The 249,734-nt window shown below is 47.0% G+C and overlaps 1 protein-coding gene across 1 annotated transcript; it reads left to right on the plus strand.

Annotated features, from left to right (window-relative positions):
* Positions 1–540: 540 nt before the first annotated feature.
* On the plus strand, positions 541–188,811 carry LOC144792779 (uncharacterized). The gene is made up of 4 exons (XM_078667976.1): positions 541–1,891; positions 38,882–39,277; positions 40,492–41,101; positions 184,993–188,811. The coding sequence occupies exons 2-4, from the start codon at positions 38,920–38,922 to the stop codon at positions 185,174–185,176; spliced, it is 1,152 nt and encodes a 383-aa protein (XP_078524102.1). The 5' UTR covers positions 541–1,891; positions 38,882–38,919; the 3' UTR covers positions 185,177–188,811.
* The last annotated feature ends 60,923 nt before the right edge of the window (positions 188,812–249,734 follow it).

Below are 249,734 nucleotides of genomic sequence, written 5' to 3' on the forward strand. Positions count from 1 at the left end.
CTTCACTTTGAGTTACTGCATTTTGCTGTCTCGCAAGGAGTACATCTGCACACAAGCTAGTTCCCTTCAGAGCCAGTGCTTTTGTGTTTACTTTATAGTTACTTTATTGTTGCCTTTGTGTTTGGAGGATAATGTGATAGCAGGATGCTTCTGATGCATATTCCATCTTTATCAGATCCCATCTCCTGCCAATTATGTTGTAAATCCCTTTTGCAGTGTTTTGCCTTTTTTGCTGCATCTATTTCACAGCATACCATATTCTGGCCACTTGAACCTCGTCTGTATTAAGTTATCTTCTTTTTACTTTTTTCTTTCTCTATTTTCCTTCTTTTTTTTAAATTTCTTTCTTTTTTCTTTTTCTTTCCTTCTTTCAATCTTTTTTCTTTCTTTCATACCCTCTTTCTTTATTTCTCTGTTTTTCTTCCTTTGTCTTTTCTTGCCTTCTTTCCTTTCTTTCATATTTTTTATTTCTTTCGGTCTTTCCTTTTTTTTCTTTGATTCTTTCTTTCTCCTTCTTTTTTCTTTTTTCCCTTGCCTGCCTTCTTTCATCTTAAAGGCAGGAGGCTTGAAGCCAATGCCAGACTGATTGACTTTTTTATGTTTTTGTTATCCAAGATCTTTTGATTTTACTAAAATGATGTGTATAACATAGTCAGTAAAGGGGCTTCAGCCAGACTTCATCCATTTGTGTGTGGCTGGTGTCATTCACATTTTTCTTCCACCCACTCCAGCGTGCATTAACGAGCAATGTATCAGCCCACTTCAACCATTGTCTGACTTCACTGCGAGATACAGTATACTGCTGTTTCACAAGCCACACACACAAAGTAATTCCCTTCTGTGCCAGGAGTACTATGGTAATGTGTGTTCTTTTTAGACCCCAAAAACTTTTTTGCCTGGAGCAAATTTTTCTTTTTTACATTGTTGAGTGACCGGCATATTCTCAAACAATAATGTTTTGCGAAAAACACTGCAAAACAAGAATTGCTAGAAGGCTACAGCCAACACAAGATCTATTGCCTTAGCCAATGCTTGTTTTACTGTGGAATACGCAATCAATTTTTAGAGCTGGTAGAAATGTAAATTTGAATTTTCCCTACAGTAATGGGTTTTGTGCAATAGTTTGTGAACAAGAAAAGTGTTCTAAATTTAGGACGTCATGTAGAGGTATATGGTAATAGAATAGCCTCAAAAACTGGCAGCTGTTCTATCTACTCACCACTTGCACCCCACCACTTCCTTTAGATTGCTGCATCATTAAGGTAAGTAGTAATGTATTTTACCCGTACCCCAACCCCATTATATTGACCCTACTCAATCTTAATATTTGTTTTATTGAACTAATTTGAATTATTTTTTCTAACCTGTAATTGTAACGCTATTTTTTATGCAACTTAAATATTAATTTTTTCTTACCGTATGCCTTATATTTACTCTATATTTTTATTACATTTAAGATTTTTTACTAATTGTTCTCATGTGAGCACTATGCCTAACCACAAACGTAACTGTAGTTTAGTTTAATTCAACTGTTTATCCCTATCCTAACACTAATACTTGCCATAACATTTCTAAACTTGTTTAAAATGTATTATCTTTAAATTAACAATATGTTGTAATTTATCACTGCCCCTTTAATCTTATAGAGTTCTGGTGTCATCATATGGAACTCAATGACATGCTAGGCAACCACTGAGCATTTGGATTGTGGCTGGCTCAGAGGAGGCTGTGTAACCCTTTCGTGGACGCAATAAGGAGAGAAACCTTATTGAAGGCTGGTGTGTACTCTCTTAACATTGGTGACCAGTTATAGTGAGCATCCTCCAAACAACCCTACGTGCAACCTAGAGGATTTGGGACTTGGATTTGCATCAAGAATTGGACAGCAATGGTGAGTGATTTATATGATAGAGCTTTGGTTCCAGTGTGTGGAACTGGCAAGAGTTTGGAGAAATACTGCTTAAAGGCCCTTGCCCCATTTGACTGTCATTGAGCCGCGAGCCATTCAATGCGGCAATTTTAAATAACAAGCATTGGAAATGCAATAGGTCTCGCAATAACGCGAGTCTGAACTATTAGCATTGTAAATGATAATGCCCTTTATTTTTGCGTTCTGGTTTTTGGAACATAAATAAAAGGCTTTGTCATTTACAAGGCCTATAGCTTAAATTTGCGTTAAAACGAGACCTATTGCATTGCAATGGTGGTGGTGCTGCTGAGTTTTCTCTGAATCTGCACTCTGAATCTGCACCCACAATCTGCACTCTGAATCTGCACCCACAATCTGCACCCACAATCTGCACCCACAATCTGCACCCTGAATCTGCACCCACAATCTGCACCCACAATCTGCACCCACAATCTGCACCCTGAATCTGCACCCTGAATCTGCACCCTGAATCTGCACTCTGAATCTGCACCCACAATCTGCACCCACAATCTGCACCCACAATCTGCACCCACAATCTGCACCCTGAATCTGCACCCACAATCTGCACCCACAATCTGCACCCACAATCTGCACCCACAATCTGCACCCACAATCTGCACCCTCAATCTGCACCCTCAATCTGCACCCTCAATCTGCACTCTCAATCTGCACCCACAATCTGCACCCACAATCTGCACCCACAATCTGCACCCTGAATCTGCACCCACAATCTGCACCCACAATCTGCACCCACAATCTGCACCCTCAATCTGCACCCTCAATCTGCACCCTCAATCTGCACTCTCAATCTGCACCCTCAATCTGCACTCTCAATCTGCACTCTGAATCTGCACTCTGAATCTGCACCCACAATCTGCACCCACAATCTGCACCCTGAATCTGCACCCACAATCTGCACCCACAATCTGCACCCACAATCTGCACCCACAATCTGCACCCTGAATCTGCACCCTGAATCTGCACCCTGAATCTGCACCCTGAATCTGCACTCTGAATCTGCACCCACAATCTGCACCCACAATCTGCACCCACAATCTGCACCCACAATCTGCACCCTCAATCTGCACCCTCAATCTGCACCCTCAATCTGCACTCTCAATCTGCACTCTCAATCTGCACTCTCAATCTGCACTCTGAATCTGCACCCACAATCTGCACCCACAATCTGCACCCACAATCTGCACCCACAATCTGCACCCTGAATCTGCACCCACAATCTGCACCCGCAATCTGCACCCACAATCTGCACCCACAATCTGCACCCACAATCTGCAACCACAATCTGCACCCACAATCTGCACCCACAATCTGCACTCTCAATCTGCACTCTCAATCTGCACCCACAATCTGCACCCACAATCTGCACCCACAATCTGCACTCTGAATCTGCACCCACAATCTGCACCCACAATCTGCACCCACAATCTGCACCCACAATCTGCACTCTGAATCTGCACTCTGAATCTGCACCCACAATCTGCACCCACAATCTGCACCCACAATGTGTGAGTGGCGTTGCGTGTGTGAGTGGCGTTGCGTGTGTGAGTGGCGTTGCGTGTGTGAGTGGCGTTACGTGTGTGAGTGGCGTTGCGTGGGTGAGTGGCGTTGCGTGGGTGAGTGGCGTTGTGTGGGTGAGTGGCGTTGCGTGTGTGAGTGGCGTTGCGTGGGTGAGTGGCGTTGCGTGGGTGAGTGGCGTTGCGTGGGTGAGTTGTGTTGCGTGTGTGAGTGGCGTTGCGTGTGTGAGTGGCGTTGCGTGGATGAGTGGGGTTGCGTGGATGAGTGGGGTTGCGTGGATGAGTTGCGTTGCGTGTGTGAGTGGTGTTGCTTGGGTGAGTGGCGTTGCGTGGGTGAGTGTGGTGTTGCGTGGATGATAGTGGGCTTGCATGGGTGTGAGTGGCGTTGCGTGTCTGTAAGTGTTGCTGTGTGGGTGAAAGTGGCACAGAGCCTTTGATGTGGCCTGGCGCAGGAGAAATGCTGCTGCTGCTAATTAAATACAAGAGCGGCCGGGAAGCGGCCGGGAAACACAAGTACGGCCGGCCACATAATTAGGGGAGGAGAAGCCGCACAGCACACGCTGGGAGAAGCCCTTTGATGTGCTGTGCGGCCGCGATGCGCGCTCTGTGCTGGGGGAGGGCCATTAGCCTGAACTCGCGGCAAGATCAAACGAAGGGTGGGAGGGACATTGAGGAACAGATGGCCATGAAAGTGTATGGGCCAAAAGCGCGTGCCTGTGGCCACGTGCACTCGAAGAAAACGGCACGAAAAAATGCGGTGGTTTGACAATCAGTTCGAGCACTTGAATTCTCGCCATTTCCCATTCCTTCGGAATGGTAAAGGACGAGACCTAAAAAGAGGCGAGCTTTGAGGCCAGTAGGCATGTGGATTTCTGGAACTCAATCAAGGATGAATTTTCAGACTGTGGCCGGTGAGCGCAGCTAGCTAATGCGGAGGAGCTTGCATTTGTTTTGGCGAGCTCAGATGCATGCTGAGAACGTGCGCATGGCATCCTACATCATAGTTGGAAGCTAGTGGTCGCACCCTTGCACTGCGACAGGCCAAATGTGATATCACTATTGATAACAAAAGTGTGCCAGTCTTAGCAGACTCAGGGTCACCTTTGACTCTAATCGGTGATAACATTTGAGATAGGATTTTTTGAAAGGAGGCTATCGTATTGAAACAATCAGTCATAAATCCCATAGGCTATGGTGGGCAGAAAATTGATTTTTCAGCAATACTGTAATGACCATAAACTTCAAAGACAGAGAAATTATAGGTAAGATGTATGTGATGAAGCCCTAGTGATGCTGGGTGGAGTAAAGGTGTTTAGCGTAATGGATCTATGAGCTGTCTACCAGGTGATGGTACACAAGGACTCTAGGGCATTAACCTCTTTTATCACTCTTGTGGGAGCATTCAGATTCCTTAAAATTCCGTTTGGCTTATCTTCGGCAGCTGCATACTTCCAGAGGTTGGTGAAGGAGGTTTTGTCTGGAATCAAATCGCTCATGTACTTTCAAGACGATATTTTACTGTATGCCAAGGACTGATCGAGACATGACAAGATGCTCAAGAAGGTTCTTGCCAGGTTAATGGAGAGGGGGCTTAGTCATAAAAGTGTAGACTTAGGGTCGGCACCGTCTCCTACTTAGGACACACCATTTTGGGGATGGTATTAGCTTCAAATTGGAGTTAGCAGAAGCTATATCCCAAGCACCTGCACCATGCAACAAAGACCAAGTTTGATCATTCTTGGGTCTATTTGAGTAGTACTCGAAATTCCTTTTCATCTTTGCCAGCGTGGTGCAGCCATTGAGACTCCTGCTTAAGAAGGGTGCAGAATTTACCTGGTCCCTGACTGTGCAGAGGCTGTCAACAAAGTAAAGGAGGCGATAGCCTGCATGCCAATCTTAGGACACTATAGAACATAGAGCTCCTGAGGCGAAAAGCCGGGAGTTAGGACCTACATACACGGCATTTGCTCTCCCCTGCCAAGAGGCTGTGAGGATTTTAAAAATCATTTATTTCTTGTGTGTTTTTATTTTATTTTACTCATACCTGCTTTTGGCTCTCTGATCCATTGGGCATTTTAATACTCCATTCTGGGCAAACCGAGGGCCGATTTAGGGCTCAGCTCGGTTGCAGGCAGCTTCCCCGGGGGCGACGACTTTGGCCGCCATCTTTGGGCAAAAGGCTGGGTTAGCACACGAGTGGTCGTGTGAGTAGCGGCCCGGGCGCTATAAAATGAATGTCATCTCCCGTCCGCACAGCGCGCGGCGCGCAGCGGGCGTGCCGATGGCGCACTGGAGGCACGCCAGAGGCAAGCCCGTCTGGGCCCGTCCGGGCCAGACCGGGCCTAGGGCCAGTTATTATGCCCGTGGCCATTAAACAGCAGATAGTATATTCTAGGGAAGATCTTATTAAGCTACAAGACAAGGGAGGCTTACTATGTCGCCAGTTTGAGAGTTTTGATAAACAATACAGGCGGTGCAAGTTTTGTCCTAATCCCATAGGAGAAGGTAATCTCGACGTATTGTTTTTAACTGAGAGGTGGCTATCCCCAAATTCTGAGTTCGATATCGCTGCTGCCCTTCCGGATGGATTTCTTATTCAGTGTCAACATAGACAACAAGGGAAAGGAGGTGGACTTGCTATAGTCTACAAAGACAAACTTACCTGCAGAATCGAAGACTGTGATATATCAGACTCAGAAAGCGTCCGCTTCAGTATTCAAATAACGCCTAACAATTCTCTCTCAGGACTTCTTATTTACCGCCCGCCGGGCTGCATAAGACAGTTTACAGGATCTTTACTGGACACTACTTTAGCTGCAGCTGCCTCATCATCTAATTGTTTGATTCCAGGAGATTTGAATCTACATTTTGATGACCCGAATGATAAAGTTGCCACAGATCTCTGCTCTGATCTTAAATCTTTCGAGCTGAAGCTCATAAATAAAGAGGCAACTCACGTTAAAGGTCACCTTCTAGACCCTATATTCTCAAATAGTAGTCAGCTTAATACTAGCCCCCACTTCCCGTTCCATGGTCTGACCATTTCCTTGTACCATTCTCCTGGAAAACCTGCACAGATGCGCGACGTGCAGCAATACCTTGCACTTTAGAGAGGGCTTGGCCCAAGCTATCCCTGGAAAGGCTGACTCTTACACTTGAACAAACTGCCCCTTCAACAGAACTAGATCCTTTGGTGGCAGATATATGCTTTCGTAATTGGCTGAACAACCTGGATGCGGTACTACCTCTTAAAATAGTCACAAAGAAAAGTAGTACTTTTAAATCACCTTGGTACACTCCAGAGCTTAGAGATCTCAGAAAAATCTGCAAAAAACTGTAACGCAGATGGAGGAAAGACTGGGCTGTTAACAACAAAGTGGCCTATCGATCGGCCCTGAGACTCTATAAAGCCTCTCTGAAAAAAGCTCAGGTGGCTTTTTTTGAAAATAAAATTAATTTGTCATCTAATTCCTCGAGAGAAACTTTTAAAATAGTTAAACAACTACTTAAGGTTCCCTCTCCAATAAGCACCCAGGAATGCACAGAAGTAAGATGTAACCAGCTAGCGGATTTCTTTGATTCCAAGATACAAAGAATCCTTGATAGTCTACCACAGAATGTCTCTATTCCTTATGGTGACACTCACCTGGAGCCTACTTCTGGCCCCTTGTTGGACTCCTTTAGTTGTATTACCAGGGATGACTTCTGTAAAGCTCTATCTTCCTTGAAGAGTGGCTCTCCGTCTGATCCTGCGCCCATGTATATCCTTAAGCGGATTGCAGACACTATTGCCCCATTAACAACAGAGCTTCTAAACGCCTCATTTACCTGTGGGGTTGTGCCACCTAGTTGGAAACAGGCCAGGGTCAAAACCCTTTTAAAAAACCAGGGCTTGATCCATCGGACCTGGCCAATTTCTGCCCGATCTCGCTGCTACCCGGCCTTGGCAAAATTGCTGAAAAAATGGTTAACCAGCAGCTTTCTGGGTTCCTCGAAAACAATAAGCTGCTGAGTAACTCCCAAACGGGTTTTCGCCCGGGGCAGGGCACTGATACAGCCCTGATAGTGGTGGCGGAGGAGGCAAGGTGTTACTTAGATTCAGGAGGATCCGCTGTTGTGATCCTCCTGGATCTAAGTGCAGCATTTGATACGGTGGACCATGAAATATTAACTCACCGTCTCGCCAGATTGGGCGTAACAGGAATGGCCCTGAAATGGCTTACATCCTTTTTGAATAATCGATCGTTTCGGATCTGGGAAGGCGGTGCACTGTCTAAATCTACCCCCCTCCAGTGTGGAGTCCCTCAGGGCTCCTCTTTGAGCCCTACTTTGTTTAAAGTATATATGGCCCCACTGGAGGAGGTGGTGGCTCCATTTGGGATCAAAACAGTCACTTATGCAGACGACACCCAATTAGTCGTCTTGCTAACCCAACAAGAGGGATGTCTGGACAATCTCTCTGCCTGCCTTGCCGGAATATTCTCCTGGATGACCAGTTCGCGGCTCAAACTAAATGGAGCAAAAACGGAGATCATGCTCCTGGGCCATCACTTTACATCTCTCCCCAAAGCCACCTGGCCCTCCTGTTTGGGTGAGTTGCCCGCACCGAAAGACAAAATTAAAAGCTATGGGGTGTGGTTTGAGCCCGACCTAACCTTTAGGACGCAAGCACAGAAAGTCGCAGGCATTTGCTTTGGCCTGCTTCGAGCTGTGCGGAAAGTTCTTCCTCTCTTGCCTCCCCAGTCCAGGAAATTACTGATCCAGGGGTTAATACTATCCAGACTGGATTATAGTAACGCCCTGTTTTTAGCAGCTCCTGAAGCTACCATCAATATCCTTCAACGGGTGCAGAACACAGCAGCCAGGATGCTCACGGGTGCCTCAAGAAGATCTTCGGCCAGCCCGGTTTTGAGAGCACTTCGCTGGCTGCCAATACGCGAAAGAATCATCTTCAAATCGCTATGCATCACCCATAAGGCTCTCCAGGGTAAAGGACCCCCGGTTCTCAGGAGCTTGATTTGCCCTACAAATCTTCCCGGGCTCTCCGGTCGGACTTCGGGAACCTAGCCAAGGTTCCCAGAGTTAGGAAGGCACGCACAGGGGGACGCCGTTTTTCGGTAAATGCGGCAAAAAATTGGAATTCTCTCCCTTGCCGGATCCGTACCGAACCCTGCTATCTTAAGTTTCGAAAGTCCCTTAAAACATTTCTTTTTCCCAAGGACCCCTAAGTAACGGTACCCTCTTCAGTTTGTTCTTTGTTCTATTCTGTTAGCGCTCGGACGCTTGTGGGCAGCCATGCGCTTTATAAATCAAATTTCTTTCTTCTTTCTTCTTTCTTCTTTCTTCTTTCTTTCTTCTTCTTCTTTGATGTCACCAGAAAAATAATCATGACCACCGACGTCAGTCTGAAGGAGTTGCATATAAAACAAATGATGCCTAGGACATAAGTAACACACTTCTAGTAATGGGTGAGATAGCTTAATTATCTCCTCCTATGATAAGTATATTATCTAGAGCAAAAATGTTGAATACACTATTTATAATTATGAAGCTTCCCACCTCCACACAGAGAACACACTATATCGCTCTCCTTATTTCTTTGTTCTTCAATTTAATTGAAAAAAGATTAGATAGTGGCTCACTTAGTTGGTGAGCCCATATCGGACTTAAGACAAAACAAACATATATATATATCACTTTTTACATATATATATACAAACAACTATACAAAAACATATATACCAACATTAATCCATTCTTATTTTTTTATCAAATATTTTAGCCCAATTTCTTTCACAAGGATGCTTGCTATATGTACAAACTCAGCATTCCTGTCAAGTAAGATCATCCAGACCTAAGTCAAGAAGTGTAATAGGTCTCTCTCTTTTTTTTACCTATATTCTATCTTTTACTCCTTATACAAAAATATATTTTTTCAAATCAAAGCATTTTGGCTGGAGTCTTCTTTCAACCAAGTGTCGACGCGTTTCAGCCTTTACAGTACAGGCCTCATCAGGACTCGGGCTAATGACAACTTCTATCGTGACATTCTGTTTTTACCGATATGTATGACTTCTTGCAACCGCAATTTTTCATAAAGGTTCACTATTCGTCATCTCGAGCTATTGTGCAAGTCCATGTCGTTACTTCTAACTTAAGCGTAGCAATCCGTCTTATGCTGGCTGCTCGATACTAAAGGTTCTCAGGGACCGTCGTTCTCTCCAAGAGACCACCTTCAAATTTGGTATCCTCTCGCGCTCCGTCTCCGGATTGTTTCGGAGTTGGGCGCCGTCCTCTCACAGATGGTTGAAGGTGAAGAAAGAGTGAAAGCTTTTGTCTCACATTCTTTCAAAGGGGCTGAAGAACGCTACTCTGTAATAGACCGTGAGGCATTAGCATGCATGTGGGCTATCAAGTATTATACATTTTTCCTTCTGGGTTTGCCATTCACAGTGAAGACAGATCACAGGCCTTTGGTTCAGGTGTATGCATTTATACATACAGAGAACTCCACTTCTAGGCTAAAAATTTGGGTAGAGGGATTAATGGAGAACAATTTTGTTGTAGAGTACCTGCCGGGTAGAAGGAACATACCAGCTCATTACTTATCCAGGATGCCATTGGATAAGAAACTGTCTGGTGCATCAGAAGCGCCTATACTTTGGGTCAGAAAACCGGCCCTTAACAAACAGGAAAGGGAAGCTGAAGTGTCCAGTGATGCAACAAGGTAGCGGGTATTGGATTTTGTGGTGGGAGGTTGGCCAGGCTTAAGGAATTTGCCTGAAGCTGTAAGAGCATTTTGGAACCTATGGGAGAAACTGAGTGTTGTCAAAGATGAACTATTCAGGGGTGAGAGATTTGTCGCCCCATAAGGATTTGCGAAGCAAAATCATTAACTTGTCTAATGAGGGTCACTTGGGGCGGAATTTAACCAAGGCCAGAGTAAGAGTGATGTACTGGTGGCCAGGGGTGGATAAGCAAGTGGAGGAGGTAGTTTAAGATTGTATATTAGGTGCTGGTAGTGACAAATCCAAGTTAGTCAGAGTAGCTCCCTTATCTCCTGTAGAGATCCCTGAGGAACCATGGTGCAAGTTGGCACTAGATATTGAGGGCCCATTTGAAGAATTGTCACAGAATTAAAGATTTGTGTTGGTTTTGGTGGATTATACTTCCAAATGGGTACTGGGATGGTGTGTTTGCTCTATTATGACAAGCAATGTACTTGAGTTCTTGAGGAATGTCTTTGCTTGCAAAGGTATTCCAAAAACCATTGTAACGGATAATAGTGTCCAGTTCATCTCACAAGAAATGAAAGAATTTGTCCTCCAAAAATCGCACAGCTCTCTATGCACCCCAAGCCAATGGTTTTGTGGAATGCATTAACTGTTTGGTCAGGGCCTGCATGCAAACTGCAGTAGAAAGTAAGTTGCCTTTGAAGAGGATGTACACAAAAAAGTATGGGCACACCGTAACACATCCAAGAGTGTGACAGGGATGTCACCCTTTCAGAGGCTCTAAGGAAGAACTGCAGGCTCAAAATTAAACCCTATTTGGTTGAGTGTAACCACTGGTGTGTTGGGTCTGTTTTCACGTAGAATCTGAGAATATCAGGAAAAGTACAATGAGCGTTTTGACAGGAAGCATGGTGTTAAGCCAAAGAGGTGGGTGGTAGGTGAAGGGTGTGTGGTGAGGTGTAAGGTGAGACGAAGTTTGTTGGGCTCAAGCAAATTATAGAAGTCAGGAGCAATGTGGTTGCTTTGGAGGTGGGAGAAGTGTGGAGCAGGTCACGTTTGTCCAAATGCAATCTGAATGGTAACCTGAACATAACAGATAAAACGGGCATACGGATACACGGAGACAATCGTGAGTCTGGTGATAGGGGTGTTGGACATTCAGTGGGAGATACGGACTGGTCACGGGGAACGCTTAGACCCAAGAGGCCACTAGCTTATCTCAAAGACTACATTGTGGAATAGGGTTCTGATTCATGGGGTCCCGTCTTTTCCCTCAGTACTATTCCGCTATGTTGTACATAAATGACTTCTGTTGTAATTTCTATTTATTCTTATTTCATTCATTTTCCAGGGTGTTTATGCCTTATGTATTCCCTTTAGTTATTCTAGTAATTTCTCCTTTGTTACTTTAATTGATGTCTCTGCAGTTCATCCCTGTTCTGAAGTTGTGTTGTGTTGTGTTGTAATTTAACACTGCCCCTTAATCCTATAGAGTTCTGGGGGCATCATATGGAACTCCGTGACATGCTAGGCAACCACTGAGCAGTTGGATTGTGGCTAGCTCAGAGGAGGCTGTGTAACCCTTTGGTGGATACAATTAAGAGAGTTATCATATTGAAGCGTGGTGTGCACTCTCTTAGCATACTAAGACTTCATTATGATAACATGAAGTAATTAGAGTAATTACTATGAACAAAGCCTAATATTAACCCATTCTCTTTTCAAGTGTTGATGTTTTTTTAATTAAATACATATTCATAATTCCTTCCTAAGCTTATTCTTACTTACTTACTTTAATTTCAATTTAATTAGATAACTCAGAATCCGATTTTAAAAAACATAGTTTAATTATATTGAATGTGTTGCTGATTGACATTGTTAATCTTGTTTTAATGGCATTTTGATGCCCCCTACTCTAAATGTAATTGCATTACTTACTTAGTTGATGTTGTGGACAGCAATGTAATTGCTCATAGTTGCTAACCGATGTTGCAGGGGGTGCCAATAAGTAAGAGAAGTACTAGACTAAAATTGCACAACTTTTTACCTCACCAGAGGCTATCTCCAACTTGATCACCCCCTTGCGAGACCTCTACAACAAACCCTCTCAACTCTTAAAAAACAAAATTACTATTATTTACAGTCTGACCCAACAGACCATGCCAAATGCCACCCAATCATATCCAACATACCAATGCTTTCCACATAGCCCATCATCACCCCAGAAGAAACCACTGCCACAATGAAGTCCATCCACTCAGGGGTCCCATTTGACCCCTACCCACACCACGCCTACTCCAGAGGCCTGCAACCCATCATCGCCATGCTCACAGCTAATCTGAATGAATCCACCTCTTTCTTGACCTTCTCAGATTCTTAAAAACACACAACTGTTCTCCCGTTGAAGAAGAAACCCTTCACGAACCCCTTAACTTTCATCAACTTGAGACCGATCTCCCTGCTACCATTCCTGGCCAAGGCTTTGAATACCTCAACGACCACAAACTCCTCAACACCACACATTATGGTTATATACCTAGCCACAGCATGGAATCTGCCGTTGTTGCAGCCACAGATAACATCCACATGACTCTGGACAGAGGAGACACGGCGGCCCTTACCCTCCTGAACCTCTTGGCAGCATTTGACACAGTCTTTCACCCCATTCTCATCCAATGCCTACACACCATTGGATTCCAAGGAGACACACTCTGATAGTCTTGCTCGTTCCTGCCTGGAAGGACCCAGTCAGTCAGCCTGAACCTGTACATCTCTGGTTCCTGTGACCTTTGCTGCGGAGTTGAGCAAGGATTCTCCCTGAGCCCAACCCTCTCCAATGCATATATGATCCTTATTTGACAGCAAGCTCAACTTGACCACCCAAGTCAACGCTGTCACCACCTTGCGCTTCCATAAATTGAAGATGCTGAGGAAGATTTTTAAATGGTTCCAAGCCAGCACCTAGAAATCGTCACACGCATCTTGGTCCCAAGCAAGCTGGACTACTGGAACACCTTCCATGCCGGGATCAACAAAAAACTCACTAGAAGGCTGCAAACCATTCAGAACTCGGTCGCCACAATCACTCTCAACCTCCCACTACCGACTTGCATCTCACCACACTGGGAGGAGCTCCACTGGCTCCCCATACACAAACAAGCACAATTCAAACTCCTCACTCACACTTTCAAGGCAATACAGAAAAGTGGGCCAGCATACCTTGACAATTGCATCTGCTTTCCCAACCCTTCCAGACGGCGCAGCTTGTCCAGACTTCTACTTGCACACATCCTCTGTGGCTCTCGCCTCGCCCCTGAATCTGCTTTTCAAGCATTCGAATGAATTTCACGCAATTAGACGTTCTTGCGAGCACACGATTGTAGCTCCCACAACGCATCTTCCAATCCCTGCCACCGCCGCCACCAGACCGCCACATAGCTGAGCCCGGCTCGCATTCCTGGAAGTTGTTCCGTCACATGAACCCTACAATAATCTAAGGCAATAATACACAGGCATGCTTAATTAAATCTCCTGATGATGATCCACACATTGTTCACATGGATCGAAATGCCGTCGACACCATAAAACACCTTATACATTTTTTGAAATACTATCATTGATTATGTAAAGGTGTTCCTTGTGATTTGTTTATTCTATTGAGAATCTTTTCTGTAACAAACCGTGAGCGTTGCCTGAGCCCCCTTAAGTGTTTCAAAATTGTTTGTTTTTGTTTCTGTTGTAGAATGCAGGCTTGTGTCCCACTCTGTATTTTCGTTTGTACATATTTCAAAGAATTGCTAAATATTAAATATTGGACCTCTGTCCAGCTGGACAGGTTTAACCAATATAGTACTGATTGGGTCTATATTCATTTATGTACATATATCCCTATTTCCCTAGGGACCACTGTAGTTTACAACAAGCCTTTTCCTACATCACTCCTAAATTGTGGAGTGCCCTCCCACTACACATAAGAGTCTTCTTCTCACTTCTTGAATTTGGCAAAATGCTGAAGACCTGGCATTTCAAGTAGTTCCTTGGTTTGGCTAGGCTCCCATCTGCTCAGCGACGGTATACCCTCCTTGCTGATAGTGCACGCTACTGATCTGCATATCATAACAACATAACATAAGCTGACTGGCCATAACCTCTCCTAACTCATACATTTGAGTGGAATGAGCAGGAATACATCTGCTCACTCCTCTCAGAAGGAAGAAATACTTCAGCAGAATGCACATCCTGATTGCAGTGCTGGAAGTACTCAGTGCAACTGAAGGCACTCTTTTATCTTTACTTATGCATCTTTATTAAATAGGGAAAGGGAGAGAAACATCTAAATGCTTTATAGAGAAGTAAATAAGAACGACATTTACAAAAATGTCAGTAAAACTTAAAAGAAGCGGCAGAGAGTAAAACCCTTCCAACACCAATTACTTGGGCACAAGAGGCAATGGCAATACCAATAGGTCTGGCTTTAATATGCTGTGACATGTGAGAGGGTGTCAACAGAATAGCAGGGGACTGAAGCTGTAAAGTAATCCATCATGAAATATAATGCAAGCACTTCAGTTGAATTGGAAGGATACATCCAAGGATCCAGGATCATTAGGTGAGAAATGAATACTCCACTGAGCAGACATAAGAGGTGATTGAGAAACTCAAGCCATTGCCAGAAAGAGGCTGGCCGTAGAAAGCTAATGGTTGAAAGGGGAAGACTCCAAACACCAAGCCTACTCTGTGCATATTATAAACAGTAAGTCTGTTTAACAGCTGTGCTGGCAAATACCAGACCTGAAAGTTTTTGAACATCTTCATATACCAGGTAGAGGGGTGAGAGGAGGGGGAGTGTTAGTGCAAAGTGCAGAACAAAATAGACTTTGAAAGGAAGGAGCTATCCCAGTACAATACTATGCCATTGTCTTATATAGGAGATTGAGTTCTTCCAACCAGAGGATGAGATGGCTGTGGGAGGTTCACCATCCATGGATAATTTTCATCAGCCTTCCACATTTTAAAGACTTTTCAAGTGAAGGACTTAAGAGCCAAACTTAAAGTAAGTGCTTCAGAGGGTCAAGAATTAACTTGTGGACAAATCACCAAGACCAGACATCTCCCATCAATCCTGGATAGATCAGAGGTCTGAACCAGTGCCTTAAAGGCACCTGGAGGGATGTACAGTTTTAGTGTTCATAGAAGATGCACTTTGAAATCGAGAACAAAGTTATGCAAAAGTGGCTCAGACGGGGGGATTATACCGTCTACAGCTGGAGCCAGCACTATGTCGTCCTAGAACAAACCAGAGGAGTAAACAATATAAACTTCGGGCCAGATTCAGAGTTCGGTGGATGGGTTACTCCATCACAAATATGATAGATATCCTGTCCGCCTTACTACAAGTTCATTATACTAGTAGCACTTGTAACACAGTGTTAGAAATGGGATTTCCTGTTGGCTGAGGCTTGCACCAAAGCCAGGCAGAAACCACCACTCTAGTCAGGGCAAGGGAGTTACACCCCAAAGATAACCCCTGCTCACCCTCTAGGCAACGTGGCGCGAGCAGTAAGGCTTATCCCGGAGACTATGTAAGTTAAGTGTTTGCGCACGCACCCCCAGCAACAACACCCAAGGCCCACCACAAAGGAAACTCCACACAAGGATATATATAAAATTAGCCTTTGTATTATAGCAAACACATTAGATAAAAACACACACTTTACAATGTGCCCACAGGCACGGGCAGAATTTACAGGGGATATATGTACAGGACAGGGCCACATGGACCACTCCCAGGAATAAGCACTTTTAGAACTAGGATACTTGTAGGAAGTAGCACTTAGAACACAGAATAATAATAACTGTAACACAATATAGAAAATAGAGCACACAACCAGTAACCACTGGTGAGAGGTAAGTACCACCTACGCAACCCTAACCACCTTTGGAGAATGTCACGCAGGGAACCAGGACCTCACTAGCAACACCTGTACTAGGAAGAACAACCACCTAAGTATCACTGTACGTTTAGGGGTATAGGCATAAGAACATTACACATGATGCATCACAACATTTAGAGGTGTAGGGAAAAACACATGATGCATAAACATACATTCAGCGGTGTAGGGAAAAGCACATGACGCATAAAAACACATTCAGAGGTGCAGTAAAGAACAATTGATTGCGCAGAAATCACACAGGCCACAACCTGTGACTGTCCCCAGGCCAACTGGCCTCTCTGGGGCTGAAACGTCCTGTGTCCCAAATGTCAAGGGCAGGCTGCACAGGCAGCAAAGCAAGAATGCAGGGCCTAAACGGAGCAGCTGCCCACTAAGTGCTGGGCAGCTGGAGAACTGAGCCTGGCACCAGCGTGCCTCCTGGCTCTCTTCTGGGACTCTGACAAACAATGCCCAAGGACACGTGGGAGCCTGGCAGGCTCTGACCACCAAAACACTCGTGGCCCCGTGAGCCTCGCTGGGCTCAAGAACAAAAATGGGGGGGGGGCAAGGTGGGAGCGTTCCGGGGCAGCTCTACCAGTAAGGAAAATGCCCCCTTGGAGCCTCTCAGGGCTCGTAGTCACGGTATGCTGCCAAGAGCCTCTTGGGCTCTAAATAAAAGAAATGCCGCCTTGAGCCTCTGCGGCTCGAAATACCAAAATGCCGCCTTGATGGGGGGAGTCCCTCTCGGGGGACTATAAAACAAAGATATGCCCCTGGGGCCCTCGTGGGCCAAACAACAATGAAGCGGGCACCTCTGGGGGTGGCGGGCACCGGCAATGTGCCCCGACGCCCCCCCTTTTTCAATCAGCACCGGGCCCCACTCACCGGCGGCTTGTGCAGGGACATCTCCTCTCGGCGGCGGTCACCCGACTGCTCCGCCCATGGTCTCCTCGGCCGCAGGCGGGACTGGGCAGCAGGCGGGGCTCTACCGTAACACGGGAGCCCCGCGGACTTCGCCTGCTCACTCCCTCTTCTTCTCTGTACCGGAGCGCGGGGTCGGCTTCCGTCCGCTTCCGGTTTCCTCTGGGCCCGCAGTACTTCCGGGTCGCGGCTGTAGCCAATGGCAGCGCGGCCCTGGAGTGCCGGAGGCGGGAACAGCGCCTCGCGGAAGATCCCCGGGCCGGCGGCGGTGATTTACACGCGGCAACAGATGAGGGGTGGGCTCCCTCGAAATAAATAAATAAAGGCAAATATGCCTCGGCATGCAGGGTGGGCACCTGCTCCCTTAAGTATGAAAAAGGGCAAAGATGCGGCGTGGGCAGCCGCTTGGGGGCACAAAGGGGGATCCCCACGCCGGGGAATCCCTCGAGGACGGGATCACCGCGCCAGCGGTGCAACGCGCTCTCTTGGAGGGGGAGGCCAGCACTCCCCAGGCGCTGCAGGTCAAAGGAGTCCCCAAAAGCCCAGGGAGAGAATCCTGTAACTAGGAGGAAGACAGGGGGGCCGGGCTGGGCCCAGGTGCCAGCTCACAGGGCCCTCCAGGCAGGGAGGCAGTCCCAGTGGCGGTCCTCCTGGCGCCCAGCAGCAGCAGAAGGCCCCCTCCCAATTAGGATCAGCCAGAGAACATTTTCATGGGGTCACAGCCCATCTATTAGACACCTTTTCCCTTTGTCTCAGGGTGCAGGCTGGGGGCAAACCAGTCGCAGCTGGTTTTGGAGCACTTTGTTGTGTTCAGTCACCCTTTCCATTCACTGGCCAGGCTAGGGACATTAGACGCACCACAGGGGGCGGAGCCAGCATTGTGTGGGGAAAGCCCAGCCCTATTCAGGTCCCAGGTGCACCCCTCCCTCACATCACACATGCAGATCTCCCATTCACCACCAGGGCAGACCCATCCTGACTCCTGGAGCCTGGCACCCCAGCCAGCTCAAGCCAATCAGAAGCCAGACAGCCAATTCACATATTTTACACAAACATGCCCACTTCTAGAAGTGGCACTTCCACACTAGACACAATCACGCCGCACACATCATCGCGCAGCATTCAATCACACGAGTCCGCACATACCAAACTTGCACCTGCACTCCCCACGCATCAGGAACTACCAGGGACACATACATTCGCCATGCATTCCTATGGGAGGGCAGGCCAACCTCACCACACGCACACACTTTACCCTGGGACACAGTGGTAAAGTGCGCAGAAACCAAAAATCACTATCACCAGGTCACCATTAAAAAGCAAAAAGTTTAGGGGTGAACCTGCCAGAAAGGCCAAGTCCAACACACAGTGAACAGGATATCCGTTGCGTTTGTGGCGAAGTAACCCATCCGCCGAACTATAAATCAGGCCCTCCGTCTTTGTGGGATTGAAGTTAAGGTGACGCTCTACCACGGAATCCCCAGCAGACCCGAGACAAGACCATACCTTATGGAAATCCTTTTGCGGAGATATCAACAAAAGCAAGTGCACATTGTCCGCATACTGGTGTGCCTGAATATCCATTTCTGCTTGGAGATACCATTCCTTGAAATGTATTATGACATCAGTTCAGCAATCATAGCCTAGTAACCAGAACAGCATCATCAGTGCTGGCTGGGCTGCACCTGCCAGTATGGATAAACCTCTTACTAACATTTACCAACTCATGTTAAGTAGAGGTGTGTGTTCCCCATGGCAGATTTAATGGGGACATGGCTGGCTTGCTGTTTTCACCACAATGACCAGAAGGCACGCTTAGACCTTGCTTTCCTACCGCCAAGTCATGGAATTGGACTAATCGCAGTAACCAGCCCTAACATGCCATGAAGGCCAAACAACATGCTCTGTACCCTCTGGGGATGCTGTCTTCTATGCGTTCATCTCATCTCAGGTGCGGGTGGTAAGTGCGACTTTAGAGATGAAATTGTTTGCTGCGGAAACAGTTGTTACAGATAGACTATGGGTATAGTGAATCGTTTGTTACTTAACCTGTTAATATGCAGGTTGGCAGCCAGTCAATCCATGGAGTTAGCTGGTGGCAAGAGGCTGTGGGGAGCTGCTCTGTATCATCTGTGGGAGCAGTGGGTAATGGTCCATGATCTTCATGCAAGGCAAGGAAAGTACTCATTGGCTGTTAGGAGGCTGGCATCTGCTCTAGGAAGATGCAGTCTTGTCCATCACTTCCAGCTAGCCTGTGTTCTTGCTGCACACCCCACCAACATGTGGGCTGTGAACCACAGATGCAGCATTTTGACTGAGCAGGTGGTGTTGCAGGAAGTTCCTGTCGTGCACCTTCTTCCTTATACCCCTTTTCCTTTTGTTACTACCCACTGAAGGGGGCGTCCAAGTGATACAGGGTCTACGTACCTAGAATACTAAGTGCTGATGCTGCTAAAAGAACATTTGTACTTTTTTCTAACTAAGAGCCGTGAAGCTTATTCATTAAAGGCCCACATTTGTGACCAGTTATGGGAATGCAGAATTGTATTGAAGGTCCCAACTCACCCAAAGTGGGATTTTCATACTAAAAGCAATGAGTGCAATTCTCCAATGTAGGACCACGTATGTACCCACACCTGTCTGTTCTTAAGTGTGTGCATGCGCAAAGATGAAGAAGCAGTGTCCATGCCAATAGGTCTGGCTTGTAACTGAACGTGCCCCTAATGGGTTGAGGCACTCAGTAAGTCCTCACACTTTCACATTGTGCCTCATATTTGCACTCATACATCAACACACTGACTTATTCTTACATTCACCCACTTAACTCATCTCCAATAAAACAAATACACACACTTCCACAAGTATATGGAATATAAATTAGAAGAATACACGTAGAAAAAAGAAAACATGACATGCATATCTTTGCAATTCAAAAATAAATAAATAACTGATGTGGCTGAGTATTTACCAGTGGCTAAGATAAATTCGGTTATTCCTCCCATCACTGTTTTGTACTCCTGACCTAAACTTGTCAGGTATTTGCTTGAAATGCAAAAATAAAGTTAAACATAGCACTGGCAGCTATTTTTGCGTGCTAAAGTGTTTAGTGTACCACTGTTATATGGTGCCATGGTGACCTACATAATGCTTAGAAACGTAGTGGCCATCTTGGAACATTAAATCAAAGATGCACTATAGACACTACCATTCCAAGAAGTCTGTCTATTTACAAATAGTGGCTACACAGAGTGCAGCACAGTGGAAATGAAAAGAGTAGGAATAAGTGAGTGGCCCAGTAGGAATAACTTAGGAGATGTAGTATGCTCTTAAATGGGGAAGGAAATAAATGGGAAGTGGACTTTAAAGGAAACAATAGAAACCTAAAGAACTGGCCACCATTCAATCAATCAATCAGGGCGTTTTAATCGCACTACTCACCCGTGAGGGACTCAAGGAGATGGGGGGGGGGGGGAGTGGGGACAGCAGTTCAGTTCTGTTGAAGAGCCCGGTCTTGAGCGCCTTCCTGAAGGTGTTAAGGGAGGGGGCGCGCCTGATATCGATAGGGAGCTTCTCCTAGGTATTAGCCGTGATGTAGGAGAAGGCTCTTCCCTCTGTTCTGGCTCTGCGGATGCGTGGAGTTCCGGCGAGGGCAAGGTTGGTGGGGCGGAGGTTTCTTTTGGGTACATGGAAGGCGATTCTCTTGTCGTGGCATTGTGGTCCTGTGTCGTGGAGGCATTTGTAGGCGCGGGTGAGTATCTTGAAAGTGACTCTCTTCTCAACGGGGAGCCAGTGGAGCTTCCGTAGGTGTTGGCTGATGTGCTCGTGTCGAGGAATGCCGAGGACAAGCCACGCTGCAGTGTTCTGTATCGTCTGGAGCTTGCGGAGTAGAGACTTGTTGATGCCAGCAAAGAGGCCGTTTCCGTAGTCCAATCTGTTGGTTACGAGTGCATGGGTGACTGTCTTCCTTGACTCGGGGGATCCATTTGTAGCTCTTTTGGAGGATGCGCAGGGTGTTGAAGCAGCTGGACTCAACAGCGATGACCTGCTTGTTCATGGAGAGGGAGAAGTCGAGTACGATGCTGAGGTTTCTGGCATGGTCTGTGGGGGTCGGAGAGCTGCAGAGTGCGGTGGGCCACCAGGTGGTGTTCCATACTGACGGGGTAGTTCCGGGTACGAGGACTTCTGTCTTCTCTGTGTTGAGCTTCAGGCAGCTGTTGCGCATTCAGGATGCAACGTCCTGCACTCCTTCCTGGAAGTTGAGTCTGGTGGTGGTGGGGTCCTTGGTGAGGGAGGGGATGAGCTGGGTGTTGTCAGCGTAGGATATTATGCTGTGGCCATGCTGTCAGGCAAGGGGGGCCATGTAGATGCTGAAGAGGGTTGGACTGAGTGATCCTTGGGGTACTCCGCAGTTGATTTCCATGGGTTCGGAGAGGTAGGGTGGCAGTCTGATTCTTTGGCTTCTGCCGGTGAGAAATGAGCGGATCCAGTTGAGGGCGGTTCCTTGTATGCCAGCATCATGTAGTCTTGCGGCGAGTGTGCAGTGAGAGACGGTGTTGAATGCTGCTGACAGGTCGAGCAGTATCAGGGCTGCGTTGTGGCCTTGGTTGAGGAGGGTGCGGATGTCGTCTGTGGCGGCAAGTAGGGTGGTCTTGGTGCTGTGGTTGCTGCAGAATCCGGAATGGGTGGGGTCTTGTTTGGAGTTGTCTTCGATGAACTTTGCTACCTGTGCGTTGATGGTCTTCTCAGCGACTTTTGCCCTGAAGAGGAGGGGAGAGATGGGCCAATAGTTTTTGAGGTCCGTGGGATCTGCTGAGGGTTTCTTAAGTAGGGGTCTGACTTCTGCTCGTTTCCAGTCGTCGGGGTCATGGATGTAGCATTGATGGTGTGTCGTAATTCTGGTGCGAAGGCGGTGGGGGCTCTGTGGTAGGTGTGTGGTGGGCAGGGGTCCTTGGGGTCCTCGAGTGGATGCCTCTCATGGTCGAGGCGGCCTCTTTGGTCGTGACAGGTATTCAGGAGGCGATGGTGGGCTGGCTGGTTTTTCTGGAGGGCGCAGTGGTTTTGGAGTCAGGTATTTGGTCGTTGAAGTTGTCATAGAGGTTCTTGATTTTCAGGTGGAAGTTGTTGGACTTGGCCCTTCTGGCAGGTTCACCCCTAAACTTTTTGCTCTTTAATTGTGACATGGTGATAGTGATTTTTGGTTTCTGCTCACTTTGCCACTGTGTCCCAGGGTAAAGTGCGTGCGTGTGGTAAGGTTGGCCTGCCCTCCCATAGGAATGCATGGGGAACGTATGTGTCCCTGGTATTTCCTGATGTGTGGGGAGTGCAGGCTCGAGTTTGGTATGTGCGGACTCGTGTGATTAAATGCTGCGCGATGATGTGTGCGACGTGAATGTGTCTAGTGTGGAAGTGCCACTTCTAGAAGTTGGCCTGTCTGTGTAAATTATGTGAATTGGCTGTCTGGCTTATGATTGGCTGGAGCTGGCTGGTGAGCCTGGCTCCATGAGTCAGGATGGGTCCGCCCCGGTGGTGAATGGGAGATCTGCATGTTGATGACTGGGGAGGAGTGGACCTGGGACCTGAAAAGGGCTGGGCTTTCCCCACACAATGCTGGCTCCGCCCCCTGTGGTGCGACTGATGACCCTAGCCTGACTAGTGAATGGGAAGAGTGGCTGAGCACAACATAGTGCTCCAGAACCAGCTGCAACTGGTTTTTCCCTTCACCCTGAAGCCTAAACAAAGGGATTTGGTGTATAAAAAAGGGGCTGTGACCCCAGGTAAAGGTTCTCTTGCTGATCCTAATTGGGAGGGGGCCTGCTGCTGCTGGGCACCAGGAGGACCGCCACTGGGACTGCCTCCCTGCCTGGAGGGCCCTGTGGGCTGGCCCCTGGGCCCAGCCTTGCCCCCCCCCTCCACCTCCTACACAACTTCCCTGGACTTCGTTTTGCCACTGGCACTTGGGAGCACTTTTCTTTTATCCTCCTTATCCCTGTAGCGCTTGGGAGCGCTGTATTAATCCCCCCTTGGTGCCTATTCTTCAAAGCAGGTGCCCACCCTGCATTTGGCCAACTTTAGTGTCATTTACCGGGTGCCCACCCCGGTTTATTCTTCCTGCACCGGGTGGCTGCCCGGATTATTGCCGTAACGTGTTTCCCCCTCTCCGGGCCGCCGCGCTGCCTGCGACGACCCAGAAGTGCTGCTGTCGAGAACCGGAAGAGGACGGGAGCCCACCCCGCCTCCACCTGATGCGGCCAGAGGACGTCGGCGTCTCTCCCCCGGGGCTCCCAAGAGCAAGGGAGAGCCCCGGAGTGCGACTGAGGAGTGTGGGAGGAGAGCCCCGAGGAGCGGGAGCTCTCCGCCGGACCAGGTGAAGCACGGGGCTCCCAGGCTGAGCGAGAGCCCCGAGTGCCGCCCGACAACCAAGAGAGGAGTCCCCCGGCGAGACCCCGGTGAGTAGGGCCAAGGAGGGGGCGCCGCGAGTTCCCCGAAAGGGACTCCAACGAAGGGGGCCATTGTTGTTAGAGGGGGCGTCAGGGCACATTGCCAGTGCCCGCCCCCCTCCTGCCTGCGCTAGCTTGGTTTCCTGGCAGCGAAGATAGTAGAAGATCGAAAGATGATGCATCACGAACACTTTACTACATTGACCAGAGTCCTTAGGGGCGACACCGCCGGTGTGTGAGTAGTGTGCGACCCCACCCCCATTTGTAACTTTAAAGCTCCCTTGAGCAGCGGGCTGACGAGCCTGGGATCCCGCACCTACGCGCCTGAGTGGTACTATACCTGGCAGATATTGGCAGCCATCGGCAACCCCAGTACACGGCCTATCCCTGCTGATGAGGGGTAATACCCCGAAACACGTGTCCAGGGATGGCGAAGACAGCGAAGATAGCAGAAGATCGAAAGATGATGCATCGCGAACACTTTACTACATTGACCAGAGTCCTTAGGGGCGACACCGCCGGTGTGTGAGTAGTGGGCGACCCCACCCCCATTGGTTTCCTGGCATTCTTTCCTTCGAGTCCACGGGGCTCCAGTCCCCACCGGCATTTTGTATTCAGAGCCTGCGAGGCTCCCACGTGGTTGAGGCACAGTGGTGCCAGAGCCCAAGAGGTTCCCACGTTGTTCTTGGGCGCGACTGTTCTTTCCAGAGCCCCGGGAGAGAGAGCCAGGAGGCACACTGGTGCCAGGCTCAGTCCTACAGCTTCCCAGCAATTAGTGGTTAGCTGCTCGGTTTAGGAACCTATTGGCGCAATCTTCCTTGGCTGCCTGCGCAGCCTGCCCTGACTTTTCTGGACAAAGGGCGTTTGTAGCCCCTGAGAGGCCAGTTGGCCTGGGGACAGTTCTGTTGTTGTGCCCTTGCGTGGGATACGTTTCTGGCCCTATGTGATTTTTGCGCAATTGTGATTTACCTGCCTAATGTGATTTCTGCATCATGTGTAATGTTTTATACCTCTGAATGTATGTGATGCTTAGGAGGTTGTTTTTCCTAATTTAGGTCCTACTAGTGAGTTCATGATTCCCTGCGTGATACATGCCTAAGGTGGTTAGGGTCGCGTAGGTGGTACTTACCTTTTACCAGTGGTTACTGGTTGTGTGCTACCTTAGCTATTTTGTGCTACAGTTATTAGTATTCTATGTTCTACAAAGTGCTATTTCTAACAAGTATTCTAGTTCTAAAAGTGCTTATTCCTGACAGTGGCCCATGTGGCCCTGTCCTGTACATATATCCCCTGTAAATTCTGCCTGTTAGCACATTATAAAGTGTGTGTTTTAATCTAAGGTGTTTGCTATAATACAAAGGCTATTTTTATATATAACCTTGTGTGGAGTTTCCTTTGTGGTGGGCCTTGGATGTTGTTGCTGGGGGTGCGTGCGCAAATATTTAACTTACATTGCCTCCGGGATAAGCGTTACTGCTTGCGTCACGTTGCCTAGAGGGTAAGCAGGGGTTATCTTTGGCGTGTAACTCCCTTGCCCTGACTAGAGTGGTGGTTTCTGCCTGGCTTTGGCGCAAGCCTCAGCCAACCGGAAATCCCATTTCTAACAGAAGTATGTTCTGAGCTTGTTGCAGAGGTCCTGGAAGGGGGTGATGTCCATGGTTTCGCTAGCAGGTTTGGTGAATTCTTGGATGACGCTGAAGAGCTCCTTGGAGTTGCTGGCGTTGGCGAGGATTTTGTTGTGGATGAAGGTTCTTTTAATGGTTCTGATATGTTGGTGGAATTCCGTCATGGCGTCTTTGTAGGTGGTGTGGTTTTCGGGCATCTTGTTGTTTTGACAGTTCTTCTCGAGTCGTCTGCAGGTGCGTCTGCCTTCTTGGAGGTCGTCGGTGAACCAGGTGGCTTTCCTGTGGCACTGTCTGTCAGCGTTGCGTAGCGGGGCAAGCTTTTCTGCGCAGCTGGAGATCCAAGTGTGAAGTCCCCTGGCTGTGAGGTTGACGTCGGTTGTGGCAGTGGGGGTTTCGCGGTTGAGGGTGAAGTTGAGCTGCTCTTCAGTGACTCTGCTAAAGTTTCTTAGCGAGAGGGTGGAGCAGGTTTGGGCAGCTTGGGTTTGTTGACAAAGAAGTGTACGCAGTGGAGGTCAGGGTTGCATGGTGTGGCTGAAGTGTGTTCTGTTCCCCCCTGCGAAGATGGGGTCGAGGGTGTGTTCTGCCTTGTTAGTGGGCGTGGTGACGAGTTGTTTCAGTCTGATGTTGGCGAGGTTGTCAAGGAGGGTGGTGGAGTTGTGGTCGCTGGGGTTGCTGAGATGGAAGTTCAGGTCTCCAATGAGTATGTAGTCCATGGAGGCGATGGCGTGGGGTGAGATGAGGCCGGTGATGGTGGAGGCGAAAGGGGCGCGGGCCAGGGGGTCTGTAGGCGACGGTGCTGCGGATTGTGGAGTTGGGGCTGGTCTGGACATGGAAGTGCAGGCAGCCGCGGTCGGTAGGGGAGTACCTGCTGGGGCGGTGACGTGTGGAGGGGGAGGGGCAGGGTGGGGGTTAGTAATGTATGGATAATGGAGGTTTGCAGGTAAGTAAACATTTAAATAAATCAAACAAATTTCGTTGCGTGCACTGCATTGCATTTGGGAATGCAGTGCACGCAACAAAATTCGTTTGATTTATTTAAATGCTTACTTACCTGCAAACCTCCATTATCCATACATTACTAACCCCCACCCTGCCCCTCCCCCTCCCCACGTCACCGCCCCAGCAGGTACTTCCCTACCGACCGCGGCTGAGTGCAGGTGTTCGGCAGTGGACAAGGCGTCGCTCGAGGTGGATAGGCGGACGGAGTTTTCGTTCGCAATGGTGAGTCCTCACCCCGGGTGATTGGGGCGGTCTTTCCTCTGGATCTTTTATCCATCCGGGATGGCAATAGTGGGGGCGGAGGAGGCATTGGTCCAGATTTCTGTAAAGAAGGTGACGTCTGGTGAGAGGGTGTCCAGGAGGTTCCAGATCTCAACAGCGTGTCTGTGCATGGAGCGCACGTTGTGGTGGATGCACTTCAGGGCGTCAATGGTGTTGGCAGCAGGGGCGGTGGTGAAGGTCTTGCGGCAGGAGAAATGGCCGTGGGTTGTTTTCAGGGAGAACTGCTGGCAGTGGTTGTTTCTTCGGGGTTGAATGCGCGGAGGGCGGCTGAGTCGTAGCGGTGGGCGGTCGGAGATTCAGGGTTCCTGGTGCTGGCCGCGGTCGGGTCGCGGACGGGCTTACTTTTGGCGTGCCAGCGGCCGCCATTACTTAGGGGAGGGACGATCATCTGGGAGGCGAGAACGGGCATCGGCAGGGGGAAGGGGCGCAGGGGCAGCAGCGGCAGGCACGCAAAAACAACTAGACAATTAACACCTAGACAATACCGGCAGTACAGTTATGTAAAAAAGGGGCAACAATGGCTCAGGACACTGCGCTGGGCACTGACCGACAGGAGCGAGCTAGTAGGCTGGGGTGGTCACAGCAAGGAGCGCAACGACCTCAAACACCAGGCAGGTGGAGGCAATGGAGTCAGCGGCGAGGCGAGGCACAGTGGAGCAGCTGGGGAGAGAGCAGATCTCAGACCAGAGGTCACAGGTCTTGCTCCCGCATTCCAACACTGAAATGCAATTAATTGCAGATAGACATGCACATGTGATCAACAAAAATTCCATTACTGATCGGAAACAAGAGCCACTGAGCCCACAGCCTCTCACTGATCCATATGTTGAAGTCGAGGCAATCTGATTTTTAAGATCTTCTTTAGGGAGGTGAGAGCTGATTAGGTGTTCCTCTCGGCCCAAGCAAGGGAGGATGTCGGGCAGCTCTGTGTCATATGGCAGATTCAGACTTGTCTGAGGAAGCACACGACAAATAGCCTTTCTGGGTGCTTTAGTAGACAGAATGTTGCAATTACAAGCACATCTTTCAAACCCCTCATTTGTCTGCAGTTCCCTAGTACGCCTTGAGTTTGGTTTGAACAATCATTCTCTGGAGAACCAGGCCAGTGCGGTTTTACTGTAGAGTCTGTGCTTCATCACCAAATACAATGAAAGAAATCTTGCAGGGCTTTTACATTAATGGAAAGAACCCGTGTCAGAGTATCTGACTACAGCCTGCTCTAAACTAAGACGCATTTCCATATTACGATTTCTTGTAATCTGGAAATGTGTCTGGTCCCATGGGTGTTGTTGCGTGGGAAAACCCACAGCAACACCCGTGGAACGCATCTTTCACGCAAAGTGCTACGTGTAAAGGGGCCATAGTTACAAGGACAGGAAAAGCCACGCAGGGTGGCTTTTCCTGTCCTTGTAAATATGGGGCAGAAAAATGCGCTGCCCGTGCGTCACAAAGTGACGCACTGTCAGCGCAAGGGGCTTGTAAATCTGCCCCCAAGTGTCCAATCCTGGAGTCGTATGCTATCCGTAGTCTTTATTCAGTCCACTAATTCTTTCTTTCACACTTATGTTTCTGTACAGCAATCTGCATACATCAATAATGCACTCTGCACAGCCAACATGTTTCGTTGTATGTCTAATAATCCTTCGTCTTCATCAGGGCTGTGAATAATAAACAAACCACAGCATAAGTTAAAAAAGTGTTACTCCAAAATGATGTACCATCACCCACCATTTGGTGCACGGTCCAAAAAACGGTATTGCATAAAGGTGTATGCCAAAACATTCAGAGTGACAGATACTGTCCAAAGGAGGACAACACACGGAAGCCGTTGTGCAGTATTATCATTTCTAAGTTACAGAAAATGAGGCTAAATCATAGTTATGATTGTCAGATCAAAGGAACCCCATCAAACATAAACAGTGTACACTAAGTGCCTGCATCATATATGTGATAATAACTGCAACTAACCACACATGCAGTTACCCAATTCCTCGTGCTCACCCCTCTGTTGTATTCCAGGTGAATATTAAACAGCCTTTGTTTGTTTTTGTAATACTGGATTTCCGTCTATCTATCCTATAACAGTGTGTGCTGCGTCGAGCGCCCCCCTTCCCTCCCACTGGTTCATGTACTTCAAGCCCTGCACGTAGGATGGCGCCTTCACGGGTTATCCAGGTATTTGTCACCTTTTCGGGACGCATGTTTCTTCTTTCTCTTTTCCTTTCCCCATCCCGTGGGTTCCGGGCCCGCACATCTGTTTCTAGTGCTTTGGCACCACTGCGGGTGCAGCGTCGGCGCTGGTCATTATCACTCACGCCCTGCACGTAGGATGACGCCTTCACGGGTTATCCAGGTATTTGTCACCTTTTCGGGACGCATGTTTCTTCTTTCTCTTTTCCTTTCCCCATCCCGTGGGTTCCGGACCCGCACATCTGTTTCTAGTGCTTTGGCACCACTGCGGGTGCAGCGTCGGCGCTGGTCATTATCACTCACGCCCTGCACGTAGGATGGCGCCTTGACGGGCTGTCCACGTGTGTGTCACGTTTCTCTCTTTGGGACGCACGTTCCTCCCCCCAGCTCTTGTGCGGTGCGCACAGATGCTCGATGGATGTCTCCTTGGCGCGTGGGCTTCCGGATACTCGCGCACGTGCTCAGGACACTCGGACACGTGCTCAGACCTCTCTTCTGGATACTTGAGTTTCATCACTTTTCATGGTTTCCATTTCTTCACGCATTTTTCAGGACCGACGCGCAGCGCTACAAACGCATCTACACGTGGACCCTACCCAAGTATTGCATTATTAGGACACAGGATACTTAATTTACTAAAAATCAGGTTTTATCCCAAAGATCTTATTTTCTAAATGGCACAGAGGGGTGAGCCCGAGGAATTGGGTAACTGCATGTTCAGTTCTTATCACATATATGATGCAGGTCCTTACTCAGTGTTTGATGGGATTCTTTTGATCTGACAATCATAACTATGATTTAGCCTCATTTTCTGTAACTTAGAAATGATAATACTGCACAACGGCTTCCGTGTGTTGTCCTCCTTTGGACAGTATCTGTCACTCTGAATGTTTTGGCATACACCTTTATGCAATATCGTTTTTTGGACCGTGCACCAAATGGTGGCTGATGGTACATCCTTTTGGAGTAACACTTTTTAACTTATGCTGCTGTTTGTTTATTATTCACAGCCCTGATGAAGTCGAAGGCTTATGAGACACCAAGAAGCATGTTGGCTGTGCAGAGTGCATTATTGATTGATGTACAGAAATATAAGTGTGAAAGAAAGAATTGGCGGACTGAAATAAAGACTATGGATAGTATATGACTCTAGGATTGGACACTTAAATTCTTGTGGAACTCTGAGTGCTCGCGACATTTGTCTCGTAGCACACATTTGAACCCAGGTGGTCTCAGCAAACTGACACTTTAAGCACAAGCAGTACCTTGTACTTTAGCACAAACCAGAAGGGCTCCAGCAGCAGTATTATAACTGAACCCGGGACTTTGTCCATGCAACTGAATGTAAAGTAGCGACCACATTTTTAAAAGTAGCACTCGCACTTTAGTGATCCCATGCCTCTTCTGGCTGCCTGTAATCCCCAAAAGCACAGCCTCCGCTTCTACAACTTGCACTTCACACCTTTGTGACTCTCAGTGAAATGGTGGTCTCAGCAAACTGACATTCTGAAGCAGAATCAGCACCTTGCAATTTAGCAATGTCACAAACCTGAGGGGCTTACTACGCAACAGCATCATAATTGAAATCAGGCCTTTGCCCATGCAATTGAATTTAAAGTAGCAACCATGTTTTTACAAGCAGTACTTTGCCCCCTGCAGGCAGCCTGTAAGACCCAGTAGCACAGCCTACACTTCTACAACTGGAACTTCGCACGCTTGTGCACAGGACCTGTATGTTAGGACCCGTGGGTTATTCTTGATCTTGCTTGACACTCCCTACACTTTCTTCCTTTATGATTCACGTACCCCTTGTCGGCAGCCTGCTAAGCTATAAGCACTGACTATGACTTACCATCAGCACTCTGCACTTTACTGACTTCGTGCTTCCCGTTGGCTACCGGAAAGGTCCGTAAGCACGAGTCCACTCTAATAGATTGGGATTGGGTTGCATACTTGCACTCCCTATTGCCCACTGTTCTTTCAGAGCATGACTTATTTTATGGGCACTCTCTAGGCCCCACTGGGCTCCTGTATTTTGGCCGACCAGATACACTGCATATATCAATTGCATTTTATTGCCCATGTGCTAGAGCGATCGTGCCATGACATTTTTGTAACAATTTTAAATAATTGAAACAAATAAAGTAATACACAGTGACAGAAATGGAGTAACCACTTACCCCCATGGAGTATGTTGTCAAGGGTAGAACCCGATACTGAGATAATCATATCACACACTAGCAGTCTATTTAATGAAAGGGAGAATATGGCTAGAGGAGGTAAAATGGGAAGCATGGGTATAGAATGCAAGTGGCGTCCGGACATGCAGACTGAGCAGAAAGGGGATTGGCACATTTTTTTGTTCAGTAGATGGATGTTAATATTTTTGTAGAACCTTTGAGATATCGCCAGGTCATACAGAAGAGGTCTCATGGGCATGAGAGTTTAGCAAAGGAAGCAGGAGAAATAGTTGTACGTATTATGCTTTCTGAAGTAACATTGTCTTCAGAGTAGCAGTTGTTTTATGGGAGTTTTTGAAGGTAGTGAAGCCACTCTATGACTTGATTTTTGTACTGGAGCTTTCTTCCAGACACTTTCTGGATTTTGCCTCTGAATCGTGTTAGCCTAACACAGTTGATGTTTGTAGGAACTTGAGGAGGTTGATAGATATCTGGATGTTTTTGCACTGATGGCAGAAGATCCTGGGTTGAATTTGGTCTTCAATAGTTGGCCAACATAGCTGTGACCTGGACAAGGAGAAATGGTTATTTTTCTTCAGTCCGAAGATGAACCTTATGGCTCAGTTTTGGACATCTAGTTTTGATATGTTTCTGTTTGGGAGATTTAGGTATATTGCTATGCATTAGTATAGTTTTGATAGGACAACTGCTCGGATCAGTGATTTTCTGTGTTGGATGGACAGGAGAGGGGTGAGTTTAGATATGGCTTATAAGTAACTACAGTAATCTGTGAAATGCCATGAAACAGAATACCTGTTTTCATACTTTAATGCAATGTGATATTACTCCACCCTTCAAGGTGTTTGCAATATCACAGATTCACGATTAGCCACGGATCCAAAAGTTCAGAACTCACCCGATTCCGCTCTTGTCACTCCACCTCTAGTGGAACAAAATGCTCCCGCTGCCTAAGTAAGAATGGTCCATATCATTTTTTTGCATCAATTTATTATTACTTTTACATTCATTTCAGGAGATTAATGTTGGAGTAATTAATTGTCTTGCTTTTTATGAGATTTTTCTTGTTTTTTTACATTAATTTCAGATACTTTTTTTTTATCCGAAATTGATTTTTTTTCCAGCATCTAATGGGTGTGGAGCAGTGCTACTGAAGGAGATATAGGGCCATCTTACTTTCTAGTAATTGAGCTTACTACCCCTGATGAGGTGTTGAAATGCGTCATGGTGAGTAGCATGCTACTCCATAACACAGATTAAGTGGTTAGTCCAGTGGTTATTAGTTATTGTTGTATATTGTTGGTTATTGGGTTACACGTGTGCTCTTAGGAAACTGCTAGAAACATTTCCTCCAGCTTCTTGTGGTAGATTAAGTTAGTAGCGGTTAGGGATCATTATTAGTGAATGTTTGTGGAAGATGAGAAAAGGGTGAGTAGATGGCAGGAGGTTGTATAATATTTGATAGCAGGCAGAGGCTGCACAGAGTGTAGGTTTATGATTTGAGATGAGTGGTGAGTTAAACAGGGAAGTTTAAGTAGGCTAGAAAAGGGGAAATATGGCTAGACGGCAAGGGATGGTTACTCAGAAAGTGAGTTTGTGATTTGTGAAGAGAGGCATGTTTAGTTTGCTGACGTATAGGTGAGTGTAAGGCAGACAGGCATGTGACAGAGAAGGCAACACTCAAAGGCTTTAAGGCATGGAAACAATGGACTGTAATTAGAGGATCATTCAGAAGAAACGATGGAGAGAGAATAATCACTGGCTATAAAATTAGGGTGAATTTTGTTCAGAGTTTTAGGAATATAGTGGGAGTAGGTTTTTGAGAGCAGATGCAATCTGAGGATGTATAAAGAGTAAAAAGAAAGGTTGAGGGTTTGTTACTTGTGGGCAAGTGATATAAGTTGTTGTGTCTTTGGTTGTTTCATCTGGCTTTTGGTGGTGTTGACGCAATCTGCTTTTGGTTACATCGCTATAGCAGATTATTTAGCTTCCTTTGACTTCATACGTGGCTTATTGTAAGATGAGGTATGGAGTTATATGGTAGGTCAGGGTAGCCGGTTCTTTAAAATGTGTCTGATAGGATATGAAGGGTTGGGCCTTCTCTGGGGTTTTCATTGAATTATTCTGTTATGATTTAGTTTGAGATGGACATGTGGTTGTCCCTGAAATTAGTAAGGGTTGTTTGTGAAGGTATTTTGCTGATTATTATTAAATTATTATTAAATGACATTTGTAGAGCGCGCTGACACCATGGGTTTCCTGGCGCTATAGAACAGAGGTGAGACACAGGCTGGAAGTTACAGGATTTAGCAGGGTGGGGGGAAGAGGAAGGTTTTGAGCTGCTTCCTGAAATGAAGGAGGGAGCTGCTGGATTTAATAATCAGGGGAAGAGGATTCCAAAACTTCGGGGCCAAGAGGGCAAACCTTCGCCCACCAAATTTATTGGTTCTGGTTTTGGGCACAACAAGCATGTGAAGATGGGCAGAGCGTAAATTGCGATTTGGGCAGTAAGGATGGATGAGTGAGGTTAGGAAGGGCGGGGCTGGTGCCGTGAAGAGTTTTGAACGTGAGGCAGCCCAGCTTGAAGGCCACTCTTTGCTCTATAGGCAGCCAGTGCAGTTTGTGCAGCAAGGGTTTGGCCGATTGTCATTTGGGGGATTTGTAAATGAGGCGGGCTGCTTGGTTCTGGACTACCTGTAGGCGGTAGAGAAGTGATTTGGGAAGTCCGTGATAGAGGGAGTTAGAAAAGTCCAAGCGGGAGAGCACAAGGGAGATGATTACTTGGATCAAAGCAGCTGGGGGGAGTAAGTGGCTGACTTTGCAAATCTTACGGAGTTGGAAAGAGCAGGATGATATCACGGAGCCGACTTGAGATCGGAGAGAGAGTTCGGCGTCGATGGTCACGCCGAGGCTCTTTACAGAATTCGCGGGGGTCGGTGGAGCGCCCAGTTCAGTGGGCCAGAACTGGGTCCCCCAGAAAGTAGGGCTGGAGCCCGGAAGAAGGAGCTCAGGGTTCAATTTCAATTGGTTGGAGTTCATCCACTCCTGGATGTGGAGCATGACGGAATGGAAGTTGGCTACCGCGTTCTGGGAGTTGAGTGGAAAGATGATCTGCAGATCGTCAGCATAGTTATATACTGTGATGTCCCAGTTTCGGAGTGAGTGGAGTAGGGGCCGGAGGTAGAGGTTGAACAATAAAGGTGACAGGGAGGAGCCCTGGGGAACTCCGCATGTCATGGAGGTTTTGGGCGCTGTGTAGGGGCCTAGACGGACGGCTTGTGTTCTGCCAGACAAGAAAGACTGTATCCAGCTGAGGGCATGGCCCTGGATACCACCCTGTTCGACACGGTGAAGCAGGATGTTGTGGTCAACCGTGTCGAACGCGGCCGATAGATCCAGGAGTACGAGGGCCTGGGGGGTCCCTGCGTCGGCGTTCCTCCTCAGCGTGTCAAGGACAGCCAGGATGACAGCCTCAGTTGAAAAGGTAGGCCTGAAGCCCGCCTGATTAGGCTCCAGGTAGCATGAGGTCTCGATGAAGTTGGAGAGGCATCGAGTAGCATGCGCCTCGACTAATTTGGAGAAGTAGGGCAGAAGCGATATGGGGCGGTAGTTGGACAATTCTGCTGGGTCCGCGCCAGGTTTCTTGAGTAGCGGGACTAGGATGGCCTCTTTGAAAGTGCTGGGGACAGTGCCTGTGCTGAGCGAGCCATTCAGCAGAGGTAAGATGCATTCGGGTAAAGAGTGACAGACGCTCCGTAGGATCGGGGGAGGACAACCATCATTCGGGGAGTCCGATTTTATCCGGTACGCGAGCTGGGCCAAGGAGACAGGGTTGAGGGAAGGGAAATCGGTAAAGACAGAGGAGTTATTGAGGAGAGTATCGGGAGTGGGAGTCTGGGAAGAGGTGGGGATTGAGGCCTTGATCTTATTAATTTTCTCAACAAAAAAGAGATTGAGAGCGTCACAAGTTCCTTGGGTTGGGGTTTGACCTGGGAGAGTTCTGTCATCGGAGGTAAGTTCGTTCAAGATTCTAAACACTTCTTTAGATTTGTTGTCCGAAGATGAGATTCGGTTGGAGAAGTGAGCAGCTTTAGCTGAGGAGATTGCGATTTTGTAGTCTCTACAGGCTAAGGTGTATTGCAATCTATCTGATTCGGAGTAGTTACGTCTCCATGTCTTTTCCAACTGGCGTACTTTCAGTTTGAGTTTTTTGAGGTCGTCCGTGAACCATCTGTGAGAGTTGTGGTGTCTGGTCGAGGGGAATTTGATTAGGGGGGCAAATTGGTCACTGGCTGACTTCAGCCAGGTGCCGATGTCACTGTCCAGCTTGTCGATGTTGGTTAGCGGATTGAGGGCAGGCCGGGTATCGGAAAGGGTCGCAAGAAAGCTTTGGGAGTCGTAAGAACTCCATTTGCGAGAGAGGCCACCGGCCATCAGTGGGGTGGAAATTCTCCGCTGACAGTGAGGATGGTATCGATTAAGTGGTGGTCTGATCAGGTGCAGGGGGAGAAGGATGGAGGAGAGAGAGTTAGATTTTGAGTCCAGATCTGGTCCAAGATGTGGCCCTTAATGTGAGTAGGCGAGGTGATTTGTTGAGGCTGGTGAGGGCCTCAAAGACCTCGGAGGCATGGGGCCCGGCGTTGGCGTCGTTGAACCAGTAATTGAGGTCGCCGAAGAGGGCGAATCTGGGGTTAGAGGTAAGTAGGTTGATCAACTGATCGGTCAAGGTGGCCGCGAAGGAGGGCATAGGTTGGGGGGGTCGGTAAAGGAGAAGGAGTGTTAAGGCTCCTAAATCCGTTTTTAGACTGAAGATAAGGTTATCTACTCCCGGGAGCGAGAGAGAAGAAGTGGAGATGAAATTGAGGTGTTTAGATATTATGGCGGCTACCCCGCCCCCAGAGCGGTTACCTGGCCGGTCGGCACGGAGGATGTAGTAGTCTAGGGGGAGGGCCGCCAGAATGTCAGGGAGAGAATCCGCAGTCAACCAGGTTTCGGTGAGCAGGAGTACGTCGGGTTTCTCGGTGGATAGAAGGATAAAAATGTCGGCGTGGTGTTTTACCAGGGAGCGGGTGTTCAGATATAACACCTGGATGGTAGTATCGCTCTCAGCCGGTTTGGCGGGGGGCGTGCTCCGACTGGTGGGACGCCGATCGGACGAAATGATGCTGGTGGTGGTGATGCGTCTGATGGTGGAAGGAGAAAGTGTAAGGTTGGGGAGTTGTAGGTCCCTGAGGGAGTCAGCCGAATATGAGATGGAGTGGCCGGCGTGGCTGGCCCCTGGGCCCGGCCTGGCGCGGACGGGCACAGACGGGCTTGCCTTTGGCGTGCCTTCGGCGCGCAAACGGCGCGCCCGTTGCGTGTCCGGCGAAGGCACATTATTATTATAAGAGGGGAGGGGCGTGGCCTCAGGGCCGTGGGCGTGGCCTTGGGCTGATGGAGGAGAATGGCGGCGGAAATCTTAGTGTCATGGCAGCGTTTAGATCGGCTGCGCGGCGAATATAGAAGTGAATTAGGGCGGGGGGGTGCCCTGAAGGGAGTGAAGAGCAGGTAAAAACAGTTTTTAATATCAACAACAAATGTTAAAATACAAGCGTGCTCCCGGCTTCCGCCTCAGGAGTGTACAACCTCTGATGTGGTTCTTGCTTGATATTAGATGGTCCTGGAGGGGCAGCTGTCTGTAGGATGAGAGGCCAGAGATTATGATCATGTAGCTTCTCTGTTGGAATAACCAGATCCTACCCATTCTTCTGAACTTTAAGTTCGATCGTTTTTTAGTTTGAACTGAGAAGGTAGTGCCACCGTTGTTTGTCTTCCTGTAAGCAGAAATTATTAATCATGGTGCCTAATAATTCCTGAAACTGGAATTCCCGGTGCTGCAACTTAAATTCCTGGGTTGGGAGTATGTGGTGATTTTTGCTTGAATGAATGTTGGTCCTTTGCTATTCATTGCTCTGTGTGTTGCACAGTAGTTTGAAAGAGGATCTCCTTGAAGTTGGGAGCCAGAGAAGGGCATTTAGGCCTGTGGAGATGCGGTTTGTATATTTATATTTAGAAGTAGTTTTGCTGCTGAATTCTTTGTAGCTTTAAGATAGTTGGAAGTGGAATGGCGTTTGCATTATCATGTTTGGGTAAAATGGATAATGTTGCTTGTATCTTTTGAGGAAATCCAAGATGTGGAAAGATGTGTTTAAGAGTTATCATTGTGTACAAAGTTGATTGAGACAGTCTGGCCACTTGAGAACTCATGGAAAGTATGGAGTCACAGAAGAAGCCAAGAATTCCTAACTATTTTGCAAATTTCTCGTTGCAGTCCCAGTTTGGCTGCCTAGAAAGTTAAATGACCATATTTTTTGCATTCACTGCAGGTGCCGCTTTCAGTTTTTGAAGCATTTACCTTGATGTGATTACGTCATTCTTTAATCCACTATGGTGTCGCAGTTTCACCTTCGTAGTCAGATCTCCAGCAACTATAAGCCCATTTCTTGGTTATAGTGGCACTTTATAAATTGCTGCTACATTTTCATTTACATTTACCTAATGATTGGTTCTGTGTGCATGATTGTCTAGATAGCCCCAGACTTCAGTAGCCCTGTGGTGTCAAGTCTTAAGAAAAATGGTTGGGGAGGGGTTCGTCACGCACAGAGTTTGATGAATGGGTGGTTATCATACCAATATACACATTTGTTTGATAGAGTCACAATTTGTATATTTTAGAAGTGTCCACGGGGAGAGCAGTCTTTATATTGCTAGTTGTAGGACAGACTGGACCTTAATTTGGAAACTCAAAACAAGAGTATGCACAACAGCGTAGTCATACACGTTTGCTACAAGGCCATTTCACTTGCAGAAGCATGTTATAGAAAAACCTAGTAACATACACTCATAACATATACACTCTCCCACACCACCAATGACAAACCTTGGCAAAGCCAATAGGTCTTGCCTTTGAGCCCATTTCGCTCTGCCAATGCCTGTTGCTACTGCTGTGCCCTCTTTAGCACGAACAAAAGGAGGAAAAATTGTGCTTTGAAGCAGCCACTGGTGACCACATAAATTTGTCTACACACACGCATGATGACGCTTCCATGCGTCATTACGCAAGCATGTGTGTGTGTGAGAGAGACCATGCATGCCACTTCAAAAATATTTGAGTGCCTCTGTTTTTTTTTATTGATCTAAAAATGGATAGGCAAATAAATCAGGTTGAGCAAGTTCACTTTTGAATAAAAAAATAGGACTGCGAGATGGGGCAAACAGTGGAGAGTTTAGAGGTGGGAAAGCAACCGGGAAGTGGGTAGAGGGAAGGGGAAAGCGGCACAAGGAGAGTAACACAGGTTTCAAGCGCACAAGCGAGTGAGAGCAACATGCACCGAAGGGGAAGGATGCACACAGATGCGAGAGAACAACATGGAGTGCCGGGTGTAGAAGCACAGGAGGGAGATAGCTGGAAAAGACATGCACTCTCATTGAGAGCTTGAGAAAACATTGAGTTTCCTCAAATTGAGCAGGGGAAGAATACAAGTAAAGAGGCTATGCTCTGAGGAGGGAACAACCACAAGAATAGTAAGGAAGGCAACGATTAAAAAGCAAGCTAATGAGAATAACAATAAAGCCGACAAAGTGCAAGCAATGAGCGGACTCAAAGCCCGGAGTAAATTCACAATCCGGGCCAGACTGGGAACCCAAAGCAGCCCCGGCAATTTTCTTGGACCAGCCCCGGGACGGGGAGGGCTGAAGTGTGAATCACTGCTGCTTTCGTTAATGGGGCTGAAATTGCAGCACTGCTGCAAACCAGTCCCCAGTAACAAAAGCAACCCCCACTACTGCAAAACCGGCCACCCAGCCTCACGGGGAAAGTCCGATGCTCGCCGTGACCAGACCGACCCTGTTCACAACAGGTCTTACACTGTCTGGTAGGCTCAAGAAATCTTCCAAATATAATTCTTTGAAAAGGAACTCAATTAATAAATGAGTTATTTGAAGGCAAAGTTAAAAAAGAAAATGTGAAATTCCTAAAATGTGAAGAATGGCATGTGGTGCAGATGAGTTCAGTGATAAAGCCAAGAACGAACAACAGACTTTCTGTTTTCTTTACAGCTTTGGAAATTAAAAGCCTAATCCTATATCAGGACCAGATGACTGCTAAACAGGGAGAAAGACTCCTCATCCCATGCCACTATCAAACAGATGACACTGTCCCACCTGGCGCGGTGCGGGTAGATTGGGAAGTCATCAAAAAAGACAATGGATTGCCCATTCCTGTGATCCGGGCTCTGGACTCGCTGGTGGAACAATTGCCGGAGCCCAACTCATTCGCTGAAAGAGCTCAGATGTTCCTCTCCCTTATACGTTCCGGCAACTGTTCGCTTCTCATCAACCCAACATTCCTGAATGACAGCGGTACCTACCGGGTCAAGATCTTCCTTGACGGTCAGCCTTATGACAAATCTCCAACTACTGACATCCATATCACTGAGCGAGACCAAAGAAGAGGTAAAACAATAAGATGCTGTATCTTTATTTGTTATGTTTTCAAATCAGGTTTGCACACTTTCTGCTAAAGGTCTCAATTCTGTGCATACTTTTGAAATAGGATAATAATAGTGTATTTGCTTTTATGTTCTATTGAATCTTTGGGCTGCTGCTATAGTAAGTTACTAACGAGGCAGCATGTCATGCTTTTGCCACGTTTTGGATCCCTAGGAAAGCAGTGGACTTCCACGATGCAACACCCAACCTTATTCCAAATAGCTGATGCAGGACTACACAGCGTCTGACTTGTGTGCTTTTTATTTCACACCAGGAGCCCAGGGGGGTGGTTAGAAAACGCCACAAGTAACAGCCCTGTACTACTCTGGGACTGATTTAGAGTTGAGTGGTAACAAAACTTCCTCCAATTTACTTATAATATGGTCAATTCTCTGTTGGTTCTCCACAGCTGGGCAGAAATGCCTCCTCCATACAACTCTTACTATGAAGTTAATTCAGCTGGTTGATTCTCCATAGAGAGGGAATCTAGCAACACATGATTAAAGAATTCCTCCACAAGCCGGTGTACATTCCTTTACTTCCAACTCCAAACCGGGTCCTATTTGTCCTGAAGTGTGTGAGGGGAAAATATTTTGAGTGCCTTGAGTGTGGTTTTTGTTAGCACAAAGTGTGCTGTTGCTTAGATCTTCAACCCGGGGTAGTCCTTGAAGGCGCCTAGAACTAGTACAAGAGGGATTGCAAAAGCAGGAAAAACACCATCTGAGACACAAAAACATAAAGAAACAATAGGGAAAAGTGTGTAAATATACAGGATGAAATATGGAAGAATTGTAATCCTACCAGTATTGTGTGTGTATTACTTCTAGAGAATGATAACCACATGGACATGAATGCTTTGGTGTGAAACGTTGTTTGCAGACCATTAAATTGGTCTATTTTAGTTCTTCTGTGGACATTGACGCTTTAGTAAAAGGAGGTGGTGAAGAGCTGTGGATCAAAACAACCCCCCTTCACATCTATTGGGGTGAGACATTTTTCAGGTTTATGTTTCCCATTCTCATACTCACTTGAGAAAGCCTGCTTCAGGCCACAGATTAAAGGGGCACACTCCATGGCCCGTCCATGGTGCTAGATGGGGTCTGATCAGAGCAGACAATGGTTTGTCCCTCTTAACAGTTATCAACCTTAACTACAGTTTTCTGTTTTGATACCTTCAGGAAAGAACTATTTCGCTGCAAGGGCGTCAAACAATGAACCCAAAGAAGATGAGCAGAATCCGGCAGCAGAGGGGCCCCAGGACAAGCCGATGGGAAACCAGCAGAGTGCCGCGACTGGGGGAGATTCACAGTCCAAGCTGGAGAAAAAGAAGCAGAGTCCCGCCACTGGGGAAGATGCACAGTTCAAGCCGGAGAAAAACCAGAATAGTGCCGCAACTGGGGAAGATTCACAGTCCAATCTGGAGAAAAAAAAGCAGAGTGCTGCGTCTGGAGAAGATTCACAGTCCAAGCTGGGAACTAATAAAGGAGCGGTAGCACCAGAGCCCATGCCACAAGCAGAAGAAGCTCCTCCCAAAGTGGGAATCTCACCTTCCAGGCCGGGAGCAACAAAGAATCAGGAAAATGAGATTGCCCCAGAGGTCTCAAAGAAAACAACAAGTAAACCCTTGCCTACTGGTACGGTCAAGCTGGATCCGGCTCTCTTACGATTGGCCGAAGATCTCCAGCAGTTCCACATAAGGACTAAGATGCCACTGAAGGTGATTGCGGCGATCTCCATAGCACTAATACTCATCTTCTTTCTCGGCTGTGTCATGGGATGCGTCTACTGGTACGTTGAAACTGCTTGCGTATTCTTACTTATCTTGATTAAAATACTGCCCAATAGCCAGAATCTGGAGCTCACTGTTTCTTGAGCTAGCCATCCATCATTTGACTTGATAAGTCTTGTCCACTTTACATGTCTTTGAAGTCCCTTTCAAGGTCATATAATAAAAGACGGATTTGGGGAAGACAAGATAGGAGTGCACTTTTGATTCAGGTATAGTCAGCTACATTGCACATCTGGATTGCCACCCTCTTGCATGTCCAAGATGTTTTCTTTTCTTTTACTGAATTGTGACAAACCTCACTGTAGAAACTACATACAGCTGCACCACCTCCCCTCTCCTTTTTGTCAGTTAGACAGCATGTGTTTGCAAAGAGAGAGATTTCCCAAAAGTAGTAGCCAGATTCAGAGGTTGGTAATGACAATTCTGAAATAAACCAGGGGTCAGCAGGGTCTAGCCACAGACTTCACATTCCCTTGATGGCACATGTCCATGGTTAGAGACTCTGCCTTGCCCATCAAGCTCACCAGTGAATGGTCCTAACATCATCACACCCCTCCAGTGGTGAATTAGATACTCGGTTTGGAATGGACCTTGCACTATTTTTAGCGGAGTTAGAACTGTCAAAGACGGTCATCGAAACTTATCAAGTGTTATCATGAAGGAGATCTTCATGGTGTCCAGTGCTTGAAAAGAACAAAGCCTTTCCTTTGCAATTAATAGTTATGCAAATATAGCAGTCATAGTGAGCAAACATCCACTCCTATTCTCCGGGCTCGGCTCCGTTAAAACTATGTCAGTTGCATAATTTAAGATCGCGCTTGTTACTATCGACCTCCAGTATTATTCCATACATTACACAAGCCCAACTCTTACATCGCAGGATAAGTACAATAGTAGTCTTTACCTCACATCTACTTACCTTGACTTACCCTCTCATTTAGGGGGGATAATAACAGAAGGGCACGGTCTTCTGTTTGTAGTTGAATGAAATAATGAAAGTGGGATTTGGTTTAATAAATAGTGTCAAGTTGGACCCAGGGTTGCTTTCATGGTCTTTTGGAGAAAGTGACCAAAATTGTGCCTGCAACAATCCTATGGCTACCGGGTAGGGTTTGAAGCTTGCAAATTTGAGACATCTAATATCTTATGGTTGATGTAGTTTAAACAGGTATATTCTTGGTATATTCCCTTTCTAGTGAAAGGAATTGAGGAGCTTGCCCTTTGTATAAAGAAGGAAGGAGCGAAGTTTAGAGGGAGCATTATTAAAGTGTATCAGATGTTGATCTGACCTCGGTCTAGGCAGCACTCTCCCCAGCAGCTCTGCCAGTAGCTTCCGCCTTCCGCAGCCCTAGCAGCAGAGTTCGAGCCTCGCGCCCGACTCTGCCACAGGTTTCTGAATACTTGGGATATCACGCTTCTGACCAGCGCTGTGTGTGACTTTTGTGGTTTTGTATTGTGGTTTCTCTTACAGGTCTCTGCTTCTTCTCTCCTTAGTGCCTCTTGCCTTCAGAGCTTCGACGCTCTCTCTCCTTAGCTCCGCCCCCTACTAGACTCCCGCCCGCCTCCTCCTCGATCCCGCCCCCTCCCCTTCATTACGGCGACCGCTGCGGGTGAGCGCGTGTGTTGACCTGACCTCGGTCTAGGCAGCAATCTCCCCAGCAGCTCCGCCAGTGGCTTCCGCCTACAGCAGCCCCTGCAGCAGAGTTCGAGCCTCCCGCCCGACTCTGTCACAGGTTTCTGAATACTTGGGATATTGCGCTTCTGACCAGAGCTGTGTGTGACTTTCGTGTTTTTGTATTGTGGTTTCTCTTACAGGTCTCTGCTTCTTCTCTCCTTAGCGCCTTCCGCCTTCAGTGCTCCTACGTTCTCTCCCCTTAAACCCGCCCCCTACCAGACTCACGCCCACCTCCTCCTCGATCCCGCCAAAGGCAAGCCCATCTGCGCCTGGACCGCGCCCAGCGCCAGGAGCCCTGGTTCTCCAGGCCTCCACCGGTACACCTCCGCTAGCCTCCTCGCACTCAAGCTCAGGCACCTCGCTGTCTGCGTACGAGCCTCGCCCGACAACACTCAAGGAGCTTTCTCGTGCATTCACTGCCGCAGCTCCTTCTCCATAGACGCTACGCCTATAGCCATCAAAGGACCACCTGCCACCAAACCCTCCGACCTCATTAACTGCATCCTTCTCAATGTACGCTCCCTTCACTGGCACACCATAGAGATATGGGACATGCTCGACACACTCACGCCGGACGTCGCCTTCTTCACTGAGACCTGGACTAACTCCACCTCTGGACCAGACATCGCCACGGCTACACTGAACGGCTACAAGTTCCAGAGAAAAGACCACCTAAACTGCCTGGGGGGAGGTCTCGCCATCGCACACAAAACCTCCCTCCAACTCTCCACCTCCAGCCCAAGCAGCACTCTTCCCACCATAGAACACCTCCACTTCCAGATCCATACCAACCCCAGAACAACGCTACGGGGCACGCTCATCTACAGACCACCCACCAGGACCTCGCGCCCAGCCCACTACCACCATCACCCAACTCTGCATCCCACGCCATCACCTTCACGGACTACATCTTGCTCGGAGATCTAAATTTCCACCTCAAGAGCTGCCAGGACCCCGACTCCAACGCTCTCCTCGAGAACCTCGCCAACCTGGGACTTAATTAACTTGTAAGCACACCCACCCACATTGCAGGACACACACTGGACACCATCTTCACAGAAGGGTCAAACATCCGGTTCACCCACACCACCCGGCCCTCCTGGACAGACCACCACTGCATCCACTTCACTTTCATATCCAGCACCGCACCCAAACCAGCCCCGGGCCTGTCTCGACAGAACTGGAGTAAGTTCACCGAAGAACTTCTTACCTCCACCCTCCTCCACGACCCCCCCTCGGCCACCGCCGACACCAATGCCACAGCCAAGGAACTCCACCGGTGGATCGCCAGGTGCGCTGACAAACTAGCACCTCTCTGGCAGACCGCCATAAAACACCCTCCTAAGGCTGCCTGGTTCACCACCGAAATCCTAGAAGCCAGACGCACCTGCAGATGCCTCGAAAAAACATGGCAGAACCAGAAGACCACTGAAGCCCACACCAACCACAAGATCACCATTAAGAACTACCACCAGCTGATAAGGGACACCAAAAGAACCTTCATCGGGGAAAAAATCAACACCAACGCATCCAACACAAGGGAGCTTTTCAACGTCATCAAGCAGTTCACCAAACCCTCATGCGAAGCCACTGACATCACACCCTCCCAAGAACTCTGTAACAAGCTCAGCTCTTACTTCCACCAGAAGATCATGACCCTTTATGACAACTTCAGCGAGCCAGCAGATGCCTTCAGCCCCCCACAGACACGCCAACCATCCCCACCTGGGACCCTGCCTCCATCAAACTTATCTCCACCACCATGAAGATAACTCACTCAGGAGCCCCTACTGACCCGTGCCCCCCGCACATCTTCCATAGAGCCTCCACGGCCATCGCCCCCGAACTAGCCCGCACCATCTGTAGTGTAGTTCCTATATTCCCAATAGGCTCTGCGCATTGGAATAATATATCCTATAGATTAGACGTAGGACTGAGGTCTACTAGGTCACTATCGAATATATTAGACATAATTGTGAGTGCCAGCTAGCTTAGAGGTCACCAGAAACTTTCTCGAATAAACAAGCAGGGATTAGTTTCTGACAACCGCATAAACATGACAACTTTGTTTCCCCAAGATAAACTGATAATCAGAGTCGTGGAAACAATAGATGGATATTTCACTCAGTCAATCGTGCATGCTTTGTTTCACCAGAGGTGCAAAGAAAATAGGAAGACTGGCGTTTTCAATAAAAGGATTTATTGAACAGTGTTCTTTCTCAAGCATAAGAAATGAACTGCTGCAATCGTAAAACTGGTTGTGAAATAGAATGCATACAGTAGAAAGAGTAGAATAAAATAATACTGTAAGAGCATTGTATGGTTCCTAAACCATAGATAAATACATACATAAATAACAGAGGCTAAAAGTACTCAACTGGTGCTTCTAAAATACGTCTACCCCGGTGTACCTAACCTAAGCTTAGTACGAGGGAAGAAGTAAGTGAGGTGTAGCATAAATGTAGTATTCTTTTGCCAAGAATCTGTCCAAGATTTCTCTTAGGGTCTAATCAGCTCCGTACCTTAATTTGGAATGAAGAAGGTCGGGTTCAGGACTCTACTTTCCAACAACCCGCAAGGGTAGCTTGGAAACACTGGAGCTGGATTTCTCGGCGGGAGAGAAGACAGCGTCTCTTTCAGTGCGTCTGCTGGAGGGTCGGCTTCCTTCGGCACTTGCTGTAGCAGGGCGCGTCGGGCAAGTAGATAGTCGAACTGCTCCAAACCACCATGTGTTTGCTAAGGCAAGTGTGGGCATATTGCCGAGTTTGACATAAAGGTGGGCATAATAACGTCATGAAAGACTCTCAGTTCTTTGAAAACCCCAGGAGTTCTTGGAGAAGTCAGTATTCGAGCAAGGGGAAGTCCCTACCCGCTGAAGCTGAGTTTTCCAAGAAATCGTTGTAGATTTTCGGAACTAGTTGAATTAGCCCTGCCATATTTGGACTGCATGAGCTATGTCTAAATATGGTTATGATTCTTATGCCTATATAAGGACATAGTGATTTATACCTATATAAGGGCATGAATCGGGAAAATTCGGGGAAAAACAACACCCACTCCACGTTATCATGTTTATCTAAGATCAAGTACTTAAAACATATAAGCTAGAGCATGTGTTATTACAATCCCACCCAAAAATACATGAAATGTATTTAAAAACTGGTCGTACACAAAATGAGCATTTGTACAGTATGCATCAAAAAGCAATGATTTCATTGTAAGCATATGATATGATATTAGCAATGCTAACCCAACGAATCACGAAATTTACATTTATGAAATGGCTCTAGATACAGAAAAAAGGTCGAGACCATCCCATAGCAGAGTATACAAGCTAGTTTGGACAGTGTTAGACAGATATCTAACACGCATTCCTCTCCACAAAGCAGGCATCGTAGAACAGGTAAGATGCAATCTTGCCAGATTGGTTTGAATGACAGGAACCATGTGGTATTCAGATCTCTCAAACGAGCCAAGCCAAGGATCTGTGTTATTCTGTCACGATACCGCATGGCCTGGAGCGCATTCTCCATGCTGACTTGGATATCGCTGGTGGCCGGATTTCCCATAACGAAGCAGGAGGAATAAAAATAAGATCCCTGCTACGAGTCCCAAAATAATAGGTAGGCCACCGAACCAGAGTGTACAAAGTTAGGAAAAATGCCCAGGACTGCTTCAAAGGGTGCTAACAGTCCCGAAAAAATCGTCTTAAATACATGTACAATACCGCTGGTATCAGACATGTTTAAGATACGACCTAACATTTCTGCAAAATGTACTGGGCAGTTTGTTGATAATAATACATGAATCTCTGCAGAAGTCCTTGCAACTTGCAGATCATACGTCTCTCTGGACGAGGTCAGTGGCACAGTTTTTTGCAAAAGAATGGCTTTCATTCTGCTTAAAGTATCAATTCATATAGAAGAGATGTTCAGTGAAGGCCATAGTGGCGACTCCCCGTTTGTCTTGGTTTTTGGAAACAATACTTGCATACAACAAATGACCCTGGCTGACACACTAACGATATAGATTATTCCTGGCATCATTCCACAACAGCTGTGATCATTTAACATAATGTAGCTACCATTGGAAAGCTGCCTAAAAATTGGATCTATCACCGCTGCAGGTGAACCTTGCAGGTGGTAAGAAAGGTTATTGGAAGAACCCTTGCAGGCTCTGTGTGAATTAATACCTTGACACATTAGTGTACCGCTTAGTGAGTTTTTACAATTTTCACCACAAAGAAATACCTCCTTTCCCCCACTCCAACATTTGTGTGTGTATGGTAAATCCCAGGTCAACTTAATGTATTCTTTACCCAACCTTTCATACAGGCCTGCTGGTATGTGTTTTAAGCAATACTGAAACTGGAAAGTCGTCACTGGTATCGTGATGGTCAACTGTATTATCCATTCAACTGACGGTCTCTCAAAAACGGTCAATGGTAATCTCTCCAGTTTTTCTATGCTCAGCACCGTATAGTCTGCTCCCCTCTGTACCAACGAGATTTGTTTATCTGTATGGTTGAATACAGTAAACAAGGACGTAGTGTTGATTAGACGCCAAAGCACATAGCCAGAACGAAGGTTTTGCAACGTCCAGCCTAACAGCATTATAGAACGTAATTGAGACTGGCCATGTTGTAACATTAGCAAATCTTGTTCCATTATGTCTATGGCAGAGGATACAATGCTGCCCAAAGAATATATTCTGGACGACAGAGTTGTAACCCATTGTCAACTACAGAGAGTGATTTCTCTAAATTAATACGATAAATTTCTCGTATTCTTTCAACTGTTCCCATTTGCGTGACTTCCATGCTTCATTGTATGCAGCGTATATACTGGCATATATGAAACATTTATGACGTGGATAACGAGGTCCCGGATGTATGACATTACAACGCATGCTTTTACCATGCATGCCTTTACATCGCAGTTTTTACAACGCATGCTGTTACAACCCATAGCGTTAAGGAGTGCTGGATAGTGAATAGTTTAATTTACTATTCCACCTCCAGTCCCCGTGGATAGTAGGGAAGGTGTTGGATAGTAAATTAAATCCATTCCCTATCCTAGAGCACCCCCCAGCGCAATGCGTTGTAATGACATGCGTTGTAATAGTTGCGTCGTAAAAGCACTGCGTGGTAAAAGTTGCGTTGTAAAGGATGTCTCCCCGAGGTCCCAGTAAGAATTATCGTAAATCAACGCCATCTTTAAGCAAAGATAAGTGTTGTTTTATTTCTGGAAGTGTGGATTTCTGCAGCCACTCAAGGCATAGTTTTCCTACACTATAAGTTGTTATTATCCCTGGATGTTGTCTTTGGATATATCTTGGCTCTGGCCGAGTTACTGTAAACCCTTGTGTCTTGTTCAGGAATCTATCTTGACAGATATTCGTGTCTGTGGGCCAGATTAACCATTTTTTCCATTCAGGATTAGTTCTGTTTTGTAGTAAAATATAATTTACGTCTACCTCCTCACCTGAAGTTAAATTACTATCAGGTGTGGGCTTAGGTATGGACGGTTTGTTTAATTCTTTTATCTTAGCCAGGCCAAGACAAGATACCTGTTGAACAGTGTCATTTAAGAACATCATTTGTTCTGGGATGATGCAGGCTTCTAAACCTTGTACCTGCCAGTCTTGTGTGCCCCAAACAGTTTTTGTCTCAATGTTGTCTTTCCAAAAATCAAATCCTAAGGTGGTCAATTGAGCATAAAAGGCCGCAGAATAAATTTGTTTAGTATTTGTCAACATACTTTACATGCCTGTCTTATTCACATTTTTAAAGTAAAGACTTTCTAGGTACAGTAAAACCTGTAAAATATGGAAATTTTCTAAAAAATGTTTTAGAACTGCCTTTTGGAGGTGTTGGACAATGTTCCCATTGATTATAAGTTAAAACATTTCTAGGATTTGCAGATTTGTGCACGTAATGATGACCAAAATGATTAAAACAATACATTTCTTCATAATTTGATGAACCTTCATGTTTTCTAAATGTTGCTGACATTTCTAAGTCTGCCATCATGTTATTAACAGTTTCAAAGTCCCAATCATCAGAAAATGTGCTGGGTGAAACGAAATCACTCAAGGAAACCTTAAATTGGTGTGGAATTTTCAGCAGCTCGACTGGGCCATAAATGTCATAATCAGTTGTATCCCAAGCTATTCCAGCAGGTAGAGGAAACGCTGTGATGTTTACAGATGACAGGTCTCGTTGTTCACGATGAGATTTGTGTTTCTTCAGGAGTAAGTTGATGTTCTTACTTGCTGTGTCCATTTTAATGTGTTTTCCATCTATCGGCTTTCCCAAAAAGAATTAGCCATAGCAGGAGATACAATACACCTAATCCAATCCAAAATTCAACCCATGGTGAAACCAGATATGTTTTTGCAAGCTCTTGACCGAGTTCCGTCAATTTTTCCTTGAAAGTTTTATTTGCTGGCGTAGTTTCAGGTTCACTGGGATCCTCAGAAAAGTTATCAAAGTTGATAAAATAGCCAGAGGCAGTTCTGTCAATAGTTGGTATTGCATCCGGATTCTTTGAAATCGCTGGAGTTGCTTGTTCCCTTGACATGTTTGTATAGTCAAATGCTACTTCACTGTAGTCAGGAGTTTCTTGACGAACTGTTATTTGGATTTCAAGAGGAACAAGTTCCATGGCTTTGTTGCATAGTCCTTCTTTTCTCACTTTAGAATCCTCAAAGGTGATGAGTCTTTCAGTTTGAACCTCTTGGATAGTAGCAAGATTTGGTTGCCTGCTACAACTTGGGAGCCCACTGGGCCTACTACTTATTATCGGCCACATGGTGCGGTTTGACCAGGTCAATTGATACAGATCGGTTCTACTTTCTTCCAGCAAGGGGCGGTAGTAACACTGTTCTTGATCCGTGGACTGCTAGAGCTGGTACTGGTTTTCTGTAAGAATGCCCAAATTCCATCTTGTCCGCTATTTTCTCCCTGACCAGATCCCCAATCTTTGGAATCCAGAAAGGTCTTGCTGGGACATGTGGTTTTTCTTCAGTGGTCATTTGCTTTTCGCTGGGGTTGCTTAGACTTCTTCTTGTTTCATTTAAGTCCTGTAAAACAGCCAAACTATCTTTGATATCAAAGGGTTTTTGTTCCACCCCTGAAGTGTGATGATCGAGATCTTCAACCAACATTCTAGTACCAAAAAGGATTTCATATCGAGTGATTCCACCCAGAGAATTTCTTGGCAGGTTATTAAGACTACGTTGGACATTTATTAGATGTTTGACCCACCCGTCACCCGAACCTAATATCCTAGCTGTTATAGATTGCTTTATGTCACGTTTTTTTCTCTCCACAACCGAATTTCCCTCAGGATGGAATGGACTCGAAAATCGCAATGCAACGCCCAAGCTGGCCATGGCCTCCTTGTAAGCCCTAGAGCTAAACGCAGGACCCTGGTCAGAATGTAGCGTGCCGATTGCATATGTGCCAATAAAGACTCGCAAATCTTTTATAACAGTTCGGGCGTCAGCCGAGCGCTGAGGCCACATCCAAATGAATCCTGTCTTAATATTTGTGGGACTGCATCAGTCCTTTCGGACGTCCGCATGTAGATAGCCTAATGCTGTCTAACAGTGGTGCCTGTACTGGGCTGGCTAAACCGTAGTCAGGAATCTTGTGGTGCTCCAGGCTGTGATATTTGTAACAGTCATCGCAATTAATTCCGAATTCGTATACGTGAGCTTTCATCCCTGGCCCCCAGTACATCTCTTCCAATTCTAGTAGAGATTTTGAGATCCCTTGATGTATCAGACCCTCTCCCATATGTGCTTCGTGAATCAAAGCATTCCTCCGGTTCCTGTTTGGAATGACCCTATCCCCCACTCCAGGAATTCGAGCAAAAGGAACAGAGTTGGCATCAATTATGTATGTATACTCGAGTGGATAATTTAGAGGTAACGCTGCTCCGCTGCCTTTGCTCGTGGCATTGACAGCGAGCATGGTTTCACCGTCTATTGTTTTTGAACGAGTGATTATAACTACGGAAGCTGTTTGCACAGCTGCCTTTGCGGCCTCATCAGCCAATGAATTCCCTTCAACGTGAACGCCATCACGCTGATGAATCTGTGTATGGATCACGTGAGTCTTTTGTAGTTCTTTTTGTAAAAGAACTACTTGTTCCCAAAGCACTTTAAGCTTGATTGTGCCACCTTTTGCGTCTTTAAATCCATTTTGAACCCAGTTCTGCAGATATTCATTTTCAGACTGGACGCAATAATACGAATCGCACACTATGAGTGTGGGGGAATTCGCGATCGGTATATTCAAGCGCCATCTTGAAAGCCTGTAGTTCAGCTCGCTGAGCTGTACAGTCTCCGAGAGATTGAGTTTTTGTGACCATAGGTCTGAGTTTACCATCGTGCCAGCGACCTTTAACAATTGCGCATGCAGCACTATAAGCTTGTTTACCCCCAATTGCGGGCTGTGCTGATCCGTCTGTATATATTATACAGCCATAATGTTCTACAGGCAGAATTTCAGTAGGCAGAGGACATTCTTGTTCGCATTGGAGAAATTTTTGTGTCTTCAAGTAAGGGTCAAAAACGTATTCAACGTCTGTTGGAGCAAGAGAATTAACCCATTGTATCCATCTGGGATGTAGAGCTTTTGCATTTGGAATGCTTGCCTTTGTCACTGCCTCTAAGGCAGGTACAGGTGTAACGACTTTAATGCGTTTACCCTGTGCGAGGGCTCTCTCCTTTGCTATCGCAGTTTGAACCGCTGTCAGAAATTTTTCTGTTGAAGTGAATTTCATTTCAGCTTGTGTGTACAAGTGTGACTTGTAAGCTATTGGTACCTTTTCACCTTCATTAAAGGTTAGGTATGTGAATCCGCATCTCCCTGGGATGATTCGGATGACAAGGTTGCGTACATTGTCGCGTGTTTGTAAGTGTGTCGTTGCCAACATGTCTGTTTGCACTGAACGCAACATTTCTGTGTGTTTTTGAGTCCAATTAGTTGGTTTGAAATCAGGTTTGATTAGTTCGTAGAGAGGTTTAACCCTTTCTGCGTAGTTTAAAATGTAAGTTCTTCTGAAATTCAGGAATCCTAGAATTTACAGTAAGTTTTTCAGCGTTTTTGGAGGTTGGAGCAACGCACATTTTTCTAAAAAGTTTGCTGCCACGCTTTTGCCTTTACTTGACAGTTCGTATCCCAAGAATAGGACGTTGAGGTGGGCAATTCTTGATTTCTTAAAATTGAATTTGTACCCTTCTGAGGTGAATCCAAGTATTATGGTGTTCACCCTGGTCAAGTGCCTGTCCAAATCATCATCTGTAAGATAGATGTCATCGACATAAGATAATGCCTCATCATCATATGTTTGTAGTAACTCTGTTACTCTGGCTGAAAATAATCCAGGACTGTTCTTGAATCCCTGGGGGAGACGACAAAAGTGTTGGTGTGTCCCCATTATTGAGAAAGCGGTCAAGTACCTGCTTTCAGGTGCAATGTTTTGACAGAAGAAACCATTTGAAATATTTAATGTCGTTTTGTATTTCTTGCGAACAATGTTATTCATCAGTGGTGTACTGTGTGAATTTTGTACTGCAAAAGTTTTGCAACAAGAGTTTAAATGTCTGTAATCCAAAACTGGACTATATGTTTCGTCTGGTTTGGAGACAGGAAACAAAGGATTGTTCATGGACGAGGTGCATGTTTCAATCACCCCTTGGTATTCAAGTTGATCTAAGAACTCCCTGACTTGTTTTTTAGTTTCCTGCTTTACTGGATACTGCCTCAGAGCAGTAGGTTGATTTTTTAACTGGATTTTATGGTGAGGAGAGTCCTCATCCCATCCCACATGATTTTTACATAATGCTGGAGCCTGAGCCACAGCCCATTTTCTGGCATAGGTGTATTTTTTATGAATAGGTATATGATTAGAGAAGGCTGGCATAATGATTTCTTCGCCATGTGGGCACTCCCTGACAAATTCAGGTGGCCAGTTTTTTTCAGCCAGAAGAATATCATAACCCTTAGATAGTTTTTCCCAAAAGAGTGCTTTTATTTTCCTAGTTATATCCCCCCTCTATTCGGAGTGTTACTTCATATAACTTATGTGGTACACTAACCCTTGTGTCTGCAGTTTTAACCTGAATGCATTCATTCAGATTCACTGTCTCCAGATGATCTTTCAGGATCCTGCGCACCATAGTGACCTCTGCTGCGCTGTCCAGCATTGTCGGGGCCCACTCCCTGTTGAGTTGTGGCCTCAAGATCCTCGGCATGTCTGATTTTAATACTTGCTCCCTTCTTTTTGGAGAATTGAGTTTTCTTATTTTTTGGAACGTGTTGATCGTCTTTGGACTTCACACGTTTTTCTTTGTGTTCTGATCGTCCTCTTCTTTCGGATTTCTGCGAGAAAGTCTGAAAGGTACGAGAGGATCGTGTATCAGTATCTTGATATCTATCAGGTTGTCTACTATTTTCCCATTTCTTTTTAGGAGTAGTTAGATTATTTTTGATAACAACTTTTTCAGGATTTTCTGTTAGTTCGGGCTTTACAAGTTTCCCTCCCAAACTATCTCTTCCTAGTTCTTCATAGGATTTTTCAATAATTCTGGCAAGTTCATACAGTTGCTCAGTAATATCGAGTTATTTTAATTTTTGGCGGATTGCCACGGATGCTGCTTCACCTTTAATGTTAGCTAATAAAATAGCTGAGGCCTGTTTGAAATCTTTCAGTAATTTCATACCAAGATTCAAGGCTGGTTCTGAACCGTATTCATTTTGAATCTGTCTCAGAACGTCTGGTATTACCGCCATAGACGGGACACCATGTGTTTTTGTTTAGATTAAAGCAAAGACTGTACCCCAAGTGTCACAGTCCTCCACGTGTGGTGCTATCCTCATTGGTAAACAGATTGTTAGAATCCTGTGTTTCTCATGAGGTGTACTATTGGGACACACTGCCTCTATTTGAGTAATTTTCTGGGCTAACCAGAATGGAATTTGTTCCCTTTTTGCGGGCAACTTACCGATGACTGACTGTATAGTCTGTGGTGTGATTTTGTTTGTATTCCCCTGATGAGGGGTGTGCTGTGGAATTCTTATAGCAGGTTGGACTGTTAAAGTCAGCATGACATATTGTACCAATTGTCTATGTATTTTAATTAATTGTTTTAGCTGAGCTAACAGTTCTACATCTGACATTCTTTCAATTTCAGGATGTGGTGTATAGCTGGCTAATACCGGCCATGTTGCTCCTGGTCTACCTAGTGGAACGAGCCTGGTAATGTGATTTTGATGTTGTAGGGTGCCTTTAAACCAGAGCTGATGCTCTTAGTAAGTTAGTGGAATTTCAATGTCCTCGAAAGGAACGTATTCCGCTGGATGTTCCTCTATCTTATAGAAGTGGAACACATGTGTTGTTGGATTTGAATGTGGAAAGACAATCCATGAAAAGAATACATCTGTCTGCCGATATTCATGTGCCTCTATGACAAATATGACTATACCACCTCTTGCTGATAGGCCATTTTCTATAAGCCTTATAGCTATGGTTTTCCTTACATTTTCCGGGATGATTAAAGCATCCACGTCATCTTCATTCAACCCTGACGTTTCAAAACCTGGTCGAGGATTCCAGATCCACCGGCCTCGGTGTTGTCGTTATTCATTATTGTTTAATGAAAGTTTGCAGAGCAAGTTTCAAGGAAATAAAGATAAGGTGCACAATATTTTAGAACACTGTATCCTTCAACGTTGAACAAAACCAAAAACTAATACATAGGATTTTTCGTCCTACTCAGTTTAAGGCGGATATTTTATCCTTTAACTCACTCCAGACGTCCATTGGAGTTTTTACGGGATAAAGGGGTCTCTGTGAAAAGCACAGCTGAGTTGCTTTAGTATCTAGCGTTAAATTAGTGCCTTACCAAACGTTGGGCGCCATGTAGTGTAGTTCCTATATACCCAATAGGCTCTGCGCATTGGAATAATATATCCTATAGATTAGACGTAGGACTGAGGTCTACTAGGTCTCTATCGAATATATTAGACTTAATTGTGAGTGCCAGCTAGCTCAGAGGTCACTAGAAACTTTCTCGAATAAACAAGAAGGGATTCGTTTCTGACAACCGCATAAACATGACAACTTTGTTTCCCCAAGATAAAACTGATCATCAGAGTGGTGGAAACAATAGATAGATATTTCACTCAATCAATCGTGCATGCTTCGTTTCACCAGAGGTGCAGAGAAAATAGAAAGACGGGCGTTTTCAAAAAAAGGATTTATTGAACAGTCTTTTTTATCAAGCATATGAAATGAACTGCTACAATCGTAAAACTGGTTGTAAAATATAATGCATACAGTAGAAAAAGTAGAATAAAATAATACTGTAAGAGCATTATATGGTTCCTAAACCATAGATAAATACATACTTAAATAACAGAGGCTAAAAGTACTCAACTGGTGCTTCTAAAATACTTCTACCCCGGTGTACCTAACCTAAGCTTAGTATGAGGGAAGAAGTAAGTGAGGTGTAGCATAAAGGTAGTATTCTTTTGCCAAGAATCTGTCCAAGATTTCTCTTAGGGTCTAATCAGCTCCATACCTTAATTTGGAATTAAGAAGGTCAGGCTCAGGACTCGACTTCAACCTCAACAACCGCCTGACCTTCTACGCGCCCACCCGTCAACTACGATCGACCAGCCTGGCCCTCGCCGCCGTACCGCGCATCCGCAAAGCCACCGCCGGAGGAAGATCCTTCTCCTACCTGGCAGCCCATCCACCTTCGACTGACCCAGGATCACCTTTCCTTCAGGAAGCTCCTCAAGACCTGGCTCTTCGAGCAGTAGCGGACCCCTCCCCCCCAGCGCCTTGAGACCCTTCCGGGTGAGTAGCGCGCTATACAAATGGCCATGATTGATTGATTGATTGATTTCTCAACAACCCCCAAGGGTAGCTTGGAAACACTGGAGCTTAATTTCTCGGCAGGAGAAAAGACAGCGTCTCTCTCAGTGCGTCTGCTGGAGGGTCGGCTTCCTTCGGCACTTGCTGTAGCAGGGCGCGTTGGGCAAGTAGATAGTCGAACTGCTCCAAACCACTGTGTGTTTGCTAAGGCAAGTGTGGGCATATTTATACCTTGAAGTTGCAGAGTTTGACGTAAAGGTGGACATATTAACATCATGAAAGACTCTCAGTTCTTTGAAAACTCTAGGAGTTCTTGGACAAGTCAGTATTCAAGCAAGGGGAAGTCATAGAAAGGCTCGTGAACGCCCAACTGACCACTGTAGCAGGGATCCTGTTCTCCTACAGAACTCTGCATAGAGTCTTGGAACCTCAGTAAGTTAGGGTGTGCCAAAACTCACCTTAGTACCCAAAATCCCCTTACCTGACTAGCTACAGTGTCCCATTAGTCATTACAAACTCCCAATGCTTAGACAAACCAGAACATGGACTTAGATTACCTCAGGTAACATGGAACACATGAACACGCTCTCGTTATACAATCATTTCAATTCAAAACAAGAAGTAAATGAGGACGCAAGCATATTTGAAATGTTTATTCACTAATGCAGGGTTCTCAAACGCAGTATCTTAGATAATACCAGCAAACATGTTATAAGAAGCAAAATAATCAGCATAGTTACTAGTCCATAAAATACACAAGGTGACAACATGTTAAAATGCTGAAATGAATCGGGTTTAACAACACCTAATTCTCACCCTCCCTAACTAGCATATTATATTATATTATATTATATCTAAGAAGGTCTCATTGGGTTTTAGCAGGGCGGCCCCATACCTCAAGATCCTAGTGGTAAGGGATCACATCATCTTCCACCAGCTCTCTGCATGCGAAGCACCATCAAGTGTGTGTGGGTGCGCTGCGTGAAGCAATATAAAACGTGCCTAAAGCCAGAATTTGGCTGCCGCTGCATGTATGTTATGTCTAGGAAGGTGCGAAGATGAGACCTCACAACAACCACTGTGTCGAGTTATCCTTGAAGGTTTCAGCACTCACTGTACAGACACAGTTCACTAAGCAAAGCTGATATCAGAGTAATAACATATTATTCTCGTGTGAAACCAAAGCGCTCTACTAGGGTCAAAGTTAAAACAACAGTTTATGTGCGTGTGCAAAAGCAACAGAAAGGAAAAATGGCGTTTAATCTTCTAATAAGCTCATGCTAACTTAACACAGAATATAGGCAAAGCGTATCAATATGACATCCCCCCCATGATCCGAGCACGGATAAGACAAGATAAGATAAGGGGCTCATTTTTGAAGTGCAGAGTTCAAGAACGATATTCAGATCAAATTTGAGTAAGTGAGAAAAAAATTATTTTCGTCACTCAAAAATCCCAAAATGTCACCATCTTGACAATTTGAGCAAAGTCAATAGTTCTGGGACAAGAACAATGTGGATATAATTCTCAAAAAAATCGAAAAATAAAAAAATGTCAATGTCGTCAAAGACAATAGTTCTGGGACATGTAAATTTAGTCATAATTGCAAAAACAAATTAAAAAAAGTTCAATGTTAACAAAGGCTTCGATTGGTCTCAGCCCTGGACTGAATATGCAAAATAAGCAGCAACAGCTTCCAAAAGGAAGTCACTGTTATCATCCGAAAACAAATCAGCCATCCAATTCAATAGCGGGAAAGAACATTCATGCTCTTCAAGTACCGGAGCCTCTAGCACCATCAGAGGACAACTCGGTGGGTTCTCAATGAAGCTATGTGCCAAGAAATCTTGCGCCGCTGCAAATACATTCCAACAACCCAGTACTCCATGCATCGCTGCCAAGGCCATAATCCTTTCGTCGGAACAAAGCAACTCGTGAGTAACTAAGGGACTCATGAGGTGATTAAAATCCACGTCAGGAGAAACCATCTTGCAGAGACACAAATCCAGGGCCCAATCGAAATCGCAGCTCAGGCAATGAAAAACAGGCTGGACACATGTAAAATAGGAAAATCGAAATGATAATCCATACGCTGCACTTAAGGTGGCGAACGGCAGCGTGCCATAGTATTCAAGCATTCTGTTGCGAAACAGTGCCAGGCGGGGCTGAGCACCTTGAAACACAGGACCGGCATCCATTTTTCACAAAACAAAATATCACCAGAATGCCAGCAGCCAACGCCAGTAAAACAGGAAACCCACCAAACAGGCTGGAAAAGATTGAATGAAGGAAAGCAGGAATGACTCCAAATATATTTTCAAATGAAGTCACAAGACCGCTGCTAACTATTTAAAAAAAATGGGCAAGGCCTGAAGTGGAGGACGCGTTAAAGGTTGTATGAATCAGTTCACTGAAATGCAATGGTAGGTCAGTATTTAATAGAGCTTGCACCTCTGTGCGGATGTTGGCTATGTGAAGGACAAATGTTTCACGAGCAACCTCTTTTTGTGACAATAGGGCTCTTATTCTACTCATTCCATTGAACTCTGCTCTCAAGGTTGGAATTCGCGGCCAGATGGAAACATCTGAGTTCCCATGCGGAGGAGGATACAAAACATTTTTACAGCAAACCACCCGTTCACTGACTGTAACCACATAAGCAATGCCTTTTAATAACCCACAACAATCTTCATTATTTAAAAGTAAATAGCTGCCGTTTGCCAGTAATGTGAAAGTGGGGAGTATTGCGGGAACGGGAGTACCTTTCAAAACACAGGCTAAACCGTGCAATTGGATATGTCTGCACATTAATGAGTGATCAGGCGTTTCTTTGCACTCTTCACCCTTGAGATAAACTTCCCTCCCTTCTCTAAGGCATCTGTAAGTAAAAGGGAACGACCAGGCTTCATGGAGGTATGAACTACCCAGTGGCTTGTATCTACCAATGGCAAAATATTTTAAACAATTTGTAAATTTAAATAAAGCAAACGGGAACGTATTTAAACAGTGGATAAGCCACGTCGCAGCCGTGTTCTCTGCCACAGAGAATGGTAAAGACTCCAACTTTTCAATGTGTAACATGGAAAAAGATGCATCTCTCATTGAAAGAAAACGTTGCTTATGTGTCAAATTAAAAGGGGCAAAAAGAGAGGAGACATTCATGTAATTCCAAGGCACTTTTCCGGCCTTAAGCGTCTGCAGGGTCCATGCAAACTGCATAATGGAACGCAATTGATTTTGACCATGGTATAACACAGACACTTCATCTTGCACAAATCTAAATATAAATCTTCAGCATCAAAAGCAGCATAATATTTCAAATCAGAAAACAATGCCTCCACGGCCTGAACATCCCAATCATCAGAACGTATGTTTTGTTTCACCACATCCCCCATGTTAACTCTAAGCACATTAGGGACATTAATGACTTCAGTGGGGCCATGGATTTGAAATTTAACAGGATCCCATACAAACCCATCTAGGACAGGCCAAGCAGTGATGTTAGCAAATGCCAAGTCTCTCTTCAGTACTGTGGGCAGAATGTGAGGAGGAAATGGGTGCCAAAGTTCCATTAAGATGTCGAATGCATGTTCTTTCTTCGACATAGTGTCCGTTGACTTACCGGAAAAAATATAACACAAAACCAATTGACATAAAAAGGTACATTGAAAAAAGCACCAGCCAAATATATGTCCAAGGAGGAATTAAAAAATGTTTTTTAAATAAACTTGTATATACTGCAATCCGAGAGGGCTTTCCTGATGTGTGCGAGACAGTGTCAAATGAAAACCTGGATTCTGTGGCCAAACGTGTTTGCAAATCAGGCATTGATAAGTCAGTTGGGTAAGTGTAGTCAATTTCATCAAGGTTAGTACCAGGCAATGTACTCAATAAAGGACTGGAAATTGTAGGCATCTCAATGGCCACATCCGGCTCAGGATCAGAAGCAGTGGCCAAAACAGAATTTCTCACAATTGAAGGACAGGAGACTGCCGGTGTCATACTAAGAAGAATCGGCCACTCTGTGTATCTTGACATTGTCAATTGAGATAAACCTGTTTTCCTTACAACCTGGAAGTGGTGGTAAAATGACTGTTCTTGTGCCCTTCACACCAAGCACAGGAACCGGAGCTCAGTAGGAGGGACTAAATTCTTTCTTGTTCTCGATCTTCTCCCGAACCAGTTCTCCAACTTGGGGTAGCCAGCCAACTACCGGGATCTGCAACGCATCATCCGAAGTGGAGGGTAAATGTTCCTTTGCAAGACTGTCTCTTGTCTTTTGTAGAGTCTGTAAAACATTGCAATGTTCATCTATGTCAAAGGAGACAGCGCTAGCCACCGAGTCTAGACCGTCAAGGTCCGGTACATACATCTTGATACCAAAGAGCATTTCGTATGGGGTCCGCCCACCCAGAGACCGTTCTAGGGAGATTATTAAGAGCACGCTGCACGCCATTGAGATGGGCTAGCCAGTTCCTGCCAGTGTCTATAACTCGGGCTGTCAAAGATTGCTTTAAGTCACGGTTCATTCGTTCCACTACACTATTACCCTCAGGTCTGTATGGAGACGAAAACTTGACTTGGACCCCCATCGAAATCATGGCATCCTTATACGCTGTAGAGGCGAAAGCCGGACCCTGATCCTAATGGAAGGTACCACAGGCAAAAATCCCTACAAAGAAGCGCAAATCTCTTATCACAGTACGTGAATCAGCGCTGCGGTGGGGCCAGAGCCAGACAAAGCGTGTGCATGAATCAACTGCGACTAAGATATACTTATATGCAGTATCAGAAGAAAAAGGACCGCAGTGATCTAAATAAACACAACCTAGTGGTTTATTAGATATGTACAACTGTGTCTGGGGCAGGCGCGCAGCAGTCGAAGGTTTAATCTGCTGGCAAATGTCGCATTGAAGGACATATATTCGCGCGTCTGTTTGTACAGTCCCCGCCACCAAAAACGTTGTTGTAACTGAGACACAGTGGCCGAAACGCCCGCATGTGCAGACGCAACACCTTCATGTCCCGCTGTGATCAATGTATGTCTGCGATCCGAGTTGGGAATCAACCTCTCCCCAACTTCAGGAATTTTCACATAAGGAACCTTATCGGGACTTAAGTGGTATGTGTACTTTGAAGGGAACCCTGTAGGATATTTACCTCCCTTCTCGGTGGCAGCAACAGCCGCCAAGATCTCATCATCAATCTTACTTTTGGACCGTGTAACTGCTGCAACTAAATATGTCGATACCGCAGATTTCGCTGCCTCATCAGCAAGTGAGTTGCCAACAGCGTGTACTCCAACGCGCTGATGACCCAGTGTATGAATTACAAACACAAGTGGTAACCGCTCTTTAATCTCAGCCACTCGGACTGTAGTGTAGTTCCTATATTCCCAATAGGCTCTGCGCATTGGAATAACCTAAACAGCAGTTTAGACGTAGGACTGAGGTCATCTAGGTCTCTACCTACTATGTTAGACTTAATTAGTTTTGCCAGCTAGCTCAGAGGTCACTAGAAACTTTCTCGAGTGAACAAGGAGGTGTTAACTTCCCTGAATAGACAAGAAGGGATTAGCTTCTGACAACCGCATAAACATGACAACTTTGCTCCCTCAGAATAAAGAGTATATCTCTAGAGTCGTGTGAAAAAAATAGACAACTATTTTACTCAGTCAATCGTGCATACTTTGTTTCACCAGAGTGCAGAGAAATAGAGAGACGGGCGTTTTCAATAAAAGGTGTTATTTATTGAGCAGTCTTCTTTCTCATGCAATAGAAATGAATTGCCACAATTGCAATACTTATCGATCAAATTTAGCTTGATTCGAGGTAAAAAACTCATAAAAGCATAAATTTAGACATGACATTGTTACTGCTCCATAGTTACAGTAACCGCTTTTTATATTTTTTATTTATATTTAATTTTATAGAGCGCACAGCTACCCGGAGGTTTCCCGGCGCTAAACCAATGAAGAGAGTGTACAGTAGCAGAATTAAAGATCAAAAAGCCATGTTTTGACATCCCTTCTGAATTTTAAATAGTTGGATTCCATTCGAATGGATAAAGGAAGAGAATTCCACAGGGATGGGGCCAGAAAAGAAAAAGATCGACCTCCCATTCTGGCTCTTTTTGTCCTGGGAATTAAAAGTTTGTGTTGGCTAGATGAACGCAGAGTGCGTGAAGGAAGGTACGGATGAATAAGAGATTTCAAATACTGGGGGGCTTTGCCAGTGTTAATTTTGTGTACAAGACAAAGAGCCTTGAATTTACATCGATTGTCAATGTTTAGCCAGTGGAGACTACGACGGTGCAGGGAAGTGGAAGCTTTATAAGGTAGTTTACAAAGGAGACGGACTGCCATGTTCTGGACCGTTTGTAATTTCCGAATTACCTCTTTGCCCGCACCCAGAAAGAGAACATTGCCATAGTCTAGGCGGGATGTTATTAACGCCTGGACTACGGTTTTCTGGGTTTCAAGAGGAAGCATCCAGGTAATTTTCCTCAACCATTTGAGGATGGTTGTACAAATGGAGGAGACTTTCACGGCATGTTGTCTCATGGACAACTGATCATCGAATATTATTCCCAGATTACGAGCAGTTTTCGAAGGGTTGGGAGGAGTGCCCATTTGAACAGGCCAGTGGGAGGGTCCCCATAAGGCAGGATTGTTGCCAAATAGGAGAAGTTCCGTTTTCCCTCCATTCAGTTTTAATTTATTATTGTACATCCAAGAGGCTATATTGTTTAGTCCATGACAGAGGGATGATGTATTGGAAAGATGACTGGTGGAGAGAGAGAAAACAATCTGTGTATCATCTGCATATGAAAATATAGAGAGGCCTGCCTGCTCTGCAATGTCCGCTAAAGGTCGAACATATAAATTAAAAAGAAGGGGGCTTAGGATGGAGCCTTGTGGGACACCATATGCAGATGTATGAATCTTTGACATCGAGGTGGCCGAAAAGACTTGAAATGTCCGATTGGACAAAAAGCTAGTGAGCCATTCAAGAGCAGAATGAGTGATGCCAGATGTTTTTAGAGTATTAATCAAGGTGGGATGGGAGACCGTATCAAATGCGGCACTTAAATCTAGTAAAATAAGTGCCACGGTCTCCCCTCTGTCAACCAGATGGCGAATGGTTTCAGAGACTCCCAGCAAAGTGGATTCTGTGGAAAAGCCAGACCGAAAACCAGATTGTGAGGGATGTAAGATGTTATGAGATTCAATATGGCTACTAAGTTGCTTGTTTATATGTTTTTCCAGAATCTTGGAATAGACTGGAAGCAGAGAAATTGGTCGGAAGTTGGCGGAAATACTTGGATCAGCATTGGCTTTTTTGAGCAATGGTACAACCATCGCATGTTTCCAGGAGTTGGGGACCTTAGCCTCCCTAAGAGATGTATTCAATAGGTCAACTATAAGTTTTAAAGAGGGTGGGTCAAGGGTAAGGAAGATTTGAGGAGGGAAGGGATCAAGAGGGGAACCAGATTTAATGTTTTTCACTAAGTCAAGAAATATGGAGGGAGTCAGTGGGTCCCAGACCTTAATCTCCGCCCCTTTCAGCTGAGAGAAATCTGCAGCCATAGAAATCGTAGGTTCTGAAACTGGCTGAACATTAGATGGACCAAAATCGGCATATATACTCTCGATTTTGGAGACAAAAAGTCAGCTAAGGAATCACATTGTGATTTATCTAAACAAGGGGCCTTAGGTTGACTGGTGGCACCCGAGATTTCCTGCACTACCTTGAACAAGGCTTTAGGACGATTTTGCGCGTTCAGGATGGATGAATTAACATATTCAGTTCTGGCAGTTTTACAGAGGGAATGGTATTTAGTTAGAGCAGCTTTATAGTGAAGTTTAGCTAGTGGGTCGTAGTCTGAGCGCCATTTCTGCTCAAGATGTTTGCAACTGGTTTTTTCTTTTTTTAGCTGATCACTAAACCAAGGGGCCGGAGGATGGTGTATATTAAATGTCTGCTTGCGAAGTGGAAGACAAATGTCTGCAGCAGATGTGAGCCAGCGATGAATGACGTCCACTTGATCAATACTATTGATCTCAGTGAGGGGCATAGAATCAGACAAAGCACAGTTGAATTTGTTGGAATCCAATTTCTTCCAGTTGCGGGTCATTCTAGGTTTAGGGGCGATAGCTAGGTCCCTAAAGGAGAGCTCAAATGAAATGGAAAATTCTAGCACAAAGTGGTCAGACCACGGGACAGGTAAGGGGAGCTTACAAGATACTACATTCAAATTAGATAGAATAGGGTCGAGCAGATTGCCCGCCTTGTGGGTAGGGTCTGAGTTGTGAAGGGTAATATTCATGGCCGCTAGGTCAGACAGTAAGTTAGTACTGATTGGGCATGTTGTATCGTTAAAATGAATGTTTAGGTCACCAACAATGAGGAAATTGGTTGACATCAGTAGTAAAGGAGCTAAACATTCTGATAGAGATGCGGCCCATGAAGAGGCATGGCCGGGGGGACGGTAAATCAGGACGCCTGTAAGGGTGACATTAGGGGATAGCAACAGTTTAAACAACCCAGCCTCACAATTAGAGATCGCAATGTCCTCCCATCTACAGGAGAGGGTTCTTTTAAAGATGATGGCTATTCCCCCTCCCTCCTTGCCCTTTCTGTTACTGGCCACAAGGGTGTAATTATCTGGGAGAGCAATCGCAATATCAGGGCCAGAGTGGTCAGTTAGCCAAGTCTCCGTGAGGAACAGGGCATCCGGTTGGGCGGAACAGAGAAGGTCAAAAACATCTCTGCTATGCTTAGGGAGGGACCTGCAGTTTAGACTAATAAAGTTAAAGATTTGTGAGGGTGGTTTTGGAGTAGATTTACATAAGAAATTGGACGCCGAAATGTCTAGTGTTGATGCAAGTGCAGTAAGAGATAATGAACACTCTGGGCAGATCAGGGGCGTGTGCTGAGGGGAGAAGGAAGTATCATTAGTGCAATGAGGAGTCCTAAGGGACAAGAGAGTTTGTTTTGAGTACGTTCGCTTGGAGTCAGCGTTTATTGAGCATAGGAACTGGCCCTGGGCCGTGAACAGACGCGGACGGGCGCAGACGGGCAGGACTCTGGCACGACTCCGGCGCGCCACCGTGCGCCCGCTGCGCACGTCCGCTGCGCGTCGTCCAACACATCGGTTAAGTAGGAATGCGGCGGTCGGATGACTAGACCGCACACCCCTGCTTCCGCCGGAAGTGATTAGGGATAGGAAGACCTCCCTCCACACCACGAGCTGGGCTCGGGGAGGAACGGGGAGTGTTAAAGCACACAAAGGTGACTGTCAGTAATCGACACACACGTTTTTAAAAGTAAGCACTTTTTTTTTTTTAAAATACACGAGTGCAGGCAGCCGATAATGTGCCCCTTTGCTCTCTCACAGCATTGTCACACACCCCGGAACCATGATGCACCAAAAGACAGATAACAGATAAAATAAAATAGCGTGGTCAGAGCACCTAAATCGTACCTCCCACAAAGTATTTATACAGCGCGGTGATAGCACATAGATCGTGCCCCTCGCAATCAGGTCATAAAAATGAAGCGCAGTAGTGCAACAGTACACGTACCCTTGTTGGTTGGACTGGAGCCTGATATTCGCCTGCGTTAAGTAGGAATACGGCGGTCGGATGACTAGACCGCACACCCCTGCTTCCGCCGGAAGTGATTAGGGATAGGAAGACCTCCCTCGACACCACGAGCTGGGCTTTGACAGTTCTATTAAAAGCAGAGTGTATCATTAGTATAAAAAAGCATTTTGATCAAATAAATTTAAAATACACATAAAACACTGGTATGTTAAAAACATTGTTGTACAAAATGAAAATTCAGACATCACCCAGGAAAAATGTCATTCAGTGGAAAGAAATTCATTTCTGATGGTCCACATCCAGCCCAAGAACTTTGCAACAGCGAATGTGATAACTGGTAGGCTACTGGTGGAGATTAGTCTTAATGCCACCCTACTATCCCTAGTGCCTAACAACTTGCACATTGCTTTGAGCCAAACTCGTCTTGGGTTAGCGTAGGCCCTGCATACAAAAAGAATATGTGCAATAGTCTCTTTTTCGTTGTTGCAAACCGGGCACATAATAGAATTGCCAGCTGCCCATCTCCCAGTTAGTGCTCTTATTGGCAGAGACCCCACTCTGAACTGGAAGTAGAGCTTCCTGTCCCTAGGTTTTGTGATACAGTCCCAAAATGGCTCAAAACTGGGTGAAGCCTTAAATTCCAGAAAACGGCCCTCCATGGTAGAAGGGTCAGTTGCATTCCAATTTCGATGGGCGGCCATTTCCCAGTATTTTTCTTTTAAGTTGTTCTTCGATGGGAAGTGAGCCAGCTCCGGGTTTTCCCAAAGCCCCTTCAACCCCATATCCCCCAGGGCTTTACACAACTCCTTCAACCACACTATCTTATGGAATTTGTCCAATTTGATAACCTCCCAAAAACCCTGGGCATATTGAGCGAGTTCCGGGGTGACCCAGATTCTCCTCCAATATAGAAGAGGTCGTAATTTGACCACGTCGACTAATGCTTTTCTCCCCAAGTCATACCGCAATGGTCTCATCGGAGTGCTTTTGGGGAGACCCACAAGATTACGAAAAAACTTGTTTTCAACAAGTGTTAATGGTGTTGAATTATCGTAGCCCCAAATCTCTGCACCATACAATGCCGAGCCTAAGGCTTTTGCCTCATACAGACGAAGGGCTGGCTGGATGGGTTTGGTGAGGGATTTGCTGTGCTCTACAGCTATTACTCCCACATTTTGGCGGAGTTTTAATGCTGCCAATTCAATGTGTTTGCCCCATTTGATCCCCTTGTCCAGATGGATGCCCAAATAGAGAAAATCTGACACCATTTCCACCTTTTGGCCATTCATATAGTCCCTTTCACTATACGAATTCCTGGGAGTAGACCCCCGCAGCTAACAGCACGGTATCATCTCAGGCGGAAATGGGCTACTTTCTGCCAGCCCAAGTTCTGCGAGGCGCTGACTAAAGGGGGGAGCCCCGGGGGGGATGACGCTGACACGGCCAACACTAATTTCTGCAAACGCATTAATGAGGCATTGGATTGCACAGCTCCTCTTCTAAAAGCCAAATATCGAAGGACTTTCTCCAAAGAAATCAGAATCGCCTACTTGACTGAGAGGCGACTTTACCATGGCCTAATTAGAAAGTCCAAAACAGCATATTATACGTCCAGAATCAGAGAAGCTGGTAATTCAGCGAAAGAGCTGTTTTCGCTCTACAAAACTCTTTCGAGCAGAAAATCAGCCACTGTCCCAGATGACTGCTCGTCCGAATCGTGCGACAAAATCGCAGACTTTTTTTCAGAAAAGATAGCCAAAATATATTCGGCATAACTGGGACAGAATTTGTCGAAAGCCCAAGGGAATGGGGAGACAGATACAGATTGACCAACTTTGTTACCCCACCACCTGAAGATCTCTTAAAAATCTGTAGATCTGGGGGCGTGGCTAGCGACCGACGATGGCGGCCGCAGCCTAGAGAGGCTCCCGAGCGGTGGTGGCTTCCCGCACTCATCCGGAACAATAATCCTGTAATCGATAGTGGCGGAAGGGGTGGAAAGGACCCGGAGTCCCGGCAGCATTCAGCGCTGCAAGTTTGAAACGGACTCGGCGAGGCTGCAGACTCGGAGGACGAACAAAGCCGGAGAAGAGGTGGGGCCTGACAACAGCCGGGAGGCAGCGGAGCTGTAGTTACCTCGGAGCCCGACCGGAAATTGACTCTCGCCGGCCGCACCTGGCCGGAAGTGCCGGCTCGTCGGGAGAGTTGCCGAGCCATACGCGACCTTCACCCCGGGGGTCCAGTGACACGGACGGAGCCCCGCACCCCCCGACACTGACCGAGGGGGCAGTAGTGACGGACACGGGGCCTCCGCCTACGCCGCAGGCCGGAAAACACAGTGCCGCCATCTCTTAACGCCAAACGTGCGTCACGGCCCTGCGGCAGCGGCCCCAGCTTGGCGGTGGTCGGGCCGGGATCACGGATGCTTACAGAAGGCTCCGCTGCATCAACTATCACACCCTTGGCAGCAGACGACCGACGACGGCCGCGAACGGCGGGGGACGACCACTCTCCCCCACCCTTCCTTTCCTACTAAGACTCTATCCAGGGCACTGGATCCATCGGCGGTACACACGCCAGGGGGTACGCCTCATGTAAGCAGTACTCGGGATCATACACTAGAACCTGTTCGGATCCATTACGCCCCGCTGGCCGCAAGAGCTGATCAGAGGTGAGGAGAGACTTGGCGCCAATTGCTGGTGTGGACGTAGTGCCCTGCGTTACCCGGGTTGGAGGCGGTGGCCAGGACCAGCAGTCGCGGACACGAGAGGAATTGCTGTACACCCTCAGAACAGGCCATACTTTTCGAGGGGTAATCGGGCTGCCCTGCCCAGGGGCGCGCTCCAAAACATGACGCATAGAGGCCCTCGACAAAATGCCACCCAGGCCAAGCTAGACAAATTCGCATACGACAGACACTCCCCACCCCAGGACCAACGCAAGACGGCCGGGAAAATGACGGAGACGGAGGGGACCAAGAAGGCCACTATCAAAGACGTCTTGGCGGCACTGGCACAGGTGCAAGCGACAGTGGGGGCTACAGCTACCGAGGTCACCCTGATCCGGGCGGACCTCCACAAAATATCCGAAAGGGTCAAACAGGTGGAAGTTGTTACTAAATCCTTGGTCGAGGATGTGTTCGAACTACAAACAGCAATGGAGCGTCTACAGACGGACAACGAACTGCTTCGTGACAAGCTGGATGACCAGGAAGGGCGCTCTCGGCGCAACAATGTCCGAATTTTGGGGGTACCGGAATCGGAAGACACTGGGGCAATGGACCTCTATGTAGAGAATCTGATTAAAACCAGGCTCCAACCTAAGGGGCTCTCACATTTCTTCTCGGTGGAACGGGCCCACAGGGTGCCGGGGGGGAAGCCTAAGACTGGAGGGCCACCTCGGCCGATATTGGCAAGGCTATTCAATTTCAGAGACCGCGACGCCATCCTTCAGGCCGCAAGAATGGCACCGGCCATCCAGGTCCAAAACTCAAGAATAGCGTTCTTCCCAGACTACACGGCGGAGGTCGCTAGGAGAAGGAAGACGTTTTTGGAGGTAAAAAAAACGTTGCGGGAAAAGGAATTAAAGTACTCGATGCTATTTCCAGCCCGATTGCGAGTGGTAGCGGACAACAAAGTGTGGTTTTTTGACACCCCCGATGCCGCCCGGGACTGGTTGGAGGGATGGCGTACGGTGGACCGACAGCGGAAACCACCCAGACAACATCATGAACGCGGAGGGAACAACGGAGCAGGCTCACAGTCTTCCAGTCGAGGTGGAGCAGAAGGATCGCCCTCACATGGATTTACAGGACCTGGCGGTGAGGAATGACCCCTACTCGAAAAAAGGGCTTTGGTGAAGATTGCTGATCGTCGACACATCACTCTACAGCTGCATTTGGACTCTGGCGACACTGTCCCGGAAGCACGCAGGGATGCCGCCTGCTCGGGGAGACACTCTCCCCCTTACACCCAAGTACTCTGGTTGCGGGATGGGTAAAGCACTCTGCTCAGTTGGGGAGGCGGGCAGTTGAAAGTCCGTTAGGCAGGGATGCAGGGAGGGGGGGTTGGGGAGGGGATGGTTTTGTTACAGTTAGGAACACACGTTCACGGTCAAGGAAGGTACCTAGACTTCCCTATGAATCTGGACTAGGCAGGAGGGTCAAGCAGGTGGGGACGGCTCCCAGCAGAACATTGGACAGTGGATCAACCCAAGGTGGGAAGGGAGGACGGGTAGATGACTCTCTCATTTGGCCTTCTGAATCAGTCGTGGGCAAATCTGCGCCCGGCACCCGCACCACACTTCCCCATCGTTACACTATTAGCCCTGGAATATCCAATGACGAATGTTTTACTTCTGGAGAGGAGTGAGGTGGATGTAGAGACGCACTGCGCTGCATTGAGTATCATGTCCTGGAATGTGAGAGGGCTGTGGGACAAGGTTAAACGGGGGTTGGTCCTTACCGCGATTAGGAGGCAGAAACCCTCAATAGCATTGCTGCAAGAAACGCATTTAACAGGGGGGACGGTTAAAGCCTTAGATAGACGAGGATACAAGATGATAGTCCATTCAGACTTCACGTCGGGATCCAGGGGGACCGGGGTCCTGATACAGAAAAACACAAGCTTTATCCCCCTACTCACAAAAACTGATGACCAAGGCTGTTTTGCAGCCCTTCAGGGGCAGTGGGAGGGGAAGCTTCTTAACCTGGTTTCAGTATACATTCCACCAGCATTGCACTCAGTACAACTCCCTAAATTGGCCGATTTTATTCTGACTCTCCCTGAAGGGGAAGTTATCCTGGGAGGGGATTTCAACGCGATACTTGAAACCCAACTCGACAGGTTCCCCAAACCGGCCCCCGCAGGAGGAATCCCCCGCCTCCAACGTTTCTCAACAGCCATAGGCCTGACAGATATTTGGAGGCACCTCTACCCCAGCGCCAAACAATACACCTTTCACTCCACAGTGCATGGGAGTTTGTCGAGAATTGACCACTTTTTGACTCTGGGAGACGGTCTCCAACGTATTGATACAATGACAATTCACCCGCGAGGGATCTCAGATCACTCCCCGCTAACGCTCACACTCTCCTCACGGACACGAACGCACAGGCGCATGTACCCCATACATGCTACCTACCTCAAGATTCCCCAAGTTCGTAAAGCTCTCAAAACAGCAACAACACGGTACTTCGCTGAAAATATAAACTCGGTAGGCTCCTCCGAGGTACTGTGGGAGGCATATAAGACGGTCCTACGGGGGGAAGCCATACACACAATCACAGGTTACCGGCGTGAACGCTCTCAGGAACTAGACGGTATAGAACTGACTCCGCAGGAATTAACAAAGATACACGAACAAGACCCCACTCCTTCCACTCTACACGCACTGACACTGCAACAACAGCTTTACAACGACCACCTACGTATGCAGGTTAAAGATCGTATGACTGACACCCAGAACAGGATCTATGAAGTGGGTGATAAGGCCGGGAAACTATTGGTGTGGCTCGACAAACGGGAAGGGAATTCTAGAGGAATCCCACGTCTAAGGGACGAATATGGAACGCTACATACTGACCCAGACCACATTGTGGATCTGCTAGCGGACCATTTCGAACGGTATATACCCCTGACCATGTAATCACCCCAGAAATGGCCAGGGATGTGCTGGCGCCGATCGAGGTCCAAACATTGTCCTCAGAGGTGTCCGGTGAACTGGAGGCCGATATCACCGCGGAAGAAATACAGTTGGCTATTCGTGCCTTGAACCCGGGTAAGGCGATGGGGCCTAATGGGATACCGGTAGAATGGTACCAAGCAATACCTGAGGCTCTCAGTCCACATCTGCTGGGAATGTTTAAAGAATGTCAGAGAAATGGCACGCTCCCACCAGACCAAAGAGTAGCGACTATAGTGACTATCCCCAAACCGGACAAACCGCCGGAAGACTGTTCATCTTACCGCCCCATTTCACTGCTCAATGCAGAAGCAAAAGTACTCGCTAAACTCCTGGCGATGAGACTCTTGCCCCACTTGTCCTCTCTGATACACCCGGATCAATCAGGGTTTATGCCACACAGAAACACTGCGTTGAATTTGCGACGCCTACACGGGGTACTAGCCAGAGCAGACTCAATACCGTCCCAGGCAGTGATATTGGCCCTTGATGCCAAGATGGCGTTTGACCTGGTGGAATGGCCATACTTGTTTGAGGCGCTGTCCCGCATGGGATTTGGACCCCGATTTATTGCATGGGTCAGACTGTTATATACCGACCCGGTGGCAAGAGTGGTAGCCAATGGCCATACTTCGCGGATGTTCTCGCTGGGGAGAGGCACGAGACAGGGATGTCCCCTCTCCCCCTTGCTATTTGCGATTTCGCTGGAGCCACTCGCCACGCTCATTAGAACCTCGCCTCTGCTTAAGGGCATCTGCTGGTGGGAGGGCTGGGAGGATCGGCTGTCGCTATACGCAGACGACATGCTGATCTATCTAACTAATCCCGACGATGGAGTGCCAGCCCTATTACGGCTCTGCGACTCTCATGGCAAGATCTCTGGATACATCTTGAATTGGAATAAATCGGAACTTTATGTTCTGAGGGGGCAGTCTCCGACCCTCGACCTGAATTGTCCTCTACGGATAGCAGGCTCATTGTTCAAATATTTAGGCATTCACGTCACTAGAGACCCCGCAGAATTCGTTGACAAAAATCTGAAACCCCACTTAGATAGGCTCAGGCGCGATGTCAAGTTCTGGTCGGAACTTCCACTAACGCTCCTGGGACGAGCTGCACTTTACAAAATGATGGCTCTGCCCAGATTTTTATATGTCCTTGAAAACACGCCTTACCCAGTAGCCCCTAAATTCTTTCAGACAGTCGCAGCGTTGGTCTCCAACCTCCTATGGGGGACCCACCCTGCTCGTATCGCCCAATCAAAACTACATAGAGGTTGGTTTGAGGGCGGCATTGCTCTGCCCAGTTTAAAACTTTACTACTGGGCGGCGCACCTTAAGCCCATCAACCAATGGCTTCACGCTTCTCACGCCGAGCCAGCCTTTCAGGCTGACAGGGGACAGATGGGCACGGTCAGCATGTTGACTCCACTATATGACCGCCGTAAAATCCGCACTTTAGTGGGACCCACCAGACTAACGGTCACAATCTGGCACACAGCGACAGCTGCTCTGGGCTGGAAATGGAAAATCACCAAGCTAACTCCACTGTGGGACTCCCGAATCCTCGGACACCTAAGAAGCAGCAAGGGATTTTCCCACTGGGACACTATAGGGATCTCCACGGTGGGAGATCTTTGGGAAAAGGGAGGGGTCATACCCTTCAATAGACTGAAAGAACTGTATGATCTCAATGAGAGGGAATTATATAGATACATCCAGATAAGGCATGCGCTACTGGCGGTTTTGCCCGTAGACACTGACCTGCCTGAATCGTCCCCACTAGAGGATCGCCTTCTTACGGAATTCATGGTTGAGCGCGCAACATCCCTCACTTATCGCAAACTGATAAACAATTTCCCAGACCCTACGTTGACATTAAAGATAAAGTGGGAGGAGGACACCAGCGAAATGGATGAACACGAGTGGAATGAGGCACTGGCGTCGCCTAAGGAGGTGGGCATCTCTGCGAGACTACGACTGGTACAATTGAAAATATTGCATAGGGTGTACTACACTAGAACAATGTTACACCGCATTCACAGGATAGAGCACCCTTACTGTCTTCGTGGGTGTGGGGAAGAGGGTACATTCTTCCATACCATATGGGACTGCCCCTGAATCCAAGAATACTGGAAACAGATACTTCGCACGATCTCACAGACACTGGAAACCACACTGTTGCCTGAACCGAAGAGGTGCCTTATTAATGTATGGGAACCTACGGATCTCTCCAGATTCGGACGGATTTGGGTTGCGGTGGGATTGATAGTGGCGAAGAGAGATATTGCGCAGCGCTGGGGGGTGCCAGAAGTACCGACCAAGTCGCACTGGTGCTCAAATATGGATAAGGTGATGTTGACAGAAAGGGCGGTGTATTCCAATCGTGCCTGCCCGGGGAAGTGGAATAAGATCTGGTCTAAATGGAATGTGTATAGAGGTGAGATATGTGACCCCTTGCCGGAGACTGACCCGGATGAATCAGATGATGAAGGGGAGGAGTGACGGGTCACGACACGTTCTGGGAGAGCAAGAGGGATGAGAATTAGGAAAGAGAACCCTCACTAAGTGGCCTTGCTAGACTACAGGGCCAGACACTCACAAGATTACAAGTTCAAGGCATACCTGACTGGTTATAGATTAGACCCTTATAGAGATAGAGGTGCTAACACCATGTTCTAGCATAGGAACCTAGGGAAGTTAAGTACAGCTGATCAATATTCAAATAGAAATGACCACATTTGTGTTCCACACAGTTAATTTGTTTGTTTTCTTGGTTGTAAAAATGGGAAATCAAAGACCACTTATTTCGGGTAAACTGCGGTAAAGGCCTCACCCTGCCAGTGAGACACCGGTATTGTGTTTTGCACTGATGAATACTCCTTTGAAATCAATGTGGTGTTATGTGGACGATTCAAATACACTATAACGGCCGGCCCATCGGGTTGTAGGCATTCCGCAGTGTAATGTACATGATGCAATAAAAGTTTTTACTTCCCAAAAAAAAAAAAATCTGTAGATCTGTGAGGTCAGGTTCTCCGCGGGACCCTACCACACCTAAACGTTTGGCAGATAGTCTGGGGGTATTGGAACCTTACATCAGACATCTATTAGATGTGTCTTTTAGCACCAAGTCCGTACCTAAAGATTGGAAAAAGGCGGTGGTTCTACCACTAAGGAAGAAATCTACTATTAGTTTTGAGAAACTAGAGAACCTCCGCCCAATTTCACTTCTACCCTACCTGGCCAAAGTAGCCGAAAAAACGGTCAACTTGCAACTGATGGACTTTGTGGAAAAGGCTGCCTTATTGCACGACACTCAATTCGGTTTCCGTCCCCGCCACTCTACGGAGTCTGCGCTCTTAACAGCAGTGGAGTCCCTACGTCAGGGGGCAGATGAGGGCCACACCATGGCCCTCATCCTATTGGACCTGAGTGCAGCATTCGACACTGTAGCTCATGCCAACTTGCTACAGTGTCTGAATAACGGAGGAATATCTGAAGCGGCACTCCAATGGATCCAATCCTTCCTGACTGGGAGAAGTTTTCAAGTCCGCCAGGGCGATTACTACTCCAGAGACATTGGATTGGGACAGGGCGTTCCCCAGGGATCGTCCCTGAGCCCAACCCTGTTTAATCTTTATGTCTCTCCAGTGGCTTCGATTGCCGTGAGTCATGGATTGAACATTGTGTCATATGCCGATGACACGCAGCTGGTTATCTCCCTCTCACGTGCACCCAAACTTGCTATGGACAGTTTCAGGGTTTGCATGCAAGATCTTGCTACCTGGATGTCCACCAACTGCCTTAAATTAAACGGCAGCAAGACCGAGGTGCTCGTGGTGGGGGGGAGTCCATCTGTTTAGTTATCGGCGTGGTGGCCCCCATGCCTAGGTGAGACTCCTGTGCCCTGTCAAGAAGTCAAAAACCTTGGTGTATGGCTTGACGCGGACCTGTCTTTTGGACCCCAAATAGACCGAGTGGCAGGAGTCTGTTTCAGTGTTTTAAAAACCCTACGGAAGGTCCTTGTTCTCCTTCCTATGTCCGCCCGGAGAACGCTGGTACACGCCCTCGTGACATCGCGCCTTGACTACGGCAACCTGTTGTACCTGGGAGCCACCTGTAAGGCAATTAACCGCCTCCAGGTATTACAGAATGCGGCAGCCCGCCTCATCTTGAAAACCCCAAAAAGATCGGATTCTAAAGCTGCCCTTCAGACCCTCCTTTAGTTGCCAGTGAGAAGCAGAGTGCAATTTAAAGCCCTCTGTACCTGTCACCGTATTCTTACTAGGAAAGCACCAACACCACTTCAGAACCTAGTCACCAAGTATGTACCATCACACGCTCTGCGCTCCTCACACGGAGGCTTACTTAAGGTCCCTAGGGTAAAAAGATCCCGCATGGGCGGACGCTCTTTTCGCCATCTGGTAGCGAAAAGTTGGAACGCCCTGCCTCTTAATCTTCGCCTATACCCTTCTGAATCCAGTTTCCGGAAGAACTTAAAAACATATCTATTTTCAAGATAATCTGGGCTCACTCCTTACTACTGCTCTGAGTTTTTCAGCTGTAGCGCGGGGACACGCTTTAGCGTAACCATGCGCTTTATAAGCTTCCCTATATATATATATATCAAAATTTCCTTTAAAAACCGCAATGCGGGTTAAATGCCATAAGCTTCGTTTTTGCAATATTAACTTCCAACCCGTAGTCGGCACAAAAGACCTCAAAAATGTTCATGGCTCGCTGCAGACCGCTTGGAGTTTTGGAAATGATGAGCATGTCATCTGCGAAAAGTAAAATAGGGGTTTTTGCGCCCCCCCCCCCCCAGGGTAGGGGCATCAATGCATTCCTGCAACATTCGTTCCACTATCCCGTTTATGTACAAAGAGAAGAGCGTGGGGGCCATAGCACAGCCTTGGCACACCCCACGCTCTAGCGGGAATTCAGCCGTGACTTGGCCCTGGCCTCCCCATTGGACTTCGCATGATTAGACTCGTGGAGCCTCATCACTAAAGTCAGGATCTCGGGAGGCATGCCCATCTTGGCAAGTACATTCCATAGCTGGAATCGGGGGACCAGATCGAATGCTGCCCGCGAATCAATAAAGGCAGCATAAATCCTGCCTTTACCAAGCACCACCGTCTTCCAGTGAAGTAAGATGAAACGAAATATCTGGTCGGTGGTGCTAGTTAGTCTGCGGAAACCAGCCTGGAAAGTTGACAAGATGTCTCCCCCTTCTACCCAATCCAATATTTTCCCCAGGGTCATTTTTCCGATGACCTTTTGGACCGTATCAATCAGGCTGATAGGCCTATAGTTCCCCGGGTGTGTTTTGTCCCCTTTCTTGTATATGGGGATTATTGTGGCCCCTTGCCAGGATTTTGGAACTGGTGCCCCTTGGGCGACGGCATTAGCCAGCTTCGCTATATAAATACCCCAGAGAGTTTTGTCATACAGGAAAACGTCTGCTGGAACCCCATCCGGCCCAGGTGCCTTGCCCCTAGAAACAGACGAAAGAGCCATCGCTACATCCTTAGTGGTGAAAACATTGTCAGTACATAATGTTATATTTGTAATTTCCCCAGTCCTATCCTCCGGTCGGGCTACATATTGGGAACCAAAATGTTCTATCCAGCTACTCTGTGTCACATGGTTAGAAGGGGGTTTGGGGTGACCTCCCTGCCCCCACTTGACCATATTCCAGAACACTTTTGAATCCTTGGCTGAGCATGCATGTAAGAGATCTTGCCAATGTTGATTGTCCCATTGAGTCTTTGCCCTATGTATTGTTTTCTTATAGTCCTGCCTGGCTGTTCTGACCTCATCCGGGACTCTTCTTTTAATTGCGCTCCCTAGGGCTTTTCTTGCCCGCCTACAAGCAGCATTATACCAACTCTCTCTCTGTGGCCGTCTATGGTTGCCCGTAGGCTTAGTTATTACCTTGAAGAAATGTCCCCTTAGACTTTCAAAAAAACGGTCATGTAGGTTAGTAATACCCCCTAGATCATTCTCGTTCTCATTGACCCCTAAAGTGTTCATGGTGGAAATGGCTTTGTCTAGCTCTTCCCTAATACTCTCCATCGCCCTGGTATTCATCTCGACCTGAGCCCACCTGACCCGCCTCATATCGTTTGTTGGTACAATATCAGCCACGGGTTCCTCGTGATTGCTTACCCCCTCTGTGTTACTTCCCCACAACTGATGTAGAATACATAAGGGGTTGTGGTCGCTCCCCTGTCTGGTAACTACCTTCATATCTTCCATAAGGTGCCAGATAGCCATGTTACAAAAAACATAGTCGATCCTACTTTTTGATCTCCCGTTGTCAAACGTGTCTACCCCCTGGCTATCGCTGGGCGTTCTGCCATTCAAAGCCCTGACCCCTCTCTCACAACATAGTGCATTAACCTGTATTATGCTGTCGGACCATCTGGCTATTGGGTTGACATCCAATCTAGGAATCCCCCCGCGAGAGTCTTCTTCCTCCCCCGAATACCAATCATCCGCTACTAGTGGCTCAAAAGTCATATTTAAATCACCTGCGATTATCAGGTTGTTTTCAGGAGGCTGTTGGCTGATCAGATGGTCTAGGGCTGCCAGGACCTGAGATTTCCCCCTACCCGGCCCTCTCACATACAGGTTATAAATATCCACAGTGCCCAACAAGGCCGTTGGTAGCCTAATCAGCGGAATATCTCTATTATTAGTTGGAATCTCGATAACTCTATCAAAAAGTTCCTGTCTTAGCCAGATGGTAAGCCCCCCTTCCGGGCGGCCTTTGGGTCCCTTGAGGGCCGGGACAAAGAAATTCAAGAAACCATAGAGAAACTGGGGCTCACACGCCCATGTCTCCTGGAAAAGGCAAATATCAAAACCCCTAATGAATGAGACCCATTCTGGTGATTGCAGTCTGGGACCCAATCCCACAATGTTCCAGGAAACTATCTTGCCCCTAACCCTTCTGTTTTCTTGCTGGGGCCCAGAGATAGCTGGATTTGAAGAATTCAAAATAGTTACCCCTGAAGGTTCAATTCCTAGATCTAACCCTTGGTTCCTCTCGGGGTGTACCTCCCTATCACTACTATTTGCGGCGGTGTCATTGACTAAGCTGAATCTTTGCTGGGCCACATTGGCAATACTCTTTCCCCCTTCAGTAGCGACATTGGTGTTTCTCTCCCCATTCCCCACGATTCCATTAGTCAAATTACCCCTGGCGTCCGTGGTCAGTCAAACTAAATTATCCAGCCCTGAGCTCCTGTTCCTAAACCTATTTCTAGTTGGTGACCCCGAAAAAATGTGTGAGAATGGTAGAGGGGGCACCTTCCTGAGCTGGATACCTGAATAACTGGGCGGACTAGATCTAAACTCCAATTTGAATAAGTTCTCTGCTAACGCCTCAGAGCCCATTGTGAGTTCAATGACATCAAAGATTTCCCCCAGGAGTCTCAGTCTTATTGCTTTAACTATATCCTCTCTTATGACTGATCTACATCCCCTGACATAGTGCAGCCAATGTATGGCTTTGTTTGTCAGAGAATCTACCCCTTCCATGTGACCTTTGGCCCGATTCTCTAGCCTTGGGACATTAGTCATGTAAATTTTGCGCGAAGTTGAATTTTGCGCAATATGTACGTCACCACTGTTAAACATCCTGCTTTGATTAAATGCCCCCTGTGTTTGATGGTTAGAGCTATTACTTTGTATAGGCCCTTCTCTTGGTCTTATTGCATTCATCTGGGACATCTGTGGCCGCCTACTGCCCTCACTGGTATTGCTTTGTGTCCTCTGTTCTCTAGGCATACAATTGGTGACGGGTCTATTTGATACTAGTACTAGTGGGCCTTGAGCCCTGCCAATGATAGCCTTGTTGAACCTATTTTGGGGTCTTCTAAGGTTTTGGGTGCTTGTCTAGTGTTGGTTTCTGACTGCTCGTGCTGTATATCTGCTAGTATTGTGAATAAAACACGGAATAGGGTCAATGTTGGTTAGGGTTTGCGGAGTTGAGTCTTGGTCCGGATTATTGACCTCTTAATGGGCTCTCTTCCCCCCTCCTCCAGAGAGCCCTTTGGTTGTTTTAAGTGGCGATTTATTCACAGAGATTTTAGGCTGTGATCTAAACATTTCAGGAATCTTGATAGATGTGCCAACTGCCTCTTGCCCAACGGATGTTATTTCCCCCCCTTTCTCGGGGGCAGAGTCCCGGGTCCCAGGGGGCATTATTTCACCCGTTAAGATATCATGACAATCATCCACAATTGCGTCAATCCTCTCAAGCACACAGTTCATAGCTGTGTGTTTAGATGGTCCCCTCGTTTCTTTTTTTTTTACTTTGCTTTGGGCGTTTCCCTGGTTCAGCCGGCCCTCCCCCTCCTTCCATAGATTTGCGTTTCCCCATGCTATGGACGAAAACACCTTTAAAAAGGTAATACAAAGATCTACAGATCAACTAGAACAAGAGTTTTCTAAAAATGACAATATGAGATTTCAATTGCAATAGATTCTACAATAATGTAAATTACCTATGCAAAAGTGTATGGCATGGCTTAGATGTGCTTATGCCGAGGGTCCGGACAGGGTTCACGATGAGAAATGAAATTAAAGAGGTATAGTCCGGCCCGTCCACCGACGTCCCCGGACGGCCACAGACGGCCCGCCCTTTGCCCGGGCTTCGCCCGGCGCGGTCCCGCGGCGCGGGGGCTGTCCACAATTAATTTCGCCTCCGGGCGCACAGGTGACGTTGCGGCGACGCCTGGGAGCCTGGGATGTGTAGTCCCCCGGTCCTCACCTCGGCGGCCAGCGGGATGCGGCGGCGAGGGACCAGAGGTTTGAGGGCAGAAGAAGTTCCTATGGACGTGGAGCTGATCACTGCGGGGTGATTGGCGCTGATTCCCCCGCTCTGCCGGGGCTGTCCACAATTAATTTCGCCTCCGGGCGCACAGGTGACGTTGCGGCGACGCCGGGGAACCTGGGATGTGTAGTCCCCCAGTCCTCTCCTTGGCGGCCTGCGGGATGCGGCGGTGAGGGACCAGAGGTTTGAGGGCAGACAAAGTTCCTATGGACGTGGAGCTGATCACTGCGGGGTGATTGGCGCTGATTCCCCCGCTCTGCCGGGGCTGTCCACAATTAATTTCGCCTCCGGGCGCACAGGTGACGTTGCGGCGACGCCGGGGAGCCTGGGATGTGTAGTCCCCCGGTCCTCTCCTCGGCGGCCAGCGGGATGCGGCGGCGAGGGACCAGAGGTTTGAGGGCAGACAAAGTTCCTATTGACGTGGAGCTGATCACTGCGGGGTGATTGGCGCAATACTTGAAGTAAAGTACGTACAGTAAAAGGAGTATTATGAAATAATACTGTAAAAGCATTGATGTGGTTTCTTAGCGATATGATACTTTAAAATGGATAAAATATATACATACATAAAAACATTGACTAACGTGCTCAACTGGTGCTCCTAATATACGCCTACCCCGCTGTACCTGACCTAAGCCTAATACGTGGGAAGGAGTAAGTAAGTTGCAGTTTAAGTTAAGTTGTTTTTTGCCAAGAATCTGAATCAAGAATTCTGTTAAGGGTTTAGTCAGCTCCGTACCTTCGTAATAGAATGTAGGAGGTCTTGTATCTCTCTCTCAGGACTCGATCTCCCAGCAACCCGCAAGGGTGACTGGAAACACTGGAGCTGGATTTTCTCGGCAGGAGAAAAAGACAGCGTCTCTCTCAGTGCGTCAAAGGGGAGGGGCAGCTTCGGCTCTCGCATCAGCTGGGCTTCCGGGCAAGTAGATAGCCGCTCTGCTCCAAACCACCGTGTCTTTGCTTAAGGCAACTTTGGTATATTTATACCTGGAAGGTGACGTAAGGTTGGACATAAGACGTCACTAAGAACTAACAGTTCTTTCTGGACTCTAGGAGTTCTTGTGCAAATCAAAGCAAGAGCAGGGGGAATTCCCGGGCTGCTGGAGGCTTGGTTTGTTTAAAGAACGCGTTGTACTTTCTAGGAGTCTAGGGGAGTAGCCTTGCCGTATTTGGACTGCATTGGCTATTACTAAATATGGATATGATTCTTATGCCTTTATAAGGACATTATTTGTTATAACCATATAAGGGCATAAATCGGTAATATCGAATTAGGGTCCTAGATAGAAACACAACACCCACTCCACGTATTAATGTCCATCATTACTAAAAACTAAGCAATAGTAAACATATAACGATGCATGTGTTCTCCAACCCACCCCAAAATACATAAATTGCATTTGAAATGGTGTATGGTAAATACACGAAAAATGAGTATTGGTACTGTATGTTTTTCAAGCAGTGGTATCATTCAGTTAAATGCATATATATATCAGCTGAATGAATCGCGAAAATTACTCATGAAATGGCTCTGTATACAGAAAAGAAGGTCGAGACCATTTCATCACATATTTATACAATACTGTACATGTGCTAGAGGCTGAGGTAAAATATTGTCTCTAGAGTTCCTAAAATAGAAGCTCTGTTCTCTAAGAATAGTTCTACTTTAAGCAGAGTACCATGTGCCAGAAAAAGGTAAATATTTTGGAAGAGAAAAAATAATTTTGCTTTCAGGGGAAAAAATAGTTCCAAATGTTTTCAGTAGTTTTGTTTAGCAAAAACTGAAGGCCGAATTCAGAGTTCAGGGAACGCTGTGTGCTCGTTGTTTTTAAAAGTTATTCTCGTTGACTGGAGAGAACATCATATCAGACAGGCTTGCAAAAAATTGGTCTACAACATCAGGTGAAAGTTCGACCAAGTTCGAAAATGCTGAAACAGTGAATATGTGAGAGTGATTGCTATCATCGATGTCGGGATCAGCAATGCTCACAGAAGGTTGTACCTGTGTGGTGCTGCTTTCATCTCGCACTTCACCGCCACCTACCCGTAATGGTGAAGTTTCAACGAATGCCGTCATCAGAATAGGTAGCCGCTGGGGACAACACGTTACATGAGTCGTTACCGGACCTAGCAAAGTATCGATATCCATTGGTACTGCTGATGGTAGTGTAAGACAGACGTCCAACACGCATTCTTTTCCGCATAGTAGACATCGAAGCACAGGTAAGATGCAATCTTGCCAGATTGGTCTGAATGAAAGAAACCAGGTTGCACTTAGATCTCTTAGCCGGGCTAATCCGAGGACTTTAGCTATTTGGTCTCGGTAGCGTATTGCTAGTATCGTCTCTTCCATTGTAGCTATAGTTTTGTCTGTGGCTTGGCTTGCCATATCGGAGCGGAAAGATCAAAAATAAAATTCCTGCTACGAGTCCCAAAAGAAGAGGCAGGCCGCCGAAAAGGGAATGCACAAAATTCGGAAAAATGCCCAGAACTGTTTCAAAGGGTGCTAACAGTCCCGAAAAAATTGTCTTAAATACATGTGTGATGCCACTGGTATCAGACATGTTTAAAATTTGACCTAACATTTCTACGAAATGCACGGGGCAATTTGTTGATAATAGGGAATGTATCTCTGCCGCTGTCCTTGCAACTTGCAGATCATACGTCTCTTTGGACGAGGTTAAAGGCACAGTTGTCTGTAGGATAATAGACTTCATTCTGCTTAAAGTATCAATTCGAATAGAAGAGATATTCAAAGAAGGCCATATTGCCGCCTCTATGTCTGGATTGCATAATTTAGAATGTATGTTCTTCCGAAATTCAGGAAACCTAGTATTGATTGTAAGTTCTTCAGCGTTTTAGGTGCGTGGAATACAGCACACTTCTCTAATAAGTTGTCTGCTAGGCTTTTGCCTTCACTTGATAATTCATATCCTAAAAACAGGACAGTTAGGTGAGCAATTCGTGACTTCTTAAAGTTGAATTTGTACTCTTCAGCTGCGAATCCAAGTATTATGGTGTTCACTCTTTTCAAGTGTGTCTCCAGGTCGTCGTCTGTAAGATAGATGTCATTGACATATGATAATGCCTCGTCATCATACATTTGTAGTAACTCTGTTACTCTTGCTGAGAATAATCCTGGGCTATTCTTAAATCCCTGTGGGAGTCGACAGAATTGTTTTTACGACCCCATTGTTGAGAAAGCGGTCAAATACCTGCTTTCAGGTGCAATGCTTTGGCAAAAGAATCCATTAGAGATATCTAATGTTGTTTTATATTTTTTGCGCATGATGTTATTCATTAGTGCTGCACTGTGTGAGTTTTGTTATGCAAATGTTTTGCAGCAGGAGTTTAAGTGTCTGTAGTACAAAACTAGACGATATGAATTGTCTGGCTTGGAGACAGAAAACAAAGGATTGTTCATTTGTGAGGTTCATGTTTCAATCACCCACTGATATTCAAGTTGATCTAAGATCTCCCTGACTTGTTTTTTAGCTTCTTGCTTAACAGGTTACTGCTTTTGTGCAGTCAGTTGACTTTTTAACTGGATTTTGTGGGGAGGAGAATCCTCATCCCATCCTACATGATTTTTATATAATGCATGGGCTTGGGCCACAGCCCATTTTCTTGCAAATGTATATTTTTTATGAATTGGAATATGATTTGAGAAGGCAGGCATAATCATTTCTTCGCCATGAGGGCACTCCCTGACAAACTCTGGTGGCCAGTCTTTCTCAGCTAACAGGATATCATAGCCTTTCGAAAGGTTATCCCAAAAGAGACCCCTTATTTTCCTAGTCTTGTCCCCCTCTATACGCAATGTTATTTCGTATAATTTATGGGGCTTGCTAACCCTGGTGTCTGCAGTTTCCACCTGAATGTATTCATTTGTGTCCACTGTCTCCAGAAGATTCATCAGGATCTTGCGAGCTATGGTTACTTCTGCTGCGCTGTCTAGCATTGTCTGGGCCCACTCTCTGTTTTTCAGTTGTGTCCTCAGAATCCTCGGCATGTTTTATTTTAATACTAGCTACCTTCTTCTTTAGAAATTGTAATTTTTTACTTTGATGAGCAGGTTCCTTGTCTTTGGACTTGACGTGCTCTTCTTTGTGTTCTGACCGTCCTCTTCTTTCCGATCTCTGTGAGGATGTCTGAAAAGATCGAGAGGGACGTGTATCAATATCTTGATATCTGTCAGGTTTCCTCAATTTATCCCTATCTCTAAGGTTGTATCTTTTCTCAGAGGGCTCCCTGTGGGGAGACTTACCTCCTCTTTCTGGAGATCTATCTCTCAGTTGAGGAGACCTTCCTCTGGACTGGAATCGTTTTTCCCTGGGAGTGGATTGTTTATTACCCTCCCAATTCTTTTTAGAAGTATTGAGATTATTTATAATAAATGTTTTTTCAGGATTTTCAAGTAGTTGGGGTTTTTCTGGTTTCCCACCCAAACTATCTCTACCTAGTTCTTCATAGGATTTTTCTATGATTCTGGCAAGTTCAAAAGGTTGTTCTGCTATATATGTTTCTTTCAATTTCTGGCGGATCGCCACAGATGCTGCTTCTCCTTTTATGTTGGCTAGTGATATAGCCGAGACTTGCTTAAAGTCTTTCAGTAATTTCATACCTAGAGTTAAAGCAGGCTCTGGACCGTATTCATTTTGAATCTGTCTTAGTACATCTGGTATAACCGCCATAGACGGAACACCATGTGTTTTTGTGTATATGGAAGCAAAGACTGTGCCCCAAGTGTCACAGTCCTCCACATGTGGTGCGATCCCCATTGGAAGGCAGATAGTCAGAATTCTGGGTTTCTCATTAGGAGTAGTATCAGGAAATACTGCCTCTATTTGAGTAATTTTCTGAGCTAACCAAAATGGAATCTGTTCCCGTTTTGCGGGAATTTTGCCAATTGCTGATTTTTATATTCTGTGGTGTGATTTTATTTGTGTTCCCCTGGTGAGGGGTAGTCTGTGGATTCATTATTACTGGTTGGACTGTTGAAGTCCGTATGACATATTGGACCAATTGTCTATGTATTTTAATTAGCAATTTTAGCTGAGCTAAAAGTTTGCGGTTTGACATTTTTTCAATGTCTGGATGTGGTGTGTAGCTGGCTAGAACTGGCCACGTGGCTCCTGGTCTACCTAGTGGACCGAGCCTGGTAATGTGATTTTGATGTTTTAGGGCGCCATTAAACCAGAGCAGGTGCTCTTGGTAAGTTAGTGGGATTTCAACATCCTCGAAAGGAGCGGATTCCTCTGGAGGTTTCCCCTATTTTGTAATAGTGGAATTTGTGTGTCACAGCGTGTGCTGCTGGAAAATGTATCCATGAATAGAATACCTCTTTCTGCCGAAATTCATGTGCCTCTACTACGAATATGACTGTAACACCTTGTGATGATACTCCATTTTCTATATGTTTTTTTTATTTTTTTTTATTTGTTTTTATTGTTGCAACAGATTATCACATGCGTTAATTTCAGGTAGTAACGGGTGCGGCGTCAACATTCAGCCACATCCCATCAGAATAGCAACATTTTCTTTAATCACATAACATTCAACAGTCAGGTGTATAGATTGGATTGTCGGAGGCATAAAGAAGAAACATCATTTGTTCGCATTTGCATCAGTACAGCGGACCGAATTATACAGCCCACAGGTATTCCATCCATCGGCCCTGCCAGGAGGGCACGGGAAGCTCTAAGGCAGCCTATACCCCTACACCCTCACTACTCTGGTCTTCCTACCCTTATGCCATATCGTCTTCTTCCTCTGAACTATCTATATCTTCTTCCTCCGGTAGCGGGTCACAAGGCTCCCCCCTGTATGCGTTCCATGGCAACCATATTTTATTCCATTTACGTGGGTTAACCCTCTGTTGGTACACCGCCCGCTCCACCATCATAAGCATGTCCATATTTCTGCACCATTGTGCCAATGTTGGCACTGCAGATGCCCCCCATTTTTGCGCTATATCCCGCTTTGCTAGCATCATACCAATAATTACCCACTGGCGCCCATGTAGTGTCAGATCAGTCTTGTCCCAGACATTTAACAGGCACATTTTGGGGTCAAGCATGACCGGGTGCTGCAGGGTCTGTGCGACCGTACGCGTCACTCGCCTCCAGTAGTCTACTATAATTGGGCAGGACCACAGGGTATGAAAAAGTGTCCCCTCTTCCCCACAGCCTCTTAAACAATACGGGTGGTCTGTCCTCTGGAGCTTGTGTAGGGTAGTGCGTGTATAATATATTCGGTGTAGTATCTTTAATTGAACCAATCGGAATTTCGCCGAAATTCCTGCTTCTCTCGGCGAAGCCAGTGCGGCATTCCAGCCTGCCTCATCCAGATCACCAATATCATCTTCCCATTTTGCTTTCAGTTTTTGCAATGGGTCAGGCAGATTGTTGATTAATTTGCGATATGTGAGGGAAGTAGCGCTAGCCTCCATGCAGTCGGTGAGTAGTCGGTCTTCTAAAGGAGCGGATTCCGGGACCTTAGTGCCCGGTGTCAATACAGCCAGCAATGCATGTCTAATCTGTAGGTATCGGTATGTTTCAGTAGTATTCAACTCATACTGTTCCCTCAGTGTATCGAATGTAACCACTCCCTCCCCGGTCCACATATCACCCACCGTGGAGATTCCGATACTGTCCCACCGGTCGAAACCTTTATAGCGTCGTAGGTGTCCCAGTGACTTAGAGTCCCACAAGGGTGTAAGTTGCGTGATCACCCCCCCCCCCCATTTCAAACGAGATTGGGCTGTATGCCATAGTGTTACTGTGTGCTTAGTCGGGCCAATCAGTTTCTGCATCAGGCCTTTGTGATAAAGCGGGGCTAAAAGTGTATTAGTGCCAAGCTGTCTTCTGTCTGCCAGATACGCCGGATCCTCCTGCGGTGCGTGCACCCATTGGTTGATCACCTTGAGGTGCGCCGCCCAATAGTACAATTCCAGGTTGGGGAGTGCAATCCCCCCACTGTACCAGTCTCTAACCAGTTTCACCTGCGCGACCCTCGCCGGTCGATCTCCCCACAACAGGCCCGACAGCTGCCCTGCTATTTGTCGAAAGAAGGAAGGCGGGACCAAGGCCGGCGTATTTTCCAAAACATAAAGGAACCGGGGCAATGCCAGCATCTTGAAAAGCGCCGCTCTGCCCAACAGTGTCAGCGGGAGTGTCTTCCAGTGGCGCACATCCGCTTTCAATCTGTCGAGCAACGGTCTTAGATTCATATCCTGAAAGGACACGTGGTCTCGCGTGATCTGAATCCCTAGGTATCTAAAGGAGACGGCTTCCACCAGCAAGGGGCAGTCCATCCCCAGGCGCGGCGGGGCTCCATGTAGCATGTAGAGCACTGATTTCCTCCAATTGATCCTGTAGCCTGAGGCAGTCCCCTGTCTCTCACACAGTGCTAACAATACCGGAATCCCCTCCGCTGGGTCTGCCAGATATATTAACATGTCATCAGCATATAAGGACACTCTGTCCTCCCAGCCATCTCCCCAGTGTATGCCCCGCAGTAGCTGAGTGGTCCTAATAATGGTGGCCAAGGGCTCCAGTACCAGGGCGAATAAAAGCGGTGAGAGCGGGCAACCTTGTCTCGTGCCCCTTGCTAACGGAATGGTTCTTGAGGTGTGGCCATTTGCCGTGACTCGCGCCACAGGATTCTTATACAGTAAACTAATCCATGCTATGAATTTCGGGCCGAAGCCCATGTGATGTAGGACTGCAAAGAGGTACCGCCACTCTACTAAATCAAACGCCATCCTGGCGTCTAACGAGAGGATTGCAACGTCGCCTGTCAACAGTGGAGCCCTTGCCATGACACCGTGCAGTCGCCTGAGGTTCAATGCTGTACTTGGGTGCGGCATAAATCCCGATTGGTCTGGATGAATGAGGTGTCCAAGGTGGGGCAGCAGCCTGTTGGCCAATAATTTCGCCAAGATTTTGCTTTCGGCATTTAGGAGGGATATCGTCCGGTAGGAGCCGCACTCCTCGGGGGGATTGCCAGGTTTTGGGGTTGCCACAATAGTGGCCATGTATTGATCAGGCGGAAGATGTCCCTGTTCGAGACTGTCTACGTACATGTTGAGTAGTGGTGCAGTAAGCGTCTCCGACATGGTTTTGTACCACTCAATCGGAATCCCATTGGGGCCCAAAGCTTTTCCCGAATGCAGCGCTGCGATAGCTGACTGCAGCTCCTCAGCCGTCAGATCTGATTCTAGGTCGTCGACGTCATCTTGCGACAGGGTGCGGGTGGGCACTCCCGCAAGCGCTGTCTCCGCCATTGCCCGAGTAACCTCCATTTCAGGGGTATATACCTCCTGGAAGTGATCAGCCAGGAGCTCGATTATCACGGCTGGGCGGGTGTGCATCGCCCCCGTAGGGTCTTTCAATTGCAAAATGGTCCTCTGTCCCTCCCGTTTCTTCTCCAGCCAGGCTAGGAGTTTGCTCGCCTTGTCCCCTATATCATATACCCTATTCGCTGTGTCTGTTATACTTCCAACCACCCTTCGGCGTAGAAGATCGGTGTGACGCTGCTGACACAGCTGAAGAGCGTGCAGCGTGTCCCCGGTCGGGTCAGCCATATGAACCTCATTCGCCCTGGCGAGTCTGTCCTCTAAATCAAGCAGTTCCTGTTTCTGGGTACGCCTATATCTTGTTATAGTAGAAACGGCTTGACCTCGGAGAACCGTTTTGTAGGCTTCCCACAGGAGCGATGGGGACGAGACCGAGCCTGTGTTCTCTGCGAGGTAATACCTTGTCGCCGTCTTAAGCGCTTTGGTCACCTGTGGGATCTTAAGGTAACCCGGGAATATCGGGTATATGCGTTGTCGGGACCGTTCCGGACTGGAGAGAGTCAGTGTCAATGGGGAGTGATCCGAGACACCCCTCGGTTTGATCAGCACGTCGTCGACAGTGAACAGCCCGTGGCTCAGTGTCAAGAAATAATCGAAATCGTGACAGACTGCCATGGACCGCTGAGTGGTAAGTGTATTGTTGGTCAGTTGGGTGTATGCGTCTCCAAAGGTCTATCAGGCCTTGCGCCTCTAGGAAGTCATTAAGTCGGGAGGAACCTGGAGCTTGTGTCCGTGCCGGGTGTCTATCCATTGCATTGTGAGCCACTGCGTTAAAATCTCCCCCTAATATGAGATCTCCTTCAGGGAGCTCTAGCAGAAAGTTCCCTAAGTCTGGGAGAGCTATCGTGTGAAGCCCCGGTGGAATGTACACTGATACCACATTCAACTGTCTCCCCTCCCATTGTCCCATTGCCGCTGCGAAGCGCCCCTGTGTGTCTACCTTCGTGGAGTGGAGTATAAATCTGGAGGATCGATGCATTAGTATTCCTGTCCCACGGGACCCTCTAGTGAATTCCGAATGAGTGATCATTCGGTAACCTTTCCTGTCTAAGGCACGCGTGGCTGTGCCTGTGAGGTGTGTTTCCTGCAGCAGGGCCAGGGCAGGGCTGAATCTCTTTATATTGTGTAATACTAAACCTCGCTTGACCTTATCCCCCAGACCTCTCACATTCCAGGACAAAAGGTGCAGAGGTGCCATTAGTCCCGTCCCATGTACCCCCCTCCCTATGTCATCCCGTGTGTTGTGTGCCATAGCGTCTGTAGGTGAAAGTAACTATGTACCATAGGAAACTCGATCTGGTACCTTGATAAGAACTCGTCGTACATCAAGTCAAAGTCAAAGTCAAAAGTCAAAGTCAAAAAAAGTTTATTTGTAACGGTACTCTATTGAGGACCACAAAATAAAATATATACATTATACATTCTCATTTAATACATTTTCAATGAAATTTTCAAAAACTTAAAAATTCTATAGCAAACATATTCATTTGGGGGGTTTTTACAAATTAATAAAAAGTCCTTTGAGTTTACGATCCTACATGATCGGTAAATGGGTATAAGACATAATAACCTTGCCTTCACAATTACTGTATTAGGACATATAAAAAGAAGATGTTCCAAATTCTGATTGCCCCCTTGACAAAAGGTACATAAAGCTGTCTTATCTGATCTCCAGGAAGAGATAAAAGTTAGTACAGGAAGGGTTCCCAGACGCAGCATCATAATTGCGCGCCTTGCACCGTGTATGAGGGTATAGTCTAGATAGGGCAGATATTGCTTATATTCATGGGAGTCTGCATAGGTCTTATACAAAGATAAACTAACACAATGTGAGTGGTCAATGTCATAACTCAATTTAGGGGTGAATTTTTTTAAAAATAGTTTGAGTTGGGCTGGAGACCATGTAGACAATATTTCCACACTTACTTTAGCAAGCTGAAAGGCCTCTCGCATGTTTTTTGAAAAAGTGAGATTGGTAGAACCGATGTTAAATGTCTCAATTTTTAGTAAACTTCGGAGAGTGCCTTCTTTAGAGTGGAGAAGGTTATAAGCCCACCTTATGATACTAGCTACAGCTGTAGCATAGGCACTCGTGATGTTACATTCCAGTCTCAACGCCTGTACTGGAGTAGATGTGGAGATCTTCAGTAAGTTTTTTAGTATTTTACCTTCAATTAAGTTCATATATGTCCATTGATTAATAGGAATGTATTCCGAAGCATAGGAAATGACCGGCGGAATCTTCGCTCGATAAACTTGAATTAGTGCCGAAAAGTGCCTATGTCCAGTAGCAGAATATAGGCGGGACAAAGCCCCAGCATGTAGGTCACTTTTCCTTTTTAAGTGTTCAATTTGACTGTTGTTACTCGTGTTTTGCGAAAAAATTCTGCCCAGGTAAGTATATTCCTTTACCTGCTCTACTTTCTCCCCTCCCAACTTCCATTCGTATCTCACCCTTTTCTTCTGGTTTGAGAAAGCAACCACTTTGGTCTTACTTATGTTTGGGATTAGGAAATTTTTCCTGGAGTACTGATGTAAAGTGTCTAGGAGATTTTGAAGTCCGAATGGTGTTAGGTCGAACAAGACAATGTCGTCCGCGTACAGCAGGGAGTGAATATACTCATTGGCTATCTTTGGCGGCGTACTTAAACATTGTTGTAGTTTGGATGGTAAATCACTTAAGTACAAAGAAAATAAAATTGGAGCCAAGAGGCACCCTTGTTTTAAGCCATTTGATGTGCGAAATACCCTTGATAGACCCTTATCGCTCCCCATTTGGATACGGCACCAGGTGTCGCTGTGAAGATTCACTATTAAAAGCAATAGCTGTTCCGGTATGCCCATTCTTCTCAGTTTTGACCACAAGGTCGGTCTATCTACTCGATCGAAGGCCGTCGAGTAGTCTATGAACGCTGCATAGATGGTTTGCTTTTTCCCTGATACATATTTATCCAGAATGGTTTGGAAGATCGCTACATTGTCAGTCACTGCATGGTTTGGACGAAATCCAGACTGAAACTTAGGGATTAAACCCAGGGAAAATGCCCAAGTTTTCAGCCTATCCAATATTTCTGCAGCAAAAATCTTCCCGACAGCATCCATGAGGGCAATTTGCCTATAGTTTCCCGGAATGCTTCTTTTTCCTTTTTTATAGATCGGGATAATTATACTCCCCTTCCAGGAGATTGGCATTTTGCCACTATCGATTATATAGTTAAATAGTGGCGAGAGCAGCCGTCCCCACTCTTTGTGGTCAATTTGATAGGCCTTGATAGGTATCTGATCGGGTCCCGACGCACCAGTACTTCTTGCCCTTCTTATGATCGTAGAGACAGACACTGCCGACGTTTTATTAATTTTTATGTCATTCTTTCCCAAACATTGTACTTCAGCCTCACCATTATTAATCAACTTGTTTGGACTATATAGCTCTCGAAGGTAAATTTCCCAGTCTTCTTCTGTAACAGGAGTTGATTCTAACTTTTTCTTGGTTCCAGTCATTATTGCAATCAGGGCCCAATATTTGCGCTGGTTCTTTTGTTTAGCTGCTTGTTGGATTTCAATCCAATTGGTGTCCTGCTTCAGTTTTTTCTGTTTAGTTTTTTCTCGTCGTATTTGATTTTTTAATCTATTGATTTCCTTTTTATTTGTAAATGAGAAATTCAAAAACTGGGCACGTATCAACCTGTTGATTTGTTTTACGACTGGTTTATTTGAATTTTTATGTTTACTACTTCGTTTGCTTTTCCTTAATTTTGTTTGTTCTAACTTACTTTGTAGTGCATATTTCAGCCTATTTAATATGCAGTCAAAGTTCTTTATAAGATCGGCTGAGTATGTAGTAGTCAACAGATTAGTTTGGGAGACCAATAGCCTCACGTGGTCCAAATTTTCTGTCCCCCAATAAATTCGGCCCCTCGTTGCGTTTACTTCCAGTTTGGTTTGATGAAATATCGGCTGATACTGGAAAGTGGCTTGTACAATCCATTCAGTTGATAGACATAGGATAGCATGATCACTTTCCTCATTGAATGTGATCGAAAGTTGACTCATTCGATCTTTTTCTCCGATCCCACATATGAAATAGTCAAGGATAGAGGGAGATCCATTACCCTGCCTCGTATACGATGCTGGTTTATCACCATGTATATTACCATTTAAAATTGTCCCGTTGATTCTTGGGAGAAATGATAATAATGCGCGACCTCTCCTATCAGATTTCATTCCTTTTGGGAGTACAGGGAGTGATGTTTCCAAAGATTCCTCATTGAAGAGGAGAGCCCATTTCTTTATTTCGCAGTTTGACATTTTTGCATTCATGTCTCCCATTATAATATAAGGCAAATTGAGTTGGTCTTCAATAATTTGAGAGATGGTCTCCATTAGGCGTTCAAACAACAGATCGCAGTTGATGCTGGGAGGCGCATAGATGTTGAAGAGTAGTAAAAAAGTGGCTGATATTTGGGATTTAAGAGATACCTTTAAGCATTGTAAATTATCCGTATTTGTATTAATTATTTCCTGTGACCAAGAGTAATCTTCTTTTAATAAGATTGCTAGACCGCCTTTGGCATGGCCCCTTCTAGATCTTTTTGCCAAGGTTTCAAATACATAGTATCCTTTTTGTTTAAAAGGGTTAATGTTCCACGTTTCCTGTAAACCAATAATGTCAGGGAGGATTTCAGTTACATACTTCATTTTTTTGTCCGTCTTCCCAGCCAAATTCCAGGACAGTAGCGTCAGACCTTTGCTAAACTTGATATTTTTGAGGTTTAACAGATTTTTTACTATTTAAGGTTTCTGATAACCATGCCCAAGATTTTGTTGAGTTCTCATTATCGGTAGGTCTTAAATCCCTGGACCATACTGACCTCTCACCTTGCTTTACTTGTATTTTTAGCGAGTCTTTTCTTGTGGAATTTGATACTGTTTCTCCCCAGAGTGTACTAGTGATTTCGTTTCTTCGGTTAGTTTGTCCTAGGATACCTTTGTTTAAATTATTAGTAGGTGTGGGTTCCACTACGGATATTACATCGTAGCCGTTTTTATGAAGAATTTCCTTCTCCCTGAGTATGATTCCAGGCAGAACTGGCGAAAAAAAGGATACCTGTGCTAGTTTCTTATTCTCTTTATTTGGAAAGAGAACTAGATCAATTTCATTGCTTGTCAGAGAGATCAGAGGTGGCATTTCTTGTAAAAGATTCAGTATTCTACCGCGATTCAATGGCATCTTGTCAATAGGAAACAGTTCCTCTATAATTAAGTGCTTAGATGGAATTCCTTCCCATGGTTGCGTAATAATATTATTTGCTTCTTCAGTAGCCTTAGAATTTCGTTCTGTTGTTCTATATTCTACCACTGGACAGAATTCTTCAGCTTTTGGGTTCAGATGTGTTAACAGCGGAGATTTTTGAATTTCTGAAGAGTTCATCAAGATTTTGGGAGTGAATTTTTGAAATTTCAGTTTATTCCCTTTTTTCCTCTGTATTCTCCTTAGTGGTTTTCTCTTCTTCTTCCCCCTAGCATTTTCCCTCTCATTTCTTTTTTCAGACTGTTCTTGTTGACTATTTTTCTGTTCAGCAGTAACGCCCAATGGCTCTACTTTGTTGTCCCTAATACCCTGATCCTGCTTGTTGTTAGACACTTTGTACGAAAAGATAGGAAAATGCTTATTACTATTTCCAGTAATGGTTTCCGATTCTTCTTTAAACAATTTTTTAAGAGAATATGTAATAAGAGGTTTATTCTTCTTTCTTAGTTCCTTTGTTTTGGTCACAATTTTTGCTATGTTATTCGTTTGTGTACTAGCTTCTCGCTGTTTTGGAGTTATATTTACATTGTTTTGAAGATCTTCATCTTTTAATGTTTCGAGTGAATCAGGTTTTTTTGATATGTATTTATTTTGGAATATTTTCTTTTTTTCCTCAACCAAGTATTTCAGTATTCCTATTTGCACGTCCAAACTGTCATCGGAATTAGCAAGAATTTGACCAAGATGAGTAAGCACTGATTCCAAGATTTCTTGCAGTGTAAAAAGCGCCTTTGAGAGAGGAGAAGTAGTATTTCCAAAGGTTAAATGTGAAAAAATTGGATCAGTAAAGTTGGCCTGGTTAGGGTATAGGATAGGGGATTTTTCTGGTGAGCTGGTTAAAGGATGTATTTGGCTCAATATTATTTCAGATTTATCTTGTTCTGGCTTCATATTCATACTTATAAACACATCAGAGGGTAACTCATAATCCTGTTTACTTATTGGTATTATAGGGGTTATTTGAGCCGTATCTACGGGAGGATTTTGGCCTTTCCCAGTGAAAGAAATATTTGCCAAATTACTTTCAGATTTTGTCTGTCCTTGATTGTCAATAATCTGGACGAAGAGAGGTAGAGAATCGTAATTTTCCTTATTTATAGAAGGTTCTAGCTTATTTTGGTTTTCAGTTGAAAGTGAAGATACAGTTTTTTTCTTAGAAAGGGTAGAAAAATACGTGTTTATAGCTGGAGTACTTGAAATTTGGCCAGGTTTCAATGAATTATCTGCAGTCTTTCTAACAGCTGTTTCAGTCCCCATACGCCTCATATAAATTGTTCGTGAGCGAAGTTTTTTTACAGCCCTCATATTTGGGATCAGAGGTCTAATTAATGGTATGTTAGCCGCAGTTGATTTTATTTAATTATAGGATCTTTATTTCAGATGTCTAATAGAAAATTTTTCCGTCAAACTTAAGATGTATTTACGAATTGGTTTCGGAGTATAGGTTTGGTAGATCCTCAATGGCCAAGCGTAAATGGGGTGGCCCGTCCCGTCCTCGGTCGTCCCCGGACGGCCACAGACGGCCCGCCCTTTGCCCGGGCTTAGCCCCGCGCTTGGTCCCGCACGCGTCCCGCTACGCGTTGACCCGGTTGTAGTATATAGTTGTGACTCAGATGGGCGTGTCGCCTGGGGGAAGAGGAACCAGCTGACCCCAGCTGGGATTTCTGGTCCTCGCAGTCCCCCGGGCTTGACGCGCTGTAGTTCTTTTACCCTGGCCTCAACCCTACTGACTCCAGCTTGGAGCGAAGGGCAGAGCTTGCAGATTGCAGCTCACGCTCACACCAGCGAGTCAAGGGGAGGCGCACCACGGGGCACAAAAGGAACACGAGCGTCAGCTCTGGCAGCAGAAGCGGGATACAATCAGCAGTTAGGGATACAGATCCCTCGTCAGGCACAGATGAGCAGCAGTTCAGAGTGAACAGAGAACCGGTGAGTGGCGCCCGCGAAGCGGGTGTCACGAAGCTTTATCCTGCCTCGTCAGTGGTTGTGACTCAGATGGGCGTGTCGCCTGCGGGAAGAGGAACCAGCTGACCCCAGCTGGGATTTCTGGTCCTCGCAGTCCCCCGGGCTTGACGCGCTGTAGTTCTTTTACCCTGGCCTCGACCCTACTGACTCCAGCTGGGAGCGAAGGGCAGAGCTTGCAGATTGCAGCTCACGCTCACACCAGCGAGTCAAGGGGAGGCGCACCACGGGGCACAAAAGGAACACGAGCGTCAGCTCTGGCAGCAGAAGCGGGATACAATCAGCAGTTAGGGATACAGATCCCTCGTCAGGCACAGATGAGCAGCAGTTCAGAGTGAACAGAGAACCGGTGAGTGGCGCCCGCGAAGCGGGTGTCACGAAGCTTTATCCTGCCTCGTCAGTGGTTGTGACTCAGATGGGCGTGTCGCCTGGGGGAAGAGGAACCAGCTGACCCCAGCTGGGATTTCTGGTCCTCGCAGTCCCCCGGGCTTGACGCGCTGTAGTTCTTTTACCCTGGCCTCGACCCTACTGACTCCAGCTGGGAGCGAAGGGCAGAGCTTGCAGATTGCAGCTCACGCTCACACCAGCGAGTCAAGGGGAGGCGCACCACGGGGCACAAAAGGAACACGAGCGTCAGCTCTGGCAGCAGAAGCGGGATACAATCAGCAGTTAGGGATACAGATCCCTCGTCAGGCACAGATGAGCAGCAGTTCAGAGTGAACAGAGAACCGGTGAGTGGCGCCCGCGAAGCGGGTGTCACGAAGCTTTATCCTGCCTCGTCAGTGGTTGTGACTCAGATGGGCGTGTCGCCTGGGGGAAGAGGAACCAGCTGACCCCAGCTGGGATTTCTGGTCCTCGCAGTCCCCCGGGCTTGACGCGCTGTAATTCTTTTACCCTGGCCTCGACCCTACTGACTCCAGCTGGGAGCGAAGGGCAGAGCTTGCAGATTGCAGCTCACGCTCACACCAGCGAGTCAAGGGGAGGCGCACCACGGGGCACAAAAGGAACACGAGCGTCAGCTCTGGCAGCAGAAGCGGGATACAATCAGCAGTTAGGGATACAGATCCCTCGTCAGGCACAGATGAGCAGCAGTTCAGAGTGAACAGAGAACCGGTGAGAACTCGTCGTACATTGTGTGTGTGCTTCACGATTCCAATCTACACCTGTGGAACAATTCGAAAAAACCAAACCCCCCCCACTCCCAACTCCCCCCCTCCCTGCCCCCCTGCTAGACGGACCCAGAACTGCCCGCCCCCTCAACTTAGCAGAGTGCCTAACCCAAATCCCAAACATAGTACTTGCTCGTTGGGGTGAGGGACTCTCCGGAGTCGGCGGCCTCCTTCCATGTCCGCGGAGGACCTCCGTCCGGGACCCCTGACGGCCCGCCCGGCCAGCATTGTATGGAGTCTATTCCATCAAAACTCAGGAAGTCATTGTTCGTCGGTAGTCTCAGTTTCGGGAGCCTCGCTCATAGGGGAGTGTGGACCTGCGTCCCCCTCGGATGCTTGGGAACCGGAACGGAGGCCATTAGTACGATGCTTGTTGGGTCTAGTGGAGCGGCGAGGCAGGCCCGTCTGCCTCCATCCTTCTAGCCAGTCGTGCGCCGCCTCTGGAGTGTCGAAGAACCAAGTTTTGTTGTCCGCCACTACTCTCAATTTGGCTGGGAACAGCATGGCATAGGGAAGGTCTCTCGCCCTAAGTTCCTTCTTGATTTCAAAGAATGTCCTCCTCCTGCGTGCGACCTCTGCAGTATAGTCCGGAAAGAATGCCAAGGTCGAATTTTGAATTTTAACTGGGGGTGAATTTCGTGCCGCTTGCAAGATTGCATCCCGGTCCCTAAAATTGAAGAGCCGTGCAATGATCGGCCGTGGGGCCACGCCTTGCCTTGGACGTCCTCCCGGGACCCGATGCGCCCTTTCCACTGAGAAGAAGGCGGAAAGACCCTTGGGTTTGAGTTCTTGTACTATCAGTTTTTCCACGTAAAGGTCCATTGCCCTCGTGTCCTCCGATTCCGGAACTCCTATAATGCGTCTCGAGCGCCCTTCTTGCTCGTCCAACTTTTCCCGCAAATCTCTATTTTCTTTCGAGATCCGTTCCACACTAATCTGGAGTTCCGAGACATCCTCCACTAGAGACTTGGTCACGATCTCCATCGAGGACACTTTTTCGGACATCTTGTGGAAGTCGGCTCTTATTAGTGTTATTTCTGTCGAGATCGATCCCACCGTCGCCTGTACTTGTGTCAGAGCTTGCATTATGTCCTCCAGTGTCGCCTTCTTGCCACTCGGCGGATCAGTTGTCTTGCTCGCCTGCGCTTTTCCATCTGGTGGGGAAGAGGTTGTTTTGTCATATGCGTACCTTTCAAGTCGCGACTGCGTGCCGCTTCCCTTCGGCCCTCTGCCTGCCATGGCAGCTGATGTTACAATAAGGTTGCCGCTGTGGATAACGATTTCAGAAGGTTGAGTCCCCCCAGTAAAGTCTCGGTGGAGGCTCGCCACTGCGTTAGTAGCTCCTGGACGTGGCTGGGCCCATCCGGTGTCCGAGGGAGCCAAAATCTTCGTCCTTGTCTCAGTCTGCCGGCGAGTCCAGCCTGCGAAGCTATGTCGCCGCGTGGTCCGTCGGGCCTACAGACCCGCGTCGCCGAGGGAGTGGATGCAGCCCGCAGTCGGGGTGGCGCACGGGATTTGCGCCTCGGCGGTCGCCTTTATTGGTCCTCTGCCAGGCCCTGGATAGCCTGCGCTGTCTCCGATGCCACCAATTTCCAGCCGGGTTTAATTCAGCCGCAATCGGGGAGGCACCCACTGACCTGCAGAGTCAATGAGGATATACCGGTGTCCAGTAGCGGAGCAGGACCCCCCTCTACAATGTCGGAGTTACAAACACATCGCGTCTCAGCAGTCCGGTCCAGAGCAGTGTGGGCGCCCAAGACGACTGGATCCACTGTTCTGAGAAATGGTCGTGAGGCAAAGTTTGTGGCGGACTCGCCCTCTGGTGGGCCAATGGCCGCCCCTGTGACACTCCACGCAATGTCGGCGGTCTTCGCGCCAGGCCCCCTGCGGCCCGCTCGATAGCAGCCCCCGACCCTTATGCCGCAGACAGGGTGCCGCTGCACCCCCGCAGGTCTATGTCACAGTTCCTCCGGCGATCGGGGGCAAGATGGCGGCCGCGGGCCCCGATGGAAGGGTCCGGCCGCCGCTGTGCAGAGGCCTGGCCCGTTCCCGCACTCACCGGGCAGCAGGCGGTGGCGACCTGTCGCTCGGGCACTGGAGGCAGATGCGTCGGGGGTCACGTTGAGGTGCGGTCTTTTCTCGTTCCTGTTGCGCCGTAGCGAGCGACCGCTTCCGGCTCCTCCTCGCCCAGCCCGCCGCACTTCCTGTCGGCTCTCGTACTGCAGGTAGGTCCCCGGCTCCAGATTTGTTCGGCGGCCCGAGCGGGGCACACGTCGAACTTCGCTTCCCGCAGTCGGATTTCCAGTCAGGTTGCTGTCGGGCGTGCCGCCCGGCCCCAGGCTTCAGCCCCTTCCCGCAGGGTGGTAATCGGGATCGGATAAGTGTTCGGATTTGTCCGGAGGCCGCTTCAACCGCGGAGCTCTCCCTCTAAGCTGCCGCCATCTCAGGCTGCTCTTCTATATGTTTTTTAGTTATAGTTTTTCTTACATTTACCGGAATGATTATAACATTCGGATCATTTTCTTGGAGACTGTGTCATCCGCTAGGAGTTGAGCTGCTAATTTAGCTTCCTCCCTTTCGTCTTCACTTTCCGTCATTTTACTAACAGAAAGTTTTTTGTTGCAGATCAGGTTTCAAGGGAAACAAAGATTAGGTGCACAATATTTTGGAACACTGTATCCTTCAACGTTGACTAAACCAAAAACTAATACATAGGAATCTCTTCCTACTAAGTTCCGGCGGATATTAACCTTTTACCCACTCCAGACATATTTTGGAGTATTTACGGGAAAAAGGGTCTGTGTGAAAAAGCACGACTGAGTTACTCTAGAGTCTTGCGTTAGATTATCGCCTTACCAAACGTTGGGCGCCATGTAGTGTAGTTCCTATATTCCCAATCGGCTCTGCGCATTGGAATAACATAAACAGCAGTTTAGGCATAGGACTGAGGTCATCTAGGTCTCTACTGACTATGTTAGACTTAATTAGTTTTGCCAGCTAGCTCAGAGGTCACTAGAAACTTTCTCGAGTGAACAAGGAGGTGTTAACTTCCCTGAATAGACAAGAAGGGATTAGCTTCTGACAACCGCATAAACATGACAACTTTGCTCCCTCAGAATAAAGAGTATATGTCTAGAGTCGTGTGAAAACAATAGACAACTATTTTACTCAGTCAATCGTGCATACTTGGTTTCACCAGAGTGCAGAGAAATAGAGAGACGGGCGTTTTCAATAAAAGGTGTTATTTATTGAGCAGTCTTCTTTCTCATGCAAGAGAAATGAATAGCCACAATTGCAATACTTATCATGAAGTAAAGTACGTATAGTAAAAGGAGTATTATGAAATAATACTGTAAAAGCATTGATATGGTTTCTTAGCCATATGATACTTTAAAATGGATAAAATATATACATACATAAAAACATTGACTAACGTGCTCAACTGGCGCTCCTAATATATGCCTACCCCGGTGTACCTGACCTAAGCCTAATACGTGGGAAGGAGTAAGTAAGTTGCAGTTTAAGTTAAGTTGGTTTTTGCCAAGAATCTGAATCAAGAATTCTCTTAAGGGTTTAGTCAGCTCCGCACCTTGGTAATAAAATGTAGGAGGTCTTGTATCTCTCTCTCAGGACTCGATCTCCCAGCAACCCGCAAGGGTGACTGGAAACACTGGAACTGGATTTTCTCGGCAGGAGAAAAAGACAGCGTCTCTCTCAGTGCGTCAAAGGGGAGGGGCGGCTTCCTTCGGCTCTCGCATCAGCTGGGCTTCCGGGCAAGTAGATAGCCACTCTGCTCCAAACCACTGTGTCTTTGCTTAAGGCAACTTTGGTATATTTATACCTGGAAGGTGCCGGGTTTGACGTAAGTTTGGACATAAGAAAATAGAGGCACTCATTCCACCCATAATCAGTCAGGATGTCCACATGCCGGTGCAAGCAGTTGCTACCAATTCTAACTCATTTCTCAACTTTCCGAATATCTCTCTGCCAGAGGTAGAAATGTTGATCAATAATATCAAAAGTGGGAGCCCTTCTGATCTACTACCAGCAAGATTAATGGGAACGGTGGGGAGAGTACTTGGTCTGGATATTCAGAGCTTGGTGAACCTCTCGTTAACAATGGGATGTGTCCCACGGGAATGGAAAAAGGCTCTAGTCAGACCTATTCGGAAGAACATCTCCTTCCCGTGGACCAATATGTCCAATCTCAGGCCTATCTCCCTGCAGCCTTTTCTGGGAAAAATCATCGAAAAGCACACTAATAAGCATTTGTCCAAATTCCTGGAACAATCGGGAAGCCTTGATCCTTCACAGTCAGGTTTTAGGCCAAAATATAGCACCGAAACGGCCCTGCTGTCGATAACTGATGACCTCCGCATGTACCGGGACAGGGGTTTTTCCGTTGTCCTGGTGCTACTAGATTTATCGGCAGCGTTCGATACCATCTCGCATAAGATCTTGATCGAACGCCTGACTGTGAATGGACTCGGTGGCAAGGCACTGGACTGGATAAAGAGCTTTCTCTCCGACCGCACCCAATGTGTCACCATGGGTGATTTCCGGTCGGATGAGGTTAAGATCACCAAGGGGGTGCCACAGGGCTCATGTGTGAGCCCAACTCTTTTTAACACCTATGTGGCCCCCCTGGCAGATATAACAAGAGCCTTTGGATTCTGTCCAGTGTCCTATGCTGATGACACTCAGCTGCTTTTTCCCTTTAAATTACTAACTCCGGAGGTTATATAATCTTTCTCAGAGGGGATGAAAGCAGTATCCCAATGGATGTCTTCCAACTTTCTTCAGTGCAATGTTGGTAAGACTGAGGTGATGCTTTTCGGTGAGGCTAAGGTGCAATGGTCCCCTGATTGGTGGCCACTGGATCTAGGACCAGTTCCCGAACCAAAACAAATAATCAAGAACCTTGGGGTACGTTTGGAGCCGGAGCTGACTATGAAACAACATGGAAACACCACGGTGGGATCCTGTTTCCACGTGATAGGCCTCCGCTGTAGGATATTCCCGTTCCTTCCGGACTCCATTAGAAGAACTCTGGTTCAGGCTCTAGTCATCAGTCGACTTGATTATTATAATGGTCTTCTGGTGTCTGCAAATGAAGAGGTGCTAGACCGACTGCAGGTGGTGCAAAACACAGCAGCCAGGCTAGTCCTCAATGCCCCCCCAGATCTTCATCCAAACCTCTGTTGGATAAACTCCATTGGTTATCCATTCGCCAGAGAGTGAATTTGAAGACTTGCTGTATTATACATAAAGGTTTACATGATTTGGGACCTGCCTATTTGGCTAATAAATTTGTTCCATATGTTCCTACACGCACACTCAGGTCAAGTGAGCAGTTACTGCTGAGGGTACCCAAGATCAGCAGGACCAGACTGGGTGGAAAGGCTCTATCAGTGGTATTTATTTTATTTATTTTTATTTCAAACGTTTTATATAGCGCTGCTGGACCCGAGAGTATCAGAGCGCTTTACAGCGAAGGTAGACATAAAACGAAGAAGTTAACATTGTGCAGAAAAAGCAGGAGATATAGTATTACAATCAGAGCATTATACATGTGAGAAAGCAAAAATAGGATATAATTGATAGAATGAAGGACGTTCATAGGGGATACAAATTTGTATTGGGAGGAGCTAGGGGGTAGAGAAACAGGGATGTGCATTCATGGGAAGATGTATGCTGAGAGTTGAGGGAGAGAAAGAAGTGTAGAGGGTGAGTGAGAATATGAGAGGAATTAGGATGGGGTGAGGAGAGGTGTGGAACAGAGAAGAGAAAAGAGTGAACATGATCAAGGACAATAACCCTAGATACCCCAATATTTGTTGAGGAGAAGAATTTTGAGTTCTTTTTTGAAGAGAGAGTAGGAGGGGTTGCAGCGAAGATTTTTGGGGATAGTGTTCCAGATCGTAGGAGCATTCCCAGAGAAAGCACTGGCTTGGGTCTTTTGGCATTTAAGTCTGGGAGGGATCAGGACAAGGGAGTTAGTACTTCTCAGAGACCTAGAGCAACCTGCTTTTTGCAGTTTATTTGCAAGGTAAGAGGGGGTGTTTTGGTGAAGAGCTTTGTGTGTGATGCAGGCAATCTTGTAGGTGGATCTTCCTTCTATTGGGAGCCACTCGAGATTTTTAAAGACGGGTGAGATGTGATCACACCTTTTACAGTCAGAGATAAGTCTGGCAGCTAGGTTGAGAACAGATTTCATTGGAGTGAGATGTACTTTAGGGGTGCCGGCAAGTGTGGCGTTGCCATAGTCAATCCTAGAGAGGACAAGCTATGGACAACGATTTTGAAGTCATCCGCTGGGATGAAAGGTTTTATTTTTTTGAGGTGGAGAAGGGTGACGAGAGCGCTTTTGGCTGCATTTTTAATGTGTGGGATGAGGGTAAGATTTTGGTCGATGCTGATGCCTAGGGATTTGACAGAATTAGAGGTGGAGAGGGAGCAATTAAGTGCTTTGATATCATTGATCCAGAGTTGAATGGGAAGGGGATTGTTTTTGGGGGTGAAGAGGATGATTTCAGTTTTTTTCGGATTCAGTTTGAGGTGGTTCAGGTGGAACCAGGCTTGAACTCTAGTCAAGGTGTCATTGAGGTGAAGAATGTCTTTGTGGGATTTGATCTTGTAGTATAATTGTGTATCGTCGGCATAGAGGTGGTAGCTGATTTTAGCTTGTTTCAGGATGAGGGTGAGTGGTTCCATGAAAAGATTGAATAGTGTAGGGGAGAGGATGGATCCTTGAGGGACACCGAGAGAGACAGGTTGAGGTTTAGAGAGGAAGTGGTTAAGTTTGATTTGCTGAGATCTGTTATGAAGGAATGAGGAGAACCATTTGTAAACAGTGCCTTTCAAGCCAAATCGATCTTTGAGAGTGTTGAGAAGAGTGGTATGGTGCACAGTATCAAATGCAGCGGAAAGGTCAAGGAGGATAAGTAGAGCAGATTCACCTTTGTCTAGGGAGCGATGTATGTCGTCAGTAATGTTTAACATAGCTGTTTCAGTACTACACCCCTTTCTGAAGCCGGATTGGAAAGCGTCAAGGAGATTGAAGGAGACGATGTGCTTCTCTAATTGTGATAATACACATTTTTCAAGAGCTTTAGAGAGAAAGGGAAGGTTAGAGATAGGGCGAAGGTTGTTAAGATCATTTGGGTCGGCAGAGGAGTTTTTCAGAATGGGTGAGATTTGGCCAAGTTGGAGGGATGCAGGGACACAACCAGTGGTCAGGGAGGAGTTGATGATATTAGTCCATGTAGGGGCGATGGTATATTTGAGTTCTTGAACCAAATGTGCGGGAATATGATTTTTGGAGTGGGAGGAAGGTTTCAGTTTGGTAATGATGTTGATGATCGAGGATTCTGATATTAGACTAAATTCGCTCCATGAAGCTTTGTTTTTAGTTAGGAGGTCCTTGGTAGAGGGGTTTGGAAGGGGGATATTCAGGGGGGGTAGAGAAGGATCATGCAGAGAGGGAGAAGTGGGCGCAAGTGTATCTGGAGTGTTGGGGGGAGTCTGTTGGATGAGGGGAGGGTGGAGTGGGATGGGGAGGCAGGAGAAGGATAGTTCGATCTTGTTGACTTTATTGGTAAAGAAGCTAGCAATTTCATTGCATCTGTCAGTAGATGCTAATATTTTGGGAGGGCCAGTGGAGGTTTGTTTTTTAACAATGTTAAAAAGTTCTCTAGGGCGGTTTTTGGCCTGGTCAAGTTGTGATCGGAGAAAAGAGGCTTTTTCGTTGAATATGTGTTTTTTATATTGGGCTCTCGCAGTTCTAAGGAGAACCAGATTATAAGCGGTGGGCTGGTTTCTCCAAACACGTTCAGAGTGTCTAAGGGTTGATCTTTCATTATTGAGTTCAGTATTGAACCAGGACTTGGGAGGAATGTTTTTTTGTTTTTTGAGTTTAACTGGAGCAATTTGGTCGAGAGCTTCAAGAATAGAATTGTTATAGTGGTTAGTTAAGTCATTTGTGCAGTCAGAGAGAGGAGGAAGACGTAAGCGGGTTTTAATTGTGGATTCCAGTTCGCCAGGTGGAATACGGTGGAGGTTGCGAGAGGGTTTCATAGGTGGGGAGTTGATGGGAGTGGGGCGTGGAGTGGATTGATTCAAGGTGAAGAGTATAAGGTAGTGATCAGACCAGTCTACCGGGAGTATATTCGAGAGGGAGGCCAGATCATTGCTAGTCATAATAGCATTGAGGGTGGCTCCTTTGTTATGGGTGGGGGAGAGGCAGAGTTGGGTCATGTTGGTGATATCCATGGCTGCCTTAAATAGTATAACAGAGGGGTCATCAGGTTAATTCCAGTGGATGTTGTAGTCTCCAAGGAAGATATTCTTGGATGTTGAGAGCGATGCTTGAATAATAAGATCGGACATCTCTTCAGTAAAGGGGATGGAATTCCCAGGGGGGTGGTAAATAGTGTGAAATCGAATGGTGGGGGAGCCGTGTATAATGAGATCAGCGCAAAGGTATTCAAAAGATGACGGGTCTTGTAGATGGACAGGCGAGATGTTCAGTTCAGTTTTAAAGATAAGGGCAAGGCCTCCTCCAGTTTGCTCTATTCTATCTTTCCTAATGATAGCGTAGCCGGGGGGAATGAGTAGGTCGAGGATCGGGGTGGAGTGGGCGGTGAGCCAGGTTTCAGTTAGGAATGCGATGTCAATGTTATCATTGAGAATGGTTTCTGCAATCTCTGTAGCGTGGCAGGAGGCGAAACGGCAGTTGATCAGCAAGCAAGAGAGTGGGGTGGGATCGGGTAGTTGGGTGGGGGGACAGGGTGGGATAGGTCTAAGTTGTTGGGGAGGTCTTGGGGAGGTGGGAAGAAGGGGGGGGAGTCTGTTCGTTCCTAAGAGAACTGGAATAGTAAACTGATGAGTAGGGTGGATAGTAGATGAGGATGGAGAGGGAGAGATAGGTATGTTCGTGGGATAATGACTAGCCGGGGATGATGGGCAAGTATCGGGTTGTGGCGGGAGGGATGCTTTGGGATTTTGTGGTGGGACAATTGAAGGAGGTTGAGCGGGTAAGGAACAAGAAGTAAAGTTATGGTTAAGTGGGGGAGTGATGGTGTTGGTGATGTCCATATTCGAGCAGTGGGTTGAAGGATTGAGATGGGTGTTGAAGTGTGGCGATAAGGCGTATTGAGAGGGGACTGTGGAGATTGCTTTTGTAAGGAGTGCGATGTCGCTTCTGAGTTCGGAGATTTCAGAAACGAGGGACGAAAGGAGACGTTCGATGTTAAGGGGTGGCAGTGAGTGGATTGATGAGTGTGGTGGGTCCGTATTTATTGGGAGGTTGGTCGAGAAAGGGTTGTCTAGGGGTCGGATAAGGTGAGTAGGAAGTGGGGGGAAACCAGGAGGGGGAGGGGGGTGTAATTATAGTGAGGGGGAGGATCGTTATTTGCACGCGGGTGGGTATTTGAAAGCGGGTGCGTATAGGTGGGGGAAGAGGGAAAGGCCTTATTATTGATCAGACAGTTATGTGTAAGAGGTGTAGGGGCAGAAGTAGTTATGTTACCTGATAGATTGTGGGTTGTTGAATATGGCAAGGGAGGGTAAGAGTGGGGTAAAGGTTGAGGAAGTATGGGTTCTAACACATGGGTGAGAGGGATATAGGAGCATGGTGGGAGAGGTCGAAGAGAGTCGTAGGGAGAAGTGAAGAGGGAGTCAGGGGGAGGGAGGTGGATACCAGAGAATGTATTATTAGAAAGGGGGGGTGACAGGTGGTCGTTAGCAGAGAGGGAGGTGAGGTGGGAAAGAAGGGGAGGGAGGGGCATAGAAGAGAGTGCATTATTGGAAAGGGAGGATGCCAGGGGGTCATAGGCAGAGGGAGAAGAGGTCAGGGCGTCGAGGGGAGGGAGGAGCAAAGGGGGGAGTGTATTGTTAGAGTCAAGGGAGACTAGGGGGAAAGTGGGGTGTGCTGTAAGTATCGTTTCATGGTTGCCTAGTGTGGAGGACGGGGGAGTAGTGTTGTAGAGGAGATCGAAAGGAGCGGAATGTGTAGAGGAGCGTGGAGAATTCAGTGATAGAGGGGAGGAAAGAATAGGCAAGTGGGCGACAGGGGAATTATATAATGTATAGGATTTATGAGGAGGGAGGGGCGAGTCATTGTTGGAGGAGGATGGAAGGAAGGTATGTCTAATAGGATGTTGTGAGACAAGGGAGTCATAACAGGTTATAATGTTGAGAGCGAGGGAGGTAAGTAGAGATTGGGAGTAACCCGCGAGATTGGTTGAGGATGGGGAGGGAGAGGTCTTGAGAAGGGATAAAGCGGGAGGTTGATTAGGGGCATCAGTGCTCATAGTAGTGATGCGAGTGGGAGAGGTCAGTGGCTGATGGGAAAAGATAATGGTGTTGGGAGTAGGTGTGGAGGAGGGTAAGTCGGGGAGCGGCGATAGGGGGGTAGGAGAAATGATAGGAGAAGGCGACAATAGAGCTTGTGTTAGGTCAGATATACTAGACATGGGTGCCAAGGATGGAATGGGGGGAGGAGTGACAGGGGGTTGAGGAGGAGAGAGGGCAGGGTTCAAGGATTGTGTGAGGGATTGGGATATAGCGGCAAAGTGTTGTTCAAAGATATCGAGGTGTTTTTCAGAAGCTTGTATGAGGATGGTTCCGGATTTGAAGATGGAGAGATCTATTTCACCCGGAAAAGAAGGAGAAGGCGTGGTGGAGAGTTTTAGGCTGTAAGGGATGTTACGTGAATTAGAGATAGGGAGGTGGTTTAGAAATAGGCTTTTCCATTTAGAAGGGCGTTTGGTGAAGAAGATGAAGTTAGTAATGAGTGAGGGGTTTAGGCTATTGTGATGATCAGCAAATAAGGTTTCAGGGTGAAGACAGAGAAGTTTATGTTTGAAATTTTTCCTGCCGTGTTTAGAGAGATGGGAGGGGTAGAGGATGGACCAAGAGTTAGGGCCTAGTTTAGAGATGGGTGGGTTTGAGATCGAGTGGGGAAGAGTGGGGGGCGGCATGATTTAGAGCATATGGAGAGAAAGAGGATGTAGAACAGATAGGTTCACACTTATCCTAGAAGTGCAGAAGAAGAGTCAAGGCAGATTCAAATAGTGTCAGGAGTAGAAGAAGCTAAACAAAAGAATAGTACGTGATGGGGCGAAGTGTTAAAGAAACAAACATATCATAAATTAAAAATGGGTAATAAGAAAATTAAAAGACAGGGTTAAGTGACAGGAAAGAGAATTGTAATTAGCCTGAACAAGTTACAATGAAAGGAAGTGAGGGAGAACTAGGATAGAGGAGCATCACATGAGGAGGAGTAGGCAGCTACAAAATGTACATTTGAAACTGAAATAAAAATAAAAATAATAAATGCCTGGCCAGAGAAGTGAGATCGAACAAAAAATAGTGGAGCTTCAAGTGGGGAGCAGCCGGCAGTAGCTAAATATACAATAAAGCAATTACATAAGAAAAGCAGGGCAAATCATATTAAGCAGACCAGGAATTAGAGAGGAAAAAGTATGTAAAATGTATGGAATAAACACAATAATAGAATCACAGATATACATGAAAGTACATAAAGAGGCAATATGAATTATAAGGGATAGGACAAAGGTCGTCCATGAGGGGGTTAGAGATAGGAAAGGTTAAAGGTCAATGAAGAGGGGTAGAGATGAGAGGTGGTAAACAGTGAGATGATAGGTAAAGAGGGGGTGTAGATATAAAAATAAGATAAGGGAAGGGCGGGCAATTGGAGAGAATAAAGTAAATTAAAATAAAGTACAGAGACAGCGAATTTGGAGCTTACATAAGCACATAATTATCCAGGTTTCCTTCAAAGATGGCCGCCTCATTAGTGATGGTGTCGTTAGTCCCTTCATAGTGTCTAAATCATCGTAAGGGAAGTGGACCGCATCAAAAGAGAGCTTCAAAATGGATGCCAATTAACAAAAGTTGTTATTGTCCGAGTGAAATAAAACAAGAACAAAAACGGCACAGATCTGTTGGCGTGCGGGGGGTCAGCCTAGCACCGCCATAATGAGAGAATAAATAATAAACGGACAATGTAAGCGGTGGAGATTTAAGCCTCCGGTTTCCTGTCTTTTGTCGTCCGTGAATTAGGAACGATCCGATGTGAGCCGAGGACAGTTCAAGTACGAAAACAGCCTCACAAAGTGTTAGATCGGGATGGGCGCTCCATGTAAAACAAAGTCAGGGCGATCGCCTCAGAGTTTTGCTGAAAGGTGGCAGCGCTCCAGTCCCGTGCCGGTTGCCTCGATACAACTGAGGCGGCTCCACAGTTAACAGGGCTGACGGGTGTGATGTGCGAGTTGCAGCTTCCTTCTCGGAGCTGCATGAATGGGCGGCAGACCACAGGCGGTGGGCGGCAGAGGGGTCTTCGGTGTCGGTCATTGTGACTTCCGAATATGTATCCGTTGCCTTAGGGCAGCTGGAAGAGGCGAATGACAAACTCTGCAGAGTTATGGGCGCAGAAGTCGAGGCTCCGAGCAGCGCTCGAGGAGCTGAGTGGCACCATGTACGGAGGTGCAGTGGCGGTGAGCCCGTATCGGTAAAGGGGACCTCCGGGCTCAACACTGATTCTGATTACGGCTGTCTCCGATCAGGCAACCCTCACAGTGTGCTCCGATCTGGTATCCGTCATCCGTGGGCGGAGGCGAAGGGCAGTCTCGGCGGAGGCGAAGGGCAGTCTCTGCAGGAACTTGGGAGCAGAGTTTCCCCAAATCGAGAGAGTGTGCAATAACGGATGCAGCACAACTCTTCACAAGTTGAAAGACCTCCAGGTAGGACGGCGAAGTCTCACGATCTTCAACGACGAGAGTCAGCCCATAGCATCAGCCCCAGTGTATACAGCCAGGTCAAGTCCCATAAGATCGGAAGGAAACACGATTACCTCCCTAATGAGCTATCGCACCAAAAAATCCCAGGACAGACACCGCGGCAGGCGACGACAGGAGAGGAGGTGCCAGCCGTCCCAGGGAGCCTCACGGAGGGCAAGCAGCCGATCAGCCAGGGGCCTCGCAGAGCCAGTCTATGCAGCATCGGCATCAAGAAGCTGAAACCTAGGTGAGTGACAGTCGAAATTCCGTTAAAAATCATGTGAAGAAAGAGGTTGTCTTCAAATTTAGGAGGGTGGAGGGATCAGTATGAGTATTTGGGTTTATTTGGGGATTTAAACCAAAAAGGTGATCCCTAACCCAGGAGCTTTTCAATCAGCTCCTCCTCATTCGGCCATCTTGAATATAACTCCCAGAATATAACTGGTAGGTCCTATCATATGGAACGATCTTCCTTTCCAACTTAGGCAGTGTTCCGATCATTTTTCCTTTAGAAAGCAATTGAAAACCTTCCTGTTTAAGCGAAACTAGCTGAGCTATGACATATTTAAGCTCAGCTAATCTGTGCGTTCTGGTACAATATTATTGTCATTGTCCTGACCCATGCTTGTTGCTGTCTTTGAGCGCAGAGATACTCCTTCGGGAGTTTATCCTAGCGCTATACAAACCCGCAAAATAAATAAATAAAATAAATAAGACATCACTAAGAACTAACAGTTCTTTCTGGACTCTAGGAGTTCTTGTGCAAATCAAAACAAGAGCAGGGGGAATTCCCGGGCTGCTGGAGGCTTGGTTTGTTTAAAGAACGCGTTGTACTTTCTAGGAGTCATGGGGAGCAGCCTTGCCGTATTTGGACTGCATTGGCTATTACTAAATATGGATATGATTCTTATACCTTTATAAGGATATTATTTGTTATAACCATATAAGGGCATAAATCGGGAATATCGAATTAGGGTCCCAGATAGAAACACAACAGGACCCAGATCATTTTATGTTTTATTGTGCTACCCTTGGAATCACGAAAATCATTCTGAATCCAAAAGAACAAGTTCTCATTGTAAGACTGGACACAGTAGTAAGAATCACTCACAATAAGAGTCATCACACTAGGATCAGCGTACTCTAATGCAAGCATCAGAGCACGAAGCTCTGCCAATTGTGCGGTGCAGTCCCCTAGTGTCTGCGTGTGCACAACACTGGACTTGAACTCATCGTTCACCATGGCACCGACCACAATGGCGCAAGCGGAAACGTAGGCGTGTTTAGAGCCATGCGCAACCTGTGCCGAACCATCAGTGTAAATGATGCAATGGAAATCCTCCAAAGGCCTCATTGCTAAAGGAGCTGGATGAATGAATTCATACTGTAAATACTCCTGAGACCGTAAGGAGGCATAAAAAATAAACGTTACATCCGGGGAAGTCAATGAAGCAGCCCATTGTATCCACCGAGAGTGCAAAGCTTTTGAATTAGGTACACTGGCTTTCGTAACTGCCTCCAAAGCAGGACACGGGGTAACAACCAACATGCGTTTTCCCTGTGACAGAGCACGTTCCTTAAGAATCGCCATCTGTACAGCCGTCAAAACTTTCTCCACAGTGAAAAATCGCATTTCAGCCGAAGTGTACAAGTGTGACTTGTAAGCAATAGGTACTGTGTCTCCTTCGTTAAAAGTCAGGTAAGTGAAACCCACCGTCCCAGGGATGATTCAAATCACCAGATTGGTGTGGTTGTCACGTGTCAGTAAGAATTTAGAAGCGAGCAGATCAGCCTGCAAAGATTGCAGGATAGCTGAGTGCTCAGGCAGCCAGTTTGATTTGGTAAAAGTTGCTTGTATCAAAGCATACAAAGGCTTGATACGCTGGGCATATTCAGGAATGTATGTTCTCCCGAAGTTCAAAAATCCCAGCAAAGACTGTAATTTTTTCAGAGTTGTCGGAGCGCGTATCTCTGCGCATTTCTCTAAGAAGTGAGGAGCCAAACCTCTACCTTCATTGTTGAGCTCGTAGCCCAGGAACAACACTGTATAATCTGCAATGTGCGATTTTGCAAAGTTGAATTTGTAACCCATATCTGCAAAGTTACAAATTAAGCGGTCAACTCGACACAGATGCTCCCAAAGTTCGTCGTCCGTGAGATAAATGTCATCCACATACGAGCATGCATCAGGGTCGACTCTCTCCAAGAGAGAGACAATGCGGGCAGTAAAAATCCCAGGACTATTTTTATAGCCCATAGGTAAACGTCAAAATTGTTTTGCGCACCGCCGCAAGTAAAGGAGGTCCATTGGGAACTCAGACCATCCAAATGGTGGGCATAAAAACCGTTGGAAATGTCAAGCGTGGTCTTAAACCGCTTACGCACAAGACTATCCACCAATGCAGAGCTGTGAGTATTTTGTACTGCACAGGTACGGCAATGCGAGTTTAAATGCCGGTAATCCAATACCAAACGGTACGAACCGTCAGGCTTGGTCACTGTAAAAAGAGGGTTATTCATCGGTGACACACATGTTTTGATCACTCCTTGATATTCCAATTGTTCAAGGATTTCCACAACGGAATACTTAGCTTCACGTCGAATAGGATATTGAGGTTGAGGCTGTGGCTGAGACCGCAAAGGAATCTCGTGGTGTGGGGAAAATGTATCCCAACCACAGTGTGTACGGTACAGAGCCGGCGCCAGAGCCTTAGCCCACTCTTCTGCAAAATTCAGCGCATGCTCCTTCGAGACTGTGTGCGCGAAACTGGGGAGGATTACCTCCTCCCCTCGCTGAGCTGCGAGAACAAAAGGTGGGGGCCAGTCAGCCTCCGCTAACAAAATGTCATAAGTAGTCGTGAGATTTTCCCAAAATATCCCTTTTATGGTACGCTGTATGTCACCCTCTATTAAAAGGACTATTTCATAAAGTCTGTCAGGGGGAGCAACTCTAGTGTCAGCTGTTTCCACTACAACATAACGGTCAGTCGCTGTCACCTTCAGTAGTGGACGCAGGGCCTCTCGCACTATGGTAATCTCCGCCGCGCTGTCCAGCAAGGTCAGAGCCCATGTCAGATTCCGAAGCCGCGTTCTCACTATCTGTGGCATATCTCGCTGTTAAAGCGGCGACTTACTTCTTTTGAAACTGGGGCCTCTTTGGTGTAGAGCCGTCCTGCTTTCCTGCACTGTCTTTCGGGCATGGCTGATCGCGTCCTTGCTGGCCACCCCGACCCCTGCCGCCTCCTCCACCACCTGTCGCCGAGGCTGAAGAATCCTGAAAAGAACGAGGAGAGCGTTGATCAGAAACCTGAAAACGATCAGGTGATTTAATCTTCGCCGATCGCGCAAGTCATAAACACGTTCTGTTGGGTCAGGCAATGGAGACGCAGGGAGAGACTCCTGTTTCTGTTGCTGTTGCTTTCCCTGTTTTTGTTTTTTAGGCCAATTTTGTTTTTTGGTCTTAGGTTGGACATCAGTCTCCGACATCTGTCCTTGGGGTTGGTTTTTCTCTTTAATAGAAAATGGCTTGAGACCCCTACTATTGCGCACCATGGTCTTATAAGCCGCCACAATAATCCTCGCTAACTGACGGGGTTTCTCGGCATCGGGAAGCACCTGCAAAGCATTGGCTACCTGAAAGTTCACTGCATCTCCCTTGACATTAGCAAGTACGAGATCGCAAACCACATCAAAGGTGCCACATAGGCGCATCCCCAATTCAACCGCAGCCTCGGGTCTGTGCTCATCTTGAACACGCTTAAGGACCGTAGGCAGGACAGTCATAGACGGAGTGCCGTAACACCTAGCATAGACCGCCACAAATGTTCTACCCCTTGTCTCGCAGTCACCGATTTCAGGGGCCTAGTCTTTAGGTAAGCTTATCGTAAGAATCCTGTGTTTTTCACCAGGAGTCGTGTTAGGAAATACTGCTTCCAGCTGGTCAAATTTCTCGGCAAGCCAGAAAGGAAAATCATCCTTATCCAGTGAACGCTTGCCCATTACTGCATTGACCATCACGGGACTGAGCTTCATGCCGCCCTGTCCTGCAGGAAGCGCCGCCCCACCTGGGGCCCCGCCCGGGAGATTACGGGTTATGTATTGTACTAACGACCGAATAACGCTAATTGAGACTACATGTAGTCTCCGTAGCTCAACAACGGTACAATTGCCGTGTTGAGGATGAGGAGTAAATCCAGCCAAAACAGGCCAATTTGCGCCCGGAATGGACAATGGACCTAACCTCGGAGCTGCTAAAGTGTGGGGGGGGGGGGGCGCCACCAAACCAAACGCGATGCTGCCAAGTGTCTATAGGTACTTCCTGTGTCCTATACGGAGTATATTCATTCGGCACAGCAGTGGGAGTGTACGTGTGGAACACACCTGAAGTACCGTCCACAGCCGGGAAGGTCACCCACAAGTAAAATATTTCGTAAGGGTAAGCCACCTCTGCACTCACCACCATTATCACCGCCATGCCATCCACGGGAACATTATACTGCAGCAAATGGTTGCGCACCGCAATGCCACTATGCTGCGGAATGTCCACCGCGGCCATAACGACACAGGAAGATAAAAGGACAAAGTAAACTTTGTAGCACAACTGGGTTGTAATTCAAGGAAACCGTTTAGAAAGATTCAAGCTTGAAAAGACCTATTTACAAAAATAGGTAGGTTTTTCCGACACCACCGTTTTCCGGAAACGATAGTGAAGGGGTTAAGAATCGAAAGATGTACTACTCAAGTGTCATGTAATAAGACCACCGAAACGTTGGGCGCCATGTAGCAGGGATCCTGTTCTCCTACAGAACTGTGCACAGAGAGTTGGAACCTCAGTAAGTTAGGGTGTGCCAAAACTCACCTTAGTACCCAAAATCCCCTTACCTGACTAGCTACAGTGTCCCATTGGTCATTACAAACTCCCAATGCTTAGACAAACCAGAACATGGACTTAGATTACCTCAGGTAACGTGGAACACATGAACACTCTTTCGTTATACAATCATTTCAATTCAAAACAAGGAGTAAATGAGGACGCAAGCATATTTGAAATGTTTATTCACTAATGCAGGGTTCTCTAACGCAGTATCTTAGATAATACCAGCAAACATATTATAAGAAGCAAAATAATCAGCATAGTTACTAGTCCATAAAATACACAAGGTGACAACATGTTAAAATGCTGAAATGAATCGGGTTTAACAACACCTAATTCTCACCCTCCCTAACTAGCATATTATATTATATCTAAGAAGGTCTCATTGGGTTTTAGCAGGGCGGCCCCATACCTCAAGATCCTAGTGGTAAGGGATCACATCATCTTCCACCAGCTCTCTGCATCCGAAGCACCATCAAGTGTGTGTGGGTGCGCTGCGTGAAGCAATATAAATCGGAAAGAGACACGTTAGTGATAGATTCCTTACCTTAGAATATCCCCAGGCGTCAGACTGGATCCGGAATTTTTTTGCGTAGCAGTACCCTTGCGCGTCGGTAGGCGTCGTCTGCGGCTCCGTGTCCGTCGTCGGTGTCGTGGGCGCCGTGATGACGTCGTCGGAGTACTTAGACGCCGCCTGCGCGTGCTGACGTCAGTTCTTTTTTTTTCGCCCCAGCAGCGCAGATCCGGAAAAAGTGGTACCTTAGTCTTTTTTGACTAAACTTTTATGATCATTCTTTTTCGAGTCTTCGACTCCGAACGGTGCCGGTAGGGATGCCAGGTTTTAAGCCCTGTGAGGACTGCGACCGACTGATGTCGGTCACCGACCCTCACTGTCGGTGTCTCCACTGTCTCGGCGTGGACCACGACGACAAGACCTGTTCCGATGCCGGGCCCTGACTTCGAAAGCTAGGCGGGAGTGGTCCCGCAAGTGACTCGAACTCCGGCAGTCGGCCCCGCGCCGAGAGAGGTCCCGGTCCGGACGGAGGTCGAGGGACCGGTCGCGGGAGCGGAGCCATCGTAGCGCCGGGAGTCGACATCACTCCTCAGTGTCGAAGTCGTCAGGTAAGCACAAGAAGTCGAAGAGACGTCATCGCTCTTCCGACTCTCCCCGACGCTCGCTCGACATGGCCGGGGGTTCAGGTGGCACCGCCCACGCGGCTCCGTCGGAGTCGCAGGCGTCGCGTCCGGCCCCATACCCGCCGGTCCCTGGGCCGCGCGCGACGCCGGAGGAGATCGAGCGGTTCCTCATGGCCATGAGGTCCCTCTCTTCTCCGACGGGCTCCGCGGCGCCTTCGGGCCCAGGGGGCCCTAGCTGGTCGGGGGGTCCGGCCCCGAAGCCGTCGAGTGCTTCGGCCTCGGCGCCGCCGGCGCCTTCGGGCCCGACGCCGCAGGCCCCCATTGGATCCGGTTCCGGATCCGGGTCGTCGCCGGTGGACCTAACGACCTCCCTGGCACCGGTCCCTCAGGTGTCACCCCCGGCGCCGTCTTCGGGCGGCGCCGTCCCCGATACCTCCCTCGATCCGGCTCCGGCGCCGGAACGGCGCCGCTTCCGACGCCGTTCGGAGAGTTCATCTTTCATGAGCCGGCCCCATCATTTGACACCCCTGAGTACCAGGAGATGGGTGATGAGGAGTATTGGGAGGGGTCTCAGGACCCTCTGACACGGGAGTGTCAGTCCCAGGAAGACTGGACAGGTGGACTTGGGGATGCCAGTGGTCTGGACACTTCGCCAGACACTGGTTTTGTCTCACCTCCTACCGTGGCTACGGAGGAGGGGGCAACCTACAGTGTGGTGTTGATGCGGGCGGCCAAGGCCTTGGGCCTTGAGCTCCCCGTCGCGGCCGTGAGGACTAACCTCCTCACTGAGGTCCTTAAACCGCAGTCATGCTCGGCTGAGCCTCTGCTGCCGTTTAATGAGGCCTTGTCCGACATTCTTTTGGGCACTTGGTCCAAGCCCGCTACAGGTTCGCCTGTAGATAGGAACGTGGCCAGACGCCACCGCCCGGCCCTGGGCGACCCTTGTTTCCTGTCCACCCACCCCACCCCTGAGAGCCTGGGGATTCAGGCCTCCATGTCCCAGACCGCATTCTCCTCGGCTCTGCCTGCCAGGGAATCCAAGAGGTATGAGCAATACGGCAAGAAGGTATTCTCTTCCCTAAGTCTGGGACTGCGGTCTTCTAACACCGCCTGCCTCTTGGGCCGCTACACCCACTCCCTGTGGGACCCGGTCGCGGAAGTGCTGCCAGAATGCCCGTTGGAGGTACGGGCTAAACTCAGCCAAGCCATTGTGGAAGGCCGAGATGCGGCACGTTATTCTATTCGGTGTGGACTGGATACCACCGACTCACTGGGCAGAGCGATGGCAACGACGGTGGCGATTCGTCGCCACGCCTGGTTGAGGTCCGCCAACTTCTCGGCTGATGTCCAGAACACATTCAGGGACATGCCGTTTGATGGCCGTCGCCTCTTTGGCGACAAGGCAGACCATGCGCTTGAGCGCTTTAAGGACTCCAGGGCTACGGCCAAGTCCTTGGGCCTGTCTGCCCCGTGCCAGCAAACGGGTGTCTTTCGCTCCTTTCGTGGCCAAGGAAGGGGTGTACCCACACGTGCTGCCAGCCACGCACCGCAGAGTAATACCCAACGTGGTGGCGGCCGTGGAAACCGCCGTGGCGGCGGTCGGGGACAACGGCGAGGACACTCCACACCTTCCCCCGCAGCTTCCGCCTCAAAACCCTCCTAGTCCGTGCTTTCAGGCCCATGTGTCACCAGTGGGGGGCATGGTTCGCCATCGCCTCCTCCACTGGCGCACTGTCACATCAGAGAGGTGGGTGCTGCAAAACGTCCAAAGGGGCTACTCCCTTCCTTTCGAGGCGACCCCTCCAGCCATGCCACCGCAGAACCACCGTGTATCGGGGGATCATTTGCGGCTTCTGCAGGAGGAAGTTACGGCCCTCTTGGCCAAGGGGGCCATCGAGCGCGTTCCTGGGCCAGAAGTAGGGTATGGTTGCTACTTCCACTACTTTCTGGTACCCAAGAAAGGGAAAGGAGGCCTACGCCCTATCTTGGACCTACGGAACGTCAACGGCTTCCTCCGGAAGGAGAAGTTCAAAATGCTGACACTGGCTCAGGTCTTAGCTGCCCTGGACCCAGGAGACTGGATGGTAGCGTTGGACTTGCAGGACGCTTATTTCCACATCCCCGTTGTTAGAAACGGGACCTCTGGCTGGCCAAGGCTTGCGCCAAGGTCAGTCAGAGACCACCATTTCCAAGGTCAGGGCAAGGGAGTCACACACCAAGATAACCCCCGCTCACCCTCTAGGTAACGTGGCGCGAGCAGCAAGGCTAATCTCAGAGGCGATGTGTAAAGCGTTTGCGCGCGCACCCCAGCGACAACAACCAAAGGCCCACCACAAAGGAAACTCCACACAAGGTTATATCAAAAATAGCCTTTGTATTATAATAATAAAAACACATTAGATAACACACACACTTTACAATGTGCCAACAGGCACGGGCAAGATTTACAAGGGATTATGTACAGGACAGGGCCACCTGGACCACTGTCAGGGGTATGCACTTGTTAGAAATAACACTTGTAGGTATAACACTTTAGCACATCAACATATAATGACGGTAACACAGAAATAGAAAATGTAGCATACAAGCAGTAACTACTGGTAAAGGGAAAATACCTCCTACGCCACCTTAAACACTGTAGGGAAATCACGCAGGGAACTAGGACCTTATCATCAGGACCTATGGAAGGAAAACCTATCACCTAAGCAGGTCACTTTTAGCAAAGGGAAGGAAACCTAAAATAATCACCTAGGCAAGTAACATTTAGCAAAGGCAATAAAACATCAACATTCCTCTAAGCAGGTCACTTTTAGCAAAGGGGATAAAAACATAAAGAATTACCTAAGCAGGTCACTTTTAGCAAAGGCGATAAAACAAACAAGAATTGCACATGAAACATTAAAACACATTCAGAGGTGCAGGTAGAACATTTGCGCACAAATCAAATAAGCACGTGAATCATAAATTGCGCAGGGTGCACATGGCACAACACTAGAAATGTCCCTCAGGCCAACTGGCCTCGAAAGGGGCTGAAATGCCCTGAGTCTCAAAGTCAGGGAAGGCTGCGCAGGCAGCCAAGAACAAAGCCTAAACGTAGCAACTGGTCCACTAAGTGCTGGACAGTTGTAAATATGAACTGGCAACGTTGGAGCCAGGAGGGCTCAAGAACAATGGTGGGGAGACACAGCGTGGGAGCCTCGGGGCTACAACCAACTAGCTACCTGTGTCCCCCTAGAGCCTCTGTGGCTCGCAAAGTAAAATAGGCAATGTAGAGCTTCAGCGCTCTAAATTAATAAAATGCCCCCAGAGCCTCCTGTGGGCTCTAACTAAATAGGGGCGAGAGCCTCGGGGGCTCAAGGACACTGTGGCCGGGAGCCTCGCTGGGCTCGAAGAACAACTAGGGGCAATGAGCCTCGCCGGGCTCGCAATGAATGGATGGCCCCCGGAGCCTCTTGCTCCCACCAGGAAAGGCAACGCACGGTGGAGCGGCCCTCTGCCAATCGGGGCCGCTCGAAGAACAAAGGACCCTGTCCCTTACTCACCGGCACATCGCGGGTGCTGCGGGGGCAGGATCACCGCCGGCTCGCGCTGCTCCTCTCTCTCGCCGGCGAGGCGGGACTTCCGGTCGGCCTCTGAGGGGCCGCGCTGTGATTGGCCGGTCGGCCAGATACTTCCGGGTCGCCGCGGGCAGCGCGGCGGCTCGCTGTAGACAGGCAGGCGGGCTCTCAGTACCCGAGGAGTGGGCTCCCTCGTGGTAATTATAAAATCCAACAACGGGCAATGCCGGGTGGGCACCGGCGCTCAAATTAAAAGTCAAGCGAGGTGGCACTCGCTAATGCCGCAAATCGGCAAAATCAGGCGGGCAGATGCCGGGTAGGCACCGGCTGCATACAGCGCGCTCCCAAGCGCTTAGGGGCCACAGAAAGCGCGCCTAGCGCTAAAAACAGAAGCAAAGCGCTATTGAGCGCTGGGGCACCAGGAAAGCGCGCCTAGCGCTATAAATCAAATAAGAGCGCCTCCAGGCACTCTAAGCCAAAAGCAAAAGCTCCAGCAGGGACTGGAGGCAGGCAGAGGGGCAGGGCAGGGCCAGAGCCAGCACACTGGGTCTCCAGGCAGGGAGACAAGCCAAGTGGCGGTCCTCTTGGCCCCAGCAGCAGCAGCAGCCCCCTCTGGCAAGGATCCACAAGTAGAACAACCTCTGTGGGGACACAGCCCCATTTTTATACCATGAATTCCTTTGTTAGGAGGTGCAGGGTGGGGGGAAACCAGTTGCAGCTGGCTTGGGAGTACCCTTGATGGCCCAACCACCCCTTTCATTCACTGGGGAGGCTTGGGTCATTAGACAAACCACAGGGGGGCAGAGCCAGCATTGTGTGGGGAAAAACCCAGCCCATCCAGGACACAGATCTACTCCTCCCACACATCACTCATGCTGATCTCACACTCACCACCGGGCAGACCCATCCAGACTTCCTGGAGCCTGGCATGCCACTAAGCTCCAGCCAATCATGCTCCACTATCCTCACTGCACACATACATCAATGTCCAGAAGTAGCACTTCCCTTCTAGACACATACATGCCGCAGACACCATCTTGCAGCATTCACTCTCACGAGTTCATACATACTAAACTCGAGCCTGCACTCCCCACACATCAGGAACTACCAGGGCACACACATTCCCCATGCATTCCTATGGGAGGGCAGGCCAGCTATACTACACGCACGCACTTTCACTCTGGGACACAGGGAAAAAGTGCGCCAAGACCCACAAATCACTACACAGGGTCACAAATAAAAGCAAAAAGATTAGGGGTGAACATGCCCTAAGGCCCAAGTCTAACACGACCCCCTTCCAGCCAAAACGCAGGGCAGACCGATCACCACCGTGATGGGCTTCCCTGCTTGGGGCGATAAAACAAGGACGCGGGCCCACAACTGCAGGGACACCCTCCTGTTTTATGTCACGGTGAACCCCTAGGGTTCCTTCTAAAACTACTGTAGGGACTAACTGGGGTACCCCACCGATACTCTCCAGCTGCCCTCGGCCAGGACCAGGCCCTAGGCCACCCAGGTACCACTGGATCCTGCCTACTCACAAAGTGGGGGGTAGTAACCCCTGGCACATAATAGCCATGCTCCACTCTTCCTGTCTGCAAGACAGGGCTAGACTGCCACTGGTTCTCCAACCTAAGGTCTACAACCTCAGGTGGACCAGGAGTCACAGGGAAGGCTCTCCTCCACTTACCTCTTCTCCTAGGGTTCCTCCTCCTCCTGCGAGGGGTACCCTCTAAACACCACTCTCCCAACCTAGGGTTTAACCCCTCAGGTGGTACCGGGGTCAGAGGTGGGCTCTCCCACCCTCTGCACCCCCTTCCAGAGTCCTGCTCCCTCCCAACCGGGGCGGTACATCTGGAAAAAGAACTGGTCAGGACACTGATTACAGTAGTCCCACCCTTCAGGTCAGGCGGATCCTGAACCTGGCCTTCCAACCTCCGGTCTACAACCTTTGGTGGAACCAATGCCTGGCACTCCAGGACTTCTGGGGACTCACATCCTATCCCCCAATCACTCCTTTCACTGGACTTCTGTACTCTCCCTACTGGAGCGGTACTGCCAGACTCTAGAACCATGGAAGCTCCGCTTACAGATGCTCCAGGTCCTCTACCCACTAGGAGATCTCCCTCAAGTGAACTAACAGGCAAGTCTAGGTTCCCTTCCTGGTGTTCCCTAAAGAAACCATCCAGGCTCTGTGACAGGGCTTCGGGCATCTGGGGACTCTCGGTCACACACTCACTCCCGCTCCACTGAGACAGGCAGTCAGCCCCTACACCCTTCTCACTAACCAAGGACCTAGCTGGGCTACTCTCACCCTCCTCCACCACACTGGGCTGGAAGACACCTGACCCACTATTGTTGGAATCACTCACTAGTGACTCAAAAGAACCTCTCGCACTGTCCCAGCGATCTGCTTCCGCTGCAAGCTCACATGCAATAAACGATCCAAACTTCAACAGGTGCTGGCGCAACCCGGGTGAACAATAACTGAGCAGGTGCTCTGTGACAACCATGCTAAATAAACTGCCAGACTTGTCGTTCACGTGAGCCTCTTCCCAATCAAACAGTGCTCCACAACATTCGTCCTCAAAGTCTTCCCAAGACTAATGAGGCTGTTTCCTAAGTCTCCTGAACTTCAACCCAAACTCTTCTGCGGGGGAAGCAGGCAACTTACTCGGGGAACTGGGAATGGGACTGTCTACACTTATATTTAAAAAGCTGCCACCACTGGACTCCACCCTCCCTGGGGAATCCAGACAATTACAACTGTGCGCAGGGAAGAGTCTATCCTCTAGGGCTGCTCTCTCACGGATGATGGCCCTTCTCTCCACCTCTATCCTCTCCTGCGCTAAGAGTCTTTCGATCTCTAGCTGCGCCATAGCCTGGGCATGCTCTAACATGAGCTGTTCCATTGCTAACTGATGCTCCCTTTCTTTCTCCCTATCTTCCCACTCTTCTGGGGACAGGACAAGGGATGTGGCGCTGGTACTGACACTGGACTCAGCAAGGGACTCCCTACCTATGGGGTCCTCACTATCTGCTGATATCCATCCACTGTCATCATCATTCACTTCACATTCTTCAGGGCTCCCAACAGACTCACCATCCTCATGACGTGCGGCCCGGGCCCTCTCTCTCTCACTGCGCTCAAGATCCCACTGACCCTTTTGCCATAGGATCAGGCTGCTCCTAAGTTCTGACTGAGCATCTGACTCATCCACCCCTATGTCTCTCTCTTCACAGAATCTGACCAACTCCAACATACTATATCTAAACAGATCACAGAAATCAAAAGTAGGCTCCATTTTGGCAGACGTTCTAGAGACGAGATCACACAGGGAACCTGGGGGTCTGAGCTAAACAGGAGTATACAATCAACAAAATTCAGCAAGATTCCTATCTCAGAACTTGCACTCCACTGTCCAGTGTAACACACCACTCATTCACACACAACCCTCCCCTCGGACTGGTAAGGCAGTTTCTACCACCCCTGATTATCTCAACCTGACCACCAGCGACACAGGTACCAAACTCTGGGAGCAGGGCGGGGAACAAGGTACTGGACAAAATACAAATGACACCTTTCAGGAGAAGCAAAACTGAACTTCCCTAAAAAACAATAATCCCAAAAATGTGGTTATCTAAAATTGCAGAGTTTTGAAGTGTGGCCTGTCGCCACTGTGGTACAACGCAAACGCAAGTCCAATCCGCACCGCTAGCCACCAATGTTAGAAACGGGACCTCTGGCTGGCCAAGGCTTGCGCCAAGGTCAGTCAGAGACCACCATTTCCAAGGTCAGGGCAAGGGAGTCACACACCAAGATAACCCCCGCTCACCCTCTAGGTAACGTGGCGCGAGCAGCAAGGCTAATCTCAGAGGCGATGTGTAAAGCGTTTGCGCGCGCACCCCAGCGACAACAACCAAAGGCCCACCACAAAGGAAACTCCACACAAGGTTATATCAAAAATAGCCTTTGTATTATAATAATAAAAACACATTAGATAACACACACACTTTACAATGTGCCAACAGGCACGGGCAAGATTTACAAGGGATTATGTACAGGACAGGGCCACCTGGACCACTGTCAGGGGTATGCACTTGTTAGAAATAACACTTGTAGGTATAACACTTTAGCACATCAACATATAATGACGGTAACACAGAAATAGAAAATGTAGCATACAACCAGTAACTACTGGTAAAGGGAAAATACCTCCTACGCCACCTTAAACACTGTAGGGAAATCACGCAGGGAACTAGGACCTTATCATCAGGACCTATGGAAGGAAAACCTATCACCTAAGCAGGTCACTTTTAGCAAAGGGAAGGAAACCTAAAATAATCACCTAGGCAAGTAACATTTAGCAAAGGCAATAAAACATCAACATTCCTCTAAGCAGGTCACTTTTAGCAAAGGGGATAAAAACATAAAGAATTACCTAAGCAGGTCACTTTTAGCAAAGGCGATAAAACAAACAAGAATTGCACATGAAACATTAAAACACATTCAGAGGTGCAGGTAGAACATTTGCGCACAAATCAAATAAGCACGTGAATCATAAATTGCGCAGGGTGCACATGGCACAACACTAGAAATGTCCCTCAGGCCAACTGGCCTCGAAAGGGGCTGAAATGCCCTGAGTCTCAAAGTCAGGGAAGGCTGCGCAGGCAGCCAAGAACAAAGCCTAAACGTAGCAACTGGTCCACTAAGTGCTGGACAGTTGTAAATATGAACTGGCAACGTTGGAGCCAGGAGGGCTCAAGAACAATGGTGGGGAGACACAGCGTGGGAGCCTCGGGGCTACAACCAACTAGCTACCTGTGTCCCCCTAGAGCCTCTGTGGCTCGCAAAGTAAAATAGGCAATGTAGAGCTTCAGCGCTCTAAATTAATAAAATGCCCCCAGAGCCTCCTGTGGGCTCTAACTAAATAGGGGCGAGAGCCTCGGGGGCTCAAGGACACTGTGGCCGGGAGCCTCGCTGGGCTCGAAGAACAACTAGGGGCAATGAGCCTCGCCGGGCTCGCAATGAATGGATGGCCCCCGGAGCCTCTTGCTCCCACCAGGAAAGGCAACGCACGGTGGAGCGGCCCTCTGCCAATCGGGGCCGCTCGAAGAACAAAGGACCCTGTCCCTTACTCACCGGCACATCGCGGGTGCTGCGGGGGCAGGATCACCGCCGGCTCGCGCTGCTCCTCTCTCTCGCCGGCGAGGCGGGACTTCCGGTCGGCCTCTGAGGGGCCGCGCTGTGATTGGCCGGTCGGCCAGATACTTCCGGGTCGCCGCGGGCAGCGCGGCGGCTCGCTGTAGACAGGCAGGCGGGCTCTCAGTACCCGAGGAGTGGGCTCCCTCGTGGTAATTATAAAATCCAACAACGGGCAATGCCGGGTGGGCACCGGCGCTCAAATTAAAAGTCAAGCGAGGTGGCACTCGCTAATGCCGCAAATCGGCAAAATCAGGCGGGCAGATGCCGGGTAGGCACCGGCTGCATACAGCGCGCTCCCAAGCGCTTAGGGGCCACAGAAAGCGCGCCTAGCGCTAAAAACAGAAGCAAAGCGCTATTGAGCGCTGGGGCACCAGGAAAGCGCGCCTAGCGCTATAAATCAAATAAGAGCGCCTCCAGGCACTCTAAGCCAAAAGCAAAAGCTCCAGCAGGGACTGGAGGCAGGCAGAGGGGCAGGGCAGGGCCAGAGCCAGCACACTGGGTCTCCAGGCAGGGAGACAAGCCAAGTGGCGGTCCTCTTGGCCCCAGCAGCAGCAGCAGCCCCCTCTGGCAAGGATCCACAAGTAGAACAACCTCTGTGGGGACACAGCCCCATTTTTATACCATGAATTCCTTTGTTAGGAGGTGCAGGGTGGGGGGAAACCAGTTGCAGCTGGCTTGGGAGTACCCTTGATGGCCCAACCACCCCTTTCATTCACTGGGGAGGCTTGGGTCATTAGACAAACCACAGGGGGGCGGAGCCAGCATTGTGTGGGGAAAAACCCAGCCCATCCAGGACACAGATCTACTCCTCCCACACATCACTCATGCTGATCTCACACTCACCACCGGGCAGACCCATCCAGACTTCCTGGAGCCTGGCATGCCACTAAGCTCCAGCCAATCATGCTCCACTATCCTCACTGCACACATACATCAATGTCCAGAAGTAGCACTTCCCTTCTAGACACATACATGCCGCAGACACCATCTTGCAGCATTCACTCTCACGAGTTCATACATACTAAACTCGAGCCTGCACTCCCCACACATCAGGAACTACCAGGGCACACACATTCCCCATGCATTCCTATGGGAGGGCAGGCCAGCTATACTACACGCACGCACTTTCACTCTGGGACACAGGGAAAAAGTGCGCCAAGACCCACAAATCACTACACAGGGTCACAAATAAAAGCAAAAAGATTAGGGGTGAACCTGCCCTAAGGCCCAAGTCTAACACCCGTCCTGCCGGCCCACCGGCGCTACCTGCGGTTCACGGTTGGCCACGAGCACTTTCAGTTTACCGTGCTCCCCTTCGGCCTTACGAGCGCCCTACGGGTGTTCACAAAGGTGATGGCGGTGGTCGCAGCTCATCTGCGCAGGTTAGGGGTTTCAGTCTTCCCGTACCTCGACGACTGGCTGTTGAAGGCGGGCTAGCCCCAGACAGTCGTCAGCCACCTCCAGACGACGGCAGACCTCCTGCACCAGCTGGGGTTCTCCATCAATGTATCGAAGTCACACCTGTGCCCCTCTCAAAAGCTCCTCTTCATCGGAGCGGTTCTCGACTCGGCGCAGTTTCGGGTTTATCCGCCCGAACAGCGGGTTTGGGATATTCAGGCTCTGATTCCACGCTTTCAGCCTTTATCCCGAATCTCGGTCAGGTTGACGCTGCGGCTTCTGGGGCTGATGGCCTCCTGCATCCTTCTGGTGCATCACACCCGGTGGCGGATGCGGGCTCTGCAGTGGGACCTGAAGTTTCAGTGGGCCCAGCATCAGGGCAACCTCTCCGACCATGTCCTGATCTCGGAGGGCACTGCGAGACAGCTGCAGTGGTGGCTCATGGACCGCAATTGGGTCAGTGGCAGATCTCTCTCCCTTCCCCACCCGGAGCACGTAGTGTCGTGTATTTCTATAGGTTCTGATTCGATCCCCCTATTCCTGACCCTATTCTGGTTAAACTTACTAGCTAGTTAACTAACAGTCAGCCCATGAGGCAAGAAATCCCCCATGATGCAGATACCGTTATCTGACGCAGTCACACTACGGCACAGGAACGTGTTATCTGATTAGGTCATAACGCTTGAGATCTAATTAGACAAGCAATATTCCTCCAGCCCCTGATAAGGCATACGACGTTCTCATAACAAATCAAACCTATGACAACCTGGATAATCCGTGCGGCCATTGTTTTGATTTCACAGAGAACTTTAGTAAAGAATGTGCTAACGAGCAAGTCGTATGACATCTTTATTGACGTACCTATGTCCATCCTTACGTCAATCTCGGCACCTTTAAGGTATAAATATTGCCGACCTTGCCCTATGCAAACACACGCGTGGTGACAAGACGGAGCAGCCATACTTGCCGAAGCCGAGAGCAGAAGCAGACCCCGCAGGCAGCAGCCCCGCCTTCCTGACGCGCTGAGAGACGCGCTGCTATCTCAAGCCGAGAGACCCAGCACCGGCGCTTCTGGGCAGCCCTCGCAGGCAGCCTGGAATATCGAGAGCAGAGAAAGAGATACCATTCCTCATTCATCCTAAATTCCAGGTACAGAACTGAATAACCCCTCCTAGAGAATTCTTTAGTTATTCACTTGGCAAAAACAAACTTAAACTAAACTGTAACTTTCTATTCCCGCCCACGCATTAGACTTAGGTCAGGTACACGGGGTAGGCGTATTTAGAAACACCAGTTGAGTACGTTTAGTCAAATGTATATGTGTATGTAAATATATTTTAATCATTTTAAACATCATATGGCTCAGAAACCATATCAATGTTTTTACAGTATTATTTTATACTATTGCTTCTAATGTATGCACTTTACTTAACTATAAGTATTGCAATAATATCGATCCATTTCTCTTGTACGAGAAAAGAGACTGATCAATAAATAACATCTTTTATTGAACACGCCCGTCTCTTCCTTTTCTCTACATTCTGATGAGACTAAGAATGCACGTACTGACTGAGTAAAATAATTGCCTTGTGCTCACACGACTCTTGAGATTGACTCTTGATTAGGGGAGAGCAAAGTTGTCATGTTCTATGGTTGTCAGAAACTAAATCCCTTCTTGTCTAATCAGGGGAGTTCATCCTTCCTTGAACATTCGAGAAAGTTTCTAGCGAACTCTGAGCTTAGCTGGCAAACCCAAAAATTAAGTCTAGTTTCGACAGTAGTAGACCTAGTTAACGTCTGGCCTAGGCCTTTACTGCTGTAGGTACTATTCCAATGCGCAGAGCCTATTGGGAAAATAGGAGCTACACTACATGGCGCCCAACGCGTTTGGAAAGGGCGATAAAACTAACGTAAGACATTTAGAGTAACTCAGTCGTGCTTTCTCACTCAGACCCCTTTTCCCAAATACTCCAAAGACGTCTGGAGTGGGTGAAAGGTTATTATATCCTCCAAAACCTCGCAGGAGGGAACTCCTATGTACGGTTCTTGGTCTAGTCAACGTTGAAGGATAAAACAGTTCCAAAATATTGTGCACCTAATCTCTGTTTCCATAAAGAAACCTGATCTGCAAATAAAAATAATACCATCCTGTCAGTAAAATGGGAGACAGTGATGGAGAAAGAGAGGCAATTAGATTAGCTACTGAAATAGCAGATGCTGATGCTACCATGCAAACAGCAGACCCGGATATAATACTCATCCAGGTCGCCAAAAGGAGATCTATAACCTTAAAACTTATAGAAAATGGACTGACACCTAGAGGTGGCACAGTCATATTTGTAATTGAGGCACACGAATATCGGCAGACAGAGGTATACTATACATGGATACATTTTCCAGCAGCAAATGCTGTAACAAAGTACTTCCACTATTACAAAGTAGAGGAACCTCCTGAAACGTACACTCCTTTCGAGGAGGTGGAAGTACCACTCAAATTCCAAGAGCATTTGCTCTTATTTGATGGCGCCCTAAAACATAATAATCACATTACAAGGCTCGGTCCTTTAGGAAGACCAGGAGCAACGTGGCCGGTCTTAGCCGGATACACACCACATCCAGACATCGACGAGATGACTGCACCAGAGCTATTAATACAGCTAAAACAACTACTAAAAATTCACAGACAATTAGTTCAGTATGTAATGCGGACTTCAACAATTCAGCCAGCGATTAAAATTCCACAGCTGACCCCTCACCAGGGGAACACAAATAAAATCACACCACAGAACATCCAATCCTGCCTAGGTAAAGTTCCAGCTAAACGGGAACAGATACCATTCTGGTTGGCACAGAAAATCACCCAAATAGAGGCGGTGTTTCCTGACACCACCCCATTAGAAAAGCACAGGATTCTGACTATATGTCTCCCAATGGGAATCGCACCACACATTGAGGACTGTGACACTTGGGGTACGGTCTTTGCTTCAATCTACACAAAAACGCACGGTGTTCCATCCATTTCGGTAATACCAGATGTGCTAAAACAAATTCAAGATGAATACGGTCCAGAACCTGCTTTAACTCTTGGTATGAAATTACTGAAAGACTTCAAGCAGGTCTCGGCTATATTACTAGCCAACATAAAGGGTGAAGCAGCAAACGTGGCGATCCGCCAGAGGTTAAAAGAGACAGATATAGCAGACCAACCAGCTGAAATTGCCAGAATCATAGAAAAATCCTATGAAGAACTAGGCAGAGATAGTCTAGGTGGAATACCAGTAAAACCGCAACTGACTACAAGTCCAGAAAAAATATTTTTTAATAATAATTCACCAAAAAAGAACTGGGATGGAAATAAACAATCCAATCCTAAAGAAAAGAAATTCCAGTCCAGAGGAAGGTCTCCTAGGCGAAGAGAGAAATCTCCAAACCCGAGACAAAGGTCACCTCAGAGTGAACCCTCTGGGAATAGATATAACCTTAGAAATAGGGATAATATTAAAAAACCTGATAGATATCAAGACATTGATACACGTCTGTCTCAATCTTTTCAGAATTCCTCGCAGAAATCGGAAAGAAGAGGACGATCAGAAGAGCACGCCAAGTCCAAAGACAAGGAACCTGCTCAACTGAAAAAGAAATCACAATTTCCAAAAAAGAAGGTAGCCAGTATCAAGGTAGTTAACAATGCCGAGAATACTGAGGACACAACTGAAAAACGGAGAATGGGCTCAGACAATGCTAGACAGCGCAGCAGAGGTGAGCATAGCTCGCAAAGTCCTTATGAATCATCTGGAGACAGTGGACACGAATGAATACCTTCAAGTGGAAACTGCAGATACCAGAGTTAGCAAGCCCCACAAAATATACGAGATAACATTACGTATAGAGGGAGATAAGACTAGGAAAATAAGGGGACTATTTTGGGATAACCTATCCAAGGGCTATGACATCCTTCTAGCTGAAAAAGACTGGCCACCGGAGTTTGTCAGGGAGTGCCCTCATGGCGAAGAAGTAATTATGCCTGCCTTCTCGAATCAAATACCGATTCATAAAAAATATACACTTGCTAGAAAGTGGGCAGTGGCCTTAGCACCTGCTTTATATAAAAATCACGTAGGATGGGATGAGGATTCTCCTCCTCACAAAATCCAGTTAAAATCACAACCAACTGCACAAAGGCAGTACCCAATTAAGCAAGAAGCTAAAAAACAAGTAAATGAAATACTAGATCAGCTAGAATACCAAGGGGTGATTGAAACTTGCACCTCACAAATGAACAATCCTTTGTTTCCGGTCTCCAAACCAGACAATTCATATCGTCTAGTTTTGGATTACCGACACCTTAACACATGTTGCAAAACTTTTGCAGTGCAAAACTCACACAGTGCTGCACTAATGAATAACATAGTGCGCAAAAAATACAAAACAACCTTGGACATCTCCAATGGATTCTTTTGTCAAAACATAGCACCAGAGAGCAGATATTTAACTGCATTTTCAGTAAATGGCACTCAAAAACAATTCTGTCGGTTAGCCCAGGGGTACAAGAACAGCCCGGGGGTATTCTCAGCGAGAGTAACAGAATTACTACAACTATATGATGATGAAGCATTATCTTATGTCGATGACATTTACTTAACAGATGATGACTTGGAGACTCACTTGAAAAGAGTGAACACCATAATACTTGGTTTCGCTGCAGAGGGTTACAAATTCAACTTCAAAAAGTCCAGAATTGCCCATCTGACGGTCCTATTCTTAGGATATGAGTTATCAAGTGAAGGCAAAAGCCTGGCAGACAATTTCCTAGAGAAATGTGCCGTAATCCAAGCTCCTAAAACACTAAAAAACCTACAGTCAATTCTAGGCTTCCTAAATTTCGGAAGAACTTACATTGCAAATTACGCAGAAAGGGTCAAACCCCTTTACGATCTAATTAAACCAGACTTTAAAAGATCCAGTTGGACTCAAGCACACACAGAAATTTTGAGATCCTTACAAACAGACATGCTAATTAAAACAAAATTAGAAACCCGTGATAATACACGCAACCTTGTGATCCGAGTCATCCCAGGGAGATGCGGATTCACATACCTAACCTCTAATGAGGGAGATAAGGTACCAATTGCATTCAAATCACATTTGTACACAAAAGCTGAACAGAGATTCAACAACAAAGGAAAAATTGTTCAAGCAGTTCAAACCGCAATAGCTAGAGAAAAAGACATAGCTGACGGTAGACATATCACAGTCAGAACAGCAGAATCAGCCTTTGAGGCATTAACAACACCGTGTAATTTACCAACAACAACATTGGATCCAGAATGGTTACAATGGGTAAATTCAATCACAACGGACAAAGTATATTACTTCTTTGATCCAGAACTAGAAGAATTAAAAAATCTAAAATATGAAAAAACGTATCCTCTGCCAATCGACATTCTGCCTCTACGACATTACGCCTGTGTAATCTATACAGACGGACATGCTCAACCCTCCGTTTGGGGAGAACATGCATACAATCCCACATGTGAGATTACAAAAGAAGTGTGGCACGGAGGTAAACTAAGACCTCTATTAACAAAATCACACTCAGTAGAAACTAATTCAGAACTACAAACTGAAATATTAGCTTTGAAAATGGCGCTAGATAATGCGGATCGCGAATTCCCGACACTTATAGTGTCAGATTCATATTTCTGCGTCAAAGCATATAACAAGGATTTGCAGACCTGGATTCAGAACGATTACAAAGATGACACGGATGCACCAATAAAGCAGAGACTGCTCTGGGAACAGGTAGCTCTTTTGAAAAAAGAACTACCAAAGACTCACGTGACACACTCACTGAGTCACCAGCGTGATGGCGTTCACGTTGTAGGGAATTCATTGGCTGAAACAGCCGCAGCGGCAGCCAGTAAACCGGCTCCCGTAGATCGAAAAAAGCGTACATTAAAATACATTGACGGCGAAACAGTGCTGGCAGTAAAAACGTCATCAAAAGGCGACTGCTCGGCGTTACCGATCAACTATCCACTCAATTACACATACATCATAGATGCAAACTCCATTCCTTTTGCTCGAATCCCTGGAGTGGGGGATAGAGTGATTCCAAACATGGACAGGAGAAACTTGTTAATCGCAGACGCACACATGGGCGAGGGTCTCAGACACCTTAAATTAAAAGATTCTCTGGAAGAATTACAATCACGGTACTGGTGGCCAGGCATGAGCCTGCACTACACCATGTTTGTAAAAAACTGCCCAAACTGCAACAGAGATCGCAGTGGGGAGAGAAGCAGTTTAATACCTCGTCGTATCAAGGCAGATAACATCACCACTAAAAAGAATGGCTTGCGATTAACATATACAGGCTAGTTCCCACTTATAATGTAGATCCACAGCACTCGGCTGACGTCCGGACTGTTATACAAGATTTGCGAGTCTAAATGGCATATACGCTAAGAGCATGCTACGTTCGACCATTTTTTTCTTTTTCTCAGGCAATCCAGCCTGAGGGGGGGAAAGAATGGCCAAATGAGCACAGCCCAGCGGGAATCTTCTCACTTCCTTCCTGAGGGTATGGGATGGTGTAAAGAAAAAACCAAGACAGAAAGCAATCTATAATAGAAAGGATATTAGGTTCGGGAGCTGGGTGGGTCAAACATCTAATAAGTGTCCAACGTAGTCTAAATAACTTGCCAAGAAATTCTCTGAAGGGATTCAGTCCGTACGAATTATTATTCGGAACTAGGATGTTGATCTCTGACCTTGATAGTCAGACTTCAGTGGTAACAGAAAAAAGCTTTGATGTCAAAGACCGTTTGGCTATTTTGCAGGACTTAAACAAAACAAGAAAAGACCTGAGCAACATACAGTTGAAAGAACAGCCAACGACCACTGAAGAATCACCACCTGTCCCAGCAAGACCTGTCTGGATTCCAAAAGTCGGGGATCTAGTCAGGGAGAAGATCGCGGTAAAGAAGGAATTTGGGCCTTCTTACAGAAAAGCAGTTCCTGTATTGTCTGTCCACGGGACAAGATCAGTTGTACTACCGCCACTTGCTGGAAAAAAGGAGAACCGAGTTGTATCCATCGACCTGGTAAAACCACAACAAGTGGCCGATAACCAACAGTAGGCCAAGTGGACTCCCAATAAGTAGCAGAACACCAAGGTTTGCTACCAGTACAGAGGTCCTATCAAAGAGGCTCATCACATTCGAAACGCCTACAGAAGAACAACAAGGACTATGCAACAATGCAATAGAACTTAGACCTCTGAAAACCCAAATAAAGACATTTAGCAGAGACACACCAATCTATACAGAAGTACCAAGTGAAAATGCAAGAAACAAAAATCCTGAACCAATTGGAACAATTGACAGAACTGCATCCGGTTACTTCATCAACTTCGATGATTCGTCTGAAGGCTTCAGCGAACAAAAGACACAGCCATCATCAAAATCCTTTAAAGACAAAGCGAAGGAACTTTTGAAACAACTGAAAGAAACATATCTAGTTTCTCCATGGATTGAATTTTGGGTGGGTTTTGGTGCATTTATCCTCATACTTTGGCTCATCATGGTATTTACCTTGGGACGCTTCATTGAGGGAAAATATGCTAAAATGGACACAGCAAGTCAGAACATCAACTTGGTCCTCAAACCACACACATCTTCACACGTCGAGAAAAGAGAACTTTCTTCAGAACTTTCTTCAGCCAACTTCACAGCAATTCCAATATCTGGTGGGGTAGCCTGGGACAACACTGACTATGAAATTTATGGTCCGGTCGAGATCCTGAAATATCCACACCAAATCAAGATCTCCTTGAGTGACTTTGCAAAACCAAACTCATTTGCTGATGATTGGGACTTTGAAAGTATAAACAATATGATGTCTGACTTAGTAATGTCTGCTAAATTTACAAAACATGATTATTTGCAGGGTTCTACAAATTATGACAGCATGTACTGCTATAACCATTATGGTAACCATTTCTTGCATAAATCTGCACAACCTAGAAATGTTTTAAATTTTAATCAATGGGAACATTGTGCTACACCTCCAAAAGGGAGCTCTAGAACCGTGTATGGCAAATATTCATATTTTTCAGGTTTTAACATAACTAATGCTGAAACATTTTATTACAAATTGTCAAACAGGACAGGGATGAAAACCATGATAACCAACACAAAATTGATATATTCAGATTCTTTCTTTGAAAAAATGAATACTTTTGGATTTGATTATTGGGACAAACATGTTGATTTGAAAAGTGTTTGGGGTACAAAAGAATGGCAAGTACAGGGTATAGAAGCTTTGTTTAGAGCCTGCATGATCCCAGAACAAATGATATTTTTAAATGACACCGTTCAACAAACCACCTGTCTTGGCTTAGCCAAAATCAAAGATTTAAATAACCTGTCTATTCCAAAGCCAACAATGTTTAGCAATAACTCTGAAACAGATGAAGAAATAGACATAAACCATATACTTAACCAAAACAGAACACATCCTGATTGGAAACAATGGTTGATCTGGCCCACAGATACAAATAACTGTCAAGATAGATTCCTGAATAAAACACAGGGTTTCAAAATGAACAGGCCAGACCCTAGATATCCCCAAAGACATCACCCAGGGATAATAACAACCTACAGTGTGGGCAAATTATGCCTTCAATGGCTACAAACTTCCACACTGCCTGAAATTAAGCAACACCTAACTTTACTTACTGATGGTGCTGACTTGCGTGATTTCATAATGGGACCACGCAAACAGCGTCAAAAGCGTTTCATAGCAGCCTCTGTATATGCAGCATACAATGAGGCCTGGAAGGTTACTCAAATTGAGACAGCAGAAAGAATACGGGAAATTGACCGTATTAATTTGGAAAAATCACTTTCCGTAGTGGACAATGGGTTAATGACTCTGTCCTCCAGAATTTTTTCATTGGACAGCATTGTGTCTTCAGCAATCGATATATTATCGCAAGACTTACTGTTATTACAACATGGTCAGTCACAATTGCGTTCTATTGTACAGCTTGGCTGGACGTTACAAAATCTGCGTTCAGGCTATGTGCCTTGGCGTTTAATCAACACAACGTCACTATTTCAAATCTTTAACCTTACTGATAGACAAATCGGTATGGCGCAGAAGGGTGCTGATTATACAATCTTGAGCATTGAAAAACTAGAAAGATTACCGTTGATAATGTCAGAACGACCTGTCAGTGAATGGATAATCCACGGAATCATAAATATTCCAATCTCAACCTTCAGGTTTCAATACTGCCAAAAATATATACAGGCTGGCATGTACGAGAAATTGGGAAAGGGGTACCTTAAAACAACATGGAACCTGCCCTATTCACATGCATGTGTCAGTAACAAAGGACAGAAAGTGTTTCTTAGTGGCATCAATTGTGCTATGTCACTAAGCGGCACGCTTCTGTGTAACGGTATTAGTTTGCACGGAGCCTGTGAAGGGAATTCATACAACCTTTCATGTCACCAGCAAGGCGCACCTGCAACTGAAATAGAACCATTCTTTCAAAGACTCTATAATGGGAGTTACATTCTTATTGTAGACCGCAGATGCTGTAGTCTTATGCCCGGGACTCCTTATCTCGTCACTACGACGGCGAAGGTCAAGTGCTGTGGACGTTCTTTGTTCCCCAGCTCCTTTCCAGACAGGGAGGCGAGGGCATGGCCCAGTTTGAAAATTACTTCTATTCGAATAGACACTTTAAGCAGAATGAAAACAGTGCTTCTTCAGACGCCTACAAGGCTCACGTCATCTAAAGAAACGTATGATCTACAAGTCGCAAGGACGACTGCAGAGATACATACATTATTATCAACTAATTCCCCCGTACATTTCGCGGAAATCCTGAGCGAAATCTTAAATATTTCTGATACCACAGGGGTCTCAAAGGTATTTAAGACAGTATTTTCGATGGCATTAACACCATTCAAAGCCATACTGGGTATTTTTCCAGACTTCGTCCATTCGATTTTTGGCGGACTTCCCCTGATCCTAGGACTAATTGCAGGAATCCTATTCCTAGTCCTTATTTTTCGTTATGGCAACCCATGTCACAGATCAAACTCTCGCGACAATGGAAGATACGATCCTAGCCATTGGATACCGGGACCGGATATCAAAAATCCTGGGACTATCCCGGCTTAGAGACCTAAACATGACTTGGTTTCTATCATTTCGACCAATGTGGCAAAGGTGTGTTTTACCTGTACTAAGGTGTCTGCTATGCGGAGAAGAATGCGTGTTAGACACCTGTCTGACGCTACAATCGGATGCGCCGGTGGATGCAGATACACTGTTGGTTCCTACCAAGGTTCACGCACTGTGCTGCCCTCAAAGGCTGCCAATTCTGATGACGGCATTCCTGGAATCTTCACCACTGCGATTGAAGAGTAGTGAAGTTCAAGATGAAAGCAGCATCGAACAGGTACGACCTTCTGTCAGCAATGCAAATCAGAATGTCAATGGAGACAATCATGCGCATGAATGCATGGTTACCCCTATTTCCGACTTAGAGGAACTTTCCCATGAAGCTGTTGACAGTTTTTTCGAAAGCCTGAATGATATGATGTTCTCTCCGGAACAGAAATAGAGACTTTTGAGTAAACTCGCACACGGCGTTCCCTGAATTCGGCCTTCAACTTTAAAAATAAAGTCACATGAACAATTACAATCCAGTTCACGGACAGCAACTTTTTTCAGCAAGCCCCTAAAATATTTTTCTATATATTTTTTCCCGGGACACTGATTTTCTGCTTAAAGTAAGAGACTATTCCTAGAGAACTAAGATTTCTATTTTAGATACTTTATAGACTTTATAGACTTTAGCTGCCCGCTTGGTATGTTCGCAATAGATTTTATGTGATGAAATGGTTTCGACTTTTTTTCTGTATAGCCATATTAAGAGCCATTTCATGTGTATTTCTCATATACCAACAATCAATAATGCATAACAATGCGTGTTCACTTTTGCATCTAATTCATAGCTTAAGTGCATACAATATATATGACTGCAATTTTTCAGTATATTTGAAAATTTCGAAATGCATTTATGTATTTTGGGGTGGTAAGGTATACACTATACTCTATAGTATGTTGTACTATGTTATACTATGCATAGATTAGTAGATATGACCATAGTTAGCGTGGAGTGGGTGTCGTGTATTTCTATAGGTTCTGATTCGATCCCCCTATTCCTGACCCTATTCTGGTTAAACTTACTAGCTAGTTAACTAACAGTCAGCCCATGAGGCAAGAAATCCCCCATGATGCAGATACCGTTATCTGACGCAGTCACACTACGGCACAGGAACGTGTTATCTGATTAGGTCATAACGCTTGAGATCTAATTAGACAAGCAATATTCCTCCAGCCCCTGATAAGGCATACGACGTTCTCATAACAAATCAAACCTATGACAACCTGGATAATCCGTGCGGCCATTGTTTTGATTTCACAGAGAACTTTAGTAAAGAATGTGCTAACGAGCAAGTCGTATGACATCTTTATTGACGTACCTATGTCCATCCTTACGTCAATCTCGGCACCTTTAAGGTATAAATATTGCCGACCTTGCCCTATGCAAACACACGCGTGGTGACAAGACGGAGCAGCCATACTTGCCGAAGCCGAGAGCAGAAGCAGACCCCGCAGGCAGCAGCCCCGCCTTCCTGACGCGCTGAGAGACGCGCTGCTATCTCAAGCCGAGAGACCCAGCACCGGCGCTTCTGGGCAGCCCTCGCAGGCAGCCTGGAATATCGAGAGCAGAGAAAGAGATACCATTCCTCATTCATCCTAAATTCCAGGTACAGAACTGAATAACCCCTCCTAGAGAATTCTTTAGTTATTCACTTGGCAAAAACAAACTTAAACTAAACTGTAACTTTCTATTCCCGCCCACGCATTAGACTTAGGTCAGGTACACGGGGTAGGCGTATTTAGAAACACCAGTTGAGTACGTTTAGTCAAATGTATATGTGTATGTAAATATATTTTAATCATTTTAAACATCATATGGCTCAGAAACCATATCAATGTTTTTACAGTATTATTTTATACTATTGCTTCTAATGTATGCACTTTACTTAACTATAAGTATTGCAATAATATCGATCCATTTCTCTTGTACGAGAAAAGAGACTGATCAATAAATAACATCTTTTATTGAACACGCCCGTCTCTTCCTTTTCTCTACATTCTGATGAGACTAAGAATGCACGTACTGACTGAGTAAAATAATTGCCTTGTGCTCACACGACTCTTGAGATTGACTCTTGATTAGGGGAGAGCAAAGTTGTCATGTTCTATGGTTGTCAGAAACTAAATCCCTTCTTGTCTAATCAGGGGAGTTCATCCTTCCTTGAACATTCGAGAAAGTTTCTAGCGAACTCTGAGCTTAGCTGGCAAACCCAAAAATTAAGTCTAGTTTCGACAGTAGTAGACCTAGTTAACGTCTGGCCTAGGCCTTTACTGCTGTAGGTACTATTCCAATGCGCAGAGCCTATTGGGAAAATAGGAGCTACACTACAGTAGTTGTGACGGACACGTCCCTCCAGGGCTGGGGAGGCCACATGGGAGAGGCGGAGATCATAGGCATCTGGTCTCCAGCGGAGTCCCGGCTCCATATCAACCTTTTGGAGCTGCGGGCGATTCGTCTAGCACTGAAGGCATTCCTTCCCTCTGTCTGGGGGAGTGTAGTGCAGGTGTTCACGGACAACACCACCGCCATGTGGTACTGCAACAAACAGGGCGGGGTGGGGTCGTGGACCCTTCTACCAGGAGGCTCTGCGCCTCTGGCAGTGGCTGGAACATCAGGACGTGACCCTGGTGGTTCAACACCTGTCAGGTTCTCTGAACGCCAGGGCGGACGAACTCAGCCGTCGGTGCATGATGGATCGCGAATGGCGTCTGAACTCGGATATGGCGCAAGGCCTCTTTCAGCAGTGGGGAGAGCCTTGGTTAGATCTATTCGCCACAGAAGAGAACGCGCAATGTCATCAGTTCTGCGCGTTGGAATTTCCAAGGCGCCACTCGCTCGGAGACGCTTTTCGTCGCGAGTGGAGTTGCAGTCTGTGGTACGCCTTTCCACCTATACCACTTCTGCCCAGAGTGCTGAAGAAGATCAAGCGCGACCGGGCCCAAGTCATCCATGTGGCTCCGGACTGGGCACGAAGGTACTGGTATCCAGAGCTACTCAGTATGTCAGTCGATCCCCCGGTTTGTCTGCCTCTTCAGGAGGACGTTCTGTCGCAGCAGCAGGGGACGGTCCTCCACCCGAACCTGTCCAGTCTCCACCTCCATGCTTGGAGATTGAGCGGCGACAGTTGAGGCCATTTGACTTGCCTCCTGAAGTCTGTAATATCAGCCAGGCGTCCCTCCACAAAATCGGTATACGCCTGCAGGTGGAAGAGATTTGAGGCATGGTGCATAGCAAAGGCTGAGGATCCACTTTCTGCCCCTCTTTCTGAGGTTCTTCTCTTCCTTCTTTTTCTCGCCCAGCAGGGATCTGCTCTGGGCACAGTCAAGGGCTACCTTTCTTCCCTTTCAGCCTTTCTAAGGCCGCCTGATCAACCTTCTTTGTTCAAGTCCCCTATTGTAAATCGTTTTCTGAAGGGCATCACACACACGTTCCCTCCTGTTCCGTTTGTGATGCCTCAGTGGGACTTGAACCTTTGTTCTTACATTTCTGATGTGCGCTCCCTTTGAGCCACTTCACAACTGCCCTCTCCGCCTTCTTACTCTGAAGACTGCTTTCCTGGTTGCCATCACCTCTGCCAGGTGAGTGAGTGAGCTCCAGGCTCTTTCATCAAAACCCCCTTTCCTTTCTGTCCATCCGGACAAGATTGTGTTGCAGACTAGGCCATCTTTCCTGCCCAAGGTTGTCACGGCCTTCCACATCGGGCAGTCCATCACTTTGCCCACATTCTTTCCGCCTCCGCATCCCTCGAAGGAGGAAGAGAGGCTCCACCGTCTGGACCCAAAACGTGCGCTCTCGTTCTATCTGGATTGCACACGCCAGTTCCCGGTGGATGACCAACTCTCTGTTGGTTACGTGGGCGCTAAGAAGGGAAAGACGGTGCACAAGCGGACCATCTCTCGGTGGATCATCTTGTGTATCCAGGCATGTTACTCCTTGGCTAAAAAGGAGCCCCCTGTTGGATTGCGGGCTCATTCCACCCGGGCCACGGCGACTACAACTGCCCTGGGCCGGGGAGTGCCCTTGCAGGACATTTGCCAGGCAGCTACGTGGGCCTCGCTGCACACGTTTGCAAGACATTACTGCCTGGACAGTCAAGTCCGGAGGGATGGCTTCTTTGGCCGTTCTGTCCTCCAGGACTTTCTGGTGTGATTATTGGTTTGCAGACCCACCACCGGGGTTGGTATTGCTGGGGTATCTATTCTAAGGTAAGTAATCTATCACTAACGTGTCTCTTTCAGATGCACAAGTTACTACTTGTGTAATGATATATCTGTAGGAGACATTAGTTAGTGATAGATTCCTTACCGACTCACCCATCCTCCCCGCTCTGCGAACCGATATCTAGGGTTAAGGTCATCCCCTTTCAGGGCCCTAGTTTCAATGGCACCAGTGTTGGTTTTTAACATGGCTCTGCGCTTCTGGCGCTGAAAAGCTGTGTCTAAGAACTGACGTCAGCACACAGAGGCGGCGTCTAAGTACTCCGACGACGTCATCACGGCGCCGACGACGGACGCGGAGCTGCAGACAACGCCTACCGACGCGCAAGGGTTCTGCTACGCAAAAAAATTCCGGATCCAGTCTGACGCCTGGGGATATTCTAAGGTAAGGAATCTATCACTAACTAATGTCTCTTACAGATATATCGTTACACAAGTAGTAACTTGTGCAACGTGCCTAAAGCCAGAATTTGGCTGCCGCTGCATGTATGTTATGTCTAGGAAGGTGCGAAGATCAGATCTCACAACAACCACTGTGTCGAGTTATCCTTGAAGGTTTCAGCACTCTCTGTACAGACACAGTTCACTAAGCAAAGCTGATGCCAGAGTAATAACATATTATTCTCGTGTGAAACCAAAGCGCTCTACTAGGCTCAAAGCTAAAACAACAGTTTATGTGTCGTGTGCAAAAGCAACAGAAAGGAAAAATGGCGTTTAATCTTCTAATAAGCTCATGCTAACTTAACACAGCATATAGGCAAAGCGTATCAATATGACACCACCTGCATCAAAGAAAACTGCATCCTGGACCCCTCCCAATCCGGTTTCCGCAGCAACCACAGCACCGAGACCGCCCTACTCGCCACCACCGATGACATCCGCATGCTGCTCGACCAGGGCCACACCGCAGCCCTTATCCTCCTTGACCTTTCCACAGCCTTCGACACTGTCTCACACCGCACACTAACCACTAGGCTCCACAAAGCGGGAATTCAGGGGGGCGCCCTTAATTGGATCCGATCCTTCCTTTCCTACAGAACACAGAGGGTCAGACCCCCCCCTTCATCTCCGACCCCACCTTCATCATCTGTGGAGTTCCCCAAGGATCTTCTCAGAGCCCGACTCTATTCACCATCTACATGACCCCCATCGCTGCCATCGTTCGGCAGCACGGGCTCAGCATCATATCCTACGCTGACGACACCCAGCTCATCCGCTCCCTCACCAAGAACCCAGAAGACACTAGACTCAGCTTCCAAGAAGGAATGAGAAATGAGGCCACCTGGATGAAGGACAGCTGTCTATAACTCAACTCCGAGAAGACCGAGGTTCTAATCTTCGGACCCTGCCCCTCCGTATGGGACAACTCCTGCTCACCCCTGCAGACCAAGCTCGGAACCTTGGCATAATCCTCGACTCCTCCCTCTCCGTGAACCACCAAATCAACGCTATCTTCTCTGCTAGTTTCAACTGCCTCCGGATCCTACGAAAAGCCTTCAAGTGGATCCCCCCAGACTGCAGAAAGACCGTCGCCCACGCATTCATCACCAGCAGGCTCGACTACGGAAACGCCCTCAATGCCGGAATCAACAAATCCCTACTACGCAAGCTCCAAACTATCCAAAATGCGTCCGCCAGGCTCATCCTAGGGATACCGCACCACGAGCATATGACCCTGCACCTGCGAGAACTCCTCTGGCTCCCCGTCAAGAAGAGGGTCACCTACAAACTACTAACACATGCCTACAAATCCCTCCACATCGGACCCAAATACCTCAACAACCGAATGAGTTTCCACGTACCCAAGAGGAACCTCCGCTTAGCCGATCTCGCCCTGGCAGAGGTCCCCCGCATACACAGAAGCGGAGCTGGAGGGAGAGCCTTCTCCTACACCGCAGTTACAACATGAAACACTCTCCCAGTAGAAATCAGACGCTCTCCAACCCTGCACATTTTCACACGGCATTTCAAGACCTGGCTTTTCGACTGACCGGAGCAGCCCTTCTTTCCCTCCCCCCAGCTCCTTGAGACCCTCGCGGGTGAGTAGCGTGCTTTACCAACCCCTGATTGATTGATTGATTGATGATTGGTATAAGCATAATTTTGATAGTGTCAGTGCATGTCTTGCTTCACACTTACAGATAATACAGAATAACACACTGTGGCTCAAACACGTCAAAGCAATAGACAGAACACCAGACCCCCCTGGAGAAGGATTTCACTTTATAAAATGAAGCACATCGAATACTGTTTTGAGAATAAGTCTTGGGGTTTTATTTCTGCAATGCTCTCTAACAGAAAGACCCAGATGTCAAATGAACTACATTCAAGTGTTCATAAATATATATATATGTATATATCTCCAAAGCAACTCCTCCAACTTGAAGATGCAGAGGCCACACGAAGGGACAGGATGGGGGCTTTTATTAGACTGCACAGGTAAAATTCGGGCGTAATGCATTTCGGCCAGATTTGGCCTTCCTCAGATGCCGCTCCTCACAGGATTCTCTTTTCCTTCTGTTTAAATAATGTCCAGCACTGTTCTCATTGATGGGAAACTTGCTCCACCTCTATCCATGTGACCGTGCACCAACTGGCTGCTCGTCGGAAGTACTAGTCCCAGAATCCTTCTCTCCAGGTTAGTGCTACGTGGCGTTTCTTTTTGAAGTCCATGTGGCTTTTGAGCGATGTGCGGGACAATCAACGGTGTGGTCTGTTGTTAAAGCCCTGGTTGGTGCAATGTCTTGAAACTCCCTCGGGTCCCCTCAACGCTCCAGCCTGCAGATTCGAGGGTCCACCGGGCAGGGGTAAGGATTACAATGCACCCCATCCGATGTGAAGTCACAACCTGTGCCGCAGCCGCCCTTGCTTTATCTCGAACTGTAAGGCGGGTCTCGGCCATCCAATACCTCGGGGAACAATAAAGCTGCTGCCGCAGTACACCAGTAATGCCCAGGCCAACTTGCGGAGCGGGGCCTCTGTCAGCGTGCCTCTGGTTGACACGCAAAATATCCAAAGCAACTCCTCCAACTTGAAGAAGCAGAGGCCACACAAAGGGCAGGATGGGGGCTTTTATAATATATATATATATATATATCGTTAGTGCCCTTGCGAACTGCTCGCTGTACTCCAATACGAAGGGCGTGCCGCTGTACGACCCCGCAAGAGTTGGTCCGAATATTATTACAAATCCAGTTCCTCTTACAAGGATGACAACGCCATGTGTGATTGCCAATAGATTTTATTGTCAAACCGCCATCGAACATGTTTCGGCTGATCCCAGCCTTGATCATCAATGACGAGGTTACATTAATGCTAGTCTTTTAACTATTTCTATTTCATTACTTGAAACTACCATTACAAACGATAATGGACGGGAAACTGTTCTCACCAGCTAGAGGCATATCGGACCAGGCGCTGTCTTCTTAGGCGCACTCACCGTCCTTCAAGGCACACCAGCTCTACTCCTCGCCGCACCCGCTCCGCGGGTACCGCTTCGCACAGGAGTGCGTGGAGCTTCGTTCACCAGGGAGGAGGTGCAGCAAGGCGGCGGCCAGGGCGAGAGGCTCGGCGGGGCTGCGAGCGTGCGGGGACTCCAGCAACCAGGAGTCCCTGCGAGACCAGGGAGACCAGCATCCGGTCCGCTCTCCCCGCTGGCCCGCCCCCCGCCTACCTGCGGCTTGTTAAAGCGCCCTCCACCCCCACCTCCTTGGGAAACTGTTCTCACCAGCTAGAGGCATATCGGACCAGGCGCTGTCTTCTTAGGCGCACTCACCGTCCTTCAAGGCACACCAGCTCTACTCCTCGCCGCACCCGCTCCGCGGGTGCCGCTTCGCGGGTGCCGCTTCGCACAGGAGTGCGTGGAGCTTCGTTCACCAGGGACGAGGTGCAGCAAGGCGGCGGCCAGGGCAAGAGGCTCGGCGGGGCTGCGAGCGTGCGGGGACTCCAGCAACCAGGAGTCCCTGCGAGACCAGGGAGACCAGCATCCGGTCCGCTCTCCCCGCTGGCCCGCCCCCCGCCTACCTGCGGCTTGTTAAAGCGCCCTCCACCCCCACCTCCTTGGGAAACTGTTCTCACCAGCTAGAGGCATATCGGACCAGGCGCTGTCTTCTTAGGCGCACTCACCGTCCTTCAAGGCACACCAGCTCTACTCCTCGCCGCACCCGCTCCGCGGGTGCCGCTTCGCACAGGAGTGCGTGGAGCTTCGTTCACCAGGGAGGAGGTGCAGCAAGGCGGCGGCCAGGGCGAGAGGCTCGGCGGGGCTGCGAGCGTGCGGGTACTCCAGCAACCAGGAGTCCCTGCGAGACCAGGGAGACCAGCATCCGGTCCGCTCTCCCCGCTGGCCCGCCCCCTGCCTACCTGCGGCTTGTTAAAGCGCCCTCCACCCCCACCTCCTTGGGAAACTGTTCTCACCAGCTAGAGGCATATCGGACCAGGCGCTGTCTTCTTAGGCGCACTCACCGTCCTTCAAGGCACACCAGCTCTACTCCTCGCCGCACCCGCTCCGCGGGTGCCGCTTCGCACAGGAGTGCGTGGAGCTTCGTTCACCAGGGAGGAGGTGCAGCAAGGCGGCGGCCAGGGCGAGAGGCTCGGCGGGGCTGCGAGCGTGCGGGGACTCCAGCAACCAGGAGTCCCTGCGAGACCAGGGAGACCAGCATCCGGTCCGCTCTCCCCGCTGGCCTGCCCCCCGCCCAGTACGCCCCCTATATCACACCCTCTAACTCCCGCAGCGCGGGACACAGCCCGGGGCGAAGACCGGGCTAAGAGCGGGCCGTTTGAGGCCGTTCGAGGACAGAGAGGACTGGACTGGGCCACCCCTTTTCGTCCTTCATTTGCTGTTTGGGATCATTGCTTATTACAATTACTAAACTTTTTTGCCTTTCTTTATTTAAGTGGCTAGGAGGTGTGTCCAGCTCTTAAAGTATGTGTTCCTGGTTAACCCGGAGTAGGGCCGTTAAGGGTGACCCACCAATTAATGGCCCCATGGATGATTTTATTACCCGCACTAACCTGGCCATAGATAATGAAATTTCCAAATTACAGACTCGTGTTTCCTTGGAGTTGGCAGCTGCTAGAAGGCTGTCCTTGGACATTGCTATTTCGAAAAAATCTTCCTTGGGCAACATAGCATCTGCCGTTACCCCTGAGCGCTTGGCCCTTCCACAGTGTTTACTTACACAAGCAGACGTCCATTGTATCCCGGTTCAATCCACCTCCTCCATGGCTATGTGCCCACTAACGCAGTCAGGTGATTTGACCATACCTGTGGTCATTTCTAATCTGCAAGCCAACCCTATTCCTCCCCCACTAGTGTTTTCAACTACACCCGTATGTAATAACGGTAAATTACCTAAAAGGAAACGCAATCATAAGTCCGCTTACTCACGTAAGAAGGCTAAGATTACGGTGGCACAACAGTTGAAATTGGGTAGCGTCCCTGTGCCCAATGTATCAGGAGAGTGTACACTTCAAGCACAGACCCAACAAGAGGGGGATGAAGGGGGTCTAACCCTTGTTTCTTCTTCTATCATTACAGAGGATGAGAGCTTGCATCTAGAGGACCATGAAGGGAAGGACAGGGAATTCATAGGTACAGTCTGGGAAACTTTAAAGAAACTCCTTTCTCCCCTTGATCTCAGACTCTCGCGTATCGAGAATAATTTGTTAGAGATGGAAAAAAGCATTATTGCCTTAGCCACCCTTGGCTTGAGAAGTCTAGAAAACCAAGGCCTCCGAGTTGAAGACCCAATACCGCAAGCCCCACATCACCCCCCTCTAGTACCAGCTATAGTTCGACCTGTTCCTAAGCCTCGAACTGTGGGTGTGGATCAAAATATTTCTGCACTTACACCTGGGATTCCTAACCCCTCCATCTCTCAAACTTTTGTAACATCTAACACTAGTGCTCCCTTAAGACCCGCTGCCACTGAAGCTGCTCGCCAGTGAACCCAGGGTCCATGCATTAAGAACAATTTTAGAGGGGGTTACTCGATCTTCCACCTGAGGCCAATGACTACGTAGTTGTACTGACGGGTGTCCCTCAGATTAGTAATGGTCAGCACGAGAATCATTGGTCTCTGAAAAACAAAATAATGCACTGGCTCAATGCGAACAGGCCAATACCAAATGGTCGTAGAAGCAGAGTTTTAACGGTTCGCCGTGTTCCCTGGGTAGGCCCCTCGAAGAAAACCAGTCCAGGAGACTGTATAGTGGTGACCTTCGACGACAATCTTACGGCTCACCACGTCTGCTCTTGGCCCTTTGGCGTAGGTTCCCCTATCATTCCCAGGCCATTGTCCTTCTTCTATCCACCCCGCCCTATCCATACTCAGGAGGGCGATTGGTCATTGGTACGACATCATACATGGAGGAACCACTCGAACAACTACCAAACCCTCCCTGGTCGCTGGCACGGCCTTCCAACAATGAATAGGTATGCTGGCCTAGAAGATGTAGATTGACTCCCAAGCCAACCCGCTCCTATAGCAATTAAGAAGATTCTATCACCTCTAGCTTTAGGGGTCAGAGAGTGTACAGGATCTATCGCTACCAACATCTTAGCTTTAGAAGAAACACTGCAAGCTCTGTTAAAAGAGGGGGAGTCGATCCCCTCCCAAAGCTATTTAGAATCTCAAGTTGTAGTGCAACATCGGGGTGCTTCTCCCATGATTTCCCCGCCACCCTTCCAGGAGCCCCCAGCAGTGGGGAAGCGGACTAGTGTAGCCAGGGCTCCTATCCATCCACAGTATGTGCCCCCCCAAAGGTCTAATAGAGTGGTTGCTGTGGAGGCAGGCCCGGAGCCTTCTTCATCTACTCCTACTATACCTGTCTGTTCACCGAGTCGAGAAACCCCAGACAAACCCTCGATAAAGATCATAAGTTGGAATGTGGCAGGGCTCACCCGTAACTTTGACATCCCGGAGTGGAACGCTTTTGTGAACCCTTTTGATATTTGCCTCCTGCAAGAAACGTGGTGCACAGAACCAAGGCACAGAGTAGGTTTCACAACCTATTTCACCCCAGCTTCTCAACATCTTGGCAGTAAAGGTCGCCCGTCCGGCGGCCTTCTTATATGGGTCCGCATTGCATTGGGTCTAAAAATAAACTATAAGGCTACCCAATCTCCTGATCTCCAGAGGGTATCCATACATTGTGAGGGGGGTAGGAAGTTAGAATTGTTTAACCTCTACCTAAGGGGGGCCAGGGGAGGGATGTCAATGCTACCTTCTACAGGATTAAATCGCGAACTTGAAAATTGTGGTATTGACTCCTACGTCCTCCTTGCTGGCGATTTCAACTGCTGTTTTGAGCCACTGGCTAGGGTAGACATTCTGGACACCTGGGATGAGGAGGCAAGGAGAGGTATCCCCACGCTGTCTTTAGATCCGATTCAAAAATGGTCACAGAGTGCAATAGACATCAATGCACTCTGTATGGAACATGATTTGAGAGCAACTAATGGCCGTTCCAAATCGGATCTTAGGGGTGTGCACACCTATAATAGGGTGGGACATACCTCTAGAATAGATTACATTATGCTGAATTATAATTTATGGCCATTTCATCAGGACTTGGAAGTCATATCGACCTGTGATAGTGACCATAATCCTCTTTCTTTAACTCTCACTGCACCATGGTATGATAGAATCCCAGCCAAGCCCGCTTACCCGTGGAAAACATCCCATACACTTGTTCCTTCTAATTGTGGTAGGAGGTTAAAATGGGCTAAAGTAGCATCTGATGAGGGAAGGATGATGCAAGCAAGGTCCATAATGTCAGCAATGGGGCCAAGCTTTGATGATCCGGGAACCTCTGGACAGGGTGTTTTATCAACATTTACAGATACTATTGAGGCACTAAGCGATCTATTTATTATTCCTCAAAACAGGGTGAGGACTGTACATAGAGGCGCTACCAAAGCAAGAGATAAGTGGTATTCCTCAAAATGCCGGGTTGTCAAAGGTGAACTGATATCTGCAGTAAAGTTAAAGGACCCGGGCAGTATTTGTCTTGCCAGGAAACTCTATAAAAAAACTGTCGCCATGGCAAAGGCGGCTCACGAACACAACTTTTGGAATGAGTTAATGGAGGCGAGTGCTAGGAAAGACTCTAAGGGGTTTAGGGATCTGATGAGAGCCAGGGACAAACCCATTGATTCACAATTTACTTGTAACATTCCTGGAGAGGTCTGGTTTGCCCATTTTTCTAAGTTGTATTCTGTTCCAGCAGGAGTACAACCAACTATGGGTCTTTTATCCAGACCCCCAGAGGTCCTTGCAATTAATGACTGCCCCTTTAGTATCAAGGAAGTAGAGGGGGCGATCAGGTCTCTAGTTATTAACAAGGCTGCTGGCCCAGATGGAATTCCGGGTGACCTCCTTAAGGTAAATCCATTCTTGTGGAGCAGATTGATTGCCTCACTCCTGAATGAGGTCGTGTTGGGAGGTTCTTTCCCTGATTCTTGGAGGGGTGCTGAGGTCGTCCCGATTTTTAAGAAAGGCAGTCGGGACGACCCAGCTAATTACCGCCCAATTAGCCTGCTTGACTCGACACAAAAGGTGGCGGGTAAAGTAGTTTTAGGTAGAATTCTTCAATGGGCTGAAGAGAAACAGGTTTTGTCGGATTTCCAGGCGGGATTTAGGGCGGGGACAGGAACAATCGAGCAGACATTTCGCCTTTTAATGCTGTATTGGAAAGTGGTTGTACTGGGTGGGGGCAGTCTGTACTTAGTCTTCATAGACTTGCGGACTGCCTTTGACCTGGTCCCATGAGCCCAATTGTGGAATGTCTTGGATGGGTTGGGTATCCCCCCTTATCTGTTGTGCTTGCTAATTAAGTTCCATGAGAACAATTTTGCCCAGATTAGGTGGGGAGATCAGGGGGAGAAAACATCCCGTATTCCTGTAGACAGGGGCGTCCGCCAGGGTTGTGTGCTAGCCCCCACTCTGTTTTCACTCTATGTTAACGGAGTGGTGGAGCACCTTCTTCAACAACCAGCAGATGCACCAACCCTGGCTGGTAGGAAAATTCCTACGCTCCTGTTTGCTGATGACACCCTCCTCATCTCAAAATCCCCAGCAGGCATCCAAAAGTTGCTTTCCAGCTTTAAGGTCTTTTGCGACACCAAGGGCCTTTTGATAAATATAAGCAAAACTAAATTCCTTGTCCTCAATCCCCCTAGGAAATCTGTCATTCCTCCTGTTCTCGACCTAGCCCCACTGGAAAGAGTCAAGGAGTTTGATTACTTGGGCATTCGTATCTGTGACACCATGAACTGGAAGGCCCACCACCAAAAGGTCTATTTGACCCACAAGAGGGTCACTGGGGCCCTGCTAAAAGAACAACGTGCCTCATCTCTCAAACCTATTGGGGCAGTATTGGATATCTACAGAGCGAGAGTGGTGAGTGCAGCGCTGTATGGAGCGGAACTGTGGGGTACACAGAGAGTTAACACCTTAACTTACCTCGAAAATAATTGCCACAAAGATCTTATGAAGTTACCCCACAGTACCCCGACACTCCCCCTCTTGCTTGACGCAGGCACACGCCCAATAGGTGAGCAAGCTAGGTTACGCCCCCTCCTACTATGGGCCCGGATATGGAATGTTCCAGAGCTGATCAGCTATGCTGATGCCTTAAGAGATCTCCTATCCTTATCAGGCTGGCATAAGGTAATCTGTCTTAGGGAGGTCAAGCAGCTCCTATATGATCTGGGTCTGGGAGACGATTGGGTTAATAGGACAGCCCCACCCAAACAGTTGCTTAAGAAAATCTACTGGTCTTGGGTGGCAAATGAGAGACTGTCCAACCCTAAACATTGTAAATCTGCTGTTGAGTTTCTCTTGTTTAAAGAACTTCCCTATAGAGAACCTTATTTGGATTTAATTTGCAACATGGGAGACAGATCCTTGTATTTCAAATTTAGGGCAGGAGTTCTTCCCTTGGGGCTGTTAACATCTACCTGGAAACCACCTTTACAAACTATCCCAGATTGCCCCTTCTGTGATTCAAGGGTCGAGTCCATCGCACATCTGTTGTTTGAGTGCTATGCCAATGCAGCACCCAGGTCAAGATGGCTGAAGCCACTATGTGGGTCCCTGGGCACCAGATCGCATGTAGAAGCATTGCGCTTATTACGATCAGACGCTCGTCCCTTTTACGCTTGTTGCTTGGCAAAATTCTTGGGTTGGGCCTGGCGGATAAGATCTGCCAAGAAATTGTTGCTCCGATAATGTGCTCCTGCTAAAGCCGGTTTAAACTTGTTTCAAGCCTGACTCTAAACTCATTTTTTGTTGTTTAAGACCTGCCAAGAAACTGTTGCTCCAATAATGTGCTCCTGCTAAAGTCTGTTTAAATTCGTCTCATAGTCTGAATCCAACTCATTTTCTGATGTTTTTGATGTCATTCTTGACCACTTCATTATTTATTGTCAAACTGTTTTTACTCTTTTTATTCTGTAAATGTAATGCTTTTATGATATGTTTATAATATCGAAATAAAGCTATTCAAATCAAATCATTACAAACGATATATAAACAACAGACCTGTAGTTTTCAACATTTCATACACATTCGTAATTTGAAAACGTGTATAAATCAATGACACTGTTGTTAACTCAAATCCAAGCCGCAAATATGGCTGTCATTAATTACAGAAAAAAGATCACTTGATTTTAGAAGTTTAAAATTCTATGAGGTATTCAGCCCATGTGGGCCTTTCTCCTTTGTGCTGTAATTCACTCTACTATCATGCCCAAGTCGGCTCACATCATATTAGTTGTGCCAATTTCACATTCATCGTTTGTTTGTGAATCTACAATGATGAGGTTGTATTAGTGGCAGTCTTATAACTAATTCTATTTCATTGCGTAAAACTACCATTACAAACGATATAAATAACAGACCTGTAGTTTTCATCATTTCATACATATTAATAATTTGAAAAATGTGCATAAATCAGTTACACTGTTGTTAACTCAAATCCAAGGTGCAAATATGGCTGCCTTTAATTACAGAAGAAAGATCACTTGATTTTAGAAGTTTAAAGTTCTATAAATGCAATTTTCTCTAATCAGCATGACGATGTACCCGTATTCAGCCCATGTGGGCCTTTTTCCTTTATGCCGTAATTCACTTTGTCGTCATGCCCAAGTGGGCTCACATCATATTCGTTGTGCCAATTTGAAATTCATTGTTTGTTTAAGGATCTAAAGTGCACTTCAGTTACTGTGATAACAAATACCTAAATTCATTAATTTGAAACCATGCTGCTGTAAAAATGTATGACCAATGCAAATCATTGATAATACATACATCATTCTAGGATTGGAAAGTTCTTAACAATTACCTCAATGCATTAGAGATGTGTTTGCATGTCCTCACCTAAGTTCCCCATTTCTTATGGCACGCAGATGCTGTAAAATGCGCTTGTGGACTTCCATTGTGATGCTGCCCACATATTTAAGTCCACATGGACATTGCAGCACATACACTGCATGATCTGTTTTGCATGTGTATTTGCCTTATATCCTTTTAGCTCTTGGATTCAAGCCTGACGTGTATGTGCCTGTATTGTTCCCATATGTGCACACTTTGCATTTAGGACACTTTTAAAACCCTTGTTTTCTAGTTAACTGAATTTTGATTTCCTTCAAAGTGTTACTAACCAGACTGTTCTTCATCAAGGGTGCTCTCCTGTATTTTATTTGCGGGTTACGTGGTGCTACCTTGCCTATAACTGGATCATTCCTGATAAGATGCCAGTACTTATTCATATTCTTTCTTATAGTGGCCTGTGCTTGTTGTATGTAGTTACTAATCTAAAATGGGTTGGCTCTGTTTGCTTATGGTTATCTCTTCTGCCTCTTTCTTTAAAGAGCACTTGCTCTCTTGGTTGTTTCTCTACTCTTTCTAAGGCTTTTCCAACCCATTCATCTGGATAGCCATGCGTTCTAAACCTGGACTTCAGTATTGTGATCTCCTTTTAGATTCTGTACTCTCACTACAGTTGCATTTCACCCTTAATCCCTCACCGTAAGGGATAATTCTTACCAAACTTATCAGGTGTGAGCTTGTAGGATGCAAAAATGTATTGCCCGATGTGGGCTTCCTATAAAGCTTGGTCTCAAGCTTACCATTTGCTATGTACACAGTAAGATCCAAAAAGTAACACTTTGAGCACTAATAGAACTAGTAAAATGCAAATTCAAATTGTTCACCTCAATCTCCGCTTCTGTTTTGGTACCTCTCCATACCACAAAAAGGTCATCTATAAACCTGTGCCACTGTACAATGTGATTGTCCCATATCTCATGGTATTGCGATTGGACCACCTGCTCCTCCCACCAGCTCATATGCAAATTTGCATAGCTGGGGCGAAGAAGGTGCCTATCGTTGTCGCGCATTTCTGGTGAAACAATTTGTTGTTAAATAGGAAGTAATTACTCTTGAGACATTTCACTATCATTTTGAGTAACATTTGTGTGTGGTGCCAGAGTTCCAGTGGTCTTGCACCCCAAAAATTCTTGACTGCGCTAAGGCCATCCCCATGGTCTATACTAGTATATAATATGGATACATCAATTGTGATTAATAGGAAATTATCCTCCCAGGGGAAGTTGTACACTCGTTTTAGAAAATCCCCTGTATCCTGGATATAGTATGGTAAATTCTTGATGAAACTACTTAAAAATGAACCAACATATTTTGATGTGTGCTCAAAAGCACTGCCTATAGCAGAGATAATGGGGCGTCCAGGAGGGTTAACTGTATCTTTATGCACCTTCGAAATTAAGTACATTACAGGGATTAAAGGTTCATCCACCTTGAGTTAAAGGTATTCTTCATGGCTAATCAAACCCTGTTTCTGCAACCCTTGCAGTTATTATACTCACAATGTGTCTTTACATCTCTTCTTTGCTGCATCTCATATAACAGTCATTGTTATTCAATTGCAAGTACACCTCTTTTAAATATTTTTCTCTTGACCACAATACCACGTTTCCCCCTTTGACGGACTTTCTCACAATACTGTTACTATCATTAGCTAACCTAACGAAGGCATGATCTTCTTTTTGCTGCTGCGTATTACCATCTTTATTGTTGGAAACATTATAATAAAGACTCATTAGTCACTACATCATTGTACACATCAATGGAGTCTTTGGAAGTCATTGGCATGAACCGTGATCTGGGCCTAAAATTCATTAATTCTGTCCCATATAAGTCCACACCTTGCTCCATTGCTAACATGTCCACATTATTTGGATTTCGCTCCCTCAGATCATTTTTGTTTTCCAGATCTCTTAATCCCAGCATCAAATTCATATCTTCTACCTGCAGACCCTCTGCTTGGGCTGTATTACTCTTTCTGCTCGGTGTAGATATTATTTGCTGTGACATAAAATACTTCTTAAGTTTTAGCATTCTCATAAACTTAAACAAGTCAATTCTTGTTTGCACATAGTCCGTATTGGACTCCATGCAAAATGATAATCCTAAAGACAAAATCCTCTTGTCTTTATCAGAGAGAACATGGTTAGTAAGATTTATAATGGTGTTTTTATTCCCATTATCTTGTACTGCTTCTATTTGCTCCATTTTGTTTGTCAGGCAACGCCTCTGCGTATTGCCCCTTGCCTCCTCTTGCACCTCTGCCTCTTCCCCTTGGGGGTTTTGGATTTGGTGCTGGTTGCCGGGCTCTCAGATTGAAACGTCTGTCTTGTCGTAAGAAATCCACTTTGTCAAGGATAGTCGGAACTGGTCCTTTTGCTTGCCTCATTACATCACATATGTGGGCAGCACCACATTGGAGGTCCACAAGCTCATTTTACAGCATCTGCATGCTATAAGAAATGGGGATAAAAGCTACCCCATTGCGTGCCATTTTGAAGAGCAACACAATAAAGATGTCTCACATACTATGTGATTGACGCAGTGAAAAAAAATATGAGAGTATGAAATAAGGAGAAAAGCCTGAGGAAACTTGAATCCAGGTATATAATTGAACTGGATACAAAGAGCCTGAATGGTCTGAACTTAGGTGAGGACATGCACGCATATCTGTAATACATTGAGGTAATTGTTAAGAACTTCCAGTTCATAGAATGATGTATGTATTATCAGTAATTTGCATTGGTTATACATTTTTACAGCAGCATGGTTTTAAATTAATGAATTTAGGTATTCGTTATCACACTAACTGAAGTGCACTTTAGATCAATAAACAAACAATGAATTTCAAATTGACACAACGATAATGATGGGAGCCCACTTGGGCATGGCGACAGAGTGAATTATGGCATTCAGGAGAAATACCCACATGGGCTGAATACGGGTACATCGTCATGCCGATAAGAGAAAATTGCATTTATAGAACTTTAAACTTCTAAAATCAAGTGATCTTTCTTCTGTGATTAAAGGCAGCCATATTTGCGGCTTGGATTTGAGTTAACAGTGTAATTGATACATGAATGTGTATGAAATGTTGAAAACTACAGGTCTGTAGTTTATATCATTTGTAATGGTAGTTTTACGTAATGACATAGAATTAGTTATAAGACTGCCACTAATACAACCTTATCATTGTAGATTCACAAAAAACAATGAATGTGAAATTGGCACAACTAATATGATGGGATCCCACTTGAGCATGATAGTAGAGTGAATTATGGCACAAAGGAGAAAGTCCCACATGGGTTGAAGACCTAGAATTTTCATGCCGATAAGAGAAAATTGCATTTATAGAACTTTAAACTTCTAAAATCAAGTGATCTTTTTTCTGTAATTAATGACAGCCATATTTGCAGCTTGGATTTGAGTTAACAGTGTAATTGATTTATACACGTTTTCAAATTACGAATGTGTATGAAATGTTGAAAACTACAGGTCAGTTGTGTGTGTATATATATATATGTGTGTGTGTGTGTGTGTGTGTGTATATATATATATTCACTGAAAAAACCATAGGTTATAGACCATATATAGTTAGGAATTAGCATTTACAAAACCTTGAAAATTCACTGAAAAAACCATAGGTTATAGACCATATATAGTTAGGAATTAGCATTTAAAAAACCTTATTTTACTCACACAAAACCATTGAAATTCCATATATAGTTAGTTGCACTAACTATATATCGCGCACCCGCAATCCACTGCTGATGATGTCACATATTACATCATTCATGACATGGTCAGTGACATCACTGATGACATCACTGATGACATCTCAAATGACATCACTGATGACATCACTGATGACATCTCATTTGACATCAATGACCACATCACTGATGATATCATTCATGTGACAATACAATGCATCTCCTCATATTTTAATATAACCTCTGTTTCACCCAGTGTTAAATACAGAGTATAATTTTTGAAACCATTGACACACCAATACTAGTTACTACATATGTACTCACTGATTCCTACGTCTACACACACATTCACTCATTCACCCATACAATCATTCATACATACAATCACTCATCTTTACAACACTATCATATGCACTCATACACCTATACAGACACTCACACTCTGCCACTCATCCATGGAGTTACTCACACACCTAGTCAGTCCTGTAAAGAATCAATCACACTTCCATTTTCTTGTCTATACAGTTAAACATAGAGCACCTTATATTTTCAAACATATACTAACACATACTTACCTTGTTATACAATCATTGATATAAGTACACATTGATCTGCACAGAGTCACACACCTCCCAGCCAGCCACACACACACTCAGTCTCCCATACAAATACTTGGACAATCAATCAATAACCCATATAGTTACTCATATAGCTATTGATCAACACATGCAACAGTTTACAGAACAATAGACATAATGATGCACAAATTAAGACAGTTTAGTCACTAACCCATGCACTCAGTGAGACACATTTAATCACTCACTCATACAGTCAGTCATGCACCTACTAAATCCTTCATCCAGACACTTCTACATCCACTCATTCTTCAATATGTAAGACATATTTTAACTTTACAGAAACATACAGTCACTGGATGTTGTCATCAGTGATGTCATCAGTGATGTCATTTGAGATGTCATCAGTGATGTCATCAGTGATGTCACTGACCATGTCATGAATGATGTAATATGTGACATCATCAGCAGTGGATTGCGGGTGCGCGATATATAGTTAGTGCAACTAACTATATATGGAATTTCAATGGTTTTGTGTGAGTAAAATAAGGTTTTTTAAATGCTAATTCCTAACTATATATGGTCTATAACCTATGGTTTTTTCAGTGAATTTTCAAGGTTTTGTAAATGCTAATTCCTAACTATATATGGTCTATAACCTATGGTTTTTTCAGTGAATTTCATAGGTTTTTTAATAGCAAATCTTTATAAAAATAATACATTTTAAATCTAATTTTATATTTTATAATTTTTTTATTTATTTTTTAATATTATTTTTAGTGCGCTCCCGGGGCGCGGACAGGTGAGCGCAATCTTGCGGCGGGTAAGCGCAATCTTGCGGCGCGCCCCGGGGCGCGTACTAATGCGCGTCCCGGAAGCGCTATTGCCGAGAACGAAAACAACATCGTGACGTATCGCGTAGCCGCCACGCCTTGCGTCATAAGACACGTATCGCGTAGCCGCGAGATGCGTCTTATGACGCACCGCGTAAGCGCACCCGGAAGCGCATACGATCGCGCAACGTAAGCGCCCCGATGCGCTTACAATACACGCCCGCGACGCGCCCCGGGGCGCGTAGCGTAAGCGCGTCAAACCATGTGACTTTAAAATAACACTTTTCATTGGTTCAGAACTTTTTTTTTTTCCAAATTGTGTGAAACCCACCCATTTCTCTCACTATTACTTTGTACTTGGAGAGAGCAAGAGCTGTTGTGTCTACTCTATCTCCTACTTTTCTGATCTCCAGCAATGGCTGCAAGAGAGTCATCCAGCAGTGATTCAGAGGGATTTTTAGATGAGGACCCTCCTCAGCAAAAGAAAAAAACCCATTTCATCTGGAAATTTTACGAAATCCCAGAAGGACAGAAAAAAGTCAACGCTCCCAAAGTAACATGCAAAATATGTGGGAGTAGTTTATCCAGAGGCAATCCTCTGAAAAAATATAGTTTTGGGAATGCTAATTTGATCCGGCATGTGAAAAGAAGACACCCTAACAACTTTGCCAGGGAGAGTGTCAGAGAGCTGGCACGGAATGTACCCACAGATGGCGGCAGCACCTCCACTGGTGGAGCAACACCTTCGGGACCACCCCGTGGAAGAATGATCCCTAACATTCAGCCGGTGTTTGCGGGCATCAAATTTTTGTGCACAGAGTGTGACGAACTGCTCTGCTATGGGGAGCAGAGTGTTGAACTGATTGCCCTAAAGAAACAGCAACACCGCTGCTCTTCCAGTCCCTAAATTTTCAATTTTTTTTGCTCCTGTTGAGCAGTTTTGGAATCCTTGTTTTTGTTTTTCCCTTGAAAAAAATCCCAAAAAAATATAAAATTGTTTTAAAAAGTCTAAAAAAATATAAAACAACAAAAACAAAAAAATATATATAAAACAACAAAATGAAAAAAAAAGTTCTTTTCAGAACTACCTCCAATTTTTAAAAAGAAGCTTTATTTTTTTAAAAGTCTGTCATTTTTAATCTCCATGGTACGCTCCCCCGTACGCTCCCCGGTGCGCGTACCGGGCGCTCACCCCCGCGAAAATCGAATTTAAAAAAAAAAAATTTTTTCACCCGCGGGAGCCTTTTATGGCCCCCACATGAAACCTAGGGGGTCAGGGGGTGTGTACCCTGCCCCCTCTTGCTCATTTCCCCCTTTGATTTTTGCCACCTCTTGTGTCTCAATCCTACCGAGACACAAGATGGCGGCCCCTGCGGACTGTTTCGAATGTTTACAGACACCCGAGAACCAATCAGCTTGCCGTGCGCAAGTCGCGTGGCGCGCCTGGAGCGCTCCCCGGTACGCGTACCGGGGAGCGCTCCAGGCGCGGCTCTAGATATATATCTTTTTTTGAACGTTAATTTCTCAAAATCCACTGTAGCACATATATTGAGACCTACAAAAGGCACATCGGGCTACCAGTCCCTACAATTTTGCCAAGTTTCGTGCAAATCCATTCAGCCGTTCGGGCTAAAAGTGAGGCCAACCGCCCTATGGAAAACTCAATGTTAAAAACACGTTTTGGGACCCCCCTTTTTTCTCGGCCCCCCCTTGACGAAACCCCCCCAAATTTTCAGGGGCTGCTCAGAAACAAAATGTTCCATTTTCCTGAAAATTTCAGCCAATTCCGTCTACAAACGCCAAAGTTATTAGACATAGAATTTTCAAAAATCCCATAGGGAAAAAATCCTAACTATATATACCTACTGGCGACCGCCAGTAGGTAATATATATATATATATATATATATATATATATATATATATATATATATATATATATATATATATATATATATGTGTGTGTGTGTGTGTGCGTATATATATATATATATATATATATATGTGTGGCTGGCTATCGAAAAAGACCGTTTGGTCGAAACGCGTCGCCATTAAACGCAATTTCAACACGGACCCTGGTGTGCGAGTCATTTTTGTGGTTCCTGGGAGGAAGAAACTCTGTTTGGGAGCCCTTTCAATCATATATATATATATATATATATATATATATATATATATATATAAAACCGGGGGCGGAGCAAGATGTATTCACCATCAATGAGGCAGGACTGCCTACGCCACGGCAACAGAAGCGCAGAGTGAGGGGCGCTGAAGAAGGCACACTCGCCGAAATGCATACGCCTGGGAATGTTCAATAATAAAGCGCTTTTACTGTTTCCCCCTCGGGTCACTGCTCTTTCATTTGGAGGAGGTTTTGGCTGACATTTTATGCGCATTGCCAGTAGCACATTTTCAGTGAACCCACCGCAGCACAAGAGGTCTAGGCGTCTGGCATGCTCTGGAGAGCTCTGTTGTTTGTATCTATTGATTCCTGGCAGCGGGGTTGCTGTGGTTATGAGGGGGAGCAGAGGGGGCGCCGGACTGTTGAACCACCCCACCTCCCGCATTACTTCTGGTGCTGTGCCTGTCATACCTTCCTACTCCGACAGTGTTACCCCACCCAGCATCTCCGGTCCTGAAGTGCACGATACAGAGGCATCATGGAATTTCCAGTCCATTTCCTTTGAACTGCACAGGAGGGCCCAATTAAAACCGGGGGTGGAGCAAGATGTATTCACCATCAATGAGGCAGGACTGCCGACGCCACAGCCTCAGAAGCGCAGAGTGAGGGGCGCTGAAGAAGGCACACTCGCCGAAATGCATACGCCTGGGAATGCTCAATAATAAAGCGCTTTTTCTGTTTCCCCCTCGGGTCACTGCTCTTTCATTTGGAGATAGTCTTACCTCGATTGGGCGACATGGACTGCCGTGCTGGCCCCCGCTATTGATTTCTGGCAGCGGGGTTGCTGTGGTTATGAGGGGGAGCAGAGGAGGCGCCGGACTGTTGAACCACCCCACCTCCCGCATTACTTCTGGTGCTGTGCCTGTCATCATTTCCTACTCCGACAGTGTTACCCCACCCAGCATCTCTGGTTCTGAAGTGCATGATACAGAGGCATCATGGAACTTGCAGTCCATCAATGAGGCAGGACTGCCTATGCCACGGCAACGGAAGCGCAGAGTGAGGGGCGCTGAAGAAGGCACACTCGGGAATGCTCAATAATAAAGTGCTTTTTCTGTTTCCCCCTCGGGTCACTGCTCTTTCATTTGGGGGAGGTTTTGGTTGAAATTTTATGCGCATTGCCAGTAGCGCATTTTCAGTGAACCCACCGCAGCACAAGAGGTCTAGGCGTCTGGCATGCTCTGGGGAGCTCTGTTGTTTGTATTGCGGTAGCAATTTCGCCTAGTACCCACCTCAACGCCAGGCTGACAATGCGGTTAAAGGAGATAGTCTTACCTCGATTGGGTGACATGGACTGCCGTGCTGGCCCCCGCTATTGATTCCTGGCAGCGGGGTTGCTGTGGTTATGAGGGGGAGCAGAGGAGGCGCCGGACTGTTGAACCTCCCTACCTCCCGCATTACTTCTGGTGCTGTGCCTGTCATAATTTCCTACTCCGACAGTGTTACCCCACCCAGCATCTCCGGTCCTGAAGTGCACGATACAGAGGCATCATGGAATTTGCAGTCCATTTCCTTGGAACTGCACAGGAGGGCCCAATTAAAACCGGGGCGGAGCAAGATGTATTCACTATCAATGAGGTAGGACTGCCTACGCCACGGCAACAGAAGCGCAGAGTGAGGGGCGCTGAAGAAGGCACACTCGCCGAAATGCATACGCCTGGGAATGCTCAATAATAAAGCGCTTTTTCTGTTTTCCCCTCGGGGCACTGCTCTTTCATTTGGAGGAGGTTTTGGCTGATATATATATATATATATATATATATGTATATATATATATATATATATATATATATATATATATATATATATATATTCACTGAAAAAACCATAGGTTTCACACCAGTTATAGTTAGCTGAACATTTTACTCATACAAAACCATTGAAATTCCCACGTTATAGTTAGTTGGACTCACTATAACTCGCGCGCCCGCAATCCACTGCTGATGATGTCACATATTACATCATTCATGACATGGTCAGTGACATCACTGATGACATCTCAAATGACATCACTGATGACATCTCAAATGACATCACTGATGACATCATCCAGTGAATGTGTGTTTCTGAAAAGTAAAAATATGTTTTATATATTGAAGAATGAGTGGATGTATGAGCGTCTGGATGAAGGATTTAGTAGGTGTGTGACTTACTGTATGAGTGAGTGATTAAATGTGTCTTACTGAATGCATTGGTTAGTAACTAAACTGTCTGAATGTGTGCATCAGTATGTCTGTTGTTGTGTAAGCTGCTGCATGTGTTGATCAGTAGCTATATGAGTGGTTATATGGGTTATTGATTGGTTGCCCAAATATTTGTATGTGAGGGTGAGTGTGTGTGTGGGTGGCTGGGAGGTGTGTGACTCTGTGCATATATGTGTGAGCAGTTGATTCACTTGGTATATGGGTTCAAGAGTGCATTTGGAAAGAGCTGTATGGGTGGTTGACTGTGTGCATGGGTGTGTTGGTGAGTAAATGGCTATCTCAGTGCTCCATGTCCAAGTAAGTACATATGTAAAACACAGTGCATGTGAGAGTTGGCATATATAAATGACTATACATGAGAGCCTGTGATTGAGCAAGTGACTGTATGGATCAATGTGTACTTGTATCAGTGATTGTAAAAGAGAGTAAGTATGTGTTAGTATATGTTTGAATAAGTAACGTTTAGTGTGTAAAACTGTGTAGTTAAGGAAATGGGAGTGTGATTGATTCTTTGCATAACTGACTAGGTGTGTGAGTAACTCTGTGGATGAGTGTCAGCGTGTGAGTGTCTGTATAGGTGTATGAGTGGATATGATAGTGTTCTATTGATGAGTGACTGTAGTGATTGTATTGGTGAATGAGTGGATGTGTGTGTAGACCTAGAAATCAGTGAGTGCGTATGTAGTTACTGGTATTGGTGTGTCAATGGTTTCAGGAATGATAGTTTGTATTTAACACTGGGTGTATCAAAGGTTAGATTAGAGTGTGAGGAGGTGCATCGTATTATCACATGGATGATGTCATCAGTGATGTCATTTGAGATGTCATCAGTGATGTCATCAGTGATGTCATTTGAGATGTCATCAGTGATGTCACTGACCATGTCATGAATGATGTAATATGTGACATCATCAGCAGTGGATTGCGGGCGCGCGAGTTATAATGAGTCCAACTAACTATAACGTGGAAATTTCAATGGTTTTGTATGAGTAAAATGTTCAGCTAACTATAACTGGTGTGAAACCTATGTTTTTTTCAGTGAATTTCAAAGGTTTTTTAAATGCTAATTCCTAACTATAACGAGTGTGAAACATATGGTTTTTCAGTGAATTTCAAAGGTTTTTTAAATGCTAATTCCTAACTATAACGTTTGTGAAACCTATGGTTTTTTCAGTGAATTTCATAGTTTTTTTTAAAGCTAATTCCTTTGTATATCGACTTTGTAACCTACGATTTTTTTTATTATTAGCTGTTTTTTACAACTATTAATTATATTTTAATTTTTTTGAAAATTATTTGTTCAATGTATATATATATTTTTTTATAATTTTTTCCAGGTGCGCTCAGGGTGCGCGCACCGGTAAGCTTACCCATATAATTTTTACGTGGAGCGCTCAGGGTGCGCGCACCGGTAAGCTCTCCCGAGAGCGCTATTTCTGCGTTCGTAAAAAAAAAATGTATGAAAACTAAATAATAATGCAAGACATTCTGTACCATACTTATAAAGCAGTATTTTTGATTTTCCGAATGAAAATGATTTTGCATTTCCGTAAAGCTACCAAAACGTCACTCAGGCGCGCTGCTTAAGCGCCCCCGGAAGCGCCTACGTTCACACCTCGTAAGCGCCCCCGGAAGCGCTCCGGTGCGCATAGCGTAAGCGCGTCAAGTCATGTGACCTTAAAATAACAATTTTCATTGGTTGCTAACAGATTTTTTTTCCAAAGAATGAAAACCCCACCCTTTTCCTTCACTTCTTCTTTCACTTTAGTGAGAGCAAGACATCTTTTTTTCTGTGCTAACAATCTGTGGATAGAATGGCTGCCACAGCATGCAGCAGCAGTGAGGAGTCAGATGGTTTCATAGATGAAGAGCCTCCTCAGCCGAAGGTGAAAGAACATTTAATTTGGAACTTTTTTGATATACCTGAGGGACACAAAAAAGTAAATGCTCCAAAGGTGGTGTAAGATCTGCCATACTGTACTTTCCCGAGGAGGCCCCAGAAGGAAGTACAGTTTTGGTAATTCTACTATGATTCGACACGTCCAGAGGAGGTACCCCCAGAACTATGCCCAGGAGAGTGTCAGGGCTCTGGCACGAGAGGCTCCACGGGATGGTGCCTCTACTTCAACTGGAGGAGCAACTGCATCGGTGAGGGGGCGACCAGAGCAGCTGATCCCAAATATTCAGCCTGTTTTTAATGAAGCCTCAATCAAATGCAAACATTGTGATGCTCTACTTTGTTACGGGGAACAAAGTATTATGATCATTGTTCGAGCATTAGAGAACCACCGCTGTCGTCCCCAGCCCTAATTTTGATTATTTTTTTTTTTGCTCCTGTTGAGCAGTTTGCCATTCCCTGTTTTTGTTTTTGTTGAAAAAAAAGAAAAAAGAAGAAAAAAAAAGTTATTTTCAGAACTACCTCCAATTCTCAAAAAAAGCTGTATTCTTAAAAAAATGAAAAAGAGTAACTGAAGTAGAGTGCAGTGAGAGAGGAGAGGAAAATGAGTGAGAAAGCAAAGAAAGGGACAACTGAGGAAGGGAAGTGAAGTAGGGGGACTGAAAGAAGGTGAGTGTGGGGAAGGAGAGTGAGGAGAAGGAGAGTGAACATGGGGAATGAGGATAAGTGAAGAAAATGTAGTAAAGGAACGAGGGTGTGGAAGGGTAAGAAAAGAGCAGTGATGTTTAGGAAAGAGTGCAGATACAGACTGCATAAAGGCAAGTGAGTGTGAGACAAGGTGAGTAAGGGAGTGAAGAGACAGAGAAAGTGAAAGAAAAAGTGAGAGTAGAAGACTGAGGGCCTCATTTATGAGGCCATGCGTCACTTTTACGCCGCCGGTGCGTCACTTTTTGTGACGCACCAGTGGTGTAAAAAAAGCGCCTTGTTGAGTCATATTTACAAAGTGACGCATCTAGGTAGATGTGTCACTTTGTAAACCCCTGCGCCACATTATACCTGCGCCAGGTATAATGTATGCAAAGGGGGCGTATTGAAGGGTCGTAGAAGTGACGCAGTGAAATCTATGAGATTTCACTGCGTCACTTTTAGGACGCCGTTGAGACAAAATCTTGCGCCTGCCTCACAGCAGGCGTAAGACTGACGCAGGCCCTTTCACATGGGGCTTGCCCCATGTGAAAGGATGCATTGCTGGAGTTGCGTCACTTTTGTGACACACTCCAGCAATGCGTCACTTTTGCGCTTACAGATACGTCAGAAATACTGACGTATCTGTAACTCCTTGCGACATGATGCGTCATACATTAAATATGACGCATCAGGAATGTCTTAAGGAGAGCGCACTAAGAAGTGACGCAGCGCTGCTTTCACGCAGCGATGCGTCATTTCTCATAAATGAGGCCCTGAGTGAGGGAGGAAAGAAACATAAGTGAGGGAGTGTGGCTGCGTTATAGGGAGTGAGCGAGATAGAAGAGGAGTGACAGACTAAGGGGTCATAGAGAATGAGGCTAACAGAGAGAAAGAGGGAAGGGGAGTGTAGAACTAAGAGGACAGAGGGAGTAAGAGAAGGAGTTAGTGAAGTGGAGTAAGGAGAGTAAGGTAAGAGAAAAGAGTGAAGGAGCAAAAGAAGGAAAGAGACAGGAAGGAAAGTAAAGGTTAAGGTCTGAAAGAAGGTGAGTGTGGGAGTATGGCTGAGTTATAGGGAGTGAGCGTGACAGAAGAGGAGTGAGAGACTAAAGGGACGGAGAGAATGAAGCTAACAGAGAGAGAATGAGGGAAGTGGAGTGTAGAAGTAAGGGGGCAGACGGAGTAAGAGAAGGAATTAGTGAAGTGGAGTAAGGAGAGTAAGGGAAGGGAAAACGTTGAAGGTGTAAAGAAAGAGAAGTGAGAGGAAGGAAAGTGAAGGAGAAGGTCTGAAAGAAAGTGAGTGTGGGAGTATGGCTCAGTTATAGGGAGTGAGTGTGATAGAAAAAGAGCGAGAGACTAAGAGGACGGAGAGAATGTGGGTAACAGAGAGAGAGTGAGAAAAGGGGAGTGAGTAAGTTAGAGGACAGAGGGATTGAGAGAAGGAGTTACTGAAGTGGAGTAAGGGGAGTAAGAGAAGGGAAAAGAGTGAAGGAGCAAAGGATGGGAAGAGAGTAAGGGAAGTAAAGGAGAAGGTTTCAAAGAAGGTGAGTGTGGGAGTATGGCTCAGTTATAGGGAGTGAGCGTGACAAGAGGAGTGAGAGACTAAAGGGACGGAGAGAATGAGGCTAACAGAGAGAGAATGAGGTAAGGGGAGTGTAGAAGTAAGAGGACAGAGGGAGTAAGAAAAGGAATTGGTGAAGTGGAGTAAGGAGAGTAAGGGAAGGGAAAACAGTGAATGAGTGAAGGAAGGGAAGAGAGAGGAAAGAAAATAAAGCAGAAGGTCTGAAAGAAGGTGAGTGGGAGTATGGCTCAGTTATAGGGAGTGAGTGTGATAGAAGAGGAGTGAGAGACTAAGAGGACGGAGAGAATGGGGTAACAGAGAGAGTGAGAGAAGGGGAGTGAGTAGGTTAGAGGACAGAGGGATTGAGAGAAGGAGTTACTGAAATGGAGTAAGGGGAGTAAGGGAAGGGAAAAGAGTGAAGGAGCGAAGGATGGGAAGACAGAGGAAGGAAAGTAAAGGAAAAGGTCTGAAAGATGGCGAGTGTAGGAGTATGGCTGAGTTATAGGGAGTGAGCGGGATAGAAAAGGAGTGAGAGACTAAGGGGACGGAGAGAATGAGGCTAACAGAGAGAGAATGAAGGAAGGGGAGTGTAGAAGTAAGAGGACAGAAGGAGTAAGAGAAGGGGTTAATGAAGTGGAGTAAGAAACTGCACATTTTAATTGCTTGTACTTTTGAACACTTTGAAAGTCACATAACATTCACCCATCCCCCCAGTGCTCATTCCCCTGTTACCATGGTAACTCCCTCCTCACCCAGCACACAGTTCAGAAGTTCATCATACTATGTTGCAAAAAAAAGCAGCAAGGGTGTTTGACCCCTCAATGTACCAGCTAATCATGTGCAATGTTTCTTGAAATGACTTTTCCTCAACCATTGAAATGACTTCTTTCAAAAAACAAAAGCATGCACCCTAGTTTTCAGTGGAGAATGTTAAGAAAGCACCAATCACTTTTTGTTTTTCAAGTGCACTGAATCTCAACCACTTTTTTACATAACTCCTTTCAAACTGCCATTTCATTTCCACAACTCATCTGAATACAAGCACATCTACCTTCAAGATGCCAAAAGTCTGGTTTGTGGGTCATAGCTTTGTCCACTGGAGTCAAAAATACGCTGCTAACAGAGGTATTTACAACCTTGATTTACCAAATGTGGACATTGTATGGATTGGACAGAGAGGATTGAGAAGTCACCAATTGATTTTTTTTTTTTTTGATTTTTTGAAGACCTTTATTTAAAGACGGTAAAGATCTTACACGGTACAGTTAGCGGCTCGCTTTGGCCAGCCGGGCAGAAAACAATCAGATTAACCAATGACTAGTTGACACAGCCATTTAGCCGACAACCCGGGGGTCCAGCGGCGAGTCTCTAGTGGACATATTTGCAGCCATGCGAAGTGCAGGTATTTTAGTATTAGATCTAGTGTGTTTTGTCTTACGTTGTAGAGGTTTGTTTTGCAGCGATCACTTAACATTAGAGTCATGTTCGTAATCCCCCAATTCCTCACCTGATGCTTAACAGTGAGTCGCAGGTAATCAGTAGTGGGAGGGGATCCACAACGGATGATGTACCAAATCCGTGATCGCAGTGCTGTCTATAAAACGACAAGGTGTACAACAGTATAGCTCACTGAGGCATAGTGGTATGTGGTTATGAGTGGCAGTGTCAGTCTGCAGCCGTTGCAGTCAGGTCTCAAGTGTCTGGTGGTTGGGTGTCTACATGACCTCCCAGCATCGGTGACGGGAGGCCGTAAGAGACGCAGTAGTATCTGATAGGCAGCGCAGCGGGTCTGTTGCTAACATGGGCGAGGGTGTGCGCTAGGCCGTATCCCTCTCAAGGTGTAAGTGTCACTGCGGCTCCACAGGATATGTGTAACTCGGGAGCAATAAGGCGTCGTGTCCTGCTAGTGACATGTTGCATCTAACGTCTTCCTTTGCGTGAAAAAAAACGGATCTGGTCAGAGAACACGACCAGCTAACAAACTATTCCCTATGCCAATATCCTGGCAGGGAAAATCTGGGGGGTAGGGTCAGTAAGGAAGGGGTGGTGGGGGTTCGTCACAGGACCTCATATGTGGCGTTGGTCGCGGGGCAGGGCCTAGCAGGGTGTCCCGTCACGCGAAATGCGCAGGTCAGTCGAGGCGAAGATAGCAGCTGGCGTGTGGTATTGTGCGGGTGTCCGGTGCAGCGCTTGGTATAGTGAGTGTCCATAATCGGCAGTGTATATCTTGAAGTTCAGTGAGGCAGGTGAGCAGTGGAGAGGGAAGCAGGGGTCTGTCAACTTCCGGTGTTAAACGGTGAGAGAAGTCACCAATTGATACCATTGGTAAAATCCTTTATGCATCTACCACACCCTGACCCCAAAATTGTGCACTGTGGTGGCAATGACCTGGGCACTTTGACTGGGGTAGGTCTGGAAATGCTTTTGAAGGACATCTTTGGGCAATTGATGTCACTTTTTCCAAAAACTGCCTTGGTATTTTCTAATATATGCCAAAGGCAAAAATGGAACTGGTCCAACCAATTTTGTCCACAGATTGAGAAAGCAAGGAAACATGTGAATAAATCTGTTTCTGCTTTCCTCAGATACTATGGTATGGGTTCCATTTACCACAACAACTTGCGTTACAACATGCAAGACATCTATAGGAGAGATGGTGTGCATTTTACAGATGAGGGGAAATAGAGTTTTCCTCTTGAATATAAGACTCTGCATTGGTACCTACTTGTAGGTACAAAAAACACCCACATAACACAACAGCTCTTTTCAGAGCTACCCTACCTCCAAGCACTCTAAATTATTTTTTTACTATAATTTTTTACACTGTTTTTCCCTGTGGTGCGCTCAGGGTGCGCGTACCGGAGCGCGCACCTGGGAACGCACCCAGCGCTTACCCCGCGAAAATTTCAACAACAAAAAAAGTTTTTTGCCCTTCAGGGTCCTTCTAGGCCCCCCTCAGAAAACCCAGGGGGTCAGGATGTGTCTACTCTGCCCCCTTTTAATTATATCCCCCTTTCTTTTTCACCTCTTGTGTCTCGATTCTACCGAGACACAAGATGGCGGACTCTCCGGACTGTTTAGAATGTTGACAGTCACCCGACAGCCAATCAGCTTTCCGCTCGCGCACTCCCGTAGCGCGCCGGGTGCGCTCCCCGGTACGCGTACCGTGAGCACTCGGAGCGCGCCTATAGATATATATGTGTTTTTGAAGTTAATTTTAAAAAAAAACACTGGAGCAATTTTCACCAAATATAGCAAAGGCACATCTGCGTACCAGTCCCTACAATTTTGCCAAGTTTGGCGTAATTCCGTTCAGCGGTTCGGGCTGTAGACTTGTTAGACCGTCCTATGGAAATTAACATGGGGAAAAAACCTTTTTTCTCCACGAATCCCCCCGAAACTTCCAGGGAAGGAGAGGAGCGGAGCTTGCCAAAATTATGGAAAATTACACACAAATTCCTCAACCGGCGCCAGAGTTATTCCCAATAGAATGTTGCGGATTTCCTATGGTAGCCAATCCTAACTATAACTACCTACTGGCGACCGCCAGTAGGTAATATATATGTATATATGTAGGTAGTTATAGTTAAGACCACGTTTCCATAGGAAAAGCATTTTTTCATGTGCTTATAACTTTAGCGTCGTTTGACAAATCTTTATGAAATTTTCCAAAAAGTTTCTCTTTTACGATCAGCTGCTATCTTAAAAGTTTGGGGGTGATTGGTCAAGGAGGGGCTGAGAAAAAAGGAGGGTCCCAAAACGTGTTTTCTCAATGCAATTTGCTGAACGGAATTATGCCAAATTTGGCAGGGAGAAAGGTCTTGGTCCAGAAATAACACTTGTTTAAATGGGGTAAATCACTTCAGTAGTTTGTGAGAAATATCACATTTTACAGATGTCGATATTTGAGAATTCTGACATCTGATTGGCTGAGGGGTTACGAGCACGAGCGTGCAACTCATTGGCTGCGAACGGTTGAAACTAGGAAGTGTTGGCAGCCATTTTGTGACTCAGTTGAAAGGAGTAGGGGAAAAAAGAGAAAATTGTATAAGAGGGTATAGTAGGAACACTGTGGAGTTACTTTAAGCAGTCTGTATGGTGCAGAGGCGGGGAGGATGAATGTTGCGTTGGCCGTGAAAATCACGTCCGCAGAACAACAGTGCGCGGTATTGCGGCAAGGTTGCGTAGGCCCTGGAAAGCCCGTGGGGAAAACAATGCGCCATATTGCGGCAAACAGTGTGTAGGGTGCACAAACAGGTAGTGAATGTTGCGTAGTCCATGGAAATCACGTCCGCAAAGCAACGATGCGCGGTGTTGCGGCAATGTTCAGTAGGCTGTGGAAATCATATTGGGAAAACAACAATATGCCGTATTGCTACCTTCCTTTAATATATGCGGAGTAATGTTTATTTATAATGCGGTGTTTACTTTGATCACGGATAGTGTCAATTAACGTTTAATTGGCTGAGGTGTTCAACAACAAGCTTAATGTTCATTGGCTGCGAACCATTGAAAGTAGAAGTATTGCCAGCTATTCCCTTCCCCCTCTGCGGAGTAGGAGTGACATCTGATTGGCTGACGTGTTCCAAGGAAGACCTTCCCAAGCTTAATGTTGATTGGCTGTAAACCATTGAAAGTAGAAGTGGTGCCAGCTGTTCCCTTTCCCTCCGCAGATTATCAGGGATATCTCATTGGGTAACGTGTTCCAAGGAGGACCTTCCCAAGCTTAATGTTCATTGGCTGTGAAGCATTAAAAGTGATGGCAGCCATTCCCTCCCCTTCTGCAGAACACCATGGATATTTTATTAACTAAAGTGTTCCGAGTACAAGTTTGCTCCTTATTGGGTTCACTTCAAAGGAGTACTGGGAAACAAAGTAGTAGAAGGGAGGATAGGAACACTATTAACTCTGTACAGTGGTCACAAGGGTGGTGGACAGGGACTGTGAAGGTAAAAATTGTTTTTCATATATTTTAAGGGCCATTTATATAATTTGCGTGGGGCCTACAAATCATGTCGGGAAAATATGTGTTTTGTGGTCTTTTTTTTATTAGGTCAGCGGGTGGGATAGTTCACAGGACCAGTATTTACTTCTAATGTGGTGGTTACTTTTCTGATGGGGAGTGCTACCTCTTTGGAGCAAATATTATAATATGGAGGAGGGGGTGGAAAAAGAAAGCGCGCTGCTGCGATCTTAATTTAAATAAGGTTCTAAGTAACCTACTTCTCGGGAGCAATGTTTACTTATAATGTATAGTTATAGTGCGGTGCTTACTTCTGTCGCGGGTAGTGCTGTTTCCTTGCAACAAAATAGTAGGTGTGGTTGTACTGAAAAAAAAATGAAGTCTAGGTTTGAAACAGTTATTATTAAGCAATCACAAATATACTTTCTTAGGAAATTGTAGTTGTATGTATCAGAGGGGTAACAAATAAAAACGCAATTCATAAAATATCCCTTAAATGTGGCCACACCCTCCTTTTTTTGTCGCCTATAGTTTGTAAAAGTGTTTCCCCATATTCTTGTTAATATTTGAGGGCATCAGTTACTTTTAGATAAAGTAGAAAAGAAGTGCTTCAAGAAATACTCCTGCACTGCATTATCTCAGGTCAGAAGAACAATACCAAGTAAAAAACAGTTAAACATAAATGACGTCATACTATCTAGAAATGTACGCTTCATCAAAACATTAAATAAAGCACTATGTATACAGTTTTTTAGGGACTACTATTTTGTAAAATATTAGCAGTATTACAAACTGTGAGGTAGTAAGGTATCAATGGAAATAACTGTAGTAAATGTTGTTAATATCTCGCAGAGATAGATCTCTAACCCCTGTGTAGTACTATAAGTTCACAGTATTAAAATATACATGGTGACTTTATAGTATTCCACAGGAGAAGAAGAATAAGGAGCACAACAAAAAAACAAAATTTTTACAATCTCTATTCTGTAGAAGTTGGGAAAGTTTTGTCGTAGTGCTTAGAGGTTGCTCACTGCTCCATTAAGAATATATAGGAAAGTAGTAGTATATACAATACTATTCCTATATACTCTATAGGGAGAACAAGAATAGGAATCACAACAAAGAACAAGAAAAATACGAAAATATCAATTAAGAAAAGCAGGGTTTATCAAAGGCCTTCGGTAAAAAAGTGTCTATGTAAATAATCTTTTTCAAAACTGCAATTTCTAAAAATGTTCTCACTGTAAAAATAACTGACAAGTTAGTTATAAAGGTCAGTAAGCTGTATGTGAGATGGTTTACTCCTGGCGGCGACAAATCTCCAGTTCCTCTTGTTTGAAAATATGACAATCTACTACAATATAGAGAGTTTCACTGATGCTACACAAAAAACGAAAAGAAATGTAGTCATAAACACAAAACAAGATCAATAACAAAATATTTTTTAGTGTTGAATATGTTCAAAGCTTTTTTTTCAGAGCTTCGAAAACTTTCCTCTTCATGCCGACGGCTCATAAACTCCTCTCAGATCATAATGACTGTGAATCTTATAATATACATATTCACAGTATACGATCAAAGGGGGGCAACAGAGTAAGAAGGAGAAGCTGTTCACGTTACATATGAATCTTTAGTCTTCGGGTCAACGTGTCACCAACACCTCTGAAGTTTGCTATACTCTAATTATTACAATGTACATAGTCACAGTATATAACCTCAAAGGAGCCAGAAAAAAGAAAAGCGCTTCCTCTTTTCTGGGTGTTTCTCAATACAAGCGGCTGACGTTACATATAAATGGCAAAAACAACCAATAATACTTTTTTCGTAATACAAATCTTTAAATATTCACAAATAGCTACGTATTATAAATGTCTACTATGCCGTAATCAAACAACTTACAACTCCGTAATATGTTTTGTTGTCGCAAAAAAAAGAATCCCAGGCTAGAAAAGGGAAGCTGCATCACAGAATGGACACGCGAAAATAACTCGGAAAAACGAAACTAATCGAACAACGGGTGTGGTTTATATACTTTTTGGTTATTGAATAGTCTATGGAAAGAAGATGCGGCTCCACCCAGTTAGATGTCACGTTTTACTGTTGACACGTGCTCCCGTCAATAAAAACATCTATTAATTGCCTGAATTCTACATAAAAGATATTAAAAAAATATGGTTGAGAATAGAAGAAAAAAAAAGTATGTGCTAATATTTCTCATCACAATGGTTTTAAATTAAAAAAATACCGGCATTTGTAAAGCGAAAGGTGTGCCGGCGCTCGGGCGTTGGGAAGATTAAGCAAGGTTTTGCCCACAGTGACTTAGTGGTGGGCTAACATGCCGCTGGAGCCGGGAATCGAACTGTGAACGCTGTTGTTCAAAGCCAGGTATCATAGCTGCTGCGTCACACATTTTCCACACTTATATGGTAATTAGTGCTAATTAAGTTTGAAACATTGTTAAATTATAACTTATTACAGACTACTGTTACAGTTAGTTTTTCACTACAAAAAGTATGCACTTCTTTTTAAAATTTACTTAAAAACAATATAGGTTTCAGGGATATTGTAGTTCGAAATTAGCATTTATAAAACCTTTGAAAACCATAGGTTTTACAGATGTTATAGTTAGAAATTAGCATTTAAAAAACAATTAAAATTCACTGACAAAGTCATAGGTTTCAGGTACGTTTAGTTAGAAATTAGCATCAAAGAAACCTTAGAAATTCATCAGTGATGTCATCAGTAATGCCATTTGAGATGTCATCAGTGAGTTCACTGACCATGTCATGAATGATGTAATATGTGATGTCATGAGCAATGCATTGCGGGTGCATGAATTATAGTTAGATGAACTAACTATAACGGTGGGATTTCTATGGTTTTGTGAGTGAAATGTCCAGCTAACTATAACATCCCTGAAACCTATATATATATATATATATATATATATATATATATATATATATATATATATATAATTTCTCCACTACCCCTTGCCAGCGCACTCACGGACGGGTGCTTTGATCGCGGAGGTGCATCCGCAAAAAGAAATGACCGCTCAGTTTTCCTGAAAATCGTATCCAAGAAAAAAGCACTCACGGGGGGTTTCTTCTCAATATCCGTCAATGTTTTATTTGGGAGCAAACATGACGCATTTTGGCATCCGCCTTAGTCTTTTTGGCTCGCCATTCAAACATCAGACTAAGGCGGATGCTGAAACACGTTATGTTTGCTCCCAAATAAAACATTGACGGATATTGAGAAGAAACCCCTGTGAGTGCTTTTTTCTTTGATACGATTTTCAGGAAAACTGAGTGGTTATATATATTAACACACTTGGTAAATGCAACCGTTAAATGCATAGATAATAATAAACACAAAAAGGATCAAGTTATACTGGATGTCCTGCAAGAAATCAGAACGATATATACACACTAGATACATCAGATGATTACTTTGGATGTGTACCCAGACTCACTCACACATCACAAAGTCAATACTAAAAGAAAACACCTCAGATGATTATAGCCACTGGAACCTGAAGGTGCACACTGTTAGTCACGCATCACAATGACTGTTATAGCCACTGGAAACTGAAGGTGCACGCAAACAGCCACACATCACAATGGCAACAATCAGAAACAAATTACCTCACCTGTTGCAAACACTGCATCTTAGCCGACTTCAGACTTGGAGAGTCACAGAGGTTAAGAGCCTCAGCAAACCGGGGTTCTGTTGTACCGAAGTAGATGCGTCCATCTCCATTTGGACTCCAAAACAATCCCAATCCCTAAGTCAACAACCATCAGCTTTATACTCTCAAAACACAATTGAAGGTTCGAAAGGCCTTCCCTTTGTGCCAAGGAAACTTACTGGAATTGGCCACTTTCCATACAAGCATTCCAAAGGCAAAAGGAGTTCCCACGTTCCCTTTACATTCTCAGATGTTCCAGCCTTTATCTTAACGAAGTTCGCAAAAGTCTCAGAGGGTACATTCAACAATCTCCTCTCCAAAAACAAAGCAACCTTGAACGTGAATAAGCTAAACAACTTGAGCACTCTGGGACCTGCCTGGGCGCGCAAAAAGCTCTAGCAAGACAGAGTCAGAATTCAAGATAACATGAGGGCATGTCAAAGCCAATAGTAAGAACTTCATAATACTTCCCACTGTACAGCACAATGCACATTTGTGTACCACTGCCTATAGCATTACATACTTTATCTCTCAAGGTACAAAACAATGCACATTTGTGCACCACTGCTTATAACACTGCACTTCGAGACCAAAAAGTAAATTTCTTTCTCTCATGGTTTAAAATATACATCCCACATGTTTTGTTCTTGGCAAGCTGTTCTACTCTGGGACAGGTCCCACTTTAAAACTACAAGAGATGCGAACGAAATCTTCATGGGTAGAAAGGCATATGCAGGATGTACTTCCAGGCCAAGGTAAAGTAAAACACTAAAAGTCAATTTAAATGATGGTAGTCAAAGGTCATCATGTGGTTTCAAACCATAGGAGTAACTCTAGCACTACAGTGCACTCCATCATAAATTAAGGAAGGCCAATTAGAGACATTGGGGCATATTCTCAAGGACTTATCCCAGAGTTAGCTTCACTTTGTCGCAGCCAAAGTGGCGATAAATATATTGCCGTATTCACAAGCTGGTGCTAACAGCCATTATCAGCAGTTTACTTGCGATAGCAGCCGCAAAAAACATTACCACAGATTACCCCGGCAACTAACGCTAATGAGATGCAGAGTAGGCATTCCCGTGCAAAAAGCTGCGACAGCACCACTTCGCAACATTCTCAACGACCAGCAAGATCGGCGGTAAGATCCCAAAACATGCGATAAGGCGCGTTAGCAGCAGGGATTTAACACTTGCTCTTACCTGGTATAAAGTCGGACGACAACCTGCACCATAAAAGGGAGCCCAGCCCAGAACCACACCTGAAGAACAACAGATGCCATGGAGCTACTGATCATGCAGCTCGGAGCCCCAAAAGGGCCACAACACTCATTGCTACCACCCCAGTCCCCCCCCGGCAAAGATATGTTACATCCACTTTATGAAATCATGAACAAAACAATTCGCCTGGTGTCGCACAATTACAACACTTAACATTCATGTGTGGTTAGAAAAAGGAGAATCATTCATTCATCTTTGAATTTCCAAACAAAATATTTTATTCAAATTAAACTCAAAATAACTATTTGGAAGAGTCACTGTGGGTCTTCTCTGAACAATCTGGTAGTCACAGCCTGCAAGACAAAATTCAAGAAAAGAAGGTGTGTCATGCGCTCATCAAAGGACAGAGAGAGAGAGAAAGATAGAGAAAGAAAGGGAGAGAGAGAGAGGGAGTGAAAGGAAAAGGGGGAGAGAGAGAGAGAGACAGGGAGAGAGAGAGAGAGTGAGAGTGAAAAGAAGAAAGAGAGAAAGAGAGGGAGAGAGAGAGTGAGTGAAAGAAAGATAGGGAGACAGAGTGCCAACACTGCGGACCCAGGCCTCACTGCTCACCTGCTGCCACTGTTGTATCTCCAACCACGTGCCGGTATACACTGCTGTCCACCAGGTCCCTTATCTGAAACGGGGTCCATATTCATGAATGGCAGAGTTCATACAATTGCACACCCCATCATCGCTTGCCCGCCCCTGCCCACACAGGCTGCTGCATCCCAGCTCCGCCCGCAGCCCAGTGGTGATTGCCCACCCCTGTGCTCCCAGGCATCACTGCTCACCTTCCGCCACCAGAGTTTCTCCAAGAGGGCCCACAACATGCCGGTGCAAGCTCCAAGCCAGGGGCCCGCAACCATGGCAGCCTCCACATCATTCGGCCCGCACTGCGGGCCACCAGGTCACACACTTGATTCTGGGTCTTGATTTCGCAATGGCAGAGGCAGAGATCATATCAGTGCACACGGCATCGCCTTAGACTGCACACCCGCTCAGCTCTTTAGGTGCCACTAACTCTGTGAACCGCGAGGCAACGCCACGTGGCGGTAGGCCCGTGCCGATCGCTGGCTCAGGCCTACACTGCGGCCCAGCAGGACTCACACAAATCCTTACCAGTCCGGACTGCCAGGACGGGGCATCATCGCAGGTTTCACACCCACTTAGCACTTATGATGCCCCTACCTCAGTGCACCGAAAGTCACATTCCCGTGGCGGTAGGCCCGTGCCGGCCGCAGCGTATCCGGTGCCACCAACTCTGTGCAATGCAAGTAATGGATCCTTTATGAATGAGTCTTGTGGTCCGACGCCATCATGTCACTCCTGGGAGTGGGCAATGTGATGTGGTAGGGCCCTAGGCCCTGATGCATAAACAATAACCACACGGATACACCCAGATAGAGAGTGGAAATGGCTTGGGGGACATGCACCCGGCCCTGTTTATTGGCAAGGTCACATGTCCTGTGATGCGTGTTCTGGGTGGGTGTAAACCAGCCATGAGGGAGTGGCTGTGGCGTGCTGACAACTAGACCTGTGATCAGCAGATCACTACAGGAAAGACCTGGGACATGTAGCATTGTCGTCGTCCCCCCCGGTGAGAGTAAGCAGAGTGGGCTGGCCTGGTGTATGCCAATCCAGTGTAGGGGTGTGAACAATGACCCCGGGGCTCGAGGCGTGGTTCCCTCCTGGGCTGGACAAGGAAATAACTAATGCGTGTGTCTCTGTTGTAGTGCCGGCGCCAACAGGACCGCAATCGGTAATGTTGCACCCTGTGACTCCAGTCCCACAACATGAGCAACATGGACGTAAGGGGGAATCACTGACCCTATTTTCATCAATACTTCCAGACTTCAATGATCATAGACATGACACATCTGTGTGAAAATGAATGTTTAATGCACATTCAGTGGAGTGTTGTAGCTTGAGCAGTACAGGGCCATGCAACCCCCATTTTACATTGTTGGCCTGTGGAGGGCCCGCCAGAGTCCTTAAGGGAATGACAAGTTCATAAGAAGAGGAAGAGTTCAGTCCGCAGTCTGAGTGCTGTGTCATTGGTAACCAAACAGAATATGGCAGTCCATGTTAAGGTCCAAGGTGAGTGTCACAGAGTGTATCGGGGGACAGTGGAAGGTGATGATGCAGAGGGAAGAACCAAGCAGAAACTGGCCATATGGCTGAGATGAATGCTACTGTTTCCTTCTCACCACTAAGGCATAATCATCTGCATCTTCGTCCTGTGATGTTTCATGTGCCTCACATGTGGGTGGTGGTGTTTTGTCTCCAGCACTGTGTGGCAGTGACACCTCAGGGGCCGGAGGTGGAATGTCTGCCGCACTGTGTGGCACTGACCCTTCACGGGGCGGAGATGTGGATGGAGTGGTAGCAGCAGCATTCCTCCACGCCAGGCCTTGTGGCAGCAATGAGGAGGGGCTGCAGGGCGTTGAGGAACAAAGCTACCTCTTGCTGGTGTGCAGCCGTGTCTGCCGCTTTTTCCGCCTGCGTTCGCTCCATGTTCTTCATGATCCTCCTCATGTGTCCCAACTCCTGGGTGACATCGCTGGAGCCACTCTGGCTTGACAGTTGTTCTTGTCTCAGAGTCACGACTCTAGCGATGTCAGCCATGGATCGTTGGAGAGCATGGAGCGGACTGTGGGTGTCCGTTAGGGACTGTGAGTGGTCCCTGATGGGACTTAGACACCCACGTATGGCATCTAGTTTGGCTGCCATGTGGCTGAACCCCAGCCGCACCTGTTCAGCCATCTTCTCCTGGTACCCCAACACACGGCGTTGGAAGGCCATGTGTTGTTCGTGGGGGTCCTCGGAGACAGCCGTGGTGGTGGGTGCTGCCTGCTGTGTGGTCTGTGCAGGGGGTGGGGTCTCATCGATGCAGCTGGGCTGTCCTGCTCCTGGAGGTGGGTTGACAAAGCTGTCAAAGAACAATGAGGGCGTCGGTGTCGAAGGTGTGGTGGTCCTCTTTGTCATCAGAGAAGAGAGGTTCGGTCTGCTCTGTAGGAGGTGTTGGTTTTCCCTCTGCAATGTGAAGGGGAGTTGCAGTTCAACATTGTGTTCACATGTATGTTGACGCATTGTACATGTTTACATCTAGATTGCATGATATGGTACATTGTGACTGTTTGGGAGGAGCTGCCTATTTGATGCGGGACAGTGGACATTTCGATGACATCACGGATGTGTGTTTGTACTTGTACATTGTCAACTCACATTTCCCTTCAATGCCAAATGTGATTGGCCAGTTTCTACACACAAGCTGCACCACTTGTGTCCTCAGTTCCGTTGTGGACGTGTTGCGGTTCGTACCACATTGTTGTCAATGTTGATGTGCTCTGCAGGTTATGTGTCTGTGCTGCATTTTGGGAGAGTCGCCCCAGCTGCTCGGGTTTTGCTGCCCCTTATCCCTTTCATGCGGTGTACCTTTGACTTTGCAGTGCTGAGATGTTGCATAGTTTGGTACATTGGTCTCCTGGTGGGAGTTGGGGGTCTGGGGCATAGTTTGTCCACAGATGTGTTGTTGCTGTCAGGAGTTGTTTGTGCACGTAGCTGTGTCAGAGTGTGACCTGCTCCTTTACGGATGTGGATCAACTCTCAGCCACCTCAGTGTTGTGGCATGCAACATTCCATGATAAATTGACTGCAGCAATGCTATTTGTCATGCATTGTCACTTGCATTGTCAGTGTGGTTCACGGACGCAGCTTTGCTGGGTTCAGCACATGTGCATGAGTTTGTTGTGAGATTAATGTTGTGTGGGGAGGGCCCCCTCTGGACACATAGTCGACAGGGGCCTACTTGCTGTTTCTAGTTGTGCTGCAGTGTGCCAAGGGGATCAGGGACATGCTCCAGAGTCATTGGGGGTGTGCACTGTGCTATGCTTAATTGTGCATGTGTGCCATTGTCCCCCTCTCTCCCCCTCCCCCCAGTCCCTAGTCGTTACTCACCATGTTGCTGTTGTGTCAGGTCATGTTGAGCAGTGTCCAGTCCTCCAACTCCTGCCACCGTCTCCACACTGATGACTGTGAACACCATTTCCTCCATCTCATACAGCTCCTCCTGTGGCGCTGGACTCCCACCTCCAGGTTGCATTGTTGCCGAGTTTCTGCTTGGTTTTGTTCTTCGCATTATTCCAGCGCCTCATGACCTCTTCCATTGTCCACTTTAGCACTCCAACAGCATTCACCTTGTAAACAATGGACTGCCATAATCCATTTTTTGTTGCCAATGACACAGTGGAGGTGAAGAACAGTAGTTGATGGTGTTCTATCACTTCCGTTATCAGGATCCTGTTTTCCTTCGGCCTGAACCGCGTCTTCCTCTTGTCCTTCCCTGACACCGAGGTCCCGCCTGGGCCCCCGGGGGGACTTGTGGGGTTCTGGTTATCCTCTGTACTTGCTCCGGCTACCTCCATTGTGCTTCGCAGTTGTTTTGCTTTTGTTTGTATTTTTATTCTACTTTTAAAGTGATTTTTCCCGCCTGATGTGGTTGAATTGCAGGCCTGGTCCAGTTTATTGCTTATTTTTTTTATCGCAGTTGGGCCCATTGCAACTTTTTTCGCATTGGGGTTTAGCTTTTTATCTCCGTCCCGGTGAGTTTATCGCGGACATTTGACACGCTATCGGGAGACTATTGCATGTTACCCCCGTGTTGTGAATAGGACGTTAACATGGAGTTATCTTCCCACGATAGACGGCGATATGAAACATTTCGTTAACCGATTTTGGCGATGATTATCGCATGCTCTTGAGAATATCTCCCGTTGTCTTCCATAACTGTATTTTCAGTTAAGATAAAGACATTGATCTAAGTGATTTGAGAAGGGGATATTTAGAAGACTTGTCTGAATCCTCGCCAGTTAGACTTGCATTTGGCAGAAAGATATTTAAGGCACAACTTAGATAGTATGAGCATTTCAGTTTTGTCCTAGTTGAGTTTGTGACCAGAAATAGCATAGTACAGGGTACGTTTAGTCTAACGTACAAAGTTAGTATTAGAGTGTTATGGTTATTAATGAAAAGAAGGATGTTGTTTGTGTAGGCAGGTAGTTTGAACTTGTGGGGCTGAATTGTGATGCCTTCTATCATTATCATCATAATCATCATCAAAAATTGATTATTTATGTTAATAAATTCCCATAAAACACATACACTATAAAATTCCACAAATACATCAGTTAGAACAATGAAACAATTATTCATCCCTATGACAATTCTTGTTGTGTCTGGCGCAGCAGTTCCTTACAAACCAAGCGTTATGTAAGAACCTATCTAGAGCAAGAATAATTACATCATTGGTCTCTGATTTGAGGATCTAATGCAACTCGCCCAATGGCTTTCGCAGTTTCCTGGTTTTTATTATGCATGTGGAGGCGAAGAATGAGAGGACTTACCTCCTCTCATACAGTTTAAGTCGTGTGACTAGTATTGTAATCTTTTTAGACAAGTGATATGCTAATGAATGACATTGAATGATTGATTATTTTATTCCATCAGGGATAGAGGTTACTGCTTTTGAACATGTTTTATCTATACATCTCCTAATAATGTACCATGATTATTGGGGTCTTTGTATTATCATGTTTCCCTGATGGACTTGTATTTTTTTTCTTCTTTTTTAATCATTGTGCTTCTTAAGCATGTTTTGTTTTAACATGATTATCGATGCTGCTTTTTTTATCGTGCTCATGTTTTGAGATGTTTTAATGTCTTAAATTGTATTTTATGATATGTGCTTTTATGGCCTAAGGCCGAAATTAAGTTGTATTGGGTGATGGATTTTAGCATTTGTAATGTTACAAGGTAATGACTGGGCCACAGGGATCTAACCACTGTAACAACTGGGCCACAGGGATCTAACCACTGTAACAACAGGGCAGAGATTAGATCCAGGTTCTTGGGACGCCCATTTGCTTATAAAAATGTTTTGTTTTTTTTATCCAATACTTGGCAACACACTTTGGTGTACAGAATCGTTTGACAAATATCAGTGAGGGCATCAGGTACATTGCTCGTAAATAATATAGTCATCTCAATACAACGTAGCTTCAGTATGTTCCATCCCCACAAAATTCCATTACAATTTTTTTTTACTCCATACAACCCTCCCACCCACAGCATAGTCCACTGTGTAGACATTACAGGTTCCTCTATCCTCTTACATGCTCATGACAGCTCCCGGCCGTCATGAGTCACGGTGGACGTGTGCTCATGACGGCCGGGAGCCGTCACGACCACGCCCACGATTGGAATAACCGCCACAGTGAAGAGGCTATACTCCACCCACCGACCTCCATATCTTGCTCCACTCCTTCAGGCATCTACGTCCTTGATATACAATTTTTTCAGCTGCACAGCACAAATCAAGGTCCGCCTTCCACTCTGTAACCCCGGGTGGTTGAATCGCACCCCATGCCCTTGCAATATTTCTTTTGCCTCCATTAGCCTTGTTCGTGTGTATTTCGGCCACAGGTCCTTCCCTGTCACACATAGTATATGCGATCGGGCTTCCAGTTCAACCTCCTGACCCACCACCTCGGACATGACTCACACAATCCCCCTCCAGTATTGCTGAAGTATTGCTTATAAAATTATTAAGTGGAAGTGTACCCAGAAGCATCTGAATATACATGTTTTGATCACTGGGTGGCGAAATCTTAACTACAAAAGTTCAAACACAGGTATTCGCTTATGACTCATGGTCTAAAATATGGGCTGCACAATTTATTTTTCTCATAGATGTGATCGGTATATATTCTTAAGGATAGTGGTGGGACTCAGTTATATTTCGGGGTGAGTCCCATAGATCGCTTATATCTAGTTTGTAAAACCATCCTTTTTCAAAGGATAATTCTGGAGTTTTAAGTGATCTGTCCAAAGAGACAAATTCATTTGAAGAGTTCCTATAAGGCTTACGTTCCTGAATTGACCATATGCGAGTCCAGTTCATTGACATTCTCAAAGCAATATCCACCACTCAAATTACTTTCATATTTCACTATTCTAATTCACAACTAATCCTTATGGGTTCCGGGGTGGCGTGCTACTCGCCAAGAAAGTGCTTCAACACCCCATTATGGGTAACACGCGCTATATAAATACTAACCTTTTTCCCATCTTCTATTCTTCCACTATCCTTCTCAATCCAAATAACTGACTAATATGCACCACTCAAACTACTTTCATATTTCACTATACTAATTCACCACTAATCCTTTGAGTTCCGGAGTAGCGTGCTACTCACCGAAAAAAGCGCTTTGACACACCATCAGGAGTAACAAGAGCTATATAAAGGCAAACCTTTTTCCCTCTTCTATCCCTCCAGTATCCATCTGAATACAAATAACTGACTTACCTACCCACCACTCAAATTACTTTCATATTTGACTATACTAACTCAACACTAATCCTTAATGGGTTCCGGAGTAGCATGCTACTCACCAAAAAAGTTCTTCGGCGACTCGTCCGGGGTAGTAAGGGCTATATAAATGCAATTACAATACAATACAATACGAGTCAACATCTCTTTTCGACTCCAAGTCTAACAATAAGGGGATCAGGGGAGATTTCAATAGAAGGCTAAAACAAGATCCCCAAAAATATTTTCAGGAACCGAAAGAGATGAGACATTACAATGTCTGTAGATCTCGGCTCCATAGAGAGCTGGCCCTAGACTTTGGGCTTGATTGATTTGTAACAGGGGAGACCCAGCCCTAGATATCATAAACTAAAACACTTTCAAGAACACAAGCCTTATGCTTCAAGCACAAAGAACTTTTACAAATCTGTGGGGCACATCTTGACCCCCAGGTAATCAAAATCGATAACTCTATCTAGGACACACCCATTCATCAGCAAAGGACCTTTGAAGTTCCAGTGCTGATTGAAAAACATAACCTCTGTTTTAGATGCAATTATTTCAAGACCATGCACAGTACACAATTTTGAAAATTCAACTAGTATAGATTCCAACCCCTTAGGGGGTCTAGAGGGTGTCTTTTGTGTAAAATAACATGGGAATATTGCACCCTGCAAGAGTAGGGTAATCACTGTGACAGTTGTTCGTGATATCATTAATGTAGATCTTCAACAATGTAGGCACCACAACATAACCTTTCCTTATGCCCCTCTTTACCCTATTATGCCCGGCAACTCTCTATGCGTACTTTCGCTTGAGCGTGAAATTGTGCCTATTTACAAGGTGGCGTTAAGCCACGTTTAGTGGCTTAATGCCGCCTTGTAAATAATGCGATGCCCCTATCGCCACTGGAACACCATAAAAAGTGACGTTCCTGTAATGATAGGGGCTTGTAAATATGCCCCTAAATCTCTTCTGGCTGTGGTGAGAAGTCAAGATATTTCCCATATGCGTATAAAGGCTTTGGTATTGGTGAGGAGTACTAGGTCATGACCTCCGTGTTAGTCCTTTTTTTCACTAGTGTTTAGCGCTTCATTGAATTCTGTAAACATCTTGGCTATCTGTGTATCCTTGGTATTCAGAAAACCTTGTTTGTTTTTGATGATCGTTGTTTTTTTTCTCTTTTTCTGCTTTGAGAATATTAGTAAAGAGTTTACCTGCTTTGTTGCCACTGATATGGTATTTACATTTAATACTTAGAAGAATGTGGTCTATTGCCGAGGAACTTTGCTTTAAACCTAATTTTCCATTTTAGAAGCAGTATACAAGGAATGCCTAGATTGTCTTTTAATTTACTGATTTTCAAGGTCCTTTATCTTCTCCAGTTGGGTTTTGAATTTTTGTGCAGCTTCTTTCCTTTTAACATCTGGGACTGTGGGACAATGATGTCAGCTTCTAGGATTGCGTCATCTGCGCCCCTTGCCTATTCTGTGCAGATTGACTTTGAAATGTTGTTGAAGACTGCTCCTGTAAATGTTTTGAGGTTTGCATAATTTCGGGTCGTTCAAGAGAATGGGACTGGATCATTATCCATGGTTGGTGTTTCAGATGAGTTTATTCTCGAGTGTGGGTGAGACTGCAACCTGGTGTGATAAGGTGATTGCTCCTATTTGAGTTTTTGTGATGGTGCGTAGAAGATGTTGGAAAGTGAAGAAGTAGGCTGATCTCATCTTGGAGTTGTGCGGATTAGAAAATCAGGTGAATTCCTGTTTGGTAGGGTTGGAAAGGTTCCAGATGTTTGCGAGACTCTCAGTTTTCGGTGAGCTTTTGCAAAGCCTTTTAGGATTTGTTGGGGACGTATTTAGCAGTGGTGCAATAACCACCACCAATTTGTCAGATTTTGACTGCATGGGACATCTAAGAATACATGTCGAATTTCTTTCTAGAAGAGGGTATTCCTATGTGTGAGAGCAAATTCTAAGTGTTTATCTTAATTGTAACTGCCCTTCTTATCTATCTGTAAATGAATAACATTTTTTTTTAAATAACATCTCTTACTGGGCGTTGTTTGTTGTTTATTATTTACTGTGACATGCTGAAGGAGCTCTCATAGCCTCTATTACCTCCTAAATTAAATCTTACCTGCTTGATGTTGCTGCCCCTGGAGAGTCAAATGTTTACAGGAAGTAGTCCAGCAACTTTACATGCAGCATAGAGACACTGCTGGTGAACAAACCCTCCACATATAATGTCCAGTACCTACTGATTACCAAGGAACCCAAAGAACTGGCCTCAAACTGATGATGACTCTTCTCGTGTGGAGTGGGTCCTCGCCTCAAAACTTCTGTGAAAGACCACATAACTTTATGAATGCCCCCCCAAAGTAATTGACCACAAAAGTGAGGGGTGGGAGGAGGTGTATACTTGGAGAAAAGTCTGTGTGTAACCCATCGGTGAAAGGTGTGATGGGGCGCAAACCTCAACGTGCTTTAAACTGCACTACTCCGAATACAACATCATGTCACCAGTATGCGTTGAAAGCCTAGACACATGAGCTTGTTCTTCTCCAGATGGCTGCACCCCACATATTCCAGTTCACTGAATGTTTCCTTTTATTGGCAGCATACGGACTGTTGGGAGAGGAAGCAAAGATTATGAGGAGGCGGAGACAGAGGCGGAGACAGAGACAGAGGCAGAGACAGAGGCGGAGACAGAGGCGGAGACAGAAGCGGAGACAGAGACAGAGGCGGAGGCAGAAACAGAAGCAGAGGCTGAGGCACCGGAGGAGGAAGAAGAAGAGGGTTGAAGGCACTAGAAAGGTGATGCAATGGCAGAAAGTGGACAGGGAGCGGAGCACGACCGGAGACGCCTTCCAATTCTGTGCTTGGTTTCTCCCTCGTCCTCCATTACAGATCTCAACATTTCTGGAAGTCTTTCTTTCAAAATAATGCACGTTGAAAAGTATGCGTTTAAAGTTGGTTTTAATATGAAATGTTAAAATTTACTGTGCATACATTTACTTTTACAAATATATTTGTGAATGCTTTCTGTGACATATGGTATACAGCTCTACTGGATGTCTGTGCTACAATGAAAGTATAGATTATTATCAACTAAACAGAAAGTAATGTGAGAGTGGAGATTTTCTGCTGTTAATTTATGTGGTGGCAAAATTAAACTGTTTACAAACTCCTGCATATTTATACCTACAGAAAATGCATTCCATAAAAATGAATACAATGTTTAACACAAAGTCTAGATAATATGTATAGAATGGACTTCAGACGCTTGAAAGTGCTCAGGCACGTGCAACAGTCACTAAAATGCTAGATCAGTACAAAAACAAATCCAAAAAGCAGTTCTTCTGGTTAAGTATTGAGGATTTGTGTCAGTCCAGTTGCAGTATTGAAGAATAATTCATCCTTACATCCTAAGGGGAAAGTTTTCTCAACTAAAGTGTATTCTTGTGATCATGTGTCATGTACCAGCTCATGTGCTCACAACTTCCCTTTTCCTCTACTTTAGAATACCATCTCCTCTACCTTCTATATCACATCTTCACATTGGGAAATCATCTCACTTTATGACGTCATGAGGGATGACACACCTTTCCCTCACTGAAAAATTATCAGCCTGCCAATCACAACTGCACCATAAACTACTTTCCAGGCGGCCCAATGGTCCACCTTTAGTGATCCCTGACCGTCTTGAGTATTTTACAGACACCTGGGCTAATATTTATGAAGTGTTTGCCACAAGGTTCAAAGAGGCGGAAAGCAATGCAGAAAATTGTGCCAATGTACATAAAAGCTTGCAAATGCAGAGCAAAATTGCTCAGTGCCTTAAAAGTGTCTGCATAACATATACTAAATAACCCCCATAGAATCTTCTTCACGTACATCGTTTTCACATTTAATGGAGTTTCGAAGCAGAAAGGTAGTGATGAAGCTGTGATGGAGCACAGAGTAATCTATCAATTTTTAGACAGAACCTTGAAGCTCCTTTACTAATACTGACGCGCCTAATTAATCCGTTCATCTTCTGCTTAAAAAGTTGCATAACATTGTTCAACGCAGGGCATCCTAGGCCATGATGTCAAAGAGTAACTTCTGGTCATTCAACGAGTTCTAGATCTTCCTCTCATGTAATGTTGACTCTAACCTGGCGATACTTGAGATATCTGGAACCCATTCTGAACTCCCTCCATAGATTCGAGGTTTCCTTGCTCCATTAACTGCTCAGTTCTTTGTGATGATGAATTATTTCAAGGTTGCTGCCCTACAACCATGAATACCTCTAAAAGGAGAGTTAGGGCAATCACCGTCCGGGTTGGCCACCTCTGCAGTATGTCTGCCAAGCGTTACATAATGTTCATTGAGTTTTAAATTTGATACACATATGTGTTTTTAATTTTCACAATGGTTGCACCTGAGGTTGTTCTGGTTAATATTTTTTTTAAAGTTGAGAAGACAGTGGTGCTCATTAGTAGCATCTTTCTGTTGCCTGGCATCCCTCAGAGATATTGTTTGAAGTCGGGTGACCTTCTAGTAGTAGGAAGTTTAGATTTCTAATAGCTCTTCACAGCTTTTAGTGTCCCCAAAGAAAAATTCAAATGGCAGAGTATGGCCATTTCAAAGCCTCTACGGACTTGGAATATTTCATAAGATATTCATCAGAGAGATTTGTAAAACTCAAGAGTTTTGTTCGATAATGAATTTGGAAAATGTACTGCTTCCGCCATTTTTAATATAATTATTTGGGGCAGAACCTGTTCAACGCCGGCTGTAAAGGACCTAGCATCCCCTTTGAACCTGCACAGCATAATCTGACTGCATTCAGCTCCTAATCTGCCACGGTGTAAAAAGAAGGCTTCAACAAGGCTTGCCTTTTGGTTGGACGCCAAAGGGACATGTCTTTTGCATTAGTGTGATCTCACCTGTTGAGACGTCGAATGCTGCCGAACTTCTTCCTTAAGGTGAGGCCATAAAATTAGTTGTCTCTTGCCATGGGTTTGAAAACCTGTGGTTTGCGAGTTGCCTTCTGGTAAAGCAAGAGTTGCAGCCCAGTGAAATGTCCTTCCAGGTGCATCAAGAAATGTCCTTGCTGTCCTAAGGTGGTCAAAGTTTCTCTCCGATTGGTTTTAGAAATCCCCTTGCTACTCTAGGGTGGTAGAAATACCTTTCATGATGCATCATGAAATGTACTTACTGGCCTGGGTTGGTAGAAATGTCTTTCCAGATGCATCATGAAATGTCCTTACTGGCCTGGGGTGGTAGAAATGTCTTTCCAGATGTATCACGAAATGTCCTTACTGGCCTGGGGTGGTAGAAATGTCTTTCCAGATGTATCATGAAATGTCCTTACTGGCCTGGGGTGGTAGAAGTGTCTTTCCAGATGTATCATGAAATGTCCTTACTGGCCAGGGGTGGTAGAAGTGTCTTTCCAGATGTATCATGAAATGTCCTTACTGGCCTGGGGTGGTAGAAATGTCTTTCCAGATGTATCATGAAATGTCCTTACTGGCCTGGGATTGTAGAAATGTCTTTCCAGATGTATCACGAAATGTCCTTACTAGCCTGGGGTGGTAGAAATGTCTTTCCAGATGTATCATGAAATGTCCTTACTGGCCTGGGTTGGTAGAAATGTCTTTCCAAATGTATCACGAAATGTCCTTACTGCCGGGGTTGGTAGAAATGTCTTTCCAGATGTATCACGAAATGTCTTACTAGCCTGGGGTGGTAGAAATGTCTTTCCAGATGTATCATGAAATGTCCTTACTGGCCTGGGATTGTAGAAATGTCTTTCCAGATGTATCATGAAATGTCCTTACTGGCCTAGGGTGGTAGAAGTGTCTTTCCAGATGTATCATGAAATGTCCTTACTGGCCTAGGGTGGTAGAAATGTCTTTCCAGCTGCATCAATACATGCTTTTGCTAGTCTGGGTGGTGGAAATGCTCTTCCAAATGTATAATGAAATGCCCTTGCTGGCCTGGGGTTGTAGAAATGCCCTTGCAGGGACATCAAGTAATGGCCATTTTGGTCTGGGATGGTAGAACTGCCCTACCAGATGCACCACGAAACCTTGTTGCTGACCTGGGGTGGTAGAAATGTCCTTCCAGGCGCATCAAGAGATGTCCTTCCTTGCTGGTCTGCGGTGGTAGCTGCATCAAGACATGCACTTGCTGTTTTAGGGTAGTAGAAGGACATCTGATTGTGTTTGATGCTTACCTCTAAAAGACTCACTTTGTTAACTACTCTTCATTGATCGATGCAGTATTTGTAGTTAAACACATGTCTATATCTAAGATGTCTTATGTAGATTGCTTCAGCCAACTTCTTCCCCAATGTCACCCCTTATTATCTTTGCTCATATGTGTTGAATATATTGTGTAATACCGTTGTTTCTTTTCTTGTCATTAACATTACAGCTTTTTAGATGCATATTTGTAATTTATTCATTAAATTGTACACTCATTATATGTACTTGGTATAATATGGCGATTGATGGATGGAATTCTTCAATAAAAAAATATTGAATGAAAAAGAAGCAGCAATTCAGCTATCTCTTGCTTCATCCAAGACTTGCCACATGAGAGGACGTGGAACAGTAGTATAAAGAGCTAGGAGTGGATCATCTTCTTATTGATTGGAGCAACCCAGAGAAGCCTCACTCCCATTGACTGATTTCTCATGGTAACGTACTCTCTAGAGAACAAAGATCCTCCTCAGTTAGTCTAAGTCGAGATAAACTCCAAATACTTTCACACAGAAGCCCTAGGCAGCACTAAGGGATAAGGCTCATTTCTGATGCAACTGCTCTCTCAGGATCAGGCAGGAAAAGGTTGCAGATGAGTCCTCTGCAACACAACATCACTTCAAAATGGGATTGCAGACATTACAATTTCCAGCTGTCTTTAGCTATGGGAGGATAGACCGAGTGAGGGCTTTATTGAACGTGAAATGGAAAGCCGCACCTGAGAGATGATGCCGGGTGTGTGTGCAGACCACTGGGCAGCAATGACCTCTTTACATTTTCATGTATTACGGTTACAAGCAGGAGCATGAAAAGGACAGTGCAAAGCGATTTTGATATCATGAAATACAATGTCACTGTATGGAGAAAAAAAAGGCTACAAGCAGGAAAACTGCAATTGGAACTGACACTGACAGCATCCAGCTGTCATTAAACTTGCTCCTCCCTCTCAGTTGTGTATTTCCAGTCTTTGCAGTAATTTAAAGACAGTCCCCTTTTCCATGACTTAACATTGGCTCTCAAACACCCAGGGCGGGCTATCAACCACACCATCACATGGGATGATGCCGTTTAATGAACCTGTCATTCCTAGGGTTTGGCTCAATTCTTTTACCCAGGGAGGATGGGTGTGTGCCTCGGGGAGCCTGTAGGTTCTGTTGATATAACCTACATGTTTCCTATTTTACGGACTCTCCATTGTGTTTCATATATTCCTTTATTCAAATGCATGTTATTTTGTATTATTGTAAACACACAATAGCCAGAATCATTCCATTAGTTCATTGCCGTGTGATAATTCAGTTTGCGTGAATATATTGCTTCATATCTGCTTCAGTGGAATCTATTAACTACATTTTCTAGCTATTTTTTCTAAACAGTAACGAGGTTTCATGGGAACATAAGTAGGTGAAAGGAGATTGGAGCTGCTATATTGATTGGTTCAATAACATTCAACAAACTCAAAAAGTCGAGTAAATAAGCTGTATTTGAATGCTATTTAGGAAGAGAGGAATCTAGCTTTACAGGGGACAGCACACTGAGGGTGCATAGCTCAAAGGTAAGCACCTTTTCAGTGCTAAGATTAGCTAACATAAAGAGGAGAAGGTGGAGTTGGAGAGTAGATGCAGGGAAACTCACTCAGAATTACTCGTATAATATTGCATATTTTTTACTTTTCGGTCTTGTACCAAATAGTTATGCCACTATTGTGTTCATTTTCATAGCAACAACAGTATACTACAATAGGTTTTTATTTTTAATAGTCTTAAAATTATTCCTAGTATGAATTGTTAAGTGTGTCTAGTGATGGTGAAAAGAGATTTGAAGTCCACTAACACCAAATACCCCTGTGAGTCTCACAGGAATAATTGTTTCCTAATATGCACCTTTTCAATGTACTGCTAAATGTATTGCATAGCTTACAGTTCATCGGGTCATCTGTCTCAGGATTGGCTGTTGACTAAGGCTGCGCTACTAGAGTGTCTGGAGAATCCAAATCTTGTGTTGTGTTCTATAGAGATTCCAAAAAACATATAATTGGCTCTCATGCACTGGCCCGGCCTTTGAGTAATCCTGAATGACACGTGCAAGACTTTGCCAATTCTTACTAATAGCAGAGACGTCTGTTTTATTGATTTCCTCCCTCATTTCAGATAGGTGGTCCCTCTCTGCTGTGGGTTTGTCAAACTTCCTCCATTTAAATTTCAGTTTTGAGGCTCATGTTTAGTACCCGTCTTACAATGGCTTAACCTAGTCTGATAGGAATAAATTAGAGGGAACAACTTAAACAACACCTCTTGGCTAGGATGGTTTTACTAACGCAGAGAGTGGAGTAACTTTAATTCTTAATGAATGTGCCGCATACCTTTTAGAACTTAGAACAATTTTACTCTCTGATGGCGTTTGAGCCTGTAGCTCCCATCACAAGGAACTTTCATACATACAAAGCCTCTATATTACCTGCTAATTATGAACCTTATCGTGATTTACAAATTCTAATAGGATATTAAGAACATTAAGCATGGTTTGGAGGACAACTACCTCATGTTGTTCAGAATATCAGAAAGGGTCCCTGGAGCGATTAAGGGGCTACCTGGCCTGTAATGCCTAGGTATACACCACATCCAGAGATAACACATCTGCCTGCACCAGATTTAAGACCTTTATTAAATCAATTAATGGCTTTCTATAGGCGACTTTAACAATCAATCATGACTGGCAGTAGTGCCCGCCCTAGCATAAAAAGTGTGCCCCGCAGTGCAGACAATTAACCCACAGACTATTAACACAATTGTTAATATTAATATCAGTGTACGCAATGATACATGTTTTCATAAGAACAAAATCGAATTACTGTTGTCGAAATCACTCGAGATGACCCCTGCATCAACCCGAGTCAGAAATACGTGATCAGGCAGGCCCTGTGACCTAGGCCTGAGGCAGATGGTTGACAGATCACAGATGGTATGCCAAGTAACCAGCAGAACAAACACACAAACAGGAAAAACCCAGATTAGTCCCATAGATAGGTAGCAACACTACAATGGTCCAGGGAGATTGGCCCCAATAAAACGTACATGGCCGGAAGGGCACGTGCTCCCAAAATATCATAAAGTTAGATGCCACAGGAAGTTAGGAACACTCGGCCAATCAGGACACAGCACACGTTACCCACTGGCCTTCATTGTGCCCAATTAAGGTCGAGACCCACCAGCATTTGTCATCAGGTGCGAGTAATTTATGGCTCCATGACTAGGCCCACGTTCCTGTCATTTCATTTCAAAATACTTTATTCGGTTTTTTAAATGTAAAAACCATAAAAGCAACAGTACCATAATTAAAAATACACAGTTAAAACATAGTCTACAATCATATGCACAGACCATTATAAAAAGAGCATTCCACTTAAAAGGGTATAAAATATACGCAAACAGCCGTTGGGGGACAACAATGATAGTGTCAGTATTTTACAGTTAGTTCTCCCGGCTATTTCTAGATTTTAGGGCTGATTTAAAAAAAACAATCAAATATGAGGTGCTTTCAGGATTCAACATTTGCAGGTAGCAAAGGGCTGAACGAACCTGGATAAAATTCTTTTTTTTTTTTTAAGGGGCTTTAAAAAGAACCTCCGGGGTACATCATAGAGGGGAACAGACAAATAAGAAGTGCACCAAATCCTGCGGAGACACGTTGTCGCAGCCGCAGGATGGTAACACTTGGCCTCTGTGAGACCCCCTCGGAACAGCTAATAAAAAGTGGAAATAGTCCAGCCGGAACCTTGTTAACAAGAACCGCTCATGTCCTGATAAGGACCATGATAAATAGGGCTCCAGTGATAGCGTGGTTTTAAGCATCACGTAATTGCGGACGCTGGGTTCTACCATTTCCACCCCCTCTCGATTAAGTTTTTTCATTAGTGTAAAAGATTTTTTCACAATTTCCACGTCTGTGATAACAATCGAGTCTGGATTTCAAAAGAGGTCCGGGCGCCCCAGTGCAAAAAAACAGCCTTTTTAGGTATTTTAGCCATGGGATGTTGAGCATGTGGTCCAGGGACAATACTTCTTTTAATAGCAGGTGGTTTAAGACCTGATCTTTATTTAGACAGCACTTTAGCCAAAATACTAAAGGCCGTAGTGCTATGATATCACCAATAAAGGATGTACCGGTTTCCTCATGAACTATTAAGTTAGAGGTTCCTTTTGGTATCCCCAAAAGCTGTTTTATAAAGTTGTTCTCAACCACCCCAATGCCCTCTGCTTCCATGTACCCCCAAAGTTCGCTAACATAACTTCCTAGAGCAACACGTTTTGCCTGGTAAATCTTTAGTAATGCTGCAACTGGGCGCTTACCCATTTTCTTCCCAAAAAATTCCTAAACTGGTGAGAAAACAATTTGCCAGAGGCTGAAAGAAGCAGGGAGTGTGCCATGTCCCTACATTCTTTATAATGTTCTAAAGCAAAATCAGCTTAGAAAGACATTCCTAATGGATGCCTGTACGTCTCCTCAGAAATCTTTTGATCGAATCCACACAAGCACCACAATGGTGCCAACCATTGACCTCAGAAAATCACCTCAGACAATCAATAGTATCAAGGTTCCGCACAAATCGCGTATTAGGCCGTATTTTGAATGGTTTGAGCCAAGGAGGCCCCCTCCCCATTCTTCCTGAACTGCTGGCAATATTTTGCTGGCCATTTCACAGAGGATGTGCACATATCAGCCCCATAAACAAACATCTTTGACTGACCTCACTGCTAGGCTGGCCGAAGAGAACTTTCATTTTCTGAACCCCTTAATCTTCTTTGACTTCCTGTCCAGGGGAGTCATAGGGAATGAATTAAGGATGGCCTTGGTGGTGGAAGCTGGACCACCAGACTCTCTGGGGTAGGGTGCTGTGTAACAAAACCAGGGTACCAGGTGCCGGTCAGTGGCATCTGGACGCCTGCCTATTCACCTATGGGCAAATTCAGGTCTTTAACCAAATGCCATTAGGGAGTCAGTAAGGACTTTATCAAATGGGAGCAGGGCCTACCACAAGGGTGGCTCAGTGTGAAGGACTTTTGTCAGGACATTTGTCTTGCCTTCAACAGAAGGTTGGTCCTGGACCTCTGCTACTCACTGAATCATCACAGCAAAGGAATCCCTCTCTTCTGCTCATTAGGCAAATTCAATCCAGTATCAGGGAAAGTATCAAGCCCACTGGCTTCCTGCAAGTCCATGTACAGACTGTAACCATCAAATCTCCAAAATTGTCATCTCTGAGTTGTGGGACGCTCTGGTCAAAGTCAGAGTCAAAAAGACAACAGAGCCTCTAAGCAGGTCTCTGTAGTAGTGGAAGCATAGGCTCAGACTCAGGTAGCATGGGGACCGGGTGCACTGCACAAGATTTGGAGTATGATCTTAGTTGAGTTGAAGTCGGTTTGGAGTTGGACATTGGAGTCAACATTCTCCTTCAGCGCCATCTACACTGACGTCGATGAAGGAGTAAAACAATAACGACCAGATGACTGGGTGACACTTGCGCTGGTTTTCATACGAGTGGACGATGCTGTGGACAGAGGTTGATACTGAATGATTTTGGAACAGAAGACTGCTAGAAGATGCCACACTTTATCTTCTGATAACTGAGCTCCATACAAAACATGATGATTGGAACCACCTGTTTTTATTATACACAACTTTTGTCCTATGGTTAGAAACAGAGTCCCTTAATAGGAATAGCCCTGACGAAGTCTGAGGTTGACACCATGAAAGATGAAACACGTGTTGGCCAAGATCAAGTTTGGAAATAATTTGTGTCGAATAAATGAAGGATAAAAAAGATCGCCTTTTTTGCTTTGATTTAACAAGGACACTTATTACTATGGAATCAAGCTCAGGATATATTTGTGTATTTGTCGATGAAGGAGTGTCCAACAGAGGTCTTGGAGTCGGGGTGCAAGCCAGAGCCGGTGCTGAACATGTGATGGGCCCACAGGTTTAGATGATGGTGGAAGGATCCGCAGGCGGTGATGACAAAGAGTCCCTGAAGATGCTGTTGCGTCACCGATGGCCTAGGGAACTCAGGGCACATTGGGATCAACAGCGGAGTCGGCTCCTCAGTCAGAGATTGGGAAAACGATCAAGTAGCACCTTGACACCCTGGCTTCACTTTTGGTAGAGAGAGGGGCAATAGGGTAGAGTCCACTTCATTTAATGTTTCCGCTTGGACCTCGACTGCGAAGAAGGATTCTCTCGTGAGTGGGTCTGCACCCTCAACTTGAAGTGAGAATGGGACTTAAAGGAGTCCAGGATGGCCTTGGTGTGTATGAGGGCACACTCCTCACACAACTTTAAAAAAAAAAAAAATGTTTTTGTTAGTTTTATATAGCGCAAACTAGACCCGAGACATCGGGTATCAGAGCGCTTTACTTAGCACCATTTTCATTACAGAAGGACACATTCATTTTCGCTAGACACGGGGAGATTAAGGGGCAGATGTATCAACATCCGTGTTTGCGATTCTCAAATAGCGATTTTTTGAGAATCGCTATTTGGGAATTGCAAAATGGGATGTATTTCAAAATTCACAATTCTTTTGCGAATTCTTAATATTCCTTAATTGCGATTAGCAAATTGCGAAATCGCAATTAAGGAATACCTTCCCATTCATTTCTATGGGCCAGGAGGCCCATAGGAATGATTGGGAAGTCATTCTCAATTTGCGATTCGCAATTTAAGAATCGCAAATTGAGAATAATTTCAAGGGTGCATGGGTGTCATAAGGACACCCTGATGCACCCCTGAAATGAACATGTGTGCGCATATGGCGCACATAGATGCCCTAAGGGCATGTATGTGCGCCACATGGCACCTTTACAAATGCCAAAAAGTGCATTTGTGAAAGAAATCGCAAATTACCACCAACTTGAAGTTGGTGGTAATTTGGGATTTCTTAATGAGAAATTTGGGTGCTTCATACATAACATTTAAGGAATCGCAATTTGCGATTCCTTAAATGCTGACGCAAAATTAAGGAATCGCAAATTTTGCGATGCAATTTTACTCATACATTGCATTTTCTGAATTATTAGTCGCAAACGCTGCTTTTTTGCGAATCGCAGCGTTTACGACTAAAAATACGGATGATACTTATGCCCCTATGTGATTTACCCAGAATCACAGGATGTTGAGCGTCGTTGCCGAGACTCAAACCCGGTTCCCCAGCTTCGAGGTCGCCCGCTCTAGCCGTAAGGCTACATCCTCTCGACTTGAAGTTGTGCACTGAGCTCAAACACCTAAGTCACACCTTGAGTTGGTCAGTGATCAACATCTGTTTAATGCACTTGCTGCATGGTTTAAAGCCTGCAGCTTTAAGAGTGGGCATTTGTCCCTTGCACACTGGATTTTGTTTTAGACCTCAGCCGCTCACTGAATCAGAATGCTGATGAAAGTGGGAGCTGAGCATGATGGCATGGAATAAAACAAGCATTTACAATGCAATGGTTTTGCCTTTGTTGGGGGTTTAATAACTCCCTTACCTCTGCCTCTGGCGCTGTTTACTCCGGCGGTGGGTTCCTTCCTCGCCTTCTTGCTGTGCGGTCGGACGCTAGAACGCAGAAAGTGTCTCTGGTCCGGGGAGGGCTGCACGGATGGCTGAAAATCCTGCTCGCCCTCCTCCTGGGGGTCCCGGGAAGCTGCCTCCTCCTCCTCCGTGGGCTCCTCTCCCAGCGCTGCGGCCGCACACCTTTTGCCCAGCAGCTTCTTGGCGGCCTCGTCCTGGCCCAGCTTACAACAAACCGCAAACCGAGGGGAAAAAGGCAGCCAATCACCGCGCAGGTCGCCCGGCGAGCCTCCCGCAGCCTGAAGCAATGGCAGCGCGGCTCCCGGGTGACGTCAGCGGTTGTTCCCTCGGCTTCTCCGCGGCCGCGAGGCCAGCATCAGGCAACAAGCGGGAGGGGGCGGGAAAGGGGGGTGGAGAGACGCAGAAGTGCCGGCAATGCCGGACCAGATTCGGGGGCGTTCCCGGCTTTCGCGTGACGTCGGCAAAAGCCAAAGAATGTCGGGAACGCCCCCGAATCTGGTCCGGCATTGACGGACAGGCCCCTCGTCCAATGGCTAGGCTCCATTTATGGAGCCAGCCAATGAATGACGAGGGCCGACCCAAAGCCACACTACAGAACTCATCAGGATTTCGCCTGCGCGAAAAATTTCTTTTTAATACAACAAATGTTTTTTCTAGAGTCATGGTATTGTTTCAATGATGAGCCAGTTCTTATCCATGATTCTCTAAAGTCCATTTGTTACACCGTTAGAGGTATTTACACTAACAGAGCAGGTTTATATTCCTTATATCTAGGTGTTAATGTTCTATGGGGTTGTACCAGGCATATTTAAGTGACCCTTTCAAGAACTGTTGTGCGCAACTCATTTACGATAATCTCTTCATCAATCACTCTGGTAAATCAGTCTTCCATGCATATACAGTTTCTCCATAATTGTAAGAACTCCCCAAATAGCAGATTCTCCTACATACTACTACTTGGGTGGAAGCTTCTATACCTAAGTAGACTATTCAAGACTTTTGCCTTATGGTGTGCAAAATAATGCTTCTTTGCATGCATCTGTAGAGTACATCATAACTGAGATGACAACAACAATCAATACACATTTAATGATGCCTTCTTCAGGTGTATACAAGTGGAGTGAAAATGAAACAACCCCAGATTATTAATTGTTCCACTTTTATTTCACACATTAGGGAGATATGTCAAAGAGGATACAGGTGCTGATGAAGACCTCAGTAATTTGTCAATTTTTGAAGGTTGAAATATAAAGAGTTGATATAAACTGGGGAGTGCAGAGAGACAAGGCCGATTAAACCACATAATGTATGCTGAATAATGCATTGGTAATACTGCTTGCTGCCAAGGGCACCGCCATAAAGGCAAAACAAAAAAAAGATTGAATATATTTGATAGGGCATTTCATCATAAAGTAATAAACCTTATCAAATGTGAGCCTCATTTTTAAGGTTTTTTTAATATTTACTTTATTCTTGATTGCAAAATAACAAATAACTGTCAAGCACAAAGGTATACGTGTGGCATCTGGGTGATGGGAAGAAAGATTGTAAAATATTGAGCTGGAATGGTTACTCAGTTTTGTGTACAGAGAATAAAGGTAACTGAATGTGTTTAAAGTAATAAGTCAATAAAAAATAATATTTCTGACGCAAAAAAACAAGTTAGAAAACTAGTATTCATAAAAAGGTTTGCTTTATGATTGATGGTCAATTAGAGATTTATTTATTTCGGTTGGTTCCACGACACAAGTCATGCAAGATACTAAAAATATATATTTTGTTCTTAAAGTGTCATTCTGCAAAACATTTCATGAAATTTCACAAAACAATTACGCAATTTCGTACACGCCATACGCATTCGTTTTTCCTCTCCTAAATGTTTTAGGGAAGATCTAAGATCAGCGATACAAACAGCTATGGCTTACAGAGAAGTGCCCACCAGATGCAGGAGTCAGAAAAAGCACATATTGTAATGAAATACATTTCAGCCAATTAATGGAAATTAATTTCCCATTTTTTTTCCCTAATGTACCATTGAAAGAAAGAGACATCGCATGTTATGTGCAATACTTTCACGAATATGCCAAAATACCCATTTCAGTGGGGAGACTCCGGATTTGTATAGCTTAAACGTATTTAATTTAGGGCTTTCCTACTTAAAATTGTTTCTCGTCATTGGAAGTTAATGGGGAAAATAAAGTTTACATATTTTTTTTTTTCAAAATCTCTTTAATTTATTTACAAATGCGGTTAGGTATGCCTTCAGACAGATGTTGCTCTATAATAAAGAGAACGTGACTTGCACTTTCGCTTTTTGTTTGAAGTATGAGATAAAATAGCTCAGCATGCCAAAGACTAGAAAGCCCGGACTGGCTAAAGGGCAGCCAGGCCATACAGTAGGCAGTTTGTGACACAATGCCATTTTCTTCTAAAAGCACAGAAAACTACTTTAATGGTTTTCGCTTTACCTGCTCCAGCTGTAGATAGCTCCCGTAAGCACAAGGCGAGCTCCTTCCTACCTGCTGTGTATCGTGTCTTCTCTTCTCGCGCTAGACTTACCCCTTTTCAGACCTGTCAGCACCACCCCTTCACTGGAGCGTGAAACGCGCACTCGTTATTACTACTGTAAGGTGAAGCTATTGTCCTAAGTGCGGTGATCCAGGCCACACCTAGGAGAGCGCACGTGCACTAGCAAGAGACTATTTCGCCGCTGTACACTGTATTGTGAGACTCAAAGTGCATCGTCTTTACGCACCTCTGTTTGCTGTCAGGTGTGCAGGTCGGCTGAGGTGAAAGCAGCGGGAGTTTTTATTTTGTTGCGTTAGATTGGAGGAGTACCTTCATACTAGGCGTCCATGCTCCGAGGTATCATACTAACAGTAAGGAAGGACAACCAGCCGGCATGTGAAACCCTGGGCAACTAGAGACAGTGATGTAGGACTAAGGCTTGGGGTTATGAAGACAGAAGAAGGACACTGAGTAGTCCTAACTAATGATGGGTGACGGAAGCATTCAGCGCATCCTAGGCATTCAGTAGAAGGCTGTTTACGGAAACTGGTTTGGTTATATTAAAGCCCTGCACATAAATGGCGGACGTGCCCTTCTTTAACCGCACCTAACTCTTCAATTGCATGTAAAAAGTGTTTGGCGATCTACGCAAAATAACGCCTTCCTTTTATAGCGTGTTTATTTGTTAGTTGACTTCACACACAACAGGAGGGCTATTGGATAGAACGTATTGACAATCCCTTCTCGCGCATTTGAGGTCGTTACAGCATAGGGGATATTGTAATGCAGGTGACGTCAGCGGTTGTTCCCTCGGCTTCTCCGCGGCCGCGAGGCCAGCATCAGGCAACAAGCGGGAGGGGGCGGGAAAGGGGGGTGGAGAGACGCAGAAGTGCCGGCAATGCCGGACCAGATTCGGGGGCGTTCCCGGCTTTCGCGTGACGTCGGCAAAAGCCAAAGAATGTCGGGAACGCCCCCGTGTCTGGTCCGGCATTGACGGACAGGCCCCTCGTCCAATGGCAAGGCTCCATTTACGGAGCCAGCCAATGAATGAGGAGGGCCGACCCAAAGCACACTACAATTCTCATCAGGTTTTCGCCTGCGCGAAAAAGATGCGCAGAGCGCATCTTTTTGGCGAGGCAAAACCTAAAGAACTGACGTTGATGTGCAGGGGTTGCACTTATATGAGGCTCTGCTCTGTCACTTATGGGGATAACAAAGCCAACACGGAGCTGCATGGCGCCACCTAGCAGCGAGTGGGTGCACTGCTGTGAAGAGTCTGGCACATGGGCAATATTCTAAATAGGAGGAATATACAGTTATTAATGGGTTATTCTATATCAGGCAGAAGCGAATTTAGAAAAATTTATAATCTTTATTGCTTGATTAATTAAAATCATTGCATTCACAAGTGCCCCCTTGACCAATACTGAGGATTGTAAGGAAAGGAGTCGTTACAGCTGTGGAGAGAGACGGAGATACTCGTGTGGCAGGGAGTGCCTACCTGCGATGTGCCCTTTCCTAAGGACGGAGGTATCTCGGTGCTGGGCGTCACATCGGGCAGCAACCAAAGTGGTGACGCAAAACCTGCAGAGACTGAGGGGCTTATTTACAAGCCACTGCGCCACTTTTGCATAATTTTTAACCTGGGAAAAATGACGCAAAAGTGGCGCAAGGGGCTTGTAAATATGCCCCTGAATTTTAAATCTATTAAGCTGTGCACACGTTAAAGTAATACCGGTTTGAAGATAAATTTAAAAAAAATTTGCACAGAGTGCTTTATTGATCTTGTTCCAGGAAACAAAATGACACTTGTCAAGAGAACCACGATATTTGGACAAGAACAAGCTGTACTTTACCTAATTGGTCTAATTGAACTCACGTGCAGTCCAAATATATAAAGAGAGACTTCCGGCGTTGCTTGCAGTTGATAAAGGCTGTTTTAAAGCCGAAAGGCATGCTGTTTTTCTGGCTCTTGCTATGATAACAACCTGATTTATGAGCAGTCGCTCTGGAAATAATCTGAACAGCTTGGGCCCTGCGGGCAGGTTTCTTCTATACATGTGAAGGAATAGTGGTAATATATATATATATATATATATATATATATATATATATATAAAGCTCCACACTGTGTTATTCAGACAAACGCGTTTCAGGAAAGACTCCCTTCGTCAGTGTCATGAACAATGCATTTTGCGGCACCATTTTTAAAAGCGCGTAGGTGTACATAAGTAAACACAAACAAGGGACCAGGCCTCGTATTTTCATACGGGCACCATCTTGGAACATGTTTTTCTCGCATAGTAACATAATTTACCCTTATATATCGAGAAATGTAACAACATTATTACATACATGTCCTAGATAAACATCTTGCCGTGGATCGGCATTTGCAACACTTATTAGTGTTGCTTTGTGTCCCAATCCGTGAATATATCTTGCAATCAATTTATATCACACATTATATTGAAGCGACAAAGTTCTAATAATTTTTTGACTAAATATGCCATGATATTATCTTTGCACTTTTATCTAATTGGACTAATTGCTCATAATAAACGATCATAGCCCTATTGATTCAAATCGTAATCTAGCCGTCCACGGTGTGATATAAATTGATTGCAAGATATATGGTGGAGAAGCGCCAAATGATCCTCTGACATGCGATCAAAAGACGGTGGCATCTAGGGAGGGTTAGTCTGGAAGGGGAAGGAGTAGCCCCTTTGGAGTAGCTGCAAAACCCACCTGTCCGACGGGATGGTTTACCAGTGTGGGAGGTGATGGCGTATCCTGCCACCCACTGGCCGTTGATGGCCCTGAAAGGTTGGATTAGGAGGGCTTGTAGGCCGCTGCAGGGGGGAAAAGGGTGTACAGGCATGCCGGCTGGCTCCAGGACCCGCGAGATTGCTGGGTCCCACGTCCGAGGCCATGGAGAGGCTGGGCAGCTTTTGTGGACCGGTGGCTAGACTGGGCCATAAGTGGTGAGGGGGCCCCTTCCGTAAACTTGAAAGGCAGACTGTGGTGGACGGGAGGATGCAGTGAGGACCAAGGATCTGGCCGTAGCTCAAGAATCCTTGAAGCGCTCCAGCGCCGAGTCTGCCTTGTCCCCAAAAAGGCGACGGCCATCAAAAGGCATGTCCAGAAGGTTGCCTGTACATCCCCCAAAAAGCCAGACGTTCTCAACCAGGCCTAGCGCCATAGGGCTACCGATGTGGCAATCGTTCTGCCCAGTGAGTCAGTGGTATCCAGTCCACAGCAAATCGTGAATTTTGCTGCATATTTCCCATCTGCCACCGCTTGGGGGCCAACGACCCGGGACTCCTCCGGGCACTGAGGCAGCACTCACGCAACTGTATCCCAGAATGTATGGGAGTATCGTCCCAAGAGGCACGCAGTATTACGGACCGGAATGCCAAGCTGGAGGAAGAGAACAAGCGCTTACCAAGATGGTCCAGCTTCTTGGATTCCCAGTCTGAGGGAGCAGAAGGGAATGTGCCCTTGGATGAAGACTCTTGGACCACCAAGCTCTTGGGTGAAGAGTGTTTGGAGAGGCAAACTGGGTCGCCCGGGGCTGGGCGATGGTGGCGGGAAATTGTCCTTTCCACAGGAGCCCCTGTGCTGGGCTTGACCAGGTGCCCAGAAGGACATCATTGAGGGCTTCATTGAAGGGCAGGAGGGGTTTAGAGGAATTGGCGGCAGGTTGAAGCCCCTCTGTCAGGAGGTTAGTCCTGACCGCCACTGAAGGGAGCTCTAGGCCCAAGGCCTTGGCTGCCCTCTACACCACCACAGCTTAAGATGTTCCCTCCTCCGTAGCCACAGTAGGGGGAGAAAGCATGCCAAGGTCTGGGGAAGTGTCCAGACCTCTGGCGTTACCCAGGTCCTCTCTCCAGTCTGTCTCTTCAAGCTGGTCTGCCCAAGGGTCTGATGACCCCTCCCAGTCCTTATCACCACCCTCTGAGCGAAAGAGAACACCAGGGATGTACAAGGGAACAAAAGTACCCTCCAGCGTCAGATTAGACGTAGCCCCTGCTCCGGATCCATCTCGGGGTTAAGGATGGGAACAGTGTCGGCCGGGGGTACGGTCGTCCCTGGGATCGGCGCTGGGGAAGGTAGAGTAAGGTCAACTGTCATTGATCTGGATCCAGGCCAGGATCCTCGGGGGCCCTCCGGCGCGGGGCCGCCGGTATCGAAGGCCAAGGATGCCCGACCGGATCCGTGGGCCCCAAGGCGCACCAGCGGAGTTGGGCTGCCCAAAGATGCCGTGAAGGTCTTCATAAAATGCACAAACCTGGGCAGTGGACGCCCCGGCTCCCGAAAAGGAGGGAGGCGTGGAGTCATCCCCGAGGGAGGCTCTGAAGATGGAAGAGGTGAGCGACAACACTCCCGATTCCGCGTCAGCCGACCGATGGGGAGAAGGCGAAGAGCGCCAGTGCTTCTTCGCCTTCTTCTTGTGCTTCAACTTACCCGAAGATTTCGAAGACTTGGACGAGGTCTGATAGCTCCGCGAGCTGTCTCGAGACCTTCCCCTCGAATGAGACGGGGAGCAATGCGGAGCAGACTGCCGGGCATCCAAGAGCTTTCGGGACCACTTCCACAAAGGCTTTGGATTCATGGCCCGGCAGTCGGAGCACAACTTCAGGTCCTGGTCACACTCCAGGCACCAAAGGCACACAAAGTGCGGACCGTCTCAGACATCAGTCTGGGACAGGCCTGGCAGGGCTTGAAGCCGTTCGACGATGGGACATCCCTCGCGCACCAGCAGTCAAAGACTTAAAGAAAGAAGTCTACAAAAGTCGAAAAAAGCTTAGTTAAAAAATAACTAAAAGTGTAGCTCTCTCTGGATCCGCGCTAGGCTGGCACGGAAAAAGAAAGAACAGACGTCAAAGCGCAGGGGCAGCATCTAAGTAGGTACCGCAACGTCATTCCGGCGTTCACGATGTCAACGACGGACGCGGAGTCAACCATGGCCACCTACTGAAGCACAGGAGTACTGCTAAGAAACAATTCTCCGGATCCAGTCTGACTGGAGCTAATCCTAAGGTAAGGAATCTATAAATAATAGTCTCTTTCAGACTGCTACTTTTGCCTAGGTGCCAGCTGAGCTAGGGTCCAAAATCCACGGCTAGACACATTACAAAAAAAGGGTCCGTATTCACTGGAAAAGTGTGATGTGTCCACGTTGCGTTTTGGGCCGTTAGCTGTCACGGGCACTAGGCCTACCCACACTAGTGAAGTACCATTTTTATCAGGAAACTTGGGGGATTGTTGGGAGGGTGGAAGTTTGTACCTCACCACAGATTCCAGAAGATTCCATCACAGAAATGAGATGGAAAATGTGTTTTTTTAGTTTTTTTACAAAGTTTGAGGTTTGCAAGGGATTCTGGTTAACAGAACCTGGTGAGCGCCACACAAGTCACACCATCCTGGATTCCACTGGGTGCCTAGTTTTCAATAACGTACAGGTTTGGTAGGTCTCCCTGGGTGCCGGCTGAGCTAGGGTCTATGACTGCATGGTTACCCCCACTTTTTTCCTTGTGTTTTGCTGGTTTTCGACTTAGTTTGGCTGGGATCCTGCTATTCAGGACCCCAGCCTATCTGCTTTCTCCCTAAATTGGTTGTTCATGTACTTTAGGTACACCACAGATTGGATTCTGGGGTACCTTTATAACTCCCTTGTATCCTTTATACCCAGGGCATAGGTACCCCAGAGGCCTCTCAGGGGCTGCAGCATGTATTATGCCACCCCTGAGAGACCATGCAAAATGACACAACAGGTCTGCTACAGCAGCCTGTGCAAGGTGATGTATGCACCCCTTACTCAGATATAGGTTTGCTATATCTACCTTATCACTACACATATAAACGCACAAGTTACTACTTGTGTAACGATATATCTGTAAGAGACATTAGTTAGTGATAGGCGCCAGGATGCCCTTGGTGGTGACAGGTTGCGCTATATAAGTATGCCACAATACTATGCCACAATACAATAGATTCCTTACCTTAGAATATCCCCAGGTGTCAGACTGGATCCGTAAAGTTTTGCTTAGCAGTACCCCTGCGTGTCAGTAGGTGGTGTCCTGCGGCTCTGCGGTCGTCGCTGGCGTTGTAAGCGCTGAGATGACGTCACAGAGACTACTTAGGCACCACCCATGCGCGCTGACCACAGTTCTGTACACGACTTTCCGCGCCAGGAACGCAGAGCCATGCAAGATACTGACCATTGGTGCAGAAAGCTAGGGCCCTAAAAGGGGATGACCTTAACCCTAGAAATCAGTTCGCAGAACTGGGAGGATGGGTGGGGCGGTAAGAAATCTATCACTAACTAATGTCTCTTACAGATATATCGTTACACAAGTAGTAACTTGTGCATCTGAAAGAGACACGTTAGTGATAGATTCCTTACCTTAGAATAGATACACCAGAAATACCAATCCCGGTGGTGGGTCTGCGAACAAAATGACACCAGGAAGTCACTGAGAACAGAACGGTCAAAGAAGCCGTCTCTCCGGACTTGACTTTCAAGGCAGTAGTGCTTGGTAAACGTATGCAGTGAAGCCCACGTAGCTGCCTGACAAATGTCCTGCAAGGGAACGCCGCGTCCCAAGGCAGAAATGGCTGCAGTTGCCCTGGTCGAATGGGCATGCAGCCCCACAGGAGGCTCCTTCTTGGCCAAGGAGTAACATGCTTTGATACATAGAACGACCCACCGGTAAATGGTCCGTTTGTGCACAGCCCGACCTTTTTTGGCGCCCACGTAGCCAAAAAAGAGCTGATCATCCACCCGGAACATTTTGTGCGCTGCAGATAGAATGCAAGCATACGTTTTGGGTCCAGACGGTGGAGTCTCTCCTCTTCCCTGGAAGGATGCGGAGGCGGAAAGAAGGTGGGCAAAGTGATGGTCTGCCCGACGTGGAAGGGCGTGACAACCTTTGGCAAGAAAGAAGGACAGGTCCTTAGAACCACCTTATCCAGATGAACTGAAAGGAAAGAGGTTTGGAAGAAAGAGCCTGGAGCGCACTCACCCTTCTGGCAGAGGTGATAGCTACCGGGAAAGCCGTCTTTAAGGTGAGAAGACGTAAGGGACAGTTATGAAGGGGCTCAAAGGGAGCGCACATTAAGTAAGTCAAGACAAGATTCAAGCCCAGTGAAGCATTATGAAAGGTACGGGAGGAAACATGTGTGTAATGCCTTTGAGGAAACGGTTAACAACCGGGGACTAAAAAAGAGAAGGCTGATCAGGAAGCCTTAGAAAGGTGGAGATGGCAGAAAGATAACCTTTGATAGTGCCCAGAGCAGAGCCCTGCTGGGCCAGAGACAGAAGAAATAGAAGAACCTCAGAGAGGGGCAGAAAGGGGATCCACAGCTTTTGCTGTGCACCATGCCACAAACTTGTTCCATCGGCAGGCGAATACCGTTTTAGTGGAGGGACGCCTGGCTACCAGAATGACATTACAAACTTCGGGAGGAAGGCCGAAAGCTGTCAACTGTCGCCGCTCAATCTCCACGCATGGAGGTGGAGGCTGGACAGGTTCGGGTGGAGGACCGTCCCCTGCTGCTGCGACAGGAGATCCTCCCGAAGAGGCAGACGGATTGGAGGATCGATGTTCATACTGAGTAGCTCGGTATACCATACTCTTCGAGCCCAGTCCGGAGCCACAAGAAGGACTTGTCCCCGGTCGCCCCTGATCTTCTTCAGCACTCTGGGCAAAAGTGGTATAGGCGGAAAGGCGTACAACAGACCGCAGCTCCAATCGAGACGAAAAGCATCTCCGAGCGAGTGCCGCCTTGAAAATTCCAACACGCAGAACTGATGACATTGCGCACTCTCTTCGGTGGCAAATAGATCTAACCAGAGCTCTCCCCACTGCAGAAAGAGACCTTGCACCACGTCCGAGTTCAGACGCCATTCGTGATCCATCATGCACCGGCGGCTGAGTTCGTCCACCCTGGTGTTCAGAGAACCTGCCAGGTGTTGAACCACCAAGTTAATGCCTTGATGTTCCAGCCATGTCCAGAGGTGCAGAGTCTCCTGACATAGGGTCCACGACCCCACCCCGCCCTGTTTGTTACAATACCACATGGCGGTGGTGTTGTCCGTGAACACTTGCACTATACTTCCCCAGACAGAGGGAAGGAATGCCTTCAGTGCAAGTCGGATAGCCCGCGGCTCCAAAAGGTTGAAATGGAGCCGGGACTCCGCAGGAGACCAGAGGGCTCTGATCTCCGCCTCTCCCAAGTGGCCTCCCCATCCCAGGAGGGACGCATCCGTCACGACTGTGTGCTCCGGTGGGGGAAGGGAGAGGGATCTGCCATTGACCCAATCTCGATTCGCGAGCCATCACTGCAGGTGCTATGCAGTGCCCTCCGAGAATCATAGCCTGAATATCCCTGACTCGCTGCTCGGGAGGATAAACCCGAAACCGCGTCAAATACAGAACCGCTCCGATAAAGGGGAGCTTCTGAGAGGGACGCAGGTGCGACTTCGGCACATTGATGGAGAACCCCAGCAAATGCAGGAGATCGGCCGTAGTCTGAAGGTGGGTGATGACTGCCTGAAGCAAGCCCGCCTTCAACAGCCAGTCGTCGAGGTAGGGAAAGACTGACACCCTTAACCTGCACCATCAGTTTCGTGAACACCCGAGGGGCACTGGTAAGGCCGAAGGGGAGCACGGTGAACTGAAAATGCTTCTGGCCTACCGTGAACCGCAGGTAAAGCCGGTGGGCTGGCAGGACAGGGATGTGAAAATATGCGTCCTGCAAGTCCAACACTACCATCCAGTCTCCAGGGTCGAGGGCAGCCAGGACCTGAGCCAGAGTCAGCATTTTGAACTTCTCCTTCCGGAGGAAGCGATTGACGCCCCAGAGGTCTAAGATAGGGTGCAGGCCCCCCCTTGTCCTTCTTGGGGACTAGAAAGTAGTGGGAATAACAACCACGTTCTACTTCTGGCCCCGGAATGTGCTCGATGGACCCCTTGGCCAAGAGGGCCATGACTTCCTGTTGGAGAAGCTCGTATTAGGAAGGTTTGGAGGTAGAAGCACCGGGGGTGGAGGTGGACTGACCCGCACGCTGATTCCCAGACCCGCCCCTGCGGAAGCCGCGACCAAGGCTGCTCTGAGGCTGGTTCTGCACAGGCTTGTTGGAAGAACGTGCCTGGGTGCCTCTCCCCTGGCCACGAAAAGAACGAAAACCAGGAGTGCTCGGGTTCTTTACAGAAAGACCGAAGGACTTGGTTGTGGCTCGCGAGTCCTTAAATGCTCCAGTGCACTATCGGCCTTATCGCCAAACAGGCGGGTGCCATCAAAGGGCATGTCCATGAGCGAGCTCTGGACATCGGGCGAGAACCCAGTCGAACGCAACCAGGTGTGGCGTTGGACCGCCACAGTAGTAGAAATCGCCCTGCCCAACGAGTCGGCGGTGTCCAAGCCACATCGAATGGCAAACTTAGCCACATCCTTGCCCTCAGCAATCGCCTGGGAAAGGACAGCCTGGACCTCCCCAGAACACTGAGGCAATACCTGAGTGTAGGACTAGGGGTCGCCAGTTCCCCGGGGGTAGCCTGGCACGAGCAGGTAGGCACCCGAAAGCTCAGGTGTTAAGTGACTATACAGCACACGCATCCACTGAGACAATAAATGCACACGCAATGACTGAGACCACACCAGAATGCTAGATTCAAATCAATAAGTTATTTATGTAAGATTAGCATCAGGGTAAGTAACGATTCACACGAGTATAACTCATTAGCTTCTCTTAAAAACACATGGGCTTCATCACTCAGTAATAAATACTAAAATGAATAAATATTAAATATTAGATAACTGTAGGCATTTCATTACTCTGCATTACTGATTTCACTAGGGTACAACCAAACATTTCCTGACTCAGGTCTGGGTATGCCATTAAAGATCAGGTATCTACTCACTAGGCAGGAATAGAACTTCTTATGCAGGAATAAAGCATTTTCTCACGCAGGACTAAGCAGTGCATTAAATGTGGGTAAAACATTTCGTTAGATGTAAACCATTTCATTAGATGTGAAACATTTCATTAGATATAAAATATGTCATTAGATATAGAACATTTCATTAGATAGGCAACCAGTGCATTAGGCCAGTTTATTCATTGTTGGAAACAGAACTGAACCCTTCAACTGGGCAGGGCACGTCAGCTAGGATCGTTCCCTCTAGAAAGGAGTTAACTATTATGGCCCAGATTGTCTCTAAAGGCCTTTGCCCATGTTCTTTGCACTCGGGCCCTTATCGGTTAACAGGGGGGCCAACAGGGCCCCAAACACAGTCTTCCCCGGAGGTGGAGCGGTCACAGGCCTTACGCCCGCCCACCCGGGGGGGTTACCTCAATCTTCGGGCCTCCTCCGGCCCCTTGCGATGGGCTCTTGCTGGCAGGTGGGGCTCCGATGTTCAGACGGTCCCTGCGCTGTTGGGGGGGGGGCGGTCCCGGACCTCGGGACCAGTCGGAGGCACAGCGCTGAAGCAGGCAGCAGCAGAATGGGCCCGGGCTTCTCTCAGCCTTCCCCTGGGCCCGGGGACCAATTGCAGCAGGCGGAGGGGAGGCGCGCCCGCGGCCGCCTATGGCAGCGCGGCCTGCGGGCGAGGCAGCCTCTCCTCCAATCGCGGGGCACTCGTTGTAGGGGGGCGTGGCCGATGACGTCGCTTCCCCCGTCACGTGACGGCGGGAGGAAGGCTTCAGGTGGCTTCAGGCCCTGTCAGGCCTAGCGCGGCCTGACAGGAATTCCGGCGACTTCCTCATACTCGGGCCGGGCGGCGCTGGGGCCCTGGCGCACAGGAGGGCAGCGCCTCACCTCAACGTTCTGGGGGGCCGAGCACGGCCCGCGGCAAGACGGTGGCGGCCCTCTCCTGGCGTAGGGGGGCCGCCGGGGCAGATGACAGGACTCCGCAAGGGAAATTGTGGTGAGTACTTCAAGGTGCACTGCGGGGTTGCAGCAGCGCTCCGGGGGCCCAGTACTTGTCCCGCACCGCAGGCACAGCGCTGAAAGCAGGGCAAGCTCACGGGTGACAGGCAGGCGGGCGCTCGATGAGAATAGCGCCTCGAGGCACCACAAGCCTGAGGAGGGTGGTGCTTGGCAGTAGTAGCGCTTGGGGGGAAGCCCCAGCAATAGCGCTTCAGGCAGCAACAGTCTGTAGGCTCACAGCGTTCCTTAAGGGGCCCACAGGGGAGCGCTTGAGGAGCAATGGGACAGGTCTGGGCTACAGCGTTATGGAAGAGCGCTTCTCCAGCAGTTAATCAAGGCAGGACAGAGATTCAGACAGTTCAGTCCGAGGGGGAGGCAGGCAGGACAGCGCAGGCCCAGGTGAAGGCAGGGGGTGCGCAGGGGCAGCACAGTCCAGTACCTGGTTGATCCCCCAGTAGTCCTGGTTAGCGCAAGTGCGCTTCTTCTTGGCGCCTGTGGGTTCTGGCGCCCTTTGGGTGAAGTGGCTTCTTGGTTCCTTGAGGGGGGGGGGGGGTGAGTTGAAGGCTTGACAGCAGGTCACTTCAGATGGTCTCTGGGTTCCCCTCCCACCGGGCCAGATCAGTGGGCTAGTCCAGGGTTCCTCACTCTACTTGGAAGGCAGCACCTAAGCCCTGTCACTCCCAGTGGCATAGGTCCCTGACTAGGCCCCACCGCCTAAATCTCCTGCGTGGGTCCCCCAGGTCAGTGATGCCCCAACTGACTGGAAAGTTTCCCTCCCTTTCCTTATATAGCGACAGTTGGCAGTTGGCAGTGGCAGTTGGTGTCACCTCCCCTGTTCTAGAAGGTTCCAGGAGCTTCCCTCATTCTAGCTATGGGCAGGCTGGCAGGCTGGTATTGCTACATTGTTTAAGGGTTCCAGCCAGCTCCTGGCTACTAGAGTGCGCCTAAAAAGACCACGCTGCAGTAGCAGGGGTCAGTGGCAGCCATCTTAGGGGAAGAGAGCACCTGCACCTTAACATTGGGAAACAATGGGAAGGTGCCCAAAGACCTAAGGCCAACAAAAAGTAGGTGGGAAAAATGAGGCCAAGGCAAAAAAAAAAAGGGAAGACCACCCTAGAGCTGACAGATCTAACATGCGTCCACCCCAGCCGAAAGAGGGGAGATCTACCAAACATCTAGGGAGTTCTCGTCACTAAGGCGGAAAAAACGGGAGAGACCGTCAGCATTGGCGTGGTCAACTCCGGGCCGATGTTCCACCCGAAAGTCCATCCCCTGTAGGGAAATGCACCACCTTAGCAACTTGGGGTTTTCGCCTCTCATCTGCATGAGCCAGGGAAGGGGTCTGTGGTCGGATTGAATCAGGAAGTGAGAGCCAAAAAGGTATGGCCTCAACTTCTTCAAGGCCCAGACCACAGCGAAGGCTTCTCGCTCGATGATACTCCATCGCAGTTCCAGAGGGAGGAGTCTTCTGGAGATGAAGGCCACAGGTTGGTCTTGGCCGTCGTTGTTGAGTTGCGAAAGCACAGCGCCTACGCCGTGCTCTGAGGCATCCGTCTGCACGATGAATTCTTTCTGGAAGTCAGGAGTGGCCAGCACCGGAGCGGTGCACATCGCGCGCTGCAGTGTTTCAAATGCCTCTTGGCAAGCAGCCGTCCAGATCACCTTGCGTGGCTGCTTCTTGGACGTTAGCTCTGTCAATGGGGCTACGATGGTACCATATCCCTTTACGAACCTGCAGTAGTATCCAGTGAGGCCGAGGAAAGCTCGGACCTCAGTTTGGGTTTTGGGGGGCTCCCAGGCCATGATGGTCTCAATTTTGGCCTGGAGGGGTTGCACCTTAGCCCAGCCCACCAGGTGTCCCAGGTACACACGATAGATCCCTGTCCAATCTGGCACTTGCTAGCCTTGATGGTGAGGCCAGCGCGTTGCAGAGCCTGCAGCACCTCCTGGAGATGCTGCAGATGGTCCTCCCAGGTGCTACTGAAGACAGCTATGTCATCCAGGTACGCCGCTGAAAAGAACTCCAGGCCAGACAGCATCTGGTTCACCAACCGCTGGAAGGTGGCCGGAGCATTCTTGAGCCCGAAGGGCATCACTCTGAATTGGAAGTGGCCCTCGGGGGTGGAGAACGCTGTCTTCTCCTTCGCTCCATCGGCCATGGCACTCTGCCAGTACCCTGATGTCAAGTCGATGGTGCTGAGGTACTTGGCTGCTCCCAGTCGGTCAATCAGCTCATCCGCCCGTGGGATCGGGTGAACGTCCGTCTTGGTGACAGAGTTCAATCCCCGATAGTCCACACAGAACCGAAGTTCTGGTGTGGTGCCCGGTGGGGCCGCTTTCGGCAACAAGACGACCGGACTAGCCCACGGGCTGCCGGAGGGTTCGATCACCCCCGACTCCAGCATTTTGGCCACCTCACCCTGGATGCTGTTCTTCACTTTCTCGGACAGCCGGTAAGACTTGGTTTTTACTGGCGGACGGTCCCCTGTGTCCACATCATGGGTACACAGATGTGTAATTCCAGGTGTGAGGGAGAACAACGAGGCGTGCTGCGCCAATACCTGGCGGCAGTCCCTCTGTTGCTCTGGGGTCAAGGATGGGGAGAGGACAACTCCCTCCACTGAACCATCCTTCTCCTAGGCCGCCAGAAGGTCAGGAAGAGGCTCACTCTCCTCCTCCTCGCTCCCATCCTTCACCATGAGGAGAGCAAGCTCCGATCGCTCATGGTGAGACTTCAGGCGGTTGACTTGGAGCACCCGATGGGGCTGACGGGGGGTCTTCAAATCTACGACGTAGGTGGTCTGGCCTTGACGCTCCACAATCTCGTACGGCCAGTCCACCGGTTCTGGAGGGCACTAAGCTCCCCAGGCTCCATGACCCACGCCTTCTGTCCTTCGTCCAACTCGCACCGTCCGAGCGTTGCGATCATATCACTCCTTCATGACGGCTTGGCTAGCCTCCAAGTTGTCTGAGGCTTCCTTCCACAGCTTGGCCATCTGGCTGCGGAACGCCAGCATGTAGCTGACGACATCATGGGGAAGCTTCTTCGAAGTCTTCTCCCACCCCTCCTTGACAAGGCTGAGGGGCCCCCAACGGGATGGCCATAGAGCAGTTCGAAGGGGCTGAACCCAACTCCCTTCTGTGGTACCTCACGGTATGAAAACAGCAGGCAAGGGAGGAGGATGTCCCATTTCCGCCTCAAGTCCTCTGGCAGGCTCCGGATCATCCCCTTCAAGGTCTTGTTGAAGCGCTCTACGAGCCCGTTAGTCTGGGGGTGGTAAGGAGTGGAGAACCGATATGTCACTCCGCACTCCTTCCAAATGGCCTGCATGTACGCCGACATGAAGTTTGTGCCCCTGTCCGACACCACGACCTTGGGAAATCCCACTCTGGTAAATATCCCCATCGGGCCCGCGCCACCACAGGTGCAGTAACGGTCCTCAGAGGAATAGCCTCCGGGTACCGAGTGGCGTGGTCCACTAACACCAAGATGAACCGGTGTCCCGCAGAGGTCGGAGGGTCCAACGGCCCAACGATGTCGATTCCGACCCGCTCAAAAGGGGTCCCGACCACCGGGAGCGGTTCCAAAGGGGCCTTCACTTTGGTCCCCGTCTTGCCACTTGCCTGGCAAGTCTTGCAGGTCTTGCAGTAGGTGTCAGAGGCAACTCTCATCCTGGGCCAATAAAAATGTGGGACTAGCCTCGCAAAGGTCTTGTCCTGGCCCAGGTGTCCAGCCAAAGGAATCTCATGCGCCAATTCCAATAAGAAGGCCCGGTAGCATTGGGGGACCACTAAGGCCCTCGAGGATCCATGCACCGGAACCTTAGGCTCACTGTAAGGGAGGCCATCCTCCCAGTACACATGAAAACTGCCGGTCTCCTGATGAATCGCTTGGGCTTCGGCCTGTCGCCGCATGCCTTCAAGCGTGGGGCACTCCTTTTGTGCCTGACAGAATTCCTCCCGGGTAGGCCCTCCTTCCACATGCCACTCGGCAAGGGTCGGCAAGTCCGCCACGGGAACAACATCCACCTCCACAGACTCCGGGGGTACCTCCACAGGCTCCCCATCCATCACACGGGGTGTGTTCTCCACTCCATTCTCCCCTTCAGGACCATCATTGGGTTGGGCCATTGTCTCAGGCTCCAACCCGGGTTGAGTTTCTTGCCGGGCAGCCATGGACCGCATGACCACGCAAGTCCACCCTGGTAACCCCAGCATCTCAGTGTGGGCCTTAAGCTCCACTTCCTTCCAGGCGGTATGTTCCAGGTCGTTTCCTAGCAGACAGTCCACAGGCAAGCCAGGGCTTATCGCAACTCTCAACAGGCCTTTAACTCCTCCCCACTCAAAGGGAACCTGAGCCACGGGATAGTAGCTCAGACTGCCGTCAGCCAACACGGCCGGATGGAACACATCAGGTACTACCTGCTCAGGTGACACCAGCCGCCTCACTACGGTGGTCTTGCTGGCACCTGTGTCCCTCAGAGCGTCCACCTCCTCCCCATTGACCTTCACCCTCTGCTGGTACTTAGCAGTATTTGATGGTAAGGGCGTCACTGGGACCATCTCTCTATCCTCCAGTGAAACCAGGGTCAGGCCTGTCCACTCCCCTTTCCTATCTAGGGGCAGTTCCATCCCAAGCGCTACACTAGCCACCCCGGGACTTTTGCCACCTGTGGGGGCTGGGGGTCGTTTGCGACACTGGGCATCTCCCTTGTAGTGTCCAACCTCCCCGCATTCATAGCACCGGACAACTTTTGGCTGCTGACTCTTGTTAGGGTAAGAGGACTTTGGGGAATTGGACTGAGGTGAGGTACCTACTCCTCTCCCAAACTGTCTAGTTTGTGGGCCTCGTGAGAACTCCTTTTTATCTCCCCCCCTCTTTCTTCTGGGGGCCACCCTGTCCGCCTTTCGGGCCATCTCCCCCGGGGCCCTTGTGTGACACCCGGGTGCTGACCCAAGTATCCGCCTCCTCCGCAAGCTCACGGGGATCAGTCAGCTTGCGGTCCACCAGATGTTGGCGCAGCTCCGGAAAACATTTATCCAAGAGGTGCTCTCTCAAAAAAAGATTGTACAGGCCCTCGTAATCATGCACCTCGCTGCCACGCACCCAACCATCCAGAGCCTTACGGGCATAGTCAAAAAAATCCACCCAATTCTGCGTGGACAGCTTATGGCTGCCACAGAACTTCTGGCGGTACCTTTGGGGGTTGTGGCCAAACTTTTTAATGAGCGCCTCCTTCATGGGGGAATACCTGAACTGGTCGGCCTTATCCAAGTACAGGAGGGTGTCCCTGACATTGGGAGGTATATAACGATACAGGCCACCTCCCCAGTGTTTCTCGGGCACACCATGGGCTGTTAAGGCCACTTCATACACCTCCAACCACCTAGCAATGTCATCCCCCTGTGTGTAGCTCGCTATCACCTCCTTGTGTAACCAAAATCTGGGCTCCTGTTGAGCCCCTTGTACGCTGTCACCATTAGGACTTCCTGGCGCACCCAATTGCAATGCTCGCAGCTCCATTTCTTTAAGCTGGAGCTCGTGCGCCAACTTCTTTTCCTCCATAGCTAACTTTCTTTCCTCCAAAGCAAGCTTCTTTTGTTCCCTTTCTCTCTTCCTCTCATGCTCTAGCTTGGCAAGCTCCCACTTCAATCGCCTCTCCTCCTTCCTGTCCTTATACTCCTGCGACGACGCACTCCCCCTAGATACACTACTCCCTGCCCCGGAACGTCTTCCTGGCAAAACATTGTCAGACATATCAATGTTGAGCAGGCCTGGATCTTCTGGAGTGCCCACCTCCCCTTGTGTGACCTGTCCCTCCTGTTCCCCATCCCCTCTCTCCTCTGGGTGGGCCCTTGCCCATGCCCTCAAGGCGGTACGGAGTTCTTCCTTTGCAGCTCTCCGCCCAACCGGCACCCCCATCCCCTGACAAACTTCCCTACGCTGCACCACTGTGTACTCCTCCAGATCGGCTAGCTGGAACTCCATTTCGCCAGGTGGGGACCCAGATAAAATCAAGGAAAGATAGTAGGATGTAGGTACAATACTGGGTCAAAACAGGTCTCTACACTCTACAGGCTAGACAGTGGAGGGTCAATTGAGCAAGCTTGTAGGCACAATAGGTGTCCAGTCTAATTGCAGCGCACTCTGTCCCAATGGAGGGTGCTGTATAGTCACAGGTCCTGGATCCCACCGCTCGGCAAGAAATGTAGGAACTGGGGTCGCCAGTTCCCCGGGGGTAGCCTGGCAAGAGCAGGTAGGCACCCGAAAGCTCAGGTGTTAAGTGACTACACAGCACACGCATCCACTGAGACAATAAATACACACGCAATGAATGAGACCACACCAGAATGCTAGATTCAAATCAATAAGTTATTTATGTAAGATTAGCATCAGGGTGAGTAATGATTCACACGAGTATAACTCATTAGCTTCTCTTAAAAACACATGGGCTTCATCACTCAGTAATAAATACTAAAATGAATAAATATTAAATATTAGATAACTGTAGGCATTTCATTACTCTGCATTACTGATTTCACTAGGGTACAACCAAACATTTCCTGACGCAGGTCTGGGTATGCCATTAAAGATCAGGTATCTACTCACTAGGCAGGAATAGAACTTCTTATGCAGGAATAAAGCATTTTCTCACGCAGGACTAAGCAGTGCATTAAATGTGGGTAAAACATTTCGTTAGATGTAAACCATTTCATTAGATGTGAAACATTTCATTAGATATAAAACATGTCATTAGATATAGAACATTTCATTAGATAGGCAACCAGTGCATTAGGCCAGTTTATTCATTGTGGGAAACAGAACTGAACCCTTCAACTGGGCAGGGCACTTCAGCTAGGATCGTTCCCTCTAGCAAGGAGTTAACTATTATGGCCCAGATTGTCACTAAAGGCCTTTGCCCATGTTCTATGCACTTGGGCCCTTATCGGTTAACAGGGGGGCCAACGGGGCCCCAAACACAGTCTTCCCCGGAGGTGAGGTGGGGTGGTCACAGGCCTTACGCCCTCCCACCCGGGGGGTTGCCTCAATCTTCGGGCCTCCTCCGACCCCTTGCGATGGGCTCTTGCTGGCAGGTGGGGCTCCGATGTTCAGACGGTCCCTGCGCTGCTAGGGGGGGACCGGTCCCGGGCCTCGGGACCAGTCGGAGGCACAGCGCTGAAGCAGGCAGCAGCAGAACAGACCCGGGCTTCTCTCAGCCTTCCCCCGGGCCCGAGGACCAATTGCAGCAGGCGGAGGGGAGGCACGCCCGCCAATGGCAGCGTGGCCTGCGGGCGAGGCAGCCTCTCCTCCAATCGCGGGGCACTCGTTGTAGGGGGGCGTGGCCGATGACGTCGCGTGACGGCGGGAGGAAGGCTTCAGGCCCTGTCAGGCCTAGCGCGGCCTGACAGGAATTCCGGCGACTTCCTCACACTCGGGCCGGGCGGCGGCGGCGCTGGGGCCCTGGCGCACCGGAGGACAGCGCCTCACCTCAACGTTCTGGGGGGCCGAGCACGGCCCGCGGCAAGACGGTGGCGGCCCTCTCCTGGCGTAGGGGGGCCGCCGGGGCAGATGACAGGGCTCCGCAAGGGAAATTGTGGTGACTACTTCAAGGAGCGCTGCGGGGGCGCAGCAGCGCTCAGGGGGCCCAGTACTTGTCCCGCACCACAGGCACAGCGCTGAAAGCGGGGCAAGCTCACGGGTGACAGGCAGGCGGGCGCTCGATGAGAATAGCGCCTCGAGGCACCACAGGCCTGAGGAGGGTGGTGCTTGGCAGTAGTAGCGCTTGGGGGGAAGCCCCAGCAATAGCGCTTCAGGCAGCAACAGTCTGTAGGCTCACAGCGTTCCTTAAGGGGCCCACAGAGGATCGCTTGAGGAGCAATGGGACAGGTCTGGGCTACAGCGTTATGGAAGAGCACTTCTCCAGCAGTTAATCAAGACAGGACAGAGATTCAGACAGTTCAGTCCGAGGGGGAGGCAGGCAGGCAGGACAGCGCAGGCCCAGGTGAAGGCAGGGGGTGCGCAGGGGCAGCACAGTCCAGTACCTGGTTGATTCCCCCAGCAGTCCTGGTTAGCGCAAGTGAGCTTCTTCTTGGCGCCTGTGGGTTCTGGCGCCCTTTGGGTGAAGTGGCTTCTTGGTTCCTTGAGGGGAGGGGGTGTGTGGGTGGGGGGGGGGTGGTGAGTTGAAGGCTTGACAGCAGGTCACTTCAGATGGTCCCTGGGTTCCCCTCCCGCCGGGCCAGATCAGTGGGCTAGTCCAGGGTTCCTCACTCTACTTGGAAGGCAGCACCTAAGCCCTGTCACTCCCAGTGGCATAGGTCCCTGACTAGGCCCTACCGCCTAAATCTCCTGCGTGGGGTCCCCCAGGTCAGTGATGCCCCAACTGACTGGAAAGTTTCCCTCCCTTTCCTTATATAGCGACAGTTGGCAGTGGCAGTTGGTGTCACCTCCCCTGTTCTAGAAGGTTCCAGGAGCTTCCCTCATTCTAGCTATGGGCAGGCTGGCAGGCTGGTATTGCTACATTGTTTAAGGGTTCCAGCCAGCTCCTGGCTACTAGAGAGCGCATAAAAAGACCACGCTGCAGTAGCAGGGGTCAGTGGCAGCCATCTTAGGGGAAGAGAGCACCTGCACCTTAACATTGGGAAACAATGAGAAGGTGCCCTAAGGCCAACAAAAAGTAGGTAGGAAAAATGAGGCCAAGGCAAAAAAAAAAAATAGAGAAGACCACCATAGGGCTGTCAGGTCTAACACTGAGCAACAGTATCCCATACAGCATGGGAGTAGCGGCCCAATAAGCTGTTCACCGACTGCAGCCCCAAGCTGGTCGAAGAGAACAACCGCTTACCAAACTGTTCCAGTTTTTTAGAGTCCTTATCCGGTGTCACAAGGGACATTGAGGTTGCCTGCATCCTCCAAGGCGTCCACCCAATCCTGTTCAGAGTCACACTGTCCAGCAAGAGGGTCCTTGGACTCTTCCCAGTCCTCCTCCGCCTCCGGCACAGGAGGGGCCGGTCTCGGAGGCAGAGTAGGAGCCGGGGAAGGGATAAACGGTGTTGGAAATGGTGCCAAGAGCGGGCCGGCTGGGGCCGGACCGGCGCCGTCTCCCAGTCCGGGTCCCAAGTAGGAACAAAATGGTCCTGGAACTGGGGCAAGGGTGGAATGAACGGCACCGAGGGCGGCGCTGGGGCCGGAGCCGGCAGCGCTGGACCTCGAGGCGCCAGAGCCAGCGGCGTAGGATCCTGTGTCGCCAAAGCTAGATCCGCCGGCGGCCCAACAGGATCTGGACACGGGAACACGGGGCCTGAAGGCGCCCCGGCGGGAGCCCGAGGCCTAAAAAGGCGGTCCATGGCAGCAAGAAACTCTTGCACCTGTTTGGGAGTCGCCGACGGACCCGGGTAAGGTGGGTAGGCTGCGGGACTCCCCGGCCCCAGAGGAGCCGCGGGGGCAGAACCCCCGTCCCCCTCGTCCATATCAGAGGAGCGGCGGGGAGACTTCAGAGAGCGAACACGCTTGAAGACTGAAGACTTGGAGCCTAAAGAGCTACGACTGGGGTCCGGCGAGCGGTCCCGAGACCCGGAACTGCAATGTGAAGAATGGCGGAGCTCCAGCAACTTCCGGCGCCGCTCTCTCAAGGCCTTCGGGTCCATAGCTCGACATTCCGGCCGGCCCGGGAGTTGTGATCAGTCTCCAAGCAGTAGAGGCAAACATCGTGGGGGTCCGCCACTGACATATTACGGCGGCAAGCCCCGCAGGACTTAAACCCAGGCATCCCTACGTGCACCAGGAGAAACAAGGGGTGAGACAAAAGTCTAAAAAAAGCTGTCAAAAAGTGACTGAGGTAAGTGCTCTATCCGGATCTGCGCTTACTGTTGCGGAAAAAGAAAGAACTGACGTCAGCGCGCATGGGTGGCGCCTAAGTAGTCTCCGTGACGTCATCTCAGCGCTTACGACGCAAGCGACGGCCGCGGAGCTGCACGACACCACCTACTGATGTGCAGGGGTACTGCTAAGCAAAACTTTCCAGATCCAGTCTGAAGCATGGGGATATTCTAAGGTAAGAAATCTATCACTAACGTGTCTCTTTCAGATTTATCAGTCACCCCTATGGCAGGCCTTATCAATCCTGAAGGCAGGGTGCTGGGTTTTGTGTAAGAGGGTGCCCAAGCATGAGCAGAGCCCCTCTGCAGCCTTCGGAATCTATCCTCCGGAGTGGTTGTTAGTGATGCAGCCTAGACCATATACTCTTAAATGCATTATAACCTCACAGTAAATGCTAACTTTAAAACGGCTGCACAGAACCAGGTTGTGTTTGGTGTCAAACACCATGGAATCATACCTCCACACCAGTAACTGGTGTGGAGGTATGATTCCTCCATGGTAGAACCACTAGTGTGGGGCACTGGGCTACCCGGTACCAGCTTTCCTCGACCCTGGCATCACAAAATGGATGCTGCAGCAACAGAAACAAGTCTGCCCTCCTGCTGCTGGAAGAAACTCTGGCAGGGGAAGGCTTGACAATAGGTTTTCTGTCACAGGGAGGTGTGACCACCTCCCAGATAGGCTTTAATGTATTGGGGATGGGTGGGTGCACTCCAAGAGTGCTTTGATGTCTGCACTGGGGGCACATTTGGTGTCCCTGTGCATAGTCCAGCTCAAACCGATTGCAGGGGCACTCAGCCCCTGCTCTGGCGCGAAACTGGACAAAGGATATGGGTGTAATCACCCCTCTGTCCTGACACTCCCATAGGTAGGTCCCCAGAGTTTGTCCCACTCCTTCCTTGGATATAAAGTAGGAACCCCTGACTACAGGACTTTAGATTTCCCTGGACGAAACTCTGCTACAGAATCCCAGAACTTCAACCATTTACACTTCGTTGGATGACCGAAGAATCTTACTTGGAGTAAAGGAGTTACTCCCCTGCAAGGCAGGCACCAAAGACGCATCTGTCCGGTTTGCAACTACGCAGCTCCCGAAGGACTCCGAAGACTTTGAAACACAGGAGGTGGGTTTCCAAGCTTTCCCGAGGCGATCCGTGCTCTCAGCAAACCTGAGATCCAAAGCCCTCGTGGGGACCGTGCAACCCGAAACCCTGGACACCGTGCACATTTGCAGCAGCATATGCTTCTTGGCGATCCCGAAGGCTGTGCTTTGGGCTACTTGTAGTCCAGACCCGAGCAGTAATTGCACCGAAACATACTGGCCTACACTCCACGAGTGACCAGTGGGCTGGTATTTAGTGATTCCTCTCGAGGTCCCTTTGCTATCCCTAGTCTGAGAAGGGTACTGTAACTTTGAACGGGCTTACTTGGTTGCTCCAGACGTGCCCTGACTCTCCATCGCTTGGGGAGTCACCAGGACCTTGCTGGCCCATGCTTAATGAAGCCTTTTTACTCTCACCTGCTGGGTTGCCGTTGCCAAGGCTCGTTGGTCTCCGATCCGGACACCGACCCCCCCAGCACTCAACATACTTCGTGGGTCAACTCGCCTGTGGACTATGGTCGTCGTCGATTGCTCCTGGTCCCTGTAGCAGCGGAGTCAAGCTTCATCTCTTCGCCCCTGAAACACCCGACATTGGTGGGCATTGGTCTACCGTGCTTCTGGTCACCCTGAAGTGACCCAGACTGTGTCCCCTCTGCTTTCAGGTTCTTCACGGCTCCGATCCAGGTTTGGATCACACCGGACACTTTTCCTCTTCACAGCAGCAGCACTTTGCAGCAACTCGCCATTGAAAACAGCGACGATTCCCGACACCATTCGGCACCTGGCTTCCCTGGGTGAGGTAACATGAGTACTCCGGTGCTCACGTGGGCGCTTACCTTAGAACCTTCTAAGTCTAAAAGGGTTTGCTCCAAGTCCTCTCCGAAGTGTCTCTAATCTTTAATGTTCTAACTGCGACTTTCCCATAGGATTGTAAGGAGCTCGCAGCTGTGTTCTCACACTGCACGCGTCCCCAGGGGGTCCCCTGTGTCACTACCTTGGGGTCCCAGCGATTCTATGTGTTCTAGGCACTGTGTCTAGTCAAGCCGTGGTTCTTATACCACTTTCCTAATATATTGTTTGGTCTCCCCCGGGGCCCATAGTATATTGTGCTATTTACTTACATTATATTGTGTTGATATTGTGTATCTTGCTCTCCAATCTCCTGAAGAGGTTAGTAGAGAGTGTTTAGTAATAAATACATATATTTTATATAGATACCTTGTGTGGTTCTCCTTTCATTTAGACATTCAAGAGGTTATAATCTGGTAAACCAAGCTGCTTTACACTCCTTCAAGACTTAGCCTGAAGGCTGCTCTCCATAGCTACCACTAGGATAGCTTTCAATAAAGGTTGTCTTAAACCTATCATCAATAAGGGTTGTTTGGACTGGTGCAAGGTGCCCACTATAACTAGTGGACAGCATATACCTGGCCAACTTCTCCCAGGCACATTGTAAAAAAAAAAGAGGTCAGCTTTCACTAGAAAAATGTGATGTGTCCATGTTGCGATGTGGGCCGTTTCCGGTCGCTGGCACTAGGCCTACCCACACAAGTGAGGTACCATTTTTATCGGGAGGTTAGGGGAACACAGAATAGTAGAACAAGTGTTATTATCAATTGACGTTCTATGCATTTCTGCCTTCCACATGCAAGACAGTGTGTAAAAAAGCAGTCATTTTGAAAAATACCGTCTAATTCACATGCTAGTATGGGTACCCAAACATTCGGAGATGCGCAAATAACCACTGATTCTAAACTCCATATGTTGTTCCCATTTCGTAAATACATAGTTTTGCTTGATACCTATTTTCCACTCTTTATATTTTACCAAATGAATTGCTGTATGCTGGGTACACACTGAAAAACCATTGCAAGGCACAGCTCAGTTAGTGGCTCTTGACATCTCTGGTTCTTGATGAACCTACAAGTTCTATATATTCCCGGAACCAGAAGGGTCCAGTGGACATAACAAAATATTGTTTTTAAAAAATCTACCATAATACCATAATAGAAGTTACAGGTGAAAACGTAGGGATCAACAGGTAGATGTCAGGCATTTATAGAGCTCCAGGGGTATGCTGTCAGGGCCAGCAGCCTTACCTGCAGCCAGCTGAGATAATGCTTCCCGTACCTCTTCAATTGTTATATTAGACTCCAGGTTTGCCGCCTCACATGGCTTCAACTTGGGGCCTAAGTCCGGGTAGTGGCCACCTGAGGTGTTCGGGCATGTATCCCCTACTTCTTCCCTATATAGATTTTGATAAAATTTTGAGAATACCGATATAATATCTTGAGGTTCAATATGATCCTGCCCCTCATCATGTATACATGTTATGGCATTTTTGACGCTATCTTGCCCGATTCTTAGGGCCAGTGCCCTCCCAGCCTGCTCCCCTGTCTCGTACATTTTCTTCCTGTACGTCCAATATTCTGTAGATGCCTTTTCAGCCATCTGTTTCTGTATTTCAGCTTTAATCAGGCAGATTTTGGTTTGACTCTGAGTACTCTCCTTCCCTAGTGACAATTCAAGGCAGTGCTGTTCTTCTGCCTTAACCAAGTCACCCAAGAGTTTGTTTGTTCTTCTGCCTTAACCAAGTCACCCAAGAGTTTGTTCTTATCAACCTGTTGTTTTTTCCTTACCTGGGCGGTATAAGTAATAACTTCCCCTCTTAACGCTGCTTTGAACGAGTCCCAAACCGAGTTTCTCGAGGCACTATATTGATTTGCGTCGAAAAACCCGCGGGTCCATGTTCGTAGATGTTCTACAAATGAAGCATCAGCCAGTAATTTACGATTGAATGTCCAGGGCCTTCTCTTCCTAGCTGGACCTAGGCTATTGTGACTAATTGCTAGCGGATTGTGGTCCGAGAGGACTTTAGGGAGCTTCTTAATGTTAACCTTCCCGATCTCACCTGAAGAGATTAAAGCATAATCTAATTTACAGTATTTCTGATGGGGGCATGAGAAGTACGTGAAACCTGGATCGTCAGGGTTTTTTAACCCCCATATATCAACTAAGCCATGTGATAGCATCACAGATAAGAGTGCCCTAGATACTCTTGGCTTCCTGCCGATATATGGTACACTATTCGTCCGATCTATCGATATGTTGAAGTCGCCACATACCAAAATAGGTACAGGCCAGCTTGACAATTCCCCCTCCAGTATTTCAAACACTGCAGGGTCATCCTGGTTTGATCCATAGATCCCACAGATCGTTAATCCACACCCTAGTTCCGCTATAGCCCATCTTCCCAACGGATCCGATTTAGCCCGTTTAGCCCCCCCCCAGAATTGTTTTGCCTAAGATTACTACCCCTCTTATTGTTGAAGTCTGAGAGGAGCATGATAATATCTCGAAACCACCAAATCTTAACAATTTTCTTTTCGCCCAAGAAAGATGCGTTTCCTGCATACACAAGATGTCAATGGGCTCAGATTTAACAAATTCTATTAGTCTGGCTCTTTTTCGCCAATCGTTCAACCCCCCTATATTGATCGAATAAATACTAAGACTAAGCATTTTCGTTTTTAAAACGTATTATACTTTTTGAGACCAGGGATTGATTGCAAACAGTGACCATTCTATACAGGTGACACCACAAAGATCTGAGTTTTATATCATCAATTCTCAATTTTTTTTTCTCCATGTTTCCACCCCCCCACCCTCCACCACCCGTGACCCCTTTAGCCTCCCTTAGGACCCCCCGTTCCTCCCCCCACTTCCATCCCACCCTCTCCCCCTAGAAGCGCTCAGACCGAGGTCTGTGCGTTGATGAATGGATGCAGCAACGTAGTGTGTGGGTGCAACTATAAATCACCAAAATCATACCATTAACAAAACATATCCTACCCCCAGAAACCCCCCCTATCCACCTGTCCCCTTGAAACAGGTCAACACAACAGAAAGAAAAGTAAAAGCTAGTGATCTTTCCAACCATACATCGCACCTAAATCTTTCAATTACTTTTTCCCAATATTAGCAGATCATAGTGAGTCCAGAAACTCCTTTGCCTTCACCTCAGATGAGAAATATTGAGTCTTGCCCTCTCTCACAACCTTGAGCTGTGCAGGATTTACTAAGTAAACCTGCATATGTTTGTCCTGGAGAGGCTTAATCAGCTGCCGAAGTCTCCAGCGCCTCTCGACCGTTGCGTGGCAAAAGTCTGGTCGGACAAAAAAGGATATACCCTCGCTCGTTCTTTTGGCGTCGGGTCTGGCTTTATCAGATATAATTTGTCTGAGGACAAAGTTTCCTAAGAATATTAACACTGCCCTTGGTCTATCAGTAGTAGCCCCTGCACGGATTTTGAACGGAGTGCGGTGGGCTCTCTGGATTTCAGATGACCAATTCCAGTCTGATAGTTCTGGAAATGCATTCTTAGATAGGGTGATAATATAGGCCCCCGTGTCTGACCCCTCAGCCCCCAATCGAGATTGCCCCATTATTATTAGATCTTTTTAATGGAATTATCTGTATGGGTAAAATTCCCGAAACATGGAGGGATACTAATATAGTCGTCTTCCATAAAAAGGGAAAGCCAAAAGAAAGCACCGGATCATACAGACCGATCTCTCTTATAAATTCTGATAATAAGCAGTATGCGAAGATCATTGCCACGAGGTTGGGGAGGATCATTGGTGGGCTCGTCACCCCTGGCAGCATGGGTTCATTCCTGGCCGTGGTACAACGGACCACGTGAGAAGAGCTATATCGTTGAGGCCCATGCTGGGGGGGAGGGGATCGCCATGATCCTCTTCGACGCCGAAAAAGCGTTCGACCGCGTTAGATGGCAATATCTTTGGGATGTACTCCTGGAGAGAGGTTTTGGCCCAAAAATTTTAACAGCTATTAGGGTCATGTATTGTGATCCGCTGGCTCGTATACAGATGATGGGCCTGAGCTCGGATAGAATTAGGATAGAAAGGGGCACCCGTCAGGGGTGTCCCTGCTCACCAATTTTATTTGCTTTATATATCGATCCGTTGATCAGGCAGATACTGGTAAATAACAGCATCAAACCAGTAATAACCAACGGGTTCGAGAGTAAAATACTAGCATATGCTGACGATCTAGCGGTTCTTACACCAGATCCGGCAGAGACCATGCGAATACTAGCTGAGGTTACTAAGTATTTTGGATTTTATTCCGGGTATAGGTTAAACGAGGCAAAAACACAGGTGATTTGCTCAAAGAATATAATAAAAATGGATCAACGGTATGTTGACTCTGCTACCTATCTTGGGGTCATTATCAAAGCAGATACAGGGTCAATCATACAAGACAATTTTGATCCACTCCTTAAAAAATAGAAACAGATTTAAAACGTATGGCTGCATTACATCTGTCCTTCATAGGCAGAACAAATGTTCTGAAAATGACTATGCTACCCAGGCTTTTGTATCTATATAGATCTATCCCCTTCCTAATTGAGGAACGGGTGTTAAAAAAAACTGAATCCATTTTTAACAGCTTTTTGTGGCAATATGGCAAGATAAGAAGGGCAGCCAAATATATGTCTCTCCCCCAGGAACTTGGAGGTCTGGGTGTTCCAAATATAAGGTTTTATCATTGGGCCTGTTTAATGACCCAGATGTCTGTTCTATTCGAAGCTGTTAGTAGGGAGGGATACCCTTTGGATCCAACCGCAGACCTATATACCCTCCCCTCAATATATGAGCTCTTAATGGGGAAGGAAGCTGTAGGTGCATTATTAAGAAAAACTGGGCGTAGGTTTTTTAAGAAAACAAGGCTTAAGGTCCCGCTGGGAGCTTGGGATCTATGGAAAATGATACAGAAATCCCTACAGATTCCCAGAATCAACAGATATACACCATTGTGGAAATCAGGTTTTTTCCCGAACTTAAGTATAGACGGGGCCTGGAAAGTATGGGAACAACAGGGCATTCAGACGCTGGGGGACGTTATATGTAATGGCAAGGTTATGTCACTTGAAGCTATTCAGCAGAAATATGATCTACCTACGGGCCACAGCCTTAAGTACCTCCAAATCTCACGAACATTCAATGCAGATCTATTAGCCACTGCTTTTTTTGCTCCTAGCCCTATTCTTGAATACTTACTGAAGGGCGGAGATAGGATTGGGGTTGTCTATCAGGAGTTAATAGACAAGTTACCTGATGATCTGGAGAAACATGAGGCAGCATGGGCAGCAAAACTACAAGACCCGGATGTAGATCTCGATAGAGCCCTATCTCTAGATAAACAGGTACTTAGGTCCTCTAATCTGAAGGCTCAACATTTTATGACCATCTTTAATCTATATTATACCCCTTCTAAGTTATATGACTGGGGTATGAGGGCGGATAGTAAATGCCCGAGATGCCAACAAGGCTCGGCTGATCTGTTACATATGTTCTTCTTCTGTGACAAACTTACCACAGTCAAAACCGAGATTGAGAAATTCCTAGAGGGGCTGCTAGGCTCGAAGATCAGTCTATCCCCAACAGTAATGATCCTCGGAATCGATTGTAAGCTGGGTCTGAGGAGTAGGAGAGAAATTGAGGCTCTTGTCTTTCTGGCTGTGGCTGTTTTACGGATTCTGCTATCAGCTGCTTGGAAGGATTCCTCTCCCCCGACCTTCTCAATGTGGCTGGCCAGATTCCTTGCTATCCATAACATAGAATCTTCGCTTTATCTACATAAAGGCAGAAAATTGCGGGACTTTGGCTATAAAATGTGGGCCCCAGTGAAGTTATGGAGGGAGGGTATAGCCGCTAATGCTGTTCTGATTTAATCTATTAATATTCAGTATGAATTTTATCCTTTTTCTATGACATACATGTACATATTTATATAATGATATTTATTTCGGCCCTGCATTTCATATATTTTGGTAATAACACTGAATTGTAATTATGTATTTATGTATTGTCAGGATGACCTTATATATGAACTGTGCGATATTAACGAATAGTTTTCTTACCTGTCGGTGTAGTTTTGCAGCTTGAAGATCTTTCTGGATTCACTATGCTGTGCATATTCCGCCATCTTGTGGTTGGAGTCGGAAAGTGCTTTGTATTTTTTTTTTTTTTGCTGTGGGAGGTTGGGAAACCTGATCCCTCTGGTGATGCTACAACCCCCATCGTGTGTGTGCAGGCTCTCAGATTATTTTTTCCCCTTCTGCCTTGCGATTTTGTCTTATTGTTTAGTAAGTCTACTATATATATATTGCCTAAGGGGTTGAGAGTGCAGGGACACTTGTCGATTTTCAAAAGGTGACTTTTTAATAATTATATACATATTGACATGTACACACCTGTTACTTATCTATTTATTTATTTATTTTTTGCATGTATGTGTCTACCTACGTATGCAAACATCTCTATAGATATATATCCTTGTATTACCACCTACTTCTCCAGCCTCATCTTTCTGGCGGAGGTGGGTGGGTTCGCTAGTGAATCCAGAAAGATCTTCAAGCTGCAAAACTACACCGACAGGTAAGAAAACTATTCGTTTTGCAGCGTGAATCTTTCTGGATTCACTATGCTGTGCATAGACTTTGTAGCGGTTTAGTTACGTTTGCGGCGGCTGGGTGGAAGATGAGCGTTGGTTGTTGAATATATGTTGAAGCACCTTGTATTTGACTTGTGCTTCCTTGTTTATTTGTATAACCACACAGTAGTGCTTCGTGAACGTGTGCACTGAAGCCCATGTTGCCGCTAGGCATATGTCTTGAAAGGGTGTGTTAGCCAGGAAGGCCATTGTTGCACCCTTCTTCCTGGTAGAGTGGGCCCGTGCCCCTCCTGCTCGTTATTGGCCTACCTGTTTACCTAGTAGGTATCCATACGGCTTTCCTTTGAGGAAAAGTACCCATATACGTACTACTTTGCGTATTAATCTGTATTTGTTTAATAATGTTACATGTGACCAGGAACGACCCCCTTGGATGTTTTGTTCAAATGGTTAAACGTCCTAGGCCCATTCATCCTTGTGTAGGCTAACACCCGATTTCCTGGTTATATTCTGTGCGTGCTATTTTTAAAATGGTCCTTACCAACCACAAGCTCCCCCTTTTTTTTTTTTTTTTGATGCAATGGGCCGGTTTTACTCCCATAAGTAGATAAGGCTTAATGGTTTTTTGGGGTGCCTGGCTGATTTACGGGAGTACGTATTTCTTGTCTGATGCTCACCTTGGTAGCCCAGACCACTGCAGGGGCATGCTGATGCCCTGTTGAAATTTGTTACCACCCTTCCATGGTTATGGTATTTTAGAACACGGGCGCTATTACCTGCTTATGCGTCCTGTTAATGTTCTTAGGAGAGAAAAGAGGGTAGAGGAAGGAAGGCCTTACCCTATTATCTGTCTTCGCTTGTACATATAAACGTACCTGATGCTAGATCAGCTATATATCTAATATATATATATTAGATGTAGAGGCCCACATATGTGTGCGCTTATCCTTTCCTTACAAAGTATACTCCACCCATGTGGTGCATCCAAATATTGATTTGTACAGGAGAAGTTATCCTGGACTTAGTTTTGCCACTGGGTTCAAGGAAGGTGACGGCATCGCGCACAGTGGGCCTTTTGGCTAACTACTTGCGAATGGTCTCGTAATTTTAATTAGGCTATTGCCTGGTGTTATTTGATATTGAGCTGCCTTGTGATTCCGTGCAAGGGAGAAACACTGTGACCTTTCACTGTGCTGTGTGCAGACCATGTGTAGTTTCTATCATGTAGGCAGGAAGCCTGAAGAACTGCACCCTGCTTGTGTTCACTCTGCCCTTATGGATGGTAATTGTAGTTGTAACGGGAACACGCCGTGGTAGGTGTGTGTTGCGTTTGCCCTTATACCTTGTGATGAGTAAGAGGTCCCCTCCGGTGGGCCGCATGTGGGGTACGTGTTCCTACATAATCCCAGTCAACCTACTTTGCTATAGGGTAGGCATATGCAATGTTTGAGGTATTGCTTTGATTGTGTTTGTGTTACTGTGTGTATGTGCAGCACGTGGTGGAAGGGTGTGCACCCCCCACTGTAGTTGGCGAATTTTATGGTTGCGGCAAACCGCAGTTGGCCGGCCATATGGGATACCTTTGGAAGTCTCGGTGAACTCCTTTGAAGAGCCCCCGGCTTCTTTATGGTGTTCAGAAAGGCCGCAGTGAACCTCAGTTGCCGGCTTTCTGATTGGAATCGGTGGGCAACTCCCCTTGAAGAGCTGCCGGCATCCTTATGGTGTGAAGATCAGTCTCTGTGGTAGGAGAAGACTTCCACCTTTTTGGGCTCGCCACGCCCATGGTGTGTGTGTTTGGTGAGTGTGGTTGTGGTAAGCCCACCCCTCTCATGGTGCTCAGCCCATTTAGTGAAGCTGAATCGGCTTTTGTTATTGTAGCAAAAACCATGTTGTGCTGCAAGTACATATACATTGGTGAAATAAATGTTGTGTAGCGTGCGTAGATATGTCCCTGTATGTTGGGGGTTTGTAGTCTTGCTGAGTGAGACTCAATTGCCCCTTAGAAGGGACAGTGTGTTTAGAGTATGCATAGTGTCATATCTGCAGCACCGTCTGTTATAGGCCTTATGTCTGTTGTATATTTTACACCGGCCTCAGTGAACCACCCATAACGTGCATGAGAGCATTGCAGTTGTGGTATGCCCCAGCATCTCGAGGCGATCAGTCCCCTTAGTGAAGGTGATTCGCCATTGATATTGTAGCCAACTTAATGTTGTGTTGCAAGTACCTGTTGCGGTGGGGTAATGCTGTGCAGCATTTGAAAACTATGTACTTGTCTTCTGGGGTTTGTAGTCCTGTTGTGTGAGACCCAATTCCCCATTATAACTATGCGAGTTGTGCTTAGAGACTGTGCATAGTGTTTATGTGACACACGCCAGTTTTAAAACATGGTTGTGCCGTCCCCTAGTGGTGAATAGAGGGAGTAGGCATGTGTTTCAAATGTCTTGTGTGACAGTGTTCCAAAGACATTGTATGTGCTCCCCATAGAAAAAAATATTTCTATTTTTCAGCGTATTTGTATTTATGTATTTATCTTTTTCCCCGGTGCCATGCGGTGCATGTTACCGGTAAAAAGGGGGGCGTATATGTATATATTAAAACACATACATGGACTGTTTGCATATGTAATACTGTATTTTGCCTAATACGTGTATATATATATATATATATATATATATATATATATATATATATATATATACACACACATACATACATACATATATATACACAGACACATACACCCATATATACACATGCCTGAAAATTGCATATATAGAACTTCACCTGTACCTTAGTACTTGGTGTATCTTCCTCTTGATTGGCTGTATATCTACATGTATGCACCCCGCGGTAAAACATGTAGCTGTGTATTATATGCAAGCATATTCATACACCCATACCTACCAATATAGCAGTATACACCCAATTGTACCCGTTTGATATAATGTACCTGGTCATTGGTATAGGAAGAATTTATCGCCTTTCAGCCTCTTATTTGCCACCTAAGAGTCTTAGGAGGCCTAGTAGGCCAAGTTACCCTACTGCGTGTATATCTCGTAGTAAGGGGTCCCTCCCTTGCATCGCCTGTTACAATACTATGCAGCCGGCTGATAAACATTGTTTGTGTTTGTCGCAGTAACTGACGAAGCATGATCTGTGATCCTGCCCGTTTCCTTGTTATACATGTAGTGTATAAAACTTGTGAAGGTACTGCAGTAACCAGTAAAAGTTTAGGTAACAAGTAAAAGTTTAAATTACCAGCAATGGAGGGGACATACCATACATGATAGCATAATAGAGCATTAGCTATCAATCACGGTTTTGCGATGTAATTTTAAAACCTGTGCATAAATATTGTACTTCTATGTTGCACACGTTGTGCCGCAAATATAATTTGCCTTTGTGAACACATATTGCTGTGGATAGCGTCCATAGAGCATTAGCTATCAATCACTATCTTGCGATCTAATTTAGAAAACTGTGCATAAATATTGTACTTATATGTTGCACACGTTGTGCCGCAAAGATAGTTTTCTGCATTTGTGAACACCTAAATATTGTACTTATATGTTGTAAACGTTGTGCCGCAAGATAGTTTCCTGCATTTGTGAACACATATTGCTTTGGCTTATTGGGCCCTTTGTCTATGTGCATATGAAGCTTAAAGTACAAGGCCCCCTACTAATTTAGCTTTGTTAATGTAGTGGCTCAGTAGGGAACTTAGCCATTGCGGGCATATTAGTACTTAGTGCTACTTTGCCAGCGCCTGCCTGTTTGCGCAACAATGAGGCTTCCATTTATTTATTTATTTATTTTTTGAAAAACCTTTATTGATGAACAATAAATTGTACACAGCCAGTGGCCTACAACCTGTCACGCGCAGGCCGGCAGCAATTCATATGCACTGTGACTCAGAAGCGAATGGGGTCATGAAAACAGAATTGACGATGCAAGGCAGAGTATATTCACAGCCAACCCCCACCCACCCGTCAAGCCGGCCTCCATGAGAGGAGCAGTCAAACCATGTCTCAATGGGAATGCAAGTTGACACACTGGAGATGCACATAAATCAGCAATTCGGCATGAGGTTGCATTTTGCAGCTAAAGCATTCAAACCAACAACAAAAAGAACAGTCCCAACTGTGATGCTCTAATCAGTGCGAAAAGGTGCACGTGTATCGAGGTGTAGGGCCTCCGGTAAGGCGGAGCAAGGGGGTGGGAGGGGGGGGGGAGGGGGGCGGAAGGGGAGGAGTAAGCCAAGCCCTGTACCGGATAAATAGGACTCGACCCTGGTAACTTCACCCGTGTCTCGGGTAGCGCGGTATGGCAGCAGCTGTAAGAGGGGTTAACTACCGCAGGGCAGCGTTGTGGGGGATAGGGGGCACTGGGAGAGGCTGGGTATCACTGTTGAAGTCATGACCTGTACGTGTGTGTTTAGTTCCTAAATGCCATTCCACCCCATGTGAGAAGCGCTGCTACTTGCGTGGATAAGGACAATGTCTTGTAAGGCAAGGAAGGGAGGAGGAGACTAGAGGGGCCAAAGAAGCGGGGGGGGGGGGGAAGGGCCGGTCTTGAGATAGAGGTACTCCTAGGCGACAGGGTCGCCAACGGTCACTCGGGGTTTGTCCGCCTCTGGAAGTGAAAGGAGATACGAGGTCAGTGGGGCCCAGAGGTCTTTAGGGCGCGACTTCGGGGGGAGCAGTTCAGCATATGCATGCAGGTGTTCCTGCCACGTCGTCATCGTGGAAAGCCATATCTTAAATTTGGGTGCTCGGCCCCTGCCCCAACGACATGCTACATGTCTTTTAGCCAGCAGAAAGCCCAGTGCAAGGAATTTACGGTGTTTCTTAACTAAAGGGGGTAGGAGACCTAGTAATGCAATCCTAGGGCATGGTGTGAGGTCAACTCCCGCCATGTCACCCAGTGCCTTGAATATATCTGTCCAATACGAGGCCACGGCAGGACACACCCAGGCCAGGTGGAAAAAATCCGCCCCTCCGGAACTACAGCGCAGGCATCTATCGTTATCTCGTAACCCGAAGCGGTAGAGTCGGTGCAGAAATTTATAGTGCGCTAGTCTGAGTCGCGCATTGCCTGTGACCGCAGAAGTGTGCGAGCAACTCTCTTCCCACAACTCGTCCGACAACGGTTCTCCGAGGTCTCTGTCCCAGTCGTCACGCGCTCTTAGCGTCGGGGGGGATGGGGGGGCCCGGGAGCTGGTATAGAGCATAGAAACCACATGTTTCGGGGGTTCGGACTGCAGGAGAGCATGTAAAGGGGCCACAGTGTCCGGCTCCGCGGGAAAGTCAGGCGTGGCCGTCCGTACATTCTGGCGTAGGCGGGTGTACAGGAAGGAGTCCATAACCGAGGGTGCTGTGTCTCCAAAAAATTGGGACGAGGTCCGAAATCGGCCCCCGAGATACAGGTCTCCCCAGGTGTGCATTGCATATTTCTTCAAAAGCTGACGTCCAATTTCCTCGCAGGCTACGCTCAGTCTGGGATCGTGCGCTAAGTGCATGCGCGGCGAGTAGAGAAATGTGACCTCCATCCGGGCCGCAATGCGGGTCCAGGCTCGCACAGTACACTCAACCGTGGTAGGGTCGCGCTCACCAACGCGGGCGGGAGTGTAGAGGTACCCTGACGGTTTAGCTGGCCTCATATAGCCATCTTCCACCGCTAGGTGAGCCATGAAGGGAGGGGGGTGTAGCCAGTAGGTGGCGAAGTGCCCCTGGGCACAGTCGTAATAGAGTTGGAAATTCGGGACATCAAACCCGCCTTGGTGGAATGGTAACATCAGTGTCCTGAGATTGAGCCGCGCCTGCTTACCACCTCAAATTAGGCGGGTCAGCTGGGAATTCAGCATACGAAAAAAGTTGGCACCTGGGGAATACGGGATGTTGGTGAAGAGGTAAAGAAGCTTGGGGAGAATGACCATCTTTATAAGGGACACGCGCCCCGCCATTGAAAGGGGGAGGTGAATCCACTTAGTAATGGAGTCAGTTATCTTGTCGAGTGCAGTGCCATAATTGGCTCTGATAAGGGCATCCCGGTCCCTGGTCACAACGATGCCCAGGTATTTTATTTCGTCTGCCTCCCACATTAGGGGGTAATCCAGCGGGAAGGGGACGGTTTTGTCGGTCAGAGGAAAGAGGGCTGATTTAGACCAGTTGATCTGAATCCCTGATATGGCTCCAAACTTGGTTACCTCTCGTAGTAAAGGGTTAAGGTTCTCCCTCGGTCTGTCAATGTAGAGGGTCATATCGTCAGCATACAAAGCGATCAGCAACTGCCGGTCCGGGTAAATCAGGGACCGATGATTATGGTGTTGCCGGAGTTTGGCCGCTAGTGGCTCAATGGCTATCGCGAAAAGGACCGGAGAGAGCGGGCAGCCCTGTCTGGTACCTCTGTGGATCTCAAATGGGCCCGAGCGAGAGCCATTCAACAACACAGAGGCCTGGGGTCTGGAATAAAGCAGTCTAACCCACCCCAGGAAGGAGAAGGGAATCCCCATCCGTTCCAGAAGGGCAAGCAGGTAGTCCCACTCAAGGGAATCAAAATCTTTCGTTGCGTCTAAGAAGACAGCCGCCGCCTCACACCTAGGGTTAATATCCTGTAGGACCGCTTGCAGAGTCCGTAAATTATGGGACGTCGCCCTGTTGGGGACGAATCCAGCCTGGTCCGGTAGGACCAAGCGTTCCATCAGTAAATTCAGACGTGTCGCAAGCACTTTAGCCAGGATTTTCACGTCCGTATTGAGCAGCGACAGAGGTCTGTAGGAATCGCAGTGCCCTGGTGGCTTCCCAGGTTTCAATAAGGAAGCTATGAGGGCCTCTCGCATCGTGAGTGGCAACTCGCCCTCTTTGAGGGCGGAATAATAGACTCTCTTCAGAATAGGGGCAAGTACGTGAATGTACGACTTATAGAAGTCTATTGGGAGCCCGTCCGAGCCCGGCGATTTGCCAGATTTCATAGACATGATGGCGTCCTTGATTTCGTCAAGCTCAAGCTCGTGATGGAGAAACTTTTGCTGGGAGGTGCCAAGCCACGCGACCGCCGTGTCATCAAGATAAGACTGCAAGTCTAGGGTCGACTGCCGGTGAGAAGCGTACAGTGCCGAGTAGTGCTGCGTGAGAATTCGCAGTTGCTCCGTCGGCTCGCTTTGAGGAGTCTGCTGTTCGTCCAGAAGGGACGAGACATAGTTTCGGTACTTAATAGGTTTGACCGCAGAGGCCAACGCCCTGCCGGGCCTGTCCCCTTCTCCATAGAGGCGAGCCGTGTATGGCTTACCTAGAAAGTTGCATTCTTTTTCGGCCGCTTCAGCGTAGTCGTTAAGTTTGTCCCTGAGCAGGGCCTTGGCCCGGGGGTCACGTGGGTCTCTAGTCATGTCTCGTTCGAGTAGCTGGAGTTCAGCTTCCAATTTACGCAAGTCCTCTCTTAGAGATTTCAGGACTCCCCCACCCTTCGCGATACACCAGCCTCTAATCGTGACTTTGAAGGCCTCCCACACAGTGGTGAAAGACGAAACAGATTCCGTGTTACGTTCAAAGAAGTCTAGAATGTCCTGGTCTAATTCCATCTTGAACGCAGAGTCTGTAAGATGGGCAGGGTTAAGGCACCAACTCAGGTAGGGGGAGACAGTGACAGGTATGCGCATGGTAAGGAGTACAGGCGAGTGGTCAGAGAAAGTTTTGGCCAGGTGAAGCGCATCCGACAGCCAAGGTAGAAGGCCAGCCGAGAGGAACACATAATCTAGACGGGCCCATGTAGAGTGGATCGCCGAGTGGTGGGTGCCCTGAGTGAGAGTGGGGTGGAGGTGCCTCCAGGCGTCTATATAGTGATGGTCCCGGATAAGTCCGGACAGTGTGCGTTGGGAATGGGTGTAGTGTAGAGCCTGAGGGTGGGACCTGTCGAGGTTAGGTGTCAAGGACGTGTTGAAGTCCCCTCCCAATATGACATGGTTAATACCTAGGGTTTGGATCCTGCCACACAAGGTAAGCAGCGACGAGGTATCGTCTGTGTTAGGGCCGTAATAACATGCAAGAAGGATTGAATGGGAGTAGAGCATCCCCCACACCATGCAATATCGCCCACCCGAGTCCGATTCGGTGCCAGCTGGTATGAAGCGAATCCCCCGCCTAACCAGGATAGTAACCCCCCTGGCATAGTTAGAGTAGGAGGAGAAAACTCTGCTGGAGGCCCACCTAGAAGCAAACAAAGGGTAGCTGTCTGGCCGTAAATGCGTTTCCTGCAGCATGGCGATGGATACCCCATGTCGATCTAGGTAACCTAATATTTGCCGCTTCTTGCGCGGGTCGTTGAGCCCCCTGACATTCCATGTCATGAGGCAAAATTGTTGCATCGAGTTAGGTTGCCTCACGTCACCCATACCGCCAAGTGTAACCGTGTACAGCTAAATATGACACGAAGGCGGGCAGCCACAGTGTAAAAGATAGTGAGTAGGCATTCCCGCTCACCCACCCCACCCGCCAGTCCACCCCCACAACAGCCCCAAATGTGCACATCAGTAACATTGTAAATCCAGAGCATCATCCCACCCACAACGGCCACCCCAACTTGCCGTGTAGTACTGTCCCTCCCTCCCACCCAAAAACATACCCAACCTTTAACTAAGGCCGAACAGGCGGCTTCAGAAACCTCAGCCAATAGGGGAGAGGTACCATGGGGAATACCCATTGGGGGGTCCGAGCTAGGGGCTACAGACCTGCCAACCACCTCCCTACTCTCACCCGTTTACAACCAGGTCTCCCTAGTTAGCTCAACGGGACGGAGGTGGTCTAGTGAGCACACAGAGTTCATACAGTCCAGCCATAAATGTAGTAAAGCATAGATCTCACCACAGTTCTTTAGTGTCCAGTGCTGCGGGATCCTATCAAGGTGATACAAGCGACTTGTGGGCCACCATGCATTGTCAGTCCTGCTGTGACAGCGGGGAGGACGATCTAGAACGTCTGCGGGTGAATTCCTCTCCGTGTTGGGTCTTCTTGCAGTGTTTAAGGTAGTCCTCGGCCTGCTGCGGGTTCTGAAAGAAGTGGTGTTTACCTTGATGAAAGATTTTTAGTTTCGCCGGGTACAGCATGGCGTAAGAGATATCTTGTGACTGCAGTTTCTTCTTCACTCCTGCAAATTTGCGCCTGGCTTCCTGGACAGTTGGAGTGAAATCCGGGAAGAAGGAGAGCGTTGTGTTTTCATAAGGCACAGTTTTCATTTCCCTCGCCCGGCGCAGGACCGCATCCCGGTCTCTATAGTTGAGAAAGCGTGCTATTATGGGCCGGGGAGGGAGGCCCGGGGGAGGAGGGGCAGCCAGGGAGCGATGGGCACGCTCTACTATGAGATGAGGGGAGAAGGATTCCTTACCAAACAGGTCTGTGACGAGGTTTTCGACAAACACCTCCATCTTCCCGGTGTTGGTGGACTCCGCAAGGCCCAAAATTCGGACGTTGTTCCGGCGCGATCTCGCTTCTAAGTCCTCGTTCTTGTCCGCTATCAGTTTGAGCAGTTTGTCCATGTTTGTGAGTTGGCGATGCGAGGAAGTGGCATTGTCCTCCAAACCTGAGATCCTTTCCTCAGCCTCCTGAAGCCGTGTATCGTGGAGTTCGAGTTTCGTTACCACGCTGTCCATTCGGGTATTGATGGTATCGATCTTGGAGTCAATGGACGAGAGGCTTTGCCTCATACCCAGCAGGAGGGTCTTCCAGTCCTCCTCAGGGGGGGGGGCCGATGCAGAGGGGCTCCCCTCCACCCCCAGCGTCGCCTTGGGAGTCTTTTTCGATTCGAATGGGATTTTCGATTGCCTGGTATCGTTGCGACCCATGGTCCGAAGAGGCGTCCGGGCCGCAGCAGCAGAGATGGCCGCCAGCCCTCCAAGGAGAGGGGTTGCAGATGTGGGTGAGCCGAGCCCCGCAAAACCAGCGCAGATATTGACGGGTATGGACAGCAGGCGTCGAGGGAGTAAAGAAGATTGCCACCCTTAGACTGCCAGGGCGAGCGTAAGAGATGGGAAGCTGGTACTTAAAGGCGCCTCTGCCCGTCTGAAAGTCCGCGCCTGAAATAAGTTCCCCCAAGCTGGCTGCGCTCGGCTGAAGAGGCGGGAAGATGGCGGGTGAGGAGAGAAACCCCGCAGAGCCAGCACCGGCCCGCAAGGATGAGCAGGAGACTCCCGTGGTGTGCAGATGAGGAGCGCAGGGGACCGGTCTGGCAGCCGATGGGGCGTCTGCTCAGGGAAGAGAGTCAGCAAAGCGCGTCTTGTCACCCCACTCAGGGCCGGCAGGGACCAGCAGCTGTGTCTCCCTCGCACCTCGCCTGTGGCTCCACTAGCAGGCAGCAGGTCGTCAGGGGGCACGGGAGTCCGGCAGATTCCTTGACATTTATGGACAGCAAGCGTCGAGTGAGTGAAGAAGAGAGCTCCCCGTGTAGCGCTAGGGCGAGCACTAGAGACGGGAATCCGGTACTGAGAGGCGTCTCTGCCCGTCAGAAAATCCGCGCCATAATCAGGTCCGACCCAAGATGTCCGCGCCTAGCTGAAGCGGCGGGAAGATGGCGGGTGAGGGGGGAAGCCACGCAAAGCCAGTGCCAGCTCGCCAGGTGCAGCAGGGGATTCCCACGACGTGCAGAGGGGGTGCGCAGGGGACAGGCTTAGCAGCCGACAGAACGTCTTCCCAGGCGGACGGCTCCGCAAGGCGAGTCTCGTCCCCCCACGCTAGGCCGGCAGGGATCAGCGGCTGTGTGTCCCCCGTACCTCGCTTGTGGCTCCACCTTCAGGCAGCAGGACGTCGGGAGGTACAGGAGTCCGGCAGGGTTCCGGCGCACCGCCCGGGCAGTGTACGCTCGCACTGACAGCTCCGAGGCAGAAGGCGGGCTCTCAGTCCGCTGCAGGAATAGGGGGAGGGGCCCGCCCGACCAGGCCGCGAAGCCTCGGACTGCCGCAGCTGGAATACCCCGAGCAGGCAAGGGGTCGGGTGAGCATGAGGAGCCGCAGACACCTTCTAGGCCGGGTAGAGCCGGCTCCGGGAGCTTGGCGCGTGTCACACAGACACCGGAGCAGTCCCCGCAATGAGGGGGTGAAGTTGCCGGTGAGCAGGAGAAGCTAGGGCTGGTCAGGATGGCGTGAAGGATAGCAATGTGGCTCGACTGGGCAAGAGCCTCACGTCAGTGCGGCCATCTTGGTCCGGCGCCACCTAGCGCCCCTAGGCTTCCATTTATTGTATGCCCTATGCTTTATCGTAAATAATTGTTTCCTTGTCGCTGTGTTATGTTATCAGCGACTGTTTGGCAGTGCAATCTTTGAGGCTTATGCACAGCATAGCTGTGAACCCTTGCTTTGTACTGCCTGCAGGAAATGCTTTATCGTGTATTTCTTGCGAAAGCTTTGCAGTGAATTATTCTAGCCAGGTGCTTTAGTAACTGCTAAATGTTGCCCTATGGTATGAGATATAGCATGCTCTTGGGCTTTGCAGAGAAGAACACCTTTACCGCCAATTTCCCCTTTTGGAAGGAAATGAAGTGCTTTAATTCATTTAGACTCTTACTGAGAACCTAAAACCCCCTTCGAGGCCCAGATAGCCAGGCCGTTCAGGAATGCGCTTTCCCCGGAGATAGGGCCCTGATTTATGAGGCCTTGGAGCTCGATGAAGGTCTCATGCAGTCTCCAGGAAGGGGCGAGTTTTATGGCCCCTACAGTGGAATGCTGGAAGCCTCCTTAATGCTATGTGTATCAGGGAGGGGCAGGGGCTGACTTGAGAATTGGGCTACGTACAAACCAAAGGTTTGGCTTTGCCGCTAGTTAAACTGGGGCCCTGGGTGCTTTTTATAAATATTTGTTATGCCCACTGCGTAGATAGTCGGGAATTAAGCACCCTACTTGCTGGCCACTGTTAAGGGGCTAAACTGTCTTTTAATGCAAGACTACACCCCTTACCTTATATGTATGAAAATGAAATAAAGGCTGGGATATTATCCCTTTCCATGAAGCCTTTTGAATATTTGTTCTTTTGAACTGCAGTACCCAAATCCTGCATGCGTACCCGCACAGTGCTGTAAATACCGGCAGGTTGCACCGACTAGTATATATTCCGAATTTGTTTAAATAAATCCGGCTTACATTATTAAAGCCCTGCGCTTGTGCGTGGAGCATTTTAACCATCATGATGCTATCATACATTCAAGATGAAAATCTTACCTCCTTTGTGGATGAAGTATTCGCTCAGTGCAGAAAATTCCCTTACAGTCTGGGGACAGTTTTGTAAAGGCAACCAAGTGTACTTGCCTTGCTGCATGAGGAATAATGTGAGCAGCGCCAAACAAGCTGCTTTGCTCAAGATTTCTCCCTCATGCAACTCTGTTATTACCACCTATCTCCTTGGAGTTTCTGGTGGGCCTCTTCTGCCTGCTGCGTCTGCTGCTGTCTTTTCACCGAAGTCTTCGGGGCACCTCCGATCTACATGGCGGAAAAAATAATCTGAGAGCCTGCACACACACACACGATGGGGGTTGTAGCATCACCAGAGGGATCAGGTTTCCCAACCTCCCACAGCAAAAAAAAATAAAAAATACAAAGCACTTTCCGACTCCAACCACAAGATGGGGGAATATGCACAGCATAGTGAATCCAGAAAGATTCACGCTGCAAAACCATTGTATAACATCTGCATCCTTTTTAGGGCTCGGCTGAACGCGCGGAAGCGCGTCTCCGCCGAGAACTTATTGTGGCCGTGTCTCCTTTCCAGGAGACATTCCTGGCCGCGCGCATCGCCTTGGAGGCGATTTGAAACGATCACGCGCACGCGAACGCGCTCGTTTCACTCTGTCTCTGTATGCATTTAATGTTCATTTATTTACGCGCTCGTTTCACTCTGTCTCTGTATGCATTTAATATTCATTTATTTACGCGCTCGTTTCACTCTGTCTCTGTATGCATTTAATGTTCATTTATTTAACATTTCCGTTCGTTGAACTACTTGCGATGTGCTTCCTGTCTCTTCTCGTGCAGTGAAACTTCAGGTAATTTGTAGTGTGAAGTCTGTTTGTTATTTGCCTCTCGCCCATGTGTAGGGTTGACTCGCATACGGTGCCGCTCGCAGTGAGGTTCTCTTGCCAGATACTGTCTCCTGCAGCTACCGGAGTAGCTCGCTGTTTGTTTCCTGATCCAGCCCCAGGTGAAGAGGTGCATTACCATCTGTGTGGCCGCAGAGGAGGCGCGAGGCGCGGCTCCGGGACTGCGAGGCTCCGCGTTTAGTTTCACCAGCTGTTGCCTCTTCCCGTGTGAGCCGCGTGCCCGCCCCCACCGGACTGCTCTTAACCTCTCGCGGCCCCCGCTACGCGGGTGCCGCTCGCAGTGAGGTTCTCTTGCCAGATACTGTCTCCTGCAGCTACCGGAGTAGCTCGCTGTTTGTTTCCTGATCCAGCCCCAGGTGAAGAGGTGCATTACCATCTGTGTGGCCGCAGAGGAGGCGCGAGGCGCGGCTCCGGGACTGCGATGCTCAGCGTTTAGTTTCACCAGCTGTTGCCTCTTCCCGTGTGAGCCGCGCCCCCTCCCAGAGCCCGCCCCCTCTCACCTGACAGTCTTTTAACCAGGCCCTCAAACGCGCATCGCGGGACGCGCGCGGGTCGGAGCCCGGGGCGAAGCCTGGGCCAAGGGTGGGCCCGTCCTAGCCCGTCACAGACCGGAGGAGCCCGGGCCGGGCGCACCCCCCCAACATCTAACGAAAGGTAAAAGTCTGAGTAAAGCTCCCTAAGAGGAACAGAATATAAAAGTATAGTACTCCACCTAACGTTATAATATTAATTCCAGCTCTACATATTTCATCGTACTTGGCCATCTAACACACAATGTCCACAAGAAGTACCAGAAGTAAGACCATGAAAAAAAACATAACAACTACTGTGGGCCCTATCGAGCAATTCTTACACAAAGTAAATGAAACCATCGACCAAACAGTATTGCTGATTGACCGCCGTGTCTCATACGAACTAGACCAAGCACGGCGCTCCTCGATGGGTATTTTGGCACAGGCTCAAACCCCAAATGTGGTACCTTTAAATAAATCAACTATGGATACAAACGCCGAAATACACGCATTACCAAATACAGTTGACCTATCGGTTACTTCTCAAATGTCGAACTCACAATCTTCCGAGGATCTCGAACTGACCCCAGATATCTTCGCAAGCTTACAACCAACAAATATTGATTTAATACAGTCTGAACTCAAAGGTATAAGGGAAGGAGCAATCCCTAAAAAACAGAATCACTAACAATTACCCCCTCATAGTTTAGAACACATAACCGTCACAAACTTTGATACTGTTTTACCCTCTAGCCAACAAACTCAACAGAACACTGACACCATAGAATTCTCAAAGAACACTGCTTCCGATGTTCTCATAGTTGATGACCTTGCGAATAGTCTCAACACCAATCCGAATCGACAAGAAAAATCGGTTCCTCGCATGGAAAAAAGTGCATGTCACTCCAAGGTAGATGCACCTCTGTTAAACAAAATTTCGGAAATAATAAAACACCAACTACTACCCTTACAAAAAAGCCTCGAAATAATAGAAAAACAAGTGGCTATATTAATCGCCTCTGCTAAAACAACTACCAATCTAAGGAAAAACGATCTTCATGTTTCCCTAGGTGCTGCCACCAATCAAGGAGAAAGAAACGCAACTAACTTACCGATACAATCAGTTAATAAACCAACTCCAATTCACACAATTAATACCACAACGAAAGCGGTGAAAGAAACGGAAAATAAATCAACTAATCAGATCAATACTGCGAAAACAAAGCCTGATCATAACAACGCAAAACACATTTCTAGTACTCAAAACCAACTAACTACAGATTCCATCTCAACTAATGTTAATCAGTTAAAAACTTCTTCCATTCCGTCCACAGCAAACACTCCTAGACTTGATCAAACACAGTCCCACAACAGTAAACCTGGACGATCCAATAAGAAATGGCCAAAGGTAGTAAATCTCCCCCCGGAAGCAGCTCCCTTCGTAGCCATATTAACGGGTGTCCCCGAATTAAGCAGAGACACGGACGAACCCACCTGGTCTCTGCTTAATAAAGCGCGACATTGGTTAAATACCAACAGGCCCAACCACTCTAATAATAACACCAGAATAACCACGGTAAGAAGGGTTCCTTGGATAGGCCACCAGCCAAAAACAACCGGGGACTGCATAATTATAAACTTCGAAAATCCACGTGCAGTCGATTACATTTGTTCCTGGGACTCTCTAGAAAATAATGAAGGAATAAACGTTAAACGCCTATCCTTCTTCTATCCCCGACAAAATCATCGCTTCGAGGACCCCAGTTGGCCATCAAACTGGTCCTGGAGTCAACCCGAGCAAGCCCAAAGAAACTGGCACCAGGTTAATAGGGGACAAGGAAACATCCAAAGGTTTCATCTTCCGGGGGACTGGGGAAACGAACACAGAGATCGAGGTGATTGGAATAATTTTGGCAGAAGATCATATCAACATACGTACAACGAACCATGGTCGGGAATTCCGACCTTTAACCATTACAGCTGCCTAGATATCGTCGACTGACCACCATCACAGCCCCACATGCCAAGTCAAACGCACAAACCTAGCATGCCACCACCCCCATCACCTGGTATCCCTATATCAAATACTCTAGGAAAGGCTCAAAGCCCCTCACAACGTAAAAAAGACGCCATCCTAAAATCTATAACTCATAGTAATGGCCTCCAGTTTGAAATTAGACAACATCACATCAACCCGGTCATAGGTCTGCAGAAACCGTCCCAATCTCCCTTCAAAAAGCGACTGCCTAAAACAGCCCAGATTGCAGACGAACCAAATTTAACGGCACATGAGCTATCCCCTTCTCCTGTGATCCATCCTAATGCCAATACAACTAACGTCGAGAGGAACCTATTATTCTGGAACGTGGCGGGTCTCGCAACCAAGTACAAAGAGAAAGCCTTTTTGGACCTGGCCCAGGCAAACGATCTAATATGTCTTCAGGAGACATGGCTGAACGATCCAGTCCACCTGGTGGGATTCAAAACATATTTCTCGCAAGCTACAAAATCACACTCAGGGAGAAGCAAAGGGGGTCTAATAACTTACATCTCGAACCTCTGGCCCTGCCAGACAATAACGCCCATAGCCCTTCAACAGAACTACCAAGTAATCAACATCAAAGCAACTAATCAAATCTTCTACACAATAATAAACTTTTATAATAACATGAGCTTGGTAGACTTACTTAAAACACTAAGCGAAATCACTGAAATAACAAATATGCAAAAGACTAAATTTGTTAAAGTCACACACTCAACAATTTGGGGTGGAGACTTTAATTTACACATCTGCGACAAAGGTAACGTACCTATTTGTGGGATCGTCGACGAACAGGATAACCCCCGGACTCATTTCCAACATACGGAGGATGGAACCAATATACAAGCCGTTATGTCTGAGCTGGATTTGGGGTTCGCGAACATGTTAATGTCACCGACAATCCCATTCACGTCAACTTTTCATGGCAGAGGCGCCCAAACGTTAATCGACTACATTCTGGTTTCTACCATCAACGCAGAACGCATAAAGCACTTTGAGGTGATCAATAACGTACTCAGCGACCACTATCCCCTTAATTTAACATACTCAGAACCTGATTGCCATAAAAACCCAGCTAAGGACCATTTCGCTTTATTGCATCAGGAAAAACTCACGCTAAATAGGTTGAACGGCTTCACCCTAAAATGGGGTATTTTAGATCAAGAACTGACCACCATAAGAATAGTTGAAAAATGCTGGACACTTATCGATAACTGTCTAAATCCTATGGCCACTGCGAATGAAATCCTGAGCGACTACGACAAAATAGTGAAAACCATAGGAAATGAATTAACCAAACCTAGAAAACAAAACAACATACTAAGAAAAGGATGGTTTAACACCAAGTGTACAAAAGCCTATTCTAATCTAAAGAAAGCCATAGCAAAGAAAGAACGAAATAGGGAAGAAATAGTCAACTTAAGGAAATCATACGCTTATGCTTTAAAACAACGGAAAAAAGAGATACAAGCCAACCTTTGGACTCAGCTTTTAGACAGCAGCTTGCAAAAAGACCATTTAGCATTCTGGAGAATAGTTAAAACTCCATTCTTAGCTGGGAACAAGGAGGGCCCATCCTTAGACATTGCAATAAACGCGGAGGATTGGGTGCTGCATTTTTCAGGGGTATTCGGAGCGGAAAAAACCGGAGAGCTAACTCCTCGCCTTGTCCTTCCGCCGGTGAAATATCCGTTGGATATTCACTTTACCATCAACGAGATCCAGAAAGCCATTAACCTGGCAAAAAATGGTAAAGCGCCAGGACCAGATTCCGTCCCAATGGACCTATATAAATTTCTCCCTGACCTCTGGTCCCCTTTATTAACAAAAGTACTGAATGCAGCTAAAGAAATCAATCTCCCTAACTCATGGTCAACATCAATCTTGGTCCCTATTTTTAAGAAAGGCAACAGAGACAGTCCTTCCTGCTACCGACCCATCTCGCTCTTGGATTCAGTGGGAAAGATGGCAGGAAGGATACTTCTTGATCGTCTCCAGGAGTGGTCTAAGGAACAAGGGCTCCTCTCAGACCTCCAATACGGGTTCAGGTCAGGCCTGAGCACAGTGGACCAAGTCCTGAACTTAACCCTACTGGTCGCTAAATACACCACAGTAAAAAAAAACAGCTTCCACATGGTCTACGTTGACCTTACGGCAGCGTTTGACTGCGTGGTACATACGAAACTCTGGCTAATAATGCTGGAAATGGGGATTGACCCTGCAATAGTGGACTTTCTACGTGAGCTATACTCCGGCGCCACAGGCAAGGTTAGATACGGGCTGGAAGGACAACTTACGGATAGCTTCTCAATACAGAAGGGGGTCAGGCAGGGCTGTGTTCTGGCCCCCTTCCTATTCACGCTGTACACTAACGGCTTAGAGGCAGCAATGCTACAGGGAACAAAAGACTTTCCAACAGCAGGTCGGCGACCAATTCCGGCACTGTTATACGCCGATGATGCGGTGATCCTAGCTCGGACTCCAATTCAGCTACAAAGAGCTTTAAACAATTACTGTAATTTTATGACCAACCTTAACTTGAAAGTTAACATAAAGAAAACCTTTGTGATGCATGCCGGCAGTAAGGGGAAAAGGGTGAAAACAATTTTTGTGGGCAACTTGCCGCTTGAAACAACAAAAACTTATCCATATCCTGGCATCACCATTGACGAGGAGTTCAAATGGAAAGATGCAATCAATTCCCGTAAGCTATCGCTCATACGAACAGTGGGCGCTCTAAAAGCCTTTTCTCTGCGCCTAGGAAAAAAACCTCTGGTAGAGATGTTAAAGATCTACAATGCTAAATGCATTAGCACGGCGATTTTTGGAGCAGGAGTCTGGGGAACAGCAAACGTCGAACACATCCAAAAAATTGAAAACACCTTTTTTAAATTTCTATTAGCACTCCCCAAAAGCACGACCACCTTCGGCTGCCACCTAGAACTTGGGGTGGAACACATCTCCGATCTTATCAAGATCCAACCCATAATGCTATGGCGTAGAATATGGGCCACGGACGAATGTTCACTCACCAGAGAAATCATTGAGGACTGCATGAAGCTAGAGCATACGGAAAAGATAAAGTGGCTACACTACGTAAAAACCTTCCTTACAGACATTGGCCTCCTGAGGTTTTTTAATGACCCACAGTCAGTAACAGACATAGCAAAAAAAGAGCTAAAAAAGATTTGTCTGTCTCATTTAAACCAACTACGGCTGATGACAGAAATAGGTAAGCCATCAGTACAACACTGCCTTATGATACAAACTGTACCAACTATTCAATCATATTTGCAGTATGACCTGACCCAACTTGAAAAGTTACTGCTCACCCGTTTCAGGTTCAACCTTTTCCATATCATGGTTTCATTCCCCACTCAGAACAATTGGACACATAATACAACAGAGTGTCCTTGTGACTCCAACTCTCCTCAGTCTACAATCCATGTTCTTTTCTTCTGCACTTTTTATTCATCATTCCGTAAGAGATGGATTTTACCAATCTTAAAAGTAATGAAGGTCAGAAGATGCCGTCCAGCATTCCTGGCATTGCAGTTCTTGGAGAATCCCCTAGTATCAAAATCCGTGGCACATTATCTCAGAATGTGCCTCAAACACCGTACGAACTTATGAGTAAACCGAGAACCTGTTTTAACACGGCCCCCAGTAAAATGTACTGCACAGTATTAGAGTCGTCACTCGCAACAATTTATGAACTTTTAACTTTTTTTTTTCCTATTTTTTCTTCGTGATTTTACTGTGTAAATTTGTACTTTTGTGGCTTTCATTCTGAAAACCGAATAAAGATATTTTGAATTTGAATTTGACTCGCATACAGGTTTGGATTAGGCTGACAACTTATGGGCGGTTGTGCCAATTAGACAACGTTTTCTTATCTATCAAAGCCAGACCATGTGCAGCCTGGCACAGTAACAGCGTGTACTATGCAAAGGAGGTGAGCGCTTTTTGTTTGGGCAGCGCTTTCAAATAGAACTTTATGAGAGTCTCGCCTCAGGAAGAATGGATTGCTCTTTCCTTAAGACCGATGTGACGCAGCTGCGAAAGAAATCGGAGTGCGGAGGGGGGCCCGGGCTCTGCATAAATCAACATTTTTCCGGGTGTCGGTAGAGATCTGTCTGAGAGCTGGCAGTGAGGCTGTGAATATTCCATGGTATTATTCAGCCGTGCCCTGTCTTAATTTCGGGGGTATCGAGCACCGTGCGCTGTTATACTGGGAACACCCCAACAAGGCTTTGATACTAGTATAGAGTCCAAGGGCATTTCATAATATTAGGAAGTGAGTGGTACAAAGCCAGAGAGAAGATAAATGGCTGGTGGCAGTTCATTTTTTCCCACCTTGACTGGCCTTACAGTTTACTTAACTTAGTTATACTCGTAGTGTGGATAGCACAACAGTCTGTTTACTCGTGATGGGCAGAGCCAGCACTTCTCAGCAGAACTGCTTTAATAGAGGACAATACCATCATTTCTGCATAGGCTTTGCTCTGTGTGTTAGACAGTACTATAATGTCTATACTGCGCTGCAATGCATTTATTAGGGCCGTGCCAGTCCGAGTGTATAGGAAACGAGGTCTGATGACGCAGTGAACAGTGCACAGTGGGTGCAAGGCTCCGCACGTGCGATCATTTGGAAGAACATAGGGACATACGCTGGGTTATTATAGCAAGGGGACCCCTCAGAAATGCTTGTTTTTTTTATTTTTTAACATTGTTGAAGGCATCATTACCTAAGTGTGGCTTACCTGCACAGCCCATTTAGCGCATCTAGAACATTTCCCTGCACTTTAACCCTCATTACGAGGCGCTTTATCATTACGTTTGTGTGATAATTTATTAACATGGCAGCACATCTTTGTGTTGTCACAGGTGCAGTTTTCCAATCAAGTTTGGGTAATTTTAAATGTGCATCCGACGTTTAAAGGTGGTTTGATTCGTCATTTTCTGTCAGAGTGCCATAAATCATGCTGGCAATGGTACTCGCTCTAGCATGTCGACCTTTAGGTGGCTCGCATTTTGGATTATCTTACTGGCCAATACTGCTGATTAGTGGGCACCTACGTGTACACTGAGCCTCTCTCCCCTTATACCATAGGTTACTTATCAACCGTTGTGCCTACCAAGCATTTCCAGCCACGAGACGCACTATGCTTCAAAGTTTCCTAGTAGGTTTGTCCCATCAAATGACCATGCCATTTATTTATGATTTAAAGAAATGTAATGAGCAATGCCAATAACTCTACCTTTAATGATGCCGAGCCCATTGCATTGTAAATGCTTGTTTCTCTTTGATACCGTGTCAATTCTCAATAAAAATAAAAAAAATTAAAAAAGGGGGATCCACAGTATTATCCATCAAAAATTGCTTTTTTTAACTCAATTTCAATTTTTTTTTATTTTAACTGTTACTTTCTGTAGGAAAACATTGAAGGACCTATACAAATGACCTCTTACTAATTCAGAATGTTGTCTACGTTTAAGAAATGTAGAGCTTTCCAGGATCCATTATTAGTTTCACACCCATTTTTACCACCAACTGGAAGGAGGGTAAAAGCACATAAAATAGGATACATAGGCTATGCCCCACTAAAATGCCGAATCTGTGTGGACAATTTTGTTTTTCTGACAAAAGTCTGCCTGTTCCTGAAAGCTGGCAAGGTGGTGATTTTAGCATGCAAACCCTTCGTTGATACCATTTGCAAGGAAAAACCAGCAGCTTTTTTCTTCAGCACTTTTTTCCCATTTTCCCAAAATAAACAACATTTAGCTGTATTTTGGCTAATTTCTCTGTCCCCTCCAGAAGAATCCACAAACCCTGGGTACCTTTAGAAACCCCGGGGTGTTGGATAAAAAGGACACACATTTGGCGTGGTTACCTTATGTGGAAAAAAGGTTATGAAGCCCTAAGCACAACCTACCCTAAATAGCCAAAAATGGGCTCAGCACTGGGGGGTGGGAAAGGCCCAGCAGTTAGGCAGTTAAATGAGAACATATTAAAA

Source organism: Lissotriton helveticus, chromosome 11 (assembly GCF_964261635.1).
Source record: "Lissotriton helveticus chromosome 11, aLisHel1.1, whole genome shotgun sequence".
NCBI classification, from domain to species: domain Eukaryota; kingdom Metazoa; phylum Chordata; class Amphibia; order Caudata; family Salamandridae; genus Lissotriton; species Lissotriton helveticus.

What these genes read in the sequence shown, in the direction of transcription:
- LOC144792779 (XM_078667976.1), top strand. Translation starts at nt 38,920, where the DNA reads ATGACTGCTAAACAGGGAGAAAGACTCCTCATCCCATGCCACTATCAA. An exon ending in TGAGCGAGACCAAAGAAGAG is followed by an intron (nt 39,278 to 40,491) that starts GTAAAACAATAA and finishes TGATACCTTCAG; the next exon opens with GAAAGAACTATTTCGCTGCA. An exon ending in GTCATGGGATGCGTCTACTG is followed by an intron (nt 41,102 to 184,992) that starts GTACGTTGAAAC and finishes TTTTATTGGCAG; the next exon opens with CATACGGACTGTTGGGAGAG.